Below are 243793 nucleotides of genomic sequence, written 5' to 3'. Positions count from 1 at the left end.
TATACCAGAATCATCAAAGTCATAAGAACGGGATTACATTAAAAAGAACAAGCAGGGAACAAGGAAGAGTTCTTGGAAACCAAATATATGGTAGCTAAAATAAGAAGTTTCGATAGAAACACCAGAAGAAATGTTGATGAAATCTTCTAGATAGTGAAATAAAAAGACAAAGATGTAGAAATAGATAAGAAGAGATGGGGGAAAAATAGAGAATTCGTTCAAGGAGAAGAGTCTGACTAATAAGAGTACCATGAAGGGAGAACATACAAACAGAGGAGATAATCTTAGAAGTAATTCAATAAAATAACCAAAATGGAAGAATGGCTATCTAGATTCACTGGACACACTGAATACCCAGTGGATAGAAAATTCTCCTAACAGAGACAAAAAGTTCAGAAAGAAAAAAGAAATCCTGGTTTCTGACAAAAGACTGAGACTCAGCAAGGCACTGCAGAAGCCCTGGAAGATACAGGACAACGGAGCAAGGCCTTCAACATTCTGAGAATTTTATAGCCAGTTACAATGTTAATTAAGTAGCAGAGCAGAATTAAGATATTGTTAGAGAGGAAGGATAATGTACATTTTTACTCCTTTGTCATAAAATCACTGAGAGGATATGATCCAACCAAAAAAAGGAAAAAGCCAAAAATGAGGAGACCTGGGTATCAGGAAAGAGAAGATAGTACACAAGAGAGGGGTTAGGGAAGTTCTAGAAGAGAGTTATGCAGCATCCCTACAGAGCCCAGATTAGAGCAAGAAGACAGTGGCCTCCAGGAGGGGTTTCTCCAGGAAAATCAGGACAGGAGGGATACTTGATGTGCCTTTCTGAAAAACACTAGAGAAAAAGTGATTAAACCCCCCCCCAAAAAAAAACAACCCAACTAAACACTTTTTAAAATGAGGCAGCTTTTAATCACAGGAAGTTCAAAACAGTTTTACAATAAACCTAATATAACTATAGCATATTGTTTGTCCTGGGTGGCCTCACAATAAGACAAATACTGGATAGCAATTTAACCAAAACTTGTGTATATTGTATATGAGAGGTGGAGGTAGGGAAAGAGGGAATCTGGAATAATACAAAGGTGCTGAGTCTTTACCTTATTAGGAAGTCAAAAGATAAATCCTAAAATTGATCTAACAAGAAATAACAGCATAAGCATATTACTTAAAAATGTGGTGGTAACCCACCTCCCCCCTCAAAAAAAGGAATTAAAGGATGGATCTCAGGGGTAGAAAAGGATGGGGGAATGGACTCTTTTTCAATCTAAGCCTCATAATACTTAAAAAATTTTTATGTATTCAGTTCAGTTCAGTTCAGTTCAGTCGCTCAGTCGTGTCTGACTCTTCGTGACCCCATGAATCGCAGCACGCCAGGCCTCCCTGTCCATCACCATCTCCCGGAGTTCACTCAGACTCACGTCCATCGAGTCAGTGATGCCATCCAGCCATCTCATCCTCTGTCGTCCCCTTCTCCTCCTGCCCCCAATCCCCTCCCAGCATCAGAGTGTTTTCCAATGAGTCAACTCTTCGCATGAGGTGACCAAAGTACTGGAGTTTCAGCTTCAGCATCATTCCCTCCAAAGAAATCCCAGGGCTGATCTCCTTCAGAATGGACTGGTTGGATTACCTTGATCAAAAAGGGTATTTCCCACAAGTCTAGGAATTCAAACTTCTTGTTCTACCTCAACATTTTACTGGTCAACCATAGATGCATTCAATTAAGTGCATTCTGATAAGTATTTCAGGGTAGATACTTGAAGTGGCAAATTTCTAAAAATTCTAGTGTTGTAGCTGGTGTGTGAACAAGAAAAAGTAGTTGCCACCTGCCTATCTGGTACTGTTTCCCGATTTCTCTCTAGAAAAATATTAGTTCTTATTGTATTAGTTATCCTTCACCGTGTTAACAAATGATCACAAAACTTTAGTGGCTTAAAACAACAAACATTTATTATCTTCAGTTTTTGTAGGCACTGTTACTTGCCCATCTGGTACTGTTTCCCAATTTCTCTCTAGAAAAATATTAGTTTTTATCATGTTAGTTGTCCATCACCATGTAACAAATGATCACAAAACTTAGTGGCTTAAACACAACAAACACATTATCTTCAGTTTTTTGGGTCAGCAGTTTAGGAACAGCTGAACTGGGGTGCATGACTTATTTCTCATGATGTTGCAATCAAGCCGAGAGCTTCAGTCATCTGAAGGCTTGCCTAGGCCTGGAGGCTCTGCTTCCAAGATGGCTAACTCACATGGCTATTGGCAGAAGGTCTCAGTTCCTTGATGGCTGTTCCTTTCCATGTGAGTCTCTCCACAGGTCTGCTGATGTGTCTTCTTAGCATGATGGATGGCTTCCCTCAGAGGGAGTGATTCAAGTCAGAGTACGGAGGAAGCCCGAATGCCTTTTAAGGCCTAGCCTCAATGGCTGTGTACCATCACTTTCACTTCATTCAATTTGTCCGAAACATGTTGCTAGACCCAGGGGAAGGAAATTAGGCTCCACTTCTTGAAGTGGGAAGTATCAAAGCATTTGTGTACATATTTTAAAACCACAACACCTATCAATGCTACATTAGGTTAGGAGACTATCTGTAAATGATTTATTGAGGATCTAAATACAGCTCATCACTGTTCATTATGAAATCACTTTTAATGATCCTTTCCTCAATAACTAAGATATGGCCTAACTTCTCACCTCACTTCTTCTCTGCTCTGCAGTATTTTAAGTGCCTTGAGAACTGATGACATTTCTTAGTGTTTTTGTATCCCTGTATATCTATCACAGTGTTTAACATATTCACAAATTTATTCAATAGTATATATATGTATGTACGTGTGTATAGATGCTTTCAAATTGTGGTGCTGGAAAAGTCTCTTGAGACTGCAAGGAGATTAAACCAGTCAATCCTAAAGGAAATCAACCCTAAATATTCATCTGAAGGACTTATGCTAAAGCTGAGGCTTCAATACTTTGGCCACCAGATGTGAAGACCTGACTCATTGGGAAACACCCTGATGCTGGGAAATAGTAAAGGCAAAAGGAGAAGGGTGTGACAGAGGATGAGATGGTTAGATAGCATCACCAACTCAATGGATATCAATCTGAGCAAACTCTGGGAGATAGTGGAAGACAAAGGATACACAGTCCCTATGCACGTGTGTGTGTGTGTGTGTGTGTGTGTGTGTGTGTATAAAACCATCTTCTGAGGATACAATAATGAACAAGAAATAGTCATAGTTCTTGTTCTCTTAGAATTTATAGTCTCCTTGGGGAAAAGACACATTTAATTGCATTTAAATATTTGAGCACACTTATGAATGTACACTTACCAATTAAGTTACATTTTCTGATGGACAGGGATACAGTCTTAGAGGTGTATATAAAAAAGGAACAGGACTGTTCTGTTGTAGGCATAGAGAAAATAGATAGGAAGTTCAGCTGAAGGGGAATTTTGCCAGACGGGTGAACAAGAGTCAAAGGAGTGTAAAATATTGGTGTATGTTGAACTAACACACCAGTACTTATAAATATTTATTGAATTGAATCAAACTGAGGTGCCTTTTTTCTTCTTTGCCTCTTCTTCTCTTCTTTACTTCTTGATGTCAGAGGTGAAATGGATATGGATATGGATAGGCTAGTTAGACCAGAATAATTGCACCTGAGTGGGAGAAGGGACTAACCCTGCTCAGTCCACCTTCCTTGTTTATTGTCTAACTGCAATTTCCAGTTATATTTGGAAAAAAACAGAATAGAATATTCACACAATGTCCGTAAGATTTTTTCCCAGGAAATTCGAAGACATCTTTTATATTTTCTAATATTTTAATTTCCTAACAAAATTTTTGGTAGTTAAATTTACTTAAATTTGAACTTCATATGCATACATAGGATATACCTATTGAAATTCAAACATCAGAGCTGCTGGATGAGATGACAGCAAATGGAGTCGGGAATGCGACTGATTCTGTTGAAACAACTACAAATTCTCTCCAGGAATAATGCTGAGAAGAGGTACAGCAATGTGGATCTGTACCACAAAATTTGAGGTCATTACTACTCTTAAATAATTTAAAATAACACTATTGAATACTTGGGGCTTCCCTGGTGGCTCAGTGGTAAAGATTCTGCCTGCTAGTGCAGGAGATGCAAGAGACATGGGTTTGATCCCAGAGTTTGGAAAAGCCCCTGGAGGAGGAAATGGAAACCCATACAGTATTCTTGCCAGAGTAAGATACGATTGAGCATGCACACATGTATTAATAGCTTAGAGGCACACTGTTATTTAATACTCATGACATCCCTATGAGATAGGTAAAACATTATACTCATTTTACCGAGATTTTTGAAAGATTCATTTGTCCAAAAGCACAGAAATCTTATAGACAGTTCTATCAGGTTTCACATTCCTTACTCAGTCTACTTCATCACCTTTATCTTGTGCCCCTCATCTCCACAACCCATCCCTTCCGGTCTCATTGGCCTTCTCTCTGTTCCAAGAAATGAGCCAAGCCCCTTTCACCTCCAAAATCACTGCAGATGGTGACTGCAGCCATGAAATTAAAAGACACTTACTCCTTGGAAGGAAAGTTATGACCAACCTAGATAGCATATTGAAAAGCAGAGACATTACTTTGCCAACAAAGGTCCGTCTAGTCAAGGCTATGGTTTTTCCAGTGGTCATGTGTGGATGTGAGAGTTGGACTGTGAAGAAGGCTGAGCGCCGAAGAATTGATGCTTTTGAACTGTGGTGTTGGAGAAGACTCTTGAGAGTTCCTTGGACTGCAAGGAGATCCAACCAGTCCATTCTAAAGGAGATCAGCCTGGGTGTTCTTTGGAAGGAATGATGCTAAAGCTGAAACTCCAGCCACCTCATGCGAAGAGTTGACTCATTGGAAAAGACTCTGATGCTGGGAGGGATTGGGGGCAGGAGGAAAAGGGGACGACAGAGGGTGAGATGGCTCTGTCATCGGTGGATGGCATCACCGACTCGATGGACATGAGTTTGAGTGAACTCAGGGAGATGGTGATGGACAGGGAGGCCTGGCGTGCTGCGATTCATGGGGTTGCAAAGAGTCAGACACGACTGAGCGACTGAACTGAACTGAACAGCATTTATTACACTTTGAAATCTTTTTTTTTTTAATCTTCCTACCAGATCAAATCCTTAGTACTTCATTCACTGAATGAAGAAATAAATCAATAGCTTACTCCTTCTGTACCTGGAGATCCTAGATAGTATTGTGTTATACCAACAGGTATACATCGAAAAGCCATAAGCGCTACTTAGAGAAATATGTATATTCTCTATTTTACTCTCATATTAATTTATTACATTTCTTTAGTGGTTCCAGGACAGGATGACTTAAAAACACCAAGGCTTCTCAGGGGACAGCGCCCTGCTCTACCCAGGCCGACCAGCAGGGGACGGTGTAGGTGGAGGTCTCCTTCCGCGGGCTCCGGCGCCCTAGACGCAGAAGTTGGAGAAGTGCAGTGAAGAGGCGGAGCCAACCGGAAGGGGCGGGGTCACCTGCGAACCTGCCCTTCCAGGGAGGCTCTTCTCCCTCGCCCCGCCCCTTCCCCCGCCCGGGCGGCCATGGCCATTCCCGGCATCCCCTATGAGCGACGGCTTCTCATCATGGCGGACCCTAGAGATAAGGCGCTTCAGGACTACCGCAAGAAACTGCTGGAGCACAAAGAGATTGACGGCCGTCTCAAGGAGTGTGAGTGCACCTTTCTTTCCACGTAATCTCGTACCTGGACCCGCTTCTGTCTCTGCCGAAGCGGAGGCCTTTTGCCGAGTTCGGCAACCGAGTCCCGGGGATGAGAAGGCCTCAGTCCAGGGACAAGGCGCTTTGTCATTCCGCCCAGTACTTGGGAAGCCGAGCCTTTTCGGGCGTGGAAATGATCTAGTCTGGTCCAGGTGACATACAGAACATCCCCAGTTCTGAGATAAAAGTGGAAAATGACCCGACAAAGAGTGGGGAAGAAGTTGGTCAGAGATGTTTCCCAGGTTGAAGTGCAAGGAGTGCAGTATTGGTGGAGCCCCGGAACCCGGAGCGCGGAAAAGACTTGAGTCAAAGAAGCTCAAGCAAGAGATGAGATTCTAGGGGGATTGGCTTGTTAGTGGAGTAGAAAACCGAACATGGGGTTTAAGGGATAAGGCGTATCAGTCAGAGTAGCCCTTTTCATCTTTACTCGTGTTTTGAATTGTACTGCATTAATTACACGTTTCCCTTACCTCCTGAACTAAATAAAAGAGTTGCATTTTTTTCTTAATGCACCGTCACCGACGTAATAAATGAAAACCTTAACCATACTTCTGTGGAGCTTTATTTAGGTTAAAAAGCCAGAGGGTAACAGTGCATGTAAATAGATGAAGTGAGGAGGGTCTAACTCTTATTCGGATTTGTAATCTCAGATTCGGAAATGTCAGAAGGTCAATATCTGTTAAGAATGTTACCTAAAATGTGCTCAAAGAAGTAAGTATTGCCGATCAAGAAAATAAAAATACGTGCTTTCTCTGTAATATTTCGTTTTGAAACATGTCATCTACAAACAGCATTGTTACTTTTGTGTGGTTTGATTCAGTGGATATAAAATATATGTAAAGTGAAACAGACAAAAATTAAGATTTGGTGGCTTAAACTCGCGAAGATTACTTAATTCAAAATGTTCAAATTATATTATTTCAGTAAGGGAACAATTAAAAGAACTTACCAAGCAGTATGAAAAGTCTGAAAATGATCTGAAGGCTCTACAAAGTGTTGGGCAGGTAGGTAATGGAGTTCGGGATGTAGAGGGTGATGGTGATTTATTTTTTTAAGCTCTTGGCAAAAAATAATGCTCTCTTTTTTCTTTATTAGATTGTGGGTGAAGTACTTAAGCAGTTAACTGAAGAAAAATGTAAGTGTATTAGATTGTTAGTAAAGAGAAAAAGAGCAGGGTTACCTCCTTTCTGTCACCAGCTTTGAATGCTTATTGCTTAAATGATTATAATGAAGGTGGATGATATTCTTGCATAGACTGAGTTTTCTTTCAACTCTTGTCTTTTGGAGAACAGAAATAAAACTCAACGTGCCATCAATGTGGATATATTTAGTTTTTACTTTCTATGTTTCAATTTGTTTTTTCATTTCTTTCTTCCCCTTTAGTCATTGTTAAAGCTACAAATGGACCGAGATATGTTGTGGGTTGTCGTCGACAGGTAACATTTTATATTTGTATAGTGCTTCATAATTGACAAAAGTGCTTTGAGATAAGTTATTTAATTTTCCAGGTAGGCAAGTTAGAAATTATGCCCATAACTCCCGAAGGTGGCTTGTTCAGATATAGCTAATTATTAGCAAAGCCTAAACTCAAACCATGGGAGAAGGCAATGGCACCCCACTCCAGTACCCTTGCCTGGAAAATCCCATGGATGGGGGAGCCTGGTAGGCTGGGGTCCATGGGATCGCTAAGAGTCAGACATGACTGAGCGACTTCACTTTCACTTTTCACTTTCACGCATTGGAGAAGGAAATGGCAACCCACTCCAGTATTCTTGCCTGGAGAATCCCAGGGACGGGGGAGCCTGGTGGGCTGCTGTCTTGGGGTCGCACAGTCAGACATGACTGAGCAACTTCACTTTCATGCACTGGAGAAGGAAATGGCAGCCCATTCCATTGTTCTTGCCTGGAGGATTCCAGGGACGGGAGAGCCTGGTGGGCTGCCGTCTTGGGGTCGCACAGAGTCGGACACGACTGAAGCAACTTAGCAGCAGCAGCAAACTCAAACCATGGATTTGACTCCTGATGAAAGCTCAGCCGTGTCCGACTGTTTGCAACCCCATGGACTATACTGGCTATGGAATTCTCCAGGCCAGAATACTGGAGTAGGTAGCCTTTCCTTTCTCCAGGGGATCTTCCCAACCCAGGGATTGAACCCAGGTGTTCCGCATTGCAGGCGGATTCTTACCAGCTGAACTGTCCTGGTAGTCTACTTTTCTGCTTGATTGCATTAGCTCAGTCAACTCTACACACAGAGAAATCAAAGAATCTTAGAACTGAAAAATAATTCAGATTATTTTATTTTAATGTCTCTTTTTGAAGAAGACTTAAAAGTATTAAACCTTATAAATTGCATTTTAAACATTCAGAAATATTACTTATCAACTTTACTATAGGTTGAATTGATTTTGTGTGAATTGGTTTAGATTAGAATAAGCAAATGGCAACCCACTCCAGTGTTCTTGCCTGGAGAATCCCAGGGACCTCGGAGCTTGGTGGGCTGCCATCTATGGGGTCACACAGAGTCCGACACGACTGAAGTGACTTAGCAGCAGCAGAATAAGCAAATTGAGATAACTCCAAGTTTTATTTTGCAGTCAAAAACTGACAAATAGATTTGAATTATTTAGTAACCACTGAAGCCAATTTATGTACTACTCTATTCTTTAGGAAATGCCTTTAGCAGATTTTTAAAAACTCATTGGAAGAGCTTTCTCTGAGTATTTGTTATATCAGGTTCAGGTTTTAAAACATTGACCCGACATGACTATAGAATGGAATTTTACCCAGGGACAAGGTTCAGTCTTAAGATTTTGCTTACATATAAGTGGGATGATATTTTCTAAATCAAAATTTTAGATGCCTAATCCTATAAAGAATATTTATGTCCCTTTCAGGACCCTTTGGATGCCAGAAGTTGGCATTTACAGATATTTCATGATTATATGAGGGCAATAGAGCATTTGAATGCTGAAAAATATTAGAAAGGCCAGAGTATATATTGCCTATAGATATAAATGAAATAACTTCTTATTGATCTCTGTTTAAGCTCTTGTTTCAAGTACAGTAGTCCCTCATCCGTGGGGGATATGTTCCAAGACTCCCAGTGGATGCCTGCAACCTAGGCATGTAACCAAACCTATATGTGCTGTATTTTTTCCTATATATACATACTTATTATGATAAAGTTTCCATTTATAAATAAGGGAGGGGGAACTACTGTATCTGGGAAATACTTTTAGTTTAATCCATTATATTAAACCTAGTATTTAGCTTGCTCCCACTTCAAGTTGCTCTATCTTATCCAACTCTTCGCAACTCTGTGGACTGTTGCCCTCCTCTGCCCGTGAAATTTTCTAGGCAAGAAAACTGAAGTGAGGTGCCATTTCCTCCTCCAGGGGATCTTCTGACCCAGGGATTGAATCCATGTCTCCTGCATTTCTCTCCTGCACTGGCAGGCAGATTCTTTACTATTGAGCCACCAGGGAAGCCTCCCACTTCATTTTAACTGGCACTAAATCCTAAACCAAGCACTCTCTGCAAAATTCTGTGAAAAGTGTTCAGTAATTTGTGTGATTCTGAAATTGTATTAACAAGCAGTTTTCTAAACTATTGAAAAGTAACTCTTTTTGACAAACAGCCTGAGCATGATTGAATCTCTTTGGATAGATTCTATCCAGTTCTACCCAAATAAGTTACACTGCCTAAATATGCCAATAAATTATTTAGTATGATTCAACTTAACATAAAATATATTTACCGTGGTCTCTGACATGTAGCAAAGGCATAAATGAAGGTTGCTGGGATTTTTTTTATTCTTTAGAATTTTACTAAATCTCTAGAGGGAAACAGTGCATTTCTCCCTTATCTACTGTGATCATAGAGTATATTCTTCTCAAAACCATAGTTTTTAAAATAAATTTAATGGACGTACTTGTAAGATGCTTTCCTTTCTTTCTTCACAAATGTTCACTAAGGAATCTGTATATATACTTTGCTACCAGTTTCCAAAGTCAAAAGTCAGTGCCTAAATCAAAATGATGAGCAAAACTATTAAATAGTGAGCCTTTGAAAGTAAAATATTGCAGTCAGTTCCTGCTTCAAAAACAAAGTCGTTGCCTCCTCAAATTTTGTGTATTAGGGGTTTCACAGTGAGACTGCACAAAAGGGCACTTTTTTAAGAGGCAGAACTCCATGTTGTTTATAATCTAATATTAGTGTTCTCTCTGAAGGGTAAAAATGATTATTTGGCTTCTAACTATGCTCTTGTTAGACTGTTATACCCCCTTTCAAGTGTTTATGTGACACTTTCTGTTTTATAAAATTAGCTTGACAAAAGTAAGCTGAAGCCAGGAACAAGAGTTGCTTTGGATATGACTACACTAACTATCATGAGGTAGGTATCTTATACTATTTAGTTAACCTTTTATTGTCATGGAGGGAAGATTTTATCCAAAATAGATGCTTCCTGAGATCACTGAATATTTTGCCACTTTTCTGCTTTTATTAATTTCAGATTAGTTTAAACATGATTTTATAAGATCTCCTACACGTTCTTGTATAAGCAAATCATTTATACTCTTTGTAGGCTGAGACAAAATACATCTTTTAAAAGAAAAGTACACACTTTATCATTACAGATATTTGCCAAGAGAAGTGGATCCATTGGTTTACAACATGTCTCATGAGGACCCTGGGAATGTTTCTTATTCTGAGATTGGAGGGCTATCAGAACAGATTCGGGAATTAAGAGAGGTTGGTAGTGTATGCTTTGTTCTCTGAACTTACCAAGGAATAGTACTGGTTTTAAAATGCCTGAAGGCCAGAGCCTGTGGTGTCTGGGTCTCTGGAGCCTGAGCGGCAGTCGGGAGGCTGAGAGGCAGATGGCAGCGCTACCAGCTCCTCTCCCTGCCCTACCTCTGTCCTAGTGGCCACGCCCTACCTGTGTGGTGGTAGGTGGGCTGTCTGTTAAGACGCATCATGTACATTTGTATCAAAAATAAATAAGTGACCATGAAAAAGAAATACCTGAAGGAAGGGAGAGGATGTAAAATTACTTTGTCCAAATAATGTTTACTGAATACTATACAAATAGTATTTTTGCTGAGAGAAAAATAGCTCTGAAGCTCTAGCTATAAAAATTACAGGTTTTTGTAATTTGGAGATAATTTGATGTTAGAAAAATCTTACCCTTTTTTTTTTTTTTTATGACAAAGAAGGGGAAAAAAACTAAGAATAATTGACATATACTGAATATATTAAATAATGGATATAATCCAATGCTCATGCCATCTGTTAGTTTGATTATCTTGTAATTTACTTGGGTTGGAGCACATTTGGATGGTGTGTGTAATGTAGTTTTTTCCCATAACCTCGTTATACTATTATCCTTATAATAGAGTAAGTTATCTGTGTCTTACATATTTTATTTTGTTAAAACTGTTTACTGTCATTTAAGAAAAATACTGGCTTTGGATGGCTTAAATGGTGTGCTGTTGTCCATGGGGTCGTAAAGAATGGGGCACAGCTTAGCGACTGGATAACAGAAACAATTAAGTTCTTAGGTGAAGAATCAAATCAGGATTGCCTTGCTTCACAGCACAGATAGCTTCTTAACATTTCTCTTTTAAGCAGATTAAATTGTCGTATTGATTTCATCCTAATTTAGGATGGAGATACTCAGGAATGAATTTGGTTAGTCAGAAAAGCTTACATTATCTGATTTCAGCACTTTAAATTTCCTCGAACTCTTATTAAAGGTACAGATTCATAAGCTCTCTGCATGGTTTTGATGTAACGGATTAGGGGTAGAATCCACAGGAATTAGCATTGAAACAAGCATTCTGGGGGCCTTGCGTTACTGTCCAGTGGTTAAGACTCTGTACTCCCAGTGCTGGGACCCTGGGTTCCAGTCCTGGTTGGGAAACTGAAATCCTATGTGCCTCATGGTGTGGCCTAAAACGCAAAAATAAGCAAGCATTCCAGATGATTATGAAACCAAGCTTTTTTATTTTTTTTTTTTAACCATACTTGAGGAAGCACTGGCTTAAGCATAAATAAAAGCCTGTTATTTTCACTTAGTAGTTAATGAAAGGGCAGAGAGAGAACTGGTGCTTCATGAAACACTGAAATCTTTTACAGTGGTTTGCTGCATCAGCCATAGGAGCAGAATCTCTCTGTGTCTTCTCCTCTCTCTCACACACACACATACACACACACCACAGACATGCAATCCGTTTTCCATCTGCAGACAGTTGAGAATATTAATTACACACACACACCATGGACATCTGTAGACAGTTGAGAATATTAATTAAACACACACACACACAGTCCATGAACATGCAGTCCCCCTTTCCATCTGCAGACAGTTGAGAATATTAATTGCCCACAATTTTGGTATGTCTTAATCATACCTTGGAGAAGGCAATGGCACCCCACTCCAGTACTCTTGCCTGAAAAATCCCATGGACGGAGGAGCTTGGTAGGCTCACTTTCATGCATTGGAGGAGGAAATGGCAACCCACTCCAGAATTCTTGCCTGGAGAATCCCAGGGACGGGGGAGCCTGGTGGGCTGCCGTCTATGGGGTCACACAGAGTCGGACACGACTGAAGTGACTTAGCAGCAGTAGCAGCAGCAATCATACCTTAAGTGCAAAACTACTCAAAAAAGTTTCTCTCTCAAGTTACTGGTAAACAGTGGCAGACTTCATTTTCGGGGGCTCCAAAATCACTGCAAATGGTGACCACAGCCATGAAATTAAAAGACACTTGCTCCTTGGGAAAAAAGTTATGACCGACCTAGACAGCCTATTAAAAAACAGAGACATTGCTTTGCCAACAAAGGTCCATCTAGTCAAGGCTCTGGTTTTTCCAGTAGTCATGTATGGATGTGAGAGTTGGACTGTGAAGAAGGCTGAGAGCTGAAGAATTGATGCTTTTGAACTGTGGTGTTGGAGAAGACTCAAGAGTCCCTTGGACTGTAAGGAGATCCAACCAGTCCATCCTAAAGGAAATGAGTCCTGAATGTTCATTGGAAGGACTGATGTTGAAGCTGAAACTCTCAATACTTTGGCCACCTGATGTGAAGAGCTAACTCATTGGAAAAGACCCTGATGCTGGGAAAGATTAAAGGCGGGAGGAGAAGGGGATGACAGAGCATGAGATGGTCGAATGGCATCACCAACTCATTGGGCATGAGTTTGAGTAAACTCCAGGAGTTGGTGATGGACAGGGAGGCCTGGCATGCTGCAGTCCATAGGGTTGCAAAGAGTCGGACATGACTGAGCGACTGAACTGAACTAGTTACTCGGACTGAAGAGTTTAAATTGGACAGTCAAATCCTCACCTTTTTGGTCCCTCACTTTGCTTTCTTTGAATCAGTCTTAGGGCATTGAGCTGACTGTGGCTCAATAGCAAGGAGAGATAAGGGAAAGCCTTCCTCAGTGATCAATGCGAAGAAATAGAGGAAAACAACAGAATGGGAAGGACTAGAGATCTCTTCAAGAAAAATAGAGATACCAAGGAACATTTCATGCAAAGATGAGCACAGTAAAGGACAGAAATGGTATGGACCTAACAGAAGCAAAAGATACTAAGAAGAGGTGGCAAGAATACAAGAAAGAAGTATACAAAAAAGACCTTCATGACCCAGATAACCACGATGGTGTGATCACTCACTTAGAGCCAGACATCCTAGAATGCAAAGTCAAGTGGGCCTTAGGAAGCACCACTACGAACAAAGCTAGTGGAGGTGATGGAATTCCAGTTGAGCTATTTCAAATCCTAAAAGATGATGCCGTGAAAGTGCTGCACTCAATATGCCAGCAAATTTGGAAAACTCAGCAGTGGCCACAGGACTGGAAAAGGTCAGTTTTCATTCCAGTCCCAAAGAAAGGAAATGCCAAAGAATGTTCAAACTACTGCACAATTGCATTCATCTCACACACTAGTAAAATAATGCTCAAAATTTCCCAAGCCAGGCTTCAACAGTATGTGACCCAAGAACTTCCAGATGTTCAAGCTGGATTTAGAAAAGGCAGAGGAACCAGAGATCAAATTGCTAACATCCGTTGGATCATCAAGAAAGCAAGAGAGTTCCAGAAAGACATCTATTTCTGCTTTATTGGCTATGCCAAAGCCTTTGACTCTGTGGATCACAACAAACTGTAGAAAATTCTGAAAGAGATGGGAATACCAGACCACTTGACCTGCCTCCTGAGAAATCTGTATGCAGGTCAAGAAGCAACAGTTAGAACTGGACATGGAACAACAGACTGCTTCCAAATCAGGAAAGGACGTCAAGGCTGTATATTGTCACTGTGCTTATTTAACTTATATGCAGAGTGCATCATGTGAAATGCTGGGCTGGATGAAGCACAAGCTGGAATCAAGATTGCTGGGAGGAATATCAATAACCTCAGATATGCAGATGGCACCACCCTTATGGCGGAAAGTGAAGAAAAACTAAAGAGCTTCTTGAAGGAGAAAGAGCAGAGTGAAAAAGTTGGCTTAAAACTCAATATTCAGAAAACTAAGATTATGGCACCCTGTCCCATCACTTCATGGCAAATGGATGTGGAAACAGTGAGAGACTTTATTTTGGGGGGCTCCAAAATCACTGCAGATGGTGACTTCAGCCATGAAATTAAAAGACGTTTGATCCTTGAAAGAAAAGCTATGACCTACCTAAACAGCCTGTTAAAAATCAAAGACGTTACTTTACCAACAAAGGTCCGTCTGTTCAAAGCTATGGTTTTTCCAGTAGTCATGTATGGATGTGAGAGTTGGAATGTGAAGAAAGCTGAGCGCTGAAGAATTGATGCTTTTGAACTGTGGTGTTGGAGAAGACTCAAGAGTCCCTTGGACTGCAAAGAGATCCAACCAGTCCATCCTAAAGGAAATCAGTCCTGAATGTTCATTGGAAGGACTGATGTTGAAGCTGAAACTCCCAATACTTTGGCCACCTGATGTGAAGAGCTAACTCATTGGAAAAGACCCTGATGCTGGGAAAGATTGAAGGCGGGAGGAGAAGGGTATGACAAAGCATGAGTTGGTTGGATGGCATCAACAGTGCAATGGATATGAGTTTAAGAAAGCTCCAGGAGTTGGTGATGGACAGGGAAGCCTGGCATGCAGCAGTCCATGGGGTCACAAAAAGTCGGACACAACTGAGCAACTGAACTGAATTAGAACATTAAGAGCAGAACTTATGGTTTTATTAAGACTATGACAAATGGCAACCTCAGAAAATTTTAAATAACATTTCTTTCAGTGGCAATTTTATCATTATTTTTGTTGTATTCAAATGCAAAATAGTGTGGATCTTTTTGGGATTTTTTTGCTTAACTGATTTCTTGTATAATTTTTTTGTTGATGCAGAGGTTATATTCAGTGAAATTATAAATGTACAAGTGTTTAAATGTACAGCTCAAGTATGTTTTGACAGGTTATATGCCTGTGCAACCATCACTTCTGTTAAGGGTGTGGTTATTTTAACAAGTGTGTTAAATAAGTAGTACAAATTACCACATGCTTTTTTTACAAAATGAGTATTTTTATGTATTTATTTGACTGTCCTCATCTTAATTGTAGCATGCAAGATCTAATTCCCCAGCCCAGCCTTCTGCATTGGGAGTGTGGAGTCTTAGGCACTGGACCACCAGGGAAGTTCTGCCACATGCTTTTTAATTAATTTTTAAAATATTTTAAGCTCTTTAGATTTAAGAGATATCATCTGCCTGATAAAAGACCTCTAATATAAATGGTTTTGTATAGCACCGAATTCTAGATCTTTTATGAATTATGCATGTACGTAATAGCTCATATTGTACTTAAAATATTTGAAAGTATGTTAAAATGTTAACTAACTGTTTAAGAACCTGTAACTTCTTTTCCAGGTAATAGAATTACCTCTTACAAACCCAGAATTATTCCAGCGTGTAGGAATAATACCTCCAAAAGGCTGTTTGTTATATGGACCACCAGGTTGGTATTAAGCTTCATCTGTCTCAGTATGAATCAATGAATAAAACAATAAGATGGAAATATTTAATGTTGCCATTTCAGCCTTCATTCTGTTCAGAGTAAGGAAGCAACTGGAGATGTGTGTCTATAATTTTATTAGGCTTGCTTAGTCTTACGTTTCATAAGTATATATCTTAACATGTTGTGTGATTCTAGCCAGTTTTCCCATGTGGTTCACAGACCCATGGGTATCCCAGAGATACTTTCAGGGCATCTGCAAGGTCAGAACTTACTCTTGTAATACTAAGATGTCAACACAGTGAAAAAGGCAGCTAACATCTGTGTTGATGGTACAAGGCTGCTCATGATGTAGCATGAATCAGTTAAGTCAGTGGCACAAAATATTACAATAGTCATTGTCTTTGTGGCCATTCAACATGTGTAGTATGAAAAGAGGCCAGTTTCACTTTAAAATGTCCTTGATTAACTGGTAAAAATATGAACTTTTGATCCTTGAATAATGTCTTGTATTTTGTGAGGAAATGGAAAATAAAGTACTTCTGTTGCGTTCTTAATAGGGTAGATATCTCCAGGAAAACCATTTGTGCTGTTATACAGTTGCCTGCTGAATTCGCTGCTTTTCACAGAGTGCCATTTTACTTGAAAGAAAAATTTACAATTAATTATCAGACTGGTTATTGGTAACCTTGCAAATATTTTTTAAAAAATGAAGTTAGCCAATCATGTTAAACAACTGACCCCATCTGTAACCATTGATAAAATTGGAACTTTTCACATGAAAATTTTTGAAAACTTTATATCTGGTACTATGAGCTTGACAACTTTTTCAGTGTGTTAATACAGGACAGGATGAGATTGGTGATGTTATTAGCAAATGTGATTTTTTAAATATTGTATAATGGAAAATGCCAGTATTTGGAAGATTTTAATAACCCACTGAATCAGTAGTTTCCAAATAGCCAATACTTACTATTACAATATCATACCAAAGTAAAGATCCACTCAATGTGCAGTATAGACTAATGGATTTTAATATGCAAGTTTCCATCATAGTTTGTTAGTACGTAGGGTTTGGTATATTTCTAGAGTTATGTATTTGGTTGGCTTAAAATAAAATTAGAAAGGATATTTTGAATAAAATGGAAATTCTGTTCAGGACTTAGCCTCCTTTTGCAAAATTTACTATTCAAAGGATTACATTCTTAAAAGCTTTTGAAAATTTATCTTATTTTCCCTCAAATTTATATTACTTTTCAAAAATTACTTCTTTTTTTATTCCCAGGTACAGGAAAAACACTCTTGGCACGAGCTGTGGCTAGCCAGCTGGATTGCAATTTCTTAAAGGTAAAGGGAAGATTCTTTGTGTAGTTGTTGAAATTAAATTTGAATTGTCTTATGTTTACCTTAATGTTTTTCCTTTAATCAGGTTGTATCTAGTTCTATAGTAGACAAGTACATTGGTGAAAGTGCTCGTTTGATCAGAGAAATGTTTAATTATGCCAGGGACCATCAGCCATGCATCATTTTTATGGATGAAATAGATGCTATTGGTAAGAATAACAGTTTTTAAAATTTATTTTAAACTTTACTTGAAAGTGTTAGGAAAACTTTTTTTAATCTAAAAGAAAATTTTCCATCTCTTTTCACCTCTAATTGCAACTTCTGTGAAGTAGCAAGATGAATGTTACTGTTTTTTGATTCTTAAAGTTTAACCAATCTTAATAAATAAACTTTAACATTGAGAAAATGAGAAACATACCAAAATCAATTCTATCAGTATAATTTTTGTTAATTAATTTTCATCTTAATACTTTAAACCCTAGAACTATCATTTTCATATTGTTTTCTTAAATGATGCTTAAAGAGGAAGAGTAACACATAAGTTTCCATATCATTATTTCAGGTGGTCGCCGGTTTTCTGAGGGTACTTCAGCTGATAGAGAGATTCAGAGAACTTTAATGGAGGTAATATTTGGTAAAAGTGGTTTAGAAGAAAATCAGTATTTATAAAATGAATAAGTATACATTGGATATTTGAAAGTCAAAATATGTACAATGGTTTAAATGAAGAATGCACTTACATATGAACTTAGAAAATATTGCCAGGAATGAGCACTTTTCTGTGGCACAGTCTCTAGTAAGAAAATGAGTCCTAGAAAACAATAGGGATATCCACAGATTTTCATTTGATTTATTGCTGGCTGTACTGTTCTGTTTTTTGAGCAGACTGGCCATTTAATATTTAAATTGTATATTGTATTTATGTTGTGAATGTGATCTTGTATTAGTTTTATAAAGATATTTTACAAGTGGCAAATATATTAAAACTGATAACAGTAAATGAGTTGTGATTATGTCTTAGGCTATTCTGAAAATTACTAATACTTTGCTCTATTGTTGACAACGAAAGAAAGCTAAAATTGTTTTGATTATTGAAGATGGATGCTGGGATATTGAAATGTTTATTAAAGCTTTTTCCCACTTTTAAGTTCTGTGAAAGTGATGGCAAGATTTTAAACACATTTTCCAACTTCTGTAAATAGATAGGTAGCATAGGTAATACATTGTCAGTTTGTGTCTTAGTGGGGATATTGGAAAACTGTTTTTTATAAATGTTTCTGGTCTGCTCAGAATATACACAGTAGTTCAAAATTAGTTGTAGAGTCTTTTAGAAGCCTTAAATTGAATTATTTTTAAAGCAACACATGCTAGTTTTATTCATGTAGCTGATATGTTATTAGCTAACATTTTGGGAATGTTAGACATGTTGACATGAAGAAATAGACATATTGTTAGATTAGCTTTGTTTTAAAGATGTTATTGAATGCAGTTTTTTCCAGCATTTACTCAAGAAGACTTTAGAAATCGAAGGAAATATATTAGGTGTCTCAGTATTTCTATGTATAATAGAATTATTTGAAAAGATATTTAATGGATTTATTATCAGATTTGTAGAAAATCATTGTGTCCAGTTATACTAATGTAAATTTTATATCTGGCATACCATAAGCACTTGAAACATTAGTTATTATTTTTACTTTAAAATTAATTCTATCAAAAAATTCGAACATTGGAAATCAGAGCCACATAGTTTAGTTTCATAATTTTTGATTAGATGGATGCCTTCAGATTTATTAGACCTAGTCTGAAAGCTGTAGAAAGGTGTATAGTTAAATAATCTATCTTGGAACTTTTAGCATGAAAGATATATCCCTTTATGTAAGAAAAAAATATTCCATCAAATGATCATTCTGTACCTCATATATCTATCTGTAAGCAATACATTTCATGGCTTTAGGCATATAAAAGTTCTGTCTTGAGTTTTTTAATGGTTGGGATATTTTATAAAATGTATCTTTGATTTATATTCACAAATACATTCTTAGCTACTGAATCAAATGGATGGATTTGATACTCTGCATAGAGTTAAAATGATCATGGCTACTAACAGACCAGATACACTGGATCCTGCTTTGCTTCGTCCAGGCAGATTAGATAGAAAAATACGTGAGTTAAATTTCTTTGCCTGTTGTCCATTTCTCTTCGTCTATGTCTATTCTCTATCCCAAACCTCCTCCTCACCCCCTACTCTATTTAACAAAGAAAAAACCTGACTGTAATAGAATTTTTTATAATTTTCTGATTTTCAGATATTGATTTACCAAACGAACAAGCAAGGTTAGATATATTGAAAATCCATGCAGGTCCCATTACAAAGCATGGTGAAATAGGTAAGGAAATAACTTATTTTTTATATATTCACATTTCGTAACCGTGAAGCAAAATACTACTGGATATTACCGATAGTCTACCAAATTGAGTTTTAGATTCAGGAAACACGGTGGTCTTGAATTCAGCTAATAGTTATTGAGCATCTGCTCTATGCTGAGTTGTTCTAAGTGCCTAGGATATAGCAATGAACAAAACAGACACGTTCCTGCCATCATATGACTTGTCAGGAGAGACAGGTGAAGTGAGTAAAATATTCAGTTGACTCTTGAGCAACGTGGGATTGAACTGTGTGGATCGGCTTATATGGGGATCTTTTTCTCTAGCAAATGCTGTAGTACTACCTGACTGGCTTTGGTTGAATAAACAGATGCAGAATCATGGATATGGAAGGCTGACTATAAGTCATGCACAGATTTTCGATTATGCAGAGAGCTAATGCGTATACCCTTTGTGTTCTTCAGAGTCAGCAGTCTAGTATGTTCAGTTCAGTTCAGTTGATCAGTCATGTCTGACTCCTTGCGAGCCCATGGACTGTAGCACACCAGGCTTCCCTGTCTATCACCAACTCCTGGAGCTTACTCAAACTCATGTCCATCAAGTCAGTGAAGCCATCTAAGCATCTCATCCTCTGTCATCCCCTTCTCCTCCCGCCTTCAATTTTTCCCAGCATCAGGGTCTTTTCCAATGAGTCAGTTCTTCGCATAAGGAGGCCAAAGTATTGGAGTGTCAGCTTTAGCTTCAGTCCTTCAAATGAATATTCAGGACTGATTTCCTTTAGGATAGACTGGTTGGATCTCCGTGCAGTCCAAGGGACTCTCGAGTCTTCTCCAACACCACAGTTGAAAAGCATCAATTCTTCGGCACTCAGCTTTCTTTATAGTCCAACTCTCACATCCATACATGACTACTGGAAAAATCATAGCCTTGACTAGACGGACCTTTGTTGGTAAAGTAATGTCTCTGCTTTTTAACAGGCTGTTTAGGCTGGTCATAGCTTTTCTTCCAAGGAGCAAGTGTCTTAATTTCATGGCTGCAGTCGCCATCTGCAGTGATTTTGGAGCCCAAAAAAATAAAGTCTGTCACTGTTTCCACTGTTCGCACATCCATTTGCCATGAAGTGATGGGACTGGATGCCATAATTTTACTTTTCTGATTGTTGAGTTTTAAGCCAACGTTTTCACTCTGCTCTTTCACTTTCATCAAGAGGCTCTTTAGTTTTTCTTTGCTTTCTGCCATAAGGGTGGTGCCATCTGCATATCTGAGGTTATTGATATTTCTCCCAGCAGTCTTGATTCCAGCTTGTGCTTCATCCAGCCCAGCATTTCACATGATGCACTCTGCATATAAGTTAAATAAGCACAGTGACAATATACAGCCTTGACGTCCTTTCCTGATTTGGAAGCAGTCTGTTGTTCCATGTCCAGTTCTAACTGTTGCTTCTTGACCTGCATACAGATTTCTCAGGAGGCAGGTCAAGTGGTCTGGTATTCCCATCTCTTTCAGAATTTTCTACAGTTTGTTGTGATCCACAGAGTCAAAGGCTTTGGCATAGCCAATAAAGCAGAAGTAGATGTCTTTCTGGAACTCTCTTGCTTTCTTGATGATCCAGCGGATGTTAGCAATTTGACCTCTGGTTCTTCTGCCTTTTCTAAATCCAGCTTGAACATCTGGAAGTTCTTGGGTCACATACTGTTGAAGCCTGGCTTGGGAAATTTTGAGCATTATTTTACTAGTGTGTGAGATGAATGCAATTGTGCAGTAGTTTGAACATTCTTTGGCATTTCCTTTCTTTGGGACTGGAATGAAAACTGATCTTTTCCAGTCCTGTGGTCACTGCTGAGTTTTCCAAATTTGCTGGCACATTGAGTGCAGCACTTTCACAGCATCATCTTTTAGGATTTGAAATAGCTCAACTGGAATTCCATCACCTCCACTAGCTTTGTTCATAGTGATGCTTTCTAAGGCCCACTTGACTTTGCATTCTAGGATGTCTGGCTCTAAGTGAGTGATCACACCATCGTGGTTATCTGGGTCATGAAGGTCTTTTTTGTATAGTTCTTCTGTGTATTCTTGCCTCCTCCTCTTAGTATCTTTTGCTTCTGTTAGTTCCATACCATTTCTGTCCTTTATTGTGCTCATCTTTGCATGAAAATCTTCTCTTGGTATCTAATTTTCTTGAAGAGATCTCTAGTATTTCTGATTGTATTGTTTTCCTCTATTTCTTTGCATTGATCACTGAAGAAGCCTTTCTTACCTCTCCTTGCTTTTCTTTGGAACTCTGGATTCAAATGGGTGTATCTTTCCTTTTCTCCTTTGCCTTTAGCTTTTCTTCTTTTCTCAGCTATTTGTAAGGCCTTCTGAGACAACCATTTTGCCTTTTTGCATTTCTTTATCTTGGGGATGGTCCTGATCTCTGCCTCCTGTACAATGTCACGAACCTCCGTCCATAGTTCTTCAGGTACTCTATCAGATATAATCCCTTAAATCTATTTGTCACTTCCACTGTATATTTGTAAGGGATTTGATTTAGATCATACCTGAATGGCCTGGTGTTTTTCTCTACTTTCTTCAATTTAAGTCTGAATTTGGCAATAAGCAGTTCATGACCTGGGCCACAGTCAGCTCCTGGTCTTGTTTTTGCCGACTGTATAGAGCTTCTCCATCTTTTGCTGCAAAGAATATAATCAATCTGATTTTGGTATTGACCATCTGGTGATGTCCATGTGTAAAGTCTTCTCTTGTGTTTTTGAAAGAGGGTGTTTTCTAAGACCAGTGTTTTCTCTTGGCAAAACTCTGTTAGCCTTTGACCTGCTTCATTTTGTACTCCAAAGCCAAATTGGCCTATTATTCCAGGTATCTCTTGACTTCCTACTTTTGCTTTTCAGTCCCCTAAAATGAAAAGGACATCTTTTTTGATGTTAGTTCTAGAAGGTCTTGTAGGTCTTCATAGAACCGGTCAACTTCAGCTTCTTCAGCAGCATTGGTCGGGGCAGAGACTTGAATTACTGTGATAAAAGAGATCATTCTGTCGTCTTTGAGATTGCACCCAAGTACTGCATTTTGCACTTTTTGGTTGACCATGAGGGCTACTCCATTTCTTCTAAGGGATTCCTGCCCACAGCAGTAGATATAATGGTCATCTGAGTTAAATTCACCCATTCCAGTCCATTTTAGATCACTGATTCCTAAAATGTTGATATTCACTTTTGCCATCTCCTGTTTGACCACTTCCAATTTGCCTTGATTCGTAGACCTAACATTCCAGGTTCCTATGCAGTATTGCTCTTTACACTTTCAGACTTGACTTCCATCATCAATCACATCCACAACAGGGTGTGTTGTTTTTGTTTTGGCTCCGTCTCTTCATTCTTTCTGGAGTTATTTCTCCACTGATCTCCAGTAGCATATTGGGTACCTACCGACCTGGGGAGTTCATCTTTCAGTGTCCTATCCTTTTGCCTTTTCATACTGTTCATGGGGTTCCCTTCTCCAGTGGACCATGTTTTGTCAGAACTCTCCACCATGACCCGTCCATCTTAGGTGGCCGGTACACTCATGTGTCAAAGTTCTTTGATTTAGACAAGGCTGTGGTCCAGATCAGTTTGATTAGTTTTCTGTGATTGTGGTTTTCATTCTGTTGCGCTCTGCTGGATAAGGACAAAGGCTTATGGAAACTTCCTGATGGCAGAGACTGACTGAGGGGGAAACTGGTTCTTGTTCTGATGGGTGGAACAAGCCCTGGGACAATGCTCAGTAAATCTTTAATCCAATTTTCTGTTGATGGGCTGTGTTCCCTCCCTGCTGGCTGGCCACACTATGGTGGAGGTAATGAAGGTGGTGGTGACCTCCTTCAAAAGGTCCTGTGCACGCTCTGCTGCACTCAGTGTCCCCGACCCCACAGCAGCCACCGCTGACCCATGCCTCTGCCAGAGACTCCTGGACACTCGTGGGCAAGTCTGGGGCAGTTTCTTGTTGGGTCACTGCTCCTTTGTCCTGGGTCCTGGTGCGCACAAGGTTTTGTTTGTGCCCTCCAAGAGTCTGTTTCCCCAGTTGTGTGTAAGTTCTGGCAGCTTTATAGTGGGGTTAATGGTGACCTCCTCCAAGAAGGCTTATGCCATACCCAGATATGCTGCACTCAGAGCCCCTGTCTCTGTGGCAGGCCACTGCTGACCTGTACCTCCACAGGAGACGCACAGACACTGTTCTGGCTCAATCTCTGTGGGGTCTCTGGGTCCTGGTGCACACAAGGTATGTTTGAGCCCTCCAAGCGTCTCTGGTTGTATGCGATTTGATTCTAAACGCAGTTTTGCCCCTCCTACCGTCTTGCTGGGGCTTCTCCTTTGCCCTTGGACGTGGGATGTCTTTTTGGTGGAAACCAGCATTCTCCTGTCAACAGTTGTTCAGCAGTGAGTTGTAATTTTGGAGTTCTTGGAGAAGATGAGCGTACGTCCTTCTACTCTGCCATCTTGACTTGCCTAATAAATAGTTACTGGATGATGATAAGTAGTATGGAGAAAAATAAAGCAAGAAAAGGGGAATAGGTAATGTCAGGAGCAGGTATGAACATGTATACAGTTTTGAATGGAGGTAGGGAGGGGGAAGCATAGGGAAGGCCTTACCAAAGTGATTTTTAAGTAGTGACCTAGAAGAATATTTGGGGAAAGATCATGCAGAAGGATCATCAAGTAAGAAGACCTTGAAGTAGATGCATTCCTGGGCCAGCATTGAGATCAGAGTGTCTGTGGCAGAGTCAGTGGGACAGTAGCAAGTGAAGTGGGCTTCCCTGGTGGCTCAGCAGTAAGAATCTGCCTACTATGCAGGAGAGGTGGGTTTGATCCCTGGGTTTGCGGAGATTCCCCTGGAGAAGGGCATGGCAACGCACTCCAGTGTTCTTGCCTGGGAAATCCCATGGACAGAGGAGCCTGGGGGGCTACAGTCCTTAGGGTTGCAAAGAGTTAGACACAACTGAAGTGACTTTGCAGCAGCAGCAAGTGAAATAAATCATAGAAGTAATGGGAATCAGGTTGTGTAAAGCCTTACTGAGGCCACTGAGTAGGAACTCTGGCTTTTGTTTTTAGTGGTATGGATACCATTGGAGGATTGTGAGCAGAGGAATAAAATGACCTTTTTATTGTTTAACCTTCTGTTGCAGAAAATTAGAAATACATAAAAGTAGAGATGAGTATAATCTTATCAAGTATTAATTCCCCAGCTTCAGTAATTAACTCTTGGCCAATCTTGTTTCATCTGTAATCTCTTCTACCTCTTAATTTCCCTTTGGCTTTTTAAATTCCAGGCATTATATCATTTGTAAATTTTTCAAATTTCACTTACCTTAATTAAGATCATTCTGGCTACAACTAGAGGGACAAGGATATAAACAAGAGGATCAATAACGTTATTTCAGTAATGCAGGCAAAAGATGATGGTGGCTTGGTTTAAGGAGGCAGCAGCATCTTTTGTACTAATGTGATTCTGGACATATTTTTAAGATAGAGGTCATAGGACTTGCTAATGAATCAGATGTAGAGTGTGAGCTAAAGAGAAGAACCAGGAATGACATAGGTTTTTGATTCATGCAACTGGACAAATGGAATTGCCATCAATTAAATTTGAGGTAAGACGGGAAAGATTAAGTTTTAGAGGGAGAATGAAGAATTTTATTCTGGCAGTATTTAATCTGAGATGCCAGTTAGATAGCCAAATAAAGATGTTGATTAGTAATTCTTGGTGCATCAGTAGTTCATTGGAGAGGTCTGTGCTGGAGCCAGAAATATGGGTAATGTCAGCATAAAAATGGTTCTAAGGAAGTGACCATGGATAGAGAAGGGTTTTAAAAACTGAGCTAATTGCAGCATTAAGAAGTTGAGAGGAAAAACCATCAAAGGAGACTGAGAAAGGATAGTCACAGAGGTAGGAATTAACCAGGAGCTGGTGGTATCCTGGAAGATAAATGAAGAAATTATTTTAAGGAGGGACTAATTTCCTGTCAAAAGCTGACAGTGGGCCTGATAAGAAGAGTTCTGAGATTGATTTACTAGGTGAGGATCATTGGTGATCTCAAGAAAAGAAATTGGAGTGAGAGCCTTATGCAGATGGATGTCAGAGAGATGAGGACATGAGGCATTGAGTTTAGACACTTCTTTTAGGACTTCTTTAGCAAAGGGGAGAAGACACGGAGGTGCAGCAGAAATGGAGAATAGGAACTGGGGGAGTTTTCTTTAAGATGGAGGAATTTACAACACTTTTTTTTTTTTTTTTTTTGCTGATGATAATGATCTAGGAGAGAGAGATAAGTGAAGACTAATTGATGAATTGTCTATGTGATTTCAAATAGAGATTCACATATTCTAGATTGCCTGACAAGGATGTCTTATCACAGATTTTCACATTGTAGTAGCCTTTGTTGCCTCTTTTCTTCCTATCCTTCATCAAGTCTATAATTGCTTACCCTAATCAGCAGCTCTTCAAGTCTCATATGGACAGAAAGGTCATGTAGCTATTACTGATATCATAGATCTCACCACTTGTAACTTTCACAGAAACCAGAAAATGTAGCCAATAGTCATGCTAGCATTTAAAATTGTGTGTGGTAAAATGATGTCTGATGACTTATTTTTGGTGTAGTTTGTATTTATTTTAATGATTCAATTCCATTGTGGTTACAGTTGGTTTTGAATGTTCTGAATTTGTTCAAATTAGATACTTGGTTACAGTTTTAGAGTCATAACTTGACAGATACGTGAAGTTCACATGTGTTTAATTGTGTCTCTGTGTACAAACAGGTTAAGATGCTTTCAGATCTTGATTGTTTCTTGGTTTTAGAGTTTTACAAGTACATTTATTTCTGCTTGGTGCTGGTTTACTTAACAGAAGTATTGCTTTTAGTTGTTGATATTGTGGAATATTGACACAGATGTTGCCTAGCTGACTTATTTCAAAGCAAGCTCTTAAGTTAAATTTTCTATATGGTCATAAATCAAGTAAAGGTCTACTGTAACTATTTTTTTTTACAACTAATTTCCAGTATTTTTCTTAAACAGATTATGAAGCAATTGTGAAGCTTTCAGATGGCTTTAATGGAGCAGACCTAAGAAACGTTTGTACTGAAGCAGGTAAGGCTTTAAAGTACAGTTTTTACTCTTGATTTTGATTTGTTTAATTTACTAAAAATGTGCTTGTGTTTGTCTAGATGCAGAGCCTGGACTTTGCAAGGTTTTGAGTGCTTGTTATTTTCTGGGAATTGATTCCAAGAAGTAGGAGAGAACAGGGCAAGTGAGATGCGAAGAGGGAAGGCTGTTACAAGGGTACATCGCTAAAGTAACTGTTGTAGGCAGGAGGTGTTTGATTCTGATGAAGCTTCAGAGAAACATACAGAATTCTTTCCAGGATTGTCTGGCTGAAATATGGGAGACCAGAGCATTTATTTACCAGCTCTTATCCTCTATTCCTCCATGGGATGAGATCCCCTTGGGAAGGTTAACTTCTTGGCACTTAGAGATGCCTCTGGGTAGGGTATGGAAAAACATGCATGTGATAGCATGCTGTCCCCCTGGAGTAAGTCTGAGACCGTTCAGAACTGCCACGCCTGCAGAAACTCAGCCGGGCCAGCACTGGGGGTCACTCCATCCACTGCGAAATGGTTGACAGGCCTTCTGACACTGGTCAGCCAGTAGTTCAGTTTCAAAGCTGGATTTATGAGTTTTGTGTTCATGCAGTTTGTGGAAATGTAGTAGTTTTTTAGTATGATTTTCTCTGTGAATTGTGTGATTTTTATTTCTGGTACCAAGTGGCTTTAAAACCCTATAGAGTCACTTAGATTTGTCCTCCACACAAAATTTTTAATTAAAATTAATATCTACAGTATATTTTAGACTTTCATAGGTTGCATATGAACAGTTTTTAAGTATTACAATATGTGATTTCCTCTTGTTTTCATTTTACCTTTAGCCTTATTTTTACATTTCTTGTAAATTCACCAGTGTTTAAAGAGGCTGCTCAGACATGCTTCTCCATAGGAGTATCTTCGGGTATACTGTGAATTAGTATCTAGATCAAAATCTGCAGGTCCAGAAACTCTGAGTAGAAGTCACAGTTAATCATGCTCACAAAGACTTACTAATAAGCCAAAATATTGAGGTAAACTCAGTAACCTACACTAAAAGCAAACTAAAAGTGAAGTCGCTCAGTCATGTCAGACTCTTTGGAACCCCATGGACTCTAGCCTACCAGGCTCCTCCGTCTATGGAATTTTCCAGGCCAGAGTACTAGAGTGGGTTGCCATTTCCTTCTCCAGGGTATCTTCCCAACACAGGGATCGAACCTGAGTCTCCCACATTGCAGGCAGATACTTTACCAACTGAGCCACCAGGGAAGCCCACAACTTAAATTATGATTCATTCTCCTTTCAGAATCTACATTGGACCAAATTATTGGAAGATTATTTTGGTGAAACTGAAATCTAAACAAAAGCAGTATCATAATCTTAAAAGCTGATACCATTAAGTTATATTCTTTCCCCCACATTTTTTAAAGTTTATTTTTAGCTGTTTCCCAATAAAGAACTGTAACTTGTGTGTGGATTAAAATTTAAGCTTTTTATGCTTCTCATATGGAGACAAACTGAATTTCTTTGGTTTTCTTTTTATTCAGCTTCAAATTTTTTTTGTTAACATATCTTTCTGTGAGTTAAAATATATTTAATTCAATTATAGTTGTCTTTTTCCATTCAGATCCTGAGATTATCTTTCTTTTTGAGAATGTATCTCAGATTCACTCATTCACTAAAAATTATTTGGAAACAGTAATATGCACAGGGTTTGGAAAAATAGCTTGCCTAATTAAATTACAGCCTTCTAAACAGGTTTTAAAACTTCACTATTAAAAAAACTAGTCATTTCCATTCACCTAATTTCTGAGGATAGCACAGAATAACTATTGCCAAGATTTCTTATATAGAAATCTTAAAAGGGAAGACAGGAAACAACCCTTGAAATTTTCTATTGCAATCCAGTCATTTAATGTTAGTGAAAATTCAGTATAAGCAGATTCTCAGTGAAAATAGTAGTAGGATTCATTTATTTAGTAGATTATTTTACCAGTTTTAACTTATTATGAAATTAGGTTTGTCTAAAAATCTGGGACCTACATCTATGACACAATTAACGTTTTTTAAAAACACATACAAACCTTTACCTCCTTGTCAAGTAGTATTTGACAAGTAACGTGTCAAAATTTGAAAGCAAAAATTGAATTGTGGTATTTGAATTGTGAAAGTCATATTATCAATTTGTACATGAAAAAGGTAAATTTTCTTATATGAATATGCCATTGGCTTTTGTTAAAGCCCACTATTGACTTTAATTCTTATTCTCTAAGTTTTTGATTATTAACAAGGAAAAGATATCAAAATTACTGGAGTTGTTTTGTGTTTTCCCAAACCATAGATGGGAGAAGGCAATGGCAACCCACTCCAGTACTCTTGCCTGGAAAATCCCATGGACAGAGGAGCCTGGTAGGCTGCAGTCCACGGGGTCACAAAGAGTCGGACACGACTGAGCTACTTCCCTTTTACTTTTCACTTTCATGCATTGGAGAAGGAAATGGCAACCCACTCCAGTGTTCTTGCCTAGAGAATCCCAGGGATAGAGGAGCCTGGTGGGCTGCCGTCTTTGGGGTCGCACAGTCGGACACAACCGACTCGACTTAGTAGCAGCAGCAAACCATACATGTGCTTCCTCCTTCCAGGGGATTGCTGCATGTAGAGTTAGGAAAGAGCTGCCTAAAATGTGTATGTATGTATTGTTGATACTTGGGTTTTGTTCACTGGCTGACTGGTGACTCAGACGGTAAAGCATCTGTCTGCAATGCAGGAGACCTGGGTTCTATCCCTGGGTTGGGAAGATCCCCTGAAGAAGGAAATGGCACCCCACTCCAGTACTCTTGCCTGGAGAATCCCATGGACGGAGGAGCCTGGTAGGCTACAGTCCATGGGGTTGCAAAGAGTCGGACACGACTGAGTGACTTCTCTTTTACTTTCACTTTTGTTTTTTCAAGATGCCATTGGATACAGGGACTATGTGAGCTGGAGTTAAGTATCCAGATAATTTTCTCATTGTTTCCTAATTTTTGGTTTGGAAAATAATGCTCACTATAGCTATGGAAATTAGTTGAACAATGATAGTGGTTTTTAACAAATTGGAACTGCTTGCTGAGAAGTAGTACCTCTGGGTTCCTTCACATTTATTCCATAGAATAATATTACATTATTTACTTTTCTTTTAAAGGTTTTTAAATTGAGATATAGGTTTAATTGATATATAAACTAAATTGACATTTAGTCTCATGTGTACAACATAATGATTATTTGTATATATTATGAATGACCACCACAGAAAGTCTAGTTAACATTCTGTCATCACACATAGAAAAATATTTTTCTTGTGATCTACTGTTAGCAACTTTCAAATATAAAATGCAGTGTTAATAAGTATAGTTACCATGCTGTACATCTCCAGGACTTACTTTTTTAAGTGGAAGTTTGTACCTTTTGACCACCTTCACCCATTTCACTTACCCTTCTTCGTTATTTTATAATAAATAATCACATATTAAATATAGCTTCATTATTTTACAATAAATAATCACATATTAAATATAGCAGTCATGTTGTTTTATTCTCCACAGGTATGTTTGCAATTCGTGCTGATCATGATTTTGTAGTACAGGAAGACTTCATGAAAGCAGTCAGGAAAGTGGCTGATTCTAAGAAGCTAGAGTCTAAATTGGACTACAAACCTGTTTAATTTACTGTAAGGTTTTTGATGGCTGCATGACATCTACTGGCTTAATTTTAAAAAAGTTAAGGAAAATAATGTATTGGCAATGATCTCATTAATAGCATATGAATAAAAATGTGTATGAATAACATTGTAAAAATTAGTAATTCAGTAATTCTGCTTTTAAGAAGTACAGAGGAAATTTGTATGTTTGTTAATGTTGCATTTATTGCAGCAGAAGTCAGAAGAGTATGTTGAAGCTTTTTGTATTTGCTGTGTGAGTATTTTGTAAAACCTTGAAAATGGTTTGACATAGTAGTACCAGGGAGCATTTCTTATGACTTATTTTATATCACTTGTTTTCCTCATCCTAAAAAGTTTAATAAAATCTGTTTAATTTAGTTCTCCTACAAATATTCTTGTCTTTTATAAGACTACATTTACAATGGTCTATTAGGTTCTTTAGTAAGTATAATAAACTAATAACCAAGATGAAGTTGTATTTAGATTGTAGATTTTTGAACTTTAAAACAGTACCTACACTCAGTGTTCAAGACCATTTTATTACATGTAACATAGGTGTGTATGTGTGTGTGAGAGAGAGAGAGTCTATATCTGTATATCCCTCCTTCCAGAAAGTATTTATTTCTTTGCCTACTATGATTAGGCTGTATGATAGTTGATTGATATCGTACATGCACATCCATACCTTTTTTTTAAGATTATGATTAAAAGTAATGTTTGCTATTAAATGTGACTTGGTTTTCTTGATTTTTGTAAGATGATAATTTCCTTTTGAGGAGGTTTGTACACTCTTCTCAGAAAAATTTACACATAGGTACACACAATTTTGCATATATTAAAACTTACAAGATGTATTATTTCCCAAGCTCACCCATGGACTCCATAGGTATCTATGGATACCAGGCTCAGAGTGTCTGATGTAGGGGATGTTGATGTCAGAAGTGTTTAAAACAAAAGTTCTGTTACCTATACACAATTCTTTCTCATATTATGTGGCAATTAAAGCTTTAACAAATTACAATAGGAAATCATCATTGGGCATCAATTAAGATTATGTTATTAAAGGTGCAGTTAAAAAAAAGAAACTGTCTTCAGTTTAGTAAACACTGAAGAAGTGAGTATGACTCAGGTAAGTATAAAATCATTCTTCTAATAAAAAACTTGCTAGCAGAGTAATATGTACCTTTTTATAACTAAAAGAGAACTGTTTATAGATAGTGATAAAGAAAATGGAGCCCTCAAACTAGCCATTTAATACTCAAAATTAAACAGTTCTATTTCTCTATATATTTAGCGTGTTTCATAAATATGACTATAAAAAGTAATAGGATGTCAGGTTTCGGTCAAATATCAATGTGCTCTTTTTTATTCTTTCCATTGTAATTCGCAGTTCAGTTATTGAATGATTTTCTCACTTTTTTACTTTAGTGGGGGGGGGTGGAGTTTTTAAAAGAGTAAGTTTGGTGTACAAATCTTGAATGTTTTAAGTGTGGGTTCTTCCACTAATTTTCTTAATTTTCATCTGTTTAAAAAACAAAAAAGATACCATTATCTCCCTAGGCCCAGAGAAAGTGTTATATACCTGAACTTTATAAACAATATAGTATTAACTGATTCAAACTCCTTTTAAAAAGATATCGAAAGCCATGTAGTTTATAGTTTACTAAAACGTTGAAGTCTAATCTTAAAATTAAAGAGACCTTCAGTATTATGTACAAATTAGTGAGCTATCAATTTTTCTTAAGATTTTTTCTTGATATTTTCCAATTGTCGTATTCCCAAGTATTGTTAAAAGTACACCGTTTCGATTTGCTTAAAAGTGATAGTGTTTCATTCTCTGTGTAGCATTACATAATTTTCAGGTGAACTCTTCATTACTCTTTTTTGGTTATAACCTCACCACAGATTGCGCAGGATTCTCAATAGAGGAGAAGACTATAGTTTCCTTTCGTATGCCAGTTTATGGTGGCTAGGATGTCTTCCCGGTTCTTACACCAAAGTAGGGATTTGCGTTGATTCCAGAAAGGGCATTGTCGTTTCAGATTATCCCACTGCCTTTCCCAGGACAGTCCTTCCTTCTCCGTCCTGCGGCAGCCCCACCTCCTCCGCACCCGGCAAGCTCCCGCCCGGGCGCCTCCGGGGCCCCGCCCCCCCGCGTCTGCGCGCTCGCGAAGGGGCGGGGCGGCGGCGCGCTGACACCTGGCGGCTGCAGCGGGGGCGGGCCGAAGGCAAGCGTAGGCTGGGATTGGCTGGGGCGGCGGGGGGACGGCGGGAGGGGGAAGGAGGGTAGACGGTTGTAGGGCTCGTGTTGGTGCCAGAGCCTGGGCGGCCTGAGGGGCGCGGAAGCACGGGGGGGAGGAAGACGGCAGCAGCATGGCGGCCGGATACGAGCCGCCCAACCTTCTTCCCGGCTGTCGCCGCCGCTGTTGCCGGAGTCGCCGGGACCCTATAGTCTGCGTGTGTTAGTTGTAAGCCCGCTGCCTGCCGGTCAGTCCTCGGGTCTACCTTTGCTTTCACCGCCACTGCCTGCCCGAGGGTCGGCCGGCGGGTAACTCCCACTCCTACCCGGCCCCACCCACAAACCCGAGGGCCAGGACCATGGAGGACGTGAAGCTGGAGTTCCCCTCGCTCCCACAGTGCAAAGAAGACGCCGAGGTGAGTCTGTCAGTGACTAACACGCACAGGCCTCAGTGGCTCTTCGCCGAGGGGCGGACCCCAGGCCCCAGCCGTCGGAGCTTTCACCTACTGGTACCCCTGTTGCCTCCTGAGGGCGTCTTGGGACCCCGGGGCGGAGTCTCTCGCTCCGGGGCCGTCTGCCCCGACCATGGCTCCGGGAGTTCCTCTTCCCCTCCGAAAACGCCGGGGCCGGGTCTGGTCTACTTACTTCAGTCCTTTCTTCCCCAGATTCGGCGTCGAGGACTTACTTGAAGTAAGGTAACCCTTTTATTGCCAAAGCAATGCAAGGGTATGTTTTTAATCTCATTTTGAGGGGTAATCTTTGGTGTCATCGATTGACTTGTGGGACACATGAGCCCACGTGTGGAATTGATGTGGGGCCTGAACTTGGAAGTGTGCCTTCAACAAGTTTCCAGAAGCAGTTGGTTTGTTTTGATTTGATTTGATTTTGGGTGTTCTTGAGGCAAGCCGTGATCATCAGAGTAAAATGGCACGAAACTAGCTCATTTGAATCTGAAAACTTCAGTCAAAAAACTTGCCCTTTGGAGGGAAATTAATATGGGGATTCTTTATAACTTGGTCTCCTGATTTCTAACTCGGGGTTCTTTTTATCCCATCTTACATCTTCCCTCCCTAACGTTTGTATTGAGTTTTCCCCCATCTATTCCTAGTTTAAAATTCTTTATGGTATTGCTGCTGCTAAGTCACTTCAGTCGTGTCCGACTCTGTGCGACCCCATAGACGGCAGCCCACCAGGCTCCCCCATCCCTGGGATTCTCCAGGCAAGAACACTGGAGTGGGTTGCCATTTCCTTCTCCAATGCATGAAAGTGAAAAGTGAAAGTGAAGTCGCTCAGTCGTGTCTGACCCTAAGCGACCCCATGGACTGCAGCTTTCCAGGCTCCTCCATCCATGGGATTGTCCAGGCAGGAGTACTGGAGTGGGGTGCCATTGCCTTCTCCGCTTTATGGTATTGGAGACTACTAAATTAGAAATTTTCTGAAGACAAAATGCGCTCTAGTAGTCTCAAGAAAGAAATGTTAAATTTCTACTTTTAAGAGATCATTCAGTTTATGGCAGGTATTCATTCTATTGAATGTCTTCTTTTGTGGTTGGTTCACTTTTTTTGATTTGGGGGATCATTGCTTGTGATAATAATCCTTGAGAATTTCATGTTTTAGGAGATTCAAATAGAAAAAAAAAAGTAGAATTTAGGTTAGGTTAAAAATGATTTTATACTTTTTTCTTTTATATGGAATAATGTGAATGAAGAGTATGCTTTTATATCCTTGAAATGATTCAGTAATTTCAACACTAGGCAACCTTAGAAATAATGTAGAGCTTTCCCACTTTTAAGATGAAGAAATAGTAGCTTACTAAGAATAAATGGTATTCCTAGTGCACCTTGGTCTCCTTGTTCTCAGTTCATTGTCCTTTTAAATACACCTCAATTCTTCCCTGTTCTCGTCTTAATAGTTCTAGTTTAAAATGTTTACAGACTTTGCATCTAATCTCTTATTGAATAATAATATATCTTATCCTTGCAAAGATTGTAAAATTCTTAGGAATGCAGCTTCTTTTTCCTGCTTGCTGCTTTTCTTGTGTTGGAGAGAAGTAATACTTAACCCTAGTACATAATGATATTCATATCATCCACTGAAAGCCAGTTCGTTCCTTATTCTGTAGCATTGGATGTTTGTTATCTCTCAGTTACAAGTGACAGAAACCAGAGGAGCTTAAGCAACACAGAAAAGAAGTAACAAAATCCAGAAAGTTTGGAGTGCAAACTGGTCTCAGAGACTTGACTAGATGGTATTAAAAATGCAGCAGTACAGCCCCTGCCTTTCATTAATGCCTGTCTCTATTTTCTGTCAAGATCTGTTCTTTTTCTTGGGCTTCTCCACAGGTATCAAGTTTGACCATCAGTTGCTTGAGGGTCAGACCCTTAGAGCATTCACATTAAGGGGGGAAAGGCACTTTTCTCTAAGCTTTAGTGTTCAAAATCTAGTGGATTGGCTTATCCTTGGGATCAGTCAGGAGAGCCAGGAAGGGGTGAATATAGTGAGGGATCCAGTCTAGGTCACATACTTCTGGGCTGAGGGGACTGAAGTTTATCATTGGTAGTCCTCCCACCAAGATGATAGGAGCATTTCACAGAAGATGGAAGATGCTTTCTGGCCAGACAGAACTGTAAATAATCGTAAATAGGGCATCTAGTTAATTGCACATGGTAAAGTGACTAATTGGAGAAGGCAATGGCAACCCACTCCAGTACTCTTGCCTGGAGAATCCCATGGACGGAGGAACCTCGTAGGCTACAGTCCATGGTGTCGCTAAGAATCGGACACAACTGAGCGACTTCACTTTCACTTTTCACTTTTCATGCATTGGAGAAGGAAAAGTGACTAATAAAACAATGTTAATTTTTTAATTTCCAGTGAAATATGTAAAGTGGCAGATGTTCTTACACAATTATGGTGACCAGCCAGCATAATTTTTTCCACATAGGAAGCACTCCCAATCACATTCCAGTCTTGCTTAAGTAAAAAAGAAATTCAAGTACAGTAATTTCAGTGAAGACTGTTAATGATTGATGTAATCAGGATATGATAACTTTATGATCCTGTCACCTCTATAAAAATTTTTACCTCCAAGTTTCTTGAAATACTGGATAGAGCACTCTTCCCAGAATGGTTGCTAGCAAAAATTTAGGTCAGCTTGCAAAAAGATTGTCATTCCTTTAAAATTGCTGTAATTTCATGTTGTTTTGAGGATGAAGTTCAAACCCTAATGTCATCAGCATGGTCCTGTGTGAACTGGCATCACCTGCCTCTCTTAATCATGTTATGAGCAACTCTTCCCCTTGCTCCATTCGGGCCCTATCTATAGTCACCTTCTCTCCGTTTCTGGAATGCTTCTATGTTTTTCCCCCTACCTTAGGAGCTTTAAGCTACAATTTTCCCCTGCCATGACTGCCAGCACATTCCCCTTGCCCTCTCCTGATTAACTATTTATTTTTGGGCTAGATCCCACATGAGGCATCATTTCTTCTGAGAAGCTTTCCCTGATTTTGCCAGTTCCTCGTGTCCACTCTCCCATCTCCAGAGGAGTTCGATCCCCAGGTTTCTAAGCTTCTGTAGCACTTGCTGGACTTCCCCAGTGGCTCAGCTGTAAAGAATCTGACTGCACTGTAGGGTACTCAGGTTTGATTACTGGATTGGGAGGATTTCCTGGAGGAAGAAATGGCAACCTGCTGCAGTATTCTTGCCTGCGAAATCCCATGGACAGAGGAGCCTGGTGGGCTAGAGGAGTCCATGAGGTCACAGAGTTGGGAACTACTGAGTGACTAAACAACAAGAGTAGGATCACTCAAGGAACTTTTAAAAAATAACCAAGGCTGGACTCCTTTTCTGAGTTAATTGGTTTAAGATGGAACTAGATAATTCCAGTGGCAGTTAGGTTTAGAAATAACTGATTTGGAAGCATCTTACTTAAATACTTCTTTGTTTTTCCATATCCTCCCAACCCTCTCATTTTTAAAGTAAAAATTGCTTTTGGTCCTTTGGTTTAAGCAGAGATTGAGCTAGGCCAGAAGGAAAGAGCTTACTCTGAAGAGGATCTTTTTTGGGGGCAGGGAGCGGTGAGAGAAACTATAATACTACTTTTTCTGTTTTCTGAAGTGTCCCAGCTCAGGTATAGTATTCTAATTTTTTTTTTCCTTAACTGCCCCAACCTGTTGTTTAAACAGTCCTCTTGGTATTTGTAAACATTATGTTTCAACCAGCCTAAGTTGGTACATTTATTTGTTTATTGGTCTTTGAACATTTTTATAGCATTTTTTCTGTCCCCTAAGTGTGATTTTATAGGTCATGTAATTGCATTTGCTTGAGAAGTAAGAAGAGAGCCTGAAAGATGTTTTAATATGTGGTATCTTATAGCTCATATTGATTGAAGGATTTTCACTTGTGAATTCCCATCAGAAGCATGGTGTGTTTCACAATTAAGGATATTTTGGCTTAACTGGCTTGCTTTGGTTTGAGAAACATAGTTGGACTGCTCGGCTAATCAGCAGAGTTTGGGAAATTGATTCTACTAATTAATTATAGGAGTAACTCAAAATACATCATATCAGTTATAATGAGAGTCTGCCTTATTAATACTACCATCTCTAAAGAGATGAATTTTTGAAACAATGTGGGCAGGCTGAGATTAAGATTGAGTGTGATATATATGCAAGACTTGGTTATTAGATACATGTTCAGACAGATACATGTCTGGTAGAGCAAGACTGTGAGCATAAATGACTTTCAAAGTCCTGATCTAAAGGCAGAGTTGGTAGACAAGACAAGTTTAAGATTTGTTCTGTAGGTAGTAATCAGGCTAGATAAAGAAGGTAAACTTCTGAGATCAGGATCTGATGCTGGCACCAGGAAATGCTCCAAATGAAATTTTCTATGAGAAAAGACATTCTAGGTTTCAAAGGAACCATGCCTGTTACAGCAAGTCATATAACAGGTGAATAAGAGTAATTTTTATCTGTCCAGTGAATAGGAGTAATTTTTCATTCTCTTCTATACAGCTTGCTTCTTACTCCTTTATTATCTCTTCTATAAATACAGTATATGTGTTCTATCGAATACAACCTTATGAGAAGCTCAAAATTTATTTGAAGCCTCTTGTTTCACTTAAAAATTCGTATAAATTTTGGATTCTATTCATATGGTCATGTTTATTTTAACATGAATGTTCTAAGTTAGTGGTCAGTGAAAATATTTTTTTCCTGAGGGGGGGGGGTGGAATTTATGATAAAATTGACACCAGAAAGAAGCACATGTTTATCCTTTGGCTTTAAGTGCCATCAGGTATATTGCCTCATAGTCCCTAGAATATATGTACACCACTTCTCTATATATGGTCCTCTTTTTTTCTTCTTTTGTCACACATAATGTAGAAATTTCAGTTTTGGTAAATTCAAACGTACATATTTCTTTAATCACATCCTTTCTCACAACTCTGACAAGTTTTTTCAGGAATATAAGGCTGCTAGAGAATCTTTAAAAAAAAAAAAAAACGATCCATAGAGTCTAGTGCCATGTATCTCCTCAATGCATATTCTGTATAGGTACTGTGCTCAATGGTTAAGGGTTCTGTGACTAAAATGACAAGGTTCTGTGACTAAAATGACAAGAGTATTTGACTTGTTTAACATTTTTTCAATATAAGAAGGTTATAATATATTGGTAAGTTATAAAAGCAGATAAACATTCAGTTTGTACAGTTTGATTACATTTGCCCCTCTACTGGCTTGTAAATTACATACTTTTTTCTATTCTATTAATCTCTATAAGCTAATCATATAGTCTATATTTGTTAAAATATAACTATATGTTTGCTTATAGTTCCTTCTTACATTGAGAGACTGTATAGTGTAGTGATGAATAGAATGGACTCTATAGAGTCAGACTACTTGAACTTGAAGTCAGGTTATGTATGCTCTCAGTGCCTAAAGTAGAAATGTAAAATAGAGACAGCAGTACTTTTTCTTCAAAAAAACATACTTTAGATGTTCTTTTAATAAGAGTCTGCTGGTAGTAGACTCTCTTTTGTTTATATGGAATTGTCTTTTATTTCACTTTTGTTCTTGAAAGATGATTTTCTCAGTATATATCCTAGACTAACAGTTACTTATTTCACCATTTTGAATGTATTACTCTTCTGGCGTTTCATTCTTGTAGTTGAGAAATCAGTCAGTTGAATTGTCTTTTCTTTATATGTAATCTGTCGTCTTTGTCCGGATTCTCTCTCCTTTTGATAGAGATTATAAAATTTACATAGAGTATAATGCAGATATTATGTACAATCAGTGAGTTTTGTTAAATATATACACCAGTGTTTACTGCTTCTATCAAGATATAGACCATTTCTCCCAATATAGGAAGTTACCTCATATTTCCAAGCAACGCCTACCACACCCCACATTAGGCAATGAATATTATGATTTCTATAACCATAGTGTAGTTTTGTCAGTTCTTGAACTTCATATAAATGGAATCATGCAAAAGAAACTGTTTTGTTAATGACTTTTTTCACTGATCATAGTATCTGTGAAGTTCATCTCTGTTGTGTTTATGAGTTGTTGATTCTTTTTTATTGCTGAGTACTGTTTCATTGTATGAGTATACTATGTATAGACGTTTGGGTTACTTGGGGTTATGATGAATAAAGCTACTTTGAATATTCTTGTACAAGTCTTTTTGGTGGACATATGTTTTCATTTCTCTTTAGCAAATCTTTGTTAAGAATTGCTCAATTAATAGAGTAGGTGTATTATTAGCATTTCATTTTATACTCGCATCAGCAGTGTTTGAGAGTCCCACTGGCTCCACATCAACACTGACTTATATAGTACTGTCACTTTTTAACATTAGTCATTAGTGGGTATGTAGTGGTTTTAATTTGAATTTCCTTAATGACTGACTAATGATGTTGAACATGTTTTCGTGTGATATTGACCTTTTAGTTATTTTCCATGAGATGTCTCTTCACTTATTTTCCCATTTTAAAAATTAGGTTTTCACTTTATTGTTGGTATTTTGTATTTTGGATACAAGTCTTTTGTTGAATATATGTACTACAAATATTTTCTTTCAGTCTGTGGCTTGATCTTTTGTATTCTTAGCAGTATATTTCAGTTGATTAGAATTTTTTAATTTTCATTAAATCAAATTTACTAAATTGTTTTTCCTTTGTGCTTAGTACCTTTTGTGTCCTCTTTAAGACATTGTTCCTTTCCCCAGGTTGCAGATATTCTTCTATGTTTTCTTCTAGAAATTATATCATTTTTGCATTTATGTTTACACACAAACACACATATACTTTTTTTTCATTCATTCAACAATTATTGAGTGCCCACTGGCTTCCCCAGGTGGCATTAGTGGTAAAGAACCTGCCTGCCAATGCAGGAAATGGAAGGTAGGTTTGATCCCTGGGTTGGGAAGATCCCTGAAAGAGGAAATGACAGCCCACTCCAGTGTTCTTGCCTGGAAAATTCCATGGGCAGAGAATCCTGGCAGGCTACAGTCCATCGGGGCTGTTGAGAGTTGAACACAACTGAGCTCCTAAGCACACAGGAGTCAAACATTGTTTGGGTCAAGTCTCATAGACCCACACAAAGCTGCATCTCTTTGACTGATTCACTATGTGCCGAGCACTGTCATCAAGTACTGGAAGTAGATTACAGCAATGAAGACACATGAGACATTTGTGTGTGTCTGTCTGTGTGTATGCACATGTGTGCATGTGTGGTCAGGATCAAAATTTATTTTATTTCCCAGACATTTATTCAGTTATTTCCAGCATCACTTGTTGAAAGACTTCTTTCTCCATTGAATTACATTGGTGTCTTTTCAGGAAAATTAATTGGCTGCATATATGTAGGTCTTCTGGCCTCTATTCATATTTTCCATTCTTCTATTTGCTTTTAGTCTGGAAAAAAAAAATCTTCTTTCTGTGTTTGCTGTGCTGAGCAGTTTCCTCTTTTCCTGTTTACCTGTGCATTTCTTTCCCTTATGGGCTGCCTATTTCTAAGGTACCTTTAACTCGTTTTGGGAAATTCTTATTAATATTGTGTGCAATATTTCCCCTTTATTTTTTCACCCCTCCTTCTAGAACTTAGATTCTATGGATGTTAGACCTTTTACTTCTATCTTACCAGTCTGTTAACTGCTCATATTTTCCAACTCTGGATTTAGGTCATTTCATTAGTTTTGTTTTCTAATTCACAAATTCTCTCTTTAACAGTATCCTTTCTTCTGTTTAGCCTATCTGATGACTTTTCATTTCAATTGTACATTTTCAGTTCTACATATTCCTTTTGGGTCTTTAAAAAATTGATTTCTTAATATTTGATTATACTTAAGGGTACTTTTTTTTTTTGCATTCCAGTCCCCTATAATGAGAAGGACATCTATTTTGGGTGTTAGTTCTAAAAGGTCTTGTAGGTCTTCATAGAACCGATCAACTTCAGCTTCTTCAGTGTTACTGGTTGGGGCATAGGCTTGGATCACCGTGGTATTGAATGGTTTGCCTTGGAAACGAACTGAGATCATTCTATTGTTTTTGAGATTGCGTCCAAGTACTGCATTTCAGACTCTTTTGTTGACCATGATGGCTACTCCATTTCTTCTAAGGGATTCCTGCCCACAGTAGTAGATATAATGGTCATCTGAGTTAAATGCACCCATTCCAGTCCATTTTAGTTCGCTGATTCCTAGAATGTCAATGTTCACTCTTGCTATCTCCTGTTTGACCAATTTGCCTTGATTCATGGACCTAACATTCCAGGTTCCTATGCATTATTGCTCTTTACAGCATCTTCAAGGCTGTGTATTGTCACCCTGCTTATTTAACTTCTATGCAGAGTACATCATGAGAAACACTAGGGTGGAAGAAGCACAAGCTGGAATCAAGATTGCCGGGAGAAATATCAATAACCTCAGATATGCAGATGACACCACCCTTATGGCAGAAAGTGAAGAGGAACTCAAAAGCCTCTTGATGAAAGAGGAGAGTGAAAAAGTTGGCTTAAAGCTCAACATTCAGAAAACGAAGATCATGGCATCTGGTCCCACCACTTCATGGGAAGTAGATGGAAACAGTGTCAGACTTTATTTTTCTGGGCTCCAAAATCACTGCAGATGGTGATTGCAGCCAGGAAATTAAAAGATGCTTACTCCTTGGAAGGAAAGTTATGACCAACCTAGATAGCATATTGAAAAGCAGAGATTTTTTTTTTGCCAACAAAGGTCCGTCTAGTCAAGGCTGTGGTTTTTCCAGTGATCATGTATGGATGTTAGAGTTGGACTGTGAAGAAAGCTGAGCACCGAAGAATTGATGCCTTTGAAGTGTGGTGTTGGAGAAGACTCTTGAGAGTCCTTGGGCTGCAAGGAGATCCAGCCAGTCCATTCTAAAGGAGATCAGTCCTGGGTGTTCATTGGAAGGACTGATGCTAAAGCTGAAACTCCAGTACTTTGGCCACCTCATGTGAAGAGTTGACTCATTGGAAAAGACCCTGATGCTGGGAGGGATTGGGGGCAGGAGGAGAAGGGAACGACAGAGGATGAGATGGCTGGATGGCATCACTGACTCGATGGACATGAGTTTGAGTAAACTCCGGGAGGGAGTTGGTGATGGACAGGGAGGCCTGGTGTGCTGTGATTCATGGGGTTGCAAAGAGTCGGACACGACTGAGGACTGAACTGAACTGAACTGAAGGGTACTCTTATAGTGAATGTTTTATCATATCCACAAAGACAGCAATATTTTTTATTGTTGTAATTAATATCTGAAGTTTTTGTGGATGTGATTCAGTTGTATGGCTTCTGATACTGGCTTATTTCCTCCTTTTTTTTTTTAATGAATTTTTAAATTGTGAGTTCTTAGAACTTAACTTTTGAATTATTTCTGATTTAGGTTTAGAGTATGTTCCTCCAGAGAGAAAATGCATTTACTTCTCCCAGGACACTCATTCAGGACCACTTGACATTAAATTTTCACTTGGTCTCATGAATCAGACTGGTTAACACCCCTCCCACTATTACCACCACCACCTACTCAGGCCCAAAGATAGGAAAGGCAGGGGTACTCATTTTTATGGGGATGAAGTAAGCTTCTACTCCCTCCAGTGTGTCTTCACTGAAGGTATTGCCCTTTGGGGACCCAGTGTTTTGGTCATGATCTCGCTTTCCACTTTGAGCAGGTCCTAGGCTTTCTCTCAAATGCAGTGCCATTTAAAGCAAGACCATGGTGAGAATGTGGAACAACTAAAACTCCCATCCATTGCTGGTGGGTGCATAAATTGCTTTTGGAAAACTTTTGACACTGTCTGGTAAAGCCAAATATAGGCCTACTCTGATTGTCATTTAATTGCCACATATATTCAAGAGAAATAAATGCATATGTCCATCAAAGGGCATATAAAAGAGTTTTCACAGCACCTTTATTCATAATTGCCAAAACCAGAAAGCTACTTAAATCTCCATGAACAGGAGAATGAGTCAGTTGTGACTGCACAGCAATAAAAAGGCATAAACTACTGACATACACAACAGCATAGATGAATCTCATAGACATTAGGTTGAGATAAACCAGACCTAAAATAGTACTGCTGTATGATTCTTTCCTGGTGGTTCATTAGTAAATAATTCTCCTGCCAGTGCAGGAGATGAGGGTTTGATCTCTCGGTTGGGAAGATCTGGAGAAGAGACTGGCAACCCACTCCAGTATTCTGGCCTTGGGAATCCCATGGACAGAGGAGCCGAGTGGGCTCTGGTCCATGGGGTCATAAAAGAGTTGAACACGACTTAGTGACTAAACAACAAATGATTCCACTTACATGAAGTTTTGGGACAGACAAAACTAAAATCTGTAGTGATAAAAGTCAGTCTGAAGACAGGAGATACTGACTGAGAAGAGGAAAGAGGGAACTTTCTGGGATGATGGAAATCTCCATCTAAGTTGTGATTTTGTGGGTAGGTATATTTGTAAAGAAAGGCAATGCCAAAGAATGCTCAAACTACCGCACAATTGCACTCATCTCACACGCTAGTAAAGTAATGCTCAAAATTCTCCAAGCCAGGCTTCAGCAATATGTGAACTGTGAACTTCCTGATGTTCAAGCTGGTTTTAGAAAAGGCAGAGGAACCAGAGATCAAATTGCCCACATCCGCTGGATCATGGAAAAAGCAAGAGAGTTCCAAAAAACATCTATTTCTGCTTTATTGACTATGCCAAAGCCTTTGACTGTGTGGATCACAATAAACTGTGGAAAATTCTGAAAGAGATGGGAATACCAGACCACCTGGTCTGCCTCTTGAGAAATTTGTATGCAGGTCAGGAAGCAACAGTTAGAACTGGACATGGAACAACAGACTGGTTCCAAATAGGAAAAGGAGTTCATCAAGGCTGTATATTGTCACCCTGTTTATTTAACTTCTATGCAGAGTACATCATGAGGAACACTGGACTGGAAGAAACACAAGCTGGAATCAAGATTGCCGGGAGAAATATCAATAACCTCCGATATGCAGATGACACCACCCTTATGGCAGAAAGTGAAGAGAAACTCAAAAGTCTCTTGATGAAAGTGAAGGTGGAGAGTGAAAAAGTTGGCTTAAAGCTCAACATTCAGAAAAGAAGATCATGGCATCCGGTCCCACCACTTCATGGGAAATAGATGGGGAAACAGTAGAAACAGTGTCAAACTTTATTTTTCTGGGCTCCAAAATCACTACAGATGGTGACTGCAGCCATGAAATTAAAAGACGCTTACTCCTTGGAAGGAAAGTTATGACCAACCTAGATAGCATATTCAAAAGCAGAGACGTTACTTTGCCAACAAAGGTTCGTCTAGTCAAGGCTATGGTTTTTCCTGTGGTCATGTATGGATGTGAGAGTTGAACTGTGAAGAAGGCTGAGCACTGAAGAATTGATGCTTTTGGTGTGTTGGAGAAGACTCTTGAGAGTCCCTTGGACTACAAGGATATCCAACCAGTCCATTCTGAAGGAGATCAGCTCTGGGATTTCTTTGGAAGGAATGATGCTAAAGCTGAAACTCCAGTACTTTGGCCACCTCATGCGAAGAGTTGACTCATTGGGAAAGACTCTGATGCTGGGAGGGATTGAGGGCAGGAGGAGAAGGGGACGACAGAGGATGAGATGGCTGGATGGCATCACTGACTCGATGGACGTGAGTCTGGGTGAACTCCCGGAGTTGGTGATGGACAGGAAGGCCTGGCGTGGTGCGATTCATGGGGTCGCAAAGAGTCGGAGATGACTGAGCGACTGATCTGATCTGATATTTGTAAAAATTATTTGAGCTCTACATTCAGATTTGGTCGTTTTAGCACTTCATTCTTACATCCATTTTAAAAGCCGACTCACGGGAAAAGACCCTGATGCTGGGAAAGATTGAAGGCAAAAGGAGAAGGGTGTGGCAGAGGATAAGATGGTTAGATAGCATCATCAACTCAGTGAACAGGATTTTGAGAAAATTGTGGGAGATAGTGAAAGTTGCTCAGTCATGTCCAACTCGTTGCCACCTCGTGGACTATACAGTTCATGGAATTCTCCAGAATACTGGCGATTTGCCTGCCATGTGGGAAATCTGGGTTCAATCCCTGGGTTGGGAAGATCCTCTGGAGAAGGGAAAGGCTACCCACTCCAGTATTCTGGCCTGGAGAATTCCATGGACTATACAGTCCATGGGGTTGCAAAGAGTCAGACTCCACTGAGTGACTTTCACTTTCACTTTCTGGGAGATAGTGGAGGACAGAGAAGCCTGGCCTGCTGCAGTCCATAGGGTCACCAAGAGGTGGACATGAGTTAGGCACTGAACAACAGTGCTGCCCTCATAAAATGAATTTGAAAAGTGTTCCCAGTTTTTTTGTTTTTTGGAAAAGTTTGTAAAGGATTGATATTAATTTTTCTTTGAACGTTTGGTTGAATTTACCAGTGAAGTTGTCTGGTTCTGGACTTGTTTGTTGGGATGATTTTGATCAGTAATTCAGTCTCTTCGTTGTTTCTTCAAATCTTATTGAGTTTTAAGAGTTCTTTTTATGTTCTATATAGATATAGTTTATTTATCAAATACATTCCTTACAAGTATTTTCTCCAGTTCATGGCTCCAAGTTTCAATTTTTAACTATGAATGCTTCTTATAAAGAACAGATATTTGTATCATGATGGAAGTCCAGTTTATTGAATTTTTTCTTTTATGTATTGTGATTTTGGTGTCATATTTAAGAAGTATTCGCCTAACCCAGTCACAAAAATATTCTCATATGTTTTCTTCTAAAAATTGTTATTTTGGGTTCACATCTAAGCCTACAACATTTTTGTTAAGTGGAAGATATGAATAAAAATTTGTTTTTTATTTAAAAGAAAAAGAACAGAAACATAAGACTGAAAAGACTAGCAGATTTTCTCAGGATGCTGTGTTTCAGTGTTTACTGCCCTTACTGGGTTTGTGCTTTCTTATGTTTGTGAGTGTGTGTCTGTCTGGGGACTTTCCTCACTTCTTAGTTCATCTGTGCATTTAAAGATACTTTTGAATCAAAATTAACATGCCTCAGATTGGCTGTCATTGGCTATGATACTGCCACTGTGCAAAGCTAAAGATACTTTGAAAGATGTATTTTAACAGTCATTTTGTAGATGGTTTCTCAGGGTTTATAGGCCAGTTCTACATTGTTGAGACCAGTTTTCAAGATTTGAAACAAAAAATGTATTTTGTTTCTCTTTATTAAAAAAAAAAAAGGAATGGTGATGGTCATTGTAGGAGTATATATTCTCTTTCCATTACAGAAGTATAACATTTCTACCTTCTGTGTTAAAAATACTTTTCTGACTTGGGGAATCTGGGTGGAGGGTAAAGGGAATTCTTTGTACTGTTTTTTTAACTTTTCTGTAATTCTAAAATTTTCTAAAGAAATTTAAAAAACCTTTTTGCAGTTTTAACTTTAGAAACCTAATTACTATTTTTAATTCTGAGTTTTAAACAACTAAGCTAGAAACTTTTAGAATGTAGTCCATTTACAAATGAAGACTACCTGTAGTGTATTTGATTTCTCATTTCAATTCACTGTAATTGCTTTTATCTTCTTCTAACTTTTAAAATATTTTCTGTCTTTGCCATTTTGCTTTGGCATTTTTCATGGAGAAGGAAATGGCAACCTACTCTTGCCTGCAAAATCCGATGGACGATGGATGGAGGAACGTGGTAGGCTACAGTCCATGGGGTTGCAGAGTCTCACACGACTGAGCAACTTCCCTTTCTAGCTATTTTATTTTGGTCTGCATTCCAAGAATGAACTCTGTACTGACGTAAAGTGTATCTTTAAAGGGACTTGAACTAGACAGAATCAAGCCCAAGTAAGATATGGGAAAGGCTATTTGATAAGCATCTAGCAGTTTAGATCAGGCATGGCAGATAAATACCTATCACATTCTGTTCTTTTTTCATCCGTTGCAGATGTTGCTCAATGATCACAGCACTCTTTTCTTCCTTGAATTTTTCTCCACAAAAGGTTTAATTAATAGCTGTCTGAAAGTGAAAGTTGCTCAGTCGTGTCCAACTCTGCAACCCCATGGAGTATACAGTCCATGGAATTCTCCAGGCCAGAATACTGGAGTGGATAGCTTTTCCCTTCTCCAGGGGATCTTCCCTACCCAGGCATCGACCCAGGTCTCCTGCATTGCAGGCAGATCGTTTACCAGCTAAGCCACAAGGGAAACCATGAATACTGGAGTGGGTAGCGTATCCCTTCTCCAGCGGATCTTCCCAACCCAGAAATTGAACCAGGGTCTTCTGCTTTGCAGGCAGATTCTTTATCAACTGAGCTATCAGGGAAGCCGATAAAGTGAAAGTCACTCAGTCGTGTCCGACTTGGCAACCCCATGGACTATACAGTCCATGGAATTCTCCAGGCCCGAATAGTGGAGTGGGTAGCCTTTCCCTTCTCCAGGGGATCTTCCCAACTCAGGGATCAAACCAAGGTCTCCCGCGTTGCAGGCAGATTCTTTACCAGCTGAGCCACAAGGGAAGCCCAATAGCTATCTACTGTCAGTTGATTAGAGGTGGCAAAATGACAAGGTGTCTGTTTTACATCTCTGATTTAGAATATCATTTTTGTGAGAAACATCTGGAATACCTATACTTTCAATTACTGAACTATTCGGTCTGTTATAAAGTAACATAATCATAATTTTGGAAGCCTGACTACTTAAGAGTCACCTTAATCGTTGTTTCTTATCACTTAAATTTTCACGTATTTATGAAGCCAGTTGATCTGCTTGTGTTTATAGAATATTCGCCAAGTATAATGTATTTTTAAAAAATCTGTACACTTGTATATCACATCTTTGACCTTTACTTGGGTGACATTTTTCATAATGTTATTTACTTTTCTTATGTTTTCCTTCCATTTTTAAGGAGTGGACCTACCCTATGAGACGAGAGATGCAGGTATGACAACCTCCTTGTTTATTCCAGCCAACCTGTATTACTGTTACTATCATTATTAAATAATTTAACCTAATTTCACAAAGGATTTGAGCCCTATTGACTCATAATCTGTATGTTCATCACTGAGTATTTTAAATACTCATATTAACTTTTAACATGTTAAAAGTTAATTGTGGCTCTTAAAAAGATGGGAGATGAAATTTCTTAGAATCATTGAAATAGTTACATATGTATGTGTTTAATGAGTCACTTTGGTTTTCTTCATCTGAAAAATTGGGCACAGTATTTGTATTATTTCTGAAAGCAGTTTGCTTTCTGTGTTTGTGTAGTTTAGATAAACTCTGGAGAGTAGACTGTAAAGCATATCACCGTTTTGACTTAATTGTTTACATTTGTGTCTGATTTCCAGTCAACTTCAGTTAATTTAGTGAAATTCTCCAGAAGATTGAGTTGAATACTCACACTATGTGGAGGAGGAAATGGCAACCCACTCTAGTATTCTTGCCTGGAGAATCCCATGAACAAGGGAGCCTGGAAGGTTACAGTCCATGGGGTCGCAAAGTGTCAGACATGACTTAGCAATTATAAAGATACAGAAAACGAACTAGTGGTTACCAAAGGAGAGAGAAAAGTGTGGTGGGACAAATTAGGTGTATGGGATTAAGAGATTAAAAACACCTATGTATAAAATAGCAACAAGTTTTTATTGTATCAGATAAAGAATTATAGCTATTACTGTATAATAACATTTAATGGAGTATAATCTGCAAAAATACTGAATCACTATGCTATACACCTGAAACTAGTATAATATTGTAAATCTACTATACTGAAATTAAAAATTTTTTAATTTTAAATAAAGAATAAGCAGGTGAATTTTTCACAGGGAATTGATAAAGACTATTTTCTGGATGGTACAAACCAACATTTAATAAAGGGAATTTATGGAAAAAAAATACAGTATGGAATGAATGAATTAGTGATAGCTTGACATTGTACAGGAGGCAGTGATCAAGACCATCCCCAAGAAAAAGAAATAGAAAAAGGCAAAATGGTTGTCTGAGGAGGTCTTACAAATAGCTGAGAAAAGAAGAGAAGCTAAAGGCAAAGGAGAAAAAGAAAGATATACCCATTTGAATACAGAGTTACAAAGAATAGCAAGGAGAGATAAGAAAGCCTTCCTCAGTGATCAGTGTAAAGAAATAGAGGAAAACAATAGAATGGGAAAGACTAAGGTCTCTTCAAGAAAATAAGAGATACCAAGGGAATATTTCATGCAAAGATGGGCAAAGTTGGGCACAATTACCGGGGTCCAGCCCCGGTTGGGTCCAGGGATTCCCTCGGGAGGACGGCGTTGGCGATTAAAAGGATAGATAAAAGGAGAAAGATCAGAGGCTTAATATAACTGGTTTACGCGGAAAGCCAATAAAACCTGTGACACCAGGCTTGCACTGACCATGGAGGCCATAGGCGCCCTCTCGAATAGCAGAAGGTACCCCACCTTAGGCACCTTCTGGAGTGGGTCTTAGAAGCCCGGGCAAATAAATGGTCTCAGAGGGCCCCCACGCTCCCAATTATTTGTCCTGAAGGAAGAACAGAGAAGAAAATGAGAGAAAAGGAAGCAAGAAAGAACGACACGGGGAGACCAAGCTTTGAGCAAGGCGCGTAGCTTTATTTTCAAAGGGAGCTTATATACCTTAAATTGTGCATAGAGGATAATAGGGGGTGTAAAATCATGCAAAGTCAGCAGTCTTTGATCCTTATTGAGACCAAGTTTTCTTTTCTGCAGACTTATCGTATACAAATGGTTTAGGTGATTTACATCATCTTCTGGCCAGAAGGCCTGTTAACATTTTATGACTCTGATAAAGGCTTGTCAACCATAAGACTTATTTTCTCTAAGAGTAATTATTTTAAAGTTTGGCGCTATCCTCTGAAGGCGTTAGATAAAGTTGCATTCCTGTAGGGCAGAGGTGCAGTGGGTTTACAACAAGGAAAGAATTTATTACCTTAAGGGTCTAAAGTTGTTAGCACCAAGGCCACTACTTACATTTTTCTATATACCAACTATATTAATTAATACACTTTTAAGGATACAATACAGGGGATTTGGAAACTTGGCAGCAAGCATTGGCTCAACAATGAAATCTTCTACTAGTTCTATTCTAACAATTTCTAACTCTCCGAGAGGCTCTATACTATTTGAATATCTTAAGCTTCCCATGCCTCTCAAGGTTGGGAGGCTGTAAACAATCATATTCGTAGTCCAGATAAACCTGTCAAGCAAGTTAGCCATCTGAGGGGTTTGAATTGAAACACTCCTATTATGCCCAGGAGGCTAATTAGCTAGAGCTCTAAGTTGATTTCCTTCAAAGAAAGGTGGTCAGGGATGGCCCCCCGTTAATGTCAGAGGAGTTGGTGAAAGTCGTAAAATAGTAAGACAGATTCTGGTTTTGGGGTAGACGCTTAGGCAGATCCAGGGGGGGCCCTCAAGCCCTGACTTGCCTTGCCCGTCAGGGCTCTCCTGCATGACCTTGTCATGGGTAGGAACTCCCGTGCTGGCTCCCGGCACACAGTAAAGGACAGAAATGGTATGGAACTAACAGAAGTAGAAAATATTAAGAAGAGGTGGCAAGAATACATAGAACTATACAAAAAAGATCTTCATGACCCAGATAACCACGATGGTGTGATCACTCAACCTAGAGTCAGACATCCTGAAGTCCAAAGTCAAGTGGGTCTTAGGAAGTATCACTGTGAACAAAGCTAGTGGAGGTGATGGAATTCCAGCTGAGCTATTTCAAATCCTAAAAGATGATTCCGTGAAAGTGCTGCAGTGAATATGCCAGCAAATTTGGAAAACTTAGCAGTGGCCACAGGACTGAAAACAGTCAGTTTTTATTCCAATCCCAAAGAAAGGCAATGCCAAAGAATGTTCAAACTACTGCACAATTGCACTCATCTCACAACGCTAGCAAAGTAATGCTCAAAATTCACCAAGCCAGGCTTCAACAGTATGTGAATGGTGAACTTCCAGATATTCAAGCTGGATTTAGAAAAGGCAGAGGAACCAGAGATCAAATTGCCAACACCCGCTGGATCTTCAAAAAAGCAAGAGAGTTCCAGAAAGACATTTACTTCTACTTTATTGACTATGCCAAAGCCTTTGACTGTGTGGATCACAACAAACTGAAAAATTATTAAAGAGATAAGTATACCAGACCAGTCAGGAAGCAACAGTTAGAACTGGACATGGAACAACAGACTGGTTCCAAATCATGAAAGGAGTACGTCAAGGCTATATATTGTCACCCTGCTTATTTAACTTCTATGCAGAGTGCATCATGCGAAATGCCGGGCTGGAGGAAGCACAAGCTGGAATCAAGATTGCTAGGAGAAATATCAATAACCTCAGATATGCAAATGACACCACCCTTATGGCAGAAAGCAGAGAAGAACTAAAGAGCCTCTTGATGAAAGTGAGAGTGAAAAAGTTGGCTTAAAGCTCAACATTCAGAAAACTAAGATCATGGCATCTGGTCCCATCACTTCATGGCAAGTATATGGGCAAGTAGTGAGAGACTTTATTTTGGGTGGCTCCAAAATCACTGCAGATGTTGACTGCCACTATGAAATTAAAAGACGCTTGCTCCTTGGAAGAAAAGCTATGACCAACCTAGACAGCATATTAAAAAGCAGAGACATTACTTTGCCAACAAAGGTCCGTCTAGTCAAAGCTATGGTTTTTCCAGTAGTCATGTATGGATATGAGAGTTGGACTATAAAGCAAGCTGAGCGCCAAAGAATTGATGTTTTTGAACTGTGGTGTTGGAGAAGACTCTTGAGAGTCCCTTGGATTGCAAGGAGATCCAACCAGTCCATCCTGAAGGAAAACAGTCCTAAATATTCATTGGAAGGACTGATGCTGAAGCTGAAACTCCAGTCCTTTGGCCTCCTTCTGTGAAGAAGTGACTCATTGGAAAAGACACTGATGTTGGGAAAGATTGAAGGTGGGAGGATAAGGGGACAACAGAGGATGAGATGGTTGGATGGCTTTACTGACTTGATGGACCTGAGTTTGAATAAGCTCCAGGACTTGGTGATAAACAAGGAAGCCTGGCATGCTGTAGTCCATGGGTCGCAAAGAGTTTGGCTACAACTGAGCAGCTGAACTGAACCTACATAGCGAAACTTTTTGTTTCGTTTTTCATCTCTGCCACTCCCAAGGTCAAGGAGTGTCTCTCCTCAGGAATTCCTTGACCTCTAAAAAACCTGTTTCTCTTAGTGAAAATTCACTTGTTAAAAATATGTGATTACCAATGAGGTATTTTATTTGGTGCTATGGGGAATGCAAATATGAGTAAAATTTAGTTTCTGCATACAAGAAGCTATGAAATCAAATCTATACACAAATAATTCTGATATCCCATAGAATTGAAGTATAAAATTGTGTTAGTATATAGGGTATGATATATCCCTACTGAAGAGTTTCTATATTGAATTCTCATAGAATAAATTTTAATTCATGGTTCAGATGTTATTTATTTAAATTGCTGAATCTTAAAAAATAAAAATAAATTGCTGAATCTTGTGCTACTTTTCATTTGATTGAATAAGATTTTGTGTAATTCTAAAAGGGTGATTTTTTTTAATACCTGTTTTATTTCTAGACTGTAGCAGAGAATAGAAGTAAAATTAGAGGTATTTTAGTAATCGAAAAGACAACAATACTAATTATACTAAAAGACAAAAGTACTGATTCTCAGACTGCTTATAAAAAAGCACTATGGAAGTTCAAATACCTGACTTTTCAGAATTAATTTAAATTTTAAATGTGTCATCATGTTATATAAAGCACATCTGCATTTCTCTTCCCAGTCATTTGCTCAGTGTTGCTAGAAAATTCTCCCTAAATAATAAACTTTTTAGCAAATTATTATAACAGCTATGAAAATACTTACATGGTACGTGTTTTGTATAGATTTAAATTGCTGGTGGTAAATAGCTCAATATTTTTTTCTAGGAAATTCTGCCTGGTTTGTTTTTAGGCCCATATTCTTCTGCCATGAAAAGCAAGGTAAGAACTTTAAATTAGATTCATCAATAGACCTTATTAACCAACTTTTTCGGGTGAGTTTTTGTAGTAGAAAGAGTTTTGTTTGAGGAAGGGCCACTGATATTGCATATTAGCAGTAATTGTGACTCTGGAGTACCTACTTCTTTTGAAATTTTAATGGACCAGTGATTCTCAAGTGTTTAACCACAAATCACAAGTGAGGTTTTATATTTTTATTTTCCTCATGAAATCCATGTGCTTAAAATACTTGCCCAAACTGACCTTTAATAATTTATTTACCTTCCAAGATACCTGGAATTGCTAATCTGGATATTGGACATCTGCAATTGCTAATCATAGTTTCTGAGAAATATGAGATGTAATTAAATCCCCAAATAAGATTATTTTACATATTAGTTAAAGGGTAAAATAGAATGTGCGTGATGAGCGTGTACAAATACATTCATAGAACCCACATATTTTAATTGAAGTGACTCAAATTTTATTTCTGTTTTTCCAAACTATGGAGATCTAGAACCTCCAGGTTGTAAAGTATTGTATTATATATCTAGGTGTCCTGTATATTTACACTGAAATGTATTTCTTTAGTTACACAATTGAAAGGGTAGATCTCATTCAGATATATGTATTAATAGCAGTGTTACCAATTCCTAGAGGATTCAGCCCTATGAATTATGGCAATGCTAATTCTCTTTGAATTATAATATAAAACATTATATCACAGATGTTTTCCCTAATACCCTGCCTATTTAGAAGTCGGTTTGATACCTGCATAGGTTTTTTTTAAAAACTTTAGAATTAAAAACTTTTTTGAAATAATTTGGTAATATTTATGAACTTTAGGTGATGGGACGTTTTGTTTTTTAAAGTTAATGTCATTCATTTTGAAACTGGAAAGCTTTTTGACTGTTGAGGCATATCTAAGAATAATAGTAGTAATTTGATGGCCTGCAACTAAGTTGAGAAGGTGGGATGTTGATAAAAATATATATCTAAATAAGTACTTAGAAAAGGATATGGTAGATAACTATAGACTTAAATGTGATCTACTTTGTAAAAACACAGTTATTGCCCAAATAATGTAATATTCACAAATACTGGGATTCAGAATGATTTTAGACTATTTGCTTTTGGTATTCTCACTGTGCTTTATAAATATATATATTATACTGTTTGTCATATTAATTTGTAAGTATTTGTTTACAGATACATTGTCTCAAAACCTCTTCCCTCCTAACTTCACCATGGTCTCATTAGATTGCAGAAAAGCTTCTATGGCAAAATTTGATTATTTCCCACCATAAATCATTATAGTTCAGCCCATATTTCTTTTCATATCATCTTAAACAGTAATAGCAGAAGAGTAATAGAAATAAAAAATCCTTAAGGAATAAGCTCTTTATAAACTCATTTAGTTTGGCCTTTTATTACATTCAAATACAGTTTTAATAAAAGGGACATATTTAGGGTCTTTGTAGGTAGTGAACTGTTTCTTTTTATAAAATTTTTTCTGTTTGTGAGATAAGGTTATAGTTTGCTTTGTATAAATAAAAGTCTGTTGAAAACGAAAAAAAAAATTTATGTGCTATTATATTTGGGTTCCGTCTTAAGGTTTGTTTTTACTTAGTAATCTAATGTGCCTTCCAAGTTTGTTAAAACAAACAGGTTTTATCCCTGATTATATATGTCTTCTTGTAGTTTCTCATATTCATAGAGTAGGTACGAAAAGTTCACATATCATAGATCAGTGATAGACAAGTGAATGAATATTGAATTCACTTTGGAGGTTCTATAAATGTGAATATGAAACATTGATTTATTATTAATCCTACCAAATTCTTAACCTCCTTTCCCCTGTCTCAGGATGTATTCAGGAAATACAAAGATAACTGAACTGTAATCTATGCCAGACATAGGAAATTTTGCTGCAAAAATTAACATTTAGAAACAACACTTTCTTGGCTTAGGCTGCTATAATAAAATACCATCGAGTGGATGGTCTCAGCCACAGACATTTATTTCTCACAGTTCTGGAGGCTGGGAAGTTTGAGATGAGGGCACCATCATGGTTAAGTTTTGGTGAGGGCCCTCTTCATGGTTTGCTGCCTTCTTGAGGTAGTCTCACATGGCAGAGGGATGAAGCTCTGATCCCTCTTCCTCTTGTAAGAGCACTAATTCCAGCATGGGTACTCCACCTCATAGCCTCATTTATATCTAATTACCTCCCAAAGGCCCCACAAACTAATATTACCTTGGAGGTTAGGGCTTCAACGTAGGAATTTTAGGGAGACACAAGCATTTGATCTGTAATAAGTAGAAATTATTCTTGAACTTTTTTATGCATTATTAGTATTACTGTTCTATTAATATAGAAAGGGAATTAAATATATAGGATTATAAACTGAAAATAGAAAACACAGGCTTATTAATAATTCTGATTCATCATGATTTGTTCATTCATTTCTTGAACATGTAATTATTGAACAACAACTGTGTTCCAGGCACTGCTTTACACATAGTTAGCATGAATCAGTGAACAAAGTCACTGATGGCATACATATTCTAACTATTTAAATAACATGTTGTCTGTAAATTTCACTGAAGCCTATGGTCACTTACAAATAAAAACTTAAGTTTTTAGAGTTATCATGTTAAATTTCTTTAAATATAGAGCCACAAAGCACCACAGAATACTTTGGAGTCGCCAGTTTTAACTTTAGGAGAATTTTTAAAACCTAGAAGTTAGTTTTTGTGAATTGTATAAATTAATTCTGGCTTAAAATAGAAAAAGTATCCTGGGAGATGCAGAGAGCAGTCTAGAGATTTGGGCTCCAGCACTGCTATTAACTAGGTCAGAAATGTTGAATAACTGTTTATGTTAGAGTAGTTCTCTCTAATAAATAAGAATTGTAACCAATATATATAACTGCCATTTACTAAAAAAACTTGCTATGTGTCCCAGCCACTATTCCAAAGATTATCTTATAGAATTCTCACAACTATTCAGTGAATAGGTAGTGTTTTCCTAGTTTTCACATGAGAAAATTGAGCCACAGTGCTCAGGTCATTAGCAGAGCTGGGATCTAGAGCTTGGACTCCATAGCTCATGACTCTGTACGTAGCCCATGCCTTTAACCACTATATAGTATTAAAAATAAATAATAAAGAGTATATAAATGTAAATTATAAATAAAGTATGTTATACATAATATAAAGGTCAAAGGGTTAATATATATAATGAAGGTAGAGTATTGTTTCCCAAATAAATTATCTTTAAGGTCATATCAAACTCTAAAATTATAGATATAAAATAATTCTATAAGCCTTTTGAGAACATGTAGTGTGTTTATCTTGAATCATTGAAATATTTTGCTGATGACTTTAAGCATGTTATTATGAAATTAGCTTTGATTCCCTGTATTTAAAGCTCAGATGTGGCTATACTAACTATAAAGTTGAGTCCTATGTATTTTCAGATCTCTATTACAGTAAGATGATGTTTTGTATTTCAAACTATTTCTCTTTTTTTTAATAGCTACCTATACTACAGAAACATGGAATAACTCATATAATATGTATACGACAAAATATTGAAGCAAACTTTATTAAACCCAACTTTCAACAATTATTTAGGTAAGAATTGTTGATATAACATAAAAATGTTATGGGTATCAAACATGTAATGTTTTTATTTTAAATTGATTTTATTATATTGGACTTCTGTATATATATGTTTTATAAAGATGGGTCATACAGTACATCATTTAAAGAATAAACTTCCCTTAAAATATTTTAAATAAGTAATTTATGCACATAATGTAGAATTCTAAATGTTCAAAAGAATGTATACTGAAAAGTAGTTTCCCTATTCCTGTCCTATAAATAGTCTATTCCCCTCACTACAAGTATCTATTGTTACTTCTTTTTGAGTATCTTTTTAGATTTATGTTACATATATATTCACAGATCAACTTAGGCTTTTTAAAAAAAATTATGTATTTAGGAGATTGCTTCATATTATTACTTAGCTACATTCTTCTTTTTTTTTTTTTCTTCATTGCATCTTCTGGCTGGTAGAACCTCAGTTCCCCGACCAACTGGGCCACATCAATGACAGCCTGGATACTAACCACTAGCCCACCAGAGAATTCCTGTGTTGTTCTTTTTAAGTAGACAGTAATCTATTGTATTACTCCACTAAAATCTATTCAAACTATCTCCTATTGTTAGACATTTAGATTGTTTCCAGACTATTGCTAATGTAGTGACTATCCCTCTATGTCATTTAATTCATATGTGAATATATCAGTAGGATAAATTTGTAGTAGAATGACTGGATTAAAGAATGTGAGCATTTAAATTTTAATAGATGTTACAAATTGCCCTCCATTGAGTTGCATCAGTTTGCATTCCCAGTGCAAAGAAAATGACAGTGACTCCTTCCTTGGTATCTCTCTCAGACAGAATTATAAAATATTTTTAATTTTTTCCAATCTTGTTCATTTGCTAGTTCATGTCTGACTTTTTGCAATCCATGGACTGTAGCACACCAGGCTCCCCTGTCCTCCACTGTCTATTGGAGTTCACTCAAATTCATGTCCATTGAGTCAGTGGTGCTATCTTAATCATCTAATCCTCTGCTGCCCCCTTGTCCCTTTGCTTTCAATCTTTCCCAGCATCAGGGTCTTTTCCAGTAAGTTAGCTCTTCGCATCAAGTAGCCAAGGTACTGGAGCTACAGCTTCAGCATCAGTCCTTCCAATGAATATTCAGGTTTGAGGTTTTTTAGGATTGACTGGTTTGATCTCCCTGCAGTCCAAGGGACTCTCGAGTCTTCTCCAGCACTACAATTAGAAAGCATCAGTTCTTCATCACTAAGTCTTTATGGTTCAGCTCTCATATATGTACATCAGTTCAGTTCAGTCGCTCAGTCGTGTCCGACTCTTTGCAGCCCCATGAATCGCAGCACGCCAGGCCTCCCTGTCCATCACCAACTCCCGGAGTTCACCCAGACTCACGTCCATTGAGTCAGTGACGCCATCCAGCCATCTCATCCTCTCTGGTCCCCTTCTCCTCCTGCCCCCAATCCCTCCCAGCATCAGAGTCTTTCCCAATGAGTCAACTCTTCGCATGAGGTGGCCAAAGTACTGGAGTTTCAGCTTTAGCATCATTCCTTCCAAAGAAATCCCAGGGCCGATATCCTTCAGAATGGACTGGTTGGATCTCCTTGCAGTCCAAGGGACTCTCAAGAGTCTTCTCCAACACCACAGTTCAAAAGCATCAATTCTTCGGCGCTCAGCCTTCTTCACAGTTCAACTCTCACATCCATACGTGACCACAGGAAAAACCATAGCCTTGACTAGACGAACCTTTGTTGGCAAAGTAATGTCTCTGCTTTTGAATATGCTATCTAGGTTGGTCATAACTTTCCTTCCAAAGAGTAAGCATCTTTTAATTTCATGGCTGCAGTCACCATCTGCAGTGATTTTGGAGCCCAGAAAAATAAAGTCTGACACTGTTTCCACTGTTTCCCCATCTATTTCCCATGAAGTGATGGGACCGGATGCCATGATCTTCTTTTCTGAATGTTGAGCTTTAAGCCAACTTTTTCACTCTCCACTTTCACTTTCATCAAGAGGCTTTTGAGTTCCTCTTCACTTTCTGCCATAAGGGTGGTGTCATCTGCATATCTGAGGTTATTGATATTTCTCCCGGCAATCTTGATTCCAGCTTGTGTTTCTTCCAGTCCAGCATTTCTCATGATGTACTCTGCATAGAAGTTAAATAAGCAGGGTGACAATATACAGCCTTGATGAACTCCTTTTCCTATTTGGAACCAGTCTGTTGTTCCATGTCCAGTTCTAACTGTTGCTTCCTGACCTGCATACAAATTTCTCAAGAGGCAGATCAGGTGGTCTGGTATTCCCATCTCTTTCAGAATTTTCCACAGTTTGTTGTGATCCACACAGTCAAAGGCTTTGGCATAGTCAATAAAGCAGAAATAGATGTTCTTCTGGAACTCTCTTGCTTTTTCCATGATCCACTGGATGTTGGCAATTTGATCTCTGGTTCCTCTGCCTTTTCTAAAACCAGCTTGAATATCAGGAAGTTCACGGTTCACATATTGCTGAAGCCTGGCTTGGAGAATTTTGAGCATTACTTTACTAGCATGTGAGATGAGTGCAATTGTGCAGTAGTTTGAACATTCTTTGGCATTTCCTTTCTTTGGGATTGGAATGAAAACTGACCTTTCCCAGTCCTGTGGCCACTGCTGAGTTTTCCAAATTTGCTGGCATATTGAGTGCAGCACTTTCACAGCATCATCTTTCAGGATTTGAAAGAGCTCAACTGGAATTCCATCACCTCCACTAGCTTTGTTCGTAGTGATGCTTTCTAAGGCCCACTTGACTTCACATTCCAGGATGTCTGGCTCTAGATCAGTGATCACACCATTGTGATTATCTGGGTTGTGAAGATCTTTTTTGTACAGTTCTTCTGTGTATTCTTGCCATCTCTTCTTAATATCTTCTGCTTCTGTTAGGTCCGTACCATTTCTGTCCTTTATCCAGCCCATCTTAGCATGAAATGTTCCCTTGGTATCTCTCATTTTCTTGAAGAGATCTCTCGTCTTTCCCATTCTGTTATTTTCCTCTGTTTCTTTGCATTGATTGCTGAAGAAGGCTTTCTTATCTCTTCTTGCTATTCTTTGGAACTCTGCATTCAGATGCTTATATCTTTCCTTTTCTCCTTTGCTTTTTGCTTCTCTTCTTTTCACAGCTATTTGTAAGGCCTCCCCAGACAGCCATTTTGCTTTTTTGCATTTCTTTTTCATGGGGATGGTCTTGATCCCTGTCTCCTGTATAATGTCACGAACCTCAGTCCATAGTTCATCAGGCACTCTATCAGATCTAGGCCCTTAAATCTATTTCTCACTTGCACTGTATAATCATAAGGGATTTGATTTAGGTCATACCTGAATGGTCTAGTGGTTTTCCCTACTTTCTTCAATTTAAGTCTGAATTTGGCAATAAGGAGTTCATGATCTGAGCCACAGTTAGCTCCTGGTCTTGTTTTTGCTGACTGTGTAGAGCTTCTCCGTCTTTGGCTGCAAAGAATATAATCAATCTGATTTTGGTGTTGACCATCTGGTGACGTCCATGTATAGAGTCTTCTCTTGTGGTGTTGGAAGAGTGTGTTTGTTATGACCAGTACATTTTCTTGGCAAAACTCTATTAGTCTTTACTACTGGAAAAACCATAGCTTTGACTGTAGGGACCTTTGTCAGCAAAATGATGGTTTTGCTTTTTAATATGCTGTCTAGGTTTGTCGTAGCTCTTCTTCCAAAGAGCAAGTGTCTTTTAATTTCATGGCTGTGGTCACTATACCATGCAGTGATTTTGGACTCCAGGAAAATAAAATCTGCCACTGCTTTCACTTTTTCCCCTTCTGTTTGCCATGAAATGATGGCACTGGATGCCATAATCTTAGTTTTTGAATGTTGAATTTTAAGCCAACTTTTTCACTCTCCTCTTTCACCCTCATTAAGAGGCCCTTTAGTTCCTCTTCATTTCCTGACATTAGAGTGGTATCATCTGCATATCTAAGATTGTTGACATTTTTCTTGGCAGTCTTTGATTCCAGCTTGTTGTTCATCCAGCCCCACATTTCACAAGATGTAGTCTATATATAAGTTAAATAATCAGGGTGACAATATACAGCCTTGTTGTCTCCTTTTCCAGTTCTAAGCCAATCAGTTTTTCCATTTCCATTTCTAACTATTGCTTCTTGCCCTGCATACAGGTTTCTCAGGAGGCAGCTAAGGTGGTCTTGTATTCCCATCTCTTCAAGAATTTTCCACAGTTTGCTGTGATCCACACAGTCAAAGTTTAAAGAAGTAGAAATAGATGTTTTTTCTGGAACTCCCTTGCTTTCTCCATGATCCAGTAAATGTTGTCAATTTGATCTCCAGTTCTTCTGCCTTTTCTAAATCCAGCTTGTACGTCTGGAAATTCTCAGTTCACATACTGTTTAAGCCTAGCGTGAAGGATTTTGAATATAACCTTACTAGCATGTGAAATGAGCAGAATTGTATGGTAGTTTGAGCATTCTTTGGCATTACCCTTCTTTGAAATTGGAATGAAAACTGACCTTTTCCAGTCCTGTGACCACTGCTGAGTTTTCCAAATTTGCTGTCATATTTAGTGCAGCACTTTAACAGCATCATCTTTTAGGGTTTTAAGTAGCTCAGCTGGAATTCCATCACTTCTACTAGCTTTAGGCTTCCCAGGTGACACTAGTGGTAAAGAACCTGCCTCCCAAAGCAGGAGATACAAGAGACGCAGGTTTGATCCCTGGGTTGGGAAGATCCTCTGGAGAAAAGAATGGCAACCCACTCCAGTATTCTTGCCTGGAGAATTCCATGGATAGAGGAGCCTGGCAGGCTGCAGTCCATGGGGTCTCAGAGAGTTGAACATAATTGAGCAACTAACACACACTACTAGCTTTGTTCTTAGTAGTGCTTCCTTAGGCTCACTTTACTTCACACTCCAGGATATCCTGCTCTAGGTGAGTGGCCTCACCATTGTGGATATCCAGGATATTAAGACCTTATTTGTATAGTTATTCTGTGTATTCTTGCCACCTCTTCTTAATCTCTTCCGCTTTGGTTTGGTCCTTACAGTTCTGTCCTTTATTGTGACCATTGTTGTGTGAAATGTTGCCTTGATATCTCTAGTTTTCTTGAAGAGATCTCTAGTCCATTCTGTTGTTTCCTCTGTTTCTTTGCATTGTTCATTGAAGAAGGCCTTCTTATCTCTCCTTGCTATTCTCTGAAATTCTGCATTCAGTTGGATATACCTTTCTTCCTTGCCTTTCACTTCTCTTCTTTCCTCAGCTATTTGTAAAGCCTCCTCAGACAACTACTTATCCTTCTTGCATTTCTTTTTCTTTGAGATGTTTTTGGTTATTGCCTCTTGTACCATGTTATGAACCTCCATCCATAGTTCTTCAGACACTCTGTCCACCAGATCTAATCCCTTGAGTCTATTTGTCACCTCACTGTATAATCATAAGGGAGTTGATTTCGGTCATAACTGAATGGCCTGATGGTTTTCCCCACTTTCTTCAATTTAAGCTGAATTTTGCTATAAGGAGCTCATGATCAGAGCCAGTCAGTTCCAGGTCCTGTTTTTGCTGACTGTATAGACCTTCTCTGTCTTCAGTTGCAAAGAACATAGTATGATTTTGGTGTTGACTATCTGGTGATGTCCATGTGTAGAGTCATCTCTTGGGTTTTTGGAAAAGGGTGCTTACTATGACCAGCGTGTTCTCTTGGCAAAACTCTTTTATCCTTTGCCATGCTTCATTTTGTATTCCAAGGCCAAACTTGCCTGTTATTCTGGGTATCTCTTGATTCCCTACTTTTGTATTCCAGTCCCTTATGGTGAAAAGGACATCATTTTTTGGTGTTAGTTCTAGGAAGTGTTCCAGGTCTTTGTAGAACTGATTGTCTTCAGCTTATTCAATATCAGTTGGTTGGGGCATCGATTTGGATGACTGATGTTGAATGGCTTGCCTTGGGGACGAAGCAGGATCATTCTGTCATTTTTGAGGTTGTACCCAAGTACTGCAGTTTGAACTCTTTTTTGGCTTTGAGGACTACTTCATTTCTTCTAAGGAATTCTTGCTCATAGTAGTTGATATAATGATCATCTGAATTAAATTCACCCATTCCAGTCCATTTTAGTTCACTGATTCCTAAGATGTCAGTGTTCAATCTTGCCATCTCCTGCTTGACTGTGTCCAGTTTACCTTGATGGATGGACCTAATATTCCAGGTTCCTATGCAGTATTTTTCCTTATGGCATTGGACTTCACTTTCACTACCAGACACATCCACAACTGAGTGTCATTTCCACTTTGGCCCAGGCACTTTATTCTTCCTGGAGCTATTAGTAATTGCCCTCTGCTCTTCCCTAGTAACATATTGGACACCTTCCAACCTGGAGGCTCGTCTTCCGGTGTCATATCTTTTTGTCTTTTCATAGTGTCTGTGGGGTTCTTCTGACAGAAACACTGGAGTGGTTTACCTTTTCCTCCTCCGGTGGACCACATTTTGTCAGAACTCTTCACTCTTCACTATGACCTGTCTCTCTTGGTTAGCCCTGCATCTGGAGTAAATTGCCCTTCAGCTTTGTGATCTCCTGGAGTAAAAATTGTGTTGTGTAGTTTTAGTTTGCCTTTCACATTTATCTTAAAATGATGAGGTTGAGCATCTGATGGTTTTTAATGTTCTTTATTTTGGCTTCACTTAAAAAACAAAGCATATATTACACATGATACAAAGACCAAAGGGTCAAAAAGGTATGAGAAGAAAGGTTTCTTTCCTTCCCTAAACCCAGCTACCTAATTTATCCCTGGCTAGCAGGCAGGTACTGTTAACTCTTCTTTGGATATCATTCTAGAAGTATTAGTATAAAACCGTATATGTTAGAAATCTTTTAATGTTCTGCTTTATTTTTGTAAAAATGAAAGCAACCTGAATGTCCCTCAGTGTAAAATACTCTTAAAATATATTTTGTGAATACATAATAGACTATGTAGTCAGGCAAAAGAATGGAATATTTGTGTATGTGCTGATATAGACTAATCTTTACAATTTATTGCATGAAGGAAACGATGCAGAGCCACATGTGTACTCTCCAAGTGTTTAAAGTATGTGCAGTACATTAGGCATTATTCTTGTATAGGAAACTTCTGGACTGACAGACTAGAAACTTGACAGTGGTTATTTCTGGGAAGGGAAATTTAGGGTCTGGGATGGTAGGGAAACCTAGTTTTCATTGCAGATATCTTTATGCTGTTAGAATTTTTTACTGTGCATACACATTTTTCAGTTAAAGAAAATTAGTTTTAAAAAGGGGTTGCATGTAATCTAAAATGAAATAGATTGAATTTTTTCCAATTGCAGAAGATACACTTGTTCTTTATACATATTTATGAAAATACAGAATAACACCAAGAGAAATATTTAAAAACCCAGCCATAATTCCACAACCCAGAGGAGCTTGACATTAACATTTTGTTAAATTTCCTTCTAAATTTTTTGTGTTATGTGTGTGTTTCATGTATACACGGGCTTCCCAGGTGGCACTAGTGGTAAAGAATCCACCTGCTAATGCAGGAGACATAGGAGACACAGGTTCGATCCCTGGGTCAGGAAGGTCCCCTGGAGAAGGGCATGGCAACCCACTCTAGTATCCTTGCCTGGAGAATCCCCATGGATAGAGGAGCCTGGTGGGCTACAGTCCATAGGGTGGCAAAGAGTTGAACACGACTGAAGCAGCTTATAGTGCACGCTTGCATGCACATCATGTATACACACATTTAGACTTGTATATATTAAAGAAAATGACAATGTTATATTTTAAAATGCCATACTATACCTTTCTAATTTTTGTTGTTAGTGCCAAAACGTCCTGGGTATAGCTTCTCTGTGATAAGTCCTGAGTTTATTGAAGTTGCTACCACCAAAGTAATTATTAAAGCAATATTGACTTTACATTTTGATTTTATAACTCAATTACTTAACTAAGTTGTGTTAATAAACAGATGGTCTTGGATGGGTTAGAAATGAAAGTTTTCTTTGTTTTTTGGTTGGGGGTGGGGTGAGGGGAGCAGTTGTTGAGGCTGTATGACAAGGCTTGCAGGATCTTAGTTCCCCGACCAAGGGAACTGTCCCTGTCCCTGTCCCTGACAGTGAAAGCACTGAGTCCTAACCATTGAACTGCCAGCAGATTTCCAGAAATGGCAGTTTTTCACAAAAGTAAGGCTTGTATATTGAAATGACTTATTTTAAATGTTTTTCAAGTGTAAAATTTGAGGACAGGTTAGTTGTCCTCTGTTGTAGGTTAGTTCAGACAATGAATGTTTGACTCACGGCTCTGTCAGACTGCTGCATTCTATTTCTGTCAGTTTTTTCTCTGTCAGGCTTTGGTCTGTCTCTGAATTGTCCTCTGTAGGGTTGTGAGGAAGGGTGGCAGGGCCATCCAAAGAAAACTCTTCTAGTCTTAGGGAAGTTGCTAGAAATGGAAGAATAACAAAGAGGAGAAAATAGGTAATTTTTGTCTTTATTTTCTAGGTCTACTCTGATCTAGAGGAAAATTTCTTACCATTTATGATTTTTCTATTTTAAGAAGATAGATTTTTTTTATACGTAAGATATCAGAGAAATGTTAATGTGTTAACTGTTATTTAGGGCTTTAAATGCTGTGCCTTCAAGCATTATAAAATATATGGCTTGGTCCTTGGGAATATGATATTTTGAAAGTTACTTTCATGGTTGTCAAGAAATTTTTGTATTTTTTATATATGAAGAGTTTTATCTGAAAGTGTGCTTAATCACACAATATTCTATTTTCAGATATTTAGTCTTGGATATTGCAGATAATCCGGTTGAAAATATAATACGTTTTTTCCCCATGGTAGGTAACAATATTTTAATATCATTTAATATTTATGATTTGCTTTCTTAATTGTGGTTTTAAAACTTAATGGGACATGATTTTCTCCTATTCTGCTATTACTTGTAATGTCTGAAAATTGTGGGATTGTATTTTAAAGAAAATTGACTATTTTAAAAATCTTTTTTATGATCTCAAAATATTTGAGAAATTATATTTCAGATTTCTTAAATGCAAAATATTTAAACTTATAATAATGGTATTTGTGGCATTTTGGAAATTTTTGATGCAAGGTAATTTTTATTCAAATAAGCAGAAAAATATTTTCAGTATATTTTGTTTTGTGTATATATGTTTGTATTTTATGCTTATGTTACTCCATATATTTTATTATAACACACTGTCTTTCCTTCAGACAAAAGAATTTATTGATGAGAGCTTACAAAGTGGAGGTAAGTAATTTTTCTTTCATTTAACTTATGTTTATTTTTAGGAAATTATTCATTATAGTTAATTTTTAGTTATTTAAGACTAAATTCATTTAGTCTTAAATGAATATGAAAATTATAATTATGTATAATAGACTTTCCAAATTTCCCAAAACTTACTTCATTTGGATAGACTTTCTTAAATATCTCTATAGAACTATTTTCATATTGTCAGCTTTAAATCTTTTTAATCTAAAAGTCTATTGTAATCTCCACACAGTTAATATAAATAAATTCAAGGATTTGAAAATTAGTAAGTATCCAAGTTGTATATACAGAATACATAAAATGCTTAAGATAAGATTTATTTTACTGTGGTATGATACATGGTTTCAGTATATTTTAGCTGCTGCATCAGGTATCTTTCTATCAGAATAACTATTTCTTGTTTTTCAGGAAAAGTTCTTGTCCATGGGAATGCGGGGATCTCCAGGAGGTATGATGTTAGCAATAATCTTTCTTTCTCCAGCATTTAATTAATGAGTATGTTTTCTGTTTTTTTTTCTAAAATATTTTCCCCCTCTTTAGTGCTGCCTTTGTTATTGCATACATTATGGAAACATTTGGAATGAAGTACAGGTAAGAAAGTATTCTGAAACCTAGCCAAAGTTTAAATTCTCATTAAAATGAAGCTTAATGGAGACAGTTTGGGCACTGGAAGTTAATAATCTCTTGATTTTTGTCATCTAGTTATGGTTGATTAATCAGTCCCTTTTATCCTGTGGTTAGTCTCTTAACCTCTGTAGCTGGTCTACCTTGTATAGATCCACTTAGGCTATTTTGTTACTTTATGAAGCTAGTTCTCTTATTATTTTAAAAACCCAAGATAATTACAGTTGGAGTAACCCTTGGAAAACTGCTTGCTTACTACTAGGAAATTGGTTTATCTAAGTTTTAAAATTCTTATTAGACAAAGATGTAATTGCTTTCTTTGTTAAAAAGGTTAATTTATTATGTTTTCCTTTAACAGTAGTTGGGTGAAAAATTGCTTAAGAATTGTTTTATTGTCTATTCACAATTTATTATTTGTTTTACGCAAAATCATCTTTTCCAAGCATATTGCATAGACGAAAGGGAGAGAGAGGCTAATGTGCTTTTCACCCTAAAACAAAGCTGGCCAATGTACAGTATTTCCTTTCTTAGAGTGTCTAGTACAAGTTACCAATCTACTGTAGTCATTGATACTCTTGCACTCATGTCCCAGACTGATCCATTACCAAATTCTGTTTTATGTCCTAAAATTTTCCTTGATTCTGGCTCTTTCTCATTATTGAATCTCCCTAATCAAGCTCTAGTCATGTTTCATTATTTAATCTCCCTAATACAAGCTCTTCCAGTAGTTATCTTAGTGGTCTTGTGTTTTCTTTCTTTCTCTAGTCTGTTCTGTTCTTCACACTGCAGTCAAAATGATTGTTTCAAAAGATAAATCATATTTCACCTTACCCTAAAAAGCTCTCAGAGGTTTCTGATCCTTAATAATTCTAAATGTGGCCAGTGAAACTTCACATGACATGTCTGTATAAACCTTCCGTTCTTATGCTGTGTACTCCGTTAACCTTGTCCATTTGAGCTGTGTTCAACATTGGATCCACATGCCTGACACATAGTGGACATTCAAATCTTTTATTTCATTTGGTATTTTTATCTTAAAATTATAATGGAAAAATTTGCTTAAAGGTGTTCTTAAATATTATTTGAATACAAATGTTTTGTGTTTATTTCATTGAAAAGATTAATGCTTGGTAGATTTTGTTTTATATATATTTTTTATTATCTGGTGCCATGTCAGCAAATAATAACTTAATTTATTGGGTCTCTGCCAGATGCCAGATACACTGCTGGACACTTTTATCTCAACAACACAAGGAAGTCCATATGTTTCTAATTTAACCAGTAATAAAATCTGAACATGGAGTGTATGTGACACATGCTATACATGATATGTTATACTTACTATCTTCCATATTCATAGTAGTGCTTAAAGATAGGAATTGTTATGATCCCCAATTTACACATGAAAAAAATAAACTTAGAGAAGTTGAAAAGTATCCCCTAGAACACAGCTGGGGAGCAAAGGATTTTCCCACTGCAGTTCACTACCTTTCTGTAGTACAAGCTGTCTGATTATGATTTTCTGTTTTAGGTAAATTGTTAGGTAAGTTCCTACTTTAGATAAATTCTGGAAAAATTGAGATTAATTCATGAAATAATATTACCGCCTTAGTTTTCCTATTTTTTTGTTTTCAGAGATGCGTTTGCTTATGTTCAAGAAAGAAGATTTTGTATTAATCCTAATGCTGGATTTGTCCATCAACTTCAGGTAACTTCTCTATTTTTCCTCTTTAAGGCAGTCAGCTGCTGCTGCTCAGTTGCTTCAGTCGTGTCCGACCCTGTGCGACCCCACCAGGCTCCCCCGAACCTGGGATTCTCCAGGCAAGAACACTGGAGTGGGTTGCCATTTCCTTCTCCAATAAGGCAGTCAGAAAGTATGATAATTAAAAGCTTGTATTCATATGATTTAGTTGTAGTACTTGGTAAATACTTAAAAATTGCCATAATCTGACTAATTTCTTTGTTCAAGTTTAAATCTATTTAAAAGTATTTTTTTTAAGCTGCCATTGACAAGAAAAAAAGGATTAAAACCACATTGTTAAATCTAAAGTAAAATAGTTGATCTTAGACGTGTCTTCCATTTTCCCTCTATTTTGATTACATACAGAGCATAAGAAAATTTTGGTTCTAAGTGTGTTACATATAGCAGCTTTTTCTATTTTATATGCTTTATCTTCTCCATGTTCTTTCACACTTTGATGATGTGTAGAAGATACACTAAAAAGAAAATAAAACTGAATTATCTGATTAATTTTTTCCAAGATGAAAAATCATAAGTCAAAGAATGTGCTCTGGCTGATTGCATCCAGTTATGCAGGAATAAATCTTACATTGAAATACCAAGAGCACTACAAAATGTGTTAGTTACCAAACTTAATTTACTTTGTTTTTATTTTTAATTCACTTTTGGTTTTTATTTCATTTTAAAAAGAGAAAAATAGTCATGATTAAAAATATAAAAATTCAGTAATGCTTAAGAAGAATACTTGAAAAGTAAGTCTCCTTAATAGTGTATCTTGAAGATTATATATAGCTCTACCTTAATAATATTTGTGTGTGTGTGTGTATATCACAGTTTTATGTGACCAGTTCCTCATACATTGGAGAAGGCAATGGCACCCCACTCCAGTACTCTTGCCTGGAAAATCCCATGGACGGAGGAGCCTGGTGGGCTGCAGTCCGTGGGGTCACTAAGAGTTGGACACGACTGAGCGACTTCACTTTCACTTTTCTTCATGCACTGGAGAAGGAAATGGCAACCCACTCCAGTATTCTTGCTTGGAGAATCCCAGGGACGACGGAGCCTGGTGGGCTGCCATCTATGGGGTCGCACAGAGTTGGACACGACTGAAGCGACTTAGCATAGCATAGCATGCTTATACATGGAGCTTTAAGTTGTTTCCAGTCTTTCATGATTTTAAACAACATTGGAAAGAATGTCCTAATAGGTGTATCTTTGTTTACATGTGTGAATGTACCTCTAAGATAATTGATCAGAGTGGAATTGCTGGGTCAGAGGGCATTTGAAAGTTGATGTTGCTAAATTGCCTTTAAAAAGACTCCAGGGAACAAAGAGTACCTACTTACCCATACCTAGTCAATACCAACAGCAAGTTTCATGAAACTTTTGGACCATTGTTGTCATGGTGGTAAAAGTGGCAGCTGCTTGTAGTTTGCCCGTTTTTCTAACATGTTGTTGGTCTTTTTCTCATTGGTTTATAAGGATTCTTTGTAGAAAATTTATCTGTAGCCAGTGATTTGAAGGCTTCCCTCGTGGCTCAGATAATAAAGAATCCACCTGCAGTGCAGGAGACTTGAGTTTGCTCCCTGGGTTGGGAAGATCCCCTGGGGGAGGGCATGGCAACCCACTCCAGTGTTCTTGCCTGGAGACTCTCCATGGACAGAGGAGCCTGGTGAGCTACGTACAGTGCATGGGATTGCAAAGAGTTGGACACGACTGAGCGACTTAAGCACAGCACAGCCAATGATTTGAAATGCCATTTTTATTATATACCAAATTTTAAATCCACACGAGTCTGTTTCTGACTTTGTATTTTGTTCCATTGATCTGCTTATTGCTGCCTTTGTATCAAAGTTTTAAATGCTATAATATTTGTAAGTAGTCTGTATTACTTATATTAAGTAATTTAATCAAGATTTCCTCATTAATGTTCTTTCCGAAAATTTCCTGGCAAGTTCTTAACACATATTTTGTGGTGTGATCTTTACTGGAAAGGGTGCAGAAAGAATTGACACCTTTAAATTTTTCAAAGAGTATGTTTCTAAGAGTATGTTCCATTTATTCAAGTCAATTTCTGTGTCCTTTAGTGTTTTAAAGTTTTCCTTGTATAAAATATATGTTTTTCTTATGAAATTTATTCCTAGCTATTTTCTTTTACTCCATTATAATTAAAATTGTTTTTTCAAATATCTTTCTAGTGTGTTTTCTAATTGCTTATTTTTTTTTTATAGGAAAGCTGTTTATGTTTTTAATTGGCAACCTTACTAAACTCTAGGACCAAATTTAAAGAATTTTCCAGTTGATTATCCTCCATTTTCATCTTCAAATCATAATAATTTTGCCTCTTTTCTAATTTTTTTTCTTTCTCACTTGATGGTCATTGTATCACAACAATTGGATAAGTAATAGTGGTGTGATATTCATACTTACTTGATTCTTGATTTCAATTTCATTGCTTTTATTATTGCACTGTGTGTGTTTCAGTGATTATTTGCTTGTGCATATTTAAAAGATTTTTTTATCGGGAATAGATACTGATTTTTAACTTAAAACATTTTTTTATGAAATGACTCTAGTTTCGGTCCTTTAAGTCATTAATATGGTGAATTGAATCACATAATGCTAGACCTAGACCATTCAGGTATGACCTAAATCAAATCCCTTCTGATTATACAGTGCAAGTGAGAAATAGATTTAAGGGCCTAGATCTGATAGATAGAGTGCCTGATGAACTATGGACTGAGGTTCGTGACATTATACAGGAGACAGGGATCAAGACCATCCCCATGGAAAAGAAATGCAAAAAAGCAAAATGGCTGTCTGGGGAGGCCTTACAAATAGCTGTGAAAAGAAGAGAAGTGAAAAGCAAAGAAGAAAAGGAAAGATATAAACATCTGAATGCAGAGTTCCAAAGAATAGCAAGAAGAGATAAGAAAGCCTTCTTCAGTGATCAATGCAAAGAAATAGAGGAAAACAACAGAATGGGAAAGACTAGAGATCTCTTCAAGAAAATTAGAGATACCAAAGGAACATTTCATGCAAAGATGGGCTCGATAAAGGACAGAAATGGTATGGACCTAACAGAAGCAGAAGATATTAAGAAGAGATGGCAAGAATACACAGAAAAACTGTACAAAAAAGATCTTTGTGACACAGATAATCACGATGGTGTGATCACTGACCTAGAGCCAGACATCCTGGAATGTGAAGTCAAGTGGGCCTTAGAAAGCATCACTACGAACAAAGCTAGTGGAGGTGATAGAATTCCAGTTGAACTATTCCAAATCCTGAAAGATGATGCTGTGAAAGTGCTGCACTCAATATGCCAGCAAATTTGGAAAACTCAGCAGTGGCCACAGGACTGGGAAAGGTCAGTTTTCATTCCAATCCCAAAGAAAGGCAATGCCAAAGAATGCTCAAACTACCGCACAGTTGCACTCATCTCACACGCTAGTAAAGTAATGCTCAAAATTCTCCAAGCCAGGCTTCAGCAATATGTGAACTGTGAACTTCCTGATGTTCAAGCTGGTTTTAGAAAAGGCAGAGGAACCAGAGATCAAATTGCCAACATCCAGTGGATCATGGAAAAAGCAAGAGAGTTCCAGAAGAACATCTATTTCTGCTTTATTGACTATGCCAAAGCCTTTGACTGTGTGGATCACAACAAACTGTGGAAAATTCTGAAAGAGATGGGAATACCAGACCACCTGACCTGCCTCTTGAGAAATTTGTATGCAGGTCAGGAAGCAACAGTTAGAACTGGACATGGAACAACAGACTGGTTCCAAATAGGAAAAGGAGTACATCAAGGCTGTATATTGTCACCCTGCTTATTTAACTTCTATGCAGAGTACATCATGAGAAATGCTGGACTGGAAGAAACACAAGCTGGAATCAAGATTGCCAGGAGAAATATCAATAACCTCAGATATGCAGATGACACCACCCTTATGGCAGAAAGTGAAGAGGAACTAAAAAACCTCTTGATGAAAGTGAAAGTGGAGACTGAAAAAGTTGGCTTAAAGCTCAACATTCAGAAGACGAAGATCATGGCATCCAGTCCCATCACTTCAAGGGAAATAGATGGGGAAACAGTGTCAGACTTTACTTTTCTGGGCTCCAAAATCACTGCAGATGGTGACTGCAGCCATGAAATTAAAAGACTCTTACTCCTTCGAAGGAAAGTTATGACCAACCTAGATAGCATATTGAAAAGCAGAGACGTTACTTTGCCAACAAAGGTTCGTCTAGTCAAGGCTATGGTTTTTCCTGTGGTCATGTATGGATGTGAGAGTTGGACTGTGAAGAAGGCTGAGCACTGAAGAATTGATGCTTTTGAACTGTGGTGTTGGAGAAGACTCTTGAGAGTCCCTTGGACTGCAAGGAGATCCAACCAGTCCATTCTGAAGGATATCGGCCCTGGGATTTCTTTGGAAGGAATGATGCTAAAGCTGAAACTCCTGTACTTTGGCCACCTCATGCGAAGAGTTGACTCATTGGAAAAGTCTCTGATGCTGGGAGGGATTGGGGGCAAGAGGAGAAGGGGACCAGAGAGGATGAGATGGCTGGATGGCATCACTGACTCGATGGACATGAGTTCGGTGAACTCTGGGGGTTGGTGATGGACAGGGAGGCCTGGCGTGCTGCAATTCATGGGATCGCAAAGGGTCGGACACGACTGAGCGACTGATCTGATCTGATCTGATGCTAGACTTGTTAATTTTGAATCATTTTGATTCACAAATGAATCTCACTTTGCTATGGTAGACTGTATTCCATTAATGTGTTGCTAGATTCTGTTTGTCAAATTTTTTTTTTTAAGATTTTGGAATTAGTTGAATAAGTTATACTGGTTTGTAATTTTTTTTTTCTGTACTACCATCTTCTGGTTAGAGTGTCTGTCACATTTTTCTCATGTTTAAAATGAAAACTTGCTTTCTCTTTATTTGCTCTAGAACAATTTAAATTAGATTGGAGTTACCTGCTTCTTAATGTTTGATATATAGTACCTGTGAAATCACTGGACCTTGATTTTTTCAATTTAATTCAGTTATTCATTATTACATTCATTCATATATTTTGAGGGTGAACCAATTCTTGGACAGCTTTCTTCATTTGGTTAATGGCTAGGTCTGATTTTCATAGCCTGTTTAGGTCACTTTGGATGATTTCATAATCTTCTATATAATTTCACTGGATTTGAGATAAAATTGAGGAAAATAATGTTTTGCATTTTTTGATATCTTCTAATTTCTTTGGTTATTTTTTTCATTCTTTTTTTCTAATTTTGTATATCAGTGCTTTCTTTTTCCCCTTTATCTGGTTTGTTTATATAATTTCTGTATTTGAATTTCTTCTTGCTTTGTGCTTTCCTTAGGTTTTTGTTGTTTTTGCTGCTGCTGCTGTTATTCTTTTGTGGATTTTCTCAGTTGCATGCTTAGTCGCTCAGTCATCTCTGACTCTTTGTGACCCCATGGACTATATATCCCTCTGTTCTTGAGATTCTCCAGACAAGAATACTGGAGTGGGTAGCCAGTCCCTTCTCCAGGATATCCTCCCAACCCAGGGGTCAAACTCGGGTCTTGAGCTATAAGAATTCAAGACTGTAAATTATCCTCTTAGCATTTCTTTAGCCATATGACTCATTGGAAAAGACTCTGATGCTGGGAGGGATTGGGGGCCGGAGGAGAAGGGAACAACAGAGGATGAGATGGCTGGATGGCATCACTGACTCGATGGACATGGGTTTGGGTGGACTCCGGGAGTTGGTGATGGACAGGGAGGCCTGGCGTGCTGTGATTCATGGGGTCACAAAGAGTCGGACACGACTGAGCGACTGAACTGAACTGAACTGATTCTATATATCCTCTATAAATTTTGCTATGTAATGTTTTTATTCTTGTTATAACTTGATATTCTGTCATTTCACTTTTGATTTTATTTTTACTTCACGTTTGAGAGTTTTTTTCATAAATCATATAACTAAATTTTAAATGTTTTCTTTGTGGTATAATAAACAGTTGTTATTATGACTATTGGAAAAGAAGATATATTCTCTGTTTTCAGGGCATAAAATTCAGTCTGCAGTCGTCCTTCTATATCTGTGAGGAATTGGTTCCAGGGCCATACACACTCCCTCACCATGGATTCCAAATCTCATGTAAAATGGCATAGTACAGTCAGTTCTGTGTATCTGTGGGTTCTTCATTCATGGATACAGAGGGTACATTGTATTTGTTCACTTCATCTTTTGGGGGCTTAGAGGTGAACTGAAACTCCCTTTGTTCTGTTTCTGTTTACTTCTTTATTTCCTCTAGTTTCTTTGCCAATTTTAGTGCTGCATTATTTCATAGATAAAATTCAAGTTAGATCTTCATTGTAGTTATATGTTTATTGTCCAGTTATTTTACTTTGAAATTAACCTTAATATTGTGATCCTTTTTTGTTTGCATTTGTCTTGTGAGTTTCTTCATTGCTTTTCTTTCCACCTTTCTAAATCGCTTTGTTTTACATGCATTTCTTGTATGTGCCCTATGGCTGGATTTTGTTATTTTGATTTTTTACTCATATTTTTCTTTAATAGGTGAATTTATCCCACTTTTTTGTACTAAAAATGACATACACTTTTGTCTGTCATTTTATTTTCATATCATGCTTTCTCAAAATACATCTTTTTTGAACTTTTCACTATAAATTGATGAATTTTTTGTTTGTATTCTTTTGATACTTTTAAATTTATAAGTTGTTTACTTAATGGGCACAATCTAACTTTATAGTATATACATATGTTCCTTGAGTTATCACATTTAAATAACTATCAATGGATTTCCAGTATAAAAGATAAAAATTTATATACCTCTACTTTCCTCCTTCCCCTCCACAACCTATTTTGTTGATACTAATCTTAGTTCTTCTAGGAGATACTGCTTACACTTTTAAAAATATTTAAATATGGTACCTCTTTTTACTTAGCAATATAGGATCATCCACTTAAACTATGTCCTGTTACATTTCCCGGCTTTTACTTTTTCTACATTGTTACAAATTATAATATTTGCATTCTATGCTATAACCGCATTTTCTCATTGTTCATGCTGAGTTCTATATTTAAGTAGGATTTTAGCCTCCTTATTCAACTCCTGGAGTTTGAACATTATTTTCAAGAAGAGTTCTTCGAAACTTAAGTCCTAGCATTTTGGAAAATGTTTTTCTCTTGCTCTTATGTTTGTTTTGGCCACACTGCATGGCATGTGGGATCTTAGTTGCCTGACCAGGGATCAAAGCCATGCCGTCTGCAGTGGAAGTATGGAGTCTTAATCACTGGACCACCAGGGAAGCTCTGTTGTGTTTATGTTTGAATGGCACTTGGCTAGATTAAAAAAATTTTAATACTTTTTCTCTTATGAGTTTCTACACAGACCTAACATTGAATAATTGTCCTAGAGAAGTCTGAAGGGAGCTTAATTTTTAAAATTCTTCCCTCTTAGAAGACTTGATTAGAAGGAGGAGCTGTTTTCTGGATGAGCATAGGATGCTTTATTAAGTATATCTTTTTGATTGTTCTATATTAATTTCCTTTTAGTCATAATATGCCCTTACCACTTAGAGATTCACATCTTCCCTTATTACAGAAAGTTTTCTTCTATACGTATTTGGCTATTGTTGTTCTTTTTCACTTGCCTGTTTTTTTCTCCCAGAGACATATTTTATATTGTTTTCTTTTTTTCTTCCATATCTACCATTTTCTCTGTATTTATTTTCAACTTTGTTTTTTTGTCTTTTGGCTTGATTTTTGGCAAGCTTTTCTTTCCATTCCCATGCTTTGTTGTTTCATCAGATGTTTATTTGACATTGTTATAAGCAGTGGCAGTAAAGCAGAGAACAAAACAGACAAATCCCTGACTTCATAAAACTTATTTTAATGAATTAGACAGTAAACCAACCTAGTGGGCTGCCATCTATGGGGTCGCACAGAGTCGGACGTGACTGAAGCGACTTAGTAGCAGCAAACTAAAATATAGGAGGTTATGGAGAAGGAAATGGCAGTATCCTTGCCAGAGAAATCCCATGGACAGAGGAGCCTGGTGGGCTTCAGTCCATTGGGTCACAAAGAGTCAGACGGAATGACTAAACTACAACAACACAAAAGTAGTAGATCATATGGTAATAGGTCACAGAGGAAAATAAGAGAGCCGTTAAGGTCATATAAAGAAGTGAGACATTAATTGCATTTTTGAAAGGTGATAAGAAAAGGCCTTATTGCAAAAATGTTATTTGACCAAAGACCTGAAGAAATTAAGAGAATGAGCTATTTCGGTACTTGGGGGAAAGCATTCTAGATAGAAGGAATATGTGCAGGTGCCTTGAGATGGGAGTATGCCTAGTATTTTCAAGAAGTGTGAGGAGGTCAGTATAGCTGGAACAGAGTGAGCAAATGAATAGTAATAATAGATTAAACCTGGGAGGTAAGGGGCCACGTGATAGGCATTTATAGGCCATTATAAATAAGGCCTTTGACTTTTAAGTGAAGGAATAAACTGGGTCATCTGTGTTAAATGTAGTATACCATGTATATATACTGTAAGGGTTGTTGGGGTTAGGGCAGAAGCAAATACATAAATTACGAGGCTATGGAGTGATGGGAGTTAGGAGAGAATACGGATTTAGACAGAGGTGATTGTTGATGAAAAGAGATCAGATTCTGGATTTACTTGACAGTATAGCTTACAGAATTTGCTGTTGGATTGGAGAAGAGAGACTGGGATGATTCTAAGCCTTTTAGTCTGAACAACTGGAAGAGGAACTGTTGCTTACTTGTATAGGAGAAACTGCATGAAATTTGAAGGGAATAAAATTGAGACTTTTTGGTCATGTTAAGGTTAAGAGAGCTATTAGATAGTGGGCAGGTCTGCATATAAGCCTGGTGTTTATGAGAAAGAACCTTATATATAGGGGTTTTCGGTATATGGATGCTATTGAAAGCTTTAAAACTGAGTGAGATCACCAGAGAAGGGAGTGTGGGTAGAAAAGGACTTCAAAAACAGAAACTTAATGTACTCCCAACATGTAGAGATTGGGGAGATGGGGAATCAGCAGAGGAGGCTGAAAAGAGTGGCCAGTGAGTTGGGAAGAAAACCAGGATGGTCTGGTGCTTGGGAAGTCAAGTGGAGAAGGCATTTTAAGAGTAGGAGATGATCCTTTGTTTCAGAGGTTGATAATAGGTTAAGTAAGGGCTGAGAACTGACATTGAGTAGGAGCACGAAGTGATCAGTGCCCTTGACAAACAAGTTTTTGTGGAATGGGGCTTATAAGCATAATGGGAAGAGAGGAATGTGAACAGCCAGAACAGATATTTCCAGAAATTAAAAGGGGAAAACAGAAAAACAGTAGCTGGAGGGGAAACTGGGATTAAGAGGGGCATTTTGTTTGTTTTCTAATATGGTAGGAAAGGGCATATTCATGTGCTGTTGGGAACAATCCAGGAGAAAGAGGTACATTAATAATGTGCTAGAATTGCATGGTATGGTCCGTTCTCCTCTTTGTTGATTCTCTTACAGTCATTATTTCTGTGGTTTATTTTCTTCTTTCTGTTTTTCTATTGAGCTCTAAGAGTTACGTCATCTCTTTCATTGTTAAATTTCTTCCATGAGTCCTTTTATCTCTTCTTTGAACTTGTTTCAGAAATGCCGTTATCTCATTGATTTTATGGAGAATTATTCACAATTTTCACCTGCCTCGTGTAATTTTCATGCAGTTTTCTTCATATATGGACTTTGGTTATAATGTTGCTTTTTTCCCCTTAGAAACACTTTTACATAAGACTTATATTGGTTCATTTTTGATTATTGGTCATCTTCGAACTGGAGGCATTCTTCTTAGATAAGCCATTTTCCCAATAATAAAGTTTTGGGGAGAGATTGGGAAATATAGGCAGCTTAAATTTTCCCAGTTGTTTTGGAAGACCTTCTCACCAACAGTTTTTCCCACTAGTATGAATCTACTCAGTGAGTGGAGAAAAGGAGCCCCTCTGTCACAGGTTTTTCCTTTTTAGGTTCATAAATACTACATGCACATTGGAGTCACCTGGGGAACTTTACCCATACCATTAAATGAGAATCACTGGAAAGGGGGCAGCCAAGGAGAGGGGTAAGCTGAGTATATATATACTGGTTTTAAGACTTTTCAGGTGATCCTCAGGTATAGTCAGCCTGAGAATTAGTGATTTAGTTTTTACTTTTAGCTGACCAAGATTAGCAGATGCTTGGCAACAGTTTCTCCTCCACCAGGCTTGCTTCTTGCAAAAATGCCAGGTGTGGATGTTCACATTTTCCTTGATAGACCCACACATACTTCATACTATGCAGGGGCTTCTAAGATTTGTCTTAGGTCTGCCACCCTTTTTGGAGAACTCTAAATTGTACCCACTTTGTTTGATATATGCAGCCAGGTATTTTCTGTGCATAGCTTAGTCTGGTTCCATTTTTTTAATATTATTGTGAAATATAATACACATATGTAAGTGCATAAAGTGTAAACAAACATCCATGTAACTACCATCCAGATAATGAAATTGAACATTTTCCAGAATTCCAAAAGTCCTCTTGAGGCCTCTTCCTAATTCTCTTTCTTCTGTCATAAAGGTAGGCACTGTTCTTTTTTCCTTACTCTTCTTTCTCATATTCAGGGTTATCGATGTTTTATAGTTTCATCAAATCAGGAGTTCTCTATATATCTTGTTCTATCTCCTCCCTTTAAGGAAAGAAGGTACATGAATGCTTTTATTATTTCATCTTTAACTGGAAGTCGAGGACTATTGATTTTAAGAAATTAGAACCAGATACATACTTGAACCAGATATATGCTTGAAGATTGAAGGTGGGAGGAGAAGAGGACAACAGAGGATGAGATGGTTGGATGGCACCACCAACTCAATGAGTTTGAGCAAGCTCCAGGAGTTGGTGATGGGCAGGGTGCGGTCAATGGGGTCACAAAGAGTCAGACATGAATGAGTGACTGAACTGAATATACTTGAATCCATTAAGTACTTTATATTAGTCTGATTTTTTTAATATTTTATTTCATTTTCTTCTTAAGTCAGAGATCTGCCCCAGTGGCAGGGAATATGTCCTGATTGCTAGTTCAGTGTGTGATACCCTAGTGCAGGCTATTGGCTTGATTTGATTTATAGTCTCATCAGTATATATGAAATTATAAGATAGGAATTTTAAGCATTTCTCTTACAGCCATATGGCACTGGAGTTTTCAGTATAAACTAAGAATACCAATAATGCATGCATTAACCACTTTTTAAATTTCATTTTGTTTTGGGTATCCAAGAATTTAAATGTATACTCAAGTTAATTGTATACTCAAGTTAAATGTATACTCAAGTTAATTAAAATCTTTTCTAGGAATATGAAGCCATCTACCTAGCAAAATTAACAATACAGATGATGTCACCACTTCAGATAGAAAGGTCATTATCTGTTCATTCTGGCTCCACAGGTAAGGATTTTTTCATTTTGGAGAAATTTGGGGAGATAGATGATATGAAAAGTAGAAGAGAAGATGCATCTGTCACTCATTAGCAAGTTACACTGAGCAATTTAAATTGTTTAGAAACTTTTGGATGGGCTATTGAATTAAAATAATTTCTAATTTTAATTTTATAATTAATTATATATTATACTGAGCTTCTGTGTGTATGCCACTAGTTAAGTAGAACATGCTGGTTGGAAGATCAGATTTCCATTTTGTTGACCTTTAAATCTTTAAGTAGTTTAAAGTGAAAGTGTCAGTTGCTCAGTGGTGTCCAACTCTTTGTGACCCCATGGACTGTAGCCCACCAGGCTCCTCTGTCCATGGAATTCTCCAGTCTAGAATATTGGAGTGAGTTGTCATTCCCTTCTCCACAATTAAGTAGTATAACTGTGTTGGAAAGATTAAAATAATAAGAGGGGTCTGGTACCGGAGGCCCTAAATAGACTTAGGTGATCTTATTGAAAATAAAAGGTGGCTAGTAAGTGAAAGCAGGGTGACTCAGTTTCTCTGTTGCCATAAATATCTGTCCTTTTTTCCTCCCTATTTTAGAGTGTTTCCTCCCCCATTTAATGATCCAGGCATGCTCTCAAAATCTTTTAACGTTTACATTCCTCTCCAAGACCTTGCTACCCTTTTTTGTCTCCTTTCTTTTTATTAGAGCATTCATGGAATTTATTAGTTTATTATTTTTCTCTCCCAGAGTTCCTTTCAGTCTTATTTGCACCAACAGCCTTTTAAGTTAGGAAAAATAGGTTACATACCTGGTTAGTGTTGGATTTAGAAATTGAACACTGGTGATCTCATCCACAAGTCCAGCACTATATTGTACCTCCTTAGTTGATGAAACTATGTAACCACACTTCAAGCTTAACTTCCTACTTGTCATTGACTCTTTAGTTTGCAACTTCTATGTAATCATTTTCCAAAATGGGAGGCTCTGTTTCTTCAGTAACAAAAATTCTTTCTTTTTATAATACCTTTAATCTCAGTATAGTTCAGGTCTGTATTGGCCTCCCATCCTACATGTTCCATACATTGTGGCCAGACATATTTTCATGAAAGATAATTCTAATAGTGGTTTTCTTCTTGTCTAAAAGTCTTCGTTGGCTTAATTTTTTACTGAAGCAAACACATCACAGATAGTAATTAAAGGCCCTTTTGATCTTTATTTGTATCTCTCACTGTACCTCTATATATGTACTGCAGAAAACTGAGCTACTAATGGTTACCCGTGTGTATTCTATTCTCCACCTAGAAAGCATCACATCCAGTCTCTCCATAAAAACTTGGTTCAGATGTCGTTGCCTCAAGAAAACATGATGATTAACTTATTCTTCCTCTAACTTCTAGTTATTCTGCCATAGAACTTTATCTGTACCTCCTCACTTTCTGCCTTGAATTAGCTAGCTATGTCTCTCAACCTCCTTTAGTAGAATGCAGATGTAGCACTGCATCTGAATCTGTTATAACAGCTGTATTTAGACTTAAGGCTTTCCAGGTGGTGCTAATGGTAAAGAGCCTAGCTGCCAATGCAGGAGACATAAGAGACACAAGTTCAATCCCTGGGTCAGGAAGATTCCCCTGGAGGAGGGCATGGCAACCTACTCCGGTATTACTGCCTGGAGAATCCCATGGACAGAGGAACCTAGTGGGCTGCAGTCTATAGGGTCACAAAGATTGGACACAACTGAAGCGACTTAGCACGTATGCACACATTTAGACTTATTTTAATGACTAGCATATTTTCTTCTTTATTCCATCAGTACTATATTTCTGTTCTTTTTATTAATCTTGTAGTGAAATACTAGTTTCCCTTCGGAATCCAATCCACCCTCTGGACTAACACTAACCATGATTTAGCACAACTTTTAGGGCATAAGTTTAAGGTGATGTAACTATTTGGCAGATAACGCAGCAAACCCTTTACCAGTTCAGTTGTTCCCTAAAGTTTTCCTCCATTGAGACTCAAATTTCTTGATTATGATTGTTGGGCATATACAATCCCACACATACTCTGTGTGGGAAATTCCTGTACTAGCAGACTATGATATGAGGAGTAGATAAAAGAAATTCTCTTATCTGCTACATGCCTTCCTTCCAATTCTACACTTGTTGATAACAATCAGTTTCACTGGAAAAACATTTTTGACAGCATCTGTGAAGCAAAAGGATAATTACATCTACAAAATAAAATTATACAAATTATAACTTCATAAAGTTATATGAAGTTCATAAGTAATATGTTCAGAGTCACATGTTTATGATGGATGCCTAGAAAATGGTAACCAAATATTTATGAACCATTATTTTAAAAATTAATGTTCATTATATAAAATACCTTAATAATTATTAAGAGGGATGATGTCACGAAGATACAAAGTTCTTTGGGTTATTTGTAACAAAAGTATTTTATCAGTACAAAGGTTTATTAAAAATTCAGTCATGAAATTTTCATTGTCATATATATAATAACACTTCATGAAAAATGAAGCCTTTCCTAGCTGTAACATTCTAATGAATGAATTTATTTAAGTTCCCATTATACCATATGTTGTGTTCATGCAATAACTTTTAGGCAGTTTGAAGAGAACACATGAAGAAGAAGATGATTTTGGAAACATGCAAGTGGCAGCTGCGCAGAATGGCTGATTCAAGAGCAGCATTATAGAGGATGTGAATTTCTATTTGAGGAGAAAAATACTACAGACAGTAATAATGTAAAATGGTAAAAACACAAGTAGTTTCTTTTCAATTATATGTTGCTTCCAGACGTGTTTCTCTGCGACTTGTTGAGCAACATTTTAAGATGTTGGACTTCTGCAATAGATGGCACTGATGGTTTTACTCCTTTTTTTTTTTTTTTTTTAAATTCTTTACAGTTTTATTATAAACCAAGAATTTTGGACTTGCAAAGAGGTATTATTGCAATAATGCACTTTTCATACTTGAAATTTATTTGTATGATATAAAGTTGTTACTTTAAACAAAATGCAAGTTAGGGGGGATTTGTTTATAAAATCTGGGTAATTTATAACAAAAGAATTTCCTAAAGTTTGCTAAAAATTCATTTTATGTTCTACATATTACATTTTAAAAATAATTTTACAGTTCAATTTTATGATGGAGCCTCTTACAGAAACATTAACAAATGTAGGAATCTGCCACATTTCTTTTTTAGTATAATTCAATAGTTTATCTTTTTTTAAACTTCTTGATCCCTTATTAATAATCTTTAAATCATGACAGCCAACTGTCCTTATTTTAACATGATCCAAGTATTGCTTCCTTTCCTATTACCTTCCTAATTTTATTCTGTAGAAAGAAAAAGTTTAATGAACAAAGGAAAATGTTTGCTTTATAATACCAGATGTTCACCAATACAAGGAGAGTTTTCAACTTTCAAGTGACTTTCCTTTAGCGTTCTTAAAAGCCAAATGTTCTGTTTCTTCTTTTCGGAGTCGTGTAGCCGATTTTTTCTTTGTCCAAAATGGTTCTAAATATAATAAACCAATGTAGCACTATTTTTCCTAAACAAAGCCCCAAAAAGAAAAGTGCCTTGCTTCATTAGAAAAAATAAGTAAATAAATCCTTATGACCTCTAAATTAGTATGTAGAACAGTGAAAAGTTTTGAACATTTTTCTATAATTTTTTTTAACCATAAATTAAACTGAAAGTCTTAAGGCTTGAAGAAACCTGAGTAAAATTATTTGGAATATGGAACATTTTACTCCTTCATTTTATGTTGTCTTAATGATTCTGTGAGATTGTTCTGGCTCAGACAGTAAGTTTTCTTTGAGGATGCATTTTTTGTAGAAAAGTGATTGTGGAAGACTTCAGTGTATACAAATTAGTGTTGTAATCAGTTCTTTCTTTACATTGAGTTAATCCAGATTTCCCCCATAATTTGCATTAGCAAAGTCACTTTATGGATCCTAGGTTCTCCATGTTTTTATTTATACATATAAAAATTGTTCTTAAAAAAACATTTTTACTACTTTAAGTATGATGTTGGGGAGGAGAGGAGTGTTTTAACTTTTTATAGTTGATGATTTAGGGTAGCACGAATGAAACTCCTTTGTATTTCATTTTTCTCAGTCCTCTCTTGAGGTGCTTTACTGATGAGAGTGATTTCCATACCTTCCTTTGGTACCAAGAGGTACCCCATAAAGTAACCTATTATACCAACTTACCTACTTTGCTTTCCTCCCTAAGGTGAAATAATACAGTAAGTTTTTTTATCCAGCATAACAGGAGAGTGGAAGTGAATCAAAACTGCTTTGTTAATTAAGCGTTAATTCTGTTGACCCAGGTGGTTTTCTTCTGATTCCTCTTCCCTTCCCCTATTTTACCACCCTAAAAACAGCATATTGTCAGTCCCTTGAGGTCTTGTATTCTGTTGTATGATTGGTGTGTTATATCATTTGGTGTGGTGGTCTAGTATAGTCAAGATTTGCATTGAGTGTTCAGAAATTCCAGTTGGTAAAGTGCCAGATAACACAGCTGCCCTGTATATAGATTACTATTGGGTAGGTCAGCAAAGATCTCTTTTGCAAACTAATAATCTATGATGCTCCTTCCACAAAAACTGCTTAAAAGAATCTTCATAATAGTCCATTTAGATTTTAAAAATGAGACAGTTAAGATTTTCTAAATTAATTTCTTAAAATATACATATCTTCTCTAATAGTCTGGCCAAGGATACAGGTTTGGTTATTGAATTATATTTGGTAATTTTCCACTTTTAATCACTGTAATTTTTATGTTGTCACTAAAGTGCCTGCCCAGCACTGTAAAGACTCTCACAGACACTAGAAAAAGGGACTTCATTTTCTTGAGGACAAATTAATATGGACAAAAAGTTTAACTTTTCTTTCATATAAGAACACTGCAAGTTTAAGTATATTCTTCCATCCAGTGTTTAACTGGTTCTTCTGGTAGCTCTTCCTATTCTTTTTATTTGGTTCCATTTCTATAATTCCTCTATTTCCTTTGATGTTTTGTGATAGCTAATTATAGTACATTTAACCAATCATGATTTATTTTATAGAATATTTGAATAATATATGAGTGACTCAGCACCCAATTATAAGCATTAAATATTAATCTGGGCACAGAATTTAAAATGATATCACATCAGAACATAGAGAACTGCTTTATTGTCCATTTTGAAAGTATGAAACTTAAATATTGAAAATATTCAACTAGAATGGCAGTATTCTTACCTTGTAATTTCAGTCCATTGGTCTGTGTTAATTTCATATCAGATGTATAAAGAGCAGTTACCTTTGTTTATTTGTATCTACTCTGTGGTGGAAATGTTAAACCATGATAGCTTTTGCTACCAACTTTCAACCACTTAACTTTCAAAGCAGTATATTTGTTTTGGGAGGATTTTGTGCTTCATCTGAGTTTAGAAGTAATGTCAGAAAATGTTAAGCATGTCCTTTTAAAGAAAATATAAGGTTTCTAATTGTCTTATTACCATGGTAATTTAAGTGAATTTAGAAGTATTTAACTGCAATCTTGAATTATAAAGTTGGGATGCATATATAGAGATATATATCAAAATCTCAACTTGATGTAAAGTAAATGAGCAGTTACCTGGCGGATTTTTTTTTTTTCAAATAACTGTTTAATCCATAATTCCATAGCAGACTTAGCTTCACCTCAATATTTTTGTCCATTCATCAGTGCTCCAATAAGAAAATGATAGGAAATAGCTGAAAATTACTAAAAGATCTTTTTTTTTTTTTTTTTAAAAATAAGTTGCTAGGGTCTTTGAATGCTGGATTTTTTTTGTCTTACCCATCCATGGCAGCTAAAAAAAAAAAAAATCACTCAAAATATTCAGGTTTACATGTTAGCTCTCTCTCATAGGGAGTTGCCATACCTCACAGTTCAAAGTGTATTCTATAGATCAGTAACATTATACTGACATGTAATTGCAATTTACTATGCAGCAAAAATGATTCAAGAAAAAAATAACCTACAGTGTCTATTTACCTTTGTATAGACAATTGCTTAAGTTACTCTGCTTTTAACATTTGTACTTGGATAAAATGCTTATTATGTATGTATAGGAATGTCACAGTGCAAGATGCTGCTAGCTCAGGCACAAAGTATTAAAATTATTTTGTGAAAATTGGTGGTTGTATTAAAACTGTTGTGCCATTATACCTCAAAAAAGATTGAAAAGTTCATTTATACTGCTTATGCCATAACCGCTTTACTTAGATTGTTGTCTTCTAGGTAAAAGTAACCCAGTTTTAATCCCACACACATATTAAATCTGAAGGACAAATGAACACTGGATAATGAGAAGCACTTAAGGGTATTTTCTAAAACACTGTGATTACACACATAAAAATTAAGGTCAGTACAGGGAGGTCCCAAGTTTAGGCTCAAGATATTTTTTAATGATTATTTGAACAAGTTTGGAGTTGAAAGTGAGGGAATTTGTGTCTGAAGGCAGAGGTAAGGCCATTCATAGAACAGCTTCCAGCTCATTTAAAAAAATCCTTCATGCTTTTAGTTTTCCCCTTGTTAGCCTACCTACATAATATCCTTCATCAAATCTGAGATGTCATCATCAGCACCACTACACTATCTTTTTGATCCCACTAAAAGGCAAAAATATTGCTGAATAAATCATGACAAACAATTGATCATAAAATGCATCCAGATTTCCAAATGCTACATGTAAAAAAAGATGTGCATTTTAGTCAGTAAAATACAAATATATAGAACACATGGAACAAAATAAAAATCACAACTGCCACTTCATTATACCTTTTCAAAAGTGAAGAGCACCCAAAAATGTATTACTGAAATGTATCTGCAGTTTTTTTCATACTCAAGTTTACCCACAGGATGCCTTAGTAAAATCAAGCTTTTCTGGTTAACTAAAGCTACGTGCAGATCATCAATTCCTCAGGGACACAATTTTTATGTGTTATACCTTACCTACAACTTTTGTTTCCTATCGGGGGAATTTAAGATAAGACTGTAAGAACATTATTTAAAGGGATTTATTGAAATAGCCAGCTTATATTACTTCACATTGTTTAGTGGTAAGAATTATAATAAAACATTTGCCTTTTATTAGGGTCCCAGCCACGCAGGGATCTTAGTTCCCCAACCAGGGATCAAACCCATGCCCCTTGTATAGGAAGCAAGGAGTCTCAACCACTGGACCACCAGAGAAGTCTCTATTAGGTTTATTTTTTAACATGGGTTTTTAATTACCAGGATATACCTAGTGAAGCTACTGTTACCAAGGTTATACGACTCCTTTTTCTTAAAAAGCAAAATTAGTTTTGTCGCTTTCACTAGGGACACACCAATTCATGTGCTTAGGTCATCAGCAGGTAAGTAGCACACCCTCTATTGGTAAAGAATTTCTGTTATTTAGAAAGTTAACTAGCTTTACTGCATGGAGGGAAATAGGAAATCTCGTTGAACCAGGTGTGGGTCAACAGGATGAGAAACAGGTGGTTTTTACTTTCTATGCTCCTTTTACAAAGAGTACACAAAATTAAAATTTTACAAACCCTGACTCGACCTAATTGTTTCAATAGACAACTCAAGAAAAGCACAGAAAACGTTAGGATTCTAACAAAATTATTCATATGAACAGGTTTAATGTAACATGGAATGCAGAAGATAAGAACCAGTTGTGAAGTATCTAATTCTTACTTACTTAAAAAAAAAATTAAAATCAAAATAGGATAGTGACCAGAATAATAGTACCATTATAGTCACATTAAATAGAAAAGCTTCCATCAACATTTTAAGGATGTAATAAATGTAGTATGATACATTTTAAAATGTTCCACAACTTTGTAATCCGTTTTTCATAAAAATGTTAGAAGACAGGCTTTGGACACCCCATGGAAAGATGAGAAATAAGGTTAGAAATATATAATATACCAGGATTTATTTACTAACTCACTGTTAAAAAGTACCTTATATTTCTCTTAGATATTTAAACATGAATAATTATTATATTTCACATATAAGACAGGTAGTACTTCAGCTACATTAGAATTATAACAACTTTTAGATGTATATTTAATTGTCACGTTTTATAAGTTAATCTTCATTTCTACTTCTTTTAAAGGCTCACCAGGTTGTCTGCCAGTACAGTATTAGGATAGGCAAGTGTTGGACTGTACTACATTTAGTTATATCTAACATCCAATTTCATGTAACGTGTGAAATGACATACCCATAAGTGGTATTTAGATATATTTCTTTGAAACAAAAATATTAATTTTATGAAGTGATAAGAAACAATCTTATTCACTGTATGCTTTTTTTCTTTTAATGAGCAGTACAGATAGCAGACATAACTCCTTACTACCTATACTCTGACTACTAAGAAATGAAGCCAAACTTTAGAAAAATACAATGCAAGAAAAGATTCAAGTTAAAAATATACTCCTTTGGTTAAAAATCATCCCCTTAATAATTTATTTGTAATCTAAATTCAGCATGTCCCACCAGCCCAAAGTAATCTTCTAAGTGTCATTATACTTGTATCACAATCCAGTATTTATGGAGGTCACCTGGTCGCAGCAACAAAATATTTTAACTCAAGGAACAGAGGATAGGCTTGCTGCATCAGCTCCTTTGATAGATGTCTTTCTTAAAAGATTTTACTTTAGAAACCTCCGACACATGTAGTTTTCTTCAGATACTGTATATCCAAACTTTTTATAGAAACCAACATTTTGTGGTAGACATTCCAGGGTAATCTTATAACAGTTCAGTTTCTTGCTTAGCAAAGTAAGGGTTGATAATAACCTGAAATTTTAAAAAGGGTTGGGGGGAGAGGCATAGAGCATTTGTTAATAAAAATGGATATTAATAACAATGTGAGTGAATAGTTTACAAAACTTTGTTTACATTACAAATAGGTTTATATCATGGCCTTTCTCACTATATTCATTTAAAATTCAAGTTACAAATATATAAAGCATTTAAATCACCCAAAGCATTTTATTTTGTTCCAGATATACTTTATGTAGTAATCTCTGGTCTATTAATAAAAAGAAAACTCACCCCAAACCCTCTTTACAAGTAGATTTTAAAATTGTTAACACCAAAGACTGGCAGCCTTTTAAAAAATATGGCCAAAATTAGCCTTTGTATCTAAATTCTATTCATACTATTTAGTCAGTGTTGAATAGTCAAAACTATTCAGTCAACATTCCCACATAAAGTGGATAAATAATTGCTTTGTTCTTTATCATTTTAAAAGCTACCTAAATATCTGTGAAAGAATGTATCAGGTTACCTATGGATTTAGTCTAATATGAAGTGGAAACAAAAACATATACATCTTTATAAATTCTTAAAGAATCCAAACCAAGTATAAAAATGTGATTCTAACTGCCTTGAGAGAAAACTAGGAATTTCTCAGGTTGCCCATACAGAAAAAAACCTCATCATTCTGAAGACAGAACCTCTTGCTTGAAGTTACACAATTACAAAAGGTATGGCTAAGTGAACGTGCATCAGAAATACTAGAAATTGGTCTGTTTTGTTCACTGATAGGTATCAAATACTTTGAATAGTATCTAGCACATGTGCTTAATATTTACTGAGTGAATTCCGTAAAACTCAGAAAATATTAAAAAGCAAATTCTAACCTATGAAAGTTAAAAGACTTAGATAAATGTATAGAGGATTATACAGTGAAGGCCGGTTCTAAAAGTCATATGACTGAGAACATGTCCTGTGTTTTTAAATGTGATAGACAAATTACTTGACTCAACAAAAGTTTCTTCTTCCTAGTAATATGAAAAAGTGCTACTATTAAAAGTTAATAACTTTAAGATGTTGGCTGTTTTAGCAGTACAGTTCCAATTTCCAAACTTTATGACAAAAGTTATATATAAAAATACTTTTCACTAAATTCAGTCTAAGCTCGAGTGAGAATGGGTTCATAATTAATGACACTTAAAAAACTTCAAACAGGGAAACATTTTTAACAAGTATCTTGGCAAGAAAATGTAAACTGAAACACAGAGAGTAGCTGCTTTATCCACGGTTACCTTGTTTCTGCCTACTTACAATTTGCCAAGCTGCTTTCCTCTGCATTCATCACTAACAACAACATCTTCTACTCGTCCTCTCTGAAAATATACACAATGTTTAAAAGACTAAGCATGTAGGTTTTGTTTTTAGTTAAATCAACAAATGATGGTAAGAATTCACTGATGAATGTTTTATAAACCTTAACTTCAAAAATTGCAAATTTTTTAAACTTATTATAGAAGAAATAATATAGTGAATCAATTTGTGGCCTAATTCACCCATATCCCGAGCCATCCCATCCCATTATTTTAAAACAAATCTCAGAATCCACATCACCAAAATGTAATCTTGTTACTAAAGGTACTACATCCATTATCCTATTCCTGCTTAAAAGCAATTTATTTCAGACATAACAAATACAATATACTAACTTCTAGTACAGAAACCACACCAAAATTCATACCTCACAGAATACATTCCAAGTGTTTATCATATTCTCACTGGGTTATCTAGATCTTGTTTTCTTTACTATTTCCTGTGAATCATGAGGAGTGAAGGGACTCTACAGGCATTAGAAGGGTCATGATTAGAACATGTTATTCTGAACTCTTTACCACTGGGAAACTGATGGGAATTTGTGTTAATGTAGTACATTCCAAGTATCATTTTTGAAAAAAATTAGCATTAGTGATTCCAAACACTAATTCCACAAATTCCACAATGCTGACTTGATTTTTCTACGTCTATACCAATTCTCTTCAAGAAAATTAAAGATACCAAGGGAACATATCATGCAAAGATGGGCTCGACAAAGGACAGAAATGCTATGGACCTAACAGAAGCAGAAGATATTAAGAGGTGACAAGAATACACAGAAGAACTGTACAAAAAATATGTGATCACTGATCTAGAGCCAGACATCCTGGAATGTGAAGTCAAGTGGGCCTTAGAAAGCATCACTATGAACAAAGCTAGTGGAGGGGATGGAATTCCAGTTGAGCTATTTCAAATCCTAAAAGATGATGCTGTGAAAGTGCTGCACTCAATATGCCAGCAAATTTGGAAAACTCAGCAGTGGCCACAGGACTGGAAAAGGTCAGTTTTCATTCCAATCCCAAAGGCAATGCCAAAGAATGCTCAAAGTACCGCACAATTGCACTCATCTCACACGCTAGTAAAGTAATGCTCAAAATTCTCCAAGCCAGGCTTCAGCAATATGTGAACCGTGAACTTCCAGATGTTCAAGCTGGATTTAGAAAAGGCAGAGGACCCAGAGATCAAATTGCCAACATCCGCTGGATCATGGAAAAAGCAAGAGAGTTCCAGAAAAACATCTATTTCTGCTTTATTGACTATGCCAAAGCCTTTGACTGTGTGGATCACAATAAACTGTGGAAAATTCTGAAAGAGATGGGAATACCAGACCACCTGACCTACCTCTTGAGAAACCTACATGCAGGTCAGGAATCAACAGAACTGGACATGGAAGAACAGACTGGTTCCAAATAGGAAACGGAGTACGTCAAGGCTGTATATTGTCACCCTGCTTATTTAACTTCTATGCAGAGTACATCATGAGAAACGCTGGGCTGGAAGAAACACAAGCTGGAATCAAGATTGCCGGGAGAAATATCAATAACCTCAGATATGCAGATGACACCACCCTTATGGCAGAAAGTGAAGAGGAACTAAAAAGCTCTTGATGACAGTGAAAGAGGAGAGTGAAAAAGTTGGTTTAAAGCTCAACATTCAGAAAACAAAGATCATGGCATCTGGTCCCATTGCTTCATGGGAAATAGATGGGGAAATAGTGGAAACAGTGTCACACTTTTATTTATTTGGGCTCCAAAATCACTGCAGATGGTGATTGCAGCTATGAAATTAAAAGACGCTTACTCCTTGGAAGGAAAGTTATGACCAACCTAGACAGCATATTAAAAAGCAGAGATATTACTTTGCCAACAAAGGTCCATCTAGTCAAAGCTATGGTTTTTCCAGTGCTCATGTATGGATGTGAGAGTTGGACTGTGAAGAAGGCTGAGTGCTGAAGAATTGATGCTTTTGAACTGTGGTGTTGGAGAAGACTCGAGAGTCCCTTGGACTGCAAGGAGATCCAATCAGTCCATCCTAAAGGAGACCAGTCCTGGGTGTTCACTGGAAGGACTGATGCTGAGGCTGAAACTCCAATACTTTGGCCACCTCATGCAAAGAGTTGACTCATTGGAAAGACCCTGATGCTGGGAGGGGTTGGGGACAGGAGGAGAAGGGGACGACGGAGGATGAGATGGTTGGATGGTATCACTGAATCAATGCACAAGAGTTTGGGTGAACTCCGGGAGTTGGTAATGGACAGGTATACCTGGCATGCTGCGATTCATGGGGTAGCAGAGAGTTCGACATGACTGAACTGATACCAATTCTAACACCTTACAGAACAATTTTTAGCAAACAATTCATATTAATAACATTTTCTGTCTCACAACTCTTAAGAGAATGGGAAAATGACTAAGTGATTTCTAGAAAACAAAACTATTCCAGGCTATATTTTGCTCTCTCATTTTGCAGTAAAAAGCAGTGGGAAAACAGACTTGTCTGATGGAAACTCAAAGTTGATATCCATTTTACTCATAAGCATTAATGTGAACACATACCTTAGCACAGGAATGGATGAATTTATGTTCTATTATCAGAGTTGCTGTAGCAACTATCTGGCCTAAAGTCACATCTTCCACAACTGTAACATAGTAATCCCCAGATTTCTTCATGTGCTCAAAAGATTCTGTGGAAATTGGAAAAGTGTGTTATATGGACATTAAACTTTATTAGGTACCAAAAAAAAAAAATACTAGAATTAACCAAAATAATTTAATGAATATTTAAAGCTATTTTATCACAGTAAATTACAACTTTGTGTCTAGAGAAAATGTCAGTTATTAAGCATGACCATGTATTTGAAACATCAGCAGTCAGTACTGACTAGAACATAGTCCATACATTTAAAAGATCTGCTAGCAGAATGAAGGAAGGCTAATACAGCTATTTTATAATCTGACAAAGTAGTTTTCAGTTTTCCTCTTGTGATCCCAAATGTTTCATGATTATATGACCCGTTTTAGAAATACAATCATCATTTTTGTTTGCTTTGAAAGCACCCTGTGAAATAGATAAAAAATAAGTCTCCGTTTCCCAGTAATTTTTCCAAAGCCACATAGCAAATAGGAGCAAAAATGGAATAAATACCTTCCCCTCAAACTGACTTATATTGATGAAATAACATGATTTCTCATCTAGTATTCCCACAAAGAAGAATTTAGGAATAAAAACTGAGCCCAAGAGTATTAACATACTGTTTATTTCCACAGTTGTATTCTAGTAATGGGTCTGAAATGGGATGAAATAGATTCAAAGAAGGAAAACAGAATCACAAAATAATAACCTTTACTTCAAGAGGGTCATATAGAGTACAAAATAAAATTACCTATTGAAGAAAATGAAGAAGATAGGAAGACAGTGTTAAGAGCACTGGATGGAATTAGGAAGGTTGTAGTTTTTTCCTTACCAAAAACTCCCTGTGATTTTGGGTAAGTCAACTGACCCTTCTGGGTTTCTATCGTCACATATTTTTATTACATTTTTGACAATGAAGTTTCTGTGAAATAACCTAACTACGTGGAAGGAAAATACTATAATGAAAATCTCTAAAACTGCCACCCAGGTCCTATGCTATAGTAATTATCTAAAAATAGCCAGGTATTTTGTAAAACATAGTAGTAGTTACTTTTGGATTCTAGAATAGATTGGCCACATTAAACAAATAATAGCTAATTTGTTATTTGAATATTTTCCAGCTATTTGAACAAAACAAGTAGACAGTGAACAGAGTTTGAAACAAAAATATAATCTTGTTTCATTTCTTTTTCTTCAGGAAAAAGAGGCTGTAGGACTTACTCATAAATTGTTCTGGGTTGACAACTCCAGTCTCTGTCAGCTGACCTAGTACCTTAAAAAAACCTAGTTTTGAAAAACAGATTTCAAGTCATGAGAAGAGCAAATATATATTAAAAGAAGCAATGTGTCAAGCTGGTGGGCATTATTTTTTCAAAACTTTATGTAATGAACCATTCTTAAATTATTTTAAAAGATTAAACAAACCCATTCTTTCTATATAATCAATATGTAAAACAATAATAGATTTTACTAATGTTTTTGCCTGCATAAGATTTTTGGAATAGTGCTGACCTTAAGACTCAGTATATAGAACCAGCATATACAGTTTTAAATGTAATTTGCAGTAGATTCAATGCAAGGGATGTCAAATTTTCCCAAATACGTGCTTTGGTTTTACTTAAAAATGCAAGATTCTCATTGTGATCAAATATGATATTATTTGTAAAATATAACATTGTTGAGACAACAGTTTTTTTTAAAGATTCCTGATTAATGTTATGTTAATATGAACAGCATAGAACTTTGGGAATCTTAACTTTTATATATTGAAGAACTGATTTGACCAAAATAATTTAAGATTTCCTGCCAAAAAAATGAAAACTGTAAAAAGTTGATTTTTGGTTACTGAAATTTAAGGATATTATTTTGGAGAATTTAGATAGTAAAAAAAGGAATATATGTAGACAAAACCTTTTGCAACTATCTGAGGCAAATTATCTTCATTCTCATTTTCCATCCAGCTTCTTAGAGAAGATTCTTACTTTTGTGTCATTATACAAGGTAATTTCCCCCTTTTTGCTGCTTAATTAGGAAGGAGCACTGTTGTATATAAGTCATTTGAAATGGTGTAATTCAGTACTGTAGTACAGTAATATCTGGCCTATACACATTGTAATTAAGTTCTCAGTCACTTTAAAATTTAAGCACAAAAAACTAATATGAAAGTCAAATATTTAAAAAAATTATCAGCATCATCATGTATGTGGAAAAAACAATGCTAATTATAAGTCTAAGTAGCATTTATAAACTGAGCCCATACCTCTATTTAAATCAGCAGTACAAAGAGGCCTCAAAACCAAACCTTCTCCAGGATGTGTTGGGGAAATGGCTGGAGAAAATGTAGCTGTATTCTGACTCCAGTCCACTTCTTTGAGTAGACTTGGGTCAAACATAGGAGTTTCATCAGGTTTCATCTTTGCAGTAAGATCTAAAACAAAATTTTAAATGTTAAGGCATTTTATTTAATAGAAAATTTTTGATTGGCAAAATTGTCAATTTCTTAATAAAAATGAATGGCACTTAGAAAAAATCTTTAACAGGTATGCCAGGTACTTATTTTAGTCTATCCTGAATGTAACATCAAATGCCACAGCTAGAGCTATATAGAAAACTCAGAAATTCTGTCATATAGTAAATGAACAACTAAATTTAGAAGTTGTTACACTTTTAAACTCCATTTTTCTAACAGGACTTTTAAAACATTTTTTCCTATGGGCCAGTGCTACTAGCGTAGCATTTTGAATATCTGACTTTTAAATGACTTTTTTTTTTTTTAACATTATTGGATTAAGGAATAATTTGTTGGTTTTATCTGATACTAAGGAAGACTACTGAGCATGTAGCTTTAAAAAAAATATGAACCATGAACAGAAGATTCTCTGCATTCACTGGAATATTTGGTCTCAGCTATGATAAATTCACACTAAGTATCTATTGGATTTTGTTTTCATAGCAGGTTTTCTAAAAATCTAGAAGTTGCTCAGCTGCATCTAAGCAACTTTTTAAGAATAGCCTGTGTTTTTCATGCTATTGGAAAATGATTAATTACGGTATTTTTCTCTTTTTTTGAACATTCAGAAATGGTCAGGTTCTTACTAGGTGTAGTCTTAATAAAACTGAAACTAAATGAAAGCTAGAATGCTAGAATGAAAAACATGAAGCATAGAAACAGGTGGGGGGGCACGCTTCTGTAGAAGAGGATTGCTGGAGGGAACAGTCTTCCAAACAATTACCAGGAGACTGTGTGGTAACACTAAACTTTCATTTCTAACACCACACCCAGTTAAACCAGAGTTGGTCCTTGACCAGCACGGGTTTAGGGTGCAAATCCTCCATGCTGTCAAAAATGCACAGTAGAAAATTCGCATATAACTTGTACTCTGCGCTCCGTATCTCATCTATCTATATGCATAATATACTACCATAAAACAAAGCAATACAGGAAAAAATTAAAGTCCACTTAATAACAGAATAACTTCCACCAATAACCCAACTCCCAGATGTTCTCTTATTTCATAAATCACAGTATGTCTAAGGGCAACTACTTTTAACTTTTCCATAAAGCTAGATTATATTGCATAACCCGATGTAACTATATAGGGAATGCTGCAATCTAGCAGAGGCTTTGGGAAGGTAGTGTGGTGTAATAATAGAAGTTATTATTTGTTCAGCACTTATTATGTGCCAGGCATTGTTCAAAGAACTTTACACGTTACTCACTCACTGTAACAATCCTAGAGTACTGATGATGATCTCCATGTTAACAGATGAGGAAATGCAGGTGTAGACAAGTAACTTGCCCAAGGTCACAAAATTATACCAAAGCCGAGACTGAAACGTAGATGAGGAAAGACCATGAGCTCTAGAGTCAGACCTGATATTCAGATGTCAACTGTCTGACCATGGCCGTGTAAATTAAACAATCTGTTTCGTCATTTGTAAAATGGAGATGAAACTGGTGAAGAAATGGCTTAGTATATACAGACACCTACCAGTGCCTCGCACACTACACATGCTCAACAAGATATAATTTAGCTACTAATCTAAAATTTATTTTTGTGTATGTTCATGTTAACTTATTTTTATATATTCATGTTTTTTCACTTTTAAATTAATTCATGAGTCACACTGCTGGGTACAGCGGCTACAAAAAGGTTATGCTTATGTTAAACTGAAAACATTCTTGGAAAGGAAGAAAACTTGCTCTAAACACTATGCTTGGATCTAAGAACAGTAAAGAAAGGAAATTGTGATGATTAAAACAATCATTCATAAAATTTAACCAGCTTATGGTCTATCTGGGGACTTCCTTGGCAGCTCAGCAGTAAAGAATCCACCTCCAAAGCAGGAGATGCAGGAGGCTTAGGTTTGATACCTGGATCAGAAAGATACTCTGGAGGGGGCATGGCAACCCACTCCAGTATTCTTGCCAGGAAAATCCCATGGACTGTAGTTGGACTTGACTGAAGTGACTGAGCACACACCCATGGTTCATTTGAAACAGGTTTTATTACAAGTAATTTTAGTGTGTGCACTTTAGTATTTGTTCCAGATAATTGGGCCCCTGAAGCTCTTGATTACTCTAATCTGAAAGAAGGGGCTTCCCTGATAGCTCAGTAGGTAAAGCCGCCACCTGCAATGCAGGAGACCCCGGTTCGATTCCTGGGTAGGGAAGATCCTCTGGAAAAGGGATAGGCTACCCACTACAGTATTCTTGGGCTTCCCTTGTGGCTCAGCTGGTAAAGAATCTGCCTGCAATGTGGGAGACCTGGGGTCGATCCCTGGGTTGGGAAGACCCCCTGGAGAAGGGAACAGCTACCCACCCAGTATTCTGGCCTGACCAAAGAGTTGGACACGACTGAGCCACTTTCACTTTCATTTGGGCTTCCCTTGTGGCTCAGTTGTTAAAGAATCAGCCTACAATGAGGGAGACTAGGGTTCAATCCCTGGATCCGGAAGATCCTCTGGAGAAGGGAGTGGCAATCCAGTCCAGTATTCTTGTCTGGAGAATCCCATGGACAGAGGAGCCTGGCGGGTTACAGTCCATGGGTTGCAGGGTCGTACATGACAGAGCGACTAACACACACACAACATTTAGTCAAAGCAGCACTCATAACCTATATTTGGAAAATAAGAATTTCAGGCTAGTTAAAATTCTTAAAGCATTCTGGATAGAAGTTAAGAATCCGTATCCTTACACAATCAAAAATTAATATCAAAATGTTTATATGAGCTATTTTATAAAACAGAGCCATACTTAAGGTTACTATCTTTTATTTTACTATGTCCCCATGTAGTAAAATTCTGTTGGTGTCCAATTAATATATTGAGCAAGTTAAAGTAAGGTGTGATTTGATACTAAATTTCAAAAGATTTTAGAAAACAGCAAAATTGTTAAGTTTATTTGGTTTGCAAAAGATAATTTTCAGGATCTTAAAGTGGCCCCAGGTACCACATTAGGAATTTGAAGCCGAATTCCATCATTATCACTGGAGTCTATTTGGGATTTTGGGTTTTTTGGCCAGGGGTCGGGGTGAGGGGTGTGCTGCTTGTGGGATCTTAGCTCTCCAACCAGGGATCGAACCTAGGTCTATGGCAATGAAAGCACCAAGTTTTAACTGCTGGACTGCCAGGGAATTCCCTTGTTGGGGTCTGTCTTTGAAGATTTTAGACTAATTTTAAAAACAACCCTAACCGTTAAGTATTTCTCAAAAACCTTTTCTATTTAACTACTAAGTTAGCAGGTATTTAAAGGCCCTTAATGCGTAAGATTAGCACAATAAATGCCTAGTGAATAACAAATAGTACAAGACTTATCTGGAGGTCATTCAGAAAATCCAGAAGAAAAAAAGATTTCCAAACTGCCACAAATGATATCACAAAAACCATACAGCCAATTCATTTTTACTAAGATCACATCAGTTGGTTGACCATTCTCTGGACACAATTTCAACAGGTTTCTCACCATCTTTACTGATACACAAGGGGATGAGCTGCTGCTAGGAACAAACAACTGAGAGCAACAAGTAATAGATACTGAGAATGAAGATTTCAGAAGTTGATACAAAAATTTTAAAAACAATCTAAGGTCAAATCTAAACTTGTCTTTGTATCTCATGAGCTCTTGGAGCATTACTTTATTTAGTACACGGTTAAAGCAGGAAGGGGGACCTTGTGCTGTTTGAGACTTTGGGGTTCGTCTACATACATTTCATAACAATTTCAATTTGAATTTTGTTTGAACCTAAGAACACTTCACTCACTGATGATTTTAATAGGCCTGGCTATATTAAATTATGCAATTACACTTCAGTTGAGAATTTTAAAATTTCTTGATAGTTTATTTGATCCCTATAATTTAGGCATTATTCCCAGTCTATCCATGAGCACCCTATATAGCACGTGGCGCTTTCGGGACTTGACCTCAAGGTAATAGCCAATGAGTGAATCTTAAATCCTCCAATGTCGTTCTTGCCCTCCAGTATCAAACTCAGTAGAGGCCAATCTTTACATCATCGTGCCAGACTGGGAGCTATTTCCCCTATTCTACAAAATGTCAGTGAATCCTGCCTAATGAAACTGACCTAAATGATTTCCTGAGATCCATTCTAGGATTCATTCACGAGTGTATATCCTAACAAAACTAGTCGCCCTTCAATTTTGTATGGCATTTTAAGAGTTCGATTTACATAAATGTTAGCTCCTGTAAGAGAAGTCACAATACTTAGTGTCTCTAGAGGGTACAATTCCCCCGGAAGAGACAAAGGATGTCCGTCTTTCCCACAGTGAAACCCCAATTTAATCAGTGCAGGAGGTGATCTTCGGAGCAGAATCAGGTCCTCAAGTGGCTCCTGACCGCCGTGGGGTGCTCCTCCGAAGGGAACAGGGGGGCCAACAGCGTTCATGCCCATTTCAAAACCGAAGGCGGCAGAGACTGTGAACAGCTGTTTCAATTCCCCACGTTAAAGCTGCCGAACGGAGTCAATTTCACCCTAGTCTCTGCTCCTGCCTGGCTAAGGCCACCTCCTGCATGCCTGGACCACTGACCACCATCCCTAACCTCTGCTCCAGGCGTGCGTTCTCTCAACTTGCTCCAAACTGCCCTCTACGCCCCCATGTGCACCCAGCTGGCGAAGATAAATGCCTGGATCCCCGAACGGAATCTGCTCCCGCCCCTCGCCGGGCCTAGCTCGCCTCGCCCGGGGGTAGCAGTCACACCTGTTTGATAAACCTGAAGGCAGGCCCAACCTGGCACTCAGGGCATCCGGTCCGGACCTGCTCTCTCTCCCGACCCCCAGACTCTCACCCGCAGAGGTCAGCAGTCTGCGCTCTTCTCCAGGCTCGACGGATTCTCACCCACCCGGGTACACTGCACTGGATCCGGATCCGGCTTCAGAGCCAGCCCCACCTCTTCCCGCCTCCCGCGCTACAGCCCGCTGCCCCTCGGCCGCTACGCTCGCAGCCGCCAAGACGTGGCAGCACCAACGCCTCCAGCCCGCCCCTGCCCGCTTACGCAGGGCCGCGAGCAGGGCAGGGGGAGGTGCCTGCGGAGGGGGCGGGGGCGAGGCCCGGAGGACGGGGCGGAGTGGAGGCGGGACCTGCGGCTGACGTCAGCACGTGGGGCGGGGGCCGGGAGGCTGTGGAAATTTCTCTGGGACTCCACCCGGCCGGCGCGCCGGGAGGCATTCTCAACTCGGCCCGCACCTCCTCGCTTGTCAGGCTCCCACGGCCTCGGTGTCTCGGTTTAACTGGAAAATAATCTTGCCTCGGAATCAGCTAAGCACTGTGAGTGGTGACTAGGGTGTGTATCTTTGATTCGAAGACCAGTCTCAGCGCCTTGCCCTCTTGTTTGCCCCTTGTTGCACCTTCCCTTCAGAGTCAATTCATTTATTGATTAGGACTTCGGGTACTCACTGGAGGCTCGAAGCTCCTCATCCCTAGTTTTCTGAGTCACAAATCCTGCCTCTGTGTGGTGGAGCCCCTGCATTCTACTCCCAGACTACGTTTTAATTCCCGCTCAAACCCTTTGGATGAACACTGTGACTCTCAGCTGCAGCGACTTTGCCTCCCAGAAGGCAATTAACAATGGGTGGTCATTTTCAACCTTGAGTCTAGGAGAGAAGTGTTACTGGCCTCTCACATGATGATAGAGAGTGATGTGGGTAGAAGTCAGGGACGCTGCTAAATGTTTTACAGTATACAGAACAGCTCCCCACAGCAAACAAACAAAAACAAAAATGTCAATATTGGTAAAGTTGAGAAACCCTGGATTAGGATAAGAAAACTGACTTCTCTGACTTCCCACCTCCCAAGCGACTTACCTAACTAGCAGGTGTCCTCATTTCACAGATTGGGAAACAACTTCAGAGATGTTAACTACTTTACATAACCAAAGTTATATAGCCAGTAGCTCTTCTTCTTTGTCTTGTACCATAAATTTCAATTTATTGACCTTTTTTTTAATACTGTTCAAAGGATTAGCATTTTCTGCTTATTTGTGAGACTTAAATTTCAGATAACTTTCTGATGTGTTCTCAAACCTTCAAATATCTCTATCCATCCTTGTTTTTGCCTTCATATATACAAAACAATTAAGATATAAAGAAAAGTAAACACTAATCTTAAGAAAGGGGCTTCCTAGGTGACACTTGTTCTATTGCTCAGTCGTGTCTGACTCCTTGAGACCCCACGAAGCACGCCAGGATTTTCTGTTCTTCACCATCTCCCAGAGGTTGCTCAAACTCATGCCCATTAAGTTGCTGATGCCATCTAACCATCTCGTCTTCGGTCATCCCCATCTCCTCTTGCCTTCAGTCTTTCCCAGCAATTGGTCTTTTCAATGAGTCTGCTCTTCCCATTAGGTGGCCAGAGTATTGGAGCTTCAGCTTCAGCATCAGTCCTCTCAATGAATATGCACGAATGATTTCCTTTAGGATTGACTGGTTTGATCTCCTTGCAGTCCAAGAGACTCTCAAGATTCTTCTCCAGCACCACAGTTTGAAAGCATCAAATCTTCAGCACTCAGCCTTCTTAATGGTCCAACTCTTACATCCATACATGACTACTGGAAAAACCATAGTTTTGAATATACAGACCATATTTATTGGCACAGTAATGTCTCTGCCTTTTAATACACTGTCTAAGTTTGTCATAGCTTTTCTTCCAGGGAGCAAGCATCTTTTAATTTCATGGCTGCCATCACTGTCGCAGTGATTTTGGAGCCCAGGAAAATAAAGTCTCTCACTGTTTCCATTGTTTCCCCATCTATTTGCCACAAAGTGATGAGACCAGATACCATGATCTTTGTTTTTTGAATATTGAGTTTTAAGCCATCTTTTTCACTCTCCTCTTTCACTTTCGTCAAGAGGCTTTTTAGTTCCTCTTCACTTTCTGCCATTAGGGTGGTATCATCTGTATATCTGAAGTTATTGATATCTCTCCCTGCAATCTTCATTCCAGCTTGTCCTCTATTTAGTCCAGCATTTTGCTTGATGTACTCTGCATATAAGTTATATTCAACTTACATAGCAAAGTGGCAATATACAGCCTTGATGTACTCTGTTCCCAATTTGGAACCAGTCCATTGTTCCATGTCCAGTTCTAACTGTTGCTTCTTGACCTGCATGCAGGTTTCTCAAGAGGCAGGTAAGGTGGTCTGGTATCTCTTTAAGAATTTTCCGCAGGTAAGGTGGTCTGGTATCTCTTTAAGAATTTGACTGTGTGTTTTTGTGATCCACACAGTCAAAGGCTTTAGTGTCATTAATGAAGCAGATGTTTTTCGTGAATTCTCTTGCTTTTTCCGCTATCCAACGGATATTAGCAGTTTGATCTCTGGTTCCTGTGCCTTCTCTAAATACAGCTTGTACTTCTGGAACTTCTCAGTTCATGTTCTATTGAAGCCTAGCTATAACGATTTTGAGCATTACCTTGCTAACATGTGAAATGAATGTAATTGTGCAATAGTTTGAACATTCTTTGGCATTGCTCTTTGGGATGGGAATGAAAACTGACCTTTTCCAGTCCTGTGGCCACTGCTGAGTTTTCCAAATTTGCTGGCATATTGAATGCAGCACTTTAACAGCATCATCTTTTAGGATTTGAAATAGCTCAGCTGGAATTCCATCACCTCCACTATCTTTGTTCTAGTGATGCTTCCTAAGGCCCATTTGACTTCACACTCCAGGCTGTCTGGCTCTAGGTGGCACTAGTGGTAAAGAACTTGCCTGCCAATGCATGAGATGTAAGAGACATAGATCCCTGGATCAGGAAGATCCCCTGGAGAAGGAAATGGCAACCCACTCCAATATTCTTGCCTGGAGAATCACCATGGGGAGAGGAGCCTGGTGGCCTACAATCCGTAGGGTCACAAAGAGTTGGTCACAACTGAAGCAACTTAGCATGCATGCAATAAAGAAACATACAACCTTGTTTTCTTTCGACTTCTGGCCCTATGTTTACAACAGGTTCCTCCTGAGCAAAAGAACCCTGTGGATTTTATAATTTATCAGTGAAATAATCAATTACAAAATTGATCACAAGCCACAGGAGTTCTAAGAGGTACCCCAGAAGATCTGCGTTCAAGACATACTACTCCCTCATTGTACCATGGGAACCCAGTTCTTCCTCAACAGTCAGATTCAGTCAGTCTGGCCAGACAGTGACCCTCTTTTCTTTGACTGTCACGATGAGCTCAAGGTAGCCCAGTGACAGTATCAACTTATAGTTTAGTAGAACCATTGATGTGTCCTCTAATGATTTTTTTTAATGGTTTTAAAAAAAAATAGAATTGGCATAAAACATTGTATTAAATATTAGTTTTAGGTCTTCAACATGATGATTTTGATATATGTATTATATATGTGGGGAATTGATCACCACAGTAAGTTTAGTTAACATCCATAAACCTCACATTATTGCAAATTGTGTGTGTGTGCGATGAGAATTTAGGATTTGTTCTCTTAGCAACTTTCAGATATACAGTACAGTGTTGTTAACTATGGGCTTCCTGGATGATATAGTGGTGAACAGTCTGCCTACAATGCAGGAGATGCGAATTCAGTCCCTGAGTTGGGATCCCCTGGAGAAGAAAATGGCAACCCACTCCAGTATTCTTGCTTGGGAAATCCCATAGACAGGAGACTGGCAGCCTACAGTCCACAGTATCACAACAGAATCAGGCACAAGTTAGCAACTAAACAACAATTGTTAATTATAGTCACCATGTTGCTCAGTTCAGTCACTCAGTCGTGTCTGACTCTTTGCAGCCCCATGGACTGCAGTACACCAGGCTTCTCTGTCCATCACCAATTCCTGGAGCTTGCTTAAACTCATGTCCACTGAGTCGTTGATGCCATCCAACAACCCTCCCATCCTCTGTTGCCCGCTTCTCCTGCCTTCAATGTTTTCCAATATCAGGGTCTTTTCCAGTGAGTCAGTTCTTCCCATCAGGTAGCCAGAGTATTGGAGCTTCAGCATCAGTTCTTCCAATGGATATTCAGGACTGATTTCCTTTAGGATTGACTAATTGGATCTCCTTGTAGTCCAAGGGACTCTCAAGAGTCTTCTCCGGCACCACAGATCAAAAGCATCAATTCTTTAGCACTCAGCCTTTTTTTTTTGTTTTTGTTTTTGTTTTTCAGCCTGCCCAGCTGCAGTCAGTGATTTTTTTTTTTCAATTTTTTTTCAATTTTTTTTTTCTAATTTTATTTTATTTTTAAACTTTACATAATTGTATTAGTTTTGCCAAATATCAAAATGAATCCGCCACAGGTATACATGTGTTCCCCATCCCGAACCCTCCTCTCTCCTCCCTCCCCATACCATCCCTCTGGGCCTTCCCAGTGCACCAGCCCCAGGCATCCAGCATCGTGCATCAAACCTGGACTGGCAACTCGTTTCCTACATGATATTTTACATGTTTCATTGCCATTCTCCCAAATCTTCCCACCCTCTCCCTCTCCCACAGAGTCCATAAGACTGTTCTATACATCAGTGTCTCTTTTTGCTGTCTCGCATAATCGGGTTATTGTTACCATCTTTCTAAATTCCATATATATGCGTTAGTATACTGTATTTATGTTTTTCCTTCTGGCTTACTTCACTCTGTATAATAGGCTCCAGTTTCATCCACCTCATTAGAACTGATTCAAATGTATTCTTTTTAATGGCTGGCACTCAGCCTTTTTTGTAGTCCAACTCTCACATCCATACATGACTACTGGAAACACCATGAAGTGAGGTGAAGTCACTCAGTTGTGTCCGACTCTTTGTGACCCCATGGACTGTAGCCTACAAGGATCCTCAGTCCATGGGATTTTCCAGGCAAGAATACTGGAGTGGGTTGCCATTTCCTTCTCCAGGGGATCTTCCCATCCCAAGGATCGAACCCGGGTCTCCCACATTGTAGGCAGACGCTTTACCGTCTGAGCCACCAGGGAAGCCAGAAACACCATAGTGAAAGTGAAAGTGAAGTCACTCAGTCATATCTGACTCTTTGCGACCCCATGGACTGTAGCCCACCAGGCTCCTCCATCCATGGGATTTTCCAGGCAAGAGTACTGCAGTGGGTTGCCACTTCCTTCTCTAGGGGATCGTATCTTCCTGACCCAGGGGTCAAACTCAGGTCTCCTGCACTATAGGCAGGTGCTTTACCGTCTGAGCCAACAGGGTAGAAGAGTGATCCATAGCTTTGGCTATACGGACCTTTGTTGGTAAAATAATGTCTCTGCTTTACAATATGCTATCTAGGTTGGTCATGCCTTTTCTCCCAAGGATATATATTTTTTTGGTGTTAGTTTTAGAAGGTCTTGTAGGTCTTCATAGAATCATTCAACTTCAGCTTTTTCGGTTTTAGTGGTTGGGGCATAGACTTGGAATACTGTGATATTGAATGGTTTGCCTTGGAAACAAACAGAGATCATTCTGTCATTTTTGAGGTTGCACCCAAGTACTGCATTTTGGACTCTTTTGTTGACTGTGAGGGCTACTTCATTCTTCTAAGGGATTCTTGCCCACAGTAGTAGATATAATGGTCATCTGAATTAAATTCACCCATTCCAGTCCATTTTTGTTCACTGATTCCTAAAATGTTGATGTTCACTCTTGCCATCTCCTGTTTGACCACTTCCAATTTACCTTGATTCATGGACCTAACATTCCAGGTTCCTATGCAATATTGTTCTTTAGAGCATCAGATTTTACTTTGATCATTAGTCACATCCACAACTGGGCACTGTTTTAGCTTTGGCTCAGCTTCTTCATTCTTTCTGGAGCTGTTTCTCCACTGTTCTCCAGTAGCATATTGGGCACCTACCAACCTGGGGAGTTCATCTTTCAGTGTCCTGTCTTCTTGCCTTTTCATACTGTTCATGGGGTTCTCAAAGCAAGAATATTGAAGTGGTTTGCCATTCCCTTCTCCAGTGGACCATGTTTTGTCAAAACTCTCCACCCTGACCCGTCCATCGTGGGTGGCCCTACAAGGCTTGCCTCATAGTTTCATTGAGTTAGACAAGGCTGTAATCACTTGTTAGACAAGTGATCAGTTTGGTTAGTTTTCTGTAATTGTGGTTTCCATTCTATCTGTCCTCTGATGGATAAGGATAAGAGGGTTATGGAAGCTTGCTGATGGGAGGGACTGGCTGTGGGGGAATCTGGGTTTTGCTCTGATGGGCGGGGCCATGCTCAGTAAATCTTTAATCCAGTTTTCTGTTGATGGGTTGCTTCAAAATCACTGCAGATGGTGATTGTAGCCATGAAATTAAAAGACTCTGGCTCCTTGGAAGAAAACTATGACAAATCTAGATAGCATATTAAAAAGCAGAGGCATTAGTTTACCGACAAAGGTCTGTATAGTCAAAGCTATGCAGTTTCCAGTGGTCATGTATGGATGTGAGAGTTGGACTATAAAGAAAGCTGAGTGCTAAAGAATTGATGCTTTTGATCTGTGGTACTGGAGAAGACTCTTGAGAATCCCTTGGACTGCAAGGAGATCCAACTAGTCAATCCTAAAGGAAATCAGTCCTGAATATCCATTGGAAGGACTGATGCTGAAGCTCCAGTACTCTGGCTACCTGATAGGAAGAACTGACTCACTGGAAAAGACCCTGATGCTGGGAAAGATTGAAGGCAGGAGAAGGGGATGACAGGATGGGATGGTTGGATGGCATCACTGACTCAATGGACATGAGTTTGAGCATGCACCAGGAGTTGGTTATGGACAAGGAATCGTGGCTTGCTGCAGTCCATGGGGTTGCAAAGAGTCAGATATAACTGAGCGACTGAACTGAACTTCTTCCAAGGAGCAAGCATCTTTTAATTTCTTGGCTGGAGTCACCATCTGCAGTGATTTTGGAGCCCAAGAAAATAAAGTCTCACTGTTTCCATGTTTCCCTATTTATTTACCAGTAAAGTAATGGGACCGGATGCCATGATCTTTGTTTTTTGAATGTTGAGTTTTAAGCCATCTTTTTCACTCTCCTCTTTCACTTTTATCAAGAGGCTCTTTAGTTCTTTGCTTTCTGCCATAGGGTGGTATCATCTGCGTATCTGAGGTTATTGATATTTCTCCTGGCCATCTTGATTCCAGCTTGTGCTTCATCCAGCCCGGCATTTCGCATGATGTACTCTGCATATAAGTTAAATAAGCGAGGTGACAATATACAGCTTTGACGTATTCCTTTCTCAATTTTGAACCAGTCCATTGTTTCATGTCTGGTTCTAACTGTTGCTTCTTGACCTGCATGCAGGTTTCTCAGGAGGCAGGTCAGGCGGTCTCGTATTCCCATCTCTTTAAGAATTTTCCACAGTTCCTATGTTGTGTGTGTGTGTTTGCTAAGTTGCTTCAGTTGTGTCTGACTCTGCGCGCCCCCGTGGACTATAGGCCACCAGTCTCCTCTGCTTCAATGTTAGATACATGTAAATCTATAAATGCTATATCTTCTTATTGGATTGACCCCTTTATCATTCTTCTTCATCTCCTATTATAGGTTTGTCTTTAAGTCTTTTGTCTGATGCAGATATAGCTACCACAGTTTTCTTTGGTTTTTGTTTGCATAGACTATTTTTGTCACTTTTTGTCTCTGTGTATTCTTAAAGCTGATGTCTCTGATAGACAGCATATATTTTTATCCATCAGCCATTCTGTATATTTCAATTGGAGAATTTATAACATTTATATATAAAGTATTAATAAGTATGAGCTTATTGCCATTTTGCTGATTGGTTTCTGGGTGTTTTGTAATTCGTTTGTTCTCTTCTTCTCTTGCTCTCTTCTGTTGTGATGGGTGATTTTCTGTAGTGGTAACCTTTAATTTCTTTATCTTTTGTATACCTACTATAGTTTTTTGCTTTGTGGTTATCATAAGGCTCACATGCAATATGCTATATTTGTTAACAGTCTATTCTAAGTTGATAATAACTTAAGTTTGCACACATTCTGAAGCTTTACCCCCCTTCACATTTTATATTTTTGATTTCACAATTTGCATCTTTTTATCTTGTGTATGCATTAACAAATTACAGTAGTTGTAGTTATTTTCCATGTTTATAACTGACTAACCCACCACCCTTACAACATTAGATTATTCTGAATTTAACTCCATGTCATTAAAGTCTTTTTCTGGGATTTTATCTTGTTCTTTTCCTTGGAACTTATTTCTCTGTGGATATAATTTTCCCTGACTGTCTGTATTGGCTTAATGCCATGTCTCAGTCTGGAAGGAGTGGTCTGATTCAGAAGATGGAATTTCTTCAACCCTGTAGTAGCTCATGCCTCTCACTTAAACCTTTGTGGTTATCCAAGCAGCCCTCTGTGTTCTTACAGGCTCCCAGTAATTGAGGATCTGCCAAGATTTGTCTGCATGCCAAAGGGGAGGATCTCAGTCAGCACCTAGAGGCGGACTAAATGGAAGCCAGACTCTCAGGCAGCACACTTTAGTATGTGAATATTTTCCTTCAGGGGAGGACTGGTAAATGAATCTGTCTGCGTCCTCTCTGCTGAGCCCTGAAGGGATAGCCAGTTTAAAACTTTTTTTCTTTTTTGCTATCATCCCATTGAACCCATGAACACAGGGTCCACTGGTCACTGGTGCCAGACCTCTGAGGGGCAGTCAAAAAACCCCAGGTGGCAGATGTGTGCAAAAGCGCCTTTCTCAGAGACGCAAGCAGTATAGAGTGGGGCACAGAGACAGCATTAAGGTGGTGCCCACTGGCCTCCCTAGTCTGTGGAGAGGAGGGTAGTCATCCCCTCTGGCCACAGCTATTAACAGAGCTAATAGTCTTCTCTCATAGAAAGACTGGTCAGTTCAGTCTGCTCCCTCCACCCTGGGCCTGGGAGGGATAACTAGTGAAAAGGTGTTTCTCTGTTTGTTACAGTCCAGTGAGACCCTTAAGCAGAAGCCTCACTGGCCACCAAAGCCAGGAGAGCAAGTGGCATCCTCTGGGCAGCAGCCACAAAACCTGGGGCATCAGACATGCACATGAGCCCCTTTCTGAAAGATCCTGGCAACCTGGACGAGGCAGGAGGAGAGCAGGAAGATGAACCTACCAGCCTCCGCGGTTTCTGGAGAGCAATAGTCAGCCCTTGGAAGCCTTTTAAGTTAGAAGCCTGTCCCTTGGGCTTTTAAGGTTAGTGACTAGCCTCTTTCACGGAAAGACTAGGTTCATTTCAGTCTGCTGCCCCTGTGCTGGGCCCTGGGGTTTAACCACAGGGAATCCACACAGTCTAAGAACTATCTATTGGATTAGTTTGCTATACCCTTGTGGGTCTCATGTCTGCAATCCCTGTTGGCTTTCAGAGCCGATGTTTTGGGGTCCATTTTCTCAGGTGGAAGTCGTAAGAGTTGTGATACCAGCAGTGGGGTCCAAACCCTTCAGTCCTCTGGGGGAAGCTGAGTTGTGAGTTCTCTGCTGGTTTTATGTCACTGCACGGGATGAGGTTTATGGTGAGATTGTGTCCCACTTACCCATTTAGATGTTGGGGGGTTTGGTTCATCTGATGTGTATGAGTTGCTCAGTTAGTTTCCAGATATCTTTCGAAGGAAATTGGTGTGTGTGTAGCTATAGATTCAGTGTGTCTGTGAGAGATGGTTTCAGGATTCTCCTGTGTTGCCATTTTGAAGCAGAAAAACATTTTTCAGTTTGTTATAACAAATACTGCATCACCAACATTCTTGTTGGGATGGATAATGATATTATGTGGGAAAAAATGAATATCAGTGATTGAATTGAAAAGTGATTCAGGATGTTGGATTCAGTGAGAAGTTTTAAGAATACCTTAACCGATTTATTTTCTTCATATTTTTCTCTCAGTGTATGCACAAGAACTAGGTATAATGATCCATGTTTAGTTAAGTATAAAGGACTCTTTTACTAAGAGTTAACATTCCAAAGAAGTATGTGTTATAGAAGAAGAAAGTATGTGTTGTAGTTTTTAACTGGCCATATTTTTCTTTCTTAGTGGTTTATAATAAACTAGTTTTTTATTATATACCAGTAAGAAAAACTAATAGTGCATCTTACAGTCGGTATATCTTAAATAAATTGCTTCATTTGGTTCTCAAATGAATACTGTGAGATCAGGCAAATGAAATTTGGGGAATTTTCATTTTCTTACTGGTGAGGTTGTATTTTATTTTATACTTTTGAACCTAACCTAAAAAACTAGTTCAGAGATTTGTTTTCTGTAACATTCAACCACAAACTTAAAAGCATTTTTACTGTTGAGTAGATCATGTTCCATAATGACACCTGTCTGAAACTGGGATATTACAAATGAAAGATGAAAGATGGGAGTTAAGCATAGGTGTTTTATGCATGGAGTCAGGGAACACTCAGATATGACAGAAAATCCTGGATAGGAAGCAAAAGGCTGGGAGAAATGTGGTGGTATGCAGTGTATCTCAGGTCTGGTCAAAGTGCTTTCATGGCATTTATTGTTGCGTTATAGATTTAGGTCTTCTTCTTGAATCTTTCAAAGGTGGTTCATTTCTCCTAAACTGTGCCTTCAGATTATATAGCTGTCAGTTTGCCTGGATTGGTAGTGAAGTTCTTCCTTCTATGCAGGAGAAACCAATTCTGGAAGGATTACTAGTTTACGGAATCGGTGGGAAGCCTGGTGAGACCCGAGATCAGACAATGATGATAGAAGCAGCCAGTAGCCCAGTGAGCTGCTCAGAATCTGGGACAACCAGAATTTTGGCCTTTCAGTTTCCCCTTGTCCAAAGTCAAATGTTGTTCAGTTCCCAAAACGGGGATTCAGATCATGGGCAGCCAGCAAAGCTACTTATACACCGTATTATTATATATTATGCCATATATGTTTTAATATCACTGAACAGAGAAGTTAAAAATACATTTAATACAGCCATATTTAGCTGTAAGGAATTATTTTTTTATTATTGCATTTTTTTTAAAGACCACTGTTAAATACAGCTGTTGTTGTTCAGTCACTAAGTCACGTCTGACTCTTTGCAACCCCATGAACTGCAGCCAGGCTTCCCTGTCCTTCACTATCTCCTAGAGTTTGCTCAGACTCATGTCCATTGAGTCAGTGATGCTATCTAACCATCTCATCCTCTTCTGCCCCCTTCTCCTCTTGCCCCCAGTCTTTCCCAGCATCAGGGTCTTTTTCAATGACTTGGCTCTTTGCCAAAGTATTGGAGCTTCAGCTTCAGCATCAGTCCTTCCAACAAGTATTTATTGTTGATTTCCTTTAGGATTGACTGGTTTAATCTCCTTGCAGTCTAAGGGACTCTCAAGAGTCTTTTCCAACACCACAATTGGAAAGATTCAGTTCTTCGGCACTGAGCCTTCTTAATGGTCCAACTCTCACATCCGTACATGACTACTGGAAAAACCATAGCTTTGACTATTGGACCTTTGTCAGCAAAGTGATACTTCTGCTTTTTAATATACTGTCTAGGTTTATCATAGCTTTTCTTCTAAGAAAAGAGCAAGTGTCTTTTAATTTCGTGGCTTCAGTCACTGCAGTAATTTTGAAGCCCAAGAAAATATAGTCTGTCACTGTTTTCCATTTTTTCCCCATCTATTTGCCATGAAGTACAGTTGACCCTCTGTATCTACAAGTGTGCATCCATGGATTCTACCAAATATGGAGCAAAACCTTAAAAAAAAGAATTCCAGAAAGTTCTAAAAAGCCAAACTTGAATTTGCCAAGCATCAGCAACTATTTACATAGCATTTGCATTGTATTAGGTATTATGAGTAATTCAGAGATGATTTAAAGTATATGGGGAAAAAAATAAAATATATGGGGAGGATGTGTGTAGACTGTGTGCAAATAACAGGCCATTTTATATAAGGGACTTGAGCATCTGCATATTTTGTTATCTCCAAGATAGCCCAGTTGGAACCAACTTGTTGCAGGTATTGAAGGATGACTTTCCTGGAAAACCTGCAAAACATTCCCTGAACTACAATATTCATAATGCTATAGGCATGGCCATTTTTATTAATTCCTTTCTTGCCAAAAGTTAAAATATATAAGAATATTATTCTCCTAGAAAAAAATCCGGTTTTATTATGAAATATAATATGATTCCCATGCTGAAATTCACCTATAAAACCAGGCATGCCTATATGGATGGTAGAGGGCCATTTTTAGACGTTTCTTAATTACACCAAACTCCAGCGGTCACTTGACTTCCGTCTCTGAATTCACAGTCTTTAAGTATCTAACACGTCATTTATCTGTTTGCTTATTGCTTACTGCAAAGGTAATGAATGATTATTTTAAAATTTGCAACATTACAGAAATGTAGAACGAAGAGTAGTAAGTCCCCATAACCCTGCCCTCAGGGATAACTCCTGTTAACAGCTTGGTAGCTTGTACTCCAAACTGCCTGGGTTCCATTTCCAACTTCTGCATTTAGCTGGCAGCCTTGGACTGGTTATTTGCCCTCAGGCTGCCTCACTTTCCTCAGCGTGATAGTAATGGCTTATGGGGGTTTGTGAGGGTTTTAATAAGATAATGTGTAAAGTGTTCAGTGTAGTTCCTGGCATATAGAAAGAGCTTAATGAATACTAGTTTTTCTACATGTATTCATCTGGATAAGCTAGATTATGTCTCTATTAACAAACAACCCCCAAAATCTCAGTGATTTAACACAGCAAAGGTTTATTTCCTGCCAGTGCTACGTGTCTTATACAGATTGGCAGGACCGTTTCCTCATGCAGTCATTCAGAGACCCAGGGTACTGGAGAGTCCACATGCTGCAGTCACACCCTGGAATACAAGGCCCCTTTGGTCACCATAGCAATGAAAAGAGACTGTAAAATCTCACATGGACTTTTTACTGCCTCGGCCCATAATTCTCCCCTTCCAATTGCAGTTTATTGGCCATAACTGCAGGTAAGCTGAGAAATGTGGAGTGAAGTGGGTGAGTGCTACTGCCTCTGTCACAATCCACTTCTTTCCCCTCAGCATGGTATATTATTATTTAAACTGTGATGTAGTTTTATATTTCTTTAAACTTACCATATCATGGACATCTCTCCATATCAATACACGTTCATTTGTTAATCATTAAGCCCTTCTGTGTGCCAGGCGTTGTTCTAGGTATGGGGTATACCAATGAAAAAATTTGATAATCTCTGTCTTCATACAGTTTAATGCATTGCAAACAGGAAGTGTAATATTGTTAAGTATAATATGTTAGAAATAATAAATGTTATGATGAGAAATAGGGACAAATAGGGATGTGTTGGGAATACAGTCTTTAAAAAATTTTTATTGGAGTATAGTTGCTTTACAATGGTGTGTTAGTTTCTGCTGTACAGCAAAGTGAATCAGTTACACATATATGTGTATCCTCTCTTATTTAGATTTCGTTCCCATTTAGGTCACCACAGAGCATTGAGTCGAGTTCCCTGTTCTCTATAAAGTAGGGTCTCATGTCTATTTTATACACAGTAATGTATATTTTATCAGTCTGTCTCCTAAGTCATTCCACTCCTCCTTCCTCCCTTGGTAGTTGTAAGTTTGTTTATAAGTTCATCTGTACCTTTTTTTTGGATTCCACATATAAGGGATATTATATGTTTGTTTTTCTCTTCCTGACTTACTTTAGTAAGCCTATGACAGTCTGTAGGTCCATCCATGTCTCTGCAAATGGCACTATTTCATTCCTTTTTATGGCTGAGAAATATTCCATTGTATATGTGTACATGTCTTCTTTATCCATTCCCCTGTCGATGGACATTTAGTTGCTTTCATGGTCTGGCTATTGTAAATAGTGCTCAATGGACATGGTGTGCATGCATCCTTTTGAATTATGGTTTTCTCTGGCTATATGCCTAGGAGTGGGATTGCTGGGTCATATAATAGCTCTATTTTTAGTTTTTTAAGGAACCTCCATACTGTTTTCCATGGTGGCTGTGCCAGTATACATTCCCACCAACAGTGTAGAAGGGTTCTCTTTTCTCCACACCCTCTCCAGCATTTATTATTTGTAAACTTCTTGATGATGGCCATTCTGATAAGTGTGAGATGATGCCTCCTTATAGTTTGTATTTGAATTTCTCTGATAATCAGTGATGTTGAGCATCTTTTCATGTGCCTATTGGCCATCTGTATATCTACTTTGGAGAAAGGTCTTTTTAGGTCTTCCACCCATTTCTTGTTTGTTTTTTTAATATTGAGCTGCATGAACTGTTTGTATATTTTGGAGATTAATCCCTCATTAGTTTTTTTGTTTGCAAATATTTTCCTCCATTCTGAGGATTGGGGATACAGTTTTAAGTAAAATGGTCATGGAAGACCTATATGAGGTGACAAGGGCTTCTCTGATGGTTCATATGGTAAAGAATCTGTGTGCAGTGCAGGAGCCCAGGATTCTATCCCTGGGTTGGGAATATCCCCTGGAGAAGGGAATGGCAACCCACTCCAATATTTTTGCCTGGGCAATCCCATGGACAGAGGAGCCTGGAGGGCCACAATCCATGGGGTGTCAAAGAGTCGGACACAACTGAATGACTAACACTTTCCCTTTTACTGAAAAGTATGATGAAGTAAGTTTTGTGATTATTTTCAGAGGATGAATGTTCCAAGAAAATAAAATGATGTGTGGTTTGGTGATGTGTACATGAAAATGCATTTTTCTATTTTTGTATGTGTTTAAAGTTTTCCATGAAAAAAATTAAAAACAAAAAAGTAGCCATGACTCTTTTGTAACCCCATGGAGCTTGCCAGGCTCCTCCTCTGTTCATGTGATTTTCCATGGGTTGCCGTTTCCTCCTCCAGGGGATCTTCCCAACCCAAAGATTGAACACACATCTTTGTCTCCTGCATTGGCAGGCGGATTCTTTACCATTGGCACCACCTGAGAAGCTAAAAATTTAAAGGCATGAGCTAGGTACCAGGAATGGAATTCTCCAGGTAAGAATACTGGAGTGGGTAGCCATTCCCTTCTCCAAGAGATCTTCTCGATCCAGGGATTGAACCCCAGTCTCCCACATTGCAGGAAGATTTATTACAATCTGAGCCACTAGGGAGGTCCAGTTGTAAGACTCACATCTAAATTTTATGTCTGCATTTTGGAAAAGAAAAATCATGATAGAAAATTTAATAGATCTTCAAAATTTTCTAAAAAAAAAAAAAAAAGGGTTTATCAGTTAACTTCCTCAGTAACAGTGTTTTAACTTGTTTATTTCTCTGCATCCTCACTAACTCTGGGTACCGTACAGTCTAGCATTTGATTACATTTTGCTTTTTATCACTGCATACTTGAATATGTTTGTCTTGTTTTTCTAATTATTTGTTAAACTCTTGATCATTACTTTATTATCTCCCTTTCAGTCATTCCTTTAACATGTTTAGACATATTAGAAATTCTCTGTGGAAATTATGGAATGAGAAATAAAACTTAATGATGACTTTGTTAAATACAATATCAGTCACTAATCATTCTCACAGCATTTTGCTATGTTGAGAATGTAAAAGAAAAAAGCAAGCCACATGAAATAGTATATCCACAAGCGACTTGAAAGTTTTGAGGATTAGAGAGCTCAAAAATACTTTAGGCACTTTTTTCAAGTAATTGGCCAGTAAAAGGTACAGTTGAATAGAGACTTTTCTTAGTCACATACTTGCCATGATTCTTCCACTAGAAATTTTGTTCTTTCAGTGATTTCCTTTCTGTTGCCATAGAATTAGGCTACATTATGCAAACATTTGAGTAAATTCTGTCAGTTTTTCCTTAAAATGACCAAGAGTCTCAACAGTTAGATGACTATGATTGAAACAAAAAATGAAATCAGCCCAGTTCGGCCCAGAGTTTACTGGATTGTCTCACACTTACTGGACCAGATTGTGAGGGCACACCCAGGCCCCAAGGAGGAGTGTCTGAGAGAGCACTCACTTAGAACCACCCTGCATTTAATGGAAGTGGTGATAGGCTTGGTCAAGCAGTGAGTAACTCTTGTCAAATTGGTCTGTTGTTAGTCACACAACTGGAACATCATGTTTAGAGGAAAATGCATGATGCCGCTAGGAAGCTATGTTGGAAGAGCTGTGGCCAAAGAAAAGAGAATTCAATCTAGAGAGAATTGCACTTCATTGACCCAGATGACTTGGAAGTCTGATGCACAGAGTCTTGTTTTCATAACTTAGTTCACCCTCATTATGATGTATTCTGTGAGGCAGAATCTCTATTTTGAGAACAGTGTTGTTACCTCAGGAAGGAAGGATGACTGCATTATACTGACATTCAGTTGGAAACATTTTTAGGATTTAGAATCAAACTGTCTACTCACCGGCCTTATTTAATCATGAAAACAGCTTTAGAATAGTGGCCATACCTCAATGTCAAACACAGAAAACATAATAGCATCATTATAATTCAAAGGTCGCAAAACTGCTTTGAGACAATAAACAGTTATTTTGATCTCTGAACTTCAATTTCCTCCTGCGAAACGTGGAGACACAGATTATCCTCCTTCTGTATTTTACTGGTATGGTTTGAGTATACGAAAATCCCAAGCCTGGTTCTTCCAGGCAGAAACCCGAACAAAGGGAAACATAAAGAATCATAAAAGAACCATTCATATGGTCCTCATATGTTCCCTATGTTAATTACTAATCCTCCTCTGAAGGAAGGATTTCCTTAGATTTCTGAGGATAGAGCTTTGCTTGATACTCCTCTAATATATCACAGATTCTCTATTCAGTGATCATTCATTCAGTCTTTGGTGTGTTGATCATTTGCCAAATATTAAGATCCTACCGTGTACCAAGAAACAATGCTAAAGACTGGAGATCTAAAGAGAAATAAGATAGACAACTTCCAGCCCTTATGGAACTGATAAGAGAGCAGGGGACACCAGTGTTACACAAGTATCTATAAATGCACTGAGATTATGCAGACATAGTACAGGGTGTTGTGGGAGCTTTCAACCTATTTGGGAGATCACAGTGGATTTTTAGAGATATCCAAGCTAAACAAGAAAAATGAGAAGTAGGCTAGGTGAAGAATAGAGGGGAAAGTGGTTTAGGCAGAGGCAACGGCACTGAATTGATTTTGAAGTACTGTGAGAGGAAAGCCAGAGGGGCTGTGGTGAGAGGCAGGAGCCAGTTCTCAGGGGCCTCACTGAGGGCTTCGTCTCTATTCTGGGAGTGATGGGAGGGAAGCCATTGGAGTTCCCTTTTTATTTATTTTGTTGTTTTATATGTTTAATCAGGGAAGTGACATGGGCACTTGCATTTTTAAAAGATCATTCTAGGCACTATGTGCAGAATGGAGGACATGATCCTGTACAGATACATGTAGAGAAAGCAGTTAGGAGGCAGTTAGAGGAAATAGATTAGGAAGTTGGCGGAGAAGAGGAAGAAAAAGTGGACTGAGTCAAGAGATACTTAAGAGACAGAGTCAATAGGATTTGATTGTGAAGAAAGGATGAATCAAGGCTGACTTCTAGATTTCTGGCCAAACCGAATGGGTGGATGTCATTTATTTAAATAAAGAATCCTGGAAGAAGAGAAGGTTTGGGAAGGAGAGTCATGAATCATAGTTGACCAGCACATAGCATACACAGTAAGACATTTAGAATACAAAAACCTTAGGATGCAAATTACATATAGATATACAAATATAGGTTCTCATCATTTATGTTTATTACTTAATCCCAAGTCTTGCTTTATAAGTTCTGGATATTTATATCCTTTTAGTGGTCGTTTACAGTCCTATTCTTGGGTATTTTATGTCCTTTTAGTCCAGGCATTCAGGCTTGTACTATATTGCATCAAGTCTACCCATTCTTATAGAAGTCTTCGCAGGCGGCACTAGTGGTAAAGAATCTGCCTTCCAATGCAGCAGGTGCAAAAGACTCAGGTTCAATCCCTCGGTCAGGAAGATCTCCTGGAGAAGGAAATGGCAACCCACTCTAGTATTCGTGCCTGGAAAATTCCATGAACAGAGGAGCCTGGCAAGTTACAGTTTCTGGGGTCACAAAGAGACAGGACTGAGCACGCGCACACACATCTGTGCACACATTTTCTTATAGATTCTAAAACTGTTGCGAAGTCAAGTGGGCCTTAGGAAGCACCACTATGAACAAAGCTAGTGGAGGTGATGCAATTCCAGTTGAGCTATTTCAAACGCTAAAAGATGATGCTGTGAAAGTGCTGCACTCAATATGCCAGCAAATCTGGAAAACTCAGCAGTGGCCACAAGACTGGAAAAGGTCAGTTTTCATTCTAATCCCAAAGAAAGGCAATGCCAAAGAATGTTCAAACTACCGCACAATTGCACTCATCTCACACACTAGCAAAATAATGCTCAAGATTCTCCAAGCCAGGCTTCAAAAGTACTTGAACTTTGAACTTCCAGATGTTTAAGCTGGATTTACAAAAGGCAGAGGAACCAGAGATCAAATTGCCAACATCTGCTGGATCATCCAAAAAGCAAGAGAGTTCCAGAAAGACATCTACTTCTGTTTTATTAACTATGCCAAAGCCTTTGACTGTGTGGATCACAACAAACTGTGAAAAATTCTGAAAGAGATGGGCATACGAGACCACCTTACCTGCCTCCTGAGAAACCTGTATGCAGGTCAAGAAGCAACAATTAGAACTGAACATGGAACAACAGACTGCTTCCAAATCAGGAGTACGTCAAGGCTGTATATTGTCACCCCACTTATTTAACATATGTGGAGTACATCATGTGAAATGCTGGGCTGGAAGAAGCACAAGCTGGAATCACGATTGCTGGGAGAAATATCAATAACTTCAGATATGCATATGACACCACCCTTATGGCAGAAAGTAAAGAAGAACTAAAGAGCCTCTTGATGAAAGTGAAAGAGGAGAGTTAAAAAGTTGGTTTAAATCTCAACATTCAGAAAACGAAGATCATGGCTCCAGTCCCATCGCTTCATGGCAAATAGATGGGGAAACAATGGAAACAGTGACATTTTATTTCCTTGGGCTCCAAAATCACTGCAGGTGGTGACTGCAGCCATGAAATTAAAAGACGCTCCTTGGAAGAAAAGCTATAACCAACCTAGACAGCATTTTAAAAAGCAGACGCATTACTTTACTGACGAAGGTCTGTCTAGTCAAAGCTATGGTTTTTCCAGTAGTCATGTATGGATGAGAGAGTTGGACTATAAAGAAAGCTAAGCACCAAAGAATTGATGCTTTTGAACTGTGGTGTTGGAGAAGACTCTTGAGAGTCCCTTGGACTTAAAGGAGATCCAACCAGTCCATTCTGAAGGAGATCAGTCCAAAATATTCCTTGGAAGGACTGATGCTGAAGCTGAAACTCCAGTACTTTGGCCACTTGATACGAAGAACTGACTCATTGCAAAAGACCCTGATGCTGGGAAAATTGAAGGCAGGAGGAGAAGGGGACGACAGAGGATGAGATGGTTGGATGGCATCACCAATGTGATGGACATGAGTTTGAGTAGGCTCTGGGAGTTGGTGATGGACAGGGAAGCCTAGCGTGCTGCAGTCATGGGGTTGCAAAGAATCAGACACGACTGAGTGACTGAACTGAAAACTGTAATTTCTTGTTTTCTCTTAACTTGATATGTCTCATATAGTATCTGATTCATTTGAAGATCATTCCCACAAATTGATGTTTCTTTTTTTACTATACTTTTTTTCCCCATGACCTTCTAATAGACTCAAACACTTTCTACCCTCCAGCTACTAATCTTCCCTATGTTTTACCAGTTTCCAAAGCTGAACAAAAAATGAGAAAGCTATTATGAAGCTTCATCACAAGCTACTATGCCAAGTGTTGCTGGGGGACAGTAATGAAACAGTAATGAAACAGGACTGAACTGAATGTCTATAAATGTTCACAAAAGATACAGCTAAAAATAAGAATATAAGAAGGTTGAAAATAAAAGCATGAAAAGTATATATCAAGCAAACAGAAAAGCTAGTATAAATCTATCACTATCAGAAAAAGTAAGATTTTAAAGCTAAGAGCATTACTAAAAATAAAGAGAGTCACTAGATTTAAGAATCGAATCAGCAGAATCAACAGAGAACTGTAGAGAAGTCCCACAAATTATAATGAATGATTTTACTACCAATTTCTCAGTGGTAGATCAAGCAGACAAAAATCAAAAAGAATATAGAAACAATGAATATATTTGATTCAATGGACACACAGAACATTCCACCCCAAAACTGCAGAAACACATCTTTCAGTGGAATATTTGTGACCATATATTGATATATAAAGGAAGTCTGAACAAATTTCAAAAGAATGGTATCATACATATTGCTTTCTTTGATCACATTGGGATTAAATAAGAAATATGCACTGAAAAAACATGAAAAGCTTATGTTTGGAGACTAAGAAACATACTTATGAACCACTTAGAAAATAGTGGGAATTTGAGAGTCTTTAAACTGAGTGTTAAAAATGTTGCATATTAAGAAATGATGGGGATTGCTGTTTCTATACTTGATGTAATAACTGATGTTAGGCTTTGCTAAGTTGCTAAGTCACTTCAGTCGTGTCCAACTCAGTGCCACCCCATAGACGGCAGCCCACCAGGCTCCCCTGTCCCTGGGATTCTCCAGCCAAGAACCCTGGAGTGGGTTGCCATTTCCTTCTCCAGTGCATGAAAATGAAAAGTGAAAGTGAAGTCACTCAGTTGTGTCTGACTCTTAGCAACCCCATGGACTGCAGCCTACCAGGCTCCTCCACCCATGGGATTTTCCAGGCAAGAGTATCGGAGTGGGGTGCCATCGCCTTCTCCGGATGTTAGGCTTAGCTTCGTGCCATAAATGAGTATGAAAGTGGCAAAGCACAGAAGATGACTGCTCTCCAGCAGTGGACAACAGCACAGGTCAGTGATCCTTAAACACAAGGGAAATGTGAAGTGACCTTTATGATTGCCTTCCCTTTTGGGAACAGGAGCACTTTTTGGTGTGTGGAGCAAGAGGTGGGCCAAAGTGCAGAGCAGCTGAGTAGAAGAGGCAGAGATCAGATTTGAGTTGCTGAGGTGACTGTAGTTTGTGAGCCAGTACCCCCAAAATGATGGAGCTGTGAAGAGGGGAATCTCATAGGAGGTTGTGTTCAGGAGTGTGGCTAAGTGCTTGACTCAACATATGTAAGTCAAGGCCATTGTGAGATCAGCCAGGAGTGACTATTAGGGGACTGAGAACTTAACAGAAACACCATTGCTGGAAGATTGTGGAGTTCCAATCCATCCAGACTGGAGGGATCTTATTGAGTACCTGGGCATTCAGTTGAAACTCCAGTAAGGTCCATGCCTTAAATTAAGGACAAAACCAGAATAGGATCAAGGCAAATAAGTGTAATCAACAATGTGCCAGAAAAAAACTCAACAAGCTTTAAAGAAAAACAGTATCATAGAGTTCCTCACAGTGTAGCAGCCAAAATTGTTCCATGCACAGGAAGAAATTATTGGACAACTAACTCAAGAAACAAGGGAATGTGACCCTTAATCAAGAGATAAGTAGCCAATAGAAACAGATATGACCCTGGATGTTGGAATAAGTACACATAGACTTTAAAACAGCTTTTACAAATACATTGTTCAAGGGTTTAAAGAAAAAGATGGATTTTTCCTTGAAAAATGTGAGTAAACAGATGGGGAATCTCAGCAGAGAAATGGAAACTAGAGAAACAGAACCAACTGGAAATTTTATAAGTGAAAAGTGACAGCTAGACAGAGCATTGAGGGAAACTTATTGTCTTAAATGCTTCCATTAGAAATGAAGAAAGGCTAGCAATTAATGCTCAGTTCATAAAATTTAGGAAATTAGAAAAGAAACAGCAGAATAAACAAAATGTATGTGAGGAGACAGTAACAGTAAGAGAGGAAAGTAGTAACATAGTAAACAAAGGTCAGCATGAGGCCTTTGCTGTACAAGGCCAATGTAAGAATCATAAAACAGCAAACTTCTAGCAAGATTCATCAAGAAAAAAAAGAGAATGCATAAACAAATAATAATAGGAATGAAAAAGAAGGCTTAGAAATGCTTCCAACATTTAATAAGATAAAAGATATTAAGTTTATGATAAAAACTTTGAAAATTAGATTACAATTGGTAGTCTTAGAAAATGTCTTCCTGCAGCTATCTCTAGAAGAAATTGAATCTCTGAAAAGTAGTTCTATAGCCATGAAATACATAGTGTGTGTATATGTATGTATGTAATTTTGTCAAGGTGTATCTATAATTTATATATAAGAGCCAAAAATACACTCGTGAAGAAGAACAAGATGGGGAGAATTGCTTTACAGATTACCTTCTTAAAATCTTCAGTAATTAAGGAAGGGTGATGCTGGTTCAGGATAGAAAAAAATGACCAGTGGAACAGAATAGGATCCCCAAATAGAGGCCTGCCTAGATGGAGAGTTGATTTGTAAGAGGCTTGCTTGGTGGGTCACTTGAAGAAAGGACTTTAAAAAAAAAAATGTTAATACAATTTAGATGCATGACTTTAGAGCCCTGCCTCCCACCATGTGCTAAAATAAATTCCAAGTAGATAAAAGGTATAAGTGAGAAGGGCAAAAAATAAAAGTTTTAGAAAACCATATAAAAATATTTTATGGCTTTGGAGTCCAAAAGCATTTGGAGAACTTACACTTCCCAACTTCAAACTTTACTACAAAACTACAATAATCAAGACAATGTGTTTTTGGCACAGAATAGACATACAGATGGGCTTCCCAGGTGGCGCTAGTGGTAAAGAACTCGCCTGCCAATGCAGGAGACGTAAGAGACGCGGGTTTGATCGTGGGTCAAGAAGATCCCCTGGAGGAGGGCATGGCAACCCACTCCAGTATTTTTGCCTGGAGAATCCCATGGACAGAGAACCCTGGAGTGCTACGGTCCATGGAGTTACAGAGTCGGACATGACTGAAGCGACTTGGCATGCACGCATGGCACAGGCATATAGATTAATGGAAGAAAATGGGGAATCCAGAAATAAACCCTTAGGTTTGTGGTCAGTTGATTTTCCACAAGAATGCTAAGACAATTCAATGGGGAAAAAATTGTCTTTTCAATACATGGTGCTGGGAAAATTGAATATTCACATGTGAAAGAATAAAATTGGACCCTCTATCTCAACTATACACAAAAATTAACTGATCTAGATCTAAATGTAAAGAAACTATAAAACTACTAGAAGAAACATTGGAACAAATTTTAGTGACCTTGAGTTAGTCAATAATTTTTTATATATAACACTAAAAGGACAACTGATAAAAACATAAATTGGATAAACTGGATTTCATCACAATTAAAAGTTTTATGGGGAAAACTGTACCATCAAGAAAATTTAAAGACATCTCATTTAAGAGAGAAAATATTGGTTGAGGGTGGCAAAGAAAGCCCTCTAGCAGCACATGAGATGCAAATGCTGGCAGTTAGGAAAGCAAGTCCTGTTAATACGGAGGCCTCGAGGCACATGGGCTGGGCACCAGTAGTACCTGCAGCACAGTCCCAGACTCTCTTCGGTAGTATTAGGCAGGCCCAGTCTTAGCTGGGGTTTCTGCATCAAGTAGATATCGCCTGAGGCACAAGGCTTATGTGCTATCCCTGTATCAGGGCGACTGGTCCAAGAAACAGAAATAAGAAAAAGAGTGAAGCAAGGAAGGAGGGGGAGCTAGTATGAAATTGCATTATGGAGCTGGCCATCATTACATGCCAGAGGTTGCTAGATCTCTTGGAATAGTCCTTCAATTCTGTCGCTCAGTCGTGTCTGACTCTTTGTGACCCCAGCAAAGACTGCAGCACGCCAGGCTTCCCTGTCCATCACCAACAATCTTTCCCAGCATCAGGGTCTTTTCCAATGAGTCAGTTCTTTGCATCAGGTGGCCAAAGTATTGGAGCTTCAGCTTCAGTCCTTCCAATGAATATTCAGGACTGATCTCCTTTAGGATGGACTGGTTGGATCTCCTTGCAGTCCAAGGGACTCTCAAGAGTCTTCTCCAACATCACAGTTCAAAAGCATCAATTCTTCGGCGCTCAGCTTTCCTTATAGTCCAACTCTCACATCCATACATGACTACTGGAAAAACCATAGCCTTGACTAGACAGACCTTTGTTGGCAAAGTAATGTCTCTGCTTTTTAATATGCTATTTAGGCCGATCATAGCTGTTCTTCCAAGGAGCAAGCGTCTTTTAATTTCATGGCTGCAGTCACCATCTGCAGTGATTTTGGAGTCCCCCTAAAATAAAGTCTGCCACTGTTTCCATTGTTTCCCCATCTATTTGCCATGAAGTGATGGGACTGGATGCCATGATTTTAGTTTTCTGAATGTTTAGGTTTAAGCCAGCGTTTTCACTCTCCTCTTTCACTTTCATCAAGAGGCTCTTTAGTTCTTCTCTGCCATAAGGGTGGTGTCATATGCATATCTGAGGTTATTGATATTTCTCCCGGCAATCTTGATTCCAGCTTGTGTTTCCTCTAGCCTGGCATTTCGCATGATGTACTGTGCATATAAGTTAAATAAGCAGGGTGACAATATATAGCCTTGATGTACTCCTTTCCTGATTTGGAACCAGTCTCTTGTTCCATGTTCGGTTTAACTGTTGCTTCTTGACCTCCATACAGATTTCTCAGGAGGCAGGTCAGGTGGTCTGGTATTCCCATCTCTTAAAGAATTCTACACAGTTTGTTGTGATCCACACAGTCAAAGGCTTTGGGATAGTCAATAAAGCAGAAGTAGATGTCTTTCTGGAACTCTCTCGCTTTTTCAATGATCCAATGGATGTTGGCAATTTGATCTCTGGTTCCTCTGCCTTTTCTAAATCCAGCTTGAACATCTGGAATTTCATGGTTCACGTACTGTTGAAGCCTGACTTGGAGAATTTTGAGCATTACTTTGCTACCATGTGAGATAAGTGCAATTACGCTGTAGTTTGAACATTAAGGAATAGTCCTTATGAAGCCTTGAGAAGCCTTTGGACTTTTGCACCTAAAGACCCAAAAAGCACCTGAGTACAATTTTTAAAAGAATGATTTAAAAATTTTTCAAAGAATGATTGATTTTCTCCCAAAGGTGGGTAGTTGGTATCTGTAAACTAAGATCCTCCTAGACCTCATTCATATCTCAGGTTCCCTTTAATCAACATCCAACACAGAACTGGTGGAAATGAATAGCGGGAATAATTGAAATCCATAGAATAATAGCTACCATTGAGTAAGCACATGGCAGTATTATATAATGTCTGATCCTCACAAAGTAGCTTTTGTTATACTGATTTTATTAATGTGCAAAATCACACATTAAACTGAGATTCAGCTAATTTAAGGAACTTGGCCAAGGTCACAAAACTAGTAAGAAGCAGACCAGGTTTGGGAACCAGGTCTTTTATTTTTTGTGTATGTGAACTCCTAAAACAATGCTTTTTCTAGTATCCCACAAAGCCTCCTAGAAGAAAGGATTGAGATTCCTAAATCTCCTTTTAGCCAGTACTCTTTTAAAAAAGCTTATTTGTTTTTAAAAAGTAGGTCATTCAAATACATGGTGCAAAATTCAAGAAATAACAAGAGCATCCCGTGAAAGCTCTTCTTTTTTTTTTTTTAATTTTATTTTTAAACTTTACAATATTGTATTAGTTTTGCCAAATATCGAAATGAATCCTCCACAGGTATACATGTGTTCCCCATCCTGAACCCTCCTCCCACCTCCCTCCTCCTTCCTCCCTCCCCCCTCCCCATACCATCCCTCTGGGTTGTCCCAGTGCACCAGCCCCAAGCATCCAGTATCGTGCATCAAACCTGGACTGGCAACTCGTTTCATATATGATATTATACATATTTCAATGCCATTCCCCCAAATCATCCCACCTCTCCCTCTCCCACAGAGTCCAAAAGACTGTTCTATACATCAGTGTCTCTTTTGCTGTCTCGTATACAGGGTTATTGTTACCATCTTTCTAAATTCCATATATATGCGTTAGTATACTGTATTGGTGTTTTTCTTTCTGGCTTACTTCACTCTGTATAATAGGCTCCAGTTTCATCCACCTCATTAGAACTGATTCAAATGTATTCTTTTTAATGGCTGAGTAACTCCATTGTGTATATGTACCACAGCTTTCTCTTCTTTTAACCCTGTCCACTCAGTTCCTCTTTTCAAGAGCAACTAATGTTACCAGTTACTTGTGTATCTTTCCCAAAGTATTTATAGAGAAATATAAATGTTCTTTTTCATATGTTTAACAGAATGGCACCCCACTCCAGTACTCTTGCCTGGAAAATCCCATGGGTGGAGGAGCCTGGTAGGCTGCAGTCCATGGGGTTGCTAAGAGTCGGACACGACTGAGCGACTTCACTTTCCCTTTTCACTTTAATGCATTGGAGAAGGAAATGGCAACCCACTCCAGTGTTCTTGCCTGGAGAATCCCAGGGATGGGGGGAGCCTGGTGGGCTGCCGTCTATGGGGTCGCACAGAGTCGGACACGACTGAAGCGACTTAGCAGCAGCAACAGAAATAACAAACATACACACTAGTCTCACCTTGTGTTTTTGTTTTTTTACTTAACATCTTGGAATTCACATCCATATTCCTACGCAAAGCTTAGCTAACACTTTGAAATACTCTCATCACTGGACCTTTTATTATTAAAGAATACCAGAGGTAGTATACTAAAATTTACCTGCTGTTTCCCTTGTCCTACTTATCCACTCCTGAAAGAATAAACAAGAAGCAAAATAGTTAAGCATCAGGCAACAGGAAAGGAATGGAGAAACATGAAATGCAAGCTCAACAGTGGCTCTTAAAAGACTTCTTTTGTTTTCTCAGGTTGCTTTGGCCCTAATGCATTTGCAGTTTTCAGGTGTGCTGCATAAAGTAACTTCTGTTACTGTTCCCTACTGTGTTTTTGTTCATATGCATGAGTGGAATGTGATTGTGTATTTGTCCTTCTGGTATCTCAGACCATCTGGCCCCCAGTATTCCAAGATGAAAAGATATTGTGAAAATGAGTGGGAAGCCTAGATCTTATTTTCCAAATTTCATAGTCCTAAAGTCTCCATCACACAGTGTGACACTTGATTGCATTTAGTCTAATGCTTTTCACTAATTGTTTCTTTAATCTAGAGTATTACAGCCTTCAGGGCTGAGACCATACCTCACAGCATGCTACCAAAGCCAGAGTAGGTGCATATTAGTGAGTCCTAGAGGACAGAAGATGGATTTTGTGATCTTGATACTTACTTCTGTATTGACAAGATACTAAGAGAGCTGCTTGGGGATATGGGGAGAGGTGAGGATGGAAGTAGATTGGAATCACAGGAAGATTTCTTGGGATATATGTGCTAGTTCACCCACATTCCTATCAGCATCTCAGCTGGAGGAGGGAGAGAGAGAGAGAACATATTTTGAGAGAGCTTCTTAGGTGATTCTCATAGTCCTCCATCCTCATACCCCTAATTGACAACTGTGGCTAAGAGAAAGGAGAGGCACAAAGCCTCTCAAATATCCTCTTAAGCTGAAAAGCATTAAACAATTTATTTTTAAAATACTTATTTGGCCATGCTGGGTTTTAGTTCTGGCATGTGGGATCTAGTTCCCTGACCAGGGATCGAACCCAGGCCCCTTGCATTGGGAGTGCAGATGTGCAGTCTTAGCCACTGGACCACCGGGGAAGTCCCTTAATTTATTTTAAAGGGAAGAAGATGGGGTTTTCTTTTTATTTCCTAATTTTCTTCTTGTCATCATAGTAGCGCACAGAAAGAGCAAACAGTAATAGTGAAAGCTGCCTATACACATAATCTAGGAGGCTCAGATGGCTGTGTTTGTGGTCTCCAGGTATTCTAATTTGTTTGGTTAGGGTTGTTGTATCTTCTTTGTCTTTCCTTCCCAAAAGATTCACTCAGAAAGATGTTAATGTCTAACAACATATACACTAATATTTACTAATTTTCTAATTCAGTGCTTCCTAAACTTAAATGAGCACCATGATCACCTAGAGGATTTGTTAAAGCACAGATTTCTGGAATCCATTCTCAGATTTTCTGATTCAGTACATGTAAGGTGGCATCTAAGAATTTTCATTTGTGACAAATTCCCATTTGATGCTGATGCTGCTAGTTTGGGGACCACACTTTGAGAATGACTGTTCTGGTGACTAATTTCATACTTACCACTGTAGAGGGGGAGGGAATCCTAGGAACTAATAAGAGTGATTGAGAATGACAATCACAATACATGTCAATAGGAGAAGATGTTGTAATGCACATTAATGAAGAAGAAATGCTCTTTTAGCATAGTCAAGTCCAGAAGTGTCTCCAGCATTCAGATGAGATTCCTGTGTAATGAGAGCTTTTGACCTAAAACATCGTTCCAATGTGAGAATTCTCATTAAAAAAAGGGGGGGGGCAGAAGGAGAAGTTACCACCCATCTTGATGTTCTTTTTTCTCAATCCAGCATAAAATATGTTATGGATACACTTACTTTTCTCTATCTTTATTGTCATGACCCTGTTCCTAATTACAATCATCTCCCAGAGATCAAATTGCCAACATGCACTGGGTCATCAAAAAAGCAAGAGAGTTCCAGAAAAACATCTACTTCTGCTTTATTGACTGCACCACAGCCTTTGACTGTGTGGATCACAACAAACTGTGGAAAATTCTTAAAGAGATGGGCATCCCAGACCACCTGACCTGCCTCCTGAGAAATCTGTATGCAGGTCAGGAAGCAACAGTTAGAACTGGACGTGGAACAACAGACTGGTTCCAAATAGGAAAAGGAGTATGTCAAGGTTGTATATTGTCACCCTGCTTATTTAACTTCTATGCAGAGTACATCATGAGAAACGCTGGGCTGGATGAAGCACAAGCTGGAATCAAGATCACTGGGAGAAATATCAATAACCTCAGATATGCAGATGACATCGCCCTTATGGCAGAAAGCGAAGAACTAAAGAACCTCTTGATGAAAGTGAAAGAAGAGAGTGAAAAAGTTGGCTTAAAGCTCAACATTCAGAAAACTAAGATCATGGCATCCAGTCCCATCACTTCATGGCAAATAGATGGGGAAACAGTGGAAACAGTGGCAGACTTTATTTTAGGGGGACTCCAAAATCACTGCAGATGGTGACTGCAGCCATGAAATTAAAAGATGCTTGCTCCTTGGAAGAACAGCTACGATTGCCCTAAACAGCATATTAAAAAGCAGAGACATTACTTTGCCAACAAAGGTCTGTCCAGTCAAGGCTATGGTTTTTCCAGTAGTCAGGTATGGATGTGAGAGTTGGACTATAAGGAAAGCTGAGCGCCGAAGAATTGATGCTTTTGAACTGTGATGTTGGAGAAGACTCTTGAGAGTCCCTTGGACTGCAAGGAGATCCAACCAGTCCATCCTAAAGGAGATCAATCCTGGGTGTTCATTGGGAGGACTGATGTTGAAGCCTACACTCCAGTACTTTGGCCACCTGATGTGGAGAGCTGACTCATTTGAAAAGACCCTGATGCTGGGAAAGATTGAGGGTGGGAGGAGAAGGGGTCCACAGAGGATGAGATGGTTGGATGACATCACCAACTCAATGGATATGAGTTTGAGTAAACTCCAGGAGTTGGTGATGGATGGAGGCCTGGTGTGCTGCATTCCATGGGGTCGCAGAGTCAGACACGACTGAATGACTGAACTGAACTGAACTTACCTGGATACTCCATGGTCTCCCAGTAACTTGCCACTAAAAATGTGGTTCATAGACCAACAGCATCAGCATCATGTGGGAACTAGTAGAATTTCAGGCTCTCAGTTCCCTGTCCCCCATGCAAGAAACAGCACTTTAACAAGGTCTCTAGTTTATTTGTTTGCACATTAGTGTTATAAAGTAATGTACGTAGCTGTTCTATCAGATTTCCCTTTTCAGTCCATTCTCCTCAGCTGGAGGGTGACCCTTTCAAAACAAATTAAATCATAATGTTCCCCTCCAACAAAACCACTCTGATGGGGTCCCATGGCTCTTGAAAGTCAAGCTCAGTATCTTGGCCCATAAGGCCTAAGGTGAGCCAGTCCCTTCCTCTCTAATCCATCCTCATCCTGTGTCTTGTTCCTCTCTCTCACTGGGCTCCAGCCAGACCTTACTTCTCAGTTTCTCTCACAGATCAAGATTGTTCTTACCTTCCAGTAAGTTGTTCCTTCTGCCTGTAATGTTCTCCCCCAGCATCCACTGCAAATCTAGCTCCTTCTCCTCTTTCAGCTCTCAGCCTCTGCAGGGAAATCCACCTTGGCCTTGTGATTAGAGCTCCATTTCCACCATTATTTATTTCCTTCATAATACTAATTTATAATCATTTCATTTGTTGACTCCACCTTGAAAAAAAGGATTAAGCCTCTCTTGGTCCCAGTGTCTGGCACCCAGTATGCACTCAGGAAATATCTACTCAAGGAATGACCCCTTATTTCTTTACCAAGCAATGGAAAATTGGGTTGGAGGTGGGGAGTAGCCTTGGATTTTAAAGATAACACAGGAGACGACCTGTGTGTTTTGAGGGAAAGGAAGGAAGTGGGGATTTCAAGAAAAAATGAAGGACAGAAAACAAGGTGAAAGGATGCAAAGGGGAAATTTTTGTTGGTTGAGGCATTATCCACATGGGGACACTCTGACGGGACAGCTGGGTGGGCCCACTTCACCTGTGAGGTAACACGGCTAGGTGGTGAGTGATTTAGGTCATTAGTTTGGTGCATGGTCCCATCACTTCATGGCAAATAGATGGGGAAACAGTGGAAACAGTGGCTGACTATTTTTTTGGACTCCAAAATCACTGCAGATGGTGATTGCAGCCATGAAATTAAAAGACGCTTACTCCTTGGAAGGAAGGTTATGACCAACCTAGATAGCATATTCAAAAGCAGAGACATTACTTTGCCAACAAAGGTCCATCTAGTCAAGGCTATGGTTTTTCAAGTAGTCATGTATGGATGTGAGAGTTGGACTATAAAGAAAGCTGAGCACCAAAGAATTGATGCTTTTGAACTGTGGTGTTGGAGAAGACTTGAAAGTCCCTTGGACTGCAAGGAGATCCAACCAGTCCATCCTAAAGGAGATCAGTCCTGAGTGTTCATTGGAAGGACTAATGCTGAAGCTGAAACTCCAATACTTTGGCCACCTGATGCGAAGAGCTGACTGATTTGAAAAGACCCTGATGCTAGGAAAGATTGAAGGCGGGAGGAGAAGGGGATGACAGAGAATGAGATGGTTGGATGGCATCACTGACTCAATGGGCATGGATTTGGTGGACTCCGGCAGTTGGTGATGGACAGGGAAGCCTGGTGTGCTGCATTCCATGGGGTTGCAAACAGTTGGACACGACTGAGCGACTGAACTGAACTGATACCACCTACTCCCAGCCTCTTGTCAGCTGAACAGTTAGCGTTCAGTGGTCTGAATTTGAAATTGTTGGCTACCCAGACAGAGAAGGAGGGAAATAGGCTTCCACTTCCCCAGCAGCCACCTAAGATGCACTCCGTGCCAGTAACAGGGACACCCAGAACCCCAGTCTTTGTGGAGCTGTTACTCAAATGGTTAAACTTATATTTGTAACTAATGCTTTTCTCTCACTTGTCAAAGGATATCTCCCTTCAGTCTTTCCCCACTTGCCCAGATTTTTTTTAATACAGTGATACAGTTCTCATGTGTGCTACTACATCCTGTGTTGTGGTTGATGAAGTTAGTTTGAAGATTAGAATGCTGATAGGTTCCTTAAACATATGTACTTCGTTCTGTTCCTAAACATCTTGAATTTCTGAACTAACAAGAAGACATACTTCATTCATGTGTCAATTTTGTTAATGCTGACTTCTAAAGTACTGAAAAGGCGGTTGTGAGTGGTACACCATAAATAAGGTAGTGTGGGTTTTATTCTGTACTGGTCACTTAGATTTTTAGAGAGAAAACCTGACGTGGTTATAAATATCTCAGCCAGTTATTCAGAACAGCGTTTTTCAAACTTGAGAAACCAACAGCCCTCCCGTCAATGCTCCTTGTAGATCTCTAAGAGTATGTCAGCAGAGGAATGTTGACTTAATAAGCTAAAAGACTTTTTATATAAAAATACTTTTTAATTGTGAATTATGATGAGGGAGAATTTATAAGTGATAGACAACAGTTTTAAAAACAGGGATTTGGGGACCCTAGTTTACAAAATCTTGAACTATGTACATAGTTCATAGTTGAGAGAGTGAAGACATAGTTACTCCTCATCACTGATGGAAAAACAGTGCCATAGGCTTGTCTTTCTCCCTCAACTAAAATAAATAATCATTAAAACAATGTGGAAAGTTCCCTAAAAGAAGTGGGAACAGTAGACACTTAACTCTGAAGATGATAGAAATTTTCCTGGAGGATGTGACATTTGAATCAAGTTTGGAGTTTATGCAGGACTTTAAAAAGCAGATGAGAGAAGGAAAAAAAATCCATCTCAGGTGGCAAAAAACAAAAACCAAAAAACATTACATGCAAAGGTGGAGATGACAAAGATCATGACTTACTAAATAACTGCAAATTGTGCAGAGTATTTGAAGTGCAAGACACATGGGGTAGTGGTAGGCAGTGAAGCTATAAAGATAGAATTTAGACCTCCGAGTTCCTGTACTTCATCCAGAGAAAGGTAGACTTAATGTTGTAAGTGATGGGGAGCCCCTGGAAGAGTTTAAGCAGGGTGCTGTGGTCAGATTTGCACTCTCAGGAAGTGTACACTGCCGGCAACATGGAGAATGAACTGAAGGGAGACAAAACAGAAGCTTGGAGACGAGTTAAGAAGTTATTGTTATGGCTCTGCATGAAGATAAGGAGTATCTGAACTACATTTAAAGGGGAATGAATAAGAGAAAGAAATATTTAGACATATTAATGGAGTATAATTGCTAGGACTTAGTAAAATTTGGATATGACTATGAACGTGAAGAAAGACTCAGAGGTGAATCCCGAGAGTCTGTCTTGGATTACTGAGTGGTTTACAGTGTCATTAAACAATAGGAGGAAATAATGAGAAACTGGTTTGGGAAATGAGCTGATGGTTTAGTGTTGGGTATGTCATCTTAGTTGCTGGGAGATGTCTATAGATAGAAATGTGAAACATGGGTTCAGATAGGAGATCAGGACTAGAGAAGGAAGATCCTGAAAATTCTTAGTGATCCCTACCATCATAAGGTTGCTGTCCATACTCTTAACCTTATCAATGGGCCTGGTAGTTCAAGTTCAGTTTGTGCGTATAGATGAGGTTGTCCAGTGAGAGTTATAAACCATGAGAAGAAAGCCAAAACTGAGACCCTGAGAAACACTAGTGTTTAAGAGAGGGATGAAGGAAAAGAACCTGCAAAGGAAAATGGAAAGCAGTGAGGAAGAACAGTAATATCAGCTGCCTTGGGGATGGGAGAGGGTGGTGCCAAGAAAAAGAAATATAAATGAAAAAATTGGAATGTTTTAAGTGTCAGAAATTAGTAGGTACTGATGGGTGATTTGGAAATTTGTATGTTACCTCCAAACTGAGTAGCTGCACGTTGTCACAGGAATGTAGCCCTGATGTCAGATATTTTGATTTTTTCAAAAGACATCAGGAATTTCAAGTTTTATGCCAAATATTTTCTTACACAAATGTTTATTCCAATTAAAATGCAAGCAAAAACTATGTATAGCCGTACTTGGTAGGATATTTGAGGTAAGAAAACCAAAGAATGGCACCATCATTGGATATACACTGTGAGAATACTACCTATCTGTAGCCAGCTTCCTGGTAGCTCAGTCAGTAAAGAATCTGCCTGGAGTGCAGGAGACCCGGGTTTGATCCCTGGGTCAGGAAGATCCCCTGGAGAAGGAAATGGAAAACCACTGCAGTATGCTTGCCTGGAAAATCCCATGGACAGAGGAGCCTGGCGGGCTGCGGGCCATGGTATCACAGAGTCACACTTATCTGTACAAAACTGCTTAGACAAATCGAAACTGAAAGAGTTGTATCTGATGGTGCCATTTTCTGGGGTTAGTCTACCAAACGTACACCACTGTCAAAACATCTGAAACTATTAAAAAGAATGGCTATGGATTTTAGGTTTTTTATGTATCAGAATGTACAAAAAGAACTTCTCCAAGATGGAAGTTTCTGATGAATTCTATTCAAATGATCATTTATTACTGTTTGCCATATCTGACTTATTTCCTCTGCTAAATATAGCTTTTGTTTGCTCTGTCTTTTCTGGTAGAGCCAGATAGTAAGTATTTTAGGCTTTGTGGTCTCTGTTGTGACTGTTCAACTCTGCTGTTACAGCACAAAAGTAGACATTGACAGTATGTAAGCAAATGGGCATCGCTGGATTCCAGTAAAACTTTATTTGTAAAAGCAGGCTATGCAGCCCTGTTTACAGTAGCTAGGACATGGATGCAACCTAGATGTCTATCAGCAGACAAATGGATAAGAAAGTTATGGTAGATATACACAATGGAATATTACTCAGCTATTAAAAAGAACTCATTTGAGTAAGTTCTAATGAGGTGGATGAAACTGGAGTCTATTATACAGAGTGAAGTAAATCGGAAAGAAAAACACCAATACAGTATATTATTGCATATATATGAAATTTAGAAAGATGGTAACAACAACACTATATGCAAGACAGCAAAAAAGAGACACAGATATAAAGAACAGACTTTTGGACTCTGTGGGAGAAGGCGAGGGTGGGATAATTTGAGAGAATAGCATTAAAACATGTTTATTACCAAATCTGAAACAGATGACCAGTCCAAGTTCGATGCATGATACAGGGCACTCAAAGCCGGTACACTTGGACAACCCAGAGGGGTGGGGTGGGGAGGGAGGTAGGGGGGAGGTTTGGGACAGGGGACAATGTACACCCGTGGCTGATTGATGTCAATATATGGCAAAACCACCACAATGTTATAAATTAATTAGCCTCCAATTAAAATAAATAATTTTTTTAAAAAAAGGGACAGGTACACTAAGCTTGCTAGTCAAAATAATCAGGAACTTCTTAAGACATCACTTTTTATGAATGTGCCAGTGGCTGGAGGGGTAGCATAAGAATATGAGCAGGAGCTTTGGGGTAGTCTGAGCTGTGCCCGAATTCTAGCTCTGCTATTTCCCACGGCATAACCTTAAGCAAGTTACTTTGTCCCTTTGGTCCTCAATTTTCCCATCTGTAAAATGAGGATGATGATAATCTCGTAAGGTCAGTGAGTGGTTGATTGACACGGTGTCTGTAAAGCTTTCGTAGTGTTTGTCCTACGGAAAATACCAAGTGTGGATGATGGCTTATTAGCACCAAACACTACTGCTGCCCTATGAGTTATAAGTTTTCAGGAAACAGTTTTTTCCTCTTTTTCAAAAGCGGTCTTTAAATAGTTTCAACTAAATGTGTTCCATTTTCAGAAATACATACTGAAGAATAAGAGCTGTATGAAGACAATTATCTGTGAGAATGTTCACCATGCTGTTACCTGTAACAGAAAAAAGGAACCTGTGTAAATTCCTAAATTTATTTCACGAATTGGTAAAATAAATTATGGTACACCAATAAAATGACTAATCACTGTTCCAAAAAAAAGGGAAAAAAGCAGGCGATGGGCCAGATTTGACCTGCTGAACTTCCACTCTACTGGAAGCATACCTCTGGGAGAATCAGTGTTCTGTGAATATAGGTAAAGCCAAAGAAAACACAGGGAGAAAAAAGTTTATCTTTTTTTCTAAACTCTTAGCTTAATGCACACAAATGAGCAAAATTAGCTAAATGTCCTTTTCCATATTCACTAATGTTTATGTAGTTTTTTATTGTAAAACAGATGAAACTAACTTTTATGGACATGAAGTGATCACTTTTGCATTATCAGGAGATCTGGTGGCATTAGCACTGAAGTTAAGTGTGGCTCAGCTGATAAAAAATCCGCCTGCAATGTGGGAGACCTGGGTTTGATCCCTGGGTTGGGAAGATCCCCTGGAGAAGGGAAAGGCCACCCACTCCAGTATTCTGGCCTGGAGAATTCCATGGACTGTATAGTCCATGGGGTTGCAAAGAGTTGAACATGACTGAGCAGCTTTCACTTAAGTCAAAGTAAAAAGGGCTGGGACAAAAAATGTGTATGCCTGTGTATATAGTATACACACATATATATTATGTGTGTATAAAGAGCACATATTTTATATATATATATCAATTTCAGTCCTTTTCTGGTTCAGAACTTGTTACTTTTTTCTATGTCTAGTGATTTTTTGTTCGATATCATAGATTATAAATGTTATGCTATTGAGTGTTTGCCCTCTGTTGTCTTTCTTCAAAGAGTTTTAAAGTTTGTTTTGGCACAAGATTAATTGTTAGGTTACTTGTGGATTGACCTGATATCCTTGAGGATTATTTTAAACTTTGTTGGAGTGTGCCTAGAATAGCCTTTAGTTTAGCTTTAATAAGAAGCCGTGACCCACCCTGGGGTTTCCGTCGATCACCCTATGGCTCAGTGAGGTCTCTCTACTCTGGCTGGCTAGAACTTGAACAGCGTCTGACTCCCTGTGTGCTGAGAATTGTCCAGTGTATGTAGTCTGGTAGTCGTTCTTTGCCTGGCTGTGTGGAATTTCACCCTGTGTTTGTGCAGACTGGTGTTCAGCCAAAGATCAAGACCTCTGTGCAGATTTTGAAAGTTCTCTCTCTGTATAGCTCCCTCCTCTCTGGTACTTTGTCCCACAAATTCTAGCTCCCTCCCCTCCTTGAAACCCCGTCTCTGTCTCCTTAATTTCATGAGACCACTGTGCTCTGCGTTTTTCTTTGCTGTGCTGTAGTCTCAAAGTTGCCACCGTGTGGGACGCTGGGGCATTTTATTTTCCTTCTCTCAGTTATCTGTCTTTCCCTGTCGTTTGCAAACAGTTGTCTCATATCCTTTGTCCAGGTTTCTGGAAGAGCAAGTTCTGTGCTACTGACTTCTTTATGATCAGTAGTGGAGCTCAGCCTCTTTAAGATGCTGAATCCTCCAATCCTGGTATATTTATTTGGGTCTTCTTTGAGATTTTAGATAAGCTTTTCAAATTTTCTCCCTAAATTCTCTCCATAGAATCTAAAATTTAGAGCTTGATTTATTTCCAAGTTTTCAAACTTTAATGTCATTGCAAATGGTATTTTTTAAAATTATTTTTTACGTACTAATTGCTAGTATAAAGGAAAAAATAAAATTTTCATATTGCTTTTTCTATCCTACAGTGATGTAGTATACTGATTTTCCTATACAACAATTAATTGAAGTATTATTTTGAATTACTTAACTATAATTTTCAAATAATTAATGATAGTTTAGTTTAATTCAAATCCTTATATATATATATATATTTTTTTTTTTTTTTTTTTCTTGCTGTCCTTCACTGTTTAAGAACTACAGTGTAGGGACTTCCCTGGCCATCCAGTGATTAGGACTCTGTGCTTCCAATGCAGTGGATGTGGGTTTGATCTCTGGTTGGGGAACTAAGATCCCACATGCTGTGTGACATGACCAAAAAAACCCTACAATGCAGTGTTCAATAGATGTTCCTTTCTATTTCTACTTGACTAAGATTTTTTTAAAGTCATAAATGTTGAATTTTATTGAACACTTTCTGCATCTATTGAAATATTTGTATGCTATTTCACTATAATTTCATAAAGTACATTGTTTGGTTTTTATTCCAATGTGAAACCAACTTTTTACATCTGAAATAAAACCAACTTGGTCATGTTACATTTCCCTTTTAATACTGTGCTTGGTTTGCTTTGCTATTATTTTGCTAAAAGATTTCTGCATTTGTATTTGTGAGTGAGATTGTCCTGTACTTATCCTTTCTCTTTCTGTAGGCTTTCACTTATATGTTACACTAGCCCCGAAACATTTTGGAATTAGTTCTTGAATATTTAATAGAGCTTGTCCGGTAAGCCATCTAGGACTGGAGTTTTCTTTGTAAAAAGTTTGAACCTCTTTATCTCTGGTAGGGCTTTTTGCCTTAAAGGTTTTTTTTTCCCTCTCATATTAATATGCCATGCTAGCTATCTTTTGGTTATATTTGCAAAATGTATATAGTTTAACATCTTTTTACTTTAAACTTTTCTGTCTTATGTTTTGGGTGTCTTTCTTTTGCAGAGGGTATCATTGTTTTGTAAAATGAGTTTCTTTTTGGCTGTGCTGGGTCTTCATTACTGTGCCAGGCTTTCTGGCTCTGTGGCGAGTGGGGGGTACTCTCTGATTTTGGTGCACGGGTTTCTGTTGCGGAGCATGGTCTTCAGTAGTTGCTGCTCTCAGACTTAGTAGTTGTGGGTTTAGTTGCTCTGAGGCATGTGGGATCTTCCCAGACCAGCGATGGAACCCATTTCCCCTGCATTGGCAGGTAGATTCTTAACACTGGAACCACCAGGGAAATCCCATGGGTTTTTTAATTTTACTTAGTCTGATGATCTAACCTTTTCGTTGGAGCATTTAGTGCATTATCATTAAATATAATTTCTTATATATTTAGGTTTAAATCTGTCATTTTACTTTGTGGTTTCTTGTACAACATTTTTTCTCTTTATTGAATTCTTTGGGCTTGGTTGAGGTTTTTGGTATAATCACTCCATGTTTTCCCCTTTATTTGAAAGGTATAGTGTACTGTTTATCATCTTTAGTGGTGACTAGAAATTTTAACAGGTTAATTAACTTACCAAAGTCCTAAAAAGCAATACTTTTATCTTTGGTATAACATAAGAACTTTAGAATATCTTAACTTCATTTATCTTCCTCCTTATTTACCTTATTGTTGTTGCATATTTTAATTCTCTCTTTTCAAATTTTACTCCGTAAGAGATTATTATTATATTACATCTGTACAGGATTTACCAATAAATTTTCCACTTCTTTTTGCATCTCAGAACGTACAGACAACTCCTTTAGTTAATTTCAGTCTTCATGAGTTCTTTTCTGCTGTTTATTTCTGTTGGTTCTTACTCATGAGTCCTTGTTTCTTGTGTGCTTGTTTTTGTTTTTTTTCCCACTGCAGGCTGCTCATTTTCCTGAAAATTATTTCTGGCAATTCTGTGAGGCCTCTGATTAAGGTGAATTCCCTCAAAGAGTCTTGTACCTCCTCCTACCAATCCAGTCCCACTTTAACACTGTAGCTTGTAGTGTCAGGAATCGTCAGTGGTGTTTTAAAGACTATTTTAGATGCTTATTAAGCATTTTTAGTTATCTGTGGGAGGAACTGTCTGTACAAACAAGTATGCAATATTGAAATGGAAGGCATTATCCGTATTTTCTTCTGAGTTTTTAAATTGTGGTAAAATGTACCTAACATAAATTTTACCATTTTCACATGTGTTCAGGGGCTGTAAGGACGTTCACATTGTTGTGCAACCATCACCACCATCTGTCTCCAGGATTTTTATCATCTGGCAAAACTGAATGCAACTCTACCCATTAAGATTAACTGTCCTGTCCTCTTCCCCAACCCCTGACGATTACCACTCGACTTCCTGTCTCTGTGAATTTTGACTAGGTACTTCATATGAGTGGAATAATATGGTATGTTCCCTTTGGGATTGGCTTATTTCAGATGTCTTTCATCTATGTTGTAGCATTATTCTTCTAAGGGTTTTAAAATGATTTCTTTCACAGTCAGATCCTCAGTGTACCTAGGATTAATTTGTGTTGAGCTGTGGGGTACAAATCTAAATTTACTCCACAATGGATATCCTGTTGTCCCAATACCCTTTATTAATTATTCCATCCTCTTCATATTGATTTGGATGTCACCTCTGTCATATATCAAATATCCATATAAATATAATATAAGCCTGTTTCTAAGCTGTCTGTTTTGCTCAGTTGGTCTATTTATCTTTTCTTACACCAGAAAATAGTATTAGCTCTTAAGGCTTGAAAGTAATTCTTTTTTTTTGTCATGTGTTAATAATTTTAAAACATTTTTTTTTATTATCCTGAATCCATGATCCATTTTATTTTTCACAAAGCACTTTATACATTTATGATAATAGCAAACCTTGATCTGTTATTTAAATCCCATTTCAAAAGACAGAAAGTATTTCTTAAAGTACGGTAAGACAAATCCATTTACTAGGTCTGGGGGTTCCTAGCCTCACTCAGGTCACAGAGAGCTGCCCGCAGTCCTGTAGGTGAGGACTGAAGAACAGGATCGTGGCAGCATCTGCGGGCCTAGAGTGGAAGCCGCCTGCATTGTTACTTTGCTTGAGCCTTCAGGTCTTTTGGGCTCAGTTCAGATGTATTGTTTCGATGTGATTTCTGGCGATGGCTCAGGTTAGAGCTAAGTGGAGGAGAAAGTACCCACATCATGGCACTGCTTAGACTCAATAGTCTGCCCCGGTCCACTGTTTTTTCAGAGCTTAATAGCTGCCTCAGGAGTTAAAAACATTCATCATATCCCTTGAGCAAATATTTATCGAATGCCTACCATATGCTAGCACAGTGTGTATAGTAACGATCCACACAGAGTTAGTCTCTGTTCTCATGAAATTTATATTCTAGTTAAGAGGGAAGCAGTCATTTTTTTTGTTGGGTTCAGCGCTTTACTAAAAAATGCTAAAGGCCTTCTACATGATTATTAATGAAATTTGAGCCTATCAGCCTTTGTTCTCTATAGTTTACATATTTCTGGGGACATGAAGACATGTCCCCAGATTTGAAACCTGCTCGATTGCTGGTGATGAAATTTTCAAGAATCATACTGTATCATAGTGTACAATAGGTACTCGGTGTACTGGAAGTATTCTGTATGCTTCAGGGCTTTGTGGACTTGATGAAAACCATGGTCAGAAAACAGTCTCTCCATGATTAAAACATAGTGTCACTCCCTGGCTTCAATTTCAGAGAAAATAATGCCTGGGTTGAAAATGCAGGCAGCATCAAAGATTTCCAGTGATGGCGCACTGAATCTACTTGAACTGGAAGAAAATTTTGGTCGATGGAAAGGTATGAGGTCTATGGAAAGGTATGAAGTCTATGGATGTCCAGTTGCTGTCCATAAACATCTAGAATATTACAACAGTCTTGTTTCCACACTGATACTAAGGACAGCTTCCTCTTTGTAACCCACTCTGAAACTGCACTGATCTCATCTATACTTGCTAAATTGTGTTTTTGAAAGGACACTTTCTAAAATGTTTTAAAACACTTTCTAAGTGGTTTAAAGAGCACAGTATTCACTGGGCAAAAATGTACAGATACCTGCATAACTGAAGCCACGTTTATGACAGCAAAAAAAAAAAAAGCCCTGCAGGAGTCTGCCACCAAAAAACCTTGGCACACTCTGCCTCCCTGCACCCTTCCTGAAGATGCCTTACCCCAGAAAATGTCTCTTTTGGCTTTCTCAGCCTGTGAAGTGGGATGGTTTAAAAACAAGAGTAAATTCTGCATGCAGTTTTACTAATACCAGCCTAATGCAAAGTATTCACACAAAGAAGTACCTGAAAAATTGCTTCTTTGGATCGATGTATGCTGGCTCAGGGGAAGGTACTGGTAGGAATTTCTTTAAACAGGTTTAAACTGTTTCCCTTCATAGACAACCAAAAAGACATCACAGCAAACTGGTAAAATCCAAATAAGATGAATGGCTCCATTGTTCGGCTTTACAAAGTTGGCTTTATTCAGCAGATTCAGCTAGCAACTGGAGGGCCGAATTATACATTTCTGTACAAAATTACTATGATGAATATTTATCATGGAAACTATGAGTTATTTCAGATTCTTCACTCACACATCATAGAAATTACAGTATTCATGGTAAAAAATCATCATCTTTCTGAAACAGTTGTTTGATGGATAAGTCTCTCAAGATTCTACAAGAGGCTGACAAAGTATCAGAGAATATTTTAGCCCAATAAATGACATAAATGACTTACCTTCTTACCAGGTAATACTTATCAAAATATCACCAAAATTAGGCAGAAATTGTTGCAGTCTATCACCTCTTTTGCAGTGTTCTGTGTATATGTTTTCAGGGATTAGCCTGCCATAATTCACAAAGATTAAAAAATTGTTTGCTATTTGTATCTATATTGTTAGGTGAATCTGAGTTCTCAAACTCCTGTGACTCAAAAAAGAGAAAAGAAAGTGCTTAGATGCTAAACTTATGTTTTCTATTGGCTACCATTTAGTTTGTGTTCCATATTTGTGTCTGATATACCCTGTAGCCTGACAAAACAAATGGGAAACTGTTTCCTCCTTGATGCTAAATTAAAAATAAATTTTAATATTAAAACAAAAAATGGATCTATTGAATAGAAGCAAAGTTGGCATAAACTGTCATTGTTATCCTGTAACAGGTCACTGAAGGCAGCTAAGGTGGACGGCTCCAGTGTTCCCACCAAAGTGCCTGGAAAAGCAGGGGGATGCGGAGAGGGGCTGCTTCTGCCTAGGTGTGTCATCACAACACATTAGGTCCTTTCCATCGTGTTTTTAGTTGTAGTTTTCCATCAGAATGGACAAGTACACCATGTTCCATTTATTTCGTATTTAGTATGTTCAAGGCTCTGTGCTAAATTCTGTGAATAAAATGGTGAATAAGTAAAATATATCAAGTGTTCACAGGTAAAGATTTTATCACCATTTGACATAGTATCAAAAGCTATAGCAAGTTTTCTTGTGAAAATTAAACCAGAAGGCCTGTGTAACCTAGTAAGCACCCAATAAACGAATGCAACATAAATTGTGTGCAACCTGTAATCCTTGATTAGATCTTGTTTGTTTGTTTTTTTAACAACTATAAAGGATCTCCTTGGAACAATTATGGACATTTGGATTTCAGGTAGATATTAGAGCATTCTTGTTAATTTTCTTGAGTGTGACGGTTACACTGGGTTATGGAGAATATCATTGTTCTTAAATTTTTGCTTGAAGTGTTTAGGGGTAAAGTGTTATGTAACTCAGTTTCAGAGTTTCAGAAATAAGTGTAGTTACATAAAGAATGTTAATAATGGTTAAAGGTAGGTGATAGGTGTATGGCTGCTTATCATACTATTCTTGCATCTTTTCTGGATGTTTCAGTTCAGTTCAGTTGCACAGTCATATAACTTTCAAAATAAAATGTTGGGAAAGCTTTTAGTCCATTTTGTCTTCCCTGTTAAAAACAATGTATGATTGTGCAATTCCCCAATGGTAATCTATTCCCAAAAATATGAATTAGAAATTGGAGACCGTACAAATTTAAGGCAGTTTCAGAAAGGATTTTTGTTGTTTTTCTTTTAAATCTAAGTTACATCAGTCAAGGATAAACTCAGATCTTAGGCAACACTTTCTGAACTTTGTCACAATAGTTACTTAACCTTTATTTGTCCGAGCTTCATTTTACCTGGTACATTCACATTTGCCAGAGAAATTGTGTCTTTATACCCACCAGCAAGGTACTTGTCACTTAGTCCATTCAAACGTTCCCAATATGGGAGGCCTAGAAGGTGGGAGGCTGGACCCAAGGCCTTCAGGAGATGCAAATTCATTGGTGAGCTTACAGCTTAATTGGAAGGTTAAGCATGATGAAGCTGAAAAACACACTCAGAACAATCTAGAAGGCACAGATGAAACCAGTGCCATTCCAGAGGAGGCTACAAAGAGGAAGCTGTCCTTAACAGCAGCGTGGAAACAGAGCGCTGTAATATTCCAGATGTAAACAGCGATCAGACATCCATAGACATCATACCTTTCCATAGACCAACATTTTCTTCAGATTCAGGTAGATTCAGTGCGCCATCACTGGAAATCTTTGATGCTACCTACATATTCAACCCAGGCATTATTTTCTCTGAGTTGAAGCTGACACTATATTTTAATCATGGAGAGATTGTTTTCTGACCATGGTTTTCATCAAGTCCACAAAGCCCTAAAGCGTAAAGAAATCCTCCAGTATACCAAATATCTATTGTACACTAGGCTGCATCATATTATCTAGTAATCATGACATCTGTGGGCCTCAGAGTCAGACTTAAGATAGTGTCATGGTTTCTTTCAAGCAATGCCAGTTTTCTCAAGGTTTATCCCCTAAAAAAGTGACAGTAGGAAAAAAAATGAGTTAAATTTGCATAGGAGCTAAGAAGTCTTGAAGATGCTGTGACAGATTCATTTTAAGAATTTGATCCTCTATTGTAGAGACTATGAAAATTCCAATACATTTACTCAGGCAACTTCTGCTAACATAAAATTTATTGACTTGATATTTTGCTGAAGACGAAAGATTCTTTAACTTAGGGAAAATGTGTAAAAGTATTTCTTTTTACCTCTAGGTGGTGCTGTGTATTGTTTTATGTTAGGCACAAGACTGCCTACTTTTGAAGTGTTGTGTTTTATTTTACAGGTGAACACACTGAGACTCATTGAAATTTTGTCTCAAGATAAAGAAAACTTGATTTGAGGCTGATCTTGGACTTTTTTTTTTTTTGCAAAATGTTTAATGTATGGTTTATTTGAGGAAAAATTAGACATCCCATCATTATTTCATACAGTTCTATGTATACTGTTTGTGACAGGTTTAAGAATTTATTTCACTTTATTGATTCATAAAAGTTTCTTTAAGACGTTCTAAAAGAAAATAATTTGTTCAAGTGACAATAGATTGTAAGGAAAGATAATGAGCTATCATATACATAAATATATATATATATATCTAAATACTTTACTCAATGGTTGGAGGATACAAAGAGAAAATATAAATTACTAGTAATTATGTAAAAGTCATTAAAACTTATTAATAATCAAATCAAAACTGAAGAGCAGTATAGTGCCTCTTTTTCCTCCCAGATGAGCAAAAAGTCTGTAATGTTCACCCTCAGAGATACGAAGGCATTGGTAAGACAGGCTCCTTACCCACTGGCAAAGAGAGTGTAAATCAGTGCAACTTTTCTGAAAATTAATTTGACAGATGTCAACAAGAACTTTAAGTTGTTCAAACCGATCTAGTAGTTCAAAGTCTAGGCTCCTCTCTGTAGGAATAATATAGGAATGTGGACAGTGATTTGTTTATTTATATTTTTAAAGAATTTTTTGTATTGCTGCTGCTGCTAAGTCACTTCAGTCATGTCCGACTCTGTGCGACCCCATAGACAGCAGCCCACTAGGCTCCCCTGTCCCTGGGATTCTCCAGGCAAGAACACTGGAGTGGGTTGCCATTTCCTTCTCCAAATGCATGAAAGTGAAAAGTGAAAGTGAAGTCGCTCAGTCCCTAGAAATACAACTGATTATTTATCTTTGGCTGCTCTGAGTCTCCTTTGCTGGGCACAGCCTTTTTCTGGTTATGGTGAGTGGGGGCTACTCCCTAGTCGTGACGCGTGGGCTTCTCCTTGAAGTGGCTTCTCTTGCTGTGGGGCACCGGCTCTAGGGCACCAGGCTTCAGTAGTTTGGCATGCGGGCTCTAGAGCATGGGTTTAGTGCTTGTGGCTCACAGGCTTAGTTGCCCCTCGGCATGTGGAATCTTCCCTGACCAGGAAGTGAACCTGTGTCCCCTACATTGGCAGGTGGATTCTTAACCACTGAACCTGCAGAGAAGTCCTATTTATTACTATTGTTTTTTGGCTGTGCTGGGTCTTCATTGCAGTGCATGGGCTCTTAACTGCAGCGCACAGGCTTCTCTAGTCACAGTCTGTGGGCTTCTCTCTACTTGTGTAGTAGGTTTCGTTGCTCCATGGCCAAAGGGATCTAAGTTCCCCCACCAGGGATTGAACCCTTGTCCCCTGCATTGGAAGGCAGATTCTTAACCACTGGATCACTGGGGAAGTCCCTGGACAATGATTTATATACAAATATATTGATAATGGTATTATTTATAAACATTTATAAATAAAATCATTATATAAAGTGGGCTTCCCTGGGGGCTCAGACAGTAAAGAATATGCCTGCAATACAAGAGACTGGGGCTCAGTCCCTGGGCTGGGAAGATCTCTGGAGGAGGGCATGGTAACCCACTCCACTGTTCTTGCCTGGAGAGTTCCATGGACAGAGGACCCTGGCAGACTACAGCCATGGGGTCACAAAGGGTGGGACACCACAGAGCAACTAACACACTTTTTGATATACGGCAGCCATGTACAAATTACTTGCAAAATAATGTTAAATGACAAAAAGAGGTTCATAATACTTTACTGAGTTAAAGGTGAGGTTAAAAATCTATAAACATATTATCTCGTATAAAATATTACTGCATTTGGAGAAAAATGATGAAAAACATAAGCAAGCATTGATAAAGGTCATCTGGATGTGTCCCAAGAAGAATGAGTGCTTTTCTTCTTTTTCTCTCTGTCTTTTAAGTTTTCTGCAAAGTATACTTTCTACAGAAGTACAATAAGTACATTTATAGACAGAAAAAAAATGTTATTTTTTTAAAAGAAACAGGTAGCGTTTTAAATGATTTTGAAACCTGTCACTCTGCAGGTCATCTGAGGCCGGCAGCCTTTCTGCCTTCCTTACTTGAACTGATGGTCAGAGGGAGGAAACCCTACCACATCACTTCCACGGAATTCCACTCCCACAGAATTATTACATACATCCCACTCGTTTTCCCTTTTAACTCTGATTAAGAGTGACATTTGTAAACTCCAGAGTCTGACATTCATTTTGGACAGTAGTGAGTAATCACCACATCTCAACAAACTTCCCTGAGTGTACGTTGTCCACTTTTCTTCTTCAGCATTTTCTTTCTCTTTTCTTCATTGTATTCTGTGGTTTTTATTGACTCAGGTTTTGAGATCTATTTTTGTGCCTTACAATGCTTGTCAAGTTTTCTAACTAATATAAAGGTCACATATTTAGATATTTTGCTAGCTGTTCCTTAGTTCATACTTGAGCTGGTTGACTGAAATGTTCTCAGTTTAATTGAAACAGCCTCTTGTTAGTTCCCAATCCACAACTTAAAGCCCTTTATTCTTTTCATTGGAGGAAATTTTAGCTCATCTGAACCTTCCTTTCTTAATTCAGATTGTCTTGTAATGATGCAACTCTTAAAAAGCATATTTAGGGTTATATAGTGAGAAAGGACTAGAAGTAAATTGTGGGAGACCTTGACTTTGTCCTGGGGCTCAGTTAGAAGGACAGTGAGGAATGAACTGGTTGAACATTTCCATCTGGCACTGATTACTTGTGTGATCTTTGGAAAATTATTTATTCTTGATTTCTTTGCCTATAAAGTTAAGGTGTTGGCCCAGATGACCTACAACTTGATCTGACAGAGGAGCAGCATGTTTGAAATTGTGCTTGCAAGGAAAAATCTGGGTCAACAAGGCTCCCATACATTTAAGGTTCCTTCTGATTCTGAAATGTTTTTCTGGTCACAGTGTTCCTTTGAAACCACACAACTCAGGTTGGGACTTGAATCCACTGCCTTTTAATTGATCACATACCTGGCATCAGGACTTGCTTCAGGTTCTTTATGTCTCAAAGCAGAAGAAATTCAAATATTGTTGGCCTAAGAGGCAAAGTGATAGTTAAGAAGTTGATTTACTGAGAGAGAGACATACTCCATAGACAGAATGTGGGCCATCTCAGAAGGCAAGAGGCCCCAAAATACGGGGTGGTTAAGTTTTCTTGACCTACGACTTTCATAAACTAATGAGTAGGACGATTATTCCAACTGCTTTGGAGAGAAAGGGCAGGGATTTTCAGGAACTGGCTACTTGCCCTCTTTCTGCCTTTTGTGGTCAGCTTTGGAACTGTCATGGCCCCAGTGGATGTGTCATTTAGCTGATGTATTACTGTGCGTGTATAATGAGGCTCAAGGTCCACCGGTGCTGGTGCCAGCCGGCAAAGTTGATCAGGTCCCGAGAACGTGCACGGCGCGGCTGAGAAAGAAAACTACAGCAAAAGAATTCTACAACAAAGATGGGGTCGAGAGGTTCAGACACGTCTCCACAAAGGGAAGCGGTCTGACACCGGCTTTATTCAGCATCTTATATTTATACAGGAGAGCGTGAGAAAGACAAGACAGTTAACTTTTTCTTGGTTGACCTATACATCTTACAAACAGTTACAAGAAATCTTGAGAGCATGGGAATGCACCCTGTTGTTATTTCTTACACCAGATAACATCTCCCTGTGCGTGAGAAGTTTGCCCAGAACTCCAGGTGTCTGCAGTAAATAATCGCCTAATCTCTGGGGTGGCAGGACAGAGAGCTGTGTTTGCAAGCAAACCCTCAAGGACTGAGGCAGCTCCCAGAGCTGTGTCCTTCAGACAAAGGACCCCGTTCTCACGGGCAGCTCCCCGCACACCGGCAGTCGAATCTTCCACTATCTTCCACCTAGTTGGCTCTAACCAGTTTATGTCATATCCTCAAGGGCTATTTCATCCTGTTTTTTACAAAACGTATGTATTTTTTTGGCTGCATGCACGGCATGTAGGATCTTAGCTCCCTGATCAGGGATTGAACTCTTGCCGGCTGCAGTGGAAGCCTGGAGTCTTAACCACTGGGCTGCCGGGGAAGTCCCTACTGCCATTCTTTTAAAGATTGTGTTTTGTCCCCTTATATCCTGTTTTACCTCTAAAACCTTCATAATTTCGCCTTTATCTACAGTAGGTGCCTTGTGGGTCCTTGTCTTTCAAGGTTTCTCCCATAGTTTAGAGGCCACTGTTTGCTTTTATTTCTTAGTTATTCAGAGAAGGAAGTATTTAAGTGTTGGAGCTGGTGGCATAAAAGCTGCTACTAAAGCCCTGGAATAATATCTTGTATCAGCCACAGCCATGAACACGTCTGGAAGGGTACAGCAGCATATGCATGAATGTCCCTTTATTTTACCCAGGGATGTGTTAGCAGAAACCCTTAAGTGTAGCCATTCCCTAATCCTCCCCATCCAGGACCTGCCTTAAAGTGGATAGAACACATAGATGGTATGATTTGAGGGGACGCCAGGCAGGATGCTTCATTCAGAAAAGCTTATTCCACTGCCTCTTAAGCCAACATTATTAAGCTTAACTTTGGCTCTTGAAAGCTACCACAAGTGCTTACAAACACACCTTTCAAAAAATGGAAAGAAATCTTATCTTAGAAGAACAGGAACATTCATAGAGTACAGTGGGTTAAGTTCAAACTAAAACTTTCAGTGAGACATTAAGAAAGATATTTCAGTGTATATTTCCTCTGACAGGAGGCCAAGGTCATCTACTTCTCATCCCGCAAATAGCACATTAACATCTTCACATTTCTCCCTACTTGTTCCTGGGTTATCAAATGTACCATTCTTTAGTGCTCAGTCACAAAGTTTACTGTGAGTAAGCTGAGAGTTCTCAGTTTACCTGTGTGTGTGAGTTGCTGTTGAAAAAGATTTCAGATTAAGATTTCCTTTGTGCCTGTTTTTAGAAGTATTTATTTGGTCTGAGTCATATTCCATTTTTGGTGTGTTTATAGGCAAACTTCTTACACTTGTCTCTGGGTGTTTTGTTTAACTACATTTAAAGGCATTAATAATGAAGTAATGTTTAAACAAGAGATTATGAAAATGTATTAAATACAGGGGAAATTTTTATACCTTTTTATTATAAATTGTAAGCAATGAACAGCTTTATTTTCTGTCAAAGTTTTAGCATTATAATCTATAAACATAGTGTTATATAAGCTTATAACATAAACTTATACTTTTAAACCGTTTATATTAATTAGTGAGGAAGACAAAAGTAGATTCTGAGAAAACAGAACTGTGAGCATCCCAGATGAAGAGTGTGACCTTGTTTGGCCAGAGCTTACCTCGTGAGGTTTATGATGTGCTTGACCCGTTTTGTTGATTTTTCTGTGATTCTTCTGCCTCCTGTTCATTAAAAATATTCTCTGAAGTTTTAGACACTTATCCATTTGTTCAACAAATTCTGTCTTATTCACCCACTGTGTTCTGGACACTGTGCTTGTACCTGCAGCTATGAAGATAAGGAGTCCCTCTCAGTGTAAGTGGGTGACAAAGACAATGATGACGTGATGATTCACAAAATATGCTTGAGATGCCAAGAGGTTCCTGGGAAGGAGCTCCTGGTTCTGCTGGGAGAGTCAGGGGAGGCCTTTCCGAGGAGGGAGCACACCCTCCCTAAGGAGTACACGCCCGCCGCCAGGAGCTGGAGCGGGAGGAAGCAGGTGTGTGTGGTGCACGCTTGGCTGAGAAGCCCTGGGATGCTGGCTGCAGGGCACCTCGGCCTGCTTGAGAGGTTCTGGGAAGGTGCTTGGAGGAGGACCATTAAGGGTTGGAGGAAAAACATGGAATAGGGGAATCTTCCAGGAGGTCCAGGGCACAGGGGTGTTTGCATACTCTATTTAAGGAATGACAATTAGCTCAGAAAGGCCAGGTGACATGGTTTGTGAGGGGAGTTGATGAGGGAGGGTGTGGAATTTTAACAGTAGCTAGTACTTAGTTCTTCGGAGAAGGCAATGGCACCCTACTCCAGTACTCTTGCCTGGAAAATCCCATGGACGGAGGAGCCTGGAAGGCTCCAGTCCATGGGGTCGCTAAGAGTCGGGCACAACTGAGCAACTTCACTTTCACTTTTCACTTTTCACTTTCATGCACTGGAGAAGGAAATGGCAACCCACTCCAGTATGCTTGCCTGGAGAATCCCAGGGACGGGGGGAGCCTGGTGGGCTGCCGTCTATGGGGTCACACAGAGTCGGACACGACTGAAGCGACTTAGCAGCAGCAGCAGCAGCAGTACTTATTTCTTACCACATGCAGGGCACCATTCTAAACCCTGAGCATCCATTAGATCCTTTACTCCTCATATAACTCTATGAAATTACTATTATTATCTCCATTTTTCAGACAAGGACATTGTGGTAGCATTAAAATATGTCCACAAACTTTTTAATCTGCTTCCCTATAAGTAGACCCTAATTCCTCTCCCCTTGAGTCTGGACTGGCTAATGACTTGCTTCCAACTAATAAAATATAACAGAACTGACAGTTTGTGACTTCTGAGACTAGGTCATAAAAGGCATTAAAGTCTCCTCCTTTTTGCTGTCTCATTCATTCTGGAGGAAGCCAGCAGCATTCTGATAGGGACGCCTAAGCAGCCTTATGGAGAGGCCCACATGCCAAGAAATAGAGCCCTCCTGCCAGGAGCCTCCTGCCCCGTGAGGGAGCCATTTTGGAAAGAAAATTTAGCCTCCGTCTGGTCTTCAAAAGACTGCAGCCCCAGCCTCGACCGCAACCTATATAGTGCGGCTGCTTCCAAATTCCTGATACCCCAACGTCTCTGGGATAATAAGTATTTGTTCTTTCAAGCTACTAAGTTTTTTTTTCCTTTATGGCTGTGCTGGGTCTTCGTTGCTGTGCGGGCTGTTCTCTAGATGTGGAGAGCAGAGACTACTCTCTACTTGTGTGATAATGCTTATTACGGTGGCTTCTCTTGCTGCGAAGCACAGCCTCTAGGGTACTTGGGCTTCAGCAGTTGCTGCACCTGGTAAGCTACTAAGTCTTGAGATAATTTGTTACACGGCACTAAGTAACTAATACATACACTGAAGCATCACACATTTCCGGGGTCACATACGTTATAAGTTATGAATTTGAAATTTGAACTCAGGCATTCAAACTTCAGGCTCTATTCACTTCAACTATACTATTCTGCCTTGAAAAGTAGGTGGCGATCTAGTACTTATGTTAATATTACACTTACACAGACACGCACACCATCTTCCTTTCTTTCTGTTTGTTTTTTTTCGAACTTGATAGTGATAGGAAACCTCCTATCACTATCCAGTACACAGCAGCTGTGTATTGGAAAGATCCTTTGGCGCGGAGGCCTGACTGTAAGGAGCTCTAACTGGAATCAGGAAGAATAGTGTCAGGTGATGGGATAATCCAGATGGGGAATGTGAGGTCCTGAACTAAGGCATGGGTTGGAAAGGATTAGGCAGGTTCAAGAACTCTTTCATGGGTAGACCTGAAGGACCCTAACGTGGCTGACTAGATATTTGTGATGCTCGGCTGTGAGAGGGCGGGAAGTCACTGGATAGATCTGGTGCCGGGGTGGGTGGGTGGGTGGGGCGGGAGTGCTGACAGCTGGTAGAAGAGTAGGGGAGGGTTGTGAGGAGCTCTGCCTTGGCCTCGGTGCAGTTGAGACATTTACGAGATACCTGAGAGGTGGGGTCCAGCGCCACTAGAGAGGTCTGAGCTGAGAGGGGGACCTGGGAGTCCTCAGCCCTCCTCTCAAGGATGCTGACGTGATGGCATGGACCGCTGCACCCTGGGAGAATGTGTGGAATGAGAGGACGAGAGTCTATCCAAGGAGGCCTGGCCTAACCTTGACGGGGGCTGGGCAGAGAGAGGAGCCAGAGAAAGGAGAACCAGGGAAAATGGCATGAGAAAATGTAGGGAGAGAGAGGTTTGAGGAAGAGAGTATTATTCCAGTGTCAGATGCTGCCTCTGTATATGATAGGTGCCACTTTCCGAGTCCGTGAAAGCTGACCACTGTGACCTCTAGGCCTGCCCCTAGAAGGAGCACCCCCCTCCCCCATGGGCATCTTTCCCCAGTGCCGCAGGTTGAGGCACCCCCAAAGGCTCCCTGGGGAGCTTCATGTGGTTGCCTGGCCTTGCAGATCAACTTACTTAACTCATTTCAGTTCAACCAACGTTTATGTAAAGTTGAGCACATAACAAATGATTTGTTGGATGACTAAATACTTACTAATAATACATGCAGGACACTGGTAGGGCAAGGCGTTACTCTCTTCACACGTGCAAAAGTAATATAAGAAGATTGCTCCACAAGTCCATTGACTTACTAAGTAGCTGCAGATTTTAATGAGGGCTTGATATCTCCTATAGAGACACGGAATTTTGTTTCTGTTGTGGAAGAACTATTCATGTTAATAACAACAGAAAAAGGAGGCCATTGAAATTTTTCCTAATATTTTACTATGTCTACAAAGGTAATCTCGAAAGTTAACATGGATTATTAAGCTGAAATTTTTAAAAGGGTGTCTTTAATAAGCTTCTTTCAACTCCAGCTGTTCTAATGGCAGCTTCCTGGTTTAGCTGACAGTCATTATTTTTTTAAATGTATTTAAGTTAACTGAAATGTCAGTACTTAAGCTCTCTTTGTGATTAGATATGGTGATTAGAGTCTCTTTTAAAATTATGCTCGGATTTTCTATTAGGAAAACCACAGCAGAGCCATGACACAATAGGTCCATAATAAAGTTTCAAAGGTCTGATAACTTTTATGTACTAAATACTGAATTTTAAGAAATTGAATTTTGTGACTTTCCTATTAAAGGCAAGCAGAAGTTTCCTACATCTTTAAATAATTAAGACAAACTTTTACTGAGTCCAAGCTCACTCTTATCACTGCATGGCGGGTCAGTGAATTCATTGAGAGATGACGTGTAGAGGCAAGGAAGAGATTTTAATCAGGGAGCCAGCTGACTGAGAAGGCAGGCTGCTAAGTCACTTCAGTCGTGTCCGACTCTGTGCGACCCCATAGATGGCAGCCCACCAGGCTCCTCCGTCCCTGGGATTCTCCAGGCAAGAACACGAGTGGGTTGCCATTTCCTTCTCCAATGCATGAAAGTGAAAAGTGAAAGTGAAGTTGCTCAGTCGTGTCCAACTCTTAGAGACCCCATGGACTGCAGGCTACCAGGCTCCTCCATCCATGGGATTTTCCAGGCAAGAGTACTGGAGTGGGGTGCCACTGCCTTCTCCGGAGAAGGCAGGCTAGCACCCCAAAATAAACATCTTGTCAGGGCCTGGTTGCCAGGTCCTTTTATGGATCAGAGATGGCAGGGAAGTGAGGCAATAAAGAAAAAGACTATTCAGTCCTTGCAAATGTCCCTAGAATGGCAAGCCTCAGGCAGGGGAATGTGTTAGTTTCACTTCCTACAGTCCTTCAAGGATGGGCCGCTCAGATCGCAGGCCATTTTGTATGCTTACAGTAACAAATAGGGTTAAAGTCACAGAAGCAAATCTGATGTAAATTTAACACTTCTGGGTTACACTTCCAATAGCAGAGACACAACCAGAAAAATTCCCAGCAAGAGGTTAAAGCTGGAACAAGATGTGGTACATATATACAGTAGACTATTTCTCACTCATTAAAAACAGCTACTGAAATTAGGGAATTAAGACACTGTTAGCCACAGGGATGGACGTTAAAGGATCTAGGCCAAGGGAAGCCAGGGAGGCAGAGGAAGACTATGGTATAGGATTTACCTTCCCAGCAGAAGAAAAATAGACATACAAGGCAAAAAATTTACAATCCAAAAAGAGACTCAGAGAATTCAAAGACAAACAAAGGGTTCCAGGAAAAAAAAAAATGTGAATGGCCTTGAATGAATTAGGAAGTCCTTACCCTCATAGACAAGAAATGTGAATCTGTAATAGGTAATCCACAAGGAATATTCTTTTCTCTCCTTCCATCCTTCCTTCCTTGCACAGATCCACAGAAATCTGATTATCTTAAGAGATAATCCACAATAATTATCTAAGTTTGTCTATGTATACACAGAAAAGTATAACTGAGATAGATAATTCAGAAGGACCTGATGTTCAGCACTCTTCTCATCCTTCTATGGCAAAAAAAAAAAAAAAAAAGAGATACCCTACCCCATAAATACATAGGCCTGAGTCAGGAGGCTGTATGCTGATGACAATCCCAAGACTGCAGATCGAGTGTACTGCACTGCAGCATTGACAAGATGGGAAGAAAAGCAGAGAAAAGCAGTGCCTACTCTCTTATCTCCGCCCTCCCTGACTTGGGATGCTATCACGTCCCTGGAGCCTGGACAGGCTTGAGTCCCACTGCTGAACTGGGCATGGTTGACAATCCGGCGGGGTGCCCTTGGTTGACCCTTTTAAAGGGCTAGTGTCTCCTACATTCTGGCTGGGACCAGAGTCCCACGTGGCATCAAGGCCTCAAGGGATTTGAAGGCAAGGTTCAGCTAGCCTTGACCTCTCCTGGGGCTGGGGATCCCAGCTCAAGCCTCATTCCTGAGGGTGCAGCCTCCTAGCACTAGCGCCTAAGCACCCTCAGCAGTGTACTGAGGTCCTGGGAAGATTCGCCAGGGCGGGCTGTTTGTGCGATGCTTTAGGGGGAAAGATTACTGAGATGCAAGCCCTTTTGGGTTAGCTCAGGCACATTCCTCCCAATTTCACTGCCCAAGAAGCAAACTTTCCCTAAGGTTTTTGTTACCCCAGGAACCAAAGGTAGGCCTGAATAATGCTGCTACCCTGTGGACATTTTCTGTAACTACAGCATTTTCTCTGGTGTTTGCTGCTGCTGCTGCTAAGTCACTTCAGTCGTGTCCGACTCTGTGTGACCCCACAGACGGAAGCCCACCAGGCTCCCCCGTCCCTGGGATTCTCCAGGCAAGAACACTGGAGTGGGTTGCCATTTCCTTCTCCAATGCATGAAAGGTGTTCCCTGGCAACTCAAATCACAGGGCTGGATTTCTGTTAATGACAGAAATTAACATTACCCGCCTCAGGAAATGACCTGGGGTGGGTGATGGAGAAATAAATTTCAAACACAGCTGAGTTTCAGTGGCCCAGTTGTCAAAGGCAAATGCTCCTGACAACCTTTTAGGAAAAAAAAAAAAAAAGCAAAACAAAGTCAAACCTCCACAACAAGACAACATACTAAGGATCCCTAATTGTTGGAGGAGTGCCATTCAAAATGACAGTGGGAAATCAAATCCCTCCAGGCACAGTGGTCATCAGCACCAATCTACAACCGATAAATGTGGGAGAGCGCCTGGAGGAAAAAGAATCCTCCTAAGCTATCTCTGGGAATTTACATTGGCAACAGTCAGTAGAATGGACAGTTTCTGAATGCCTGAAAAAAAAAAAAACCTCTCAGATTAAAACTAGGATCTGACATTCCCACACCTTGGCCTATGTCCTGAGAAAACCACTGATCAAAAGGCACGGACACCCCAACAAAGCTTCAGCCCTGCTTCCGATAGCCGAGCCACACTACCAGCAAAATCGACAATGAGGGACTAAAGCTGAAACGAGGTGTGGTACGTGTATACAGTAGACTGTCTCACTCATAAAAAACCATCGCTGAAATTAGGTAATTGTGACAGTACTAGCCACAGGGATGGTCCTTGGAGGATCATACACTAAGGGAAGTCTGTCAGGCAGAGGAAGACCATGGTATATGAGGTACCTTCCAGGCAAAATAAAAGTAGACATACAAGGCAACAAACTTACAACCCAAAAAGAGACTGAGAATTCACAATCAAACGAATGGTTCCAGAGAATCATAAGTGACAGCCCGGGGATGAGTTAGGATATCTGTGCCTATATACATGAGAAATCTGTATTGTAATAGATAATCCACAGTGATTATCCCCTTCCTTCTGTTGCAGAAACCAGTAATCAAGAAACCAAGCACCACACTCGGAGAGTTGGAAAACTCAGGTTTATTACACCGGCAGGCCCAGAACACTAAGCGCTGAGCCCTGAACAAAGGGGTTGCAGAGTTTTTATAGACAGACTATAGTGAGCAACACTACCTGCTAATAAGCTGGTTTAAACTAAGGGGTTTTGTGTGTGTGGGAACAGCAGTCAGGATGGGGTGGGAGATGCCTGACCTTTACACAGACAGGCATGGTTGAGCCTGCAGGGACTGGGCAATTGCAAAGAGCAGGACAAGGGTGAGTGAGATAAGCTCCAGTTCCTAGTACTGTAAGTCCCGACTTTCTGAGACTACGTGACCTACGTGATCCAGACTTTGCAAGGAGAAAGCTGAGTTACAGAAGCAGAAGGAGCAGGAGGTTATGTAAAATTCTAACTTTTCCTCTTCATTCCCCCTCTTGATGCTTCTATCACTTGTTGTAGAAAGCATCATCTCATGTTTTGGTAGGACATTCAGAGCTCCCCATCGTTTAGGGTCTATATTGAGCTATTACCACTTGTAACTTTATAGATTCAATCCGAGAACTGGGTTATGAACTGGGTGATTGCATTGAGAACACAGGGCCAAACAAGAGGGCCGCAAAGAGCATGAGAGAGAGGACCCATTAAAGGGAGAAGCCACGATGCCAGCTCCAGATGTTGTTCCAATTAGCCCAGGAATTGGCTAGTTTCTCTCTCCTTTTTATGATTTGTTCCCTTAGCTTTTGGGCCATGTCCCTGACTATTTCTGATTGGTTTACATAAAAGCAGCATTCTTCATTCAAGAAGAGGCAGAGTCCTCTCTTTTCAGCTGTCAGTAGGTCTGCTGCTGCTGCTGCTAAGTTGCTTCAGTCATGTCCGACTCTTCGCGACTCCATGGACTGCAGCCCACCAGGCTCCTCCGTCCATGGGATTTTCCAGGCTAGAGTACTGGAGTGGTGCCGGGAGCCGGCATATTGCATATTGAGTGCAGCACTTTCCACAGAATCATCTTTCAGGATCTGGAATAGCTCAACTGGAATTCTATCACTGCCGGGAGCCAGTGTGAGGAGCTCCACCCATGACAAAGGTCATGAGGAAGGAGGCTCCGCATACGCAAGGGTGGGATCGAGCCTCAGGAGTCCCCCTGGAAATTCTCAGAGTCTGCCTACTTTCTGCTTTGTGCTTTCCCCTACACCTCTGACTTTACGGGGGGCTGTCCCCCACTACCTCTCTGAAAAGAGTTAGCTTACAGCTCCAGTTAATAATTCCTGGGTGTGACAGTGTTTCAACCTACAAACTCCTTTGGAAATCCTCTAGCCTGCCTGAATAGGTTTTTCCGGCCACATGTGATTGCTCAGAGCCTCCCAACTGTGAGAGGCATGAGATGTTCTAAACTGTCTAAATACAGATTCCTTTGAGCAGTTAAAAGATTGATTAGAAATTGTATTGGTGAAGGATTTTCACTTTTTGGGCCAATGTTTGCTGCTAAGTTTCCATATCCCTTACCTGCTGTGTCCCTGGCAGTGTATTGATTAATATAATTGGTGTAAATAGTAGCTTTAATGTTTGTAACCTGGGACCCTTGAGTTAATTCTTTTTCTTGTTATAGCCCACCACACCTTTGCTCTGTAGGAATACAACTTTATCTAATGCTTTTGGAGGGTGGCGCTTGACTTATCACCTTTAGAGAAAAATAAGTTTTCTGAAGAAAGGGTCTTAAAATGTTAACAGGCCTCCGGGCCAGAAGATGATGCAAATCACCTAAGCTTTTGCATATGATAAGTTTGCCGGAAGAAAGCCTGGCTTGCTTCATGACTCTACCCCTTCCCCCATTATCCTCTATGCATAACTTAAGGTATAAAAACTACTTTGGAAAATAAAGTGCGGACCTTGATCACCGAAACTTGGTCTCACCAGGTCGTTCTTTCTCTTACCTTCTGGCTGAATTATTCAGCCTCTTTTCTCCACTGAATTTCCTCACTGAGCTATCCTTATTCTATTACTCTTTATATCCTTAATTAACGTTTAATTAAGCAGTTGTTTCCTGATCCTCGCCGACGCTGTCCCCGCTTCGAATTCCCTGGATCCACCGGGGCTGGACCCCGGCAGAGTGGGGTGCCATTGCTTTCTCTGGTCAGTAGGTCTAGCCCTCTCCTATTCTGTAAAACCAGAGTCTTACAGTTCTGTAAAGCCAGGGAGTCTAGTTGGTCCTGTAACAAAGAGCACAGCAATAATACTGATTAGGGATACAGGCCAGGGTTGACAATGAAAATCCATCAATATCTTGATAGCCAGGTCCTCAAGCTTCCTCCATGTGTTGACCAGCCAACTGCCGGAGTGTGGCTGGAGCAAGGCTGAAGAATCCTCAAGCTTCTGCTGTGCACTGACTAGTCAGCTTCTGGAGTGGCTACAGCAGAGATCAGCATCCTTTGTGGGTGAGGGCTGTTGTCTTTGGAACTGGACCTTGGGGAGTTTTTTGGGGTCCTGAACTGTTTTCCAGGTGTCTTCATCACAGGAAGCCGCTGCCTTCTTGACTCTGGTGCGGTGGATCCAAGGGATGACGCCTGTAACTTTATCAGCAGTAGGGGTTGCCAGGACGACAGTGTGAGGGCCTGTCCAAACTGGCTTAAGTGGTTCCTTCTTCCAATCTTTAACCTATACCTCATCTCCTGGCTGATAGGGATGAACCCAATTGCCCAAATAAATGGGTGTCCTTTCTAAGGTTTCTCGGGCTATATGGCAGAAAACTTTTCCAGGGCCTGGAGGTTTCGGGACATCTCCAGGTCAGCTAGTTGCTGGTGGTCTCCCTTGAGCTTTTCTATCACTGGGGGTGATTTCCCATATAAGACCTCAAAGGGAGACTAGCCTGAGGACCTCGGGGTGCATTTACAGAGGGAGATGAGAGTCCGCAGAATGATAAGGCAGCTTGTTCTAGCATTGTCTGGGTGTTGGCTGGGGGATATTCTTGTCGTACTACTACTTGGAGAAACAAACTTAACAAGAAAGTTAAAGATATATGGCCCAAAGATCAATAGACTTAGGAAAGCTGCTGAGGGGCTAGCCAGGAGAACCAGGTCCAGACACTGATTCGTGACATTAGTGTTTCTCTAGGTATGAGAAGATGCAAGAACTTGGACTCATAAAAATCTTTACCTGAAAACATCTGACTATCTGAAGGCCTGTTTGTGTGTGTGTGTGTGTGTTTTCTTTTTTTTTCCAGAGCACAGAGTGCCTTATTTTTTGTCTCTATCCTGAACTCCTTTCAAAGGGGGTGTTGAAGGTCAGCATCTTGTAGTGGTCATGATTCAATCTTTGTAGAGGCAGCCAGCAAGGGCCAACTTTCAATCAACAGGGCCCCTTCATAGCCACATATTTGACCATGTTTGGGGGCCTTTCATGGTCACTGTGACCCGCGGTGCTGGGAAGGCTCATTCCCAGGTCTAACAAAAATTCCACTGACAGGTCACTCAGTGTGTTGTCACTAGGCCAGGCCTTGCAAGTAACAAAAGTCTCTGCACCATACCTGTCTTGCTAGCCTCTTGGTCCACGGCCTTTCCTCTTGCTGCTGCTTCTCATATCTAGAGCTACATTATTACCGTTATTGATCTCATATGGAACTACATATCAGCATTTTATCACAGGCTCAGTCACACATTTGGTAATGTAAGAAATAATCTTCTGAAACAAGCTACATAGAAAATAATATAGCTAGCTGTTATTAGTAAGGTCACAAGCAAGAATTCAAGTCAAGAACTTTCACTGGGTATAGCCTGGTATACCCCAGGTCATCCGACTCAGTTAAATGATAATAGCCAAGTGTTCATCTCCTGGTGTATGGAGCATGGAGCATCTGACCTTTATCCAAAGACTGGTTACTGAGACAAGCTTTAGAAACAATCTTAGAGTGTCCTTTTTAATAACTTAATTAAATCTTTTAGCGATGTAACATAACAAGGAACTATTTCAGAAGTGAGTGTTAGTAAGCACAGACCTTAATTAACAAAACTAGAAGTTAATATTCAGTGAAACATAATTTTTTCTTTCTTTTTTTTTTTTTTTTTTAGAACTCATTCTGAGGGCATTAACACTGTAGCCAGGGAAGTCTTTAACCCATCAAATAAAAATAAGGTCTGTCAGGGAGCCGGAAAAGCCAAGTGGCCATCCTGGATTTCCTATAGCCCTGGCTCTTTGATTTTCAGCTGTTGTTCATCCATTTTTAATTTCCTGATTTAGGAGCAGACTATTGCCATGTTTTAAGGCTATCTGGATAGCAAAAGTCTAACCTTGAGGAGTTATTTTTTGTAGAAGCAGAATGAGCTTTGTCTACATGTCCCGCAATCTTAAATAATGTTTATTTACTTTACCAAAGTAACAAAAACATTTTAAAAACAAATATAAATCACTTAAAGACAAAGAAATTCATAATCTGTTATCAAAAGCTGCATTCTAAGAAAACTTTGTTCTCTAAACAGAGAAAAGACCAAATTCCAGTCTGGTACCAGCTTACTGTTAATAACAAGATTTGTTTATCTGCTTAATGTTAGAAAGTCTTTTCCAAAAATCTTGAAGAACTAGCAGTATTCTTCTAAAGGCTTGAGAGTAAAACCATAGAAGCATGTTTAAAATCTGATTCTATTGCAATTGATAAAGAAACCTGGTCATAACAGTTTAATACAGTATCAGGGCATATCAGATGTATATGAATTTCACATAATTCTAGGATATCTATATTAGTAACATCAACCATACAGTATAACCTGAAAAGATTTATCACCCCTTCAACACTACTTCTTATGTAATTTAACATGTGCAGTGAACCCAGGTAGCTTAATAGCTCTCTGGGATGTCTCAGGGGCCCTCTGAAGCATCCCAAAGTTAGCTAGAAGTTAAGTTATTTAGGAAGTTTTGTCAATAAATGTCGAAAGGGTTTATAACAGTCAAGTAGGCTCGTATAAGTTACTGTGAAATAATAGTTATTTACTTAGCCAAAGTTAACAAAAGATTTCAAAGGTAAATATAGAACAGATCAATTAAGAGGTAAAGAAACTTTGATCTATTATTAAAAGCAGTTCAGCATCTGAAGAAAGTATGTCCTCCTAACACAGAAAGACCAAACTCAAGTTTTTGCACCAACTTACTTTAAACTCATTTATGTAAACTTAATTAAATTTATTTTAAACTTAGTCCTAACCATGCCCCAAACTTTTTTTCAGGGTCCACTTTCCACCAACCTTTTAATCACTTTCTGTAACAGCCACCTGTAAGTCAAACCTACTGTCTTTTCCCCTTATAAAATATAATTTTATTTTTTATACCTTCTTTACCAAAAACACACACCGTACTTTCCTTATTAGATTAGCAAACAAACATTAATACTAGATATTTAATATTGAATATTTTCCAGTTCATGTGAATCTGAAATTTATTTAGGTTAATTTTTCTTGTACTTGGAATTGTTTGATTTATAAGCACTTACTTTTGTTCAGGCCAATTAGAACTCATTTAAAACTTCAACAGTATTATCAGAAAAAAACAAAAGACATACACTGAAATATACATAAATCCAGACAGTCAGACAGAGAGAGATCTTACAGTTTTCTGTTTGAGATTTAAAATATCTCTTTGACCCCTTTTTTTTTCTTTGCTTGAAGTTCTAATTTGCCCAAGGCTGAGGTCTTAGGCAAAGTGGGTTATGTATTTCAAGGACCTGGAAAGGGTTAACTTCAAGCTTTTTCCTAGGCAGGCCTTTTAACAAGCTAAATATTTTTAATTGAGTATGCAAAAAGAATTGGTTTTGCAGTTTCCAAAAAAGAAAAATTTCTCTCACTCCGTTCAATCAGCAGTCATGCACTCACAATCTTTCAGAGGCTATCACAATGCCTCCCTTCTCCCAAGTCCCCAGGTTTCCTTAACTGTTGCTCCCTTCCTGGAAGCTCCAAGGAGGCTCTCAGTCACAATGCCTCCCTTCTCCTGAGTCCTCGGGTTTCCTTAACTGTTGCTCCCTTCCTGGGAGCTCCAAGGAGATGATCAGTCTCCTCTCCTACCCGTTGGGGTAGGACGTGACTGGGGAGTGGCCCTGGGGCCTTACCTGATCCTGTGGCCATTCCTGGTGAGTTGGTCCGTCACTCCAATGAGTCCAGTCGGGGCTCGGCTGTCTGGAGAGTCAGAACACCACTCTGAAAGAGACCCCGGAATACTGTCAGGCGGCAAGCCTCCTTGTTCATCTTGGAGTTCCTTTGCTCCAGCCCAGCCGAGCCACCAGTCCAACGGCTCAAGGGGCTGGCGTGGTTGGAATCTCGCTGGGGCCTCCAGAAACGTTGCAGAAGCCAGTAATTGAGAAACCAAGCACCATACTCGGAGAGTTGGAGAACTCAGGTGTATTATGCTGGCGGGACCAAGGAGTTAACAGTCTAAGCTCTGAGCCCTGAACAAAGGGGTTACAGAGTTTTTATAGACAGACAGTTGCCGGGGACCAGCCCCAGCTGATCCAGGGTATTCGAAGGAGAGACGGCCTAGGCGACTATTTATATGCTAATTAGAGATATAAAGAATAATAGAATGAGGATAGCTCAGTAGGAAAATTCAGTGGAGAAAAGAGGCTGAGTAGCTTGGTTTACGCGGGAGACCAATAAAACTTCAAGACAAGATGTTTGCACCACTTATGTAGGCCGCAGGCGCCCTCTCGAATAGCGGAAGGTGCCTCACCCTAGACACCTTCTCGAGTGGGTCTTAGAAGCCCAGGCATAATTAGTAAGCGTGGTGGGTTCCGCGCTCCAGATGGAGACTCAGCTGGAAGTTAAAGGGAAGAATGACATGGGGAGACCAAGCGCTGGTGAGCAAGGCCCGTAGCTTTATTTTCAACAGGGGCTTATATACCCTAAGTTACACATAGAGGATAATAGGGGATGCAAAGTCAGCAGTCTTTGATTTTTATCAAAAACGAGGGTTTCTTTCCTGCAAATTTATCGTATACAAATGGTTTAGGTGATTTACATCATCTTCTGGCCAGAAGGCCTATTAACATTTTATGACTCTTGACAAGGACTTATCAACAAAGACTTATTTTCTCTAAGAGTAATTATTTTAAGGTGTGGCGCCATCTTCCAAAGATAAAATTGCATTCCTATAGGGTGGATGTGTAATGGGTTTACAACAAAGGAAAGAATTTATTACCTTAAGGGTCTAAAGTTACTAACACCAAGGCCACTACTTATTTTTTCTATATACCAACTATATTAATTAATACACAATTCAGGGGATGTGAAAACTTGGCAACAAACATTGACTGATCAATGAAATCCTTTACTAGTCTTATTCTGACAGTTTCTAATTCTCTGAGAGGCTCTAAGCTATTTGAATATCTTAAGCTTCCCATGCCTCTCGAGGCTGGGAGACTGTAAACAATCGTATGCATAGCTGCAGGAGTCCGGGTAAACTTGTCAGGCGAGTTGGAGAGCCATCTGAGGGGTTTGGATTTAAACACTCCTAATTGCCCAGGAACTTTATTAATTGGAGCTGTAAGTTAACTCTTTGACAGAGAGAGCGAGATGGTGGTAGGGGACAGCCCCCAGTAAAGTCAGAGGTGAGAGCACAAAGCAATAAAGTAGGCAGACTCTGGTTTTTTGGGGGAAGATACTCGAGAATATCCGGGGAGACTCCCGAGGCTCGATCGCGCCTTTGCGTATGCCGAGCCTCCTTCCTCATGACCTTTGTCACGAGCGGAATGTCTCTCGCCGGCTCCCGGCAGACAGTGAACACAACTAGCTGCTAATAGGCTGGTTTAAACTAAGGGGTTCCGTGCATGTGGGAACAGCACTCAAGATGGGGAGGGAATACCTGACCTTCACGTGGGCGGGCATGATTAAGCAGGTTTTCAGGGGCTGAGCAATTGCAAAGAGCAGGACAAGGGTGAGTGAGATAAGCTCCAGTTCCTAGTATTATAAGTCCCCACTTTCTGAGACTGTGACCTACGTGATCCAGACTTTGCAAGGAGCAAGCTGAGTTACAGAGGCAAAACGAGCAGGAGGTTATGTAAAATTTTAACTTTTCCTCTTCGCTTCCTTTCTGCCTCCCATATATAGACAGCAATCTGTATCTCTAAAGACAGAAATCTGTATCTAAGAGATAATCCACAAAAATTGTCTCCTAACTTCTTTATATACACAGAAAAGTGTATCTGAGATATATAATTCACAAGGACCTGATGCTTGGCTCTCTTCTTGACCTTCTATCTATGTTAAAAAGTTCAAAACCGCAATAGAGATACACTGTGGATACGTTATACCTGAATCCAGCGGCTATACACTGAAGACAAGCACAACACTGCAAATCGACTGTCCTCCAACATAGCATCGGCATGATGTTAAAGAAAAAGAAAGAAAAGCGGTGCCTGCTTTGTTCCCCTGATCTTCCTGACTTGGCGTGTGATCCATCCTGGAGTCTGTGCAGCTTGGGTGTCCAGGCTAGACTGCTGTGTTCTTGAGACAGTCTGGCAGGGTGTTTGTTGAGCCCTTGTTAAGCATGTGCCCTGCTGTGCTCTGGTTGGGACCAGAGACTCGAGTGGGATCAAGTCCTTGAAGACCTTGGGAGCAACAGTCTCCTAACCTCCATGGCTCCTCGTGCTGGAGTTCTTAGCTCAAGCCTCCTTCCTGAGAGTGCAGACTCCTAGGCACTGAAGCACAGTCAGCAAGGTGCTGTGGCTTCCGTTGGGATCAGTCTGGAAGCCGTGTGTGTGTGATGCTTTACGGGGAATAAGTAGTGAGACACAAGCCCTTAAATGTTCACTCAGGTACTTTCCACTCTATTTCACAACCCTGGAAGCCAGCTTTGCCTAATGCTGAAGCTGAAACTCCAGTACTTTGGCCACCTCATGCGAAGAGTTGACTCATTGGAAAAGACTCTGATGCTGGGAGGGATTGCGGGCAGGAGGAGAAGGGGACGACAGAGGATGAGATGGCTGGATGGCATCACTGACTCGATGGACGTGAGTCTCAGTGTACTCTGGGAGTTGGTGATGGACAGGGAGGCCTGGCGTGCTGCACTTCATGGGGTCGCAAAGAGTCGGACAGGACTGAGTGACTGATCTGATCTGATCTGCTTGCCCCAGGAACCAGAGTGGGCATCAGCAAGTGCCGCCACCTGTGGACCTTTTCTGTAACCACACCTTGACCAAAGTCATTTAATGCCACCTCCAATTCACAAGGGGGCCGGGGGTGCTGTCAATGACAGCTTGCCTCAAGAAAGGTCTTGAGGTAAATATTAGAGAAATAAATTGCAATGGAAACAGTGAGAGACTTTATTTTGGGAGCTCCAAAAGCACTGTAGATGGTGACTGCAGCCATGAAATGAAATGACCCTTGCTCCTTGGAAGAAAAGCTATAACCAACACAGACAACATATTAAAAAGCAGAGACATTACTTTGCCGACAAAAGTCTGTCTATTCAAAGCTATGGTTTTTCCAGTAGTCATGTATGGATGTGAGAGTTGGACTATAAAGAAAGCTGAGCACCAAAGAATTGATGCTTTTGAACTGTGGTGTTGGAGAAGACCCTTGAGAGTCCCTTGGACTGCAAGGAGATCCAACCGGTCCATCGTAAAGGAAGTCAGTCCTGAATATTCATTGGAAGGACTGATGCTAAAGCTCCAATACTTTGGCCACCTGATGCAAAGAATGGACTCATTGGAAAAGACCCTGATGCTGGGAAAGATTGAAGGCAGGAGAATAAGGGGATGACAGAGGATGAGATGGTTGGATAGCGTCACTGACTTGATGGACGTGAGTTTGAGCAAGCTCCGGGAGTTGGTGGTGGACAGGGAAGACTGGCATGCTGTAGTCCATGGGGTTGCAAAGAATTGGACATGACTGAGCAACTGAACTGAACTGAAATTGCAAATACACCCAACTTACAAGATGCCAATCAAGACATAAATTTTTCCACACATGCCTAAAAGAAAACAAAAATGAAAGAAAAAATACCCTAACCACCACAAGACAAGATTCTTAGTATCCCGAATTATTGCAGGAGGAATGCTAGTCAAAATGACAACCAGAAATCAAATTCCACCAGTCAAGAATGACTATTCTCACAAGTCTACAAACAATATATGTAGGAAAGAGAAGGGAGGAGTGGGGAACCCCCCACATGCTTGGCCGAAGGAACACTGGCAACAGCCACTAGAACTGAAAGCCTCTGCGTGGCAGGAAAAAAAAAAATTCAAGAGAGCTAACCCTAGGATCTGACATTCCCACATCTCAACCTATATCCTGAGAAAACCATTATTCAAAAAGTCCCATGCACCCCAACATTCACTTCAGCACTACTTACAAGAGCCAAGACACAGACCCTGCAAAATGTCCACTGAGAGACTAAAGCTTAGCAAAGACCTGGTACTTACAGACAATGGACTATTATTTAGCAATGAAAAACCGCCACTGAAATTATGAATCATTCCACTTGTAGCCATAGAAATGGATGCTGGAGGATCACATACAAAGCGAAATCAGCCGGACAGATGAAGACAAGGGTGTGTGATGTCCCTTCTAGGCAAAATTTAGAAAGAGATACAAAGGAACTAAATTACAACACAAAAATTGACTCTGAGAATGCAAACACAAGAATTTTTTGAAAATTGAAAAGCCCAAGGAATTAATTAGGAGGTTGGAAATAACAGATATTTGTATCTATACTAGATACTCCACAAGGACCTGGTGATCAGCACAGGGAACTATGCTGACCTTCTGCAAAAAACCTCTGTGGCAAAGGAATAAACAGAATTTGTAGGTATGTATATGTACATATATGTCATAAATGAATCAGGCAGCTATACACTAACAACAAACAGAAAACTGCAAAATTAATATACTCCAACATAGCACAGGCATGCAATTAAAGAAAATAAAAGCATCGCCTTGTTTATTCCCTCCAACCTTCCTGACTTGCACTGCTATTCCATCCCTGGAGCCTGAGCAGGCTTGGGTCCCATCACTGGATTGGGGTGGAGTCAATACAGCCGAGCATCAAGCCCTTAATTGAGACCCCTCTTAAACGTCTTCTGTCTGGTTTCCCTGACTGAGACCAGAGTCCCTAGTGCTCCCCAAGGATGGGAACCCGACCCTCTATCTTCCAGGACCTTGGAAATGTTACCTAACCCCCAGGACCTCTGGTGCTGGGGTCCCCAACTCAAGCTTCCTTCTTGAAAGTACAGCCTCCTAGGCCCCTCAGCAGGGTACTGTGGCCCCGGTTGGAAAGAGTCTGGAGGGGAGGGGTGAAGCTTTAAGGGGAAGAAGTGAGACCCAACCCCTTAAATTGCTCAGGCACATTCCATTCCAATTCACAGCCCAGGAAGCCAAGTTGCCCAAGGAACCAGAGGTGGCCAGGTAAAAGTGCTGTCACCTTGTGGACACTTTCTGTACCTACAACTGCACCTCCACGCTTACTGGCACCTGTTTCTCTAGCGTTGGGGTCTGTTAACGACAGCTGTCCTCAGGACATGTCCTGCGGCAGGAATTGCAGAAATAAATTCCAAACACAACCAGCTTTCAGGAAGCCAACTGCCACAGGTAAATTTTCCTCACACTGTTCACGGAAAAAACTAAGACTCAAACTTCTACTACAGGACAAGATGCTCAGGCATCCCTAAATACTGCAGGAATGTCAATCAAAATGAAAACAAGAAATCAAGTCCCATCAGTCCCATCAGAGCATCCTCAGGAGGCTATAAACACTAAAGGCAGCAGAGCCTAAGGAAAGGGAACGCCCCTACACAGTAGGTGGGAAGGCAGGCTGACAACACCCAGTATAATGCAGTCTCTGAATGCCTGAAAATACACTATCAAGAGAGGCTAGGTCTCAGCTCAGTCACTCAGTCGAGTCGGACACTTTGCGACCCCATGGACTGCAGCATGTCAGGCTTCCCTGTCCATCACCTCCCAAAGCTTGCTCAAACATGTCCATCGAGTTGGTGATGCCATCCAACCATCTCATCCTCGGTCATCCCCTTCTCCTCCTGTCTTCAATCTTTCCCAGCATCAGGATTTTTCCAATGAGTCTGTTCTTCACATCGGGTGGCCAAAGTCTTGGAGCTTCAGCTTCAGCGTGTCCTTCCAATGAATATTCAGGACTGATTTCCTTTAGCACTGACTGGTTGGACCTCTTTGCAGTCCAAGGGACTTTCAAGAGTCTTCTCCAACACCACAGTTCAAAAGCATCAATTCTTCAGCACTCAGCTTTCTTTATAGTCCAGCTCTCACATCCATACATGACTACTGGAAAAACCATAGCTTTGACTAGATGGACCTTTGTTGGCAAAGTAGTGTCTCTGCTTTTAATATGCTGTCTAGGCTGGTCATAGCTTTTCTTCCAAGGAGCAAGCGTCTTTTAATTTCATGGCTGCAGTCACCATCTGCAGTGATTTTGAAGCCCAAGAAAATAAATTCTCACTGTTTCCATTGTTTCTCCATCTATTTGCCATGAAGTGATGAGACTGGATGCCATAGTCTTAGTTTTCTGAATGTTGAGATTTAAACCAACTTTTTCACTCTCCTCTTTCACTTTCATCAAGAGGTTCTTTACTTCCTCTTCACTTTCTGCCATAAGGGTGGTGGTGTAGGGGGGGCATGTAATTTCCTCAGTTCTGTCTCGCTGCAGCAAAAATTTGAAGCGATGGATGAATCGGTGTTACAGCTCAGTTTTCTTAGGAAAACCAAAGGATAGTACATCCTCGAGAAGTGAGGCCGGGCTGACCCAAAAGACAAGAGAGGCCTCAATCCTTCTAGGCTTCCTCCTTTTATACACTTGTCTCCTCCCTGCTCAGCCTGCCCTATGTAAATTGGGCTAGCCAGGAGGGCTGTGTGTTTTACCTGAGGTCTTCACTCCGGTCCTGGACCTTCCTTTGTTCTATTTTTGTGGACCTTTTTTTTTTTTTTCCTAGTCTAACCACCAAACAGTGTCATCTGTGTGTCTGACATTATTGATATTTCTCCCAGCAATCTTGATTCTAGCTTGTGCTTCATCCAGCCTGGCATTTTGCATGGTGTACTCAGCATATAAGTTAAATAGGCAGGGTGACAATATACAGCCTTGACGTACTTCTTTCCCAATTTGAAAACAGTCTGTTGTTCCATGTCCAGTTCTAACTGTTGCTTCTTGACCTGCATTCAGATTTCTCAGGAGGCAGGTAAGGTGATCTGGTATTCCCATCTCTTGAAGAATTTTTCACAGTTTGTTGTGATCCACACAGTCAAAGGCTTTAGCATAGTCAATAAAGCAGAAGTAGATGTTTTTCTGGAACTCTCTTGCTTTTTCCATGATCCAGCGGATGCTGGCAATTTGATCTCTGGTTCCTCTGCCTTTTCTAAATCCAGCTTGAACATCTGAAAGTTCACAGTTCATGTACTGTTGAAACCTGGCTTGGAGACTTTTGAGCATTATTTTGCTAGCGTGTGAGATGAGTGCAATCGTGCAGTAGTTTGAGCATTCTTTGGCATTGCCTTTCTTTGGGATTGGAATGAAAACTGACCTTTTCCAGTCCTGTGGCCACTACTGAGTTTTCCAAATTTGCTGGCATATTGAGTGCAGCACTTCCACAGCATCATCTTTTAGGATTTGAAATAGCTCAACTGGAATTCCTTCACCTCCACTAAGTTTGTTTGTAGTGATGCTTCCTAACGCCCATTTGACTTCGAGTTCCAGGATGTCTGGCTCTAGGTGAGTGATCACACTATTGTGGTTATCTGGGTCATGAAGATCTTTTTTTTGTATTGTTCTTCTTCTGTGTATTCTTGCCACCTCTTAATATCTCCTGCTTCTGTTAGGTCCATACCATTTCTGTCCTTTATTGTGCCCATCTTTGCATGAAAAGTTCCCTTGGTATCTCTAATTTTCTTGAAGACATTTCTAGTCTTTCCCATTCTTTTGTTTTCCTCTATTCCTTTGCATTGATCACTGAGGAAGACTTTCTTATGCCTGAATAAGACATTTCTGAATGCCTGAAAATACACTATCAAGAGAAGGTAGGTCTAGGATCTGACATTTCCACAATGATAAATCCATCATTCAAAAAGGCACATGGACCCCCAACTAGCACTGCAACATTACTCACAATAACCAACAGAGACAGCAAAATCTTCACCAATAGATTAAGCTTAAACAAGATATATATGTATGATATACATATATATGATGGACTATTAGCCATAAAAACCAAGACTGAAGTAAGGAAATTATGTCACTGGTAGCCACAGGGATAGATCTAGAAGGATCATACCCTAAAGGATCTCACACAGACAAAGGAAGCCAATAACACAAGATGTCCCTTCTAGGCAAAATAAAAAAGGTGAAACAAAAGAATTTACAACCCAAAGACAGACTATAAGAATTCAAATTCAAACCAAGAGTTCAAGAAAAAAGTGAAGGGCCTGGGATGAATTAGGAGGTTGAGACTAATATAGACACAGAAATCTGTATCTGTAATAGTAATCCACAAGGATTATCAGCTTCCTTCCTCCCTTCCACATATACACAGAAACGGGCATCTCTAAGAGATACTCCACATAGACTATTTTCTTCCTTCCTTCCTCATATACACAGAACACTGTATGTGAGATAGATAACCCACAAGGACCAGATGCTCAGCACATTGCTCAACCTTCTGCAATAAACTCTATGGCAAAAAAAAAAAAAAACCACCCCCCAAAATTAGACATGTTCCATGGATATGCCATACCTGAATCAGCTGACTGTACACTGACATCAAGCACAGTGGGCAGGTTGACTCTACTCCTGCTTCATCGGCATGAAGTCAAAGGAAGGGAGAGAAAATCAATGCCAATTTTATTGTTTCCAGCCTCCCTCATTTGGGCTTCTATGGCATCCCAGGAGCCTGACTAGGCTTGAGTCCCAAGGCTGGACTGAGGTGGGGTCCAAACAGCCTGGCAGGGTGCCCTTCATTGAGCCCCTTTTTAGTTATTATTATTATTTCTGAATGCCTTTGAAAATCACAACCGTCTGCTTATCTCAGCTGGGACCAGAGTCCCAAGTGGGATCAAAGCCTGGAGGATCATGGCAGCAACAGTGACCTAGCCTGCACATCCCCTGCTGCTGGGGGTCCCAGCTCAAGCCTCTTTCCTGAGAGCGCAGCCTCCTAGCACCTAAGTACCCTCAGCTGGGTGCCGTGGCTGTGGTTGGGGTTAGTCTGGTGGTCGGGTGTGTGAAGCTTTAGGGGGAAGAAGCAGTGAGTCACAAGGCTGCAGGTATTTTGCTCTGGCACATTCCACTTCAATTCACAGCCCAGGAAGCCCACTTTCCCTGAGGCTCTGGTTATCTGAGGAACCAGAGGCGGGCAGGGGAAAGTACTGCCTTGTGGAGACTTCCTGTAATGACAACCACACCACCTGTTCAGTTCAGTTCAGTTTAGTTGCTCAGTCGTGTCTGACTTTTTGCGACCCCATTGACTGCAGCACGCCAGGCCTCCCTGTCCATCACCAACTTTCAGAGTTTACTCAAGCTCGTGTCCACTGAGTTGGTGATGCCATCCAACCATCTCATCCTCTGTCGTCCCCCTCTCCTCCCACCTTCTGTCTTTCCCAGCATCAGGGTCTTTTCAAATGAGTCAGCTCTTCGCATCAGGTGGCCAAAGTATTAGAGTTTCAGCTTCAGCTTCAGTCCTTCCAAAGAATATTCAGGACTAATTTCCTTTAGGATGGACTGGTTGGATCTTCTTGCAGTCCAAGGGACTCTCAGGAGTCTTCTCCAACACCACATTTCCAAAGCATCAATTCTTCGGCTCTCAGCCTTCTTTATGGTCCAACTCTCACATCCATACATGACTACTGGAAAAACCATAGCTTTGACTAGACAGATCTTTGTTGGCAAAGTAATGTCTCTGTTTTTTACCATGCTGTCTAGATTGATCATAGCTTTTCTTCCAAGGAGCAAGTGTCTTTTATTTCATGGCCGCAGCCACCATCTAGAGTGATTTAGAAGCCCCCTAAAATAGAGTCTGTTACTGTTTCCATTATTTCCCCATCTATTCGCCAGGAAGTAATGGGAGTCATGTATGGATGTGAGAGTGGACTGTGAAGAAAGCTGAGCACCGAAGAATTGATGCTTTTGAACTGTGGTGTTGGAGAAGACTCTTGAGAGTCCCTTGGACTGCAAGGAGATCCAACCAGTCCATTCTAAAGGAGATCAGTCCTAGGTGTTCTTTGGAAGGAATGATGCTAAAGCTGAGACTCCGATACTTTGGCCACCTCATGTGAAGAGTTGACTCATTGGAAAAGACTCTGATGCTGGGAGGGATTGAGGGCAGGAGGAGAAGGGGGATGACAGAGGATGAGATGGCTGGATGGCATCACCAACTTGATGGTCGTGAGTTTGAGTGATCTCTGGGAGTTGGTGATGGACAGGGAGGCCTGGCGTGCTGCAGTTCATGGGGTCGCAAAGAGTCGGACACGACTGAGCGACTGAACTGAACTGAATGGGACCGGATGCCATGATCTTTGTTTTTTGAATGTTGAGTTTAAACCAACATACAAATGTCTTGGGGGGGTTGTCAATGACAGCTGCCCTCAGGCCATTTCCTGGGGTGGGTGTTGCAGAAAGAAATTCCAAACACCATGGACTTTTCAGGAAGTCAACAGCAAAGGGAACTTTTCCACACAACCTTTAAGAAATAATACAAAACCCAAATCTCCACCACAGGCCAAGATGCTCTGCATCCCTAATTACTGCAGGGATGCCATTGAGTAAGAAGAACCCCCTACACAGTCGGTGGGAAGGTAGTCTGTCAAAACGAAGGATAGTTGACAGTCTCCGAATGCCTGAAAGTAAACTATCGAGAGAAGCTAAGCCTGGGATCTAACATTCTCCCATCTGGTCTTAGATCCCAAGAAAGCCATCTTTCTAAAGACGCATGCACCCCAATGAGTGCTGCAGCACCACCTACAAGAGCAACGATGATAAACAGCAAAATCCTCACCAACAGATTAAAGCTTCAACAAGATGTGCTCCGTATGTACGATGGACTATCACTCGGTCATATCAAAACAACACTAAATGAGGATATTGTGCCCCTGGGAGCTGATCAGGCCTACATGGGGGCTTGTGGTAGAAATGCCTCATTATGTTGACCTCAAAAACAAGAATAAAATCACAGCGACCCTTGAGACTGACCAAATTGCCCAAATGGCATTCTGTTTTCCCACTGGCACCTACCTTCTCAAAGCTAGGAGACCACAGGATTCCAGACCTCTGGCTATGTGACCACAGGACTCAACTACAGGCTAAAAATTAACCATCCCTTCAGAGAATTTTTCATTGGCAGGGTATAAGAAAGACCCCATCAGAAAGGGAGGACACTGGTTCTTCTTAACAGCCAGTCACCCTCTCATTTCCCTCTAATAAATTTCCTTTTCTTGCCTGACTGCCCGGCTTGCTCTCCTTTTCTCTGCACTCGCTTTGCATTTTGGTGCTGAAACCTGGGAGGGAAAATCCACCACAACTGGGTCTCAGGAGCCCACCTCCGGTGGTCCCCTCCCTTGGACCTGTCCGAGAAACTGAGACGAGCTCCGGGATGGTACCATCCACTTGCCTTGCTGGACTGACATCCACCCACCAGCCCAGATTTCATCCATCTGTTTCAAGGGTGAGTGAAATCCCATTCCCTTGGATCCTCTCTCCCTCTCTCTCTAGCCTCATTTCCAAGCCCTAGCGCTAGGCGGGAGGATCCCCACGGCCCTTGGGCCCTCAGCCTTGTGCTCCGTCTGACTTTGAAATAGGGGGCACCCATTTCAAAGCAGACTTATTACTCTCTGAGAAGGTCCTGAGAACAGGGATGCCTTTTCTCTCAGACCTTTCTCCTCGCTTTCCCTCGCCCTTGTCTACCCTTCCTATTCAGCCGCTGTTCAGGCGGGCTGAACAGCCCTTCCTGTTCAGCCCGCCCCTCACGGCTGCCGCCTGCACCACAGACCAGGAATGTTGCTGCTCTTCTGTGAACCCTCCTCCTCTCAAGAACATCCACCTGTTCTCTCATAAACTCAACCTCTTCCCAAAAGTGGAAAAAGAATCTCATGGAACTGGGTGGAGACACGCCAGACACCACCCCAGGGTTCTGTCTCAGCCACAGAGGTAAGACTTGGACCGCCCTGGGCCCCCTCAAGAAGAAAGCAAAATTTAAAAAAATGTACAAATAGAGAAAACTACCTCAGTTGACAGGATTCCACCTTTAGGGTTTCTTCAACTTTGACGTAATACCTGTTGAATCTTGTAGCATCTTGCTTGTCCAGGCGAATGGGAGGCAGACAGGTGTGCAAGCGTTGCCCGTCGGGCCTTCCTCCAGCATGTCCAGGCTTAATTTTTCGTAGATTGATGAGTGATATGAATGTAAAGATACTTGTGTACGTTTAAACATGACAATGAAAACTTAAAATGTAGCTTCCATACTTGTGCATAATTCCAAAGTATTTTATTTTTATCAGTGTTAAATAGCTTTTTGTACAGGCTCCAATCCATTTTTCTGAAGTGTGCTGTTTTTTAATGAAAGTAACGATAAACTTTTCACATCCCATGAAACTGCCGTTTACACATTGCAACTTTTTAAACTTATCATATTTTTCAAAGTTAACTTTTTTCTAGGGAGGAAAATCCCCACCTGCTAAATGATACTAAACTCTTGTTTTGGCTCTTCTAATTAGGTCCTGAGATTTTATAAAATTCAGTCTGTAGCTTTTTAGGTTCCTCACTGGAGTTGGTTGTACATAAAAATAAAGAATATAAAGTGACCCTACAGTTCTTTTAAATATCTGGATTTTTCCACTTACATGTGCTTTTGAAAGTATTTTGTTCATGCCCTTTCACCAATAAATTGAAAAAGTCTTGAGCTTCTTGGTAAATGTGAACCATTTGTTTCCCTATTGTGCTTTGGGGCAGGAACCTTTTAATATAATATTTGCCTAAATCAAGCAGCCCCCTCTGAATGTTAATTTTTAAAAGTCCATATTTGGTGAACCATAAATCTTGGAAGCAAGACTGCAATATGCTTAAATTTAAGTGATGTTTTAAAAGGAGAAAATTCCAGGGTTGATTTGTTATCATTGAAGTTCCAATACAACAAATTGATAGGACTTTGTTTTTGATCAGTTAAATAGATATCAGTATCAATGTATGGAAGTCTTTTTTCTTAAAACTTGTTCACATATTACTTTGATCCATTTTTCTGTGGCATCTGGTGCAATAAACCTTTTGAATTTATCTTGAAAAAAATAAAATAAATAAAAGAATTCAAGTATCTTACCCAGTCTTACAACTTAACCTGGCATGATATTTTCATCATACTTCCCTCCACTCTTCTCCCAGAAGAGTAGGAACGAGTATGAGTATAGCAAGCCTCTCAGGCACATCTGATGAATACACAGGACAGACAACACTAAGCCCAGAGGGGCCACAGCTGTCCCCCGAGATGATGCCAACTGGGATTATCAGGCAGAGAGACCTGGAGGAGCAGCCTGTAATCACATGCTTGCTTGCCTCATCATGGGCCTTCAAATGGCAGGACATAAAGCCATCAACTTTTATAAGCTCCAGCTAATAACTCAAGGACTAGACGAAAGCTGGGCACAATTTCTAGCCAGGTTAATGGAAGCCCTACAAGATTAGACCCCACTTCAACAGAGGGCATCATTGTCCTTAACAGCCATTTTATCTCCCAGTCATCCTCAGATATCTGAAAGAAACTAAAAAAGGCAGAAGGCCCTCAAACCCCTCAATGAGACCTTTTAAATTTAGCCTTTACGATTTTCAATAACCAGGAAGAGAAGACAAATCTAGAGAAGGCCCAGGGGGATCAGATTAAATGCCACCTATTGGCCATTGCCCTACATGGCTCCATGTCTCCACCAATCAACAAAGACAGGCAGCCCCCTGGGCCTTGCTTCAACTGCGGCAAAGACGGTCACTGGGCCCTCTCATGCTAAACCAAGGCCCCTCCAGGTCCGTGTCCCAGCTGTGGCACAAAGGGACATTGGAAGGTCAATGGCCCAAATCCCCCTCCAGGGATCCGGACATCCCCTCCTGGTCCCGAGCAGGAGTCCTCCGACCCAGCTCTGCCCAGCCTCCTTGGACTCGCCACTGAAAACTGAAGGTGCCCAGGGCCCTGACTCTCATCACCTCTATGGAGCCCAGGGTAACTTTCTCAGTCTCAGTTAAGCCGATCTCTTTTCTCATCGACACGGGTGCCACTTACTCTGCTGTGCCTGCCTACTCTGGAAAAACCAAGGTCTCTCAGGTCTCTGTTACAGGGGTTGATGGTTTAATAGCTACACTATGAATAACCGAGCCTCAACTTTGCACACTTCAACATACCCCATTTTCCCATTCTTTTCTCATACTCCCAAAATGCCCCACTCCTATTCTTGGAGAGACCTTCTCTCAAAATTTAAAGCCTCTATTACTGTCCCAGGCCCATCTTCTGATCTAGCCTGGCTACTGCTCCTCAACCCCACCTTCTCTTCCCCCACCCCATTGCCCTCCTCGTCCATAAACCCCATAGTTTGGGATACCGACAACCTATCTGTCACCTCTCACCATGCTCAATTCATATCCACCTCAAAAATCCCTCTAAATTCCCCAATCAGCCACAATATCCAGTCCCCAAAAAACATCAACAAGGGTTAAAGCCTATCATCACTAAACTCCTACATCAGGGTCTCTTGCGCCCAAGCCACTCTCCCTATAACACCTCTATCTTACCCATCAAAAAGCCAAATGGCTCCTATTGCCTGGTCCAAGACCTGAGAGTTATCAATGTGGCTGTCATTCCCATATACCCAGTAGTTCCAAATCCCTATACTCTTCTCTCATTCCCTCTTCCACTACACACTTCACTGTTCTACACCTCAAGGATGCCTCCTTTACCATCCCTTTACACCCAAACTCTCAAGACCTCTTTGCCTTTATCTGGACAGATCCAGACAGTCATCACTCCCAACGGCTGACAAGGACAGTCCTCCCACAAGTCTTTCATGATAGCCCTCATTTCTTCGGCCAAGCTCTAGCATCAGACCTAACCTCTCTTGACCTTACTCTGAGTGCTGCTGCTGCTGCTAAGTCGCTTCAGTCATGTCCGACTCTGTGTGACCCCATAGACGGCAGCCCACCAGGCTCCCCCGTCCCTGGGATTCTCCAGGCAAGAACACTGGAGTGGGTTGCCATTTCCTTCTCCAATGCATGAAAGTGGAAAGTGAAAATTGAAAGGGAAGTTACTCAGTCATGTCCGATTCTTAGCAACCCCATGGAGTGCAGCCCACCAGGCTCCTCCATACATGGGATTTTCCAGGCAAGAATACTGGAGTGGGGTGCCATCGCCTTCTCCCTTAATCTCAGTACTGTCCTCCAATATGTGGATGATCTCCTCCTTTGTAGGAGGAGGCTTACACACTCTCAACAACACACTATACAACTCTTCAATTTTCTAGCCAATCGAGGCTATTGAGTATCTCCCACCAAGGTTCAGCTCTCTCTTCCTAGAGTTCACTTATCTTAGAGTCCTCTTATTACCAACCAAAAGATATATTACTACTGATAGAAAGTCCCTTATATCTACCCTACCACTCCCTTCATCAGAAACAGAGATCCTGTCCTTCTTGGAGTTAGCTGGATATCGACACCTCTGGATTCCTAATTTCGCCCTCTTGGCACAACCCCTGTATCAAGCCACCCGAGAAGATCTTTCAGAACTAGAGCTAAAATCAAATATCCATTCAGCCTTTAAAACCCTTAAGCAAGCCATTCTCTCAGCCCCAGCTCTCACACGTCCTGACCTTTCTTGCCCCTTTATACTCTACTGAGAGACACAAAATTGCCCTAAGAGTTTTGAGACAAAATTAGGGCCCCTCCTTCACCCCTGTTGCTTATCTGTCAAAGCAATTAGATGCCAGAATTTGAGGATCGAGAGCCTGCCTACCTGCTCTGACAGCAGCTGTGTTCCTCACTCAGGAAAGTAAAAATCTTCCTTTTGGAGCACCCACTGTCATTCATTCACCACGCGACTTTAAGGACCGTCTCACAAATCCATGACCCTTCTATCTCCTTCACGCTTTCATCTAATTCATGTCACCCTTCTTGAATCTCCCGTTTTCCTTTGAACTCTGTCCTACTCTCAACCCTGCCACCCTCATCCCGAGGGTGAGCCCCACCCATACTTGCAAAGAGGCATTAGAGGACCTGATGCCCCATTTCTCCCACATTTCCCCAACACCTTTAAATAACCCTGACTTTACTTGGTATACTGATGGCAGCTCCTCTACCACATCAGAAGGAAAAAAGGTAGCTGGATGTGCAGTTGTCTCTGACACCGAAATTATTGAATCCCTACCTCTCCCCTCGGGAACCTCTTCCCAAAAGGCAGTACTTATTGCACTAACTAGAGCACTTACCCTCACAGCTTACAAGAGAGCAAACATATACACTGATTCTTTCCACATCGTACACTTACATGCTGCCATCTGGAAGGAGCGAGGGCTCCTATCTGCCAAAGGTTCTCCCATAACTAACGCCCTGCTCATATTCCAGCTTTTAAAAGCAGCTAATATGCCAACTGAAGTCGGCATCATACATTGCCAAGGTCACCAGGGGGCCTCAGACCTCATTTCATGGGGCAATGACACCACAGACAGAGAAGCAAAACAAGCCTCACTCCAATCACCAGCTCAACAACTTATAGTAATCTCCAACATAAAACCCCTTCACCTCCCCGAAGAAAACACACGATTATTGCAAGAGGGAGCACAACTACAAGCAGGCTGGTTACAAAAACAGGGCTGCTCTGTCCTTCCCCAATTTCAGGCCACACTGATGCTTACAGACGCTCATCAGGCCCATCAAGTAGGCACCAAACCTCTTTATCATCTCTTAAGGCCTCTTATGGCATCACTGACTCGATGAGCATGAGTTTGAGCAAGCTCTGAGAGTTGGTGATGGACAGGGAAGCCTGGCGTGCTGCAGTCCATGGGGTCACAAAGAGTCGGACACGACTGAGCAGTTGAACTGAACTGAAGACCTCTTATCACCTATCCTAACATTCTTTCACTCCTACAGTCACTTACTCTTGCATTATCTGCTCCTCAGTCTTACCACAGGCGACCCTAAAGCCTATTCCCTCACTCTCAAAATGTCAGGCTTGAGGGCATATCCCAGGAGAGGACTGGCCAATTGACTTCATGCACATTCCTCCAACACGAAAATTAAAACTCATGTTCACTGTCAGAGACACTTTTTCAGGGTGGATTGAGGCTTTTCCTATGAGATCAGAAACTGCCTCAGAAACTGAGTAACACTGAGTAACACTTCTCATATGAGAAGTCACCCCTCACTTTGTCCTCCCACTCTCTCTCCAATCCGATAATGGGCCAGCTTTCATTTCCCAAATCACTCAACTAGTAGCCCAATCCTTTGGCATAACCTGGCAACTACATATTCCTTACAGGCCCTTCCTATCCCACTAATTCATAACTGACCCAAATGGGCAATTCAATTCATTCCTTTATTAAGAAGTATAGGAATAGTGGCTGGGATTGGAACAGCGACTGCAGGACTCACAACCTCTTTAAATTACTACCAAAGCCTTTCTAAAGACCTCACTGAGAGCCTAGAAGAAATAGCTACTAGCCTTATCACTATTCAAAACCAGCTCGATTCCCCGGCAGTCGTGGTCCTCCAAAACAGAAGAGGATTAGACCTTCTCACGGCAGAAAACAGGGGCCTGTGTCTATTTTTGGAGGAAGCATGCTGCTTCTACACCAACAAATCAGGCGTTCTAAAGAAAGAAAGTGAAAGTCGCTCAGTTGTGTCCGACACTTTGCAACACCATGGACTATGCAGTCCATGGAATTCTCCAGGCCAGAATACTGTAGTGGGTAGCCTTTCCCTTCTCCAGGGGATCTTCCCAACCCAGGGATCAAACCCAGGTCTTCCGCATTGCAGGCAGATTCTTCACCAGCTGAGCCACCGGGTTGTAAAGGAAGCAGCAAGAGATCTAACAAACAGGGCCTCTAGAATATATAAACACCTCAGTCATTCATGGGAAAACTGGTGAAGCAATTGGAATTGGTTGCCCTGGGTCCTACCTTTGCTAGGCCTTCTTCTTCTGCTTACCCTTATTTTAACTTTTGGCCCATGTTTAATGCATCTTTTTCAAAATTTCTTCAGGACCGTTAATGAGCATTTACCAGCTGAACTATCCATGAGCTACTTCTAGCTCGCTCAAAAACTTTGACCTCACACAAATCCCCTTGACTCACATTCCAGACTTTCCTCATCTCACCCCGATGTGCCTCTGTCCTGCAGGAAGCAGTTAGGCAAAATTGACCTTTGGCTCTTATCCCAAATCAAAAAGGCTGAATGTTAGAGTCTATTTGGGGGTTCACGGTAGAAATGGCTCATGATGTTGACCTTGCAAACAAAGAATAAAATCACAGTGACTCTTGAGACTGACCAAATTGCCCAAACAACATTCTGTTTTCCCACTGGCGCCTACCTTCTCAAGGCTACGAGACCACCGGATTCCAGACCTCTGACTATGTGACCACAGGACTCAACTGCAGAGAATTAACCATCAGAGAATTTTTCATTGGTGGGGTATATGAAAGACCTCATCAGAAAGGGAGGACACTGGTCCTGCTTAAGGGCCAGTCACCGTCTCTTTTCCCTCTAATAAATTTCCCTTTTCATTGCCTGACTGCCCGGCTTGCTCTCTTTTCTCTGCACTCGCCTTACAGTAGCCACAGGGATAGATCTAGAATACTCATACACAAAGGAAATTCAGCTAGCCAGAGCAAGGCAATTACTCAAAATGTCCCTTCTAGGAAAAATAAAAAGAAAGTGAAAAAAAGAGCTAATTTACAACCCAAAGAGGTTTTATTGAGTCCCAGCTTGCTCTGGTCACCACAAAGTGATGTCTCTGCTTTTTAATATGCTGTCTAGGTTTGTCAGAGCTTTTCTTCCAAGGAGCAAGCATCTTTTAATTTCATGGTTGCAGTCACCATCTGCAGTGATTTGGGAGCCCAAGAAAATAAAGCCTGTCACTGCTTCTACTTTTCCCCCTTCTATTTGCCATGATCTTGATTTTTTGAGTGTTGAGTTTTAAGCAAGCTTTTTCACTCTCCCCTTTCACTTTCATCAAGAGGCTCTTTAGTTCTTCTTCACTTTCTGCAAGTAAGAGTGGCTTATCTTTAGGAATGCAACCTATCACATTAAGGATCAGAGGGGGAAACCACTGTAATTTCTATTAAGAATTACACTTGACATAGAGTGTTCTGCCTGTTTTCCTCTAAGAGTTTTATGGTTTCTGGTCTTACATTTAGGTCTTTAATCCATTTTGAGTTTATCTTTGTGTATGGTGTTAGGAACTGTTCTAATTTCATTCTTTTACATGTAGCTGTCCAGTTTTCCCAGCACCATTTATTGAACACACTATATTTGCCCCATTGTATATTCTAGCCTGCCTCCTTTGTCAAAAGGCAGACTTCCCTAGTGGCTCAGACAGTGAAGTGCCTGCCTACAACGTGGGATACCCTGGTTCAATCCATGGGTCGGGAAGATCCCCTGGAGAAGGAAATGGTAACCCACCCCAGTACTCTTGCCTGGAAAATCCCATGGATGGAGGAGCCTTGTAGGCTACAGTCCATGGGGTCACAAAGAGTTGGACACGACTGAGCCAATGGCACCCCACTCCAGTACTCTTGCCTGGAAAATCCCATGGACGGAGGAGCCTGGTGGGCTGCAGTCCATGGGGTTGCTAAGAGTCGGGCACGACTGAGCGACTTCACTTTCACTTTTCACTTTCATGCATTGGAGAAGGAAATGGCACCCCACTCCAGTATTCTTGCCTGGAGAATCCCATGGACGGAGGAGCCTGGTGGGCTCCCATCTATGGGGTCACACAGAGTCGGACACGACTGAAGCGACTTAGCAGCAGCAGTAGCACAACCATTTCACTTTCACTTTGTCAAAAACAAGGTACCCATAGGTGCGTGGGTTTATTTCTGGGCTTTCTATCTTGTTCCATTGGTCTATATTTCTGTTTTTGTGCCAGTACCATACTGTCTTGATGACTGCAGCTTTATATTTTAATCTGAAGTCAGAAAGGTGGATTCCTCCAGCTCCATTCTTCTTTCTCAAGACTGCTTTGGCTATTCAAGGTCTTTTGTGTTTCCATATGCATTGTGAAATTTTTTGTTCTAGTTCTGTGAAAAATTCCATTGGTAATTTGATAGGGATCGTATTGAATCTGTAGATTGCATTTGGTAGTATAGTCATTTTCATAATACTGATTCTTCCTACCCAGGAACATGGAATTAAAGACCTAAATATAAGACCAGAAACTATAAAGCTCTTAGTGGAAAACATAGGCAGAACACTCGTTGACATAAATCAAAGCAAGATCCTCTATGATCTACCTCCTAGAGTAATGGAAATAAAAACAAAAGTAAACAAGTGGGACCTGATTAAACTCAAAAGCTTTTGCACAGCAAAGGAAACTATAAGCAAGGTGAAAAGACAACCCTTGGAATGAGAGAAAATAATAGCAAATGAAACAACTGACAAAGGATTAATTTCCAAAATATACAAGTAGCTCATAGAACTCAATACCAGGAAAACAAACAACCCAATCGAAAAGTGGGAAAAAGACCTAAACAGACATTTGTCCAAAGGAGACATACAGATGGCTAACAAACACATGAAAAGATGCTCAACATCGCTCATTATTAGAGAAATGCAAATCAAAACCATAATGAGATATCACCTCACACCTGTCAGAATGGCCATCATCAAAATGTCTACAAATAATAAATGCTGGAGAGGGTATGGAGAAAAGGGAACACTCTTGCACTGTTGGTGGGAATGTAAATTGATTACAGCCACTATGAAAGATGGTATGGAGATTCCTTAAAAAACTAGAAATAAAACCACCATGTTACTGTTGCTGTTAAGTCGCTGTATGACCCAGCAATCCCACTCCTAGGCATATACCCTGAGGAAACCGGGGTTGAAAAAACACATGTATCCCATTGTTCATTGCAGCACTGTTTACAATAGCTAGAACACGGAAGCAACCTAGATGTCCATTGACAGATGAATGGATAAAGAAGTTGTGGTACATATACACAATGGAATATTACTCAGCCATAAAAAGGAATGCATTTGAGTCAGTTCTGATGAGGTGGATGAACCTAGAACCTATTATACAGAGTGAAGTGAGTCAGAAAGAGAAAGATAAATATCATATTCTAATGCACATATACGGAATCTAGAAAAATAGTTCTGAAGAATTTATTTACAGGGCAGAAATGGAGAAACAGACATAGAGAATAGACTTATGGACATGGGGAGAGGGGAGGAAAGGGTGAGATGTATGCAAAGAGTAACATGGAAACTTACATTACCATATGTAAAATAGATAGCCAACAGGAATTTGCTGTATGGCTCAGGAAAGTCAAACAGGGGCTCTGTATCAACCTCGAGGGTTGGGATGGGGAGGGAGATAGGATGGAGGTTCAAAAGGGAGGGGATATATGTATACCTACGGCTGATCGAGAAACGCTGGACTGGAAGAAACACAAGCTGGAATCAAGACTGCCGGGAGAAATATCAATAACCTCAGATATGCAGATGACACCACCCTTATGGCAGAAAGTGAAGAGGAACTCAAAAGCCTCTTGATGAAAGTGAAAGTGGAGAGTGAAAAAGTTGGCTTAAAGCTCAACATTCAGAAAACAAAGGTCATGGCATCCAGTCCCACCACTTCATGGGAAATAGATGGGGAAACAGTGGAAACAGTGTCAGACTTTATTTTTCTGGGCTCCAAAATCACTGCAGATGGTGACTGCAGCCATGAAATTAAAAGATGCTTACTCCTTAGAAGGAAAGTTATGACCAACCTAGATAGCATATTCAAAAGCAGAGACATTACTTTGCCAACAAAGGTTCGTCTAGTCAAGGCTATGGTTTTTCCTGTGGTCATGTATGGATGTGAGAGTTGGACTGTGAAGAAGGCTGAGCACTGAAGAATTGATGCTTTTGGTGTGTTGGAGAAGACTCTTGAGAGTCCCTTGGACTGCAAGGAGATCCAACCAGTCCATTCTGAAGGAGATCAGCCCTGGGATTTCTTTGGAAGGAATGATGCTAAAGCTGAAACTCCAGTACTTTGGCCACCTCATGCGAAGAGTTGACTCATTGGAAAAGACTCTGATGCTGTGAGGGATTGGGGGCAGGAGGAGAAGGGGACGACAGAGGATGAGATGGCTGGATGGCATCACTGACTCGATGGACGTGAGTCTCAGTGAATTCTGGGAGTTGGTGATGGACAGGGAGGCCTGGCGTGCTGCGATTCATGGGGTCGCAAAGAGTCAGACACGACTGAGCGACTGATCTGATCTGATGGCTGATCGATGTTGAGGTTTGATGAAAACAACAAAATTCTGTAAAGTAATTATCCTTCAATAAAAAATAAATTTAAAAAAGTATATTAAAAAAAGAATTACACTTGAGCCAGTGTAATTAGGCTACAAAGAAAAGATGAAAGTCATAGGAATTGGAAATACAAAACACAAAACCATCATATATTGTATACAATATGATTGTGTCAAAAATCCAAATAATTTTTAAAATAAATTTAAATTTAAGATGATCTCTGGACATAGGTCAGTGATCCATTGTATTCCTTTATAAAAATAAAAAGAAATTGAAAACAAAAGAATTTTAAATATGATTTACCAAAAATGCATAAAAGACCAAATACCTAGGAATAAATCTAGTACAAGTTAGACTGCAAAGTACAAAATATTATTGAAGAAAATTAAAGGGGAAACATTTAAAAACCTAAATAGAGGTTACATCAGATTTGTGGGTTAAAAATTTCAATATTGTAAAACTATCAGTTCTCCCCAGATTGATCCATAGATTTGATCTTAATTAAAATCCCAGTAGAATGCTCCAATAATTTTTTTTTAATCCCAATAGAAGTTGTTGTGGAAATTATCAAGATGGCTGTAAAATCATGTGGCAAGTCTAAGGGTTTAGTGTGTCCAAGCAAGAAGAAGAAACCTGGAGAATTTACATCATCATCTATGGAGAATTTTTATTATAAAGTAATTAACACAGTAGGAAATTGATCCATGGAGAGAACTGAGGGAACAGGATTGAGAATTTAGAAGGAAATACCCACAGAGAGAGAATTACCTGATTTATGATAATCGGGACGATGTAATGGAAAGAGTGACTGGTTCTGGGTTGATTGGCTCACTATAGGGGAACAAAATGCCTTGAAACCCAGCATTAAAAAAAAAAAAAAATCAATGTCCAGTGTATTCCAGGTGTAAAAGTGAAACATGGAATCATGTGACTAACTGCCTGGGAGTGTTAAATATGCCATAAACATTGTTGTATTATATTGCTTCCCCATTTCTGTTTATGGTGTGTGCATGGGTGCTCAGTCATGTCTGACTCTTTGAGGTACTTACTCACTACTTGCTAACTGAATGGAACAGTGGTTTAACTCAAAATAAGAACTGGAGTCTCACATTCTTTCTTGTATAACTCCAACTATAACATTATTAGTCTTTTTGCTATAGACATCTTTCAGTTCAGTTCAGTTGCTCATTCGTGTCCAACTCTTTGCGACCCCATGGACTGCAGCACCCCAGGCCTCCCTGTCCATCACCAAATCCCAGAGTTTACTCAAACCCATGTCCATCAAGTTGATGATGCCATCCAACCATCTCATCCCCTGTCGTCCCCTTCTCCTCCTGCCCTCAATCTTTCCCAGCATCAGGGTCTTTTCCAATGAGTCAGCTCTTCTCATCAGGTGGCCAAAGTATGAGAGTTTCAACTTCAACATCAGTCCTTGCAATGAACACTCAGGACTGATCTCCTTTAGGATTGCCTGGTTGGATCTCCTTGCAGTCCAAGAGTCTCTCAAGAGTCTTCTCCAACACCACAGTTCAAAAGCATCAATTCCTCAGTGCTCCACTTTCTTTATAGTCCAACTCTCACATCCATACATGACTAGACAGAACTTTGTCAGCAAAGTAATGTCTCTGCTTTTTAATATGTTGTCTAGGCTGGTCATAACATTTCTTCCAAGGAGTAAGCGTCTTTTAATTTCATGGCTGCAGTCACCATCTGTAGTGATTTTGGAGCCCCAAAAAATAAAGTCTGTCACTGTTTCCACCATTTCCCCATCTATTTCCCATGAAGTGATGGGACTGGATGCCATGATCTTAGTTTTCTGAATGTTGAGCTTAACATACTCCTTTCCCGATTTGGAACCAGTCTGTTGTTCCATGTCCAGTTCTAACTGTTGCTTCCTGACCTGCATACAGATTTCTCAAGAGGCACGTTAGGTGGTCTGGTATTCCCATCTCTTTCAGAATTTTCCATAGTTTATTGTGATCCACAGTCTGTGTGGTATTGAATGAGGTAAGCCATCCATTGATGTAATACATGTGAATGATAGGCATTCTACTTTAAATTATATACTAATCTCATTAGAATGGTTTAAGAGAAAAACCTTTACAATGCCTTCACAAATGTTGTCATCTTTATGCATTTCTGTACACCTAAGAGGAATTCAGGATGCTGTATTTTCTCCATCTAGAAAGGTCTGCTTTCTCTTATCCCTCTACGGTATCCAAGAGACACATCATGGTTATCCTGTCCTGAATAACATCAAGGACATGATTTTTGCTTCCTTCCTGAACTTCTGTACTCTCTGCACTTGTTGGTCACTTATCAAGCACTGCCGTTCTTTGTCAGAAAATTAAAGTATTAGTCATTCAGTCATGCCTGACTCTTTACGACCCCATGGACTGTAGTCCCAGGTTCCTATGCCCATGGGATTCTCCAGGCAAGAATACTGGAGTGGATTGCCATTCCCCTTTTCCAGGGGATCTTCCCAAACCAGGGATCAAACCTGGATCTCCCACACTGCAGGCAGATTCTTTACCAACTGATACACCTAGTGTAGTATAATGCTGTGTGGCTCCAGATGAATTTAAACACCTTTGCTGAAAGTAGAAATCAAGCCAACCTAACAATAACCTAACATTATATTTTGGACATAGCATAATTTAACCGACTAGTTACAAAGACTGATCAAGATTGAGCTCTCAAGATCTAATATATGAAACAAATCTTCAAATATTAGGAATACTATCTCTTGAAGATAAAAGTTGTAATCAACTTCCAAGTAAGTCAACTTCCAAGGAAGTCACAAGGAAGTCTGAGGTTGAAGAACAAAAATAAAGCCTATTCACCAAGTGAAAGTTGCTCAGATCAGATCAGATCAGTCGCTCAGTCGTGTCCGACTCTTTGCAACCCCATGAATTGCAGCACGCCAGGCCTCCCTGTCCATCACCAACTCCCGGAGTTCACTCTTTGTGACCCCATGGACTATACAGTCCATGGAATTCTCCAGGCCCGAATACTGGAGTGGGTAGCCTTTCCCTTCTCCAGGGGATCTTCCCAACCCAGGGATCAAACCCAGGTCTCCCTCATTCCAGGTAGGTTCTTTACCAGCTGAGCCACAAGGGAAGCCCACTATTCATGGAAGTCTGGGTTTGAAAAACAAAAATGAAACCTATTCAAAAACAAATAAATAAAACTGCTTATAAACCTTCAGAGATGGTAGAATGCTAAAGTGTTGTGAAAAATCAAATATACTCCATTTAGTTCCTGACATATTCCAAAAAGGCAGCGAGGAGATCCAGTAGGTTTCATCAACTAGTCAGTTGCTAAGCAACTCATCGTTAATATGGATGTAAAGTGCCTTGATAATGATAATGGGCATCAGAGGATGTCCTTGCATTAGTACAGTGACCCAATCATAGAGAAATGCAAAAATAAAGAAGGATAAAAACCAGGTAGTCCTCAGATGCTAACCTCAAACAACAGACCTTTAAGAAGATCTTATGTCTTAGCACAAATATACGTACTGAACACGTGACCATTTCACAGCAGATTTCTTCATTATAGAAGTACTACACAAGTCACAAGAGTACTACGAAAACAATCTGAGTAATGACATGCTTAAAATAAAACAAAAATCTTTATTTCGATGTCTGTTTCCATATTTTCAATTTATGTTGTAAAATAGTATTCTTAAAATTAAATCCCAAGTTCTCAAGTTATTATCACTGTCATTTTCACTGCTGATGAATAAAAAACTTCATTTATGATAAAAAAAAAGAGTCCTAAAAAGTGTACCAGTCGCATGGGAAGGTTTTTGAAAATGCACCAGGTATCCTTTACTAGCTATGGCCATTACATTTTTTATAATTATACAGTCATGCAGAGACATAAGAGCATACTGAAATTAAAGAGAATGATAAAATAGCAGAGCCTTTCTACTTGATCATAAATTCTCACGAGACACAGATGGAGACCCTCTACAAATTGACGACAGCCTGAGATAATCTTGTGGCTTCCCTGGTGGCTCAGACAGTAAAGAATCTGCTGCAGTGCAGGAGACATGGGTTTGATCCCAGGGCTGGGAAGATCCCCTGGAGGAGGGCATGGTAACCCACTGCAGTAATCTTGCCTGGAGAATTACATAGACAGAGGAGCCTGCTGGGCTACAGTCCATAATCTGGCTGTGTGAGCACACGGCCATTAACATCATGAGTTGTTTGTGCTTTGGGGTTCACCCCAGAACATTCTACATATATATAGAGCTTATATATGTCTTATATATATATAACAGAGCAGACTTCAAAGGAAAATGAACGGTACTCCTCAGTTTTCTTCCTCTCGGGGTAATTTTAAGATTGTTTTCACTCTGATTCACTTATGGCCTCAAAAGTTAGACCATCTTACTACCAATAAGAGTTGCCAAGAGCTACACAGAACAAGGTTGAAAAAAGGTGGGACTAAAAGAAAGTGTAATTTTTTTTAATAACAAATACAGAATCTTTCATGGAAAGTTTTCTAAAAGTTACATTTGTATCTCAATTTCTAAAGATCAATTTTTATAATTTAACAAAAAACTAAATTAAAAGTGAAATGTCTTTGATAAATTAACTATGTGAACACTTGAAATACATAAAAATGATAAGCTAGTGTTCATGGTGTTGACTGAATTCACATGTCAACTGTCAGGTACAGTGTGAGTGCCTCTGAGCTGAGAGCTCTCTATTGCTGTTGTTCAGTCGTTCTGTCGTGTCTGACTCTGTGACCCCATGGACTGTAGCCCACCAGGGTCCTCTGTCCATGGGGTTCTCCAGGCAAGAATACTGGAGTGGGTTGCCATTCCCTTTTCCAGGGGATCTTTCAGACCCAGGGATTAAACCCACGTCTCTGACATTGGCAGGCAGATTCTTTACCAATGAGCTACCTGGGAAGACCCCAACTCCTCTGAGCCAAGGTTACTGGCCTGCTCTCTGTTTATTCTGTAGAAGCTGAGATGGGAACCACAGCCAGCTCCCTGCCCCTCCTCAGCCCACAGGGCAAGTGGGCAGCTCACCACTCATGCCCCATCATGCCTCACCAAACATCCTCTGGCCAGCATTTTTCCTTTGGAGAAATTGAACAGGCCATTTTCGTATATTCGGTGTGGATTAAGTACAAAGAGCACTGTGCACCTCCATTAAAATAGAAACCTAATTGTTGTGTTGTTAACAAACATAACTCAAGTGTTAATTGTTAACAAATAAAAAGACCAACACCTTTGGGAGCTGCCAAGGGTTTTCACAGATTTCTACCTTCAGCGAGTCAGTTCTTCTTTCTCCCTTTTCACTCCATTTAACCAATGAGAAAAGGCAAGTCTGCTTATTTTCAAAATCCACATTATTGAAAGCCCAGAAAACAATTATGGAAAATGGGGCAGAGCAAAATGCCACAGTCATTCATGCTGTTTGAAGTTTTCCTGAACATCTGTTTTCTGTTACTTCTTTCTCACATAAATGTGTTATATGTATGCCCTCAAAATACTAGAGTCTGGAATATAAAGAATTGTTTTGGCACAAAGCTAGTGGAGGTGATGGAATTCCAGTTGAACTATGTCAACTCCTGAAAGATGATGCTATGAAAGTGTTGCACTCAATATGCCAGCAAATTTGGAAAACTCAGCAGTGGCCACAGGACTGGAAAAGGTCAGGTTTCATTCCAATCCCAAAGAAAGGCAATACCAAAAAATGCTCAAACTACCACACAATTGCACTCATCTCACACGTTAGTAAAGTAATGCTCAAAATTCTCCAAGCCAGGCTTCAGCAATATGTGAACCATGAACTTCCAGATGTTTAAGCTGGTTTTAGAAAAGGCAGAGGAACCAGAGATCAAATTGCCAACATCTGCTGGATCATCAAAAAAGCAAGAGAGTTCCAGAAAAACATCTATTTCTGCTTTATTGACTATGTCAAAGTCTTTGACTGTGTGGATGACAATGAACTGTGGAAAATTCTGATAGAGATGGGAATACCAGACCACCTGACCTGCCCCTTGAGAAACCTGTATTCAGGTCAGGAAGCAACAGTTAGAACTGGACATTGGAACAACAGACTGGTTCCAAATAGGAAAAGGAGTACATCAAGGCTGTATATTGTCACCTTGCTTATTTAACTTATACGCAGAGTACATCATGAGAAACGCTGGGCTGGAGGAAGCACAAGCTGGAATCAAGATTGCCAGGAGAAATATCAATAACCTCAGATATGCAAATGACACCACCCTTATGGCAGAAAGTGAAGAAGAACTAAAGGGCCTCTTGATGAAAGTGAAAGAGGAGAGTGAAAAAACTGGCTTAAAGCTCCACATTCAGAAAACTAAGATCATGGCATCTAGTCCCATCACTTCATGGCAAATAGACGGGGAAACAGTGGAAACAGTGGCTGACTTTATTTTTCTGGGCTCCAAAATCACTGCAGATGGCGATTGCAGCCATGAAATTAAAAGACGCTTACTCCTTGGAAGGAAAGTTATGACCAACCTAGATAGCATACTGAAAAGCAGAGACATTACTTTGCCAACAAAGGTCTGTCTAATCAAGGCTATGGTTTTTCCAGTGGTCATGTATGGATGTGAGAATTGGACTATAAAGAAAGCTGAGCACTGAAGAACTGATGCTTTTGAACTGTGGTGTTGGAGAAGACTCTTGAGAGTCCCTTGGACTGCAAGGAGATCCAACCAGTCCATCCTAAAGGAGATCAGTCCTGGGTGTTCATTGGAAGGACTGATTTTGAAGCTGAAACTCCAATACTTTGGCCACCTGAGGTGAAGAGCTGACTTACTGGAAAAGACCCTGATGCTGAAAAAGATTGAGGGCAGGAGAGGAAGGGGACGACAGAGGATGAGATGGTTGGATGGCATCACCAACTTGATGGTCGTGAGTTTGAGTGATCTTTGGGAGTTGGTGATGGACAGGGAGGCCTGGCGTGTTGCGGTTCATGGGGTCGCAAAGAGTCAGACACGACTGAGCTACTGAACTGAATTGAACTGAATACAGAAAGTACTTCCTTACCATATCAGAAGTAAAGGTCAGAGTCTTAGAGAGTAGGTAAAAACATCCTTTCTCTTTCGGTCTACTAATTTCTTCAGTCTGATGAAGAATGATCTGATTTCTTCAAGCTGATTTGATCCAAATCAAAAATAGAGCTAATGTACATAGTTTTGAATTTGAACTGTTAATAAATCAGTTTTAGCTCATAGTTACTGTTTTATGTATCTCACAAGAACTTTCACCAACTGATCCATAAATAAGGTGACTAAATAGAGTTTTGTAATTATGTTTTTGAAAAAAAGTTCATCATCTTCAGGTAGTTGTATTACATCTTTATTTTGAGGATTATTAGTTTGGATTATTTTAAATCAGGACACAATTGAGAAAAGCCATAATAATGCCTTTCAGAGAAGTAAGAAGCACTACGCACTCTAGTGTTTCAGTCTCTGCCCAGCACCGTGAAGACAGGGCTCAGCACATGAAAGAACTGTCTGCTGAAGAACAACAACTTATCTATGCTCAGTATTAGCAAGAGCCCCAAGGCAACACCAAAGATGTTGTCAAAGTGTAGCTGGGAACCTGTTAGCTGGGAATCTGTTGATGGCAGCTTTACAGTTATCACTTTGAAACTTGTAAGGCAGAGTTTTGGTCAGAGTGCACGCTTTCTGCAGATGTATGAAGAAAGCTTTTGTGCTCTGGCTGTGTGGGTCTAAAACCTGATGAAATGACTGTGTGACTTGACACGTGCACTCAACTGTACACTTAGGTAACACCCAAATCAAACTGGTTATCTCAGTTTTCAAAAGTGAAATTTTCAGGGACCTCACTGGTGGTTCAGTGGTTAAGAATCCACCTGGCAATGCAGGGGAACTCGGGTTCAGTTGCTGATCGCTGATCAGAGAACTAAAATCCAACATAAAAAGGGGCAACAGAGCTTCCATGCTGAAGGTAAGTTACAGGGCTCAAAATAGCCTGGAGTTAAAACTCCCCGCCAGGTCCTCCCCACCATTCTATGCAAAACAAAGAACTCTCTCACCCGAAGGAAAAAATGGACATTAAGGCTGATTATGCCCAGCTCCTAGCCAGTTCCATCCTCTGGCTGATCTCCAGAATTCCCTGCCCCAGCTGTTTAAGAGATAACTAATCTGAAACAACCTTGGAGAAGACCAGGCCCCCTCAAAACAGTTTTCCACATATATACCTATACTTACTTTTTTCTTGGGTTAGTGCAGCAGCGCACTAATCTGACTGCTGCCCCTTCTCACCTCATTAAAGGTAATTTGTTCCTGGAAGGGGCCGGTCTCCTTCTTTTTCCGAACCAACTCCCTTACGCTGCACATGCCACAGCTCCTGAGTTGCAGAGCCACAACTAGAGTTTGCACAGTGACTCAAAAGATCCCACATAACGCAGCAAAGATACCCTGTGCCCCAACTAAGACCTCACGCAGCCAAACACATAATAAATAAATAAATTCTTTAAAAAGGTGAAAATTGTCAGCCATTTGGAAGAATAATACATTTGAAATCTGGGTAAGTTAATACATTTCTGAAAGAGCTGATTTCCTTGCACCACATGAGGGGGTTTTACCAGTCTGGAGAGAGTGGGAGCTACGGGAAACACATGGGGTTAAGGGAAGGCCACTGTAGCCAGACACATGGGTGGAGGAGGCTAGACCAATTGCAGAGGGGAGCGGCTAAGCGTAGAAACTCAGTTGGGAGGATGCTACCATTACCACTGTCTGCTTCCTGACAGAATTTAGAAGCTTAGGAAAGAGTTTTCTCACTATCTCTTTTAATGAGATGCTTGGGGCAGGATATCTGGGAGTCTGCGGGATGCAGGTGGAATGTCATGGGCGCTGCAGGCATCAGAAGGCTTGGCCGGAGCTGGGTGTCCACCTCTGTGGACCACGCAGGTGAAGGTGGGAGGGAGGCCCCACTTACGGGTCACCTGTGTCTTTCCAGAGCTGCTGTGTCCCCCCTCACAAGGCAGCCACTTCCCCCCAACAGGGGTCCCAAGCGGAGGCGGAGGAAGTGGCCAGTCCTATATCAGGAAAAGAGTACGTCAAGGCTGTATATTCTCACCCTGCTTATTTAACTTCTATGCAGAGTACATCAGCAAAATGCTGGGCTGGATGAAGCACAAGCTGGAATCAAGACTGCCAGGAGAAATATCAATAACCGCAGATATGCAGATGATACCATCCTTATGGCAGAAAGCGAACAGGAACTAAAGAGCCTCTTGATAAGGGTAAAACAGGGGAGTGAAAAAGCTGGCTTAAAACTCAACATTTAAAAAATGAAGATTATGACATCTGGTCCCATCACTTCATAGCAAATAGATGAAGAAATAATGGAAACAATGAGAGATGTTTATTTTCTTGGGCTACAAAATCAGTGTAGATGGTGACTGGAGCCATGAAATTAAATGATGCTTGCTCCTTGGATGAAAAGCTATGACCAACCTAGACAACATAGTAAAAAGCAGAGACATTACTTTGCCAACAGAGGTCTGTCTAGTCACAGCTATGGGTTTTCCAGTAGTCATGTATGGATGTGAGAGTTGGACCATAAAGAAGACTGAGCATCAAGAATTGATGCTTTTGAACTGTGGTATTGGAGAAGACTCTTGAGAGACCCTTGGATGGCAAGGAAGATCCAACCAGTCCTTCCTAAAGAAAATTAGTCCTGAATATTCATTGGAAGGATGGATGCTGAAGCTGAAGTTCCAATACTTTGGCCACCTGATGCGGAGAACTGACTCATTGGAAAAGACCCTGATGCTGGGAAAGATTGAAGGTAGGAGGAGAAGGGGATGACAGAGGATGAGATGGTTGGATGGCATCACCAACTCAATGGACATGAAGTTCAGCAAACCCTGGGAGATGATGAAGGACGGGAAGCGTGGTGTTCTGCAGTCCATGGGGTCGCAAAGAGTCAGACACAACAAAGAGACTGGACAACAACAAATCTACAGAAAACTGTACAAGATCATATTCATTGTGAGCTGCTCTTATGTCTAAATTAAAATGTTCCTACTGGGATAGCAATGCATTTTCACTTATTCTTTTTTGGATGAAGAATAATGCTTGTCCACCACCTCCCATTGATAACATCAAAGGTGAGCAATGAGCAGAGAAAAGAGAAAGAGGTGAAAAGGCAGGACTGGGAAGGGAAGAGAAGAGCCTGTAAGTCAGTTATTGGACCAGACCTTCTGCTCTATGGGCTGCCGTCACCATCAGTCAACAGGGAGGAAGGGCATGGGGACAGAATTCATTAAAGTAAGGAGCTCAGAATCTGCCTGCAATGCAGGAGACCCCAGTTCGATTCCTGGGTCAGGAACATCCCCTGGAGAAGGGATAGGCTACCCACTCCAGTATTCTTGGGCTTCCTGGTGGCTCAGCTGATAAAGAATCTGCCTGCAATGTGGGAGACCTGGGTTCGATCCCTGGGTTGGGAAGATCCCCTGGAGAAGGGAACAGCTACTCACACCAGTATTCTGCCCTGGAGAATTCCATGGACTGTATGGAGGTTGCAAAGAGTCAGACACAACTGAGCAACTTTCACTTTCAAGGAGCGCAGGAAGTCACAGAGATTTAGAGTCAGTGGGAGGTGAGAACTTCCTGTCACAGCTCCTGAAACCCTTGGTCTCTAGTTGATAGAAGATTATGGTCAATGACATGTGTGTACATCAGTGACCCTTCATGCTTATGAGGGCTATTACACGTCAAGCCTCGCAGTTTCTTGTGAGACAAATCACTTACCAGACTGTCTTAGGACATCTGAGGTGTCTCATTTTTTTTATCTCTTTTATCAAAATGCCTGAGCCTAACGGGCAAAAGCACTGTGTGATTTAGTTTCTCAGAGAAGAGTTTAAAATAAACAGAAAGAATGTTTCAAATTTTAACACAGAAATGCAAGATCAACCAAAGTTTAGGTTATTTCAAAATCATTCCTTTCAAAAAGAAAGTCCTAACTACTTCCAGATAATTTGGAACATGTTATTTCATAATCAGATTTCTAACTTTGGTGATATTATTTTTTCTGCTAATGCAGATGAAGGACTTCCCCACTGGCTTAGACGGTAAATTTAAAAGAAACAGAAGTTACATTGTCTAGAATTTAATCAGGGTACAATGGTGAGAAAGCAGAAATAACAGCAAAATAGAAAATATATTCAGGTCACCTGCCACTGACACACATTGTGTATCAATGTTACTATAATATGGACTACAGGTTAATTTAAAAAAGAATACTCAGGAAAAACACAAAAGCTTTTGGGTTTTCTTCAGGTACATTCCACATTAAATTAACAGCCCTGAATTAAAATTCTGGAAAGCTTTGATTTCCCAGGTAATCACAATTGGGCTTGAGAAAAGCCTGTCACCTTGTGGCCATTCCCTGCAATAGCAACCGTAAAACTTGCTTGTGAGTCCTTGTTCAGTCACTCAGTGGTGTCCGATGTTATGACACAAATTATTCACAGCACATACAGCTCACTGTGGGGCTTCAGCGTAGTGGGTCGCCAGGCTGGGCAGGCTCCAGGGCAGGAAAAGCAGGTCCAGGGTCCAGAAAAAGCCTTTCAGGGGAGGCGCTCAAGTACACTCCCTGAAAAGGATTCAATTTAGGGAAGTTAACACTCAGGTTACCTCTGAGAGGATACTGGGAGTTTTCCAGGCAGTCAGGAAAGAACAATGGATGCAGAGGTGATGAACAGAAATAATCACAAATGACTCTGCATACCTAAGATGAAGAAGTGTTTGGGTATAAGAGAAGGTGAGGGCGATTTACAAGGTTCAGATTAGGAGCACTTCTGTGTACCATTTCAGAGGCTTTGATTTTGTACATAGGAACTGAGGAAACCCTGAAACTTTGGAAGGGGAGGTTGGTGCTTGAAGGAAGACCCCCTGAAGACAGAAGGCTTCTCATGGGGCTGATCTAAATGACCCCAATAAGACCTATTTTTTGTTTTTTAATTTTAAAATTTATTTTATTACTTTTACAGCTTTATTAGGAAATAAATGACATACATCACTGTATAAGTTTAAGGCATACACCACGACAGTTTTGATTGATATGTATTGAGAAATGATTACTACAGTAGGCTCAGTTAACATCCATCTTCTCATTCATCATTTTCTTATTTCTTGAATTATGCTTTGAGTACTTCATAAGACTTTAGAAGATTCACATATCTCTAGCTGAGTTATGTTCATTCTAATGCCTTTAAACAAAATTGGAACAGTCACATTATTTTTCTTTACTTTTTTTTTATTGGAGTATAGCTACTTTACACTGTTATGTTAATTTCTGCTGTACAGCAAAGTGAATCAGCCACATGTATACACATATCCCCTCATTTTCGGATTTCCTTCCCATTTAAGTCAGCACAGAGCACTGAGTAGTTTCCTGTGCTGTAGAGTAGGTTCTCCTTAATTATCTATTTTATACATCACAGCCTTGTCCTGGCAAAGGGGCTTGCATAACTCAGTGGAACTATGAGCCATGCCATGCAGGGCCACCCAAGACAGACAGGTCATAGTGAAGAGTTCTGACAAAATGTGGTCCACTGGAGGAGAAAGTGGCAACCCATTCCGATATTCTCGCCTGGAAAACCCCATGAACAGTGTAAAAAGGCAGCAGTCCATGGAATCGCAAAGGGTTGGACACAACTTAGCAACTGAACAGCAACGAAGTGAATAGAAGACCCAATTTTTAAAAGAGTATTTCCTGTTACTTTCATAGAAGTACAATGGAAATGTCTAGATTACTGGTGGTTACTGTTTCTTAAACTGTTTCATTGAAGTACTGAAGTGTAATTTTCATATGCATGGGTGTAATTGTCATATGCATGTCTATATTACTGGTAATTACTGTTTCTTAAACTGTTTCATTGAAGTACTGAAGTGTAATTGTCATATGCATGGGTGCCTGCTTTAGTCCTGCTCTTTGTGATCCCATGAACTGTAGCCTGCCAGGCTCCTCTGTCCATGGGATTCTCCAGGCGAGAATACTGGAGTGGGTTGCCATTTCCTCCTCCAAGGGATCTTCCCAACGCAGGATCAAGCCTGCATGTCCTGTGACTCCTGCACTGCAGGTGGATTTTTTTACCCACTGAGCCACCGGGGGAGTCCTGTAATTGGCATAGAAGCAATGATGTTCTGTGCTGTGCTTAGTTGCCCAGTCACGTTCGACTCTTTGTAACCCCCATGGACTGTAGTTCGCCAGGCTCCTCTGTCCATACAGATTCTCCAGGCAAGAATACTGGAATGGGTACCATGCCCTCCTCCAGGGAATCTTCCAAACCCAGGGATCGAATCCAGGTCTCCCTCATTGCAGGCAGATTCTTTACTATCTGAGCCACCAGCCCATAAACAATGATAGTTTGGAGGAAAATAGTAAAGCTCTATTTGATCAGCTGTGCTTGGTGTGTCCCACAGAACAGACTGACTCAGAGATGGAGGCGTGAAGGGTATTTCTAAATTCATGTTTAGGAAAACCGGGACTGATGGTACTATTAGCTCCACACACACTTCATCACTCACTCTCATCTCCATGACCTAAATAAAGCAGATGGAATCTAAGATACCATGTTGCAGTAGAGAAAAGTGTGTAAAAAATGGAACTACAGTGAATTTATTTCAAATAGTAAATGCTCAAGTACAAGACTGAATGTATCATAAAAGAAAGGACAGCGGCAATTAGATGAATCAAAAAAACTGAGTCCAGGTACTTCCCTGGTGGTCCAGTGGCTAAGACTCCACAGTCCCAGTGCAGGGGCTGTGGGTTTGATCCCTGATCATGACAGGTTGTTGCTGAGCCATTAAAGATGCTGGGATTCTTGGCCTCCGGAGGAGAAGAATTCAACCTGGGGCCAGTGACGAGGCTTGATCGCTCAGAGCTTTTGTGTAATAAAGTTTTATTAAAGTATAAAACAGGTAGAGAAGGCTTCTGACATAGACATTGGAAGGGGGCAGAAAAAGTGCCCCCTGCTAGTCTTAAAGAGTCGGACACGACTGAGCGACTGAACTGAACTGAACTGATATACCTACTAGCAGGCTGCTAATTAGAGAAAGGAAACATCTCGAAACTCAGAGAGTGGCACCAGGCCTCTCACCCACAATATGCATTTTGAGATAACATTGGCACAAGGTGAATTGGCCCAGGCCATAAAACTATTGACATGAATCTTGAAGCAAGGCAGGTTTCCAAGCAAATATATAGTCTCATTAACATAGCTTAAGAGAACACTTGCATAATTAAAACACACTGGTTTGTTGAATAAAACATACTGGTTTGTCAAGTCAGTTCTGAGTCTTATTGTCTTGAAGAAAGACAGAGTCTTAGGTAAATACACAGTTCATTAACATAGCTTAAGAAAAACATTTCCATAAGAAAACACATTGGTTAGCTCAAGGTTTGAGAATAGTTCAGGTGGAGCCAGGTGTTGTCATGGCAACACAGAAGGACCATGGCAACAACAAAGAAATCTTTTAATTTTGTGTAGAGAAGGGGAAAAAATCTGACACTTGTGGTTTGTTTCCTCCTGCCACTTAAGAGAGAGATAAAAAACATCTGACCCTTGTAGCCTATTTTCTCCATTTGGAGACCCCTCGCCTTTCTGCCTGGAGAAGGCAATGGCACTCCACTCCAGTACTCTTGCCTGGAAAATCCCACGGACGGAGGAGCCTGGTGGGCTGCAGCCCATGGGGTTGCTAAGAGTCAGACACGACTGAGCGATTTCACTTTCATGCATTGGAGAAGGAAATGGCAACCCACTCCAGTGTTCTTGCCTGGAGAATCCCAGGGACGGGGGAGCCTGATGGGCTGCTGTCTCTGGGGTCGCACAGAGTCGGACACGACTGAAGCGACTTAGCAGCTTAGCAGCAGCAGCCTTCCTGCCTGTTACCCTCTCAGTCAGGGAACTAGATCCCACATGTCGCAATAAAGAGTCCGCACACTGTAATGAAGATGAAACAGTCCACACACTGCAACTAAGGCCTATGGCAGCTAAATACATTTTAAAATAAGTTTTAAGAAAAAGAAATATTGAGTCCATTTTTACTAAGTAAGAATATTGAGTAATGTTATTATATGATTGCAAATAAATGTTACAAGATGGTGAAATGTGCTGAAGGAAAATATTATTGTAACAACATTTAAACACTTCAGATAAACAAGGACTATAACCATCATTTTATTGCAAGCAAACTATGCATGCTATGGCTGACAAAAGCGGCCCTTATTTTTGTCATGTAATTGGCTCTTTTTATCATGCTATTCTGCCAACTAAAGAAGCCCACTGAACTGCGTCCTGAAGGTTTGCAGCAGGCTGAGTCTGCACTCCTGGAGCCCAGTAATTTTTCCAAGTGAAAACAACTTGCTTGACTTATAAATCTTGACTTATAAAAATGTTACAACATATTCCTAAAGTGTAGCATAGGGAACTGTGACAATTCCCACAATTATAATACAATGTAACAGGATCTAAAATGGAAATATTTTGGTGCATGTTACATAAATGGCAAGAGAATAGTAGAGGTTCAGCTCTGTACTTACTATTATAAAGTCATCATAAGCAGAAATAATGGCTATATTTCATTATTATCATTTTTAGTCTCACTGTTTGTGATCTTAAGCACAAAGTCAGTTAAGCACATATTAGACAATTTACAATTTCGTATGACTCATAAGAAAGGATTACATCTGAATTATTTACCCAGATGTGTTGAAAAAAAAAAGATTACACTTGTTTACTCATGACTAGTAATCTAATACAAAATAAAGGAAAACTTTTTCTCCTCAAGCATCGGGGTCGACAGAAACGTTTCAGTGCCTACTGGGGTTCACCGTGAATACTAGTGTGTTTACATCAATAAAAACTAGACTAACGTTTCTGAGGACTGTTTCTCGGGAGTAAGTAGACTGATAATCATCACAGCTTTATTTCCAGGGAGACACACTTGGAGGAGATGAGCCCGAGGTGCCTTCTCTCATGAAGGAGGAAGCACACTGCTCGGATGACTGTGGGGCTGACCTGCACTCCCTGGCTTTGCTCTCACCTAAGGAGCGGTTCGAACTTCCCAGGTGACTCAGTGGTAAAGGATCTGCCTGCCAAGCAAGAGACATGGGTCGGAGCCCTGGGTCAGGAGGATCCCCTGAAGAAGGGAATGGCAATCCACTCCAGTATTCTTGCCTGGGAAATGCCGTGGACAGAGGAGTCTGGCGGGTTCCAGTCCATGGGACCCCAAAGATCTGACACAACTGAGTGACTAACACTTTCACTGTGAATGAGCAACCGCTAGGCAAAGGGAGGCACTGAATCACATCCACCGACCACCAGCGTTTACAGCCTCAGCCAGACCTGGGCTGTGAGGTCACCCAGCCCCGACACCAAAAGCATGAGATGAAGAAGAGGAGCAACGAGTGCCTGTGTCCTGTGTCGTCTGCCCTCAGGTATGTACGTCTGTCTCCTTTTTACAAGATGACATTCGGAGTTCCTGCTGCAGTTGGGTCCCTAGCGTCCATTAGGTAACTTGGATTAGCTGGCCCCACTCCAGCTCCCGCCCCTGCACGGATGCACTCTCTCTCATTCAGGCACCAAGTGGAACCTCAGAGTTCTCCACGCACAGTGGGCATCTCCACCTCCATCACACCTGCATAGAGTCAGGGGTGTGAAGCCTTTGTGAGTCTAAAACCAACACATCAAGATCCAGGGGCACAGTGTCAAGTATCAGGACTAACAAGTGGGACTTCCCTGGAGGTCCACTGGGTAAGCTTCCACCTATCAGTGCAGGGGACACAGGTTCAATCCCTGGCCTGGGAAGATCCCACATGCTGCGGGGCAGCTAAGCCTGAACGCTACAACTACTGAAGCCCGTGCACCGAGAGCCCACAACATACTCCACAAAAAAAAGAAGCCACCGCAATGAGAAGCCCTGGCACTAGCAGGAACTAGAGGGGAGCCCCCTGTCGCAGCAACTAGACAAAGCCTGAATGCAGCAAGAAGACCCAGTACAGCCGAAAATAAAATAAAAATCAAAGCCAAAACATAAGACTCACAAGTGGTCCATGCTGTGTCTCAAATAGCAAAATATAACTGTGCTGAAAAGTATGAATAACACATTTATTGACTGCAGTGACCTACTCTTAGAAGGGAGTTTAAAAATAAACCATTTTAATGATCTTTGCTGACTGTTTATCTGCTTTTTAAAAGCAACTTTCTGTTAAATAAATGTTTTCAATGATCAGTAAAGCAAGCTAGTACAAACTTACATTCTTTACAACAGAAAGAACACACACACATGAAATATTTGAAAGTGGGAAAGTGCCTTTTGTAGAGTTCTATGGTTATAGAAGGATTTGTATGCTAGAGAAAGTGTGTATCCTCTCCTAAGATGGTTTCACATTCATGGGACAGTCAACATCTCCTTCTCCAGCTGCTATTGGACCCCTGGGCATTTCTAATACTTTTCTTCATTTGACAATATGCTCAGTCGCTCAGTCATATCCGACTTTTTGAGACCACATGGACTGTAGCGCACCAGCCTCCTCTGTCCATGGGATTCTCCAGGCAAGGATAGTAGAATGGGTTGCCATGCCCTTCTCCAGGGGATTTTCCCGACTCAGGAATCAAACCCGTGTCTTTCGCACCTCCTGCACTGGCAAGTGGATTCTTTACCAGTGCACCACCTAAGAAGCCCTAATATGATGTTACAAACTTAAAAACAAATCCCCTGTGTGATAGAACTGGAGGCTAAATGTAAATCTACCGGCTGTTCACACTAAGTCAACAAGGCCTCTCTTTACCACCCCCTCCAAAGCCATCCTGTCACTGGGAGCAGGATCCACAGCCACCACAATACATAACCTGTGAGCTGAGTCTCCTCAGTCCTGCTCCCTCTCCCTGGCCCCAGACAGACAGGCTTCCTCGCTGCGCCCCTGCCTTGGGGTCTTTGCAGGTTCTGTTCCCTCGCCTGAGAACAAGCTTCCACAAGTGTCCCCCTCATCTCTGGCACACAACGAGCTCCTGCACCCTCAGGCTGTTGTTCAAATGTTACCTTCTTAGAGAGATAACCCTTAACCATCTTTACAAACACTGTATCAACACCAGAAATTCCCTAAATAGCTTCCCTGCTTGTTTCGTTCACAGTGCTTAATGACATATATCTCTGCAGTTTCCTTTATTTATAGATTTATTAATCCCCCGTCTTCTCTTTCTCCTCACTAGACCTTGAGCTCCATGAGGACAGGTTTTGATTGCTTATCCATTGCTTGCAACCCTAGGGCCTACTCAAATGCCTAATGTGCAGTCAGGTTTTTTGTTTTGTTTGTTTGTTTTCTAATGGGGTATAGATGCTTTACAATGTTGTGTTCATTTCTACCATACAGCAAAGTGAATCAGCTATACAGATACATAAATCCCCTCATTTCTGGACTTCCTTCCCATTTAGATCATCACAGAGCACCAAGTAGGGTTCCCTATGCTGTGCAGTAGGTTCCCCTTAGTTATCTATTTTATGCACAGTAATGAGGGCTGAGGGGTAATTTCATATCAAGGGAAATATTTTTTTTTTTTACTGCTCAATTATGTCTGCCTCTGAAGTCGCATCTTAGAATGTGAACCATCACCAGCACATCAACTTAGAGCAACCATGCTCATCCCAACCCTATTCTGCCTGAGGCCTTGCAATGTCTCCCGCATTCTCCCGTGGTCCACACCGAAATGGGGACGCACAAAGCCTTACTAGTAAAATTCCACCACCCAGTTCCGGTGACTCAGCCCTGACATGACATTCAAAGTCAGCATCAGTGCCGTGGATGGAACTGTTTCAAAGGCTGAATGTGGTAATCAGAGCCAATATTTAATCAATATACTATTCAAACAAAAAGTGAATACTCTCATCTCCTCACAAATATGTTTTTATTGATTCTTCTCTTTCTTAAATCTTTGTCCTTTTTATTTCACTACTACAACATTAGGCCATTTATTTGAAAGGCTTTTTTCTTTTTCATATCATTTTAAAATTGTCTTATGAAACTATCATCTTTATTCATGCAAACATAATGCCATAATCAAACAGTTTAAACTTGTGTTTAATTTAAAACAGTTTCTGCTCTGTTTTCCAGATGATTGTACAGGAGGCAGTGATCAAGACCGTTCCCAAAAAAAAAATGCAAAAAGGCAAAATGGCTGTCTGAGGAGGCCTTACAAATAGCTGAGAAAAGAAGAGAGGCTAAAGGCAAAGGAGAAAAGGAAAGATAAATATATACCCATTTGAATGCAGAGTTCCAAAGACTAGCAAGGAGAGATAAGAAAGCCTCCCTCAGTGATCAATGCAAAGAAATAGAGGAAAACAATAGAATGGGACAGGCTAGAGATCTCGTCAAAAAAATTAGAGATACCAAGGGAACATTTCATGCAAAGATGGGCACAGTAAACAACAGAAATGGTATGGACCTAACAGAAGCAGAAGATATTAAGAAGAGGTGGCAAGAATACACAGAACTATACAAAAAAGATCTTCACGACCAAGATAATCACAATGGTGTGATCACTCACCTAGAGCCAGACATCCTGGAATGCAAGGTCAAGAGGGCTTTAGGAAGCATCACTACAAACAAAGCTAGTGGAGGTGATGGATTTCCAGTTGAGCTATTTCAAATCCTAGAAGATGATGCTGTGGAAGTGCCGCATTCAGTCAGTAAGTCATTTCAGTTGCTCAGTCACGTCCAACTCTTGGCAATCCCATGGACTGCAGCACACTGGGCTTTCCTGTCCATCACCAACTGCTGGAGGTTACTCAAACTCATGTCCATTGAGTCAGTGATGCCATCCAATCATCTCATCCTCTGTCGTCCCCTTCTCCTCCCACCTTCAATCTTTCCCAGCATCAGGGTCTTTTCAAATGAGTCAGTTCTTTGCATCAGGTGGCCAAAGTTCTGGAGTTTCAGCTTCAGCATCAGTCCTTCCTGAATATTCAGGACTGATTTCCTTTAGGATGGACTGGTTTGATCTCCTTGCAGTCCAAGGGACCCTCAAGAGTCTTCTCCAACACCACAGTTCAATATACCACCAAATTTGGAAAACTCAGCAGTGGCCACAGGACTTGAAAAGGTCAGTTTAATTCCAATCCCAAAGAAAGGCAATGCCAAAGAATGCTCAAACTACCACACAATTGCACTCATCTCATATGCTAGCAAAGTACTGCTCTAAATTTTCCAAGCCAGGCTTCAACAGTACATGAACCGTGAACTTCCAGATGTTCAAGTTAGATTTAGAAAAGGCAGAGGAACCGGAGATCAAATTGCCAACATCTGCTGGATCATCCAAAAAAGCAAGAGAGTCCCAGAAAAACATCTACTTCTGCTTTATTGACTATACCAAAGCCTTTGACTGTGTGGATCACAACTAACTGTGGAAAATCTTTCAACAGATGGGAATACCAGACCACCTGACCTGCCTCCTGAGAAATCTGTATGCAGGTCAAGAAGCAACAGTTAGAACTGGGCATGGAACAACAGACTGGTTCCAAATTGGGAAAGGAGTACGTCAAGGCTGTATATTGTTACCCTGCTTATTTAACTTATTGTGCAGAGTGAATCATGAGAAACGCTGGATTGGATCAGTCACAAGCTGGAATCAAGATTGCCAGGAGAAATAGCAATAACATCAGATATGCAGATGACACCACCCTTATGGCATAAAGTGAAGAAAAACTAAAGAGCCTCTTGATGAAAGTGAAAGAGGAGAGTGAAAAAGTTAGCTTGAAACTCAACATTCAAAAAACTAAGATCATAGCATCTAGTCCCATCACTTCATGGCAAATATATGGGGAAACAGTAGAAACAGTGGCAGACTTTATTTTGAGGGGCTCCAAAATCACTGCAGGTGGTGATTGCAGCCATGATATTAAAAGATGTTTGATTCTTGGAAGAAAAGCCATGACCAACCTAGACAGCATATTAAAAAGCAAAGACATTACTCTGTCAACAAAGGTCCTTTTAGTCAAAGCTATGGATTTTCCAATAGTCATGTAAGGATGTGAGAGTTGGACTATAAAAGAAGCTGAGAGCTGAAAACTTGATGCTTTTGAACTGTGGTGTTGAAGAAGACTCTTGAGGGTCCCTTGGACTGCAAGGAGATCCAACCAGTCCATCCTAAAGGAGATCAGTCCTGAATATTCATTGAAAGGACTGATGCTGAAGCTGAAACTCCAATACTTTGGCCACCTAATGCAGAGAACTGACTTATTTGAAAAGACCCTGATGCTGGGAAAGATTGAAGGCACAAGGAGAAGGGGACGACAAAGGATGAGCTGGTTGGATGGCATCACCGACTCAATGGGCATGAGTTTGATTAAACTCTAGGAGTTGGTGATGGACAGTGAGGCCTGGCGTGCTGCAGTCCATGGGATCGCAAAGAGTCGAATATGGCTGAGTGACTGAACTGAATTGAACTGACAGAAGAGTGTTTTAAAAAGATTCTGGGGGCTTCTTTGGTGGCTCAGTGGTAAAGAATCCACCTGCCAATGCAGGAGACACGGGTTCCATCCCTGGTCCAGGCAGACCCCACACGCTGCAGAAGAATTAAGCCTGTGCCATAACTATTGAGCCTGTGCTCTAGAGCCTGGGAGCAACAAGAGAAACCACCACACACCACACCTAGAAAAAAGCCCACACATCAGTGAAGACCCAGCACAGCCATAAGCAAATAAATAAAAAAAATTTTTAAAGATTCTGTGCTGTACAGTAGGTTCTCATTAATTATCTATTTTATTCATAGTATCAATAATGTATATATGTCAATCCCAGTCCCCCAAATCATCTCACTCCTCTGTCCCCCTTGGTGACCTAAATGAGAAGGAAATCCAAAAGAAGAGGGGATATAGTTGTACATACAACAGATTCACTTTGCTGTACAGTAGAAACAAACAGAACACTGTAAGGCAATTATACACCAATAAGTTTTATTTTTTTTAAAGGAAAAAAGAGATTCAGGTCTCATGCACCATTTAAACCCTACCTTAAAAACAGATCTCTAAAAAGAATGAGTCAGGTGAAAGCAGAAGTGGCCTTGAACCTGCTAAATTACTTTAGCTGGCTTGTACAGTCGCCCGAGAGCACACTTGTGAGTTTCTATATCACACAAAAATAGCGTGTCAAGGATTCAGGGTGGTTCAGTATCTCAGGCAATGATTTGCTATGTAAACAAACATCTGATGAGGAGACTTGCGTGTGGTTCCCAGGAACAGACTACTTATTCTTCGGAGTCTGTCATTTAGGAATCGCCCTGTTGGGAAGACCTCGGTCAAGACAATGTCTGAACTGTCTTTCTATGTGGCCCTGAATATCTCGTCTCCAAGACAACCAGTCACTCACACACACGTGTCTGTCACGGAGTCATCACATCCAGCTGACACAGTCACAAGTCTCAAGCTTCCCTGAATTACTTGCACAGATATCCTCCCAGCTTGTACTTATAATGTGTGGTCTCTGAGTATAGAGAGGATGAAGTTAGACTAACAAAACTGCATGTTCAAAGCTTTAAAAGTTTTTATCATATAAATGTCACTGGTGACATCTTGCTCCATTACACTGGATAAGAAGCAAAAGTGTGTCAATCGCTTCAGTTGTGTCCGACTCTTTGTGACCATATGGATCCTCTGTCCATGGAATCCTCCAGGGAAGAATACTGGAGGGGTAGCCATTCCATTTTCCAAGGGATCTTCTCAACTCAAGGACTGATGATCAGTAAATCAAGTCAAAACCTAATGTGCACTTTTTATTGGCACTAAGGAATGTTGCTTTTGCTTATAAGGTCCAAGGACTTCTTCATAACACTTTTGTTTCAGTGTCATTTTTCCCCAATGCTCCAGGCCTTCACCAGACCTGACCTCAAGAGAAACCACTTTACAGAGGCTGACTTACTCAGGTTTCCTCACTGCCTAGCTGCCCCGGAGCCAGGAATTACCCACCTCTGTTCCGGTTCTGAATCCCACATGGGGTAACGAAACATCTGGAGTGGAGACACACAAGTGGAAATTACCACAGGAGCCAGTCCTGGGCTAGGAAAGCCTTAACTGTAATTTATGAGTTGCCTGAGGCTCATGGGCGACAACCTGTGTTAAAAACTCCAGAAGGACCTAATGATGGAGGGACACCCACAAGATTGTGGGCTTTTCCCTGAGGAGTTCAACCTGGTCCTCACATTAAATACCAGTGAGAAAAGCCTTTGTGCTCTAACAGAGACAGCACTCTGTTCTTCTTAACGAGGCTGCACTTGGGGAATCCTAAGAATGAGAGCCTAACCCACCTGGGGTCATCAGGGCCTAACTGAAGGAGCAGAAAGAAAGAAACAAATGAAATGTATGAACCCATTTGTTGTTGTTCAGGCATGAAGTCATGTCCGACTCTTTGGAATCCCATGGACTGCAGCACGCCAGGCTTCCCTGTCTTTCACTGTCTCCTGGAATATGGTCAAACTCATGTTCACTGAGTCAGTGATGCCATCCAACCATCTCATCCTCTGTCGTCCCCTTCTCCTCCTGCCTTCAATCTTTCCCAGCATCAGGGTCCTTTCCAATGAGTCAGTTCTTTGCATCAGATGGCCAAAGTATTGGAGCTTCAGAGTCAGCCCTTCCAATGAATACTCAGGGTTGATTTCCTTTAGGATTGACTGGTTTGGTCTGTTTGCTGTCTGAGGGACTCTCAAGAGTCTTCTCCAGCACCACAGTTCGAAAGCATCAATTCTTCGGTACTCAGCATTCTTTATGGTCCAACTCTCACATCTATACATGACTACTGGAAAAACCATAGCTTTGACTAGATGCATCCCTGTTGGCAAAGTGATGTCTCTACTTTTTAATATGCTGTCTAGGTTGGTCATAGTTTTTCTTCCAAGGAGCAAGTGTCTTTTAATTTCATGGTCCAGTCATCATCTGCAGTGATTTTGAAGCCCAAGAAAATAAAGTCTGTTGCTATTTCCATTGTTTCCCCATCTATTGCCATGAAGTGATGGGACCGGATGCCATGATCTTTTTTTTATGACTGTTGAGTTTTAAGCCAGCTTTTTCACTCTTATCTTTCACTCTCATCAAGAGGCCCTTTAGTCTCTCTTTGCTTTCTGCCATAGGGTGGTATCATCTGCATATCTGAGGTTGTTGATATTTCTCCCTGTAATCTTGATTCCAGCTTGTGACTCACTGAGCCCAGTGTTTCTTATGATGTTCTCTGCATAGATATTAAAGAAACAAGGTGACAGTATACGGCCTTGACGTACTTCTTTCCCAATTTTGAGCCAGTTCATTATTCCATGCCTGGTTCTAGCTGTTGCTTCTTGACCTGCATTCAAGTCTCTCAGGAGGCAAGTAAGATGGTCTGTTGTTCCTATCTCTTTAAGAATTTTCCACAGTTTGTTGTTATCCACACAAACAAAGCCTTTAGCATAGTTAATGAAACAGAAGTAGATGTTTTTCTGGAATTCTCTTTCTTTTTCTATGATCCAATGGATGTTGACAATTTGACCTCTGGTTCCTCTGCCTTTCTAAATCCAGCTTGTACATCTGGAAGTTCTTGGTTCACGTACTGCTGAAGCCCATCTTGATGGATTTTGAGGATTACCTTGCTAGCATGTGAAATAAGCACAGTTGTGTGGTGGTTTGAACATTTTTTTGCATTGCCCTTCTTTTGGATAAGAAAGAAAACTGATCTTTTCCAGTCCGATGGCCACTGCTGAGTTTTTCAAATTTGCTGGCACACTGAGTGCAGCATTTTAATGGCATCATCGTTTTGAGGGTTATGAAACAATACCGGCTGGAATTTTATGCTCAATCTCCATAAGACCAAAGATAGACAAGAAATCCTGAGAGACACCAGAGCGGGGAAAACAAAAAAACAAAGCACCTTGTCTGGTGTTGAAATACCTTTCTAGGTCCAAGATGGAGCTTTTAGAGAAGGAAAATAATAAATTATTTAGACAGAAGGAAAAAATAATTGTTTAGAGAGAAGGTCAGAAATTTAGGCCTATATAAAGGAAGAAAGAGCACTGAAGAAAGAATAAGTGAAGTCAAAATAAACTTTTATTTTTCTTAGTTCTCATGCATCTATCAAATAACATTTTGTTAAAGAATACTACCAACAATATATTCAGTTATGTAATCATATATAATATACTTATATATGCTTGTGTATGCTTGTATATGGGCTTCGCAGGTTGCTCAGCAGTAAAGAATCTGCCTGCCAATGCAGGAGATGCAGGTTTGATCTCTGGGTTAGGAAAATCTCCTGGTAAAGGAAATGGCAACCTGCTCCAGTATTCTTGCCTGGTAAATCCCACAGTCCACGGGGTCACAAAGAGTCAGACATGACTTAGTGTCTAAACAATAACAACATGCTTGTATATACATTTTAAAAATGATAGCAAAGATTCAAGGGATTGAAGGAAGGGACTAGGATTATTTTGTTGCTGCTGCAAAGCTGCTAAGTCACTTCAGTCGTGTCCAACTCTGTTCGACCCCATAGACAGCAGCCCACCAGGCTCCCCCATCCCTGGGATCCTCCAGGCAAGAACACTGGAGTGGGTTGCCATTTCCTTCTCCAATGCATGAAAGTGAAAAGTGAAAGTGAAGTCACTCAGTCGTGTCGACTCTTAGCAACCCCATGGACTGCAGCCTACCAGGCTCGTCCATCCATGGGATTTTCCAGGCAAGAGTACTGGAGTGGGGTGCCATTGCCTTTTTACTTTAAGGTATTTATACTACCTTTGAATTATGACATTATTTGAAAGTGGCCTACTATTAGCTGTAAATGTATGATGCAAACTCTAGGGCTACCACTAAAACAAGTAAAAAAAGAATATTTAAGTGATATGCTAATAAAAGGGAAAAAATGACATCATACAAAATGCTCAGGTAAAGTCACAAAAAGCAGGAAAAGTGTTGAAAAAAATTAGATGGTAAAGGGCAACAAATAAACTATAGTAAAAACATGGCAGATACGAATCCAGCTACATCAGCAACCACTTTGAACGTCAGTGATCTAAATGACCAATAATTGTTTGTAAGCTGGGTCAAAACAGCAGACTTAATCACACATTGTCTATAGGAAACTCACACTGAGTGTAAAGACAAACAGATGAAGGAAAATCCACATATAAACAGCAGTCCAGAGAAAACAGGAGTAACCTATTAATTTCACAGAACAAGCTTCAAAGCAGGGAAAGGTATCAGGGATAAAGAGGGTATTAAATAATGATAAAGGAATCAATTATCAAGAAGACATAACAATCCTTCATGTGAATGAACCTAACAATGGGCAAACTGTGTGAAGGAGAAACTAATAGAATTGCAAAAGACGTAGGTAAATCCATTATCTGAGCTGGAGATTTCAACACAAGTCTATTAGAAATGGACAGATCATCAGGAAGAAAATCAGGAAGGAAACTCAACAATAACATCTAGGAACTTCCCTCGTGGTCCAGTGGTTAAGAATCCGCCTTGCAATGCAAGGGACACACATTCAAACCCTGGTTCAGGATCTAAGATCCCACATGCCATGGCGCAACTAAGGCCGCATGCCACAACTCCTGAAGCCACGTGCTTTAGAGCCCGCACCCCCAACTCCTGAGCCTGCACGTCACAACTAGAGAGCCTGTGAGCTGCAGCAAAGGATTCCACGTGATGCAGTGAAGATCCCGCATGCTGCAACTAAGACCCGACACAGCCAAATAAATGAATGTTAAACACATAACATTCGTCAACTGGATACAATTCACATCTACGAATTATGGCAACAATAGAACACACGTTGTTCTCATGCTCACCTGGAAGACTCACAAAGATACACCATGCCACATTCTGGGCCACAGACACACTTTAACAAGTTTAAAACAACAGAAACAATATAACGAACCTCCCTGTTGGTACAGTGGAGAAGAGCCCATGTGCCATTGCAGGGGCACAGGTTTGATGTCCGGTCCAGGAAGATTCCACAGGCCACAGAGAGACTAAGCCCACGCACCACAACCACTGAGCCTGTGCTCTAGAGCCCGTGCTCCCCAAGGGAAGCCACCTCAGAGAGAAGCCGCGCACCACAGATGGAGAGGAACCCCCGTCTGTCGGAACTAGAGAAAAGCTCACACAGCAAGGAAGGCCCAGCACAGCCAGAAGCAAATTCTAAAAAATGAAAGGAAACTACAGACCGAGATCTCTCATGAACATAAACGTGAACTATTGCTACATGAAAATATTAGCAAATAGAACCCTGCTGCTAAGTCACTTCAGTCGTGTCTGACTCTGTGCAACCCCATAGACGGCAGCCCACCAGGCTCCCCGTCCCTGGGATTCTCCAGGCAAGAACACTGGAGTGGGTTGCCATTTCCTTCTCCAATGCATGAAAGTGAAAAGTCAAAGTGAAGTCGCTCAGTCGTGTCCGACTCTTAGCGACCCCATGGACTGCAGCCTACCAGGCTCCTCCGTCCATGGGATTTTCCAGGCAAGAGTACTGGCGTGGGTGCCATTGCCTTCTCTGAAATAGAACCCAACAATGTATAAAAATAGTTATACACCACAATCAAGGGTGGTTTACCCCAAGTATGCAAAGTTGGTACAACATTTCTATTAATTTTAATTTTACAAAGAATAGTAATCCTGGTTGATCACATCTGGCTTTTAAATTTATCTTGTTAAGTAAAAAGGTGAAAAAGTAATAACTCAAAAGTATGGCCCAGGGATGTTCAGTTCGGCTCCTGCTACGTTTGTGTCTCCCCCAGATTCACGCATTAGATCTTGATGCCCATGTGATGGTACTGGGAGGTGGCCCAGGAAAGACACTTCATCGTGAGAGTGGAGCCCTCAGGAATGGGGTCAGTGCTGTTACAGAAGGACCATGGAGCCCCTGCCCCTATCTCCCTGTGAGGTCCACCTGGACCCGACCCTGACCCTGACCCCAACCACACTTGGCCTTCAGCCTCCAGAATGGTCTATTGTTTATAAGCCTCCATGGCTGTGGTCTTTTGTTACAGCAGCCCAAAGGGACCAGGGCCCTCCCCTCACTCTACTTCTGTGAAAAAGGTTGTGTGTGTGTGTGTTGTGTGCATATGTTGTGTGTTGTGTATGTGTGTGTGTGGTGTGTTGTGCAGAATAAGGCCACTGACTCTCACATTTTACATGGATGAGCCCTAGAAGGTGATCAGACAAGCACAGTTTCCTCCTTCCAAGCTCTTCTCATCTTTGTCATGAGGGTGACACTCTCTCATCCATTCAACAGTTTAATCGTTTGTTGCATGCTGGGAGACGTGGTGGGGACTGAAGTCTGACACTCCAGGTTGGGTGGCCCCTGGCTGTGGCTGTGGTCCTCCTGCTGGGGTTCTGGGCTCTGGGGACCGTCTGATGTAGGCACGTTCTCCATGTTGTCATGTCTACCACCAGAGACCATCATAAAGGAGCTGGTGATGAAGTTTGCTTTGTCCTTTCATGATCTCTCTTTTCCTTCAGGATCTCGGGCAAATGTTCAGGTGTCCTGGGTTTGAGAAGCAGATTAAATCACACACATTCATGCTCAGGAACTTCCATGTAAAAACCAGTCTGATGGATCTGAGGGATTATTTTCTTTCTGCATGAAATTCTGTGGGCATGCACTCTAGTTCTCTAGATGAAACTTGCTTACCTACGCTCCTTGATTGTAGCATGATGACTAACTTACTCAGAGACGTGAGATTTAAGCAAAGTAACAGCATTGAACTTGGGTTTACAGGAAGTTCTAAAGCTCCATGTGCCCAAAGGAACAGAGTTACAGCATCCTGCTCATTGCCCTGAGGACTAAGAGCCTTCCAGTCTTTCGGATGTAGAATAACCAACGTCCTTTTCATGCAGTCACGAACTATAGCAGACAAAAGATGTGCTGCTTCTTTCTCACATCCTCAAATTATTGCAATTATCTGATAAAGGAAGACACTAATTTAAAATACCATACCATGCCTGGATCTAGTCAGCAATTTTCCAATTAAAAATCCCATGGCAACTAGCTAATTTGCTGTTTCATTGGCTGGACAAATGTTTTAATCTATTGTTCTGCACCCTATCTTAGATTTACAGTGATACATATTAGCAAACAAATGTTAGTTATCTGCATGTCTGTATAACTGCTGCTATATATGTAAATCCCACCTACATGACATTTTACAAATGTATGAAATAGCCTCCCTCAGCATTAACACTGTTGGAGAAATCTAATTCCAAGATTATCATCATTGAAATGCCATTAAACATTTAATACTCTCTCCCTGAGATTGACAAAAGAGTTCAACAACATTTGCATCAGAACTTCTTCAGTTCCTTCTTTTTCATAATTTTATATTTAATATCATCTTTCCATTTTATCTAAAATAAATATGTTGCTAGAAATTCTCATTTGGTGAGAATAAAGAACCTTTCAAAACATCATGCTACTTTCTGCCTCTCTGCTATTCACCACTTTTATGAATGAAAGATACAAATAGGTACAAAGATACATCAAGATCCCTGACTTGTGTCTTGTCTACAAGAATGGTTGGACAATGGCCACTCTGACTGGTGTGAGGTGGTATTTCATTGTGATTTTGATTTGCATTTCTAGTAATTAGTGATGCTGAGCATCTTATTATGTGCCTATTGTCCATCTATTAATTTGGGGCAAGCATAACTGTGGTTTTGAACTGTGAGTTTTAAATCATTATAACTAGGCTCAAACATATCTTTATTAATCAAAATAGGAACCATTAGAATCAACACATTTTTGCCAATGAGAAATAAGTTTGTTTATTCCTGTAGCAAAAAAAAAAAAAATCCATGCTTTGGGATATGATGAACTCTTGGACAGCTTTTTGCATCCCGCTGGTTGTGGAAGTGTTTTCCCTGTAAAAAGTCATCAAGATGCTCGAACAAGTGGTAGTTGGTTGGTGAGAGGTCAGGTGAATATGGTAGATGAGGCAAAACATCATAGCAGTTTGTTGAACTTTTGAAATGTTAGTTGTATGATGTGCAGTGGGGCATTGTCATGGAGAAGACTTGGACCCTTTCTGTGGACCAATGCTGGCTGCAAGCTTTGGAGCTATCGGTGCATCTCATTGATTTGCTGAGCATACTCCTCAGATATAATAGTTTTGCTGGGATTCAAAAAGCTGTAGCGGATCAGTTTGGGCAGCAGACCACCAAACATTTACCATGACAATTTTTTCTTATAAGGGGTGGCTTTGGAAAGTGTTTTGGAGCTTCTACTCAGTCCATCCACTGAGCTGGTCTTCAACAGTGGTCTTCAACAGTTCATATTTTCAAAAATGGTACATATTAAATAATTTGAGAGATTTTTGATATTATAAGTCCATCTGGACAAGGTGTATGCTATATCACACACACACTCTCACCAACTGACTACCACTTGTTCAAGCATCTTGATGACTTTTTGCAGGGAAAATGCTTCTACAACCAGCAGGATGCAAAAGAGTCTGTCCAAGAGTTCGTCATATCCTGAATATGTGTTACTGTTGCATTACCTGAAGAGAGAAGTTACATTTTTAAAGGCTCTCATTTGAGATTCAGTAGAGAAGAAAGGCTAAACCCTTTTGTTAAGTAACGATTATAGAATAAATAGAATACAATAACATTTACAGGGCCTTGGCTTTCATCAGGGAGAAAGAAAAGCAGTAAACAAAGCAAGCAAAGCCTCCTCTCCTTTACCTCAGATCCCCAGACACAGCGGGAATGAGAACAGCTGTCCTGCTGGGGCTGTTGTGTAGGGAGCAAAGCCTTCCTCCTCGGGTCAGAGGGACACGGTGTCTCAGAGGTGGCCGAGGCTGTACAAAATGAGAGCTGAAGCATTTCAGCCTCAGAACCAGAAAAGACAGATGCACTGGCCAATCACAGTCCATAAAAGGACTACAAAATGGATTTCACTGTGTGTGTTCGTTCCAACTTGGCCAATTCTTTCTGTATTTTCTTAGAGTTTCCATAGAGACAGTCTCACAAAATGATCCTCTTCTAAGCCACAGAGAAAACACACAGACAAGAGCACAAGGAAACAAAGAGAAGACAGAATTTAATTTGAACTTATAATGATGGGAAATGGAAGAGAAATCCTTTTCTTTTGCTGGTGTGATTACTTGGAAAGGCAGTAATTTTGCTAAACAGACTTTTCTGATAGCACTCAGGAATGGCCTTGCACTTACTGTTCTACTGCAAGCCTCGAATAGTGGAATTCTGTAGAATGAAAATTCTGGGGAGAGCTATCTAAATGCTGTTTTACAGGGATGCATTGATTTTTTTCCCCCCAAGTAGTCTCTTTTAAAAGTTATCAAAGTTTTACATATATGGGAGAAAATTCATTACTTACTGCAAAGCAAACAAAAAGTTTTAATCATTTTCTGTGATTCCACTACCCAGAGAAAACTGCCACTAATGACATTTCTGATTAGTGTGTGTGTGGATAGACACACAGTTCCTTGTTCTCTCTCCACAGCATTCCACTACATCAGCTTCCCGCTTAGAGGCATGTGCATTGCTGTGTTTTTAGGAAATGATTTTAAACTATTATGCAAGCAAAGCTTTAAATATAAACCTGAAATGATACACTCATTACTTCCTTCTGAAGAATTCCAACTACTGGACTTGTTTGCATGTATGGCTTCCATAAAATTCTCTTGTGCATAAATTACATCATGAGTTTCCTTGGTGTCCAGTGGTGAAGAGTCTGCCTGCCAATGCAGGGGACATGGGTTTGATCCCTGCTCCAGGAAGATCCTACATGTCGTGGAGTAATTAACCGTGTGCCCCACAACTACTGAGCCTGCGCCCTAGAGCCTGTGCTCTGCAACAAGAGAAGCCACTGCAATGAGAAGTCCACACGCCAGAGCTAGAGAGTGGTCTCCACTTGCCACAGCTAGAGAAGAGCCTGAGCAGCAATGAAGACCCAGCACAGCCAAACATAAATAAACAAATTCATTACTTGAAAGTGAACTACTTCATTTGATTTTTAAAACTATCCTGTGACCTGGATAAGCCCACTCTGACCATGGTTAAAAGTTCATCGTACGGATGAGTAAATTGAAGCTGTTTAATGGAAACGCAGAGTCGGACATGACTGAGAGTCTGAACCAAACTGAATTGAATGGAAAGCCACACTTGAACTGAGCTGTATTTCCATAGATTCTGCATGATTTTACAATAGCAAATGGCAGAGACACATGGTATATCAAAGTGTTGTCGAGTGTAGCAGTTGTAAGAAATTGACAAAATGAAAGTAAAAGTCTCTCAGTCATGTCCGATTCTTTGCAACCCCATGGACTATACAGTCCACAGAATTCTCCAGGCCAGAATACTGGAGTGGGTAGCTGTTCCCTTCTCCAGGGGATCTTCCTAACCCAGGGATTGAACCCAGGTCTCCTGCACTGCAGGCAGATTCTTCAACAGCTGAGCCACCAGAGAAACCCAATAAATTGACAAACTCCATGTAAATGACCGTGTGGTGACGTGCCGAGAGTGGCGTGGCTGGGTTTAATACAGATGCTCTGTGTCCGCTGCCGGCTTGGTTCCTGGAGAGGCTCCTGGAACTGGGATTTTTTTTTTTTTTTTTAAACAAAAGCCACCATACAGAGTTGCTTTAAATTATCACAAATTTGCCTTCCTTGCTGTCCCGTTTTCCAGTTAATTCTGCTGAATACATGCCCTTCCCCTCTAGACCAGCTGCTGGGCAAGAAGTAGACAGCAGGAGGAGCTAATGGTGTTCCAGCTAATAAAACCCTGTACAAACCCCCATGTCCTTTTCTTGTAAAATGTTGACTCAAGGTACTGATGAACCTATTTGCAGGGCAGCACTGGAGACAGGGACTTAGGGAACAGACTTGGGGACACAGTCTGGGAAGGAGGAGGCGGCACAAACAGAGAGAGTAGCATTGATGTATACTCACCACCATGTGGGAAGCTGCTGTCCTGCACAGGGAGCTCAGCTCTGTGCTCTGTGATGACCTAGAGGGGTGGGATGGGGAGGAGGGAGGCTCAGGTGGGAGAGGATATATGTACACCTCAGCTGGTTCACTTCATTGTACAGCAGAAACCAGCACAACATTGTAAAGCAACTATACCCCAATAAAAGAGATAATGGATGTAAAAAAAATATATATATATCCCTCTGGATCTGCCATGTACCTCAAACAAAATAACCAATAAAGTACATTTTAATGATCTTCAAAAGAAAAAATGTTAAATATTTCAATTCTAATTTTAACCCAACCCAAACTACTATACTGAATATCAATATATCACCTAAATGATAAAACTTATACTTACAAAATCCTACTCAACTTGGTGATGTAGCTTAACAATTAAAGTGAAGCCCTATGAACACCTGGATGGATTTAATAACCCTATAAACACACAAGTTCCAGTCTACTAATGTCTGATATTGATACAGTTACACATGTAATTATCTGCATCTGGTGAGGTCTCTAAACACAGAAGATTAAAAGGAGCAGACACCAGGTACACAAAGACGATGGCTGAGTAACCCTGCCCCATGGGAAATGGCAGGGATGAAAGGTAAGCCATAGAGGAGGCTCAGCAGGTAGAGAACCCCCTGCAAGGCAGGAGACACAGAAGACGCAGGGCCCATCCCTGGGTTGGGAAGATCCCCTGGAGGAGGAAATGGGAGCCTACTCTAGTGTTCTGGCCTGGAGAATCCCATGGACAGAGGAGCCTCGCGGGCCACAGTCCACGGGGTTGCAAAGAGTCGGACACGACTGAGACCAAGCACACACAAGAGGAAGTCTGAATGAGTTATGTTAACTAATTAGGGTTGGCACATGTCAGCTACTTTGGCCCTAAGATTAACTCATATCAGTAGAAATCCAGTGTAAAGCATGTTAAGGATTACCTCAAAATAAAGTTAAGTCCTAGTGAAGCTGTAAAAATCCATAGCTAAAAGAAAATAAACCACGAAATAAAATTAACACTGTGTATGTTACCTATGAAAGTTAAGAGAATCTTGAGTTCTCAACACAAAGAAAAAATATTTTTTATATTTATTTAATGTTGTTTTTACATAAGACTGGATGTTCAATAATTTTTTTGTGATAATCACTTCATCATGTATATAAGTCAACTTATTACAGTGTATATTTTAAAATTATACAGTCTCTATATGTCAATTACATATCAGTAAAAGTGGAAGACAAGTTTTCAAATTAAAAAATAAAATAATAAAAAAATATAAATAAGCCATGAAGCTGACTTTAACACTTCTGATGACACCACAACGAAGACCCACACTGGGATTAGATATCCCTCTATGCTCAGCCCTACATCCACATAATTATAACAACAAAATTATTCACCAGAATAGGACGAGCATCAGCCTAAAAGTCAGAGAACTTGGCAGTGATTCATGTTCCTCTAGAGAAGCCTGTTTGATCATTGACAGGCTCTGGTAAACCCCATCCTCAGGGAACCCGGGGGAGGAACAGCAGAAAGCATAATTACCATAACTGTCAGATGTTTGGTCAAGGCATAGCCCATGGGAAGGGAAGACGTAGGCTACATTTTGTACCTCAGGAACATAACTTATACAGAAGTGTTTAGAAAATAAAAAACCAAAGGAGAATTTAGTGGTAAATAAGGAATATCAATAACCTCAGATATGCAGATGACACCACCCTTATGGCAGAAAGTGAAGAGGAACTAAAAAGCCTCTTGACGAAAGTGAAAGAGGATAGTGAAAAAGTTGGCTTAAAGCTCAACATTCAGAAAACGAAGATCATGGCATCTGGTCCCATCACTTCATGGGAAATAGATGGGGAAACAGTGGAAACAGTGTCAGACTTTATTTTTCTGGGCTCCAAAATCACTACAGATGGTGACTGCAGTCATGAAATTAAAAGACGCTTACTCCTTGGAAGAAAAGTTATGACCAACCTAGATAGCATATTCAAAAGCAGAGACATTACTTTGCCAACAAAGGTCCGTCTAGTCAAGGCTATGGTTTTTCCAGTGGTCACGTATGGACGTGAGAGTTGGACTGTGAAGAAAGCTGAACGCCAAAGAATTGATGCTCTTGAACTGTGGTGTTGGAGAAGACTCTTAAGAGTCCCTTGGACTGCAAGGAGATCCAAACAGTCCATCCTAAAGGAAATCAATCCTGGGTGTTCATTGGAAGGATTGATGCCAAAGCTGAAATTCTTTGGCCATCTCATGCGAAGAGTTCACTCATTGGAAAAGACTCTGATGCTGGGAATGATTGGGGGCAGGAGGAGAAGGGGACGACAGAGGATGAGATGGCTGGATGGCATCGCCAACTCAATGGACGTGAGTCTGAGTGAACTCCAGGAGTTGGTGATAGACAGGGAGGCCTGGCGTGCTGCAATTCATGGGGTCGCAAAGAGTTGGACACGACTGAGCGACTGATCTGAACTGAACTGAACTGAAGGAATAGAGGCTTGACTGAGCCATGAAGCACATAGTCACCCCTCCTATATCAGTAACTTCACAACCCATTAATAAGCTCCCAACATACAAGAGGAGATAAGTCCTGACAAGATGAGCATCCTGGAAAGTGTGTTTGGATGGATCGAAGTGAAGCCTAGAGGAGATTTTAAACCTCAGAACACTGAGCTAAAACCAGACCAAACTTCCCACCAGACTCAACTCTCATAAGTAAATAAAAGACTCACTTAGCATCTATTTGTAGAAGATGGAAATTTAAAGCTGATGCTACAGATGAAGTACCATAAATGATGCCTGAACTAAACTGAATTTATTAGTGAATAGAACCAATACTGTTCATACTAGTAACAGGAAATGTTTCTCCTTGTGTAAAGCTTATATCAGAATGCATAAACCCACTGATAGTTAACAGTAAAATAAACCTAAGTGAAGTGAAGTGAAGTCGCTCAGTCGTATCCGACTCTTTGTGACCCCATGGACTCTAGCCTACCAGGCTCCTCCATCCATGGGATTCTCCAGGCAAGAATACTGGAGTGAGTTGCCATTTCCTTCTCCAGGAGATCTTCCAGACCCAGGGATCGAACCCAGGTCTCCTGCATTGAGGGCAGATGCTTTACCCTCTGAGTCACCAGGGAAGCCCCAAATAAACCTAAACCAATACCTAATTATTTAATAAAACAATTGTGAATCAGCATGTTACTGAAAGAGTACTTGGAGTCTGGCTGCTCTCTGCTCAAAAGCCAATAAACAGGCCAGGCTGGTGGAAAGGAACGTGTGCTTTATTTTAGATGCTGGCAATTGAGGAGAGTTGGTTTATGGACGTCTGTCCAATGGCCATTCCCACCACCGCCAAGCAGGGGATGAGAGCTTTTATAGACGGCTGGGGGAGTGGGGAGGAGGGGAGAGTGAGTGGGAACAGGGAGAGGGGCTACATGCAGAAACAGCACAGTCAGCTCTGACAGTCATCTTGAAATTGGTCATCTGACCAGCATCATCTTGTTTTAAGGTCAGTTAACTTTCAGTTCCAGGGTCAGTTTGTTCCCATTTCTTTGTGGCCAGTTCTCTGAATTGTGGCAGCTCGTGTCCTGGGTACAGTCTGGTCATCATGTAGTCAGCTTCTACACCTGGGGTTTCAGTACCTATAAGACAGCTCACAGGATGTGGCTCAGAATATTATCTACAGACCTTGAGAAAGAACTAAAGGCCCTCGACGATGCTTACTGACAGCATTATTATTGTTTAGTCTCCTTTGAGTGTTTTCCTTTCTTTCAGCATTTCTCATTTCTCTGATTAAACTTCCTTTTTGACTGAAACTTTCCACAAGCAAAAGGCAGATGGAGGATGTGGGGGTGGGGGGCAAGGATGACAGGGTCCTGCTCTGTTTCAAGCACAGACATACATTCAAGGAAAGATTAAAACAAGTGCATGAACTCAGCAATCACAAATCCCGCCTGTTTTTTCAAGAACACTGCCTCTTGTAGTTCTGGTATTAGAGGCATGGCCTGTCTGGTGACATCCCTCTAACTGTCACAGGATCCTGTCTGCAGATGCGTAGCATGGACACGTAGTATCTGAATAAGGACTTGCAAGAATGGCTATATATGGGTTTTACCAAGTATTTTATTTTTAATTAAAAATTTTTGTTTTTTATATTTGTAATTTTTTGATCGTAATATTTGGCTGAGGCTGGTCCGGCACAAGGGATCTTTTAGCTGTGGCATGTGGGATCTAGTTCTCTGACCAGGGAATGGACGTGGGTCCCCTGCATTGTAAGCACAGACTGTTAGCCACTGGACCTCGAGGGAAGTCCCTACCCTGTCCTTTAATTGCTGAAATTGACCTTCCTGGGAAGAGGTGGGAATAAAACAAGAGAAGATCCTACAAAGTTTTGATTAATCCATTAATCCAAATAATAATCAAATTTTAAGGGAAACCATAGCATGTCCTCTGCCTGCCTCCTGTCTGTAGAAAACCTTTAGACTCCCAGGCTTCTCTGCGTTCCAAAGAGTACATTTAACCAGAGAAGTGAGAATATGCAGAAAGAAAGGAAAACTGTCAAAGAAGAGAAAACAATAACTTAGCCATTAAACAAAGTCAAGGATCTGTGTTCCTCCTCAAGGGCTGTAGAAAATGCTCTGAGCCATATCCTGTGAGCTGTCTTATACACGCTGAAACACCCATCAGGTGGAGAAATTGACTGCGTGCTGCCCACAAGCACGCAGACTCCAGACCCATTAGAATCAGAAGGTGATGATGCTCACTCTCAATGACCTCACCACCAGCCAATCAGGAGACAGTCCCTGAGCAGATCGCCCACTCCATAACCCCTGCCTTCATGGAGCGTGAGCCTTTTAAGCACGGCCTGCCCTGGCCTCCTTGCTCAGCACCTGCAACGCATACTTCCTTTCCTTCCCCGCAAAGTGGGATGAGTGGACAGGCTTCACTGTGCTGGGACCAGAGTCTCAAGTGGGGTTCAGAAACTGTACACCAAGGGTTATCGGTCACTCAGCAGAACACGGAGCACAGCTGCCCCAAGGTGCCTGACCTCATGTGAATGCAACAAGAGGAGACAAATGACCACAGGTAAATCAGGGCGCCACCCTCCGCTCAGATGTTGGAAATCTCAGGGGAACACGACAGGCTACAGGAAAAGGGGAGAGAGGCAGTCTCCAGGTACACACAATCCTGAATTGTGGAGAGGGGTGAGACCCACACAACCCCCAGACCCTGCACCTGAGGTCACACGTGGACACTCTCAAAGGTGACCCCATCCCCAGACCCTGTACCTGGGGTCACATGACCACAGGTATCCACACAGATAGACCTTAAAGGATCGTTTCTAAGAGAAGTCAGTCAGGCATAGGAAGACAATAGTGTATAGTGTACCTTCTAGGCAAAATATCAACAGCTTCAGTTCAGTTCAGTTGCTCAGTCGTGTCCAACTCTAGGCAACCCCATGGACTGCAGCACGCCAGGCATCCCTGTCCATCACCAACTCCTGGAGTTAACTCAAACTCATGTCCATTGAGTCGGTGATGCCATACAACCATCTCATCCTCTGTCATCCCCGTCTCCTCCTGCCGTCAATCTGTCCCAGCATCGGGGTCAACAGCATCAACAGCTTACAAAGTATCAAGTTTGTGAGCCAAAAGAGACTCTGAGATTTCAAACACAAAGTGTTCAAAGAAAAAGAAAAAAAAAAGAATAGAACATGAAGAGCCTGAAGATGAATTAGAAGATCTGAACTAGCATAGACATAGAAACCTGTATGTGTAATCAATAATCCCCAAGGATTACCCTCTTCCTTTCTCCCTTCCTTCCTTCCCCATACACATGGGAATCTGTACCTCTAACCTATACACAGAAATCTGTATCTCTAGGAGAGAATGCACAGAAAGTATCTCCTACCTCCCTTCTTTGTATACACAGAAAACTGTATCTGAGATACATAACCCACCAGGACCTGATGCTCACAAATCTGTTTGACCTTCTATGGCAAAAAAGAATAGACATATCTCATAGATATGTTATACCTGAATCAGGCAGCTATATATGACAACAATCAGAATATTGCAAATGACTATACTGCAACATAATATCAGCATGATATTAAAGAGAAGTAAAGAGAAGCAGTGCCTACTTTATTCCCTCAACCTTCCTGACTCGGGCTGCTACCCCATCCCTGGAGCCTGAGTAGGCTTAGGTCCCACTGCTGGACTGGGGTGAGTTTGACACAGCCTGGCAGGGTGGCCTTCGCTGAACCCTTTTTAGACATCTACTACCTGATATGTTCTGGCTCGGACCAGACTCCCCAGAGGGATCCAGGCCTCCAGGGACTTGGGAGCAAATATTACGAACCGTGCACGTGCCCTGGTGCTGGGCATTCCAGTTCAAACCTCCTTTCTGGAGTGCAGCCTTTCTAGGCACCTAAGCACACTCAGCAGGGTGCTATGGACCCAGTAAGAATCAGTCCAGTGTGTGTGTGTGTGTGGGGTGTGGGGGGGTGTGGGGGGTGTGTGTGTGTGTGGGGGTGTGGGGTGTGTGTGGGATGTGTGTGTGTGTTTGTGTGTGTGGTGTGTGTATGTGTGGGGTGTGTGTGTGTGTGGGGGTGTGTATGTGTGTGGGGTGTGTGCATGTGTGTGTGTTTGTGTGTGTGGGGTGTGTGTATGTGTGTGGGGTGTGTGTGTGTGTGATGCTTCATGAGGGAAAAATAGTGAAACACAAGCCCTTAGGTGTTTGCTCAGGTACAATTCAATCTGCTCCACAGCCCGGGATGCTGACTTTCCCAGGAACCTGAGATGTGCTTTAAAAAGTGCAGTTGCCTGTAAACATTTCCTGTAACTGCAACTTGACCAAAGAGGCTGACCAGCACCTCTAATTCACACGGCCTGGGGTTTCTGTTAATGACAGCAGCTCTCAGGAAATCTCCCAGAGTGGGGCTTGCAGAAATAAATTACAAACACAACAGAGTTTCAAGAAGCCAGTTGTCACAGTAAATTTTCCTCACACCCTTTAATGTAAAGGAAACAAGAAAAAAAAAAATAACAAGTGCAAACCTCCACCACAGGAGTAGATGAGCAGCGTCCCTAATTGCTGCCGGAGCACCAATCAAAACAATGATGGGAAATCAAAGTCCACCAGTCAGACTGGCCATCCTCACAAGTCTACAAACAATAAATGCAGGAGAGAGCCGCCAGGTGAGGTAACCCCACTCCGTGTTCAGTGGAAATGGACATTGACAACAGCCACTAGAAAGCACAGCCTCCGCATGTCAAAAAAAAAATCTCTCAAGAGAGCCCATCCTAGGACCAGACATCCCCACACCTGGGCCGATATCCTGAGAAAATCATCATTCAATAAAAATACATGCATCCCAACATTCACTGCAGTTCTGCTTGCAACAGCCAAAATAGAGCTTGAGAAATGTCCACTGATGGATTAAAGGTTAAAAAAGATGTTACATATAGACAACAGCCATAATAAAGCACCACTGAAATTATGAAATTATACCACTGGTCACTTGGAGGATGGACCTTGAAGGATCATACACTAAATGAAATCAGCGAGAGTGAGGAAGACAACAGCATTTGATGTCCCTTGTAGGAAAAATTTTAAAAGAGATACAAAGGAACTAACTTACAACCCAAAAAGAGACTCTGAGAATTCAAACACAGAGGGTTCCAGTAAAAAAAAAAAAAAAAAAAAAAAGGGCAGGAATGAATTCAGAAGTAGGGACTTACATGTACACAGAAATCTGTAGGTATAACAGATAATCAAAAAGGATTATCTCTTTCCTTCCTTCCATATATACACAGAAATCTGTAGCTGTCAAGGATGCTCAAGAAGGACCTGATGTTCAGCAAGTGGAATTTTGCTTGAGCTTCTGTAATAATCTCTATGGCAAAAGAATCCAAAAAGGAACAGATACACTGTATAGATATGTCATAGCTGAATCAGGCAGTTGTACACTAACAGCAAGCACAAAACTGCAAATCGACTGTACTCTGACATGGCTTCAGCATGAGATTAAAGAAAACAAAAATCAAAAAGTCAATGTCTAATTTACTCCCTGCCACCTCCTAGATTTGGGCTGCTATCGCATCCCTGGAGCCTGAGCAGACTTGTGTCTCATGTTTGGACTGGGGTGGGGTCGAGAATACAGCCAAAATATTAAAAAAAAAAGGGGAGGAGCCAAGATGGTGGAGGAGTAGGAAGGGGAGAACACTTTCTCCCCCACAAATTCATCAAAAGAGCATTTAAACGTCGAGTAAATTCCACAAAACAACTTCTGAATGCCGGCAGAGGACATCAGGCACCCAGAAAAGCAATCCAACTCTTCGAAAGGAGGTAGGAAAAAATATAAAAGACAAAAAAAGAGACAAAAGAGGGAGGGACAGAGTTCCGTCCCGGGAAGGGAGTCTTAAAAAGAGAGAAGTTTCCAAACACCAGGAAACCTTCTCACTGCCGAATCTGTGCCGAGCTTTGAAAGCACAGAGGGCAACATAACAGGGAGAAAAAATAAATAAACAATTAAAACTCGAAGATTGCGAGTCCTACGGGTAACTCCCCCAGCGGAGAAGCAGCGCAGACGCCTGCACGCACCATTAGCAAGCGGGGGCTGGGCAGGGAGGCGCAGCGCGGGCTGCATCGCTTAGAGTAGGAATCTGGCCTGAATACCCTGAGCACTATCTGAGCGAAATAATTTGGGCTAGCAAACCAGACTGTGGGATATCTACCACGCAAAAAGCCAGCCCCAACCTAAGACTCCGCCAGGCCTGCGCACGGAACTAAGAATTGAACAGAGATAGCCGGCTGCAGACCTTCCCCCTCCGGTGACAGGCAGCCAGAGCTGGAAGGGGGCAATCGCAGCCCCAGAGAGACATTATCTATAAAACTGTAAGCAGGCTTCTTTGCTAACTAAAATTTCTTGGGGGTCTGGACTGTCAACATCCGCCTGAGAAAGGGCGCTGGATGTACACCTAGATAACCGAGGGCGGGGAGGCGATAAGTCGCAGCAATCGCGCTTGCCAAACACCTCATCACCTGAGCTGCTTGGACCTGGGAAGGGCACAAAACGCAGGCCCAACCGAGTCTGCGCCTCTGAGGACTACCCGAGTGCCTGAACCTGAGCGGCTTGGACCCGGGAGGTGCAAGCGGCCCAGGGCCGGCCACGGATGGTTCCTGGTGGAGCAACCTAGAGCCTGAGCAGTGTGGGCAGGGAGGCTACATGCGCCGTGAGCGGAGGCAGACCCAGTGTGGCTGAGGCACTGCAAGCACACGCCAGTGTTATTTGTTTGCAGCGTCCCTCCCTCCCCAAAGCGCGACTGAACAAGTGAGCCTAAAAAAAAAAAAAAGTGTCCACCACCGTCCCCTTTGTGTCAAGGCAGAAACCAGACACTGAAGAGACCAGCAAACGGAAGAAGCTATAACAGAGGGAACCGCCTTGGAAGCTACAGGCAATAGATTAAACCCTGTGGTTAGTACTGACTACATAGGAAGGGGCCTATAGATCTTGAGAAATATAAGTCGGACCAAGGAACTAGCTGAAAATGAACTGACCCCACAATACTCACAACAAAACCAGAGAAAGTCCTAGATATATTTTTACTATTTATACGATCATTCATTCTTTCTTTTTTTTTTAATTTTTAAAAAAATTTTAAGTCCTCTATTATTCCTTTAATTTTCACTTTTATAACCTACTATTACTTTGCAAAAAAAAAAAAGACCCTATTTTTTTTTAAAGCAAACTTCATATATATATATATTTTATAATTTTTTCCCCCTTCTTTTTTTAACATTGTATTTTTGAAAATCCAATCTCTACTCTAGATTTTTAATTTATGCTTTTTTTTGGTATTTGTTATCAATTTTGTACCTATATTTTCTTTATAATTTTGTGACTTTGTTTTTGTTTTTGTTTGTTTTTCTCTTTCTTTTTTTCTTCTTTTTTTTAACATTGTATTTTTGAAATTCCAAACTCTACTCTAGATGTTTAACTTTTGCTTTTTGGTATTTGTTATCAATTTTGTACCTATTTTTCCTTTATAATTTTTGCGACTTCGTTTGTTTTTGTTTGTTCGTTTTTTCTCCCTTTCTTTTCCTTCTTCTTTTCTTTAACACTGTATTTTTGAAATCCCAAACTCTACTCTAGATTTTTAATTTTTGCTTTTATGTATTTTTTACCAATTTTGTACCTTTAAGAACCCAATCTTCAGTACCCATTTTTCACTAGGGAATGAGATTACTGGCTTGACTGCTCTCTCTCCCTTTGGACTCTCCTTTTTCTCCACCAGGTCACCTGTGTCTCCTCCCTAACCCCTCTCTACTCTACCCAACTCTGTGAATTTCTGTGTGTTCCAGATGGTGGAGAACACTTAGGGAACTGATTACTGGCTGGATCTGTCTCCCTCCCTTTCATTTCCCCATTTTATCCTCCTGGCCACCTCTGTCTCCTTCCTCCTTCTTCTCTTCTCTGTATAACTCCGTGAACATCTCTGAGTGGTCCAGTTGTGGAGTGCACATAAGGAAGTGATTACTAGCTAGCCCACTCTCTCCTCTATTGATTCCACCTCATCTCATTCAGGTCACCTCTAACTCCCTCCTCCCTCTTCTCTTCTCCATGTAACACTGTGAACCTCTCTGGGTGACCCTCACGGTGGAGAAACTTTTCATCTTTAATGTAGATGTTTTATCAATGGTGCTGTATAGAAGGAAAAGTTTTGAAACTAGTGTAAAAATAAGACCGATAACTGGAAGCAGGAGGCTTAAGTCCAAACCCTGACTCCAGGGAACTCCTGACTCCAGGGAACATTAATTGACAGGAGCTCATCAAACGCCTCCACACATACACTGAAACCAAGCACCACACAAGGGCCAACAAGTTCCAGGGCAAGACACACCAAGCAAATTCTCCAGCAACACAGGAACACAGCCCTGAGCTCCAAGATACAGGCTGCCCAAAGTCACCCCAAAACCACAGACATCTCATAACTCATTACTGGACACTTCATTGCACTCCAGAGAGAAGAAATCCAAATCCACCCACCAGAACTCCAACACAAGTTTCCCTAACCAAGAAACCTTGACAAGCCACCTGTACAAACCCACACACAGTGAGGAAACGCCACAATAAAGAGAACTCCACAAACTGCCAGAATACAAAAAGGACACCCCAAACTCAGCAATTTAAACAAGATGAAGAGACAGAGGAATACCCAGCAGATAAAGGAACAGGATAAATGCCCACCAAACCAAACAGAAGAGGAAGAGATAGGGAATCTGCCTGATAAAGAATTTCGAATAATGATAGTGAAATTGATCCAAAATCTTGAAATCAAAATGGAATCACAGATAAATAGCCTGGAGACAAGGATTGAGAAGATGCAAGAAAGGTTTAACAAGGACCTAGAAGAAATCAAAAAGAGTCAATATATAATGAATAATGCAATAAATGAAATAAAAAACACTCTGGAAGAAACAAATAGTAGAATAACAGAGGCAGAAGATAGGATTAGTGAATTAGAAGATAGAATGGTAGAAATAAATGAATCAGAGAGGAAAAAAGAAAAACGAATTAAAAGAAATGAGGACAATCTCAGAGACCTCCAGGACAATATTAAACACTACAACATTTGAATCAAAGGGGTCCCAGAAGAAGAAGACAAAAAGAAAGACCATGAGAAAATACTTGAGGAGATAATAGTTGAAAACTTCCCTAAAATGGGAAAGGAAATAATCACTCAAGTCCAAGAAACCCAGAGGGTCCCAAACAGGATAAACCCAAGATGAAACACCCCAAGACACATATTAATCAAATTAACAAAGATCAAACACAAAGAACAAATATTAAAAGCAGCAAGGGAAAAACAACAAATAACACACAAGGGAATTCCCATAAGGATAACAGCTGATCTTTCAATAGAAACTCTTCAAGCCAGGAGGGAATGGCAAGACATACTTAAAGTGATGAAAGAAAATAACCTACAGCCCAGATTATTGTACCCAGCAAGGATCTCATTCAAATATGAAGGAGAAATCAAAAGCTTTACAGACAAGCAAAAGCTGAGAGAATTCAGCACCACCAAACCAGCTCTCCAACAAATACTAAAGGATATTCTCTAGACAGGAAACACAAAAACAGTGTATAAATTCGAACCCAAAACAATAAAGTAAATGGCAACGGGATCATACTTATCAATAATTACCTTAAACGTAAATGGGTTGAATGTCCCAACCAAAAGACAAAGACTGGCTGAATGGGTACAAAAACAAGACCCCTACATATGCTGTCTACAAGAAACCCACCTCAAAACAGGGGACACATACAGACTGAAAGTGAAGGGCTGGAAAAAGATTTTTCATGCTAATAGGGACCAAAAGAAAGCAGGAGTAGCAATACTCATATCAGATAAAATAGACTTTAAAACAAAGGCTGTGAAAAGAGACAAAGATGGTCACTACATAATGATCCAAGAAGAAGATATAACAATTATAAATATATATGCACCCAACACGGGAGCACTGCAATATGTAAGACAAATGCTAACAAGTAAGAAAGGAGAAATTAACAATAACACAATAATAGTGGGAGACTTTAATACCCCACTCACACCTATGGATAGATCAACTAAACAGAAAATTAACAAGGAAACACAAACTTTAAACGATACAATAGACCAGTTAGACCTAATTGATATCTATAGGACATTTCATCCCCAAACAATGAATTTTACCTTTTTCTCAAGCGCACATGGAACCTTCTCCAGGATAGATCACATCCTGGGCCATAAATCTAGTCTTGGTAAATTCAAAAAAATTGAAATCATTCCAAGCATCTTTTCTGACCACAATGCAGTAAGATTAGATCTCAATTAAAGGAGCAAAACTATTAAAAATTCCAACATATGGAGGCTGAACAACATGCTGCTGAATAACCAAAAAATCACAGAAGAAATCAAAAAAGAAATCAAAATTTGCATAGAAATGAATGAAAATGAAAACACAACAACCCAAAACCTGTGGGACACTGTAAAAGCAGTCCTAAGGGGAAAGTTCATAGCAATACAGGCACACCTCAAGAAACAAGAAAAAAGTCAAATAAATAACCTAACTCTACACCTAAAGCAACTAGAAAAGGAAGAAATGAAGAACCCCAGGGTTAGTAGAAGGAAAGAAATCTTAAAAATAAGGGCAGAAATAAATGCAAAAGAAACAAAAGAGACCATAGCAAAAATCAACAAAGCCAAAAGCTGGTTCTTTGAAAGGATAAATAAAATTGACAAACCATTAGCCAGACTCATCAAGAAACAAAGGGAGAAAAATCAAATCAATAAAATTAGAAATGAAAATGGAGAGATCACAACAGACAACACAGAAATACAAAGGATCATAAGAGACTACTATCAACAATTATATGCCAATAAAATGGATAATGTGGAAGAAATGGACAAATTCTTAGAAAAGTACAACTTTCCAAAACTGGACCTGAAAAAAATAGAAAATCTTAACAGACCCATCACAAGCACGGAAATTGAAACTGTAATCAAAAACCTTCCAGCAAACAAAAGCCCAGGTCCAGATGGCTTCACAGCTGAATTCTACCAAAAATTTAGAGAAGAGCTAACACCTATCCTGCTCAAACTCTCCCAGAAAATTGCAGAGGAAGGTAAACTTCCAAACTCATTCTATGAGGCCACCATCACCCTAATACCAAAACCTGACAAAGATCCCACAAAAAAAGAAAATTACAGGCCAATATCACTGATGAACATAGATGCAAAAATCCTTAACAAAATTTTAGCAATCAGAATCCAACAACACATCAAAAAGATCATACACCATGACCAAGTGGGCTTTATCCCAGGGATGCAAGGATTCTTCAATATCTGCAAATCAATCAATGTAATACACCACATTAACAAATTGAAAAACAAAAACCATATGATTATCTCAATAGATGCAGAGAAAGCCTTTGACAAAATTCAATATCTATTTATGATAAAAAAAAACTCTCCAGAAAGCAGGAATAGAAAGAACATATCTCAACATAATAAAAGCTATATATGACAAACCCACAGCAAACATTATCCTCAATGGTGAAAAATTGAAAGCATTTCCTCTAAAGTCAGGAACAAGACAAGGGTGCCCACTTTCACCATTACTCTTCAACATAGTTTTGGAAGTTTTGGCCACAGCAATCAGAGCAGAAAAAGAAATAAAAGGAATCCAAATTGGGAAAGAAGAAGTAAAACTCTCACTGTTTGCAGATGACATGATCCTCTACATAGAAAACCCTAAAGACTCCACCAGAAAATTACTAGAACTAATCAATGATTATAGTAAAGTTGCAGGATATAAAATCAACACACAGAAATCTCTTGCATTCCTATACACTAATAATGAGAAAACAGAGAAATTAAGGAAATAATTCCATTCACCATTGCAACGGAAAGAATAAAATACTTAGGAATATATCTACCTAAAGAAACTAAAGATCTATATATAGAAAACTATAAAACATTGGTGAAAGAAATCAAAGAGGACACTAATAGATGGAGAAATATACTATGTTCATGGATTGGAAGAATCAATATAGTGAAAATGAATATACTACCCAAAGCAATCTATAGATTCAATGCAATCCCTATCAAGCTACCAACAGTATTCTTCACAGAGCTAGAACAAATAATTTCACAATTTGTATGGAAACACAAAAAGCCTCAAATAGCCAAAGCGATCCTGAGAAAGAAGAATGGAACTGGAGGAATCAACCTACCTGACTTCAGGCTCTACTACAAAGCCACAGTTATCAAGACAGTATGGTACTGGCACAAAGACAGAAATATAGATCAATGGAACAAAATAGAAAGCCCAGAGATAAATCCACGCACATATGGACACCTTATCTTTGACAAAGGAGGCAAGAATATACAATGGATTAAAGACAATCTCTTTAACAAGTGGTGCTGGGAAATCTGGTCAACCACTTGTAAAAGAATGAAACTAGACCACTTTCTAACACCATACACAAAAATAAACTCAAAATGGATTAAAGATCTAAATGTAAGACCAGAAACTATAAAACTCCTAGAGGAGAACATAGGCAAAACACTCTCTGACATACATCACAGCAGGATCCTCCATGACCCACCTCCCAGAATATTGGAAATAAAAGCAAAAATAAACAAATGGGACCTAATTAAACTTAAAGGCTTCTGCACAACAAAGGAAACTATAAGCAAGGTGAAAAGACAGCCTTCAGAATGGGAGAAAATAATAGCAAATGAAGCAACTGACAAACAACTAATCTCAAAAATATACAAGCAACTCCTACAGCTCAATTCCAGAAAACTAAATGACCCAATCAAAAAATGGGCAAAAGAACTAAATAGACATTTCTCCAAAGAAGACATACAGATGGCTAACAAACACATGTAAAGATGCTCAACATCACTCATTATCAGAGAAATGCAAATCAAAACCACTTTGAGGTACCATTTCACGCCAGTCAGAATGGCTGCGATCCAAAAGTCTACAAGCAATAAATGCTGGAGAGGGTGTGGAGAAAAGGGAACCCTCTTACACTGTTGGTGGGAATGCAAACTAGTACAGCCACTATGGAGAACAGTGTGGAGATTCCTTAAAAAACTGGAAATAGAACTGCCTTATGATCCAGCAATCCCACTGTTGGGCATACATACTGAGGAAACCAGAATTGAAAGAGACACATGTACCCCAATGTTCATCGCAGCACTGTTTATAATAGCCAGGACATGGAAGCAACCTAGATGTCCATCAACAGATGAATGGATAAGAAAGCTGTGGTACATATACACAATGGAGTATTACTCAGCCATTTGAATCAGTTCTAATGAGGTGGATGAAACTGGAGCCTATTATACAGAGTGAAGTAAGCCAGAAAGAAAAACACCAATACAGTATACTAACACATATATATGGAATTTAGAAAGATGGTAACAATAACCCTGTATACGAGACAGCCAAAGAGACACTGATGTATAGAAGAGTCTTTTGGACTCTGTGGGAGAGGGAGAGGGTGGGATGATTTGGGAGAATGGCATTGAAATACGTATAATATATATGAAACGAGTCGCCAGTCCAGGTTCGATGCACAATACTGGATGCTTGGGGCTGTTGCACTGGGACGACCCAGAGGGATGGTATGGGGAGGAAGGAGGGAGGAGGGTTCAGGATGGGGAACACATGTATACCTGTGGTGGATTCATTTCTATATTTGGCAAAACCAATACAATATTGTAAAGTTTAAAAATAAAATAAAATTAAAAAAAAAAAGGACCGCAAGTTAATCAGGGCAACACCCTCCATTCAGGTGTTGGAAATCTCAGAGGGGACAAGGCACACGTATGTAAAGAGCACATGTGGGGTCTGCAGGTACAGGACCTGACTTGTGTGGATGGGATGAGACCCACACAATCCTCAGACCCTGCGCCTGGGGTCACATGCCCACAGTCTCCAGGGTGATCCCTTCCAGACCCTGTACCTGGGGTCCTATGTCCACAGTCTCCAGGGTGACCCTCCTTCCCAGACCCCGTACCTGGGGTCACATGTCTCCAGTCTCCAGGGTGACCCCCCCCCCAGACCCCATACCTGGGGTCACATGTCTACTACAGTCTCCAGGGTGACCCCTCCAGACCCTGCACCTGGGGTCACATGTCTAAAGTCTCCAGGGTGACCCTCCTTCCCAGACCATGTACCTGGGGTCACATGTCTACAGTCTCTAGGGTGACCCCCTCTCCCAGACCCTGCACCTTGGTGGCAAGACCCTTGGTTAGGACACCAGGCCTCTGCTGGTTGGGCCCCTTCGGTGGAAATCAGTGAGTTCCTGTAAGCTCCTGGCTTGGCAGATATAGAACTATCAGGTCAATCTCATTCCCCAACACTTGTCCCATAGTCGTCCTCCTCTTTTCCCTTCAGTTCTACGTTATATTAACTGGTTTTACAGCTGTCATGATAATGACAGCTACTTGAAAACACTACCTTGGTGCTGGCAGTCTCAGTCTTTTGTTGTCCTGCTGAGGTGCTGTGAAAACACACCAGACGCTGGGCTGGAAGACGAGGGGCAGGTCTGGTCTCTGCTGAGTAAGGACACTCTGCTGGAAGGAGAGCAAAGCAGCAACCTCACCTGCTGCCCATTGGCTTTTTGCCTGATCCATGTGCCCTGCAATCAATTGCCCAGATAAACCTGCTCCCCTCTTGCCATGCTCGTGCTGGTGAATTGGAATAATTACCAGGTAGCTCACCTGAGATGGAGAAGGCAATGGCACCCCACTCCAGTACTCTTGCCTGGAAAACCCCATGGAAGGAGGAGCCTGTAGGCTGCAATCCATGGGGTCTCGAAGAGTCGGACACGACTGAGCGACTTCACTTTCACTTTTCATTGTCATGCATTGGAGAAGGAAATGGCAACCCACTCCAGTGTTCTTGTCTGGAGAATCCCAGGGACGGAGGAGCCTCATAGGCTGCCGTCTATGGGGTCGCATAGAGTTGGACACGACTGAAGCAACTTAGCAGCAGCAGTAGCAGCAGCAACTCACCTGAGGAGTCTCCAGGAGCCCCATGGATAGGGAATCTTGCAGGGGTAAAGAGGGAATAGGCACTGCTGCTGCTGCCAAGTCACGTCAGTCATGTCCAACTTTGTGCAACCCCATAGATGGCAGCCCAACAGGCTCCCCCGTCCCTGGGATTCTCCAGGCAAGAACACTGGAGTGGGTTGCCATTTCCTTCTCCAATGCATGAAAGTGAAAAGTGAAAGTGAAATCTCTCAGTCGTGTCCGACTCTTAGCGACCCCATGGACTGCAGCCCACCAGGCTCCTCCGTCCATGGGATTCTCCAGGCAAGAGTACTGGAGTAGGGTGCCATTGCCTTCTCCGGAATTGGCACAGGCCTGTGTAAAATGATACTGTAAAGCATTAATTACTAAACACAGGTCAAGTGAAGCTCACATATATTCTTCCCTTTTTCTTGGCTTTGAGTGTATGGTCTCCCTCTGCACATGATTCTGACCCACACAGATGGAGTGAGATTCACACAGACCCCAGAGCCTCCTACCTGGGGTTACACATTCCGTGGTCAGGATACCATGGCTGTGATTGGTGGGCCTCCAAAGTGTAAACAAGCCAGGTCCATGTAGTCAAAGCTATGGTTTTTCCAGTAGTCATGTATGGATGTGAGAGTTGGACCATAAAGAAGGCTGAGTGCTGAAGAAATGATGCTTTTGAACTGTGGTGCTGGAGAAGACTCTTAAGAGACCTTGGACAGCAAGATCAAACCAGTCAATCCTAAAGGAAATCAACTGTGAATATTTATTGGAAGGACCGATGCTGAAGCTGAAGCTGCAATACTTAGGCCACCTGCTGGGAAAAGCTGACTCATTGGAAAAAACCCTGATGCTAAGAAAGATTGAAGGCAGGAGGAGAAGGGGACAACAGAGGATGAAATGGCTGGATGGCATCACCGACTCAACCGATGTGGGCTTGAGCAAACACCGGGAGATAGAGGAGGACAGGGAAGTCTGGCGTGCTGCAGTCCGTGGGGTCACAAAGAGTTGGATGGACTTAGAGACTGAATGACAGCAAGCAGGTAGCCCACCCAAGGTGTCTCTATGAGCCCCAGGGGAGGTGAACTTGTCAGAGGGAAAGCCTCAGAGCCCTACCTCAGCACTGACCCCTGGGAGGGCCTTGGAACACCATTCAGAGAAAAGCACGGTTACCCAGAGAAACCCACCTCAGCTCCAGACCCCAGCATCTGAGCACTGACATTCAGATGCAGGCACGGAGTTTTCTGGGACAGAGGCCAGGTGGGGTCTCTACCCAGTTCTCCATGTCCTACTGCACAGAGAACCGGGTCAGGTGTAAATATTCTCATTATAGAAGCACACGGTCTCATCTAAACATAATCAGGGTAGACAGGACTTGGAGAGGTCTGAATCTACCATGTAGACAGAACTTGGTCAGGTTCAAAGTAGCTTAGGGCTGTGCTCCCAGGAGGCACACCCTGGGGTCTCTCATCGTTGGACGGGGGCTCACCCCTACGTGGGAACTAGGATGTACCCTTCTTGAAGAAGAGATCATCCCTGGGCTCCACATTTCACCCACGTCAGAAAACGGAACAAAAGCTTCGTCACTAAACATCTCAAGGGGCAGAACAAAGCTGTGAGCAGGTTCTGCGGCCACGTGGTGGTCAGGGCCCAGGGGAGAGCCAGGAACCTCGAGCGCAGCCCAGGGTCCTGCAGGGACAGACTGGAAGTGGCTTGGCTGCAGCGTCGCAAGCTTCCAGCAGGAGGCGCTGCCCCGGTCGCCCAGGAAGGACAGTCCCCTAAGGTCTGGCAGGGAGAGCGGGTCCGTCCATCCCGATGGTCAGTTGGAGTGGAGCATCCTCAGGTCCTGCTTCCCCGCAGGGTTGGGGGAGGGTGGCTGAAACCTCCTAGGCTCCCGCTCAGGTAACATCCTGCTGGGGCTGATGCCCACAGGATGGTGAGTGCCAGGAGATGAGGGAGGGGAATGCAGACTGCGTGTCTCATGGGAACTGTTTTGGTTTTGCAAGATAGAAGTAGCGACTGACAGCAGTGCACACAAGCATGCACTGTGCAGCATTTACAACAGCTGAGACATATAAGTAACCAAGATGTACATGGACAGATGAATGAAGAAAGAAGTCATCTATGCATAGAATGGAATGTGATTGCCATGAAAACAAAATCCCATTTACAGGGATAATCTAGAACAATCATAGATTAATCTAGGACAATCATAGTAAGTGAAGTACTTCAGAAGGAAACTGATACCAATGAGCTATTTTATAAAAGCGAAATACACGCACAGTCTTAGGAAACAAACATGGTTACCAAAGAGGAGTGGTGGGTGGAAGGGATAAATTAGGAGGTGGAGATTCATTTATATTCACAAATACATATAGAATATAGAATCAGCATGAACCTACTTTAGAAAGGGTAGTGTACTATACACTCTATAATAATGTTATGTGAGAAAAAAAAGATGAATCAATATGTTTATGGAGACAACTGATGAAGAATCTCTACACCCACTAACACAACGTTGTAAGTCAGCTATCCTCCTAAAAACGTAAACGCTAACTTAAAAAGACAAAAAAAAAAAAAAACAAGGATTAATGAGACACAGGCTTCTGGCCTGTGCCAGAAGAAACCATGGACTAGGAATAACCCTAAGGCTCTGGTTACTATAGTAACAGGAGTAGGGGATGAAGAAATCCTGTCTCCTTGTGGCCATTTCCCACAACAGAAACTGTAAAGCTATTGCTTATGCTGCAGTGAAATAAGAAACAGTTTTTTCTCTTTGGTCTTTTGATTCCTTCTCTACTTTAGCTGTTCCTGATCTATAGTCTGCATTGATAACTAAGTTTTCTTCTTTTCAGAAGATTGAGCTATTGACTTTTTTGAAACAATGATAAAAGGAACAAGAATATAAAACCTTATACCTTTGTGGAAATACATGTGTTTTGGAGGAAATAGAAAGGTGGCTTTAATCCCTAAGCTGGCAGAGACAAAAACACAGTATGCTTGTGCCTCAAGAACTGTGTCTCCCCCACGATGGGGAATCAAGGGGATCACACAGTTTGGGCTTGTAGTTAGAGGTTGGAGATAAAGAGCAAAAGAGCAAAAAGAGTATTCTTTCTTTTTGCATTTTTGTTTCAAAACAGTCACTAGGCTGGCATCAGGGAGCCCAGTAACTTGGGTCCGGCAAGGCTCAGGAGGTGGGTGCCTTGACTTTTGTGGATTGCACTGCGGCTTTCTCCCTGTAATGCAAAAAGAGGGGAAAACAAACTATAAGGGGAGTTTTGCAGAGAGAGTACCATAAAGTTAAGCATTAGGATGTGACTAGCATAAAATTAAAAGATAATAGAAGCAAAGTATGGCTCATGCAGAGATAGAGGGCGATAGGTGTGGGATATCCCTGGAGAAGGGATTGGCTACCCACTCCAGTATTCTAGCCAGGAAAATTTTATGGATAGAGGAGCCTGGTGAGCTACAGTCCATGGGATCACAAAGAGTCAGACATGACTGAGTGACTAACACACACACACGTGTAGGATATAGCTTGTATAACAGGTTAGTCTTCTGAAAAGAAGGAAACTTAATTATCAATGCCGTCTAGATCAGGAACAGTTAAAGTAGACAAAGACTCAAAAGGCAAAAGAGAAAAAGAAAACTATTTTTTATTTCACTGCAACACTTATAAACACTTCATATTCACAAAGACTGCTGGGCTCTAAATGACACCGGCACTTTAAAAACTTCCATGGGTAACTAATTGAAAATAAATAAAAACTGGACAGAGGGTGAAGAAGAAAATTTCCATAGTCAATTCCGCACACACTAGTTAAATCAAAGCCCATGAAAACGTGCTGCACATCAGGAATTGTTAGAGACATGCAAATCAAAACCACAGCGAGGGAACACTGCACCTGTTTGAGGCCATCCTCAGTCTACAAAGGTGAATGGTGGAGAAGACACGGAGGAAAGAGAACACTCACGGTGCTGATGAGCTATAAATGCTAAGAATCACTGTGGAGAGGAGTATGGAACTGCTTTTGATCTGTAGTCAAGTTGAGCTTCCCTGGTAGCTCAGTTGGTAAAGAATCCATGTGCAACGCAGGAGACCCTGGTTCAATTCCTGGGTCAGGAAGATCCATCCCCTGGAGAAAGGATAGGCTACCCATATCAGTATTCTTGGGCTTCCCTGTGGCTCAGCTGGTAAAGAATCCGCCTGCAGTGTGGGAGACCTGGGTTGCATCCCTGGGTTGGGAAGATACCCCTGGAGAAGGGAAAGATTACCCGCTCCAGTATTCTGGCCTGGAGAATTCTATGGACTGTATAGTCCAAGGGGTCACAGAGTCAGACACAACTGAGAGACTTTCACTTTCACCAAGACAAACATCGATTCCAGCCCAGGTCACAGGATGACTTAAAACATGTCCTGCTCAGCGTTCCCCATTGTCAGCACCAATAAGGGCAGAAGGTGCCTGAACAGCAGCTCTGCCTGAAGCCGGCAGACAGCCTCGGTGGGGGACACATCAGTCAAGTCTCTTCCTTGTCAGATGGTTAACGAGGCTCCCCCTTCATAGCAAAGGGCTCCTTAACTCCAAATTCATTTTGCATAGAGAAGAGGAAAGAATCAGACATAAACTATAAACTAAATCAAGTATCTTTATTTTTAACTTTAAATATAAAAAGTGAAGGATAAAAGCAGTAAAAATCACACTTTAAGTGAATAAATTACAAACTAAATCAACTATATATTCTGACATACTAAAAAAGAGGAGGAGGATGGAAGCAACACAAATTTCTATAAGTGACTATGTGGGTACCACCCAAGTTCTCTAGTCAACTCCACCGCTAGACTCGGCTGCAGACACCATCCGGGAACCAAAGCTGCTCTTACCATCACACTGGGAGGAGCCCTCTTTGTCACCAGGGCACAGAGAGAACCCAAGTCTGTGCCTTCAGGCACCTCTTCTGCCAGGCTCCAAGCAGAAGGCTCCACTTGAGTTGTGTTCTTCATCTTCTCCTGCAGGTTAATGATGGGAAAATGGGGCAAAGGAAGCACCTAGAACTTGGGCACCTCCCCTTTCTGCAGTTGTTTTATTTTCTTCTCTTTCTGTAAATGACTTTTTTGAATCAAAAGAGAAAGGATATATTTCCACAGTTCTCCTCACTGGGATTTTGGGCTTCAAAGGTACTCCGTCAAGGGGCAGTTATCGAGCTCTTATTATTACTGGCTGCTCCTCATCCTCATCTTCTTGGGTGGGTTTTGGGGTTCTCTTCTTCTGAACAAAGGCAGGAGTCCTGGGGACAGTGAGTGGAATTTCTTTCTTCTCAGGAACACTCACAACACCTAACAAGATGCGATAAGGGCAAGGCTTCACATAAATTTAAAGTGTTTATCCTCTTTGCTTCTCCCTGTTTGATTTCTTTTCTCCGTTTCAAAGTCAAAGCCAATAGGCACTGCCTGCTTCTCTGGCAGTTTCTTAGGGAAAATGCCCCCACTGTAAAGAATTCTAGAATCCAGTTTCCATGCTTTAACTTTGTAGAGCCCTGCTTCTACAGGATTACATTTCTTGGATTTTGCATTTGTTTCCAACACCTCCGCCACCTCTTCCTGCATTTTTTTTCTCTTCTCTGATTCTTGCTTCTCGGTACTTTTTAGGCTCTTCTATATATGGGAAGAAGAACCTGAAAAAGAATAGATACACATTTATGCATGACTGAATTAAGTTCCTATACACCTTACACAAACACAACATTGGAAATCAACTCTATTCCAATATAGGATCAAAATGAAATTGCACAGAAAGAAAAAAAAAAGGGGCATGAAAAAATGCTGCTGGCACTTTCCATGACAGCAACGTGTAAAGCTGTGCTGATGGGCACTTAATATTCAGAAGACCCATGGGGTTGTGAGTAAACAACACCTGCCTTCAAGGACTGTTCTAGCAGTGTCGGTCGAAACACAGGGCAGACATTCAAAAGCCAATTGCTAGATATTTCACTCATACCCTTTAAAAAACAATCACAGAGAATGATGTTAACCTCGCTAAATATTAGAGAAATTCAAATCAAAACTATAATGAGGTATCACCTCACACCGATCAGAATGACCATTGTCAAACACTCTACAAAGAACCAAGGCTGGAGAGGGTGTGGAGAAATGAGAACCTTCCTCCATTGATGCTGGAATGCCAACTGGGAACAGCCACTATGGAGACAGTGTGCACACGTGCTAAGTCATTCCAGTCGTGTCTGACTCTTTTTGACCCTATGAACTGTAACCTGCCAGGCTCCTCTGTCCATGGGATTCTCCAGGCAAGAAATACCGGAGTGGGTTGTCTCTAGGGGATCTTCCCCACCCAGGTATCCAACGCACGTCTGTTTCCCGTGTGGGCAGGAGGGTTCTTTACCACTAGCGCCACCTGGGAAGCCCATGGAAACAGCTTGGAGGTTCCTTAAACAAGGAAAATGGGAACAAAATTACAACAGCCCTGTCGACTTAAAAAATATTCAGAACCTAAAAGTTGAGAGTTATGTTTTATTCAGTAGGAATTTTTAGGACTTCGAGCTCAGGAGACACCATCTCAAGCAACCCTGAGAGAACTGCTCCCGGGATGGGGAGGGGAGGAGCCAGCTTACACAGAGCTTTGTAACAAAGGGCAGGTAGTCTGAATATCAAAAGATTACTGCTAAAGAAAGCCAGACATCCTGAGTCAAGGAATTTAGTGCTTTTCTGAGTAAGGGAAGATGCAAGAGTCAGGGCTCCCTGAAATCTTTCCTTTCATATGCACCTCACCAATCTGGGCCAGCATCCTGAGCTTCCTTTCCTCAGGGCTCACCTTAGGGAGTGTCTGCAGTCTGATGGCTGCTAGAAAGCAGATATTCTTCTTCTTGAGTTCCTGAAGTCTCAACGGCTCATATTGAAGAGCTGCAATTGCTGCTGTATATTGTCACCCTGCTTATTTAACTTATATGCAGAGTACATCATGAGAAATGCTGGGCTGGAGGAAGCACAAGCTAGAATCAAGATTGCTGGGAGAAATATCAATGACCTCAGATATGCAGATGACACCACCCTTATGGCAGCAAGTGAAGAGGAACTAAAAAGCTCTTGATGAAAGTGAAAGAGGAGAGTGAAAAAGTTGGCTTAAAGCTCAACATTCAGAAAACGATGATCATGGTATCCGGTCCCATCCCTTCATGGCAAATATATGGGGAAATGGTGTAAACAGTGTCAGACTTTATTTTTGGGGGGCTCCAAAATCACTGCAGATGGTGACTGCAGCCATAAAATTAAAAGAAGCTTACTCTTTGGAAGGAAAGTTATGACAAACCTAGACAGCATATTAAAAAGCAGAGACATTACTTTGTCAAGAAAGGTCCGTCTAGTAAAGGCTATGGTTTTTCCAGTGGTCATGTATGGATGTGAGAGTTGGACTGTGAAGAAGGCTGAGCACCGAAGAATTGATGCCTTTGAACTGTGGTGTTGGAGAAGACTCTTGAGAGTCCCTTGGACTGCAAGGAGATCCAACCAGTCCATCCTAAAGGAGATCAGTCCTGGGTGTTCATTGGAAGGACTGGTGTTGAAGCTGAAACTCCAATACTTTGGCCACCTGATGCGAAGGGCTGACTCCTTGGAAAAGACCCTGATGCTGGGAAAGTTTGAGGGCACGAGGAGAAGGGGATGACAGAGGATGACAGGGTTGGATGGCATCACTGACTGGATGGACATGAGTTTGAGCAAGCTCTGGGAGATGGTGATGGACAGGGAAGGCTGGCGTGCTGCAGTCATTGGGGTTGCAGTGAGTCAGACGTGACTGAGCAACTGAACTGAACTGAATTGGTTCTGAATATTCACAAGGCAGGCAGGGCTGGAAAGGACACCTGCCCTCAAGTGAAGTCCTTGGGGTAAATCACCAAAAAATGAATTCAAAATAGGGTTGTCGTTCAAGAAGCCAATTTCAACAGGCAAACTGTACTCTCACTGTATAGGATCAAAAAGCACATGGAAACATAGTTCACATGACTAATTATCAAATCAATGCAAATCAAAATACTGAGGAATCACCTCACCATGGTCAGAATGGCCATCATCAGAAAGACCCACAAAGAAGAAACGCTGCAGAGGTCAGAGACAAAAAGGAATCTTCCTTCTTTCTTGGTGGGGGTGTAAATGGGTGCAGCCACTGTGGAAAACAGCAGGAGGTTCTTTAAAAAACTCAACACACAAGTACCATATGATCCAGCAGTCCCACTCCTGGGTTCAGATACAGAGAAAATCATAATTTGAAATGACTCGTGCACTCTTATATTCAGAGCAGCACTATTTATTAGA

The 243793-nt window shown here is 40.2% G+C and overlaps 3 protein-coding genes and 1 long non-coding RNA gene across 8 annotated transcripts; 3 read left to right on the top strand and 1 right to left on the bottom strand.

Annotated features, from left to right (window-relative positions):
* Positions 1-5575: 5575 nt before the first annotated feature.
* On the top strand, positions 5576-30665 carry PSMC6 (proteasome 26S subunit, ATPase 6). The gene is made up of 14 exons (XM_070377276.1): positions 5576-5721; positions 6694-6773; positions 6865-6904; positions 7153-7205; positions 10095-10162; positions 10407-10521; positions 15667-15754; positions 17037-17098; positions 17181-17304; positions 17658-17719; positions 19141-19261; positions 19405-19485; positions 26530-26601; positions 30173-30665. The coding sequence occupies exons 1-14, from the start codon at positions 5595-5597 to the stop codon at positions 30289-30291; spliced, it is 1212 nt and encodes a 403-aa protein (XP_070233377.1). The 5' UTR covers positions 5576-5594; the 3' UTR covers positions 30292-30665.
* A 1917-nt stretch (positions 30666-32582) lies between these two features.
* STYX (serine/threonine/tyrosine interacting protein) lies at positions 32583-86046 on the top strand. Of its 2 annotated transcripts, XM_005899956.3 has the most exons (11): positions 32583-32943; positions 47953-47985; positions 53009-53062; positions 56598-56695; positions 65482-65542; positions 65937-65973; positions 66406-66445; positions 66538-66588; positions 68257-68329; positions 79774-79867; positions 82479-86046. In XM_005899956.3, exons 1-11 carry the CDS (start codon positions 32887-32889, stop codon positions 82550-82552), a joined length of 672 nt encoding a protein of 223 aa, XP_005900018.1. In that variant the 5' UTR covers positions 32583-32886; the 3' UTR covers positions 82553-86046. The 2 variants fall into 2 exon arrangements, with proteins under 2 accessions (XP_005900018.1, XP_070233376.1); XM_070377275.1 differs by lacking the exon at positions 66538-66588.
* Positions 86047-86298: 252 nt separating this feature from the next.
* On the bottom strand, positions 86299-100162 carry GNPNAT1 (glucosamine-phosphate N-acetyltransferase 1). 2 transcript variants are annotated; one of them, XM_014479486.2, is made up of 6 exons: positions 99891-100162; positions 94933-95100; positions 93894-93956; positions 92597-92724; positions 89982-90043; positions 86299-88709 (listed from the first exon to the last, which is right to left on the bottom strand). In XM_014479486.2, the coding sequence occupies exons 2-6, from the start codon at positions 95084-95086 to the stop codon at positions 88562-88564; spliced, it is 555 nt and encodes a 184-aa protein (XP_014334972.1). In that variant the 5' UTR covers positions 95087-95100; positions 99891-100162; the 3' UTR covers positions 86299-88561. The 2 variants fall into 2 exon arrangements, with proteins under 2 accessions (XP_014334972.1, XP_005900017.1); XM_005899955.3 differs by having other exon boundaries at positions 99979-100159.
* A 167-nt stretch (positions 100163-100329) lies between these two features.
* LOC138989480 (uncharacterized) lies at positions 100330-146564 on the top strand. 3 transcript variants are annotated; one of them, XR_011465780.1, is made up of 5 exons: positions 100330-100457; positions 139465-139663; positions 140984-141085; positions 142438-142530; positions 144459-146564. It is a non-coding gene; the product is annotated as an uncharacterized lncRNA (long non-coding RNA). The 3 variants fall into 3 exon arrangements; XR_011465779.1 differs by lacking the exon at positions 144459-146564 and having other exon boundaries at positions 142438-142913; XR_011465778.1 differs by lacking the exon at positions 144459-146564 and having other exon boundaries at positions 140984-142913.
* Positions 146565-243793: the final 97229 nt, after the last annotated feature.

Source organism: Bos mutus, chromosome 10 (genome assembly GCF_027580195.1).
Source record: "Bos mutus isolate GX-2022 chromosome 10, NWIPB_WYAK_1.1, whole genome shotgun sequence".
Taxonomy (NCBI): domain Eukaryota; kingdom Metazoa; phylum Chordata; class Mammalia; order Artiodactyla; family Bovidae; genus Bos; species Bos mutus.
Note: the sequence above shows the minus strand (reverse complement) of the source record. Positions and strands in the feature narration are given on the sequence as shown.

Coding starts and splice junctions, on each gene's coding strand:
- PSMC6 (XM_070377276.1), top strand. CDS start 5,595: ATGGCCATTCCCGGCATCCCCTATGAGCGACGGCTTCTCATCATGGCG. Junction 6,774..6,864: donor CTCTACAAAGTGTTGGGCAG/GTAGGTAATGGA, acceptor TTTCTTTATTAG/ATTGTGGGTGAAGTACTTAA. Junction 15,755..17,036: donor TTTGTTATATGGACCACCAG/GTTGGTATTAAG, acceptor TTTTATTCCCAG/GTACAGGAAAAACACTCTTG.
- STYX (XM_005899956.3), top strand. CDS start 32,887: ATGGAGGACGTGAAGCTGGAGTTCCCCTCGCTCCCACAGTGCAAAGAA. Junction 56,696..65,481: donor AACTTTCAACAATTATTTAG/GTAAGAATTGTT, acceptor TTCTATTTTCAG/ATATTTAGTCTTGGATATTG. Junction 66,446..66,537: donor AATGCGGGGATCTCCAGGAG/GTATGATGTTAG, acceptor CCCCCTCTTTAG/TGCTGCCTTTGTTATTGCAT.
- GNPNAT1 (XM_014479486.2), bottom strand. CDS start 95,086: ATGAAACCTGATGAAACTCCTATGTTTGACCCAAGTCTACTCAAAGAA. Junction 93,957..94,932: donor TACTGCTGATTTAAATAGAG/GTATGGGCTCAG, acceptor TTTCAAAACTAG/GTTTTTTTAAGGTACTAGGT. Junction 90,044..92,596: donor TCATCCATTCCTGTGCTAAG/GTATGTGTTCAC, acceptor GTATATTTTCAG/AGAGGACGAGTAGAAGATGT.